Source organism: Ranitomeya imitator, chromosome 6 (genome assembly GCF_032444005.1).
Source record: "Ranitomeya imitator isolate aRanImi1 chromosome 6, aRanImi1.pri, whole genome shotgun sequence".
Classification (NCBI taxonomy): domain Eukaryota; kingdom Metazoa; phylum Chordata; class Amphibia; order Anura; family Dendrobatidae; genus Ranitomeya; species Ranitomeya imitator.
The window spans coordinates 316,306,924-316,533,307 of NC_091287.1; the positions used below are offsets into that span (position 1 = coordinate 316,306,924).

The 226,384-nt window shown below is 46.9% G+C and overlaps 5 non-coding genes and 52 pseudogenes across 5 annotated transcripts; all 57 read left to right on the forward strand.

Moving 5' to 3' along the window:
- Positions 1–15,902: 15,902 nt before the first annotated feature.
- Positions 15,903–16,113, forward strand: LOC138643659 (U2 spliceosomal RNA; annotated as a pseudogene).
- Positions 16,114–17,433: 1,320 nt separating this feature from the next.
- Positions 17,434–17,638, forward strand: LOC138643749 (U2 spliceosomal RNA; annotated as a pseudogene).
- Positions 17,639–18,884: 1,246 nt separating this feature from the next.
- LOC138643738 (U2 spliceosomal RNA) lies at positions 18,885–19,071 on the forward strand. Its single transcript, XR_011314259.1, has one exon. It is a non-coding gene; the product is annotated as a U2 spliceosomal RNA (small nuclear RNA).
- A 1,186-nt stretch (positions 19,072–20,257) lies between these two features.
- LOC138643736 (U2 spliceosomal RNA) lies at positions 20,258–20,444 on the forward strand. Its single transcript, XR_011314257.1, has one exon. It is a non-coding gene; the product is annotated as a U2 spliceosomal RNA (small nuclear RNA).
- A 1,192-nt stretch (positions 20,445–21,636) lies between these two features.
- On the forward strand, positions 21,637–21,814 carry LOC138643746 (U2 spliceosomal RNA; annotated as a pseudogene).
- An 18,242-nt stretch (positions 21,815–40,056) lies between these two features.
- LOC138643713 (U2 spliceosomal RNA) lies at positions 40,057–40,270 on the forward strand (annotated as a pseudogene).
- Positions 40,271–41,435: 1,165 nt separating this feature from the next.
- LOC138643678 (U2 spliceosomal RNA) lies at positions 41,436–41,649 on the forward strand (annotated as a pseudogene).
- Positions 41,650–47,339: 5,690 nt separating this feature from the next.
- Positions 47,340–47,550, forward strand: LOC138643693 (U2 spliceosomal RNA; annotated as a pseudogene).
- Positions 47,551–48,673: 1,123 nt separating this feature from the next.
- On the forward strand, positions 48,674–48,887 carry LOC138643679 (U2 spliceosomal RNA; annotated as a pseudogene).
- A 1,157-nt stretch (positions 48,888–50,044) lies between these two features.
- Positions 50,045–50,261, forward strand: LOC138643699 (U2 spliceosomal RNA; annotated as a pseudogene).
- A 1,158-nt stretch (positions 50,262–51,419) lies between these two features.
- Positions 51,420–51,627, forward strand: LOC138643725 (U2 spliceosomal RNA; annotated as a pseudogene).
- A 1,158-nt stretch (positions 51,628–52,785) lies between these two features.
- LOC138643691 (U2 spliceosomal RNA) lies at positions 52,786–53,002 on the forward strand (annotated as a pseudogene).
- Positions 53,003–54,160: 1,158 nt separating this feature from the next.
- LOC138643726 (U2 spliceosomal RNA) lies at positions 54,161–54,368 on the forward strand (annotated as a pseudogene).
- A 1,158-nt stretch (positions 54,369–55,526) lies between these two features.
- Positions 55,527–55,743, forward strand: LOC138643687 (U2 spliceosomal RNA; annotated as a pseudogene).
- A 1,158-nt stretch (positions 55,744–56,901) lies between these two features.
- Positions 56,902–57,112, forward strand: LOC138643695 (U2 spliceosomal RNA; annotated as a pseudogene).
- Positions 57,113–58,296: 1,184 nt separating this feature from the next.
- LOC138643721 (U2 spliceosomal RNA) lies at positions 58,297–58,504 on the forward strand (annotated as a pseudogene).
- A 1,158-nt stretch (positions 58,505–59,662) lies between these two features.
- LOC138643696 (U2 spliceosomal RNA) lies at positions 59,663–59,873 on the forward strand (annotated as a pseudogene).
- Positions 59,874–65,518: 5,645 nt separating this feature from the next.
- LOC138643688 (U2 spliceosomal RNA) lies at positions 65,519–65,738 on the forward strand (annotated as a pseudogene).
- Positions 65,739–66,896: 1,158 nt separating this feature from the next.
- Positions 66,897–67,107, forward strand: LOC138643702 (U2 spliceosomal RNA; annotated as a pseudogene).
- Positions 67,108–68,265: 1,158 nt separating this feature from the next.
- On the forward strand, positions 68,266–68,473 carry LOC138643708 (U2 spliceosomal RNA; annotated as a pseudogene).
- A 1,132-nt stretch (positions 68,474–69,605) lies between these two features.
- Positions 69,606–69,828, forward strand: LOC138643689 (U2 spliceosomal RNA; annotated as a pseudogene).
- A 1,156-nt stretch (positions 69,829–70,984) lies between these two features.
- Positions 70,985–71,195, forward strand: LOC138643668 (U2 spliceosomal RNA; annotated as a pseudogene).
- Positions 71,196–72,911: 1,716 nt separating this feature from the next.
- On the forward strand, positions 72,912–73,122 carry LOC138643698 (U2 spliceosomal RNA; annotated as a pseudogene).
- Positions 73,123–74,281: 1,159 nt separating this feature from the next.
- Positions 74,282–74,501, forward strand: LOC138643697 (U2 spliceosomal RNA; annotated as a pseudogene).
- Positions 74,502–75,619: 1,118 nt separating this feature from the next.
- LOC138643716 (U2 spliceosomal RNA) lies at positions 75,620–75,830 on the forward strand (annotated as a pseudogene).
- Positions 75,831–84,157: 8,327 nt separating this feature from the next.
- On the forward strand, positions 84,158–84,380 carry LOC138643694 (U2 spliceosomal RNA; annotated as a pseudogene).
- A 1,118-nt stretch (positions 84,381–85,498) lies between these two features.
- On the forward strand, positions 85,499–85,706 carry LOC138643663 (U2 spliceosomal RNA; annotated as a pseudogene).
- Positions 85,707–86,864: 1,158 nt separating this feature from the next.
- Positions 86,865–87,081, forward strand: LOC138643703 (U2 spliceosomal RNA; annotated as a pseudogene).
- A 1,118-nt stretch (positions 87,082–88,199) lies between these two features.
- LOC138643730 (U2 spliceosomal RNA) lies at positions 88,200–88,418 on the forward strand (annotated as a pseudogene).
- A 12,369-nt stretch (positions 88,419–100,787) lies between these two features.
- On the forward strand, positions 100,788–101,007 carry LOC138643707 (U2 spliceosomal RNA; annotated as a pseudogene).
- A 1,158-nt stretch (positions 101,008–102,165) lies between these two features.
- Positions 102,166–102,376, forward strand: LOC138643706 (U2 spliceosomal RNA; annotated as a pseudogene).
- A 1,159-nt stretch (positions 102,377–103,535) lies between these two features.
- Positions 103,536–103,752, forward strand: LOC138643686 (U2 spliceosomal RNA; annotated as a pseudogene).
- A 1,159-nt stretch (positions 103,753–104,911) lies between these two features.
- LOC138643667 (U2 spliceosomal RNA) lies at positions 104,912–105,122 on the forward strand (annotated as a pseudogene).
- Positions 105,123–107,894: 2,772 nt separating this feature from the next.
- LOC138643671 (U2 spliceosomal RNA) lies at positions 107,895–108,105 on the forward strand (annotated as a pseudogene).
- Positions 108,106–109,263: 1,158 nt separating this feature from the next.
- LOC138643672 (U2 spliceosomal RNA) lies at positions 109,264–109,474 on the forward strand (annotated as a pseudogene).
- Positions 109,475–110,567: 1,093 nt separating this feature from the next.
- Positions 110,568–110,778, forward strand: LOC138643673 (U2 spliceosomal RNA; annotated as a pseudogene).
- Positions 110,779–111,936: 1,158 nt separating this feature from the next.
- LOC138643674 (U2 spliceosomal RNA) lies at positions 111,937–112,147 on the forward strand (annotated as a pseudogene).
- Positions 112,148–113,306: 1,159 nt separating this feature from the next.
- LOC138643718 (U2 spliceosomal RNA) lies at positions 113,307–113,523 on the forward strand (annotated as a pseudogene).
- A 1,158-nt stretch (positions 113,524–114,681) lies between these two features.
- Positions 114,682–114,892, forward strand: LOC138643664 (U2 spliceosomal RNA; annotated as a pseudogene).
- Positions 114,893–116,081: 1,189 nt separating this feature from the next.
- Positions 116,082–116,268, forward strand: LOC138643728 (U2 spliceosomal RNA). The gene has a single exon (XR_011314251.1). It is a non-coding gene; the product is annotated as a U2 spliceosomal RNA (small nuclear RNA).
- Positions 116,269–117,426: 1,158 nt separating this feature from the next.
- Positions 117,427–117,637, forward strand: LOC138643681 (U2 spliceosomal RNA; annotated as a pseudogene).
- A 1,168-nt stretch (positions 117,638–118,805) lies between these two features.
- Positions 118,806–119,016, forward strand: LOC138643680 (U2 spliceosomal RNA; annotated as a pseudogene).
- Positions 119,017–121,793: 2,777 nt separating this feature from the next.
- LOC138643675 (U2 spliceosomal RNA) lies at positions 121,794–122,004 on the forward strand (annotated as a pseudogene).
- A 1,158-nt stretch (positions 122,005–123,162) lies between these two features.
- Positions 123,163–123,373, forward strand: LOC138643670 (U2 spliceosomal RNA; annotated as a pseudogene).
- Positions 123,374–124,537: 1,164 nt separating this feature from the next.
- LOC138643683 (U2 spliceosomal RNA) lies at positions 124,538–124,748 on the forward strand (annotated as a pseudogene).
- A 1,158-nt stretch (positions 124,749–125,906) lies between these two features.
- LOC138643717 (U2 spliceosomal RNA) lies at positions 125,907–126,111 on the forward strand (annotated as a pseudogene).
- Positions 126,112–127,238: 1,127 nt separating this feature from the next.
- LOC138643676 (U2 spliceosomal RNA) lies at positions 127,239–127,446 on the forward strand (annotated as a pseudogene).
- Positions 127,447–128,616: 1,170 nt separating this feature from the next.
- Positions 128,617–128,833, forward strand: LOC138643685 (U2 spliceosomal RNA; annotated as a pseudogene).
- A 1,169-nt stretch (positions 128,834–130,002) lies between these two features.
- On the forward strand, positions 130,003–130,210 carry LOC138643661 (U2 spliceosomal RNA; annotated as a pseudogene).
- Positions 130,211–131,379: 1,169 nt separating this feature from the next.
- Positions 131,380–131,587, forward strand: LOC138643662 (U2 spliceosomal RNA; annotated as a pseudogene).
- A 1,165-nt stretch (positions 131,588–132,752) lies between these two features.
- LOC138643722 (U2 spliceosomal RNA) lies at positions 132,753–132,960 on the forward strand (annotated as a pseudogene).
- A 9,333-nt stretch (positions 132,961–142,293) lies between these two features.
- On the forward strand, positions 142,294–142,504 carry LOC138643692 (U2 spliceosomal RNA; annotated as a pseudogene).
- An 8,370-nt stretch (positions 142,505–150,874) lies between these two features.
- On the forward strand, positions 150,875–151,085 carry LOC138643669 (U2 spliceosomal RNA; annotated as a pseudogene).
- A 1,206-nt stretch (positions 151,086–152,291) lies between these two features.
- On the forward strand, positions 152,292–152,499 carry LOC138643727 (U2 spliceosomal RNA; annotated as a pseudogene).
- A 15,499-nt stretch (positions 152,500–167,998) lies between these two features.
- LOC138643714 (U2 spliceosomal RNA) lies at positions 167,999–168,212 on the forward strand (annotated as a pseudogene).
- A 1,829-nt stretch (positions 168,213–170,041) lies between these two features.
- Positions 170,042–170,234, forward strand: LOC138643748 (U2 spliceosomal RNA). Its single transcript, XR_011314267.1, has one exon. It is a non-coding gene; the product is annotated as a U2 spliceosomal RNA (small nuclear RNA).
- Positions 170,235–171,464: 1,230 nt separating this feature from the next.
- LOC138643741 (U2 spliceosomal RNA) lies at positions 171,465–171,657 on the forward strand. The gene has a single exon (XR_011314262.1). It is a non-coding gene; the product is annotated as a U2 spliceosomal RNA (small nuclear RNA).
- The last annotated feature ends 54,727 nt before the right edge of the window (positions 171,658–226,384 follow it).

A 226,384-nucleotide genomic window follows, 5' to 3' on the forward strand; every position in this document is an offset into this window, starting at 1 on the left:
GTCGAGTCTATCCATTATCTCTCCCGGAGACGGAGGCAATGTCTCAGTACATTCAAGAGAATCTGGCAAGAGGGTTCATCAGGAAGTCAGTGTCACCTGCTGGGGCAGGGTTCTTTTTCGTGCAGAAGAAGAATGGGGAACTACGTCCATGCATAGATTACAGGAGTCTTAACGCTATCACCATGAAGAACAAGTATCCTTTGCCCTTGATATCTGAGCTTTTCGATAGGCTTCGGGGAGCAAGGGTGTTTACCAAACTAGATCTGCGGGGTGCTTACAACCTGATTCGCATCCGTGAGGGGGACGAATGGAAAACGGCGTTTAACACCAGAGATGGGCACTATGAGTATCTGGTGATGCCCTTCGGGCTCTGTAATGCCCCAGCCGTTTTCCAAGACTTTGTCAACAACATCTTCCGGGATATGCTTTCCACCTCGGTTGTAGTCTATCTGGATGATATTCTCATCTTTTCTCCAGATATTGACTCCCACCGGAGAGATGTTGGCAGAGTCTTCGACCTCCTACGGGCAAACTCTCTTTATGCAAAGTTGGAGAAGTGTATGTTTGAGCAGGAGTCTTTACCGTTCCTGGGCTATATCATCTCCGCCCAGGGATTGGCTATGGATCCTGCCAAACTACAGGCTGTGATGGACTGGCAAGAGCCCCATTCTCTTAAGGCGGTGCAGCGCTTTATGGGGTTCATTAATTATTACCGCCAGTTCATTCCCCACTTCTCAACTCTGGTAGCTCCCTTGGTAGCCCTCACGAAGAAGGGAGCAAATCCCAAAGTGTGGTCTGAAGAGGTCTCCAGGGCCTTTTCTTCTACTAAGTCTCATTTTGCTAGCGCTCCCATCCTACATCGTCCCGATGTCGATAAGCCGTTTATAATGGAGGTGGATGCCTCTTCCGTTGGTGCTGGAGCAGTCCTCTTCCAAAATGATGCTCAAGGTCGGAAGCATCCGTGCTTCTTCTTCTCCAAGACCTTCACACCAGCGGAGAGGAATTATTCCATCGGGGACAGGGAGTTGCTAGCGATGAAATTGGCTTTCTCAGAGTGGAGACATCTCTTGGAGGGGGCTCGTTTTCCCTTTCAAGTTTTCACAGACCACAAAAATTTGCCATATTTGCAAACAGCCCAGCGGCTAAATTCTCGCCAGGCCAGATGGTCCTTATTCTTCTCCCGATTCCACTTCACCCTCCATTATCTCGCTGTGGAGAAGAACATTCGAGCTGATGCCCTTTCTCGCTCTGTTGTGTCATCTGAGGAGGAGGAAGGAGAGCCTCGGCTTATTGTTCCTTCTGAGAGCTTGAGAACCGTGGCTCCGGTGTCGCTTGAGTCTGTGCCTCCGGGCAAGACTTTTGTGCCCATAAATTTGCGACCGGAGGTTCTCTCTTGGGCTCATTCCTCCAGGGTGGGTGGATACTTTGGGACAAAAAGGACATCTGAGCTGCTGGCGAGGACGTACTGGTGGCCGCATATGCTCCGAGATGTCAGAGATTACGTTCTGGCGTGTGTCTCATGCGCCAAAAATATGTCTCCTCGACAACGGCCGTCTGGGTTACTCTATCCCTTGCCGGTGGCAGACAGGCCCTGGGAGATGGTCGGGATGGACTTTGTAGTGGGTTTGCCCAAGTCTCGCGGCTGTACCGTCCTTTGGGTTATTACCGATCATTTCTCGAAAATGGTGCATTTGCTGCCGCTCCCACGGTTACCTTCTGCACGGGCCTTGGCAGCGTTGTTCATAAGACACATCTTCCGCCTACACGGCATGCCAGACAAAATTGTCAGTGACCGGGGTCCCCAGTTTGCGTCTCGGTTCTGAAGAGAGCTTTGTCGTCTTCTCAGCATTGAGTTAAATCTCTCTTCCGCATATCATCCCGAGACGAATGGGTTGGTAGAGAGGGCCAATCAGACTCTGGTCACATATCTACGACATTTTGTTTCTGCCAGGCAGGATGACTGGGCATCTTTATTACCATGGGCAGAGTTCGCCCTTAATAACGCTGTAGCCGACTCCACTGGTCAGACACCTTTCCTCCTTAATTACGGCCAGCATCCGCGGGTTCCTGTGCCTATGCCCGTGTCCTCTGCTGACTCCAGGGTGGCAGACTGGGCAGTGGAGGCACGGGACATTTGGGACCGCACTCAGGATGCCATTCGGGCCTCAAAGGAGAGAATGAGGTCCTCCGCCGATGCACATCGGCGCCCTGCCCCGACCTTTGCTCCTGGCGATTTAGTGTGGCTCTCCGCCCGTAACATCAGGCTGCGTGTAGAGTCCACTAAGTTTGCACCTCGCTACTTGGGTCCCTTCAAGGTCCTCGAACAGGTTAATCCTGTGGTCTACCGTCTGGCCCTAACTCCACGCCTTGGTATCACCGACACCTTTCATGTGTCCCTCCTTAAGCCCGTATACATGTCCCGGTTTTCTGAGTCATCTGCCGGGACATCGGGTTCGTCTACGGATGATTACGAGGTGAACACTATTTTGGGGTACAAGGTGGTACGTGGTAAAAAATTCTATTTGGTGGAATGGAAGGGTTATGGCCCTGAGGACAGGTCCTGGGAGCCTGCTGAGCAAATTCGGGCTCCGCAGCTCATTGCTGCCTTCGAACGTAGCGCGGCCCAAGGAGGGGGGGTAATGTTAGGGGTCGAGTTCCTGCCTCTGCACAGGGGGAATCTCGGGCCATCTCCGCTGCGGTCTCCCATTCTTCTCCTGCCGCAGTGGAGCTTGCTCAGCAGAGACGTCGATCCCAGCGTCTCGCTCAGTCTGACTCTGTGCTTAGAGTTACTGCTGCGTTTCCTGCTTCTCCCATTGAAGTCAGTGCTGGGCAGCGGCGAGCGGACGTTTCTGGGGCTAAGTCCTGCTTTTTACATTCTGAGCATGTCCAGAGTAAGATCTCTCAGTGGAGATCGAGGGTCACATGATCATATACTGCAGCTAAGGTCCTTGTAGCTGCTAGGACTAAATCCTGCTTTGCACTCTGAGCATGCCCAGGGCGAGATCTCTCAGTGGAGATCCAGGGTCACATGCTCAGGTGCTGCAGCACTCCATTGGTCCTTCTTTGGAAGGTCCTAAACATGCTGCAGCTATTTAAGCCTCGCATGGCCGCACGGCCATGCGCTAGTATTGTCTTTTGTAAATGTGTGTGTGTTGTGAGTGAAAGTCGTTCTTTAAAATCCCCTCCCTATTGTATGACTGCTCGCGGAAGGTGGGTGATTGCTACCTAGCGCCCGACTTAGCCATCAGCACGGTACACACATTACAGCGTCTTATTGCTGTGACCGCCAGTGCGGCGCCGTGCGCTTTCTCTGCGCTTTCCTAACCCAAGCCTGGGTGGTTAGTGGTGTCCGCCAGTGCGGCACCGCACGCACTCTCGTGCCTCTAAATATATTCTCTTGGTGCGGTACCGCAGCCCTGTGACTCAACAGGGTTCGCATCCTTCACACTGGGTGAAGTTAACCCAAGTGTGTATTCATATTGTACCGCCATCTCGTCCGTCTCTACTAGCAGCAGGGTTTTCACCTGCACGGTGGACCTCGGACGGCGAACGCACCTAATACCATTACACCTTATACTTGGTGCGTTCCGCCAGTCCTAACAGAGGTTTCACCCATCCCCCGGCAAATTTTTCCATGGCGGGTCATAGGGGCTTTCTGACATATGCAGGGCAGCCTCTATACTGCAGTAAGTGTTTCCAATTTGGGTACTTGCAGAACATGTGTGATAAGAACTTGGTTTGCCGTAACTGCAAAAGAGAAGGCCATGCGGTGGCTCAGTGTCCGATGCCACGTGAATGTGACCGGTGTGGTAATCCAGGGCACCTGTATAGGGATTGCCCATATGGTGCACCGAGGAGGCCAACTAGAGAGGAGGAGAGGTGGGAGGAGGAAGAAAAGAAGCATGAGAAGGAGCGGAGGCAGGAGGAGGAAAAAAGAGAGAGGAGGAGGTCAAGAAACGGGAGGAGCAGAGGAAGCGGGAGGAAAGCAAGGCTTCTGCGCAGCAAAGCGCTGAGGTAATTCCGCCCTCTATGATTGAGAGACGGCGGGATAGACGGCAGGAGGACAAGGAGGCTGAAAGGAGGAAGGAGGAGCTGGAGGACAAATTATTCTGGAGAGCCGTAAAGCAGGAAGAGCGTGCTATGGCTAATAAAAATTAAAAAAAAGAAGGAGGCCCCAGTTACCAAAGCTGAGGAGATGGGATTATTGATGGACTTTGATATTTCTGAGGTGGAGGAGATGGCTGAGTGTTTGATTCCTGAGTCTGACCCAAGAAACATTGGTGTTTTCTCCTCAGAAGAGGAGCCTGGAGGTCGAAAGTGTCCCAGGGAGGGTGGTGGGGAAATCCGTGACTTTGAGGTTCCTGAAGGAAGAGTGCCCCAGAGGAAGGTTGGGCAGAAGAAGGCGCGTGTGGAGGAGTGTATGGAGGTCAGTGGCTCTGAAAGCTGCTCTGTGCAGATGGTGGAGGAGGACAGTGGTGATACTGCTTAAGGTACCGTCACACATAACGATATCGTTAACGATATCGTTGCTTTTTGTGACGTAGCAACGATATCGTTAACAAAATCGTTATGCATGACAGCGACCAACGATCAGGCCCCTGGGAGATCGTTGGTTGCTGGGGAATGATCGGGACTTTATTTCGTCGCTGGATCACCCGCTGACATCGCTGAATCGCTGTGTGACGCCGATTCAGCGATGTCTTCACTGGTAACCAGGGTAAACATCGGTTTACTAAGCGCAGGGCCGCACTTAGTAACGCGATGTTTACCCTGGTTACGCGGTTACCCTGGTTACGCGACAGGAATGTAAGTATGTAGTGTTTTTTTTATATATTTATAATGGTAACCAGGGTAAACATCGGGTTACTAAGCGTGGCCCTGCGCTTAGTAACCCGATGTTTACCCTGGTTACGCGGGGACTTCGGCATCATTGGTCGCTGGAGAGCTGTCTGTGTGACAGCTCTCCAGCGACCACACAACGACTTACCAACGATCACGGCCAGGTCGTATCACTGGTCGTGATCGTTGGTAAATCGTTAAGTGTAACGGTACCTTTAGTTATGTGCCATTGTTTCAGTAGCTAGGTGGTTTTTGTATACATCATTTGCCTGTAAAAATGGTTTTTTTTTTTAATGTTTTTCATGTAAGTTGTGTAATGTCTTGTTTGTAGGTTGGTTTTTATTTGTTTGTATTTTTGTTTCTGTGTATGTTATGGTTTTTTCAAACTTATCACAAAATGTGAGGGTTTTTAAAAACAGGTTGCGGCGGACGGCCATTTTGTATTTTTTTGCAACCCAAAATGCAGGAATTTTTTGTTTGCAGGAGTGTGGGATTGTGGATGATGTGAAGGGGAGCGAATGGCCTCATGGTGCGTCTGTGTGGTCAGGGAGTGACTGTAATAAAAATGATGGTGTGGGTTTTTTGGTGAAGGGAAATGATGTGAGTTTGTGTAACTATATGGTGATTGAGGTTGGGAGGTGTGTGTTGGCAAATTTTGAGTTTAGAAATGTTCGCTTTTGCGTTATTAATGTATATGCGCCTGTGGAAAAACAGGAGCATAACGTTCTATTTGAAAAAATTAAGTTTTTTATTCCAGGAAGAGTACCTGTTGTGATAGTGGGTGATATGAACTGTGATGTGGAAAGTGTGAATGTGGATGCGTCAGGGAAAGTGTTAATGGATATGGTGAGTGATTTTGGTTTAAAGGATAGGCAGCGTGCATGCAAGCTAACTCCGTTGTTAAATAAGTTTTTTTCTGACAGTGGGAGGGTGGCGTCTAGATTGGATTATTGTTTTGTTTAACCCCTTCATGACCCAGCCTATTTTGACCTTAAAGACCTTGCCGTTTTTTGCAATTCTGACCAGTGTCCCTTTATGAGGTAATAACTCAGGAACACTTCAACGGATCCTAGCGGTTCTGAGATTGTTTTTTCGAGACATATTGGGCTTCATGTTAGTGGTAAATTTAGGTCAATAAATTCTGCGTTTATTTGTGATAAAAAGGGAAATTTGGCGAAAATTTTGAAAATTTCGCAATTTTCACATTTTGAATTTTTATTCTGTTAAACCAGAGAGTTATGTGACACAAAATAGTTAATAAATAACATTTCCCACATGTATACTTTACATCAGCACAATTTTGGAAACAAAATTTTTTTTTGCTAGGAAGTTATAAGGGTTAAAATTTGACCAGCGATTTCTCATTTTTACAACGAAATTTACAAAACCATTTTTTTTAGGGACCACCTCACATTTGAAGTCAGTTTGAGGGGTCTATATGGCTGAAAATACCCAAAAGTGACACCATTCTAAAAACTGCACCCCTCAAGGTACTCAAAACCACTGTTTGGGCGCACGGCAGGGCTTGGAAGGGAAGTAGCGCCATTTGAGTTTTTGAATGAAAAATTGGCTCCACTCTTTAGCGGACACCATGTCACGTTTGGAGAGCCCCCGTGTGCCTAAAAATTGGAGCTCCCCCACAAGTGACCCCATTTTGGAAACTAGACGCCCCAAGGAACTTATCTAGATGCATAGTGAGCACTTTGAACCCCCAGGTGCTTCACAAATTGATCCGTAAAAATGAAAAAAAGTACTTTTTTTTCACAAAAAAATTCTTTTAGCCTCAATTTTTTCATTTTAACATGGGCAACAGGATAAAATGGATCCTAAAATTTGTTGGGCAATTTCTCCTGAGAACACCAATACCTCACATGTGGGGGTAAACCACTGTTTGGGCACATGGTAAGGCTCGGAAGGGAAGGAGCGCCATTTGACTTTTTGAATGAAAAATTATCTCCATCGTTAGCGGACACCATGTCGCGTTTGGAGAGCCCCTGTGTGCCTAAACATTGGCGCTCCCCCACAAGTGACCCCATTTTGGAAACTAGACCCCCCAAGGAACTTATCTAGATGCCTAGTGAGCGCTTTAAACCCTCAGGTGCTTCACAAATTGATCTGTAAAAATGAAAAAGTACTTTTTTTTCACAAAAAATTTTTTGCCTCAATTTTTTCATTTTCACATGGGCAATAGGATAAATTGGATCATAAAATTTGTTGGGCAATTTCTCCCGAGTACGCCGATACCTCATATGTGGGGGTAAACCACTGTTTGGGCACACGGCAGGGCTCAGAAGGGAAGGCGCGCCATTTGACTTTTTGAATGGAAAATTAGCTCCAATTGTTAGCGGACACCATGTCGCGTTTGGAGAGCCCCTGTGTGCCTAAACATTGGAGCTCCCCCACAAGTGACCCCATTTTGGAAACTAGACCCCCCAAGGAACTTATCTAGATGCACATTGAGCACTTTAAACCCTCAGGTGCTTCACAGAAGTTTATAACGCAGAGCCATGAAAATAAAAAATAATTTTTCTTTCCTCAAAAATGATTTTTAGCCTGGAATTTCCTATTTTGCCAAGGGTAATAGGAGAAATTGGACCCCATATGTTGTTGTCCAGTTTGTCCTGAGTACGCTGATACCCCATATGTGGGGGTAAACCACTGTTTGGGCGCACGGCAGGGCTCGGAAGGGAAGGCACGCCATTTGGCTTTTTAAATGGAAAATTAGCTCCAATCATTAGCGGACACCATGTCACGTTTGGAGAGCCCCTGTGTGCCTAAACATTGGAGATCCCCCAGAAATGACCCCATTTTGGAAACTAGACCCCCAAAGGAACTAATCTAGATGTGTGGTGAGGACTTTGAACCCCCAAGTGCTTCACAGAAGTTTATAACGCAGAGCCATGAAAATTAAAAAAAAAAATTATTTTCTCAAAAATGATCTTTTAGCCTGCAATTTTTTATTTTCCCAAGGGTAACAGGAGAAATTTGACCCCAAAAGTTGTTGTACAGTTTGTCCTGAGTACGCTGATACCCCATATGTGGGGGTAAACCACTGTTTGGGCACATGCCGGGGCTCGGAAGTGAAGTAGTGACGTTTTGAAATGCAGACTTTGATGGAATGCTCTGTGGGCGTCACATTGCGTTTGCAGAGCCCCTGATGTGGCTAAACAGTAGAAACCCCCCACAAGTGACCCCATTTTGGAAACTAGACCCTGAAAGGAACTTATCTAGATGTGTGGTGAGCACTTTGAACCCCCAAGTGCTTCATAGAAGTTTATAATGCAGAGCCGTGAAAATAATAAATAAGTTTTCCTTCCTCAAAAATAATAATTTAGCCCAGAATTTTTTATTTTCCCAAGGGTTACAGGAGAAATTGGACCCCAAAAGTTGTTGTCCAGTTTCTCCTGAGTACGATGATACCCCATGTGTGGAGGTAAACCACTGTTTGGGCACACGTCGGGGCTCAGAAGGGAAGTAGTGACTTTAGAAATGCAGACTTTGATGGAATGCTATGCGGGCGTCACGTTGCGTTTGCAGAGCCCCTGATGTGGCTAAACATTAGAAACCCCCCACAAGTGACCCCATTTTGGAAACTAGACCCCGAAAGGAACTTATCTAGATGTGTGGTGAGCACTTTGAACCCCCAAGTGCTTCATAGAAGTTTATAATGCAGAGCCGTGAAAATAATAAATACGTTTTGTTTCCTCAAAAATAATTATTTAGCCCAGGATTTTTTATTTTCCCAAGGGTTACAGGAGAAATTGGACCCCAAAAGTTGTTGTACAGTTTCTCCTGAGTATGCTGGTACCCCATGTGTGGAGGTAAACCACTGTTTGGGCACACGTCGGGGCTCAGAAGGGAAGTAGTGACTTTTGAAATGCAGACTTTGATGGAATGGTCTGCGGGCGACACGTTGCGTTTGCAGAGCCCCTGGTGTGCCTAAACAGTAGAAACCCCCCACAAGTGACCCCATTTTAGAAACTAGACCCCCAAGGAACTTATCTAGATATGTGGTGAGCACTTTGAACCCCCAAGTGCTTCACAGACGTTTACAACGCAGAGCCGTGAAAATAAAAAATCATTTTTCTTTCCTCAAAAATGATGTTTTAGCAAGCATTTTTTTATTTTCACAAGGGTAACAGGAGAAATTGGACCCCAGTAATTGTTGCGCAGTTTATCCTGAGTATGCTGGTACCCCATATGTGGGGGTAAACCACTGTTTGGGCACACGTCGGGGCTCGGAATTGAGGGAGCACCATTTGACTTTTTGAATACGAGATTGGCTGGAATCAATGGTGGCGCCATGTTGCGTTTGGAGACCCCTGATGTGCCTAAACAGTGGAAACCCCTCAATTCTACCTCCAACACTAACCCCAACACACCCCTAACCCTAATCCCAACTGTAGCCATAACCCTAATCACAACCCTAACCCCAACACACCCCTAACCACAACCCTAACCCCAACACACCCATAACCCTAATCCCAACCCTAATTCCAACCCTAACGCTAAGGCTATGTGCCCACGTTGCGGATTCGTGTGAGATTTTTCAGCATCATTTTTTAAAAATCCGTGGATAAAAGGCACTGCGTTTTACCTGCGGATTTTCTGCGGATTTCCAGTGTTTTTTGTGCGGATTTCACCTGCGGATTCCTATTGAGGAACAGGTGTAAAACGCTGCGGAATCCGCACAAAGAATTGACATGCTGCGGAAAATACAACGCAGCGTTTCCGCACGGTATTTTCCGCACCATGGGCACAGCGGATTTGGTTTTCCATAGGTTTACTTGGTACTGTAAACCTGATGGAACACTGCAGCGAATCCTCAGCGGCCAATCCGCACCGTGTGCACATAGCCTAATTCTAAAGGTATGTGCACACGCTGCGGAAAACGCTGCAGATCCGCAGCAGTTTCCCATGAGTTTACAGTTCAATGTAAACCTATGGGAAACAAAAATCGCTGTACACATGCTGCAGAAAAACTGCACGGAAACGCAGGGGTTTACATTCCGCAGCATGTCACTTCTTTCTGCGGATTCCGCAGCGGTTTTACAACTGCTCAAATAGAAAATCGCAGTTGTAAAACGTCAGTGAAATGCGCAGAAAAACCGCGGTAAATCCGCCATAAATCCGCAGCGGTTTAGCACTGAGGATTTATCAAATCCGCTGCGGAAAAATCCGCAGAGGACCAGAATACGTGTGCACATACCGAAACCCTAACCCTACCCCTAACCCTAACCCTAGCCCTACCCCTAACCCTACCCCTAACCCTACCCCTAACCCTAGCCCTAACCCTAACCCTAACCCTACCCCTACCCCTAACCCTAGCCCTACCCCTAACCCTACCCCTAACCCTACCCCTAACCCTACCCCTAACCCTAACCCTAGCCCTAACCCTAACCCTAGCCCTACCCCTAACCCTAGCCCTAACCCTAACCCTATTCTAACATTAGTGGAAAAAAAATTCTTTTTTTTTTATTGTCCCTACCTATGGGGGTGACAAAGGGGGGGGGGTCATTTATTATTTTTTTTATTTTGATCACTGAGATATAATCTATCTCAGTGATCAAAATGCACTTTGGAACGAATCTGCCGGCCGGCAGATTCGGCGGGCGCACTGCGCATGCGCCCGCCATTTTGGAAGATGGCGGCGCCCGGGGAGAAGACGGACGGACCCCGGCAGGATCGGTAAGTATGATGGGGTGGGGGGAAGCACGGGGGGGTGGATCGGAGCGCGGGAGGGGTGGAACGGAGCACGGGGGGTGGAACAGAGCACGGGGGTGGTGGAATGGAGCACAGGGGGTGGAACGGAGCACAGGGGGGGGGGATCGGAGTGCAGGGGGGGTGATTGGAGCACGGGGTGAGTGATTGGAGCACGGGGGGAGCGGACAAGAGCACGGGGGGAGCGGAGAACATGACGGAGGGGAGCCGGAGCAGTGTACCGGACAGATCGGAGGGCTGGGGGGGCGATCGGTGGGGTGGGGGCACATTAGTGTTTCCAGCCATGGCCGATGATATTGCAGCATCGGCCATGGCTGGATTGTAATATTTCACCAGTTATAATAGGTGAAATATTACAAATCGCTCTGATTGGCAGTTTCACTTTCAACAGCCAATCAGAGCGATCGTAGCCACGAGGGGGTGAAGCCACCCCCCCTGGGCTAAACTACCACTCCCCCTGTCCCTGCAGATCAGGTGAAATGGGAGTTAACCCTTTCACCCGATCTGCAGGGACGCGATCTTTCCATGACGCCACATAGGCGTCATGGGTCGGATTGGCACCCACTTTCATGGGTTAAAAAAATCTGATTCCTGTTAGTTATGCACAGGAGAGTGTGGTTTTTTCGGATCATGTGTGTATGAAGTGTGAATTGGATTTGCATGTTAATGAGGTGGCTGGGAAAGGTGTGTGGAAGTTGAATGTGAGTTTGCTAAAGGAGAGGGTGTGAGAGAGGAGTATGAAAGACATTATGCAGAATGGTGTGGGTGCAGGAGTGATTTCAGAAATGTGTGTGAATGGTGGGATTGGGTTAAATGGAAAACTAAGAGTTTTTAAAAAAAACTCGGGTACAAGTGTGCGGCTGCAAAGAGAGAAGGGTTTGTTTTTTTAAATGCAAGACTGAGTGTGTTGTATAAGTTGAGGGCCGGAGGGATGGATGTGAGTGAAGATTTAGTGAAAGTGAAAAAAGAAGTGAATGATTTTTTGTTACAAAGAGGGAGGAGTATTGTGTACAGGGCCAAGATAGAGAATTTGGAGAAGAATGAGAAGTGTTCGCGTTTTTTCTTTAAAAAGGTTTTTGGGAAGAGACAGAGTATGAGTGTTTTGAATGGGATGGATGGATGGAAATGAAGTGAGTGGTGCGGACTTGTGTGAGGAAGTGGCAAAGAAATGGAGGGATGAAGGTTTGGAGAGTGAGGTGCTGAGTGTTTTGGAAAATAGTTTGAATAGGATAGAAAGGGAAAGTTTGATGAGTGATGTGACGGGTGAAGAAGTATGGAAGGTGGTGTGTAGTATGGCGTTGAATAAAACACCGGGGGAGGATGGTTTACCGGTGGAATTTTATCGTGTGATGTGGGATGTGTTGGGGAAGGATTTTTTGGATGTATGTAAGTATATGTGGGTGAATGCAGAGGTGGCAAATGGTATGCGTGCAGGGGTGGTTGTGTTATTGCCAAAAAAAGGTGATTTGAAAAATTTAAAAAATTGGAGGCCGATCACATTGCTAAATTGTGATTATAAGATTTATGCAAAACTTTTGGCTAACAGGAAGCGTGGCGTGGTTGGGAGTGTGGTGGGTGAGGAGCAATGTTGTGCGGTGCCTGGAAGACGAATACATGGAAGTTTGTGTATGTTGAGAGATTGTTTGTGGGACTGCATGAATCGTAAGAAGGGGGTGTATGTGTTGAGTTTGGATTTTTAGAAGGTGTATGAAAGATTGGCGCATGGTTTTTTGTTTAGTGTGTTGGTGAAGATGGGATTTCCTTCTGAGTTTGTTGAGAAAGTGAGAAGTTTGTATAGGAACATTTATAGTTGTGTGTTGTTGAATGGAAATTTGGGGAGGAGAGTAAATGTATTTTCCGGTGTTCGGTAGGGGTGCGCTTTGTCCCCTATCGTATTTATTTGCGCAATTGAGCCTTTGTTATGTCTGTTAAGAAAAGATAAGGTGATTCGGGGTGTGCAAGTAACAGGGGGTGGGAGAAGAGAGTGGAAAATGAGTGGCTATATGGATGATGTGTGTGTGCTGTGTGATTCAGAGTGTTCGGTTCGGCATGTGAAGTTGTTGGTTTCTATTTTTTGTGGAGCATCTACTTTTAAAGTGAATTGGGAGAAGAGTGAGTGTAAGAATTTTGGGGGGAGGAGTCTGAGCGATGATGCTGGAGTGAATGTGGTGAGTGGATCGATAAAGGTTTTGGGTGTGAAATTTTCAGAGAAATTGGATGGAGAGGAAAGCTGGGTGGATGTGAGGGAGCGAGTGGAGCGTAAGTTAAATTTTTGGAGTTTGAGGGATCTTACAATTTTTGGTAAAATTTTAGTTATTAAGAGTGTTGAGTTACCTATTTTTTTGTATGTTGCGATGGTTTTTCCACCAAGCTACATGTGTATTAGAAGATTAAATAGGGTTTTGTTTGTCTTTTTTTGGGGGTTCATGTATGGAGCGTGCAAGGAGAGAGATTGTTATGAAGAGTTTGGATAAGGGGGGACTGGGTTTCCCAAATTTGAATGTATTTTTTGGCGTGAATATTATGGTGTTTGTATTAGGCGTGATTAGGATGGATGGGAAGTATGCATGTATGTGCAGGTTTTTGTTTGGAAATTTCTTGTTTCATTTGAAATGGCGTGAAAGAGATCTTAGGAGCCCAGTGGCTTTTGAGGTTCCTGTGTGGTATGTGTGGGTGTACAAATTTTTAGTGAAGTATGAACTGTGTGATTTGGATGTGAGATTGTTAGAAAAGAAGAAAGCTGTATATAAGATGATTGAGTGTAGAGAGATGGAATGTGACATTATTGTTGGACGAGCTCACAGGCTGTCCTTGCCAGATCTTAAATTGGTAAGAGGGGATGATGTGCAGAAAGTATGGAAGAAGGTACGTGTGAATAGTATGACAAATAGGCAGAGTGAGATTGTATGGCAGTCATTGCATGGGCTGTTACCGGTGAGGGAGTTTCTGAAAAATCGGGGTTTAGTGAGGAGTGAGAAGTGTCCGAGGAGTGGATGTGGTGGGAGTGAGAGTGTGGTGCATTTGTTTTGGAATTGTCAGTATGCTAGAAGTGTGATTGCAGGTCTGGGTCCTTTGTGTAAGGAGCTGTGTGAGGTGAATCTGTTGTCTTTTGAGCTTTTTATGTTTGGATTGGGTATGTGTGGGGAAAAGGAGAGAGTATTGTGGTTGATGATGGCATGTACCATCCCTCGACCAAAACTGTGCCGCTAATTATAGACCTGTCTCTAATCTTCCCTTCATCTCTAAACTCCTCGAACGCCTGGTCCACTCCCGTCTTACCCGCTATCTCTCAGATAACTCTCTTCTCGACCCTCTTCAATCTGGCTTCCGCTCTTTACACTCTACTGAAACTGCCCTCATTAAAGTCTCTAATGACCTACTAACAGCTAAATCTAATGGTCACTACTCCATGCTAATTCTCTTGGATCTCTCTGCAGCATTCGACACTGTGGATCATCAGCTCCTCCTCACTATGCTCCGCTCCATCGGCCTCAAGGACACCGTTCTCTCCTGGTTCTCCTCCTATCTCTCTGACCGATCCTTCACTGTATGTTTTGCTGGTTCCTCCTCCTCTCACCTTCCCCTTACTGTTGGGGTTCCTCAAGGATCAGTCCTAGGCCCCCTACTCTTCTCGTTGTATACTGCCCCTATTGGACAAACAATCAGTAGATTTGGTTTCCAGTACCATCTCTATGCTGACGACACCCAATTATACACTTCTGCTCCCGATATCACACCGACCTTTTTAGAAAACACCAGTGATTGTCTTACCGCTGTCTCTAACATCATGTCCTCCCTCTATCTGAAACTAAACCTGTCAAAAACTGAACTCCTCGTGTTCTCTCCCTCTACTAACCTACCTTTGCCTGACATTGCCATCTCCGTGTGCGGTTCCACCATTACTCCAAAGCAACATGCCCGCTGCCTTGGGGTCATCCTTGATTCTGACCTTTCATTCACCCCCTACATCCGATCACTGGCTCGCTCTTCTTACCTGCATCTCAAAAACATTTCTAGAATTCGCCCTTTTCTTACTTTCGACTCTGCAAAAACTCTTACTGTTTCACTTATTCATTCTCGTCTGGACTATTGTAACTCTCTACTAATCGGTCTCCCTCTTGCAAAACTCTCCCCGCTCCAATCTGTCCTGAATGCTGCAGCCAGGATCATATTCCTCACCAACCGTTACACCGATGCCTCTACCCTGTGCCAGTCATTACACTGGCTACCCATCCACTCCAGAATCCAGTACAAAACTACTACCCTCATCCACAAAGCACTCCATGGCTCAGCACCACCCTACATCTCCTCCCTGGTATCAGTCTACCACTCTACCCGTGCCCTCCGCTCCGCTAATGACCTCAGGTTAGCATCCTCAATAATCAGAACCTCCCACTCCCGTCTCCAAGACTTTACACGTGCTGCGCCGATTCTTTGGAATGCACTACCTAGGTTAATACGATTAATCCCCAATCCCCACAGTTTTAAGCGTGCCCTAAAAACTCATTTGTTCAGACTGGCCTACCGCCTCAATGCATTAACCTAACGATCCCTGTGTGGCCTATTTATAATAAAAAAAAAAAAAAAAAAGGTTCCTCGCATCATGTTCTCATACACTTTATGCAGTATTAGCCCTCTGTGTCTGTACTGCTACATACTTAGGCAGGTAACTGGTTCATGCAGCTTTACATGAACACCTGAGCCTTACACTATAGCTGGTCCGAATAACTAAAGCAATTGTTACCATCCACCTCTCGTGTCTCCCCTTTTCCCCATAGTTTGTAAGCTTGCGAGCAGGGCCCTCACTCCTCCTGGTATCTGTTTTGAACTGTATTTCTGTTATGCTGTAATGTCTATTGTCTGTACAAGTCCCCTCTATAATTTGTAAAGCGCTGCGGAATATGTTGGCGCTATATAAATAAAAATTATTATTATTATGTATAAAAGAGGTATTGTGGGATGTGAGGAATATGTATGTGTTTAAAAGGAAGGATATTGAGGTTAAAAATTGTATAAAAATTATTTTGGGAAAATTGTATTTTTGCTTTGTGTGTGATCAGAGGAGGAGAGGGGAGGTGGATGCAGAGGGAATTTGGAAAACTAAAAAGTGGAAACATTTTGTTAATGTATCTCTTGAGGTGTTTTTGGTTGTTAATAAAAAATGTTGTGGTTTTCCAATGATGATGGGAATAGCGGTTACATTAAGTATGTGGCACGCTGTTTTGGGAGTTGAGTTCCTCATAGTTTTGGATACCTGACTGTGGAACTTCCCATCTGAGGGAAAAAAAAAAAAACTCCGTGTCAGGCCTCGGGGCGGCACAAGTACAAAACCATTTCTGGTTATGGCTTCTCGGCCTTTTAGCTATGATCGTCGTCGTCAACGCCGCCGCCCAAGATCAAGTGTAGTATCTGTTCTTATCAGTTTAATATCTGATAAGTCTCCTAATTGGACACCATATAGTAAATGGATTTGGGAAATGGAAAAAGAGCTTGCTCTGTCCACTCCAGGCATTGACCCGTTATTGCGGTATCTCCGGGAACAGTGCACTCCTTCTCTGATATGGCTTCCAAATACAGATTGAATGGAAATCAGCACACGTTGTGTTTTAACCCATTATGTGAATGCTTTTCAGGGTCAAAGTTGCACCTTTCAGATGCCAAATGCATTTTGCGAGATTTAACTTGACCAATTGCAACATTTTGAGCGCATTGCATTGTTTGCACCTATGCATGTAAAGCATTGTATTGCGTTCAATATGAAATCTATCAATCAATCTCTCTTTATTGGTTGCAACTGGTGTGTGAAGATGTGGACACGCATTTGGCCTTTGTTACAGTGTTGCAAATATATCGTCTGCAAAGTTAGGCCCCTTGCTATCAATACTTAGTGTTTTAATTTAAGTAACAAGAAGTAGTTCTGCCATACGTAACACGTTTGTGACAGCATGATTTCTTTTGTAAAACATTGTCTCCTTCTTGTGGACCACTGACTTTTAAATTTGGTGTATATGTATTTAAAAAAAAAAGGAAAAATTGTATCTGTGCTGATCTTGAATACGTTGCCTATCTCCACCTCTGTGAGTATTCTAATGATTTCTAGCAACCAGGTGCGCTGCCTGCATTAGAAAGAATATGCGCGCGGAACCCTCACGTGTCACAATGGGCCCTTGGCCATGTTCCGGAACCCTCACGTGTCACAATGGGCCCTTGGCCATGTTCCGGAACCCTCACGTGTCACAATGGGCCCTTGGCCATGTTCCAGGACCCTCACGTGTCACAATGGGCCCTTGGCCATGGTCCGGAACCCTCACGTGTCACAATGGACCCTTGGCCATGGTCCGGAACCCTCACATGTCACAACGGGCTGGAACCCTCACGTGTCACAATGGGCACTTGGCCTATAAAAAGCAGTGCGGTGGCAGTCATCTTCAGTCTGCTGCTGGAACAGCGGCGGGCAGCATGGTGATAGGTAGGCAGCATGGTCTATACCCGGCATCAGGAGAGCTAAGGGAAGACAGCTGCTCGCTTGTTTGTTTTTCTAATTTCCCTCTCGCCCTCCTCCTGGCACTCAGTAGTAGTGCACATTGGAATAAAGAGGGGGGAGGGTTACAATAGGTGGGGTTATGCAGATTAAAAACGAGGGGCTCACAGCTTGAACAAACAGCAGATCTGCCATTGTGAAGGCGTCCGGTTTGCTAAAATGTCCTCCTCAGGGCAATCTTTTGCTCCATCTCCCCAAAGGGTCTCAGTGTTAGGCCTTGGTGCGGCACAAGTGCAAAACCATTTCTGGCTATTGCTTCTCGGCCTTCGGGCTAGGATGACAGGTGAGTGTCAGGCCTCGGGGGCGGCATAAGTACAAAACCATTTCTGGTTATCGCTTCTCGGCCTTTTGGCTATGATCGTTGTCGTTGTCGTCGTCGTCGTCGCCACCGCCCAAGAACAAGTGTAGTATCTGATACGTCTCCTAATTGGAGACCATATAGTAAATGGATTTGGTAGAGGGAAAAAGAGCTTGCTCTGTCCACTCCAGGCATTGACCCGTTATTGCGGTATCTTCTCCGGGAACAGTGCACTCCTTCTCTGATACGGCTTCCAAATACAGATTGAATTGAAATCAGCACACGTTGTGTTTTAACCCATTATGTGAATTCTTTTCAGGGTCAAAGTTGCACATTTCAGATGCCAAATGCATTTTGCTAGATTGAACTGGACCAATTTCAACATTTTGAACGCATTGCATTGTTTGCACCTTTGCATGTCAAGCATTGTATTGTGTTCAATATGAAATCTATCAATCAATCAATCTCTCTGTCTTAACTGGTTGCAACCGGTGTGTGAAGATGTGGACACGTATTTGGCCTTTGTTACAGTGTTGCAAATGTATCGTCTGCAAATTTAGGCCCCTTTCTATCAGTACTTAGTGTTTTAATATAAGTAACCCAGAAGTAGTTCTGCCATATGCACCACGTTTGTGACAGCATGATTTCTTTTGTAAAACATTGTCTCCTTCTTGTGGACCACTGACTTTTAAATTTGGTGTATATGTATTTAAAAAAAAGGAAAAATTGTATCTGTGCTCATCTTGAATACGCTGCCTATATCCACCTCTATGAGTATTCTAATGCTTTCTAGCAACCAGGTGCACTGCCTGCATTAGATAGAATCTGCGCGCGGAACCCTCACGTTTCACAATGGGCCCTTGCCCATGGTCCGGAACCCTCACGTGTCACAATGGGCCCTTGGCCATGGTCCGGAACCCTCACGTGTCACAATGGGCCCTTGGCCATGGTCCGGAACCCTCACGTGTCACAACGGGCTGGAACCCTCACGTGTCACAATGGGCCCTTGGCCTATAATAAGCAGTGCAGTGGCAGTCATCTTCAGACTGCTGCTGGAACAGCGGCGGGCAGCATGGTGATAGGTAGGCAGCAGGGTCTATACCTGGCATCACGAGAGCTAAGGGAAGACAGCTGCTCGCTTGTTTGTTTTTTGAATTTCCCTCTCGCCCTCCTCCTGGCACTCAGTAGTGCACATTGGAACAAAGAGGGGGGAGGGTTACAATAGGTGGGGTTATGCAGATTAAAAACGAGGGGCTCACAGCTTAAACAAACAGCAGATCTGCCATTGTGAAGCCGTCCCATTTGCTAAAATGTCCTCCTCAGGGCAATCTTTTGCTCCATCTCCCCAAAGGGTATCAGTGTTAGGCCTTGGTGCGGCACAAGTGCAAAACCATTTCTGACTATTGCTTCTTGGCTTTCTGGCTAGGATGATGGATGAGTGTCAGGCCTCGGAGGGGCGGAACAAGTACAAAACCATTTCTGGTTATTGTTTCTCGGTCTTTTGGCTATGATTGTCGTCGTCGCCGCCCAAGATCAAGTGTAGTATCTGATACGTCTCCTAATTGGAGACCATATAGTAAATGGATTTGGGAGAGGGAAAAAGAGCTTGCTCTGTCCACTCCAGGCATTGACCCGTTATTGCGGTATCTTCTCCGGGAACAGTGCACTCCTTCTCTGATACGGCTTCCAAATACAGATTGAATTGAAATCAGCACACGTTGTGTTTTAACCCATTATGTGAATTCTTTTCAGGGTCAAAGTTGCACATTTCAGATGCCAAATGCATTTTGCTAGATTTAGCTGGACCAATTGCAACATTTTGCGCGCATTGCATTGTTCGCACCTATGCATGTCAAGCATTGTATTGTGTTCAATATGAAATCTATCAATCAATCAATCAATCAATCTCTGTCTTTACTGGTTGCAACCGGTGTGTGAAGATGTGGACACGTATTTGGCCTTTGTTACAGTGTTGCAAATGTATCGTCTGCAAAGTTAGGCCCCTTGCTATCAGTACTTAGTGTTTTAATTTAAGTAACACAGAAGTTGTTCTGCCATACATACCATGTTTGTGACAGCATGATTTCTTTTGTAAAACATTGTCTCCCTCTTGTGGACCACTGACTTTTAAATTTGGTGTATATGTATTTAAAAAAAAGGAAAAATTGTATCTGAGCTCATCTTGAATACGCTGCATATCTCCACCTCTATGAGTATTCTAATGCTTTCTAGCAACCAGGTGCGCTGCCTACATTAGATAGAATCTGCGCGCGGAACCCTCACATGTCGCAATGGGCCCTTGGCCATGTTCCGGAACCCTCACGTGTCACAATGGGCCCTTGGCCATGTTCCGGAACCCTCACGTGTCACAATGGGCCCTTACCCGATAAAAAGCAGTGCGGTGGCAGTCATCTTCAGTCTGCTGCTGGAACAGCGGCGGGCAGCATGGTGATAGGTAGGCAGCAGGGTCTGTACCTGGCATCAGGAGAGCTAAGGGAAGACAGCTGCTCGCTTGTTTGTTTTTTTAACTTCCCACTCGCCCTCCTACTGGCACTCAGTAGTGCACATTGGAACAAAGAGGGGGGAGGGTTACAATAGGTGGGGTTATGCAGATTAAAAACGAGGGGCTCACAGCTTGAACAAACAGCAGATCTGCCATTGTGAAGGCGTCCGGTTTGCTAAAATGTCCTCCTCAGGGCAATCTTTTGCTCCATCTCCCCAAAGGGTATCAGTGTTAGGCCTTGGTGCGGCACAAGTGCAAAACCATTTCTGACTATTGCTTCTCGGCTTTCTGGCTAGGATGATGGATGAGTGTCAGGCCTCGGAGGGGCGGAACAAGTACAAAACCAATTCTGGTTATTGTTTCTCGGTCTTTTGGCTATGATTGTCGTCGTCGCCGCCCAAGATCAAGTGTAGTATCTGATACGTCTCCTAATTGGAGACCATATAGTAAATGGATTTGGGAGAGGAAAAAAGAGCTTGCTCTGTCCACTCCAGGCATTGACCCGTTATTGCGGTATCTTCTCCGGGAACAGTGCACTCCTTCTCTGATACGGCTTCCAAATACAGATTGAATTGAAATCAGCACACGTTGTGTTTTAACCCATTATGTGAATTCTTTTCAGGGTCAAAGTTGCACATTTCAGATGCCAAATGCATTTTGCTAGATTTAGCTGGACCAATTGCAACATTTTGCGCGCATTGCATTGTTTGCACCTATGCATGTCAAGCATTGTATTGTGTTCAATATGAAATCTATCAATCAATCAATCAATCTCTGTCTTTACTGGTTGCAACCGGTGTGTGAAGATGTGGACACGTATTTGGCCTTTGTTACAGTGTTGCAAATGTATCGTCTGCAAAGTTAGGCCCCTTGCTATCAGTACTTAGTGTTTTAATTTAAGTAACACAGAAGTTGTTCTGCCATACATACCATGTTTGTGACAGCATGATTTCTTTTGTAAAACATTGTCTCCATTTTGTGGACCACTGACTTTTAAATTTGGTGTATATGTATTTAAAAAAAAGGAAAAATTGTATCTGAGCTCATCTTGAATACGCTGCCTATCTCCACCTCTATGAGTATTCTAATGCTTTCTAGCAACCAGGTGCGCTGCCTACATTAGATAGAATCTGCGCGCGGAACCCTCACATGTCGCAATGGGCCCTTGGCCATGTTCCGGAACCCTCACGTGTCACAATGGGCCCTTGGCCATGTTCCGGAACCCTCACGTGTCACAATGGGCCCTTGCCCGATAAAAAGCAGTGCGGTGGCAGTCATCTTCAGTCTGCTGCTGGAACAGCTTCGGGCAGCATGGTGATAGGTAGGCAGCAGGGTCTGTACCTGGCATCAGGAGAGCTAAGGGAAGACAGCTGCTCGCTTGTTTGTTTTTTTAATTTCCTACTCGCCCTCCTACTGGCACTCAGTAGTGCACATTGGAACAAAGAGGGGGGAGGGTTACAATAGGTGGGGTTATGCAGATTAAAAACGAGGGGCTCACAGCTTGAACAAACAGCAGCTCTGCCATTGTGAAGGCGTCCGGTTTGCTAAAATGTCCTCCTCAGGGCAATCTTTTGCTCCATCTCCCCAAAGGGTATCAGTGTTAGGCCTTGGTGCGGCACAAGTGCAAAACCATTTCTGGCTATTGCTTCTCGGTCTTCTGGCTAGGATGACGGATGAGTGTAAGGCCTCGGGGGGGGGGGGGGGGGTGGCACAAGTACAAAACCTTTTCTAGTTTTCGCTTCTCGGCCTTTTGGCTATGATCGTTGTCGTCGTCGCCCAAGATCAAGTGTAGTATCTGGTAATTGGAGACCATATAGTAAATGGATTTGGGAGTGGGAAAAAGAGCTTGCTCTGTCCACTCCAGGCATTGACCCGTTATTGTGGTATCTTCTCCGGGAACAGTGCACTCCTTCTCTGATACGGCTTCCAAATACAGATTGAATTGAAATCAGCACACGTTACCTCCTTCGCCAGAGCCAGATCCCCTATTCCTGGGGATATCTGTTCCATCTTCAGGTTAGGCGGGGAACCCAGATGGTGTCCTTATCTCACCCCAGGGAGTATCGTTCTCTCCCTTCTGAACCTCGAGGATCTGGTCCTACAATTTCCTGACTGGCCTTCTCCCGTTGTTCAGGATATGGGCCCTATGCCACAGCGCCGAAAGAGGGCGCGTTGCAACTGTGGAAGAGGCCGCACTAGATCTCGTGGTAGAGGACAGAACTGTAATGATGTACCTGAAGACGGCTGATATGCAAGCATCCAGTATTCTTGGTTCAGTCGGTTGTAGACCTTTAGGTCTTTGGTCTAGCTTTAGGCAGTAATGGCCGTGTTGATGATATATGCTTTGCTCTTTTCCCTTGGTCATTTTCCTTTCCCTCTCCACTATTCCTTTCTCTTCCTTCCCCCTTCTTATTTTTCTCCCTCCCTCTCCTCTCCTTTGATTACTCCTTCCCCACCTCCCCACCCCCTTTTTTTTTTTTTCTTCTCCCTTTCCCTCCCCCTCTGGTGGTTCGGTTGTACTGGGTAATTTTGTGTATTTTTTTTGTCTCAGGGAAGTTCGCCGGGGAGCATGGTGTGTTATACAGCAATATTGTTTATCGAACTCGTCGGTATACGATTTATTTTGTTATATATTGTTTTGACTTTCTTCAGTGGAAAGGACACGACCCGTTAAGGGGTTATACGGTTGGCCCAAATCGTGATATTCGTGAAACGACTATACCCCATATCTTAAGTAAGAGTTTTTAATTTTCAGCTCTCCCCCAGGGGTACAATTTACTGCTATATTCCCTTTTTTTTCCTATTTTTGCCTACTCTTTTTCTCCTCTTTTTCTTCTAATTTGCTGCGCCTTGTTTTCTGCTCTTATCTCTCAGGTGGCAGGATAGCTCCTGTTTGGGGCCTAACGGTTGGGTATTCGACGTTCTATTGAAAAATGGGTTCCTTAAAATTTGGTTCCTTAAATGTACGGGGATTCAATACTCTCCAAAAACGAAGTCATGTACTTTCAGATATGCACAAGCTAGGGGTTCAGATACTTTTTCTTCAAGAAACTAATTTTAGAGCTGACCGGATACCTGTTGTTGGGGGTAAACTTTATGATAGATGGTCCCATAGTTCCAACCCCGAATCGAGGACAAAAGGTGTCTCAATAGCGTTTTGTAAGAATTTAAATATCATATTGTTAGACAAGGTCATAGATGACGGGGGATGCTATATTTTTATGAAAGTTAAAGTTGCTGATCGGATCCTGGCCCTAGTTAACTGGTATCTCCCGAACTGGGAACAGCCTAAGGTCTGCAAGTCCCTACTGTTGAAACTGTCTTCATTTGCGGAGGGCCAGGTTGTGATAGGTGGTGATTTTAACTTTGTATTTGATCCCAAACTAGATACCTCCTCTGGTAGGGGGGCGGTCCCATCGAGAAAGGTGAGAGCCCTACAAAAATTCCTACTTAAACTACATCTGATAGATGTTTGGAGAATCCTCAATCCTAGAGGTAAGGATTATACTTTCTTCTCTTCTCCACACAACTTCTACAGCAGAATTGACCTTTTTCTGGTCAGCAGGGGGGTCTTATCTTGGAGGCCTTATGCCAAGATTGGTAATATGGTTCAGTCGGATCATTGCCCTATTTTTCTATCCTTGGAGATACCCGGGCTGGCTGTGAAAAAATTCTCATGGAAATTGAATGGCAACCTTTTACGAGACACCACCTGTTTTAGTGATTTGAAATCTGACATTGCAGCGTTTGCCCATACTCATGCGTCAGATCCCACACCTCAGGCAATTAAATGGGAAGCACTGAAGTGCGTCATGAGAGGCACCTTAATCAAACATGGGGCTAGAATCAAAAAACTTCAGACTGAGGAAATAGACGCTTTGCTGTCACAAATTCAGACCCTGGAAAGCAGGCATAAGAATTCGAGGTCCTCTGAGACTTTGGTCGAGCTCACTACAAAAAGGCTTGAACTTAAAGGCCTGCTGGATAGACGGTTTATGGGTGACAAGGAAAGAACTAAAAGGTTTTTCTACAAAAGAGCTAATGTTTGTGGTCGCCCTCTAGCACGACTGCTTCATCCCAGATCGGGTCCCACCCTTATCTCATCACTTAAAAATGATAAGGGCCAACTGGTCCATAGTAATGAGGAGATCCTGGAGGTCTTCCAAAAGTTCTATAAATCCCTGTACAACATTAAGGGCAGGTTCGCAGATTTGGATCCCACCACGTTGAAAAATAAAATTAAATCTTATATGAATAGGATCAAGGTCCCGTCCCTCTCTGAGGCGGATTTGGCGGTCCTGGAAAAGGACGTAACCCCTGAGGAGCTGGCAGAAGCTGTTAAATCCACGTCCACCTCTAAATGTCCTGGGCCGGATGGGTTCACTCCCTTATTCTATAAATCCCTTCTATCTGACTTGCTTCCCCAAATGGTCCTCACCTTTGATGCGATTTCTGAGGAGAATAGTTTTACCCCCCAGTCTCTAGAGGCTCATATTTCTGTTCTGCCAAAGACTAATAAAGATCCCCTGCTGGCCGGGAGTTATAGGCCAATCTCCCTGATCAACGTCGATGTAAAATTATTTGCTAAGGTATTGGCTGACAGATTGTCGGGACTTCTCCCATCTATTATCGACCTTGATCAGGTGGGCTTTGTCAAGGGCCGGTAGGCGCGGGACAGCATTATCAGGTCTCTTCTCCTTATTGAGAGGACCCAGATGCAAAAGTCCCCTCTTTGTCTTCTGTCGATTGATGCGGAAAAGGCCTTTGATAGAGTCCATTGGGACTTTCTACGGGAAACCCTGACCCACATTGGCTTACAATCCAATTTCCTGGGGAAAATTATGTCATTATATTCAAAACCCTCAGCTCGTGTTAGAGTCAATGGATCTTTGTCCAATCGTTTTTATATTCAGAACGGTACTAGACAAGGCTGCCCGTTGTCGCCCCTATTATATGTTTTAGTTATTGAGCATTTGGCTAAGGCTATCCGAGTTAATGACAGTATCTCAGGGATTCAGGTTGGAAACTTTAACCATAAAACGGCCCTCTTTGCCGACGACATCCTCCTCTTCGTCTCTGACCCAGTCGTCTCTTTTCCAGTGCTTATGAAGGAGTTCGAATCCTTCGGAGATTTAAGTAACTTCAAGATTAATTACTCCAAATCTGAGGTCCTAAACATTTCTCTATCTTCTTCCGTGGTGGCTTCCTTGAAGCGGACCTTCCCCTTCAGATGGCAACTGGATCAGATTTCATATCTCGGGGTGAACCTCACCTCGGATCCTCTTCAATTATTTTCTTTGAACCATCAGGTCATTTTGAACAAGGTGGGATCCCTTCTGGAGTCTTACGGCCCATTGAGGCTGTCATGGCTCGGTAGGATTCAGGTTGTTAAGATGGATATCCTGCCGAGATTTCTTTATATCTTTCAGGCGATTCCCATTTGGCCACATAAATCGTTTTTTATTAAAATGCAGTCCTTGATTTCCCGTTTTATCTGGAAGGGGAAAACACCGAAGGTGAGTTACAAGGTTTTATCTAGGCCACGTCAGTTTGGTGGGGTGGGTCTTCCCAACCTCCGAAGCTATTGCAGGGCGGCCATATTAGTTTGCCTAATGGACTGGAAATATAAAATTAAATTTAAAAAATGGGTAGAGTTGGAACAAGAATGGTCCGATTTGCCTCTTCATTATCTTCAGTGGATCCCAAAGCAATATGCTCTTCAACGGGGGAGATTTTCTTTCCTAACCTCAGAGGCTATGAGGGCATGGCACTGCAGTGGTGTGAAGGGGTCTGCTCCTTCCGGGGCCAGCCTTCTTACACCTATTTTTTGCAACCCGGCATTTCCTCCGGGCATTCACAGGAAAGCCTTCATGGGTTGGAAATACGAGGATGACATACGGGTTGGTGATATCTTACAGCGTGGCGAGATTCCCACCCTCTGTTCCCTCCAAACCCAATCTCCCTCCACTAAACTTCTTTGGTGGGAGTACTTGCAGGTCCGATCCTTCCTGGCCTCTTTGAATTTGCCAAGGGGTTCGCACTGTAGACTCTCTCCCTTGAAACTGTTGTTTGCCGGTGGAGACGCCCCGAGCAGGGGAATCTCTTCCCTCTACTCAATTCTTTCAACACCTGACTCTGACACAAGGCTCTATTTCCAGTCTGCTTGGGAGAAGGATTTGGGGCGGACTTTGTCGGATGAGGAATGGGAATGTTGCTTCCTGATGAACCATAAACTCCCGAGTTCCAGTGAGGCCTCGGAGAAGGGGTTTAAACTGCAATATAGGTGGTACCTCACTCCTGACAGGTTACACAAATTTTCTCCCTCAATTTCAAACTGCTGCTGGAGGTGTGGAAATGGCATTGGCTCCCTTTTGCATATCTGGTGGGACTGCCCCTTGATTAGAACATTCTGGGACCAAGTGTTCCGAAATTATGGTTTGATCACAGGCAAGCACATCACCGGTACTCCGGAGATAGCATTGCTCTCCATGATTCCCGGTTCGGTGGGATCCCAAAAAAAGGATATCCTTAAGTTTTGCCTAGCGGCTGCTAGGATGGTTATCCCCCGCCGATGGCGAGACCCGGTTCCCCCCGATGTTGTGGAGTGGTTTTCAGAATTTGAAACCATCTTTAGGTTGGAGGAAATTGATGCAGACATTTCACAGACAAGGGTCTCCTTTTTAGGTATCTGGACTCAATGGATTTTATTTAAAGATTCTGCTCGTTTCCCTGACCTGTTTACCTGATACGCCTGTCTATTTTACAGTTGATTACTAAGCTATTTTTCTTTACTTTTCGTATTCTCATTTTATATTTCTTTTCTTGAGCCCCACCTACTTGGGCTCCCCCCTCTATTTCCTCCTTTTTCTATCTCCCCCCTGGGTGAGCTGTTCTCCTTCCACCAGTTCGGTGTGATAGGTCTGTACCATGATTTACCAGTTACTTTTATAATTATAATAATACTATTCGCGTACATGTCTCGCTTTTGGGGACATGGGCAATCTGATTTTAGGTATGCTTTCTTTTATTTACGGTTTTGAAAGTCCTCGCCTGTTGCGGGGGCAAGGAGTGTTTGCTTATAAGTTAAAGTTACCGTAGTCATTCTGGTGGGTTTACTCCCTCTAATTTTTTTTTTCTTTTCTCTCTTTTATGTAAGATTTATGCAAGGTTTGTGAATGAGTGTTTTTTGTGTTACTCTTCTCGAATTGTATATTATAAGGAAAAGTACTTTGCTCATTGTCGTAGTTTTTAACTACTGTTTTTCTTGTAAAATTCTCTTCTCTTTAATAAAAATATATTTACACAGAAATCAGCACACGTTGTGTTTTAACCCATTATGTGAATTCTTTTCAGGGTCAACGTTGCACATTTCAGATGCCAAATGCATTTTGCTAGATTTAACTGGACCAATTGCAACATTTTGAGCGCATTGCATTGTTTGCACCTATGCATGTCAAGCATTGTATTGTGTTCAATATGAAATCTATCAATCAATCAATCAATCAATCAATCGATCTCTCTTTACTGGTTGCAACTGGTGTGTGAAGATGTGGACACGTATTTGGCCTTTGTTACAGTGTTGCAAATGCATCGTCTGCAAAGTTAGGCCCCTTGCTATCAGTACTTAGTGTTTTCATTTAAGTAACCCAGAAGTAGTTCTGCCATACTTACCACGTTTGTGACAGCATGATTTCTTTTGTAAAACATTGTCTCCCTCTTGTGGACCACTGACATTTAAATTTGGTGTATATGTATTTAAAAAAAGGAAAAATTGTATCTGTGCTAATCTTGAATACGCTGCCTATCTCCACCTCTGTGAGTATTCTAATGCTTTCTAGCAACCAGGTGCACTGCCTGCATTAGATAGAATCTGCGCGCGGAACCCTCACGTGTCACAATGGGCCCTTGGCCATGTTCCGGAACCCTCACGTGTCACAATGGGCCCTTGGCCTATAAAAAGCAGTGCGGTGGCAGTCATCTTCAGTCTGCTGCTGGAACAGCGGCGGGCAGCATGGTGATAGGTAGACAGCAGGGTCTATACCTGGCATCAGGAGAGCTAAGGGAAGACAGCTGCTTGCTTGTTTGTTTTTTGAATTTCCCTCTCGCCCTCCTCCTGGCACTCAGTATTGCACATTGGAACAAAGAGGGGGGAGGTGTTATGGACCTGGTGGTTAGGAGCACCCGGCACGACCTGATAGTTAAACTCACACAGGACAAGCTCTGGGATGTGGGAGCTCTGCTGACCGCAGGCCCTAATCCTATCACAAAAATTAGAAATAGCCGTGGAGCGTTCCTGACACTCCCTAGACGCCTCTTCACAGCCTAAGAGCTAGCTAGCCCTAGAGATAGAAAATAAAGCCTACCTTGCCTCAGAGAAATTCCCCAAAGGAAAAGGCAGCCCCCCACATATATTGACTGTGAGTAAAGATGAAAGTCACAAACGCAGAAATGAAATAGGTTTCAGCAAAGGGAGGCCAGACTTACTAAACAGACAGAGGATAGGAAAGGTATCTTTGCGGTCAGCACAAAAAACTACAAAAGACCACGCAGAGTGTACAAAAAGACCTCCGCACCGACTAACGGTGCGGAGATGCCACTCTGCATCCCAGAGCTTCCAGCTAGCAAGACAAAATCATGATAACCAGCTGGACAAGGAAACAATGAACAAATAATAACTATCTGGAACTTAGCTTCTGCTGGAGAAGACAGGTCACCAGAAAGATCCAAGAGCGAACTGAACCAATGCAGGAACATTGACAGCTGGCATGGAGTAACGATCTGAGTGGAGTTAAATAGAGCAGCCAACCAAAGGATAAACCACGTCACCTGTGTAAGGAACCTCAGAAGCAGCAGCTTCACTCACAGCCACCAGAGGGAGTCCATGGACAGAACTCGCCGAAGTACCATTCACGACCACAGGAGGGAGTTCGACAACAGAATTCACAACAGTACCCCCCCTTGAGGAGGGGTCACCGAACCCTCACCAGAGCCCCCAGGCCGATCAGGATGAGCCAAATGAAAGGCACGAACTAGATCGGCAGCATGAACATCAGAGGCAAAAACCCAGGAATTATCTTCCTGACCATAACCCTTCCACTTGACCAGGTACTGGAGTTTCCGTCTCGAAACACGAGAATCCAAAATCTTCTCCACCACATACTCCAACTCCCCCTCGACCAACACCGGAACAGGAGGATCAACGGAGGGAACCATAGGCGCCACGTATCTCCGCAACAACGACCTATGGAACACATTATGGATGGCAAAAGAAGCTGGAAGGTCCAAACGAAATGACACAGGATTAAGAACTTCAGAAATCTTATATGGCCCAATGAAACGAGGCTTAAACTTAGGAGAGGAAACCTTCATAGGAACATGACGAGATGACAACCAAACCAAATCCCCAACACGAAGTCGGGGACCAACACAGCGCCGGCGGTTAGCGAAACGTTGAGCCTTCTCCTGGGACAATGTCAAATTGTCCACCACATGAGTCCAAATCTGCTGCAACCTGTCCACCACCGTATCCACACCAGGACAGTCCGAAGGCTCAACCTGCCCTGAAGAGAAACGAGGATGGAAACCAGAATTACAGAAAAAAAGGAGAAACTAATGTAGCCGAGCTGGCCCGATTACTAAGGGCGAACTCAGCCAAAGGCAAGAAGGACACCCAATCATCCTGATCAGCAGAAACAAAGCATCTCAGATATGTTTCCAAAGTCTGATTAGTTCGTTCGGTTTGGCCATTAGTCTGAGGATGGAAAGCCGAAGAAAAAGACAAATCAATGCCCATCTTAGCACAAAAGGACCGCCAAAACCTCGAAACAAACTGGGAACCTCTGTCCGAGACGATGTTCTCTGGAATGCCATGCAAACGAACCACATGCTGGAAAAACAATGGCACTAAATCAGAGGAGGAAGGCAATTTAGACAAGGGTACCAAATGGACCATCTTAGAGAAGCGATCACAAACCACTCAAATGACCGACATCCTTTGAGAAACAGGGAGATCTGAAATAAAATCCATGGAAATATGCGTCCAGGGCCTCTTCGGGACCGGCAAGGGCAAAAGCAACCCACTGGCACGAGAACAGCAGGGCTTAGCCCGAGCACAAGTCCCACAGGACTGCACAAAAGAACGCACATCCCGTGACAAAGAAGGCCACCAAAAGGATCTAGCCACCAAATCTCTGGTACCAAAGATTCCAGGATGACCAGCCAACACCGAACAATGAACCTCAGAGATAACTCTACTAGTCCATCTATAAGGGACAAACAGTTTCTCCGTAGGACAACGGTCATGTCTATCAGCCTGAAACTTCTGCAGCACGTGCCGCAAATCAGGGGAGATGGCAGACAAAATTACCCCCTCTTTAAGAATACCCGCCGGCTCCGGAACACCTGGAGAGTCAGGCACAAAACTCCTTGACAGGGCATCAGCCTTCACATTCTTAGATCCCGGAAGGTATGAAACCACAAAATCAAAACGGGAGAAAAAGAGCGACCATCGAGCCTGTCTAGGATTCAACCGTTTGGCAGACTCGAGATAAGTCAAATTCTTGTGATCCGTCAAGACCACCACGCGATGTTTAGCTCCTTCAAGCCAATGTCGCCACTCCTCGAATGCCCACTTCATGGCCAACAACTCTCGATTGCCAACATCATAATTGCGCTCAGCAGGCGAGAATTTTCTAGAAAAGAAGGCACATGGTTTCATCACCGAGCCATCAGAACTTCTTTGCGACAAAACAGCCCCTGCTCCAATCTCAGAAGCATCAACCTCGACCTGAAACGGGAGCGAAACATCTGGCTGGCACAACACAGGGGCAGAAGAAAAACGATGCTTCAACTCCTGAAAAGCCTCTACAGCCGCAGAGGACCAATTGACCACATCAGCACCTTTCTTGGTCAAATCAGTCAATGGTTTAGCAATACTAGAAAAATTAGCGATGAAGCGACGGTAAAAATTAGCAAAGCCCAGGAACTTCTGCAGGCTCTTCACAGATGTCGGCTGAGTCCAATCATAAATGGCCTGAACTTTAACAGGGTCCATCTCGATAGTAGAAGGGGAAAAAATGAAACCCAAAAATGAAACCTTCTGAACTCCAAAGAGACACTTTGACCCCTTCACAAACAAGGAATTTGCACGAAAGACCTGGAACACCATTCTGACCTGCTTCACATGAGACTCCCAATCATCCGAAAAGACCAAAATGTCATCCAAATATACAATCATGAATCTATCCAGGTACTCTCGGAAGATGTCATGCATAAAGGACTGAAACACAGATGGAGCATTAGAAAGCCCGAATGGCATAACCAGGTACTCAAAATGGCCCTCGGGCGTATTAAATGCTGTTTTCCATTCATCGCCTTGTTTAGTACGCACAAGATTATACGCCCCTCGAAGATCTATCTTGGTGAACCAACTAGCCTCCTTAATCCGGGCAAACAAATCAGACAGCAGCGGCAAAGGATACTGAAATTTGACTGTGATCTTATTAAGAAGGCGGTAATCAATACAAGGTCTCAAAGAGCCATCCTTCTTGGCCACAAAAAAGAACTCTGCTCCCAATGGTGACGACGACGGGCGAATATGACCCTTCTCCAAGGATTCCTTTATATAACTCCGCATAGCGGCGTGCTCTGGCACAGAGAAATTAAACAGACGGCCCTTAGGAAACTTACTACCAGGAATCAAATTAATATCACAATCGCTATCCCTATGAGGAGGTAGGGCACCGGATTTGGGCTCTTCAAATACATCCCGGTAATCTGATAAAAACTCAGGGACTTCAGAAGGAGTGGAAGGCGAAATTGACAACAATGGAACATCACCATGTACCCCCTGACTACCCCAGCCGGACACAGACATAGATTTCCAATCCAACAATGGATTATGGACCTGTAGCCATGGCAACCCCAAAACGACCACATCATGCAGATTATGCAACACCAAAAAGCGAATATTCTCCTGATGTGCAGGAGCCATGCACATTGTCAATTGAGTCCAGTACTGAGGCTTATTCTTTGCCAAAGGCGTAGCATCAATTTCTCTCAATGGAATAGGGTACTGCAAGGGCTCCAAGAATAAACCACAGCGCCTGGCAAACTCCAAGTCCATCAAATTCAGGGCAGCGCCTGAATCCACAAATGCCATAACAGAATAGGACGACAGAGAGCAAATCAGAGTAACGGACAAAAGAAATTTAGACTGTACCGTACCAATGGTGGCAGACCTAGCGAACCGCTTAGTGCGCTTAGGACAATCGGAGATAGCATGAGTGGATTCACCACAGTAAAAACACTGCCCATTCCGATGTCTGTGTTCTTGCCGTTCAGCTCTGGTCAAAGTCCTATCACACTGCATAGGCTCAGGCCTATGCTCAGAGAATACCGCCAGATGGTGCACAGCTTTGCGCTCACGCAAGCGCCAATCGATCTCAATGGCCAAGGACATAGACTCATTCAGACCAGCAGGCGTGGGAAATCCCACCATGACATCCTTAAGGGCTTCAGAAAGACCCTTTCTGAAAATTGCCGCCAGGGCACACTCATTCCACTGAGTAAGCACAGACCACTTTCTAAACTTCTGACAGTACACCTCCGCTTCATCCTGATCCTGACACAAAGCCAGCAAGATTTTCTCTGCCTGATCTACTGAATTTGGTTCATCATAAAGCAATCCAAGAGCCAGAAAAAACGCATCATCATCACGCAATGCAGCATCTCCTGGCGCAAGGGAAAATGCCCAGTCTTGAGGGTCACCACGCAACAAAGAAATAATGATTTTTACTTCTTGAACGGGGTCACCAGAGGAGCGGGGTTTCAAAGCTAGAAACAGTTTACAATTATTTCTGAAATTCAGGAACCTAGATATATACCCAGAAAATAAATCAGGAATAGGAATTCTAGGCTCTAACATAGGATTCTGAACCACAAAATCTTGAATGTTGTGTACCCTTGCAGTGAGATGATCCACATAAGAGGACAGACCTTGAATGTCCATATCTACACCTGTGTCCTGAACCACCCAAAGGTTTAGGGGAAAAGAAAGACAAAACACAGTGCAAAGAAAAAAAAATGGTCTCAGAACTTCTCTTATCGCTCTATTGAGATGCATTAATACTTTTGGCCAGTTGTACTGTTATGGACCTGGTGGTTAGGAGCACCCGGCACGACCTGATAGTTAAACTCACACAGGACAAGCTCTGGGATGTGGGAGCTCTGCTGACCGCAGGCCCTAATCCTATCACAACAACTAGAAATAGCCGTGGAACGTTCCTGACACTCCCTAGACGCCTCTTCACAGCCTAAGAGCTAGCTAGCCCTAGAGATAGAAAATAAAGCCTACCTTGCCTCAGAGAAATTCCCCAAAGGAAAAGGCAGCCCCCCACATATATTGACTGTGAGTAAAGATGAAAGTCACAAACGCAGAAATGAAACAGGTTTCAGCAAAGGGAGGCCAGACTTACTAAACAGACAGAGGATAGGAAAGGTATCTTTGCGGTCAGCACAAAAAACTACAAAAGACCACGCAGAGTGTGCAAAAAGACCTCCGGACCAACTAACGGTGCGGAGATGCCACTCTGCATCCCAGAGCTTCCAGCTAGCAAGACAAAATCATGATAACCAGCTGGACAAGGAAACAATGAACAAATAATAACTATCAGGAACTTAGCTTCTGCTGGAAAAGACAGGTCACCAGAAAGATCCAAGAGCGCACTGAACCAATGCAGGAACATTGACAGCTGGCATGGAGTAACGATCTGAGTGGAGTTAAATAGAGCAGCCAACCAAAGGATAAACTACGTCACCTGTGTAAGGAACCTCAGAAGCAGCAGCTTCACTCACAGCCACTAGAGGGAGTCCATGGACAGGACTCGCCGAAGTACCATTCACGACCACAGGAGGGAGTTCGACAACAGAATTCACAACAGGAGGGTTACAATAGGTGGGGTTATGCAGATTAAAAACGAGGGGCTCACAGCTTGAACAAACAGCAGATCTGCCATTGTGAAAGCGTCCGGTTTGCTAAAATGTCCTCCTCAGGACAATCTTTTGCTCCATCCAAAGGGTATCAGTGTTAGGCATTGGTGCGCCACAAGTGCAAAACAATTTCTGGCTATTGCTTCTTGGCCTTCTGGCTGCGATCTTGTGTCGCGGTCAGGGGATGCGAGTGTTTCCTGGCAGCGTGCTGCTAATTTGCTACTGCGATATTCGTATCGGCAGAGAAGATTGAAGATGTTCATCAAGAATACGATTTGTGTGGTCGTGGAAGATGGTGCGAAAAACAACGTGGTGTACGTGGTTCATGACCTGCTGTAGGGAAAGGCTGGAGCTCATCGGACTGATATGTGAATGAATTTCACAACCAAGGTACATATGATGTTACCTTTGTGAGTGAGCCTTGCTGTTTAACTGTGTTTGAGTGGCCCCGAAGTCATGATGGTGACCCATGCCTGGAGCGAGTGCGGGTGGAGTCTCTGTTTGGGCTCATGGAATAAGTGGTGACGGTTACTGTATATAACCCTTATACAGAAGTAATTCTGCTGGAGCAGTTCCTGGCTCGCTACTGTGAATATGTGAAGGGTGGAGAGAAACAGAAAAATTGCTTAGGCATTTTCAACTGTAAGTATGTGTTTCGTGTGAAACTGAGGAAAGACCCAAGTTGTTTGGGAGGTTTCACCCACCCCCCGGCAATTTTTCAGTGGCGGGTCATAGGGGCTTTCTGACATATGCAGGGCAGCCTCTATACTGCAGGAAGTGTTTTCAATTTGGGCACTTGCAGAGCATGTGTGATAAGAGCTTGGTTTGCCGTAATTGCAAAAGAGAAGGCCATGCGGCAGCTCAGTGTCCAATGCCACATGAGTGTGACCGGTGTGGTAATACAGGGCACCTGTATAAGGACTGTCCATATGGTGGGCCGTGGAGGTCGACTAGAGAGGAGGAGAGGCGGGAGGAGGAAGAAAAGAAACGTGAGGAAGAGTGGAGGCAGGAGGAGGAAAAAATGAGAGAGGTGGTCAAGAAACGGGAGGAGGAGAGGAAGTGGGAGGAAAGCAAGGCTTCTGCGCAGCAAAGCGCTGAGGTAATTCCGCCCTCTATGATTGAGAGACGGCGGGATAGACGGCAGGAGGACAAGGAGGCTGAAAGGAGGAAGGAGGAGCTGGAGGACAAGTTATTTTGGAGAGCCGCAAAGCAGGAAGAGCGTGCTATGGCTAATAAAATTAAGAAAAAAAAGGAGGTCCCAGTTACCAAAGCAGAGGAGTTGGGTGTTTTAATGGATTTTGATACTTCTGGGGCGGAGGAGATGGCTGAATCTGTGATTCCTGAGTCTGACCCAAGAAACATTGGTGTTTTTTCCTCACAAGATGAGCCTGGAGGTCGAAAGTGTCCCAGGGAGGGTGGTGGGGAAAGTTGTGACTTTGAGGTTCCAGAAGGAGGAGCGCCCCAGAGGAAGGTTGGGCGGAAGAAGACACGTGTGGAGGAGCGTATGGAGGTCAGCGGCTCTGAAAGCTGTTCGGCGCAGATGGTGGAGGAGGACAGTGGCGACACTACTTAGTTATGTGCTATTATTTCAGTAGCTAGGTGTTTTTGTATATAGCATTTGCCTTTAAAATGTTTTTTTGCTTTTTTATGTTTTTCATGTAACTTGTTTAATGTCATTTTTCTAGGTTGTTTTTTAGTATTTTTGTTCCTGTGTATGTTATGGGTTTCGCAATCATATCACAAAAAGTGAGGGTTTTTAAAAACAGATTGCGGCGTGCGGCCATTTTGGATTTTTTTGCAACCCAAAATGCAGGAATTTTTTGTCTGCAGGAGTGTGTGATTGTGGATGATGTGAAGGGGAGTGAATGGCCTCATGGTGCGTCTGTGTGGTCAGGGAGTGCCTGTAATAAAAATGATGGTGTGGGTTTTTTGGTGAAGGGAAATGATGTGAGTTTGTGTGACTAAATGGTGATTGAGCTTGGGAGGTGTGTGTTGGCAAATTTTGAATTTAGAAATGTTCGTTTTTGTGTTATTAATGTATATGCTCCTGTGGAAAAACAGGAGCGTAAAGTTTTACTTGAAAAAATTAAGTTTTTTATTCCAGGAAGAGTACCTGTTGTGATAGTGGGTGATATGAACTGTGATGTGGGAAGTGTGAATGTGGATGTGTCAGGGAAAGTGTTAATGGATATGGTGAGTGATTTTGGTTTAAAGGATATGCAGCGTGCATGCAAGATAACTCCATTGTTAAATACGTTTTTTTCTGACAGTGGGAGGGTGGCGTCTAGATTGGACTATTGTTTTGTTTCAAAAAATCTGATTCCTGTTAGTTATGCACAGGAGAGTGTGGTTTTTTCGGATCATGTGTGTATGAAGTGTGAATTGGATTTGCATGTTAATGAAGTGGCTGGGAAAGGTGTGTGGAAGTTCAATGTGAGCTTGCTGGAAGGAGAGGGTGTGAGAGAGGAGTATGAAAGACATTATGCAGAATGGTGTGGGTGCAGGAGTGATTTCAGAAATGTGTGTGAATGGTGGGATTGGGTTAAATGGAAAACCAAGAGTTTTTTTTAAAAACTCGGGTACAAGTGTGCGGCTGCAAAGAGAGAAAGGTTTGTTTTTTTAAATGCAAGACTGAGTGTGTTGTATAAGTTGAGGGCCGGAGGGATGGATGTGAGTGAAGATTTAGTGAAAGTGAAAAAAGAAGTGAATGTTTTTTTGTTAGAAAGAGGGAGGAGTATTGTGTACAGGGCCAAGATAGAGAATTTGGAGAAGAATGAGAAGTGTTCGCGTTTTTTCTTTAAAAAAGTTTTTGGGAAGAGACAGAGTATGAGTGTTTTGAATGGGATGGATGGAAATGAAGTGAGTGGTGCGGACTTCTGTGAGGAAGTGGCAAAGTTTTATGATGATTTGTATGCTGTGAAATGGAGGGATGAAGGTTTGGAGAGTGAGGTGCTGAGTGTTTTGGAAAATAGTTTGAATAAGATAGAAAATGAAAGTTTGATGGGTGATGTGACGGGTGAAGAAGTATGGAAGGTGGTGTGTAGCATGGCGATGAATAAAACACCGGGGGAGGATGGTTTACTGGTGGAATTTTATCGTGTGATGTGGGATGTGATTGGGAAGGATTTTGTGGATGTATGTAAGTATATGTGGGCGAATGCAGAGGTGGCAAATGGTATGCGTGCAGGGGTGGTTGTGTTATTGCCAAAAAAAGGTGATTTGAAAAATCTTAAAAATTGGAGGCCGATCACATTGCTAAATTGTGATTATAAGATTTATGCGAAAATTTTGGCTAACAGGATGCGTGGCGTGGTTGGGAGTGTGGTGGGTGAGGAGCAATGTTGTGCGGTGCCTGGAAGACGAATACATGGAAGTTTGTGTATGTTGAGAGATTGTTTGTGGGACTGCATGAATCGTAAGAAGGGGGTGTATGTGTTGAGTTTGGATTTTGAGAAGGCGTATGATAGATTGGCGCATGGTTTTTTGTTTAGTGTGTTGGTGAAGATGGGTTTTCCTTCTGAGTTTGTTGAGAGAGTGAGAAGTTTGTATAAGAACATTTATAGTTGTGTGTTGTTGAATGGAAATGTGGGGAGGAGAGTAAATGTATTTTCGGGTGTTCGGCAGGGGTGCCCTTTGTCCCCTATCGTATTTATATGCGCAATTGAGTCTTTGTTGTGTCTGTTAAAGGGAACCTGTCACCCCGTTTTTTGAGATTGAGCTATAAATACTGTTAAATAGGGCCTGCGCTGTGTGTTCCTATAGTGTATGTAGTGTACCCCGATTCCCTATGTATGCTGAGAAATAACTTACCAAAGTCGCCGTTTTCGCCTGTCAATCAGGCTGGTCAGGTCGGGAGGGCGTGGTGACATCGCTGGTTCTTCCTCAGCTTTACGTTGGTGGCGTAGTGGCGTAGTGGTGAAGACACAGCGCGCGATCTGCGCTGTCATCCCTTTCGTCGGTGGGGGCGGCCATCTTCCTGGGGCCGCGCGTGCGCAGATGGAGTGCTCTGCTGCACGGGGCTTCAGGAAAATGGCCGCGGGATGCCGCGCGTGCGCATTAGAGATCGCGGCGGCCATTTTCCCAAAGCCGAGTTTGCATCTCGGCTTTGGGAAAATGGCCGCCGCGATCTCTAATGCGCACGCGCGGCATCCCGCGGCCATTTTCCTGAAGCCCCGTGCAGCAGAGCACTCGATCTGCGCACGCGCGGCCCCAGGAAGATGGCCGCCCCCACCGATGCAAGGGATTACAGCGCAGATCGCGCGCTGCTTGTTCACCACTACGCCACTACGCCACCAACGTAAAGCTGAGGAAGAACCACCGATGTCACCACGCCCTCCCGACCTGACCAGCCTGATTGACAGGCGAAAACGGCGACTTTGGTAAGTTATTTCTCAGCATACATAGGGAATCGGGGTACACTACATACACTATAGGAACACACAGCGCAGGCCCTATTTAACAGTATTTATAGCTCAATCTCAAAAAACGGGGGTGACAGGTTCCCTTTAAGAAAAGATAAGGTGATTCGGGGTGTGCAAGTACCGGGGGGTGGGGGGAGAGAGTGGAAGATGAGTGGCTATATGGATGATGTGTGTGTGCTGTGTGATTCAGAGTGTTCGGTACGGCGTGTGAAGTTGTTGGTTTCTATTTTTTGTGGAGCATCTGCTTTTAAAGTGAATTGGGAGAAGAGTGAGTGTAAGAATTTTGGGGGGAGGAGTCTGAGCGATGATGCTGGAGTGAATGTGGTGAGTGGACCGATAAAGGTTTTGGGTGTGAAATTTTCAGAGAAATTGGATGGAGAGGAAAGCTGGGTGGATGTGAGAGAGAGAGTAGAGCGCAAGTTAAATTTTTGGAATTTGAGGGATCTTACGTTTTTGGTAAAATTTTAGTTATTAAGAGTGTTGTGTTACCTATTTTTTTGTATGTTGCGATGGTTTTTCCACCAAGCTACATGTGTATTAGAAGATTAAATAGGGTTTTGTTTGTCTTTTTTTGGGGTTCATGTATGGAGCGTGCAAGGAGAGAAATTGTTATGAAGAGTTTGGATAAGGGGGACTGGGTTTCCCAAATTTGAATGTATTTTTTGGCGTGAATATTATGGTGTATGTACTAGGTGTGATTAGGATGGATGGGAAGTATGCATGTATGTGTAGATTTTTGTTTGGAAATTTCTTGTTTCGTTTGAAATGGCGTGAAAGAGATCTTAGGAGCCCAGTGGCTTTTGAGGTTCCTGTGTGGTATATGTGGGTTTACAAATTTTTAGTGAAGTATGAACTGTGTGATGTGGATGTGAGATTGTTAGAAAAGAAGAAAGCTGTATATAAGATGATTGAGTGTAGAGAGATGGAATGTGACATTATTGTTGGACGAGCTCACAGGCTGTCCTTGCCAGATCTTAAATTGGTAAGAGGGGATGATGTGCAGAAAGTATGGAAGAAGGTACGTATGAATGGTATGACAAACAGGCAGAGTGAGATTGTATGGCAGTCATTGCATGGGCTGTTACCGGTGAGGGAGTTTCTGAAAAATCGGGATTTAGTGAGGAGTGAGAAGTGTCCGAGGAGTGGATGTGGTGGGAGTGAGAGTGTGGTGCATTTGTTTTGGAATTGTCAGTATGCTAGAAGTGTGATTGCAGGTCTGGGTCGTTTGTGTAAGGAGCTGTGTGAGGTGAATCTGTTGTCTTTTGAGCTTTTTATGTTTGGATTGGGTATGTGTGGGGAAAAGGAGAGAGTATTGTGGTTGATGATGGCATGTATAAAAGAGGTATTGTGGGATGTGAGGAATATGTATGTGTTTAAAAGGAAGGATATTGAGGTTAAAAATTGTATAAGAATCATTTTGGGAAAATTGTATTTTTGCTTTGTGTGTGATCAGAGGAGGAGAGGGGAGGTGGATGCAGAGGGAATTTGGAAAACTAAAAAGTGGAAACATTTTGTTAATGTATCTTGAGGTTTTTTTTGGTTGTTAACAATACTTTTTGTTGTGTTTTCCAATGATGATGGGAATGGCGGTTACATTGAGTTTGTGGCACGCTGTTTTGGGAGTTGAGTTCCATATCGTTTTGGATATCTGACTGTGGAACTTCCCATCTGAGGGAAAGAGAAAAAAAAAAAAAATGAGTGTCAGGCCTCGGGGGGCGGCATAAGTACAAAACCATTTCTGGTTATGGCTTTTCGGCCTTTTGGCTATGATCGTCGTCGTCGTCGCCGCCGCCCAAGATCAAGTGTAGTATCTGTTCTTATAAGTTTAATATCTGATACATCTTCTAAATGGACACCCTATAGTAAATGGATTTGGGAGATGGAAAAAGAGCTTGCTCTGTCCACTCCACGCATTGACCCGTTATTGCGGTATCTTCTTCGGGAACAGTGCACTCCTTCTCTGATACGGCTTCCAAATACAGATTGAATGGAAATCCGCACACGTTGTGTTTTAACCCATTATGTGAATTCTTTTCAGGGTCAAAGTTGCACATTTCAGATGCCAAATGCATTTTGCTAGATTTAACTTGACCAATTGCAACATTTTGGGCGCATTGCATTGTTTGCGCCTATGCATGTCAAGCATTGTATTGCGTTTAATATGAAATCTATCAATCAATCTCTCTTTATTGGTTGCAACCAGTGTGTGAAGATGTGGACATGTATTTGGCCTTTGTTACAGTGTTGCAAATATATCATCTGCAAAGTTAGGCCCCTTGCTATCAGTACTTAGTGTTTTAATTTAAGTAACCCAGAAGTAGTTCTGCCATACATACCACGTTTGTTACAGCATGATTTCTTTTGTAAAACATTGTCTCCCTCTTGTGGACGACTGACTTTTAAATTTGGTGTATATGTATTTAAAAAAAAAAAAAAAGAAAAAATTGTATCTGTGCTGATCTTGAATACACTGCCTATCTCCACCTCTGTGAGTATTCTAATGCTTTCTAGCAACCAGGTGCGCTGCCTGCATTAGATAGAATCTGCGCACGGAACTCTCACGTGTCACAATGGGCCCTTGGCCATGGTCCGGAACCCTCACGTGTCACAATGGGCTGGAACCCTCACGTGTCACAATGGGCCCTTGGCCTATATAAAGCAGTGCTGTGGCAGTCATCTTCAGTCTGCTGCTGGAACAGCGGCGGGCAGCATGGTGATAGGTAGGCAGCAGGGTCTATACCTGGCATCAGGAGAGCTAAGGGAAGACAGCTGCTCGCTTGTTTGTTTTTTGAATTTCCCTCTCGCCCCCCCTGCTGGCACTCAGTAGTGCACATTGGAACAAAGAGGGGGGAGGGTTACAATAGGTGGGGTTATGCAGATTAAAAACGAGGGGCTCACAGCTTGAACAAACAGCAGATCTGCCATTGTGAAGGCGTCTGCTTTGCTAAAATGTCCTCCTCAGGGCAATCTTTTGCTCCATCTCCCCAAAGGGTATCAGTGTTAGGCCTTGGTGCGGCACAAGTGCAAAACAATTTCTGGCTATTGCTTCTCGGCCTTCTGGCTAGGATGACGGATGAGTGTCAGGCCTCGGGGGGTGGCATAAGTACAAAACCATTTCTGGTTATGGCTTTTCGGCCTTTTGGCTATGATCGTCGTCGTTGTCGCCGCCGCCCAAGATCAAGTGTAGTATCTGTTCTTATCAGTTTAATATCTGATACATCTTCTAATTGGACACCCTATAGTAAATGGATTTGGGAGATGGAAAAAGAGCTTGCTCTGTCTACTCCACGCATTGACCCGTTATTGCGGTATCTTCTCCGGGAACAGTGCACTCCTTCTCTGATACGGCTTCCAAATACAGATTGAATGGAAATCCGCACAAGTTGTGTTTTAACCCATTATGTGAATTCTTTTCAGGGTCAAAGTTGCACATTTCAGATGCCAAATGCATTTTGCTAGATTTAACTTGACCAATTGCAACATTTTGGGCGCATTGCATTGTTTGCGCCTATGCATGTCAAGCATTGTATTGCGTTCAATATGAAATCTATCAATCAATCTCTCTTTATTGGTTGCAACCAGTGTGTGAAGATGTGGACACGTATTTGGCCTTTGTTACAGTGTTGCAAATATATCATCTGCAAAGTTAGGCCCCTTGCTATCAGTACTTAGTGTTTTAATTTAAGTAACCCAGAAGTAGTTCTGCCATACATACCACGTTTGTTACAGCATGATTTCTTTTGTAAAACATTGTCTCCCTCTTGTGGACGACTGACTTTTAAATTTGTGTATATGTATTTTAAAAAAAGGAAAAATTGTATCTGTGCTGATCTTGAATACGCTGCCTATCTCCACCTCTGTGAGTATTCTAATGCTTTCTAGCAACCAGGTGCGCTGCCTGCACTAGATAGAATCTGCGCACGGAACTCTCACGTGTCACAATGGGCTGGAACCCTCACGTGTCACAATGGGCCTTTGGCCTATATAAAGTGTAATGTCCACACGGTGTAAGGAATTTAAGAGAGAGTAAGCTTTAACTGTAGTTTATTCTTCTCATTTCCTCCAGCACACAGCATAACAGCAGCATAACATTCCCTCCTCAGGTCAGAACTGAAACTGAAACTCCTCTCAACTCCCGCCCTCGCTTTCTTAAAGAGACAGATCTAATTCTTATACATTACATCATCCCCTTTTTTTTTTTTTTTTTTTTATATACTTATATTAACAACCTAAAACAAATATTGACAATGTAACAACACGAAAATGTCCAAGAAAAACCATATGTCTGTATTGTCTTATTCCCCTTTTTTTTTAAACTATATCTCTTCAATAAGTCTCAATGGAGCCCTTCTTTCCCGTGTAGGGTAATGTCTGCGTTCATTGGGGGTGTCCAGTGCTGACGGATCAGTCACCTCTTGTTGGTCCTCTCCACCGTCGGGTATCAAATCTTCCACTGGTGGGAGTTCATTACCATTGTTCTGCGGTATGATTTTAAAATGTGAGGAATTTCGAGTGATGGAGTGTCCGTCTCGCTCAGCCGTGACCATACTGCATTTTCTCTCAGTAACATTATATTTTGCAGGACTATATACAGCTGAGGTTTTGTTGGTTGATTTTTGACGCACAACAACCATATCACCTCTTTTGAGGGCACATGGCTGTGCCCGGCGCCTTCTGTCTGCATAATGTTTCATGGCTTGCTTGTTAAAGAAATCCGTTGATCGCACTGAAGAGTCATTTGGTAAGGGATGACTGGTCACATCAGGGATCCGTGTACGAAGAGTTCTGCTGAACATTAGATGAGATGGCGCAGCATTAGTGGTGGAATGTGGCGTGTTGCGGTAATTGCGCAGGAATTTGTATAGTGACTGTTTCAGTGGGGTGTGCTCCAGGCTAGCTGCCTTGATTCGTTTCCCCATGGTGCGCATGAAACGTTCTACGATTCCATTAGCTTGCGGCCAGCAAGGTGTGATTTTTCTGTGGCCGAACCCCAAGTATTCAGAAAACTGTGCAAACACATGTCCATTGAATGGAGGTCCATTATCTGTTTTGACCACTCTTGGAATGCCATATGCAGAGAATATGTCGTCCAGTTCTGGTATGACACTATTAGCAGACGTTGAAGAGATGAATGAAATGACAGGGTATCTAGAATATTCATCAATTGTTACTAGAATGTATTGGCCATTTGCTAATGGTCCATATATGTCGACTGCCACTTCCTCCCATACAGCAGTGGGTAACGGAGACATTTGTAATGGCTCTAGAGTTGATGATGGAGTAATTAATTGACAAGTGGAGCAATGTCCAATCTTCTCTTCCACCAATTTATCCATATTTGGGAACCACACTTTTTCTCTGAGTAACTTTTTTTGTGCCAACAATTCCTAGATGACCTTTGTGTGCTATCTGTATGACTAGGTTGCGCAAGGCCTTAGGTACAACCAGTTTGGTACCACGAAGGATGAGTTGATCTTCAGTTACTGATAATTCCTCACGTACATTTGAAAATAGTTTTAACTCTTTCAGATCAATCCCATCTTCAGGAAATTTTTTCTTTTGAATTTCATGCCACCTTCTATTTTGAATAATTTGTATTAAGGCACAGAGTGTCTTGTCACTTGTTGTCGTATTCACAAACTGATCAACAGAAAGTGCTTTTGGCACGGCGTGAGCTGCAACAAAGTGGATGTATTCTTCAATGGAGGAATGCACAGGTAAATCATCATTCGTGGGATGTCTTGAGAGATAATCAGCCGGATTGCTGTATTTTCGAGGTTTGTGAACAATTTTGTGATTATAGTCCTGTAGACGTAGACCCCATCGTTCAATCCGTGCTGGCATTTTAGCTCGGGGATTTCCAAAAATTGTAAGGAGAGCTTGATGATCTGTGACAATGGTGAAGGGAGCGCCATAGAGAAATAAGTGAAAGTGTTCACATCCCCAGACGACTGCCAAGCTTTCTTTTTCAGGTTGTGATTACTTTCTTTCAGTGCTTGTTAAGCTTTTACTTGCATAAGAAATGATGTGGGGACTTTGATTGTCATCCTTGTATTGTGCTAAAATTGCACCCAGTCCCACGGGACTAGCATCCACAATCAGTTCGGTTCGAAGAGCTGGATCAAAATAGGCCATGGTGGTTGTTGAGCAGAGTTCCTTTTTGATTGTTTCAAAAGAGGCCTGACAGTCTTGGGACCATTGAAAAACGCAATTTTGTTTCGTAAGTTCCCTTAATGGAGTGCTGATTGTCGAAAAATTTGGAATATATCTAGCACAGTAACTTGCCATTCCAAGAAAAGAGCGCACTTCACTGGCATCCTGTGGAATTTAAGCTGCTCTGATGGATTCCACTTTCTTGGGATCAGGTCGTACTCCTTCCGCCGAGAAAATGTGACCATAGAACTCCAATGAATTTTTATCAAATTCGAATTTTTCTTTGTTTAAAGTGAGTCCAGCAGAGAGCAGACATTCAAAGATAGCATATAGAGCACGATTATGTTCAGCTTGAGTTTTCCCAAAAACCAGTATGTCATCACTGTAATTAAAGGCATTTGGAATATGTTGAATGACACTCCTTATCGTATCTTGAAAAATTTCTGCTGCTGAGCAGACCCCAAACGTCAATCTTTTGTATCTTCTGAGACCCACATGGGTGGAAAATGTTGTTAAGTATCTGGATTCTGGACTCAATTCTAATTGATGATAGCCCTTATTGAGGTCGAGCTTTGAAAAAACAGTTGCTCCATTTAATAAATTAATAATGTCATCAATTGTGGGTGAGATGTGTCTTTCCCTTTGAATAGCAGTGTTGGGCAGGCGCATGTCAACACACAGTCTTACCTGCTCTGGAGTCTTTGGTTTTGGAACTACCACAAGTGGAGAGACCCACGGAGTGGGACCAGAAACAGTTTCAATGTGACATCATCATCCATGAGTAATTGGAGTTCCTTTTCTACCTTCTTTCTCAGGTGAAATGGAATACACTGTGAGCCTGGGCTACTGGACGGACACTGTCATCCACATGAAGATGCACTTGAGAGTCCTTTAATTTTCCTAATCCACTAAATAGGGAGGGAAAACTATTCACCATGGCTTGTACATCCAGGTCCGCAGGGTCGGTTATGGTATGAACAATCTGGATGAGTCCTAGCTTCAAGGCAGTGTGATAGCTGAGAAGACAGCCTCCTGATCCTTGTAATGTGTGAAAAGTGGTTTTCTGCCTATTTTCTTTATAGCTAAGTTCAGCATCAAATTGTCCCATTGTACCTAGAGGTGTTTTAGATCCATATGGGAAGATTTTAGTATGCACTTGCTGTAAGGCTGGCTTTGTTTTCAACTGTTCATAAGTATTGCTGTCTATGATATCCACTGAAGCTCCTGTATCTATGGTAAAGGTGATATCCGTGTTGCAGATGGTGAGTGTAATACATGGAGCCTGCACTGAGCCAGTGACAGAAGTTGTGAACACATAGTTCTCAGCCACAGACATTTCTTCTATATCCTGATTTACCATTTTTATATTTGCAGGCTTTGTCATTGGCAGAGGAGACTTGTTGGGCGCTGATTTGCAGACAACTGCAAAATGGTTCCCTTTTCCACATTTACTGCAAGTTTGTCCTATAGCTGGACATTTGTTCATGTGGTGAGGGAAATCTTGTCCACATCTATAACATTTCTTCTGTTGCGGGGCCTGCTTGCCTTGTGCACTGTTATGTTTGAGATTATGCACATGTAAATTATCCCCACTCTCCATTGCACTTGCCTGATGATCTGCTATCTCTATAGCACGGGCCATCTTGAGTAAATCATGCAGAGAGAGATCCTGCTGCAGAGCTTTACGCCTTATGGTATTAGACGAGCAGGTGACAATTACTTGAGTTAGGATTTCATCATCTACGTCAGTAAATGCACACCCATGTGCTAGTTCTTTTAGCCGGGTGACATAGGTGTCTATGGATTCTTCTGGAAGCTGCTTAGCAATCCTGAACTTGTATCTTTCATATCTGATGTTTTGTTTAGGGTTGAAGTAGTCAGTGAGAGCTTTGGAGCATTTGCTGTACGTGTCTGTCACCGCTGCTGGTAATGTGCTGTATATGTCATAGACTCCTGTGCCCGCACAATGCAGGAACACGGCTTTTTTTCTGTTCTCCTCTTTTATATCTATTGCTTCCAGGAAATTCTCAAATCGATTTAACCATTTTCTCCAGTTATGAGAGAGATTAGTGACATCAGTCATATCAAACTGTGGGAACATGTGCAAGTATTCAGCCATGATGGAGTCTCTCAGTGGCGCTGGCGTGTGAAGCAGTAAAGCAGGGGTCAGTACTCACAGTAGCAGGTGATTCTATCCCATCCTCGTCGCCAGTTGTAATGTCCACACGGTGTAAGGAATTTAAGAGAGAGTAAGCTTTAACTGTAGTTTATTCTTCTCATTTCCTCCAGCACACAGCATAACAGCAGCATAACATTCCCTCCTCAGGTCAGAGCTGAAACTGAAACTCCTCTCAACTCCCGCCCTCGCTTTCTTAAAGAGACAGATCTAATTCTTATACATTACATAAAGCAGTGCGGTGGCAGTCATCTTCAGTCTGCTGCTGGAACAGCGGCGGGCAGCATGGTGATAGGTAGGCAGCAGGGTCTATACCTGGCATCAGGAGAGCTAAGGGAAGACAGCTGCTCGCTTGTTTGTTTTTTGAATTTCCCTCTCGCCCCCCCTGCTGGCACTCAGTAGTGCACATTGGAACAAAGAGGGGGAAGGGTTACAATAGGTGGGGTTATGCAGATTAAAAACGAGGGGCTCACAGCTTGAACAAACAGCAGATCTGCCATTGTGAAGGCGTCTGCTTTGCTAAAATATCCTCCTCAGGGCAATCTTTTGCTCCATCTCCCCAAAGGGTATCAGTGTTAGGCCTTGGTGTGGCACAAGTGCAAAACAATTTCTGGCTATTGCTTCTTGGCCTTCTGGCTTGGATGACGGATGAGTGTCAGGCCTCGGGGGGCGGCATAAGTACAAAACCATTTCTGGTTATGGCTTTTCGGCCTTTTGGCTATGATTGTCGTCGTTGCCGCCGCCCAAGATCAAGTGTAGTATCTGTTCTTATCAGTTTAATATCTGATACATCTTCTAATTGGACACCCTATAGTAAATGGATTTGGGAGATGGAAAAAGAGCTTGCTCTGTCCACTCCACGCATTGACCCGTTATTGTGGTATCTTCTCCGGGAACAGTGCACTCCTTCTCTGATACGGCTTCCAAATACAGATTGAATGGAAATCCGCACACGTTGTGTTTTAACCCATTATGTGAATGCTTTTCAGGGTCAAAGTTGCACATTTCAGATGCCAAATGCATTTTGCTAGATTTAACTTGACCAATTGCAACATTTTGGGCGCATTGCATTGTTTGCGCCTATGCATGTCAAGCATTGTATTGCGTTCAATATGAAATCTATCAATCAATCTCTCTTTATTGGTTGCAACCAGTGTGTGAAGATGTGGACACGTATTTGGCCTTTGTTACAGTGTTGCAAATATATCATCTGCAAAGTTAGGCCCCTTGCTATCAGTACTTAGTGTTTTAATTTAAGTAACCCAGAAGTAGTTCTGCCATACATACCACGTTTGTTACAGCATGATTTCTTTTGTAAAACATTGTCTCCCTCTTGTGGACGACTGACTTTTAAATTTGGTGTATATGTATTTAAAAAAAAAAAAAAGGAAAAATTGTATCTGTGCTGATCTTGAATACGCTGCCTATCTCCACCTCTGTGAGTATTCTAATGCTTTCTAGCAACCAGGTGCGCTGCCTGCATTAGATAGAATCTGCGCACGGAACTCTCACGTGTCACAATGGGCTGGAACCCTCACGTGTCACAATGGGCCCTTGGCCTATATAAAGCAGTGCGGTGGCAGTCATCTTCAGTCTGCTGCTGGAACAGCGGCGGGCAGCATGGTGATAGGTAGGCAGCAGGGTCTATACCCGGCATCAGGAGAGCTAAGGGAAGACAGCTGCTCGCTTGTTTGTTTTTTGAATTTCCCTCTCGCCCCCCCGCTGGCACTCAGTAGTGCACATTGAAACAAAGAGGGGGGAGGGTTACAATAGGTGGGGTTATGCAGATTAAAAACGAGGGGCTCACAGCTTGAACAAACAGCAGATCTGCCATTGTGAAAGCGTCTGCTTTGCTAAAATGTCCTCCTCAGGGCAATCTTTTGCTCCATCTCCCCAAAGGGTATCAGTGTTAGGCCTTGGTGCGGCACAAGTGCAAAACAATTTCTGGCTATTGCTTCTCGGCCTTCTGGCTAGGATGACGGATGAGTGTCAGGCCTCGGGGGGTGGCATAAGTACAAAACCATTTCTGGTTATGGCTTTTCGGCCTTTTGGCTATGATCGTCGTCGTCGTCGCCGCCGCCCAAGATCAAGTGTAGTATCTGTTCTTATCAGTTTAATATCTGATACATCTTCTAATTGGACACCCTATAGTAAATGGATTTGGGAGATGGAAAAAGAGCTTGCTCTGTCCACTCCACGCATTGACCCGTTATTGCGGTATCTTCTCCGGGAACAGTGCACTCCTTCTCTGATACGGCTTCCAAATACAGATTGAATGGAAATCCGCACACGTTGTGTTTTAACCCATTATGTGAATTCTTTTCAGGGTCAAAGTTGCACATTTCAGATGCCAAATGCATTTTGCTAGATTTAACTTGACCAATTGCAACATTTTGGGCGCATTGCATTGTTTGCGCCTATGCATGTCAAGCATTGTATTGCGTTCAATATGAAATCTATCAATCAATCTCTCTTTATTGGTTGCAACCAGTGTGTGAAGATGTGGACACGTATTAGGCCTTTGTTACAGTGTTGCAAATATATCATCTGCAAAGTTAGGCCCCTTGCTATCAGTACTTAGTGTTTTAATTTAAGTAACCCAGAAGTAGTTCTGCCATACATACCACGTTTGTTACAGCATGATTTCTTTTGTAAAACATTGTCTCCCTCTTGTGGACGACTGACTTTTAAATTTGGTGTATATGTATTTAAAAAAAGGAAAAATTGTATCTGTGCTGATCTTGAATACGCTGCCTATCTCCACCTCTGTGAGTATTCTAATGCTTTCTAGCAACCAGGTGCGCTGCCTGCATTAGATAGAATCTGCGCACGGAACTCTCACGTGTCACAATGGGCCCTTGGCCATGGTCCGGAACCCTCACGTGTCACAATGGGCTGGAACCCTCACGTGTCACAATGGGCCCTTGGCCTATATAAAGCAGTGCGGTGGCAGTCATCTTCAGTCTGCTGCTGGAACAGTGGCGGGCAGCATGGTGATAGGTAGGCAGCAGGGTCTATACCTGGCATCAGGAGAGCTAAGGGAAGACAGCTGCTCGCTTGTTTGTTTTTTGAATTTCCCTCTCGCCCCCCCTGCTGGCACTCAGTAGTGCACATTGGAACAAAGAGGGGGGAGGGTTACAATAGGTGGGGTTATGCAGATTAAAAACGAGGGGCTCACAGCTTGAACAAACAGCAGATCTGCCATTGTGAAGGCGCCTGCTTTGCTAAAATGTCCTCCTCAGGGCAATCTTTTGCTCCATCTCCCCAAAGGGTATCAGTGTTAGGCCTTGGTGCGGCACAAGTGCAAAACAATTTCTGGCTATTGCTTCTCGGCCTTCTGGCTAGGATGACGGATGAGTGTCAGGCCTCGGGGGGCGGCATAAGTACAAAACCATTTCTGGTTATGGCTTTTCGGCCTTTTGGCTATGATCGTCGTCGTCGTCACCGCCGCCGCCCAAGATCAAGTGTAGTATCTGTTCTTATCAGTTTAATATCTGATACATCTTCTAATTGGACACCCTATAGCAAATGGATTTGGGAGATGGAAAAAGAGCTTGCTCTGTCCATTCCACGCATTGACCCGTTATTGCGGTATCTTCTCCGGGAACAGTGCACTCCTTCTCTGATACGGCTTCCAAATACAGATTGAATGGAAATCCGCACACGTTGTGTTTTAACCCATTATGTGAATTCTTTTCAGGGTCAAAGTTGCACATTTCAGATGCCAAATGCATTTTGCTAGATTTAACTTGACCAATTGCAACATTTTGGGCGCATTGCATTGTTTGCGCCTATGCATGTCAAGCATTGTATTGCGTTCAATATGAAATCTATCAATCAATCTCTCTTTATTGGTTGCAACCAGTGTGTGAAGATGTGGACACGTATTTGGCCTTTGTTACAGTGTTGCAAATATATCATCTGCAAAGTTAGGCCCCTTGCTATCAGTACTTAGTGTTTTAATTTAAGTAACCCAGAAGTAGTTCTGCCATACATACGACGTTTGTTACAGCATGATTTCTTTTGTAAAACATTGTCTCCCTCTTGTGGACGACTGACTTTTAAATTTGGTGTATATGTATTTTAAAAAAAGGAAAAATTGTATCTGTGCTGATCTTGAATACGCTGCCTATCTCCACCTCTGTGAGTATTCTAACACTTTCTAGCAACCAGGTGCGCTGCCTGCATTAGATAGAATCTGCACACGGAACTCTCACGTGTCACAATGGGCCCTTGGCCATGGTCCGGAACTCTCACGTGTCACAATGGGCTGGAACCCTCACGTGTCACAATGGGCCCTTGGCCTATATAAAGCAGTGCGGTGGCAGTCATCTTCAGTCTGCTGCTGGAACAGCGGTGGGCAGCATGGTGATAGGTAGGCAGCAGGGTCTATACCTGGCATCAGGAGAGCTAAGGGAAGACAGCTGCTCGCTTGTTTGTTTTTTGAATTTCCCTCTCGCCCCCCCTGCTGGCACTCAGTAGTGCACATTGGAACAAAGAGGGGGGAGGGTTACAATAGGTGGGGTTATGCAGATTAAAAATGAGGGGCTCACAGCTTGAACAAACAGCAGATCTGCCATTGTGAAAGCGTCTGCTTTGCTAAAATGTCCTCCTCAGGGCAATCTTTTGCTCCATCTCCCCAAAGGGTATCAGTGTTAGGCCTTGGTGCGGCACAAGTGCAAAACAATTTCTGGCTATTGCTTCTCGGCCTTCTGGCTAGGATGACGGATGAGTGTCAGGCCTCGGGGGGCGGCATAAGTACAAAACCATTTCTGGTTATGGCTTTTCGGCCTTTTGGCTATGATCGTCGTCGCCGCCGCCCAAGATCAAGTGTAGTATCTGTTCTTATCAGTTTAATATCTGATACATCTTCTAATTGGACACCCTATAGTAAATGGATTTGGGAGATGGAAAAAGAGCTTGCTCTGTCCACTCCACGCATTGACCTTTTATTGTGGTATCTTCTCCGGGAACAGTGCCCTCCTTCTCTGAAACGGTTTCCAAATACAGATTGAATGGAAATCCGCACACGTTGTGTTTTAACCCATTATGTGAATTCTTTTCAGGGTCAAAGTTGCACATTTCAGATGCCAAATGCATTTTGCTAGATTTAACTTGACCAATTGCAACATTTTGGGCGCATTGCATTGTTTGCGCCTATGCATGTCAAGCATTGTATTGCGTTCAATATGAAATCTATCAATCAATCTCTCTTTATTGGTTGCAACCAGTGTGTGAAGATGTGGAGACGTATTTGGCCTTTGTTACAGTGTTGCAAATATATCATCTGCAAAGTTAGGCCCCTTGCTATCAGTACTTAGTGTTTTAATTTAAGTAACCCAGAAGTAGTTCTGACATACGTACCACGTTTGTGACAGCATGATTTCTTTTGTAAAACATTGTCTCCCTCTTGTGGACGACTGACTTTTAAATTTGGTGTATATGTATTTTAAAAAAAGGAAAAATTGTATCTGTGCTGATCTTGAATACGCTGCCTATCTCCACCTCTGTGAGTATTCTAACACTTTCTAGCAACCAGGTGCGCTGCCTGCATTAGATAGAATCTGCACACGGAACTCTCACATGTCACAATGGGCCCTTGGCCATGGTCCGGAACTCTCACGTGTCACAATTGGCTGGAACCCTCACGTGTCACAATGGGCCCTTGGCCTATATAAAGCAGTGCGGTGGCAGTCATCTTCAGTCTGCTGCTGGAACAGCGGCGGGCAGCATGGTGATAGGTAGGCAGCAGGGTCTATAACTGGCATCAGGAGAGCTAAGGGAAGACAGCTGCTCGCTTGTTTGTTTTTTGAATTTCCCTCTCGCCCCCCCTGCTGGCACTCAGTAGTGCACATTGGAACAAAGAGGGGGGAGGGTTACAATAGGTGGGGTTATGCAGATTAAAAACGAGGGGCTCACAGCTTGAACAAACAGCAGATTTGCCATTGTGAAGGCGCCTGCTTTGCTAAAATGTCCTCCTCAGGGCAATCTTTTGCTCCATCTCCCCAAAGGGTATCAGTGTTAGGCCTTGGTGCGGCACAAGTGCAAAACAATTTCTGGCTATTGCTTCTCGGCCTTCTGGCTAGGATGACGGATGAGTGTCAGGCCTCGGGGGGCAGCATAAGTACAAAACCATTTCTGGTTATGGCTTTTCGGCCTTTTGGCTATGATCGTCGTCGTCGTCACCGCCGCCGCCCAAGATCAAGTGTAGTATCTGTTCTTATCAGTTTAATATCTGATACATCTTCTAATTGGACACCCTATAGCAAATGGATTTGGGAGATGGAAAAAGAGCTTGCTCTGTCCACTCCACGCATTGACCCGTTATTGCGGTATCTTCTCCGGGAACAGTGCACTCCTTCTCTGATACGGCTTCCAAATACAGATTGAATGGAAATCCGCACAAGTTGTGTTTTAACCCATTATGTGAATTCTTTTCAGGGTCAAAGTTGCACATTTCAGATGCCAAATGCATTTTGCTAGATTTAACTTGACCAATTGCAACATTTTGGGCGCATTGCATTGTTTGCGCCTATGCATGTCAAGCATTGTATTGCGTTCAATATGAAATCTATCAATCAATCTCTCTTTATTGGTTGCAACCAGTGTGTGAAGATGTGGACACGTATTTGGCCTTTGTTACAGTGTTGCAAATATATCATCTGCAAAGTTAGGCCCCTTGCTATCAGTACTTAGTGTTTTAATTTAAGTAACCCAGAAGTAGTTCTGCCATACATACCACGTTTGTTACAGCATGATTTCTTTTGTAAAACATTGTCTCCCTCTTGTGGACGACTGACTTTTAAATTTGGTGTATATGTATTTTAAAAAAAGGAAAAATTGTATCTGTGCAGATCTTGAATACGCTGCCTATCTCCACCTCTGTGAGTATTCTAATGCTTTCTAGCAACCAGGTGCGCTGCCTGCATTAGATAGAATCTGCGCACGGAACTCTCACGTGTCACAATGGGCCCTTGGCCATGGTCCGGAACCCTCACGTGTCACAATGGGCTGGAACCCTCACGTGTCACAATGGGCCCTTGGCCTATATAAAGCAGTGCGGTGGCAGTCATCTTCAGTCTGCTGCTGGAACAGCGGCGGGCAGCATGGTGATAGGTAGGCAGCAGGGTCTATACCTGGCATCAGGAGAGCTAAGGGAAGACAGCTGCTCGCTTGTTTGTTTTTTGAATTTCCCTCTCGCCCCCCCTGCTGGCACTCAGTAGTGCACATTGGAACAAAGAGGGGGGAGGGTTACAATAGGTGGGGTTATGCAGATTAAAAACCAGGGGCTCACAGCTTGAACAAACAGCAGATCTGCCATTGTGAAGGCGTCTGCTTTGCTAAAATGTCTTCCTCAGGGCAATCTTTTGTTCCATCTCCCCAAAGGGTATCAGTGTTAGGCCTTGGTGCGGCACAAGTGCAAAACAATTTCTGGCTATTGCTTCTCGGCCTTCTGGCTAGGATGACGGATGAGTGTCAGGCCTCGGGGGGCGGCATAAGTACAAAACCATTTCTGGTTATGGCTTTTCGGCCTTTTGGCTATGATCGTCGTCGCCGCCGCCCAAGATCAAGTGTAGTATCTGTTCTTATCAGTTTAATATCTGATACATCTTCTAATTGGACACCCTATAGTAAATGGATTTGGGAGATGGAAAAAGAGCTTGCTCTGTCCACTCCACGCATTGACCTTTTATTGTGGTATCTTCTCCGGGAACAGTGCCCTCCTTCTCTGAAACGGTTTCCAAATACAGATTGAATGGAAATCCGCACACGTTGTGTTTTAACCCATTATGTGAATTCTTTTCAGGGTCAAAGTTGTACATTTCAGATGCCAAATGCATTTTGCTAGATTTAACTTGACCAATTGCAACATTTTGGGCGCATTGCATTGTTTGCGCCTATGCATGTCAAGCATTGTATTGCGTTCAATATGAAATCTATCAATCAATCTCTCTTTATTGGTTGCAACCAGTGTGTGAAGATGTGGAGACGTATTTGGCCTTTGTTACAGTGTTGCAAATATATCATCTGCAAAGTTAGGCCCCTTGCTATCAGTACTTAGTGTTTTAATTTAAGTAACCCAGAAGTAGTTCTGACATACGTACCACGTTTGTGACAGCATGATTTCTTTTGTAAAACATTGTCTCCCTCTTGTGGACGACTGACTTTTAAATTTGGTGTATATGTATTTTAAAAAAAGGAAAAATTGTATCTGTGCTGATCTTGAATACGCTGCCTATCTCCACCTCTGTGAGTATTCTAACACTTTCTAGCAACCAGGTGCGCTGCCTGCATTAGATAGAATCTGCACACGGAACTCTCACATGTCACAATGGGCCCTTGGCCATGGTCCGGAACTCTCACGTGTCACAATTGGCTGGAACCCTCACGTGTCACAATGGGCCCTTGGCCTATATAAAGCAGTGCGGTGGCAGTCATCTTCAGTCTGCTGCTGGAACAGCGGCGGGCAGCATGGTGATAGGTAGGCAGCAGGGTCTATAACTGGCATCAGGAGAGCTAAGGGAAGACAGCTGCTCGCTTGTTTGTTTTTTGAATTTCCCTCTCGCCCCCCCTGCTGGCACTCAGTAGTGCACATTGGAACAAAGAGGGGGGAGGGTTACAATAGGTGGGGTTATGCAGATTAAAAACGAGGGGCTCACAGCTTGAACAAACAGCAGATTTGCCATTGTGAAGGCGCCTGCTTTGCTAAAATGTCCTCCTCAGGGCAATCTTTTGCTCCATCTCCCCAAAGGGTATCAGTGTTAGGCCTTGGTGCGGCACAAGTGCAAAACAATTTCTGGCTATTGCTTCTCGGCCTTCTGGCTAGGATGACGGATGAGTGTCAGGCCTCGGGGGGCGGCATAAGTACAAAACCATTTCTGGTTATTGCTTTTCGGCCTTTTGGCTATGATCGTCGTCGTCGTCACCGCCGCCGCCCAAGATCAAGTGTAGTATCTGTTCTTATCAGTTTAATATCTGATACATCTTCTAATTGGACACCCTATAGCAAATGGATTTGGGAGATGGAAAAAGAGCTTGCTCTGTCCACTCCACGCATTGACCCGTTATTGCGGTATCTTCTCCGGGAACAGTGCACTCCTTCTCTGATACGGCTTCCAAATACAGATTGAATGGAAATCCGCACAAGTTGTGTTTTAACCCATTATGTGAATTCTTTTCAGGGTCAAAGTTGCACATTTCAGATGCCAAATGCATTTTGCTAGATTTAACTTGACCAATTGCAACATTTTGGGCGCATTGCATTGTTTGCGCCTATGCATGTCAAGCATTGTATTGCGTTCAATATGAAATCTATCAATCAATCTCTCTTTATTGGTTGCAACCAGTGTGTGAAGATGTGGACACGTATTTGGCCTTTGTTACAGTGTTGCAAATATATCATCTGCAAAGTTAGGCCCCTTGCTATCAGTACTTAGTGTTTTAATTTAAGTAACCCAGAAGTAGTTCTGCCATACATACCACGTTTGTTACAGCATGATTTCTTTTGTAAAACATTGTCTCCCTCTTGTGGACGACTGACTTTTAAATTTGGTGTATATGTATTTTAAAAAAAGGAAAAATTGTATCTGTGCAGATCTTGAATACGCTGCCTATCTCCACCTCTGTGAGTATTCTAATGCTTTCTAGCAACCAGGTGCGCTGCCTGCATTAGATAGAATCTGCGCACGGAACTCTCACGTGTCACAATGGGCCCTTGGCCATGGTCCGGAACCCTCACGTGTCACAATGGGCTGGAACCCTCACGTGTCACAATGGGCCCTTGGCCTATATAAAGCAGTGCGGTGGCAGTCATCTTCAGTCTGCTGCTGGAACAGCGGCGGGCAGCATGGTGATAGGTAGGCAGCAGGGTCTATACCTGGCATCAGGAGAGCTAAGGGAAGACAGCTGCTCGCTTGTTTGTTTTTTGAATTTCCCTCTCGCCCCCCCTGCTGGCACTCAGTAGTGCACATTGGAACAAAGAGGGGGGAGGGTTACAATAGGTGGGGTTATGCAGATTAAAAACCAGGGGCTCACAGCTTGAACAAACAGCAGATCTGCCATTGTGAAGGCGTCTGCTTTGCTAAAATGTCTTCCTCAGGGCAATCTTTTGTTCCATCTCCCCAAAGGGTATCAGTGTTAGGCCTTGGTGCGGCACAAGTGCAAAACAATTTCTGGCTATTGCTTCTCGGCCTTCTGGCTAGGATGACGGATGAGTGTCAGGCCTCGGGGGGCGGCATAAGTACAAAACCATTTCTGGTTATGGCTTTTCGGCCTTTTGGATATGGTCGTCGTCGCCGCTGCCGCCCAAGATCAAGTGTAGTATCTGTTCTTATCAGTTTAATATCTGATACATCTTCTAATTGGACACCCTATAGTAAATGGATTTGGGAGATGGAAAAAGAGCTTGCTCTGTCCACTCCACGCATTGACCCGTTATTGCGGTATCTTCTCTGGGAACAGTGCACTCCTTCTCTGATACGGCTTCCAAATACAGATTGAATGGAAATCCGCACACGTTGTGTTTTAACCCATTATGTGAAATCTTTTCAGGGTCAAAGTTGCACATTTCAGATGCCAAATGCATTTTGCTAGATTTAACTTGACCAATTGCAACATTTTGGGCGCATTGCATTGTTTGCGCCTATGCATGTCAAGCATTGTATTGCGTTCAATATGAAATCTATCAATCAATCTCTCTTTATTGGTTGCAACCAGTGTGTGAAGATGTGGACACGTATTTGGCCTTTGTTACAGTGTTGCAAATATATCATCTGCAAAGTTAGGCCCCTTGCTATCAGTACTTAGTGTTTTAATTTAAGTAACCCAGAAGTAGTTCTGCCATACATACCACGTTTGTTACAGCATGATTTCTTTTGTAAAACATTGTCTCCCTCTTGTGGACGACTGACTTTTAAATTTGGTGTATATGTATTTTAAAAAAAGGAAAAATTGTATCTGTGCTGATCTTGAATACACTGCCTATCTCCACCTCTGTGAGTATTCTAATGCTTTCTAGCAACCAGGTGCGCTGCCTGCATTAGATAGAATCTGCGCACGGAACTCTCACGTGTCACAATGGGCTGGAACCCTCACGTGTCACAATGGGCCCTTGGCCATGGTCCGGAACCCTCACGTGTCACAATGAGCTGGAACCCTCACGTGTCACAATGGGCCCTTGGCCTATATAAAGCAGTGCAGTGGCAGTCATCTTCAGTCTGCTGCTGGAACAGCGGCGGGCAGCATGGTGATAGGTAGGCAGCAGGGTCTATACCTGGCATCAGGAGAGCTAAGGGAAGACAGCTGCTCGCTTGTTTGTTTTTTGAATTTCCCTCTCGCCCCCCCTGCTGGCACTCAGTAGTGCACATTGGAACAAAGAGGGGGGAGGGTTACAATAGGTGGGGTTATGCAGATCAAAAACGAGGGGCTCACAGCTTGAACAAACAGCAGATCTGCCATTGTGAAGGCGTCTGCTTTGCTAAAATGTCCTCCTCAGGGCAATCTTTTGCTCCATCTCCCCAAAGGGTATCAGTGTTAGGCCTTGGTGCGGCACAAGTGCAAAACAATTTCTGGCTATTGCTTCTCGGCCTTCTGGCTAGGATGACGGATGAGTGTCAGGCCTCGGGGGGTGGCATAAGTACAAAACCATTTCTGGTTATGGCTTTTCGGCCTTTTGGCTATGATCGTCGTCGCCGCCGCCCAAGATCAAGTGTAGTATCTGTTCTTATCAGTTTAATATCTGATACATCTTCTAAATGGACACCCTATAGTAAATGGATTTGGGAGATGGAAAAAGGGCTTGCTCTGTCCACTCAACGCATTGACCCGTTATTGCGGTATCTTCTCTGGGAACAGTGCACTCCTTCTCTGATACGGCTTCCAAATACAGATTGAATGGAAATCCGCACACGTTGTGTTTTAACCCATTATGTGAAATCTTTTCAGGGTCAAAGTTGCACATTTCAGATGCCAAATGCATTTTGCTAGATTTAACTTGACCAATCGCAACATTTTGGGCGCATTGCATTGTTTGCGCCTATGCATGTCAAGCATTGTATTGCGTTCAATATGAAATCTATCAATCAATCTCTCTTTATTGGTTGCAACCAGTGTGTGAAGATGTGGACACGTATTTGGCCTTTGTTACAGTGTTGCAAATATATCATCTGCAAAGTTAGGCCCCTTGCTATCAGTACTTAGTGTTTTAATTTAAGTAACCCAGAAGTAGTTCTGCCATACATACCACGTTTGTTACAGCATGATTTCTTTTGTAAAACATTGTCTCCCTCTTGTGGACGACTGACTTTTAAATTTGGTGTATATGTATTTTAAAAAAAGGAAAAATTGTATCTGTGCTGATCTTGAATACGCTGCCTATCTCCACCTGGGTGAGTATTCTAATGCTTTCTAGCAACCAGGTGCGCTGCCTGCATTAGATAGAATCTGCGCACGGAACTCTCACGTGTCACAATGGGCCCTTGGCCATGGTCCGGAACCCTCACGTGTCACAATGGGCTGGAACCCTCACGTGTCACAATGGGCCCTTGGCCTATATAAAGTAGTGCGGTGGCAGTCATCTTCAGTCTGCTGCTGGAACAGCGGCGGGCAGCATGGTGATAGGTAGGCAGCAGGGTCTATACCTGGCATCAGGAGAGCTAAGGGAAGACAGCTGCTCGCTTGTTTGTTTTTTGAATTTCCCTCTCGCCCCCCCTGCTGGCACTCAGTAGTGCACATTGGAATAAAGAGGGGGGAGGGTTACAATAGGTGGGGTTATGCAGATTAAAAACGAGGGGCTCACAGCTTGAACAAACAGCAGATCTGCCATTGTGAAGGCGTCTGCTTTGCTAAAATGTCCTCCTCAGGGCAATCTTTTGTTCCATCTCCCCAAAGGGTATCAGTGTTAGGCCTTGGTGCGGCACAAGTGCAAAACAATTTCTGGCTATTGCTTCTCGGCCTTCTGGCTAGGATGACGGATGAGTGTCAGGCCTCGGGGGGCGGCATAAGTACAAAACCATTTCTGGTTATGGCTTTTCGGCCTTTTGGATATGGTCGTCGTCGCCGCTGCCGCCCAAGATCAAGTGTAGTATCTGTTCTTATCAGTTTAATATCTGATACATCTTCTAATTGGACACCCTATAGTAAATGGATTTGGGAGATGGAAAAAGAGCTTGCTCTGTCCACTCCACGCATTGACCCGTTATTGCGGTATCTTCTCTGGGAACAGTGCACTCCTTCTCTGATACGGCTTCCAAATACAGATTGAATGGAAATCCGCACACGTTGTGTTTTAACCCATTATGTGAAATCTTTTCAGGGTCAAAGTTGCACATTTCAGATGCCAAATGCATTTTGCTAGATTTAACTTGACCAATTGCAACATTTTGGGCGCATTGCATTGTTTGCGCCTATGCATGTCAAGCATTGTATTGCGTTCAATATGAAATCTATCAATCAATCTCTCTTTATTGGTTGCAACCAGTGTGTGAAGATGTGGACACGTATTTGGCCTATGTTACAGTGTTGCAAATATATCATCTGCAAAGTTAGGCCCCTTGCTATCAGTACTTAGTGTTTTAATTTAAGTCACCCAGAAGTAGTTCTGCCATACATAGCACGTTTGTTACAGCATGATTTCTTTTGTAAAACATTGTCTCCCTCTTGTGGACGACTGACTTTTAAATTTGGTGTATATGTAGTTTAAAAAAAGGAAAAATTGTATCTGTGCTGATCTTGAATACGCTGCCTATCTCCACCTCTGTGAGTATTCTAATGCTTTCTAGCAACCAGGTGCGCTGCCTGCATTAGATAGAATCTGCGCACGGAACTCTCACGTGTCACAATGGGCTGGAACCCTCACGTGTCACAATGGGCCCTTGGCCTATATAAAGCAGTGCGGTGGCCAGGGCCGCCATCAGGGCATGACAGCCGTGACTGGCGTATGGGGCCCGGTGAGCAGAGGGGGCCCGCATCGGGCCCCGTCTCATCTGGTCACCGGGCCCCCCCTGCAGGCGCTGCGGCAGCGGCACACTATTGACGTGCGGGCCCGCGCCCGCACGTCAATAGTTAACAGCCGCCAGCCAGTCTGAGGCTGGCGGCTGAATAGGGCCGCAGTGCGCACTCGCCGCCGCCGGCGTCTGACGTCATTGTCAGCCGCCGGGCCCGGCGGCGAGTGCGTCTGTGTGGAGCCTGGAGAGGGAGCTTCACCCAGCGCTGGAGCTTGGCCAGGTAAGAAGTTGTGTTGTTTTTTTTTCTTTGAGAGCTGCTGCGATCCAGGGGGGCCCGGGGGGCAGGATGATGGACACACAGGGGCAGAAATGCTGGACACACAGGGGCAGAATGGTGGACACACAGGGGCAGAAATGCTGGACACAGTGGGGCAGAATGGTGGACACAGTGGGGCAGAATGGTGGACACACAGGGACAGAAATGCTGGACACAGTGGGGCAGAATGGTGGACACACAGGGGCAGAATGGTGGACACACAGGGGCAGAATGGTGGACACACAGGGGCAGAATGGTGGACACACAGGGGCAGAATGGTGGACACAGTGGGGCAGAATGCTGGACACACAGAGGCAGAAATGCTGGACACAGTGGGGCAGAAATGCTGGACACAGTGGGGCAGAATGGTGGACACACAGGGGCAGAATGATGGACACACAGGGGCAGAATGGTGGACACAGTGGGGCAGAATGCTGGACACACAGGGGCAGAAATGCCGGACATAGTGGGGCAGAATGGTGGACACAGTGGGGCAGAATGCTGGACACAGTGGGGCAGAAATGCTGGACACAGTGGGACAGAATGGTAGACACACAGGGGCAGAATGGTGGACACAGTGGGGCAGAATGCTGGACACAGTGACACAGGGGCAGAAATGCCGGACACAGTGGGGCAGAATGGTGGACACAGTGGGGCAGAATGCTGGACACAGTGGGGCAGAAATGTGGACACACAGGGGCAGAAATGCTGGACACAGTGGGGCAGAAATGCTGGACACAGTGGGGCAGAAATGCTGGACACAGTGGGGCAGAAATGCTGGACACAGTGGGGCAGAAATGCTGGACACAGTGGGGCAGGATGCTGGACACAATGGGGGCAGGATGCTGGACACAGTGGGGCAGAAATGCTGGACACAGTGGGGCAGAAATGCTGGACACAGGGGCAGAAATGCTGGGCACAGTGGGACAGAATTGTGGACACACACAGGGGCAGAAATGCTGGACACACAGTGGGGCAGAAATGCTGGACACAGTGGGGCAGAATGCTGGACACACAGGGGCAGAAATGCTGGACACAGTGGGGCAGAAATGCTGGACACAGTGGGGCAAAAAAGCTGGACACAGGGGCAGAAATGCTGGACACAGTGGGACAGAATGGTGGACACACACAGGGGCAGAAATGCTGGACACACAGTGGGGCAGAATGCTGGACACAGTGGGGCAGAATGCTGGACACACAGGGGCAGAAATGCTGGACACAGGGGCAGAAATGCTGGACACAGGGGCAGAAATGCTGGACACAGTGGGGCAGAATGCTGGACACACAGTGGGGCAGAATGCTGGAGACAGGGGCAGAAATGCTGGACACACAGTGGGGCAGAATGCTGGACACAGTGGGGCAGAATGCTGGACACACAGGGGCAGAAATGCTGGACACAGTGGGGCAGAAATGCTGGACACAGTGGGGCAAAAATGCTGGACACAGGGGCAGAAATGCTGGACACAGTGGGACAGAATGGTGGACACACACAGGGGCAGAAATGCTGGACACACAGTGGGGCAGAATGCTGGACACAGTGGGGCAGAATGCTGGACACACAGGGGCAGAAATGCTGGACACAGGGGCAGAAATGCTGGACACGGGCAGAAATGCTGGACACAGTGGGGCAGAATGCTGGACACACAGTGGGGCAGAATGCTGGACACACAGTGGGGCAGAATGCTGGACACACAGTGGGGCAGAATGCTGGACACACAGTGGGGCAGAATGCTGGACACACAGTGGGGCAGAATGCTGGACACACAGTGGGGCAGAATGCTGGAGACAGGGGCAGAAATGCTGGACACAGTGACAGGGGCAGAATGCTGGACATTGGGGCAGAATGCTGGACACACAGAGGCAGAAATGCTGGACACAGTGGGGCAGAATGCTGGACACAGTGGGGCAGAATGCTGGACACACAGGGGCAGAAATGCTGGACACAGGGGCAGAAATGCTGGACACAGGGGCAGAAATGCTGGACACAGTGGGGCAGAATGCTGGACACACAGTGGGGCAGAATGCTGGAGACAGGGGCAGAAATGCTGGACACACAGTGGGGCAGAATGCTGGACACAGTGGGGCAGAATGCTGGACACACAGGGGCAGAAATGCTGGACACAGTGGGGCAGAAATGCTGGACACAGTGGGGCAAAAATGCTGGACACAGGGGCAGAAATGCTGGACACAGTGGGACAGAATGGTGGACACACACAGGGGCAGAAATGCTGGACACACAGTGGGGCAGAATGCTGGACACAGTGGGGCAGAATGCTGGACACACAGGGGCAGAAATGCTGGACACAGGGGCAGAAATGCTGGACACGGGCAGAAATGCTGGACACAGTGGGGCAGAATGCTGGACACACAGTGGGGCAGAATGCTGGACACACAGTGGGGCAGAATGCTGGACACACAGTGGGGCAGAATGCTGGACACACAGTGGGGCAGAATGCTGGACACACAGTGGGGCAGAATGCTGGAGACAGGGGCAGAAATGCTGGACACAGTGACAGGGGCAGAATGCTGGACATTGGGGCAGAATGCTGGACACAGTGGGGCAGAAATGCTGGACACAGTGACAGGGGCAGAATGCTGGACACAGTGACAGGTGCAGAATGCTGGACACAGGGGCAGACTGTGAGACCCAGGGGCAGAATGCGAGACACGGGGCAGAATGGAGATACGGGGCATGATTGGAGACACGGGGCAGGATGAAAGACATGGGGGCATGACTGGAGACAGATGGGGCAGGATTGGAGACAGATGGGGCAGAATGGAGACACAGGGGGCATGATTGGAGACAAGTGTCAGGATTGCAGACATGGGGGCATGGTTGGAGACATAGGGGGCAGAATGGAGACATGGGGCATGATTGGAGACACTGGGGGCAGAATTGGAGACAGATCGTGCAGGATCATGGGGCAGGATGGATATGATGGAGACAGATGGGGCAGGATGGAGAGATCACATGGGGCGATCATATGGGGCAGGATAAGGAGATCATATGGGGCAGAATGGATACTCATGAGGGCAGGATGGGAGAATATCTGGCTGACGCCAGGAATGAGACACACGGGGCCAGGCTGGGTGATATTATTAATACCATAGGGGCTAATTTAGGGATATTATTACTGCAGTGATGTATTTATTTTATTTTTTGAGTATACTGTTTTAAATGGAGGGCGGTCCTGTTACTGTATAGAGTGATACTATGTCGCCTTCTTCATGTGGTGTAATGTAGAAGTTGTGAAAAATTAAGTAATGTGTTCTGCAAGCGGAGCTCGAGATAACTGTGTTATTTCCTGCAGAGAGAAGTCCTGGCTGGATGAAATGATGGCGGTCTGTGCTGGATGAAAGATGAAGGACTTCACCTAGAGACGTCACTGGTGAGTCAGTGTGTTACCTATACACTGACACTATACACTGTATACAGAGCTCCTGTGTATAATTTCACTAGTGATCACTATATTATCTGTACACAGACACTGCATACTAAGTACAGATCTCCTGTGTATAATGGCACTTATGGTGATAGTATGGTGCTTTTTTAAAAATTACTGATCAGAATTGTAGTATTCAGTCACTATGTGGTGGTAATATGTGGTCTGGACATGGTGTTGTGGTATTTGTTCCTTGTATGTGATATTATTCGATCACTGTGGTGGTAATATGTGGTCTGGTCATGGTGTTGTGGTATTTGTTCCTTGTATGTGATATTATTCGATCACTGTGGTGGTAATATGTCATCTGGTCATGGTGTTGTGGTATTTGTTGCTTCTATGTGATATTATTGGGCATTTTAAAAATTGAAAAATAAATAAAAATATACCTAAATTGTATTGCATATTTTAACAAATATTTAATAGGTTACAGCAGAGTAGGGCCCGGCCAAAAGTGTCTACCGTGTTATGGTGGCGGCTTAAAAAATCTTTTGGCCAAAACAAAAGCTGCCTGCTATATGTGTGATCTGGTGATGGGAACTGTTAATGTGTGATTGGTGAGAAGTGGAGTTTTTCCAAGAGAGAGCGGTGGGACTGTGGACAGTTCGAGGGGTGGAGCCTGGAGGCGGGGCTGGGGTGGAGCCTGGGCGGAGTCTCAAGGGGGCCCCGAAAATTTTGCCAGTATGGGGCCCCAAAATTTCTAGTGGCAGCCCTGGCGGTGGCAGTCATCTTCAGTCTGCTGCTGGAACAGCGGCGGGCAGCATGGTGATAGGTAGGCAGCAGGGTCTATACCTGGCATCAGGAGAGCTAAGGGAAGACAGCTGCTCGCTTGTTTGTTTTTTGAATTTCCCTCTCGCCCCCCCTGCTGGCACTCAGTAGTGCACATTGGAACAAAGAGGGGGGAGGGTTACAATAGGTGGGGTTATGCAGATTAAAAACGAGGGGCTCACAGCTTGAACAAACAGCAGATCTGCCATTGTGAAGGCATCTGCTTTGCTAAAATGTCTTCCTCAGGGCAATCTTTTGTTCCATCTCCCCAAAGGGTATCAGTGTTAGGCCTTGGTGCGGCACAAGTGCAAAACAATTTCTGGCTATTGCTTCTCGGCCTTTTGGCTAGGATGACGGATGAGTGTCAGGCCTCGGGGGGCGGCATAAGTACAAAACCATTTCTGGTTATGGCTTTTCGGCCTTTTGGATATGATCGTTGTCGTCGTCGTCGCCGCCGCCGCCCAAGATCAAGTGTAGTATCTGTTCTTATCAGTTTAATATCTGATACATCTTCTAATTGGACACCCTATAGTAAATGGATTTGGGAGATGGAAAAAGAGCTTGCTCTGTCCACTCCACGCATTGACCCGTTATTGCGGTATCTTCTCCGGGAACAGTGCACTCCTTCTCTGAAACGGCTTCCAAATACAGATTGAATGGAAATCCGCACACGTTGTGTTTTAACCCATTATGTGAAATCTTTTCAGGGTCAAAGTTGCACATTTCAGATGCCAAATGCATTTTGCTAGATTTAACTTGACCAATCGCAACATTTTGGGCGCATTGCATTGTTTGCGCCTATGCATGTCAAGCATTGTATTGCGTTCAATATGAAATCTATCAATCAATCTCTCTTTATTGGTTGCTACCAGTGTGTGAAGATGTGGACACGTATTTGGCCTTTGTTACAGTGTTGCAAATATATCATCTGCAAAGTTAGGCCCCTTGCTATCAGTACTTAGTGTTTTAATTTAAGTAACCCAGAAGTAGTTCTGCCATACATACCACGTTTGTTACAGCATGATTTCTTTTGTAAAACATTGTCTCCCTCTTGTGGACGACTGACTTTTAAATTTGGTGTATATGTATTTTAAAAAAAGGAAAAATTGTATCTGTGCTGATCTTGAATACGCTGCCTATCTCCACCTCTGTGAGTATTCTAATGATTTCTAGCAACCAGGTGCGCTGCCTGCATTAGATAGAATCTGCGCACGGAACTCTCATGTGTCACAATGGGCCCTTGGCCATGGTCCGGAACCCTCACGTGTCACAATGGGCTGGAACCCTCACGTGTCACAATGGGCCCTTGGCCTATATAAAGCAGTGCGGTGGCAGTCATCTTCAGTCTGCTGCTGGAACAGCGGCGGGCAGCATGGTGATAGGTAGGCAGCAGGGTCTATACCTGGCATCAGGAGAGCTAAGGGAAGACAGCTGCTCGCTTGTTTGTTTTTTGAATTTCCCTCTCGCCCCCCCTGCTGGCACTCAGTTGTGCACATTGGAACAAAGAGGGGGGAGGGTTACAATAGGTGGGGTTATGCAGATTAAAAACGAGGGGCTCACAGCTTGAACAAACAGCAGATCTGCCATTGTGAAGGCGTCCGCTTTGCTAAAATGTCCTCCTCAGGGTAATCTTTTGCTCCATCTCCCCAAAGGGTATCAGTGTTAGGCCTTGGTGCGGCACAAGTGCAAAACAATTTCTGGCTATTGCTTCTCGGCCTTCTGGCTAGGATGACGGATGAGTGTCAGGCCTCGGGGGGCGGCATAAGTACAAAACCATTTCTGGTTATGGCTTTTCGGCCTTTTGGATATGGTCGTCGTCGCCGCTGCCGCCCAAGATCAAGTGTAGTATCTGTTCTTATCAGTTTAATATCTGATACATCTTCTAATTGGACACCCTATAGTAAATGGATTTGGGAGATGGAAAAAGAGCTTGCTCTGTCCACTCCACGCATTGACCCGTTATTGCGGTGTCTTCTCTGGGAACAGTGCACTCCTTCTCTGATACGGCTTCCAAATACAGATTGAATGGAAATCCGCACACGTTGTGTTTTAACCCATTATGTGAAATCTTTTCAGGGTCAAAGTTGCACATTTCAGATGCCAAATGCATTTTGCTAGATTTAACTTGACCAATTGCAACATTTTGGGCGCATTGCATTGTTTGCGCCTATGCATGTCAAGCATTGTATTGCGTTCAATATGAAATCTATCAATCAATCTCTCTTTATTGGTTGCAACCAGTGTGTGAAGATGTGGACACATATTTGGCCTTTGTTACAGTGTTGCAAATATATCATCTGCAAAGTTAGGCCCCTTGCTATCAGTACTTAGTGTTTTAATTTAAGTAACCCAGAAGTAGTTCTGCCATACATACCACGTTTGTTACAGCATGATTTCTTTTGTAAAACATTGTCTCCCTCTTGTGGACGACTGACTTTTAAATTTGGTGTATATGTATTTTAAAAAAAGGAAAAATTGTATCTGTGCTGATCTTGAATACGCTGCCTATCTCCACCTCTGTGAGTATTCTAATGCTTTCTAGCAACCAGGTGCACTGCCTGCATTAGATAGAATCTGCGCGCGGAACTCTCACATGTCACAATGGGCCCTTGGCCATGGTCCGGAACCCTCACGTGTCACAATGGGCTGGAACCCTCACGTGTCACAATGGGCCCTTGGCCTATATAAAGCAGTGCAGTGGCAGTCATCTTCAGTCTGCTGCTGGAACAGCGGCGGGCAGCATGGTGATAGGTAGGCAGCAGGGTCTATACCTGGCATCAGGAGAGCTAAGGGAAGACAGCTGCTCGCTTGTTTGTTTTTTGAATTTCCCTCTCGCCCCCCCTGCTGGCACTCAGTAGTGCACATTGGAACAAAGAGGGGGGAGGGTTACAATAGGTGGGGTTATGCAGATTAAAAACGAGGGCCTCACAGCTTGAACAAACAGCAGATCTGCCATTGTGAAGGCGTCTGCTTTGCTAAAATGTCTTCCTCAGGGCAATCTTTTGCTCCATCTCCCCAAAGGGTATCAGTGTTAGGCCTTGGTGCGGCACAAGTGCAAAACAATTTCTGGCTATTGCTTCTCGGCCTTCTGGTTAGGATGACGGATGAGTGTCAGGCCTCGGGGGGTGGCATAAGTACAAAACCATTTCTGGTTATGGCTTTTCGGCCTTTTGGCTATGATCGTCGTCGCCGCCGCCCAAGATCAAGTGTAGTATCTGTTCTTATCAGTTTAATATCTGATACATCTTCTAATTGGACACCCTATAGTAAATGGATTTGGGAGATGGAAAAAGAGCTTGCTCTGTCCACTCAACGCATTGACCCGTTATTGCGGTATCTTCTCCGGGAACAGTGCACTCCTTCTCTGATACGGCTTCCAAATACAGATTGAATGGAAATCCGCACACGTTGTGTTTTAACCCATTGTGTGAAATCTTTTCAGGGTCAAAGTTGCACATTTCAGATGCCAAATGCATTTTGCTAGATTTAACTTGACCAATCGCAACATTTTGGGCGCATTGCATTGTTTGCGCCTATGCATGTCAAGCATTGTATTGCGTTCAATATGAAATCTATCAATCAATCTCTCTTTATTGGTTGCAACCAGTGTGTGAAGATGTGGACACGTATTTGGCCTTTGTTACAGTGTTGCAAATATATCATCTGCAAAGTTAGGCCCCTTGCTATCAGTACTTAGTGTTTTAATTTAAGTAACCCAGAAGTAGTTCTGCCATACATACCACGTTTGTTACAGCATGATTTCTTTTGTAAAACATTGTCTCCCTCTTGTGGACGACTGACTTTTAAATTTGGTGTATATGTATTTTAAAAAAAGGAAAAATTGTATCTGTGCTGATCTTGAATACGCTGCCTATCTCCACCTCTGTGAGTATTCTAATGCTTTCTAGCAACCAGGTGCGCTGCCTGCATTAGATAGAATCTGCGCACGGAACTCTCACGTGTCACAATGGGCCCTTGGCCATGGTCCGGAACCCTCACGTGTCACAATGGGCCCTTGGCCTATATAAAGCAGTGCGGTGGCAGTCATCTTCAGTCTGCTGCTGGAACAGCGGCGGGCAGCATGGTGATAGGTAGGCAGCAGGGTCTATACCTGGCATCAGGAGAGCTAAGGGAAGACAGCTGCTCGCTTGTTTGTTTTTTGAATTTCCCTCTCGCCCCCCCTGCTGGCACTCAGTAGTGCACATTGGAACAAAGAGGGGGGAGGGTTACAATAGGTGGGGTTATGCAGATTAAAAACAAGGGGCTCACAGCTTGAACAAACAGCAGATCTGCCATTGTGAAGGCGTCTGCTTTGCTAAAATGTCCTCCTCAGGGCAATCTTTTGTTCCATCTCCCCAAAGGGTATCAGTGTTAGGCCTTGGTGCGGCACAAGTGCAAAACAATTTCTGGCTATTGCTTCTCGGCCTTTTGGCTAGGATGACGGATGAGTGTCAGGCCTCGGGGGGCGGCATAAGTACAAAACCATTTCTGGTTATGGCTTTTCGGCCTTTTGGATATGATCGTTGTCGTCGTCGTCGTCGCCGCCGCCGCCCAAGATCAAGTGTAGTATCTGTTCTTATCAGTTTAATATCTGATACATCTTCTAATTGGACACCCTATAGTAAATGGATTTGGGAGATGGAAAAAGAGCTTGCTCTGTCCACTCCACGCATTGACCCGTTATTGCGGTATCTTCTCCGGGAACAGTGCACTCCTTCTCTGAAACGGCTTCCAAATACAGATTGAATGGAAATCCGCACACGTTGTGTTTTAACCCATTATGTGAAATCTTTTCAGGGTCAAAGTTGCACATTTCAGATGCCAAATGCATTTTGCTAGATTTAACTTGACCAATTGCAACATTTTGGGCGCATTGCATTGTTTGCACCTCTGCATGTCAAGCATTGTATTGCGTTCAATATGAAATCTATCAATCAATCTCTCTTTATTGGTTGCAACCAGTGTGTGAAGATGTGGACACGTATTTGGCCTTTGTTACAGTGTTGCAAATATATCATCTGCAAAGTTAGGCCCCTTGCTATCAGTACTTAGTGTTTTAATTTAAGTAACCCAGAAGTAGTTCTGCCATACATACCACGTTTGTTACAGCATGATTTCTTTTGTAAAACATTGTCTCCCTCTTGTGGACGACTGACTTTTAAATTTGGTGTATATGTATTTTAAAAAAAGGAAAAATTGTATCTGTGCTGATCTTGAATACGCTGCCTATCTCCACCTCTGTGAGTATTCTAATGCTTTCTAGCAACCAGGTGCGGCCTGCATTAGATAGAATCTGCGCACGGAACTCTCACGTGTCACAATGGGCCCTTGGCCATGGTCCGGACCCCTCACGTGTCACAATGGGCTGGAACCCTCACGTGTCACAATGGGCCCTTGGCCTATATAAAGCAGTGCGGTGGCAGTCATCTTCAGTCTGCTGCTGGAACAGCGGCGGGCAGCATGGTGATAGGTAGGCAGCAGGGTCTATACCTGGCATCAGGAGAGCTAAGGGAAGACAGCTGCTCGCTTGTTTGTTTTTTGAATTTCCCTCTCGCCCCCCCTGCTGGCACTCAGTAGTGCACATTGGAACAAAGAGGGGGGAGGGTTACAATAGGTGGGGTTATGCAGATTAAAAACGAGGGGCTCACAGCTTGAACAAACAGCAGATCTGCCATTGTGAAGGCGTCTGCTTTGCTAAAATGTCCTCCTCAGGGCAATCTTTTGTTCCATCTCCCCAAAGGGTATCAGTGTTAGGCCTTGGTGCGGCACAAGTGCAAAACAATTTCTGGCTATTGCTTCTCGGCCTTCTGGCTAGGATGACGGATGAGTGTCAGGCCTCGGGGGGCGGCATAAGTACAAAACCATTTCTGGTTATGGCTTTTCGGCCTTTTGGCTATGATCGTCGTCGTCGCCGCCGCCCAAGATCAAGTGTAGTATCTGTTCTTATCAGTTTAATATCTGATACATCTTCTAATTGGACACCCTATAGTAAATGGATTTGGGAGATGGAAAAAGAGCTTGCTCTGTCCACTCCACGCATTGACCCGTTATTGCGGTATCTTCTCCGGGAACAGTGCACTCCTTCTCTGATACGGCTTCCAAATACAGATTGAATGGAAATCCGCACACGTTGTGTTTTAACCCATTATGTGAAATCTTTTCAGGGTCAAAGTTGCACATTTCAGATGCCAAATGCATTTTGCTAGATTTAACTTGACCAATCGCAACATTTTGGGCGCATTGCATTGTTTGCGCCTATGCATGTCAAGCATTGTATTGCGTTCAATATGAAATCTATCAATCAATCTCTCTTTATTGGTTGCAACCAGTGTGTGAAGATGTGGACACGTATTTGGCCTTTGTTACAGTGTTGCAAATATATCATCTGCAAAGTTAGGCCCCTTGCTATCAGTACTTAGTGTTTTAATTTAAGTAACCCAGAAGTAGTTCTGCCATACATACCACGTTTGTTACAGCATGATTTCTTTTGTAAAACATTGTCTCCCTCTTGTGGACGACTGACTTTTAAATTTGGTGTATATGTATTTTAAAAAAAGGAAAAATTGTATCTGTGCTGATCTTGAATACGCTGCCTATCTCCACCTCTGTGAGTATTCTAATGTAACATAGTTAGTAAGTAACATAGTTAGTAAGGCCGAAAAAAGACATTTGTCCATCCAGTTCAGCCTATATTCCATTATAATAAATACTCAGATCTACGTCCTTCTACAGAACCTAATAATTGTATGATACAATATTGTTCTGCTCCAGGAAGACATCCAGGCCTCTCTTGAACCCCTCGACTGAGTTCGCCATCACCACCTCCTCAGGCAAGCAATTCCAGATTCTCACTGCCCTAACAGTAAAGAATCCTCTTCTATGTTGGTGGAAAAACCTTCTCTCCTCCAGACGCAAAGAATGCCCCCTTGTGCCCGTCACCTTCCTTGGTATAAACAGATCCTCAGCGAGATATTTGTATTGTCCCCTTATATACTTATACATGGTTATTAGATCGCCCCTCAGTCGTCTTTTTTCTAGACTAAATAATCCTAATTTCGCTAATCTATCTGGGTATTGTAGTTCTCCCATCCCCTTTATTAATTTTGTTGCCCTCCTTTGTACTCTCTCTAGTTCCATTATATCCTTCCTGAGCACCGGTGCCCAAAACTGGACACAGTTGCTTTCTAGCAACCAGGTGCACTGCCTGCATTAGATAGAATCTGCGCACGGAACTCTCACGTGTCACAATGGGCCCTTGGCCATGGTCCGGAACCCTCACGTGTCACAATGGGCTGGAACCCTCACGTGTCACAATGGGCCCTTGGCCTATATAAAGTAGTGCGGTGGCAGTCATCTTCAGTCTGCTGCTGGAACAGCGGCGGGCAGCATGGTGATAGGTAGGCAGCAGGGTCTATACCTGGCATCAGGAGAGCTAAGGGAAGACAGCTGCTCGCTTGTTTGTTTTTTGAATTTCCCTCTCGCCCCCCCTGCTGGCACTCAGTAGTGCACATTGGAACAAAGAGGGGGGAGGGTTACAATAGGTGGGGTTATGCAGATTAAAAACGAGGGGCTCACAGCTTGAACAAACAGCAGATCTGCCATTGTGAAGGCGTCTGCTTTGCTAAAATGTCTTCCTCAGGGCAATCTTTTGTTCCATCTCCCCAAAGGGTATCAGTGTTAGGCCTTGGTGCGGCACAAGTGCAAAACAATTTCTGGCTATTGCTTCTCGGCCTTCTGGCTAGGATGACGGATGAGTGTCAGGCCTCGGGGGGCGGCATAAGTACAAAACCATTTCTGGTTATGGCTTTTCAGCCTTTTGGCTATGATCGTCGTCGTCGCCGCCGCCCAAGATCAAGTGTAGTATCTGTTCTTATCAGTTTAATATCTGATACATCTTCTAATTGGACACCCTATAGTAAATGGATTTGGGAGATGGAAAAAGAGCTTGCTCTGTCCACTCCACGCATTGACCCGTTATTGCGGTATCTTCTCCGGGAACAGTGCACTCCTTCTCTGATACGGCTTCCAAATACAGATTGAATGGAAATCCGCACACGTTGTGTTTTAACCCATTATGTGAAATCTTTTCAGGGTCAAAGTTGCACATTTCAGATGCCAAATGCATTTTGCTAGATTTAACTTGACCAATCGCAACATTTTGGGCGCATTGCATTGTTTGCGCCTATGCATGTCAAGCATTGTATTGCGTTCAATATGAAATCTATCAATCAATCTCTCTTTATTGGTTGCAACCAGTGTGTGAAGATGTGGACACGTATTTGGCCTTTGTTACAGTGTTGCAAATATATCATCTGCAAAGTTAGGCCCCTTGCTATCAGTACTTAGTGTTTTAATTTAAGTAACCCAGAAGTAGTTCTGCCATACATACCACGTTTGTTACAGCATGATTTCTTTTGTAAAACATTGTCTCCCTCTTGTGGACGACTGATTTTTAAATTTGGTGTATATGTATTTTAAAAAAAGGAAAAATTGTATCTGTGCTGATCTTGAATACGCTGCCTATCTCCACCTCTGTGAGTATTCTAATGCTTTCTAGCAACCAGGTGCGCTGCCTGCATTAGCTAGAATCTGCGCACGGAACTCTCACGTGTCACAATGGGCCCTTGGCCATGGTCCGGAACCCTCACGTGTCACAATGGGCTGGAACCCTCACGTGTCACAATGGGCCCTTGGCCTATATAAAGCAGTGCGGTGGCAGTCATCTTCAGTCTGCTGCTGAAACAGCGGCGGGCAGCATTGTGATAGGTAGGCAGCAGGGTCTATACCTGGCATCAGGAGAGCTAAGGGAAGACAGCTGCTCGCTTGTTTGTTTTTTGAATTTCCCTCTCGCCCCCCCTGCTGGCACTCAGTAGTGCACATTGGAACAAAGAGGGGGGAGGGTTACAATAGGTGGGGTTATGCAGATTAAAAACGAGGGGCTCACAGCTTGAACAAACAGCAGATCTGCCATTGTGAAGGCGTCTGCTTTGCTAAAATGTCTTCCTCAGGGCAATCTTTTGTTCCATCTCCCCAAAGGGTATCAGTGTTAGGCCTTGGTGCGGCACAAGTGCAAAACAATTCCTGGCTACTGCTTCTCGGCCTTCTGGCTAGGATGACGGATGAGTGTCAGGCCTCGGGGGGGCGGCATAAGTACAAAACCATTTTTGGTTATGGCTTTTCGGCCTTTTGGATATGATCGTTGTCGTCGTCGTCGCCGCCGCCGCCCAATATCAAGTGTAGTATCTGTTCTTATCAGTTTAATATCTGATACATCTTCTAATTGGACACCCTATAGTAAATGGATTTGGGAGATGGAAAAAGAGCTTGCTCTGTCCACTCCACGCATTGACCCGTTATTGCGGTATCTTCTCCGGGAACAGTGCACTCCTTCTCTGATACGGCTTCCAAATACAGATTGAATGGAAATCCGCACACGTTGTGTTTTAACCCATTATGTGAAATCTTTTCAGGGTCAAAGTTGCACATTTCAGATGCCAAATGCATTTTGCTAGATTTAACTTGACCAATCGCAACATTTTGGGCGCATTGCATTGTTTGCGCCTATGCATGTCAAGCATTGTATTGCGTTCAATATGAAATCTATCAATCAATCTCTATTTATTGGTTGCAACCAGTGTGTGAAGATGTGGACACGTATTTGGCCTTTGTTACAGTGTTGCAAATATATCATCTGCAAAGTTAGGCCCCTTGCTATCAGTACTTAGTGTTTTAATTTAAGTAACCCAGAAGTAGTTCTGCCATACATACCACGTTTGTTACAGCATGATTTCTTTTGTAAAACATTGTCTCCCTCTTGTGGACGACTGACTTTTAAATTTGGTGTATATGTATTTTAAAAAAAGGAAAAATTGTATCTGTGCTGATCTTGAATACGCTGCCTATCTCCACCTCTGTGAGTATTCTAATGCTTTCTAGCAACCAGGTGCGCTGCCTGCATTAGATAGAATCTGCGCACGGAACTCTCACGTGTCACAATGGGCTGGAACCCTCACGTGTCACAATGGGCCCTTGGCCTATATAAAGCAGTGCAGTGGCAGTCATCTTCAGTCTGCTGCTGGAACAGCGGCGGGCAGCATGGTGATAGGTAGGCAGCAGGGTCTATACCTGGCATCAGGAGAGCTAAGGGAAGACAGCTGCTCGCTTGTTTGTTTTTTGAATTTCCCTCTCGCCCCCCCTGCTGGCACTCAGTAGTGCACATTGGAACAAAGAGGGGGGAGGGTTACAATAGGTGGGGTTATGCAGATTAAAAACGAGGGTCTCACAGCTTGAACAAACAGCAGATCTGCCATTGTGAAGGCGTCTGCTTTGCTAAAATGTCTTCCTCAGGGCAATCTTTTGTTCCATCTCCCCAAAGGGTATCAGTGTTAGGCCTTGGTGCGGCACAAGTGCAAAACAATTTCTGGCTATTGCTTCTCGGCCTTCTGGCTAGGATGACGGATGAGTGTCAGGCCTCGGGGGGCGGCATAAGTACAAAACCATTTCTGGTTATGGCTGTTCGGCCTTTTGGATATGGTCGTCGTCGCCGCTGCCGCCCAAGATCAAGTGTAGTATCTGTTCTTATCAGTTTAATATCTGATACATCTTCTAATTGGACACCCTATAGTAAATGGATTTGGGAGATGGAAATAGAGCTTGCTCTGTCCACTCCACGCATTGACCCGTTATTGCGGTATCTTCTCCGGGAACAGTGCACTTCTTCTCTGATACGGCTTCCAAATACAGATTGAATGGAAATCCGCACACGTTGTGTTTTAACCCATTATGTGAAATCTTTTCAGGGTCAAAGTTGCACATTTCAGATGCCAAATGCATTTTGCTAGATTTAACTTGACCAATCGCAACATTTTGGGCGCATTGCATTGTTTGCGCCTATGCATGTCAAGCATTGTATTGCGTTCAATATGAAATCTATCAATCAATCTCTCTTTATTGGTTGCAACCAGTGTGTGAAGATGTGGACACGTATTTGGCCTTTGTTACAGTGTTGCAAATATATCATCTGCAAAGTTAGGCCCCTTGCTATCAGTACTTAGTGTTTTAATTTAAGTAACCCAGAAGTAGTTCTGCCATACTGGTAGGCACGGCACTGTATAAGGAACGTGCCTCTGACTGCAGAGCCCCTAAGGGATAGCTAGAGGGGAAATCAGTGCAGTGCCCAATTCCCCCCTCCCACTACCTCCCCAGGTGAGGTCATGATTGGGACGCCCAGCGGACCAACCGGGGAGAAGAGGTGAGTCAGGCCACACCCTCAGGGGTTAAATTCTAGTGACGGGGCCAGGTTCTCCCTCTTTCTCCCCGGTTGACCCTTGGAAGCTGTTGTCGTCTCTGACCACCATGGCTGCCCCTACGACCAAGGCCCTACAGCAAGGAGCTGCACAGGAAGGTGAGCAATGGTCGCGATCCCCTAATCCTGGTTTGGGTGCTCACCTTCCTGTGCCCTCTCCTCACCCCCTAGCATCCCCTCAGGCCTCCCCATCGTCCCCCTGGGCTCCATCCCTGCACACCCCCCTCCTGGGGCCGCGTCCTCTCCTCACCCCCTGGCCTCTCCGTCCTCCCCCAGGGCTCCGTCCCTGCTTATTCCCCCTCCTGGGGCCTCATCCTCTCCTGTCTCCCCAGCGCTACTAACCCCCACTCACCAGCTCATTATATCTGCAGACTCCGGTCCTCCGGGGCTCCAGCTGCTAGCCCCTGGCGCTCCGGCTGACCGGGCCGCAGCGGCGTCCCAGGGTAGACGTTCGGGGCGGTCCTCCCGTCCTCCCGTGCGCCTACGTGTTGGAGGGGAGCCGGCGCTGCCAAGTCGCCGTGCTTCTGCCCCACGTGTGGCGCCGGGATGCGCGGCGGACATCTCGGCGCTTGCCTCTGGCGCCGCTGCCCGCCGGTGCCAGGAGCCGGCTCCATACGCCGATCGCGTCCGGGCCCCGGGCACTTCCTGTCCCCGCTCTGAAACCCGGGGCCCGGCGCGCTTATTGGATCATCCGCCGCCCTCCCATGCTGTGCAGGCCCTCCCTGACTCCCATAGTGCAGTGCGGGCCGGGCAGGACACGCCCACTTCCGGCCCCACTTCCTCCAGGCAATCTCACTGCAGTGCGGGAGCAAGCAGGGGACCGCCCGCCGCCTCGGTCCCCTCGGCGGCGCGCCAGCCGCTCAGGGGGACCAGGGGGCAGCCAGCCCAGGCATACCGCAGGTCCCCGGCAGCGTCAGGGAGTCCCCTCTCCCTGATGCCGGCTTGGGACCGCCAAGCCCCGCCCACTAACAGCGGCGGGGCCCCAACCCGCCAAATCGGTCGGGGGGGCGCCTGAAAAAAGTGCTCACAAGCCCCCCGAGCCAGGTCCCTCCACGGTGTGCTGCAGCGTCCCCTTCCTCACCAGAACCGCAGCACCATGGACCTCTGGTCAGCCCACCCCTTGCCTACCGCGTCCCCCCAGCAGGCACATCAGCGTTGCCTGTGCGGGGAGGCGGGCGGTCGGGGGCCAGAGCCACGAACACGGCCGCGGAGCGTGATGACTGGTCTATTCAGACCAGCCAGCACGCTCCGCAGCCAGGAATGTACGCACCAAACACGCACACAGTCGCACCAAACAATAACACAGCTGCAATAAATTATGCGCCGCCAACACCCCCATGCTCCCAAACGCTAATCGCAGACAGTTTCCTATCAGTCCCCGCCCTGTTGCGCTCACCCTGCGGTTCCAGCCTAATAGTCTCCGCACCTTCCCCGTCTCTACCCCCTGCACCGCCACTCACGCCCCATGGCCAAGATAACGTCCCTCTTACTCCCGAGGTAAATGCACCTAACACAACCCCTAGACAGGGCGATCGCAGACATAGATGCCGCAGATCGTCCTCACCCTCATCAGTAGATTCCCGCCACCGTTCCCGCTGTCCCTCTAGCTGTCACCATTCCCACTCAAGACGCCGACACCACTCACGCAGGAGCCACCACAGATCCCGCTCCTCCAGATGGCGTTCGCCATCCACAACCGGTTCAGACACATCGGGGAGTTACAACGGGCGGTACCGGTCGCACGCCGAAAGACGGCGGTCTCACCGGACACCCAGAGCGGGTACCCGGTGGGAACAGACACTGACATCCCCCGTTACCGACCAGGCAGAGATCGGGGACCCGATAGCCTCTCATCCTCGAGCACACGACAGATCTCATCCGTCACGTGCTCCTTCATTGGCTGACGCACGGGGAGACACGCCATACGTACCTCCCCGGTCCAACAGCCAGCACCGAGCTCCGTCCTGGGCTGACGCACAGGGAGACACGCCATACGTACCTCCCCGGTCCACCAGCCAGCACCGAACCATGGAGACAATTGACGCCGGAGCACCTCCCTCTCCAGGGGATGCTCGGCACCAGATTAGAATACATCCCCGTGCCACGGCGCTGGCCGCTGGCCTGCCATCTTCATCCTCCTGGGCGGGCGGCCAGCACCAGGACAGCGCCACGGCAGGAGCCAGAGTACCTCCGTCCGGAGACACTCGGCCGGCATCTGACAGCGGTGAGTTCTTTGATGTTGGTGAGCATTCTACAATGCAAAATGTGGGAGAAAGCGAGCTGGCAGCCGCTATTAAGACCCTAGTTCAGCAGTTGACACGCCCAGGCGTACCAACTGACACTATCACCACCCAAGCAGCTAGTCTGCACAAGGATGCATTTTTCTGTGGAGTAAGCCCGCTGGGAGCGCATGTTGACTTGGAGACAAAGCAAAAAATTTGGGATAATGGTTATGTGGATATATGGTCACTGATATCGGCCGACCAACAGTCCGTAGACAAGGAAAGGAGGATTGGCGAGCAGTTGCAAGATAGGAGCAAACCAAAAATAGCTCAAACAATGAATAACTGGCTCCAGGCATTCGCGGTTCTCGGATGTATAATGGGCCAAAAGCACCCAGAGCGCTGTTCCGAATTATTTATTTACCAAGATATAATATATAATTCATATAAGTGTCACAGCGGGGCGGCATGGAAACGGTACGACGAGGAGTTCCGCAGGCGGTTGGCCATGCAACCGGATTTGGGCTGGGGGGTAAAAGCGACGGACGTTTGGTTACGACTGATGTTGTCCCAAAAACAGCCCCCCTTTTCGGCAGCGACCACTTATCACTCAACAGCAGCAGGCCAGAATACAGTGGTCGCACGCGGACCTGGGGCCTGCTTACTGTTTAACGATGGATACTGCCGGTTCCAAGGGTCCTGTAAATATAGACATGAATGCTCCTCCTGCAGAGGTGGACACCCTGCATCCAGGTGTACCCGCCAGTCAAATAGAGCACCTGCGAGGTTTAACCCCAGTGAACGTAACCGCAATGGGCCCATGGCTAAGCCGTTATCCCAATAAAGAAGCGGCAGAACAACTATATTTTGGTTTTAAACACGGTTTTTATATCCCTTTCAAACCCAGCCCCTCGCCAACTATTGCAAATAATTTAAAATCGGCACGCGAATTCCCTGATATTTTACAGCAAAAAATCCAAAAAGAAGTTGAGCTGGGCAGGATGGCGGGACCTTTTAGTTCGTTGCCATTTAAAAATCTCAGAATCTCGCCTTTAGGTATTGTTCCCAAAAAGGAGCCAGGAAAATATCGGCTAATACATCACCTTTCCTACCCAAAAGGCGCATCGGTTAACGACGCGATACCCGCGGAAGAGTCGTCCGTAACCTACTCTTCTTTTGACAGGGCGGTCGAGCTTGTGCGCGCAGCTGGGCCCGGTGCCCTGCTGGCGAAATCCGACATAGAGTCAGCCTTCCGCCTTTTGCCCGTTCACCCGGAATGTTTTCATTTATTAGGCTGTGAGGTGGACAGGCTATTTTATTTCGATATGTGCCTACCAATGGGCTGCTCCATTTCCTGTCATTACTTCGAGCTTTTCAGCACCTTCCTAGACTGGGTATTACGATACGAAACCGCTAGCAACTCAACGATTCACTACCTCGACGATTTTTTGTTCGTCGGTCCCGGGGACTCCAGACTCTGCTCCTTTCTTCTCCAAAAGTTTAAGTTTTTAGCCGGAAAATTTGGGGTACCACTCTCACCGGATAAAACAGTCGGCCCTTGTAACGTTTTGCCTTTCCTCGGTATTGAAATAGACACCAATGCAATGGTGTTTCGATTACCAGCTGATAAACTGCAAAAAACTCTGCAAATGGTTAAAAATTGCTACGAAGCAAAAAAAGTCACCCTGCAGCAGATGCAGTCCCTGCTAGGATTGCTCAACTTTGCCTGTCGTGTAATGCCGGCGGGCAGAGCTTTTTCACGCCGACTGTCACTAGCAACCAAGGGCATAGCCCAGCTGAGCCACAGAATTAGGCTAAACCGCTCCCTGAAGGCAGACTTGCTGGTCTGGAGGACATTCCTGGAGTCCTACAATGGGCATACATGCGTTATGGCGCAGGAGACGCCAAGCAAAGATTTAGACTTGATGGTTGGTGGAAATATTACTGATGGTTTCGCGGCGATATACAAAAACCAGTGGTGCAAAGGCCAATGGCCTGAACTATGGACCACGGCCGCATGGGGCCGTGACCCAGCACTGGTGGAAATTCTGGCGATAGTAACATCAGTCGAGCTATGGGGTGCCCAATTGGAAAATACAAACATCAGATTTACAACAAAGCAGCTGAGAACAGCAAAAGCCCTAAACAGCATGTCCTCTTCTTCTCAGCCGGTACTCGCGCTGTTGCGCCGCCTAGCACTATTATGCCTGAAGCACAACATCTGGTGCCGGGCCAGATTTACGGCGACTGTCGATGATAAAATTGTTAACTCTTTGTTATCTTCCGATTGGCAGGCATTCAAACTCTTCCTCCCCAGGGCGCGAACGTCGGGCCTGCGGTGTCCTCCTTCTCTCTTGGACATGGTGGCCAATCATTGATGCCCTTGATCCGCGCTTCAGTGACACCGGTGACTTGGCAGGTTTACGGTAAGGCGTGGGAGGAGTGGTGCTCGCTAACGCAAGGAAGACCAGTCGATAGGTGCAACCGGACGAGATGCGACGTCCTAGTAGAACTTTTAGAAAAGCTCAGGCGTAGAGGTGCGTCAGGGACATTAGCGCAACGTCATCTGTCGGGAATAGCATTCTTCTTTCAGCTGCTGGGGTGGGTGGACGTAACCAAATATTTTTTCATCAAACAAGCCGTTAAAGGCTGGAGAAGGCTGCAACCTAGTCAGGAATGCCGACGCCCAGTTTCCTTAAGGCTGCTGGCCGACATAATTGCAATTTCTTCATCGGTGTGCAAATCACAATACGAGGCAACCCTGATATCCGCAGCGTTCGCAATCGCCTTCTTCGGGGCACTTCGCATCAGCGAATTAGTGCCCCAGTCAAAAACAACATCAATAGGCGGCTTAATCAATGAAGACCTCGTCATATGCAGCGAAGCTCTGCGCATTAGAGTACGGAGATCCAAGTGCGACCCCACCGGGAGGGGGACATGGGTATTGGTCAAGGCATCAGACGCCCCTATATGCCCCGTAAAAATAGTTAAAAACTATGCGCTAGTAAGACATCCGGGCAGATTCCTCCTTTCACACACCGACGGGTCCCCTCTTACTAAATATCAATTTCAAGTGATTTTTAGACAGTGCCTAGAGGCACTCGGCGTGGCTCCAAAGGAATATGGGACACATTCATTCCGAATAGGGGCGGCGACCGAAGCAGCTAGAGCGGGGGTATCGGAAGTCGAGGTGCAGAGAATGGGCCGCTGGAAATCCGCATGCTTTGCAAGATACATAAGACCAGACCTGCTCTAACACTTCTTGTCTCTTACAGGCAGTTTTAAGCCCACAGTTTGGGTAGTGGGGCATTCTTTTGTCTACTGGGCGTGCAAAAGGGCCAAACTCAGGACGGGGGGAACCAATTTTGGCTTCCCGAATTTGGAAGTCAACTGGAGAGGCGTCAGAGGGCTTCGGTGGCGTCAGATCTTCCCGGAGTTGGTCGACATCGCTTAGAAGGCCAAGGGGCCGGTGGTTCTGGTGCTACATGCCGGAGGCAATGATCTGGGCAAGCGGAAAGGGGCCGAGCTGTACACAGTAATGTCAACGGACATCGAGCGGTTTGTCTGTTTATTACCAGATATGGTGGTGGTGTGGTCAGAGATAATACCTCGAGCGGTCTGGCACGGAGCTAAAGACGTAAAAGCCATCGAAAACGCAAGAAAAAGGATTAACACAAAGATGTCGAAGTTTGTGAGAGAAAATTACGGCATTGTGGTTCGACACCAGGAGTTAGAAGGGAACAATTTAGCTTTACTAAGACCGGACGGCATCCACCTCACGGACATCGGGCTGGACATATTCTTGGAGGGTTTGCGGGATGGTGTTGAACAGGCTCTAATGATGTTGTGTGGGGGTCGGAGTCTTGTGTAGGTCATACACATGATCCTCCGTGGCAGTAGGTAGAGGGGGGCAAAGGTTCGTAACCTCTCATCGGCTTGCTGGCCCAGCGGTCGTCGGCTGGGGCCTTCAGCAATGAGTGCGTCGCGATGTGTAATTGCCCTTCTCTACTTTGCAAATAATAAAACTTTGACCGACCTGTTCAACCCATCCTGGATTGTTGGTATCTTTTATTACGGAGTGGTGGGACGGGGGAAGGCACTGGTTACGACACACGGGTCTCTGCAGTCTGGTAGGCACGGCACTGTATAAGGAACGTGCCTCTGACTGCAGAGCCCCTAAGGGATAGCTAGAGGGGAAATCAGTGCAGTGCCCAATTCCCCCCTCCCACTACCTCCCCAGGTGAGGTCATGATTGGGACGCCCAGCGGACCAACCGGGGAGAAGAGGTGAGTCAGGCCACACCCTCAGGGGTTAAATTCTAGTGACGGGGCCAGGTTCTCCCTCTTTCTCCCCGGTTGACCCTTGGAAGCTGTTGTCCCACCCTCCCTCCCTTATAAATTGGTAAATGTGCTGTGCAATTACTGTTAAAATGTTTTGAATTTTAAATTTAAAAAGAAAAAAAAAAAAAGATTTTGATGTTCTTTTATATACGTCACAGTGGCGGTAGGTAGAGGGGGGCAAAGGTTCGTAACCTCTCATCGGCTTGCTGGCCCAGCGGTCGTCGGCTGGGGCCTTCAGCAATGAGTGCGTCGCGATGTGTAATTGCCCTTCTCTACTTTGCAAATAATAAAACTGTGACCGACCTGTTCAACCCATCCTGGATTGTTGGTATCTTTTATTACGGAGTAGTGGGACGGGGGAAGGCACTGGTTACGACACACGGGTCTCTGCAGTCATACCACGTTTGTTACAGCATGATTTCTTTTGTAAAACATTGTCTCCCTCTTGTGGACGACTGACTTTTAAATTTGGTGTATATGTATTTTAAAAAAAGGAAAAATTGTATCTGTGCTGATCTTGAATACGCTGCCTATCTCCACCTCTGTGAGTATTCTAATGCTTTCTAGCAACCAGGTGCGCTGCCTGCATTAGATAGAATCTGCGCACGGAACTCTCACGTGTCACAATGGGCCCTTGGCCATGGTCCGGAACCCTCACGTGTCACAATGGGCTGGAACCCTCACGTGTCACAATGGGCCCTTGGCCTATATAAAGCAGTGCGGTGGCAGTCATCTTCAGTCTGCTGCTGGAACAGCGGCGGGCAGCATGGTGATAGGTAGGCAGCAGGGTCTATACCTGGCATCAGGAGAGCTAAGGGAAGACAGCTGCTCGCTTGTTTGTTTTTTGAATTTCCCTCTCGCCACCCCTGCTGGCACTCAGTAGTGCACATTGGAACAAAGAGGGGGGAGGGTTACAATAGGTGGGGTTATGCAGATTAAAAACGAGGGGCTCACAGCTTGAACAAACAGCAGATCTGCCATTGTGAAGGCGTCTGCTTTGCTAAAATGTCTTCCTCAGGGCAATCTTTTGTTCCATCTCCCCAAAGGGTATCAGTGTTAGGCCTTGGTGCGGCACAAGTGCAAAACAATTTCTGGCTATTGCTTCTCGGCCTTCTGGCTAGGATGACGGATGAGTGTCAGGCCTCGTGGGGCGGCATAAGTACAAAACCATTTCTGGTTATGGCTTTTCGGCCTTTTGGATATAATCATTGTCGTCGTCGTCGCCGCCGCCGCCGCCCAAGATCAAGTGTAGTATCTGTTCTTATCAGTTTAATATCTGATACATCTTCTAATTGGACACCCTATAGTAAATGGATTTGGGAGATGGAAAAAGAGCTTGCTCTGTCCACTCCACGCATTGACCCGTTATTGCGGTATCTTGTCCGGGAACAGTGCACTCCTTCTCTGATACGGCTTCCAAATACAGATTGAATGGAAATCCGCACACGTTGTGTTTTAACCCATTATGTGAATTCTTTTCAGGGTCAAAGTTGCACATTTCAGATGCCAAATGCATTTTGCTAGATTTAATTTGACCAATTGCAACATTTTGGGCGCATTGCATTGTTTGCGCCTATGCATGTCAAGCATTGTATTGCGTTCAATATGAAATCTATCAATCAATCTCTCTTTATTGGTTGCAACCAGTGTGTGAAGATGTGGACACGTATTTGGCCTTTGTTACAGTGTTGCAAATATATCATCTGCAAAGTTAGGCCCCTTGCTATCAGTACTTAGTGTTTTAATTTAAGTAACCCAGAAGTAGTTCTGCCATACATACCACGTTTGTTACAGCATGATTTCTTTTGTAAAACATTGTCTCCCCCTTGTGGACGACTGACTTTTAAATTTGGTGTATATGTATTTTAAAAAAAGGAAAAATTGTATCTGTGCTGATCTTGAATACGCTGCCTATCTCCACCTCTGTGAGTATTCTAATGCTTTCTAGCAACCAGGTGCGCTGCCTGCATTAGATAGAATCTGCGCACGGAACCCTCACGTGTCACAATGGGCTGGAACCCTCACGTGTCACAATGGGCCCTTGGCCTATATAAAGCAGTGCGGTGGCAGTCATCTTCAGTCTGCTGCTGGAACAGCGGCGGGCAGCATGGTGATAGGTAGGCAGCAGGGTCTATACCTGGCATCAGGAGAGCTAAGGGAAGACAGCTGCTCGCCTGTTTGTTTTTTGAATTTCCCTCTCGCCCCCCCTGCTGGCACTCAGTAGTGCACATTGGAACAAAGAGGGGGGAGGGTTACAATAGGTGGGGTTATGCAGATTAAAAACGAGGGGCTCACAGCTTGAACAAACAGCAGATCTGCCATTGTGAAGGCGTCTGCTTTGCTAAAATGTCCTCCTCAGGGCAATCTTTTGCTCCATCTCCCCAAAGGGTATCAGTGTTAGGCCTTGGTGCGGCACAAGTGCAAAACAATTTCTGGCTATTGCTTCTCGGCCTTCTGGCTAGGATGACGGATGAGTGTCAGGCCTCGGGGTGCGGCATCAGTACAAAACCATTTCTGGTTATGGCTTTTCGGCCTCTTGGCTATGATCGTCGTCGCCACCGCCCAAGATCAAGTGTAGTATCTGTTCTTATCAGTTTAATATCTGATACATCTTCTAATTGGACACCCTATAGTAAATGGATTTGGGAGATGGAAAAAGAGCTTGCTCTGTCCACTCCACGCATTGACCCGTTATTGCGGTATCTTCTTCGGGAACAGTGCACTCCTTCTCTGATACGGCTTCCAAATACAGATTGAATGGAAATCCGCACACGTTGTGTTTTAACCCATTATGTGAATTCTTTACAGGGTCAAAGTTGCACATTTCAGATGCCAAATGCATTTTGCTAGATTTAACTTGACCAATCGCAACATTTTGGGCGCATTGCATTGTTTGCGCCTATGCATGTCAAGCATTGTATTGCGTTCAATATGAAATCTATCAATCAATCTCTCTTTATTGGTTGCAACCAGTGTATGAAGATGTGGACACGTATTTGGCCTTTGTTACAGTGTTGCAAATATATCATCTGCAAAGTTAGGCCCCTTGCTATCAGTACTTAGTGTTTTAATTTAAGTAACCCAGAAGTAGTTCTGCCATACATACCACGTTTGTTACAGCATGATTTCTTTTGTAAAACATTGTCTCCCTCTTGTGGACGACTGACTTTTAAATTTGGTGTATATGTATTTTAAAAAAAGGAAAAATTGTATCTGTGCTGATCTTGAATACGCTGCCTATCTCCACCTCTGTGAGTATTCTAATGCTTTCTAGCAACCAGGTGCGCTGCCTGCATTAGATAGAATCTGCGCACGGAACTCTCACGTGTCACAATGGGCCCTTGGCCATGGTCCGGAACCCTCACGTGTCACAATGGGCTGGAACCCTCACGTGTCACAATGGGCCCTTGGCCTATATAAAGCAGTGCGGTGGCAGTCATCTTCAGTCTGCTGCTGAAACAGCGGCGGGCAGCATGGTGATAGGTAGGCAGCAGGGTCTATACCTGGCATCAGGAGAGCTAAGGGAAGACAGCTGCTCGCTTGTTTGTTTTTTGAATTTCCCTCTCGCCCCCCCTGCTGGCACTCAGTAGTGCACATTGGAACAAAGAGGGGGGAGGGTTACAATAGGTGGGGTTATGCAGATTAAAAACGAGGGGCTCACAGCTTGAACAAACAGCAGATCTGCCATTGTGAAGGCGTCTGCTTTGCTAAAATGTCCTCCTCAGGGCAATCTTTTGTTCCATCTCCCCAAAGGGTATCAGTGTTAGGCCTTGGTGCGGCACAAGTGCAAAACAATTTCTGGCTATTGCTTCTCGGCCTTCTGGCTAGGATGACGGATGAGTGTCAGGCCTCGGGGGGCGGCATAAGTACAAAACCATTTCTGGTTATGTCTTTTCGGCCTTTTGGATATGATCTTTGTCGTTGTCGTCGTCGCCGCCCAAGATCAAGTGTAGTATCTGTTCTTATCAGTTTAATATCTGATACATCTTCTAATTGGACACCCTATAGTAAATGGATTTGGGAGATGGAAAAAGAGCTTGCTCTGTCCACTCCACACATTGACCCGTTATTGCGGTATCTTCTCCGGGAACAGTGCACTCCTTCTCTGATACGGCTTCCAAATACAGATTGAATGGAAATCCGCACACGTTGTGTTTTAACCCATTATGTGAATTCTTTTCAGGGTCAAAGTTGCACATTTCAGATGCCAAATGCATTTTGCTAGATTTAACTTGACCAATTGCAACATTTTGGGCGCATTGCATTGTTTGCGCCTATGCATGTCAAGCATTGTATTGCGTTCAATATGAAATCTATCAATCAATCTCTCTTTATTGGTTGCAACCAGTGTGTGAAGATGTGGACACGTATTTGGCCTTTGTTACAGTGTTGCAAATATATCATCTGCAAAGTTAGGCCCCTTGCTATCAGTACTTAGTGTTTTAATTTAAGTAACCCAGAAGTAGTTCTGCCATACATACCACGTTTGTTACAGCATGATTTCTTTTGTAAAACATTGTCTCCCTCTTGTGGACGACTGACTTTTAAATTTGGTGTATATGTATTTTAAAAAAAGGAAAAATTGTATCTGTGCTGATCTTGAATACGCTGCCTATCTCCACCTCTGTGAGTATTCTAATGCTTTCTAGCAACCAGGTGCGCTGCCTGCATTAGATAGAATCTGCGCACGGAACCCTCACGTGTCACAATGGGCTGGAACCCTCACGTGTCACAATGGGCCCTTGGCCTATATAAAGCAGTGCGGTGGCAGTCATCTTCAGTCTGCTGCTGGAACAGCGGCGGGCAGCATAGTGATAGGTAGGCAGCAGGGTCTATACCTGGCATCAGGAGAGCTAAGGGAAGACAGCTGCTCGCTTGTTTGTTTTTTGAATTTCCTTCTCGCCCCCCCTGCTGGCACTCAGTAGTGCACATTGGAACAAAGATGGGGGAGGGTTACAATAGGTGGGGTTATGCAGATTAAAAACGAGGGGCTCACAGCTTGAACAAACAGCAGATCTGCCATTGTGAAGGCGTCTGCTTTGCTAAAATGTCTTCCTCAGGGCAATCTTTTGTTCCATCTCCCCAAAGGGTATCAGTGTTAGGCCTTGGTGCGGCACAAGTGCAAAACAATTTCTGGCTATTGCTTCTCGGCCTTCTGGCTAGGATGACGGATGAGTGTCAGGCCTCGGGGGGCGGCATAAGTACAAAACCATTTCTGGTTATGGCTTTTCGGCCTTTTGGCTATGATCGTTGTCGTCGTCGCCGCCGCCGCCCAAGATCAAGTGTAGTATCTGTTCTTATCAGTTTAATATCTGATACATCTTCTAATTGGACACCCTATAGTAAATGGATTTGGGAGATGGAAAAAGAGCTTGCTCTGTCTGTCATGTCTCACGACTTGAGAAATCATTAATATTTGCATTGCTTGTGTTCAATCCTTCTTTCTAGGCAGAAGTTTGCCTTTCCCTGTATTTTGGCCCAACTCTCTCACTGTAGTCTTGTGATGTATGTTTGTTCACGCCCTTATTCTCCATTTTGTCATCATTCCTCCATCTGTATGCATCCTACTACATGTCCTCTGTTGAATATTCCTTTTTACTTGCTACTTTCATCATAATACAAGAATTTCAGTTAAAGCAATTCTCTTTTCCTGGAGTCTTCTTACATGAGATCGTGGCTGAGTTAAGCTGTCTGATTAATCGGTATGAACGTGAGTACAGGTGAATACGGAAGCGCCTAAAAAGAAGGGTCTATCCAGGCACCACTACGTTCTACATATCCATGAGTCAGAATAGTAAAAAGGAATAGCCTGCCTTCAGAGACAGTAACTCAAGGTCTGTGCTGAACCTCAGTGGAAAAGGACATTTCCCAGATAGATAGTAACCCAGTTCCCAGCCAGACCCCAGCGTGCATAGAAGCTCACACTGCAGATTATCAGGAAGAAGTATAACCCTCATCCTCCACTCTTCCTGCCTGCAATCAAATCATGTCTGAAGCAAGGAATACAATGTCCCTACCAGACTTACAAACACAGGAAAGAGACCCAGATCCCCATCCACCAGCTAGCGAAAGGGGAAAACGTACAGTCAAACCTACATGGAAAGTCATGGAGAATTTAGAGACTGCAAAATGTGTCGTATATAGTGAGGTGTCTTCACTGTGGGAGAAAGTGCGGAATCACATAGACACTGTATCAAGGCCTGCTTCTCATGAGTTACCACTTGAGGGAGCCCTAGAACAATTATGCACAGCATACCAAATGTATATGGAGAAGACCGACCAATACATTATTCTCCTGAAAAAACTGAATCTGCCAGAGACTTTAAACGAATTGCAAAGTTTCCAGCAGCTTAATTCTGAAAGAGACTGCACCGTACGTGACATTAAAACCAAGTTAGAGGCTAAAATTGCACGGACACCAGCAGGGGTGGATTAAGGGTAGCCAGGGCCCCGGGCTGTTCAGACACTGTGGGCCCCCCCCGGTCATGTGACGGGGGTCATGTGACGGGGGTCATGTGACGGGGGTCATGTGACGGGGGTCATGTGACGGGGGTCATGATATACCCGAACCAGATTATTCCAGAAAAATGGCCGGGCCCTACTCTACTGTAACCTATTAAATATTTGTTAGAATCTGCAATACAATTTAGGTATATTTTGACCAATAATATCACATACAAGGAACAAATACCACCGCACCGTGACCAGACCACAAATTACAACCACAGTGATCGAATAATATCACATACAAGGATCAAATACCACCGCGCCATGACCAGACCACAAATTACAACCACAGTGATCGAATAATATCACATACAAGGATCAAATACCACCGCGCCATGACCAGACCACAAATTACAACCACAGTGATCGAATAATATCACATACAAGGATCAAATACCACCGCGCCATGACCAGACCACAAATTACAACCACAGTGATCGAATAATATTACATACAAGGATCAAATACCACCGCGCCATGACCAGACCACAAATTACAACCACAGTGATCGAATAATATCACATACAAGGGACAAATACCACAACACTATTTCCAGACCACATATTACCACCACATAGTGACTGAATACTACAATACTGATCAGTAAAAAACAACAACACAATACTATCACCATAAGTGCCAGTATTCACAGGAGATCTGTACTTAGTATGCAGTGTCTGTGTAGAGGTAATACAGAGATCACTGGTGGTATTATACACAGGAGCTCAATATAGTATACATTGTATAGTGTCAGTGTATAGGTAACACTGACTCACCAGTGACGTCTCTAGGTGAAGTCCTTCATCTTTCAGCCAGCACAGACCGCCATCATTTCTTCCAGCCAGGACTCGTTTCTGCAGGAAATAACACAGTTATCTCGAGCTCCGCTTGCAGAACACATTACTTAATTTTCACAACTTCTACATTACACCACATGAAGAAAAAAAGGTGATATAGTGTCACTCTGCACAGTAACAGGACCGCCCCCCATTTAAAACAGTATACTCAAAAAATAAAATAAATACATCACTGCAGTAATAATATCCCTAAATTAGCCCCTATGGTAATAATATTCCACATCCTGGCCCCGTGTGTCTCATTCCTGGCTCCAGCCATATGTTCTCGCATCCTGCCCTCATGAGTATCCATTCTACCCCATATGATCTCCACATCCTGCCCCATATGTCTCCATCGTATCCATCCTGCCACATGATCCAATCCTGCCCCATGTCTTTAATTCTGCCCCGTGTCTCCAATCATGCCCCGTGTCTACATTCTGCCCATGCCTCCAGTCCTGCCCCCATTGTGTCCAGCAATCTGCCCCAGTATGTCCAGCATATTGCCCCAGTGTCCAGCAATCTGCCCCAGTGTCTCCAGCATATTGCCCCCAGTGTGTCCAGCATTGCCCCCAGACAGTGTGTCCAGCAATCTGCCCCAGTGCGTCCAGCATTGCCCCCAGACAGTGTGTCCAGAATATTACCACCAGTGTGTCCAGAAATCTGCCCCAGTAAGTCCAGCATTTCCCCCAGTGTCTCCAGCATTGCCCCAGTGTCCTCCAGCTCCAGCAATCTGCCCCAATGTCCTCCAGCATTGCCCCAGTGTCCTCCAGCATTGCCCCAGTGTCCTCCAGCATTGCCCCAGTGTCCTCCAGCAATCTGCCCCAGTGTCATCCAGCAATCTGTCCCAGTGTCATCCAGCAATCTGCCCCAGTGTCATCCAGCATTGCCCCAGTGTCATCCAGCCATCTGCCCGTGTCCTCCAGCATTGCCCCAGTGTCTTCCAGCATTGCCCCAGTGTCCTCCAACAATCTGCCCCAGTGTCTTCCAGCCATCTGCCCCAGTGTCCTCCAGCCATCTGCCCCAGTGTCCTCCAGCCATCTGCCCCAGTGTCCTCCAGCATTGCCCCAGTGTCCTCCAGCATTGCCCCAGTGTCCTCCAGCATTGCCCCAGTGTCCTCCAGCATTGCCCCAGTGTCCTCCAGCATTGCCCCAGTGACTGTCCTCCAGCAATCTGCCCCAGTGTCTTCCAGCCATCTGCCCCAGTGTCCTCCAGCATTGCCCCAGTGTCCTCCAGCATTGCCCCAGTGTCCTCCAGCCATCTGCCCCAGTGTCCTCCAGCCATCTGCCCCAGTGTCCTCCAGCATTGCCCCAGTGTCCTCCAGCATTGCCCCAGTGTCCTCCAGCTATCTGCCCCAGTGTCCTCCAGCCATCTGCCCCAATGTCCTCCAGCCATCTGCCCCAGTGTCCTCCAGCATTGCCCCAGTGTCCTCCAGCATTGCCCCAGTGTCCTCCAGCCATCTGCCCCAGTGTCCTCCAGCCATCTGCCCCAGTGTCCTCCAGCCATCTGCCCCAGTGTCCTCCAGCCATCTGCCCCAGTGTCCTCCAGCATTGCCCCAGTGTCCTCCAGCATTGCCCCAGTGTCCTCCAGCATTGCCCCAGTGTCCTCCAGCCATCTGCCCCAGTGTCCTCCAGCATTGCCCCAGTGTCCTCCAGCATTGCCCCAGTGTCCTCCAGCATTGCCCCAGTGTCCTCCAGCCATCTGCCCCAGTGTCCTCCAGCATTGCCCCAGTGTCCTCCAGCATTGCCCCAGTGTCCTCCAGCCATCTGCCCCAGTGTCCTCCAGCATTGCCCCAGTGTCCTCCAGCATTGCCCCAGTGTCCTCCAGCCATCTGCCCCAGTGTCCTCCAGCATTGCCCCAGTGTCCTCCTGCCATCTGCCCCAGTGTCCTCCAGCCATCTGCCCCAGTGTCCTCCAGCCATCTGCCCCAGTGTCCTCCAGCCATCTGCCCCAGTGTCCTCCAGCCATCTGCCCCAGTGTCCTCCAGCATTGCCCCAGTGTCCTCCAGCATTGCCCCAGTGTCCTCCAGCATTGCCCCAGTGTCCTCCAGCCATCTGCCCCAGTGTCCTCCAGCATTGCCCCAGTGTCCTCCAGCATTGCCCCAGTGTCCTCCAGCCATCTGCCCCAGTGTCCTCCAGCATTGCCCCAGTGTCCTCCTGCCATCTGCCCCAGTGTCCTCCAGCCATCTGCCCCAGTGTCCTCCAGCCATCTGCCCCAGTGTCCTCCAGCATTGCCCTCAGTGTGTCCAGTCCACCGTTGTAAAAAAAAAAAAAAAAAAGTCTCCTCACCTGTCCTCGCTCCAGCGCCGCGGTGAGCTCCCTCCAACAGAGCACACTCGCCGGCGACTGACAATGACGTCAGACGCCGGCGACGTGTGCGCCTGCGGCCGACATCAGCCGCCAGCCTCCAATTGGCTGGCGGCTGGTGTTAACTATTGACGTGCGGGCGCGTGCCCGCACGTCAATAGGAAACCGCCGCAGGCAGCGCCGGAAGGGGCCCGGTGAGCAGATGAGAAGGGGCCCGATGCGGCCCCCTCTCTCTGCCCACCGGCTACGGCAGGGGGCCGGGGGCGGGCACATAAATGCCGGCGGCGGCCGCCGGCAGCGGCATTCGAATAACAGATGATCAGAGGGTCAACAGTGCGGTAGCCCAGGGCCCCCCCAGACCACTGGGCCCTGGGCTACCGCCCATATTGACCCTCTGATAATCCGCCCCTGGACACCAGATGCATCAACTCGCTCATCCAAATTGTCCAAGCACTCAAAACGCTCATCTAGGTCTAGTTCATCAAAATATTCCACTCTTAGCGAGCAGCTTATAAGAGCACGTGCTAAGGCTGAAACGTCTAAGATACAAGCTGCCTTTGCGCAAAGGAGAGCAGAAATGGATGCAGCCACAGCACAAAGGAGAGCAGAAATGGATGCAGCCACAGCACAAAAGAGAGCAGAAATGGATGCAGCCGCAGCACAAAGGAGAGCAGAAATGGATGCGGATGCAGCACGCAAGGAAGCTCTGGAGAAGGAATGCGAGCACGCGACAGCCATGGCAGAGTTAAGGATCCTGGAGCGAGCTATCAGTGGGAGTCAAAGAGACAGCATCAGTTTGTGTGAAGTGGAGGCAGAAGACCCTATTGAACGCACAAGAGACTACGTGCTAAGCCAAAATGGCGAACCGCAGATCATTACTAACATTCCTGATGGCGTTCATGCTTCTCCAGGGGACCAGGATGCCGATCCACTTACAGAACCCTGCATTCAAGGTCAGTACAATGCTCCCAAACTTGAACTTCCTTCGTATTCCAGTATGCGCCAAGACCCCGCATCTCACCAAACTCCACAGGCTATTATCTACACGCAACCCAATATGCCGGCAGGTCATTATACTCTCGACAACCGCGCAGTGCCAGCTCCGCATGTAGCAGAGACTATACCCACCAAACCGGTTGCTGGACTAAATGCATATGCCACTCCATACTTACCCACGTCTCAAGGCCAGGACGTCTCCACCCCTATGTACAACACTGCTCAGCCTACATTTGTGCATCCTAATTCAGAAAGAACAGACATGTCCGACTTCGCAAGGTACATGATTCGCCGCGAACTTACTAAAACCGGTCTCACAAGGTTTGACGACCAACCTGAAAATTACAGAGGTTGGAAAAATGCCTTTAGAACCGTAACTAGTGACCTCGGCATCACTGCTACCGAAGAGCTGGACCTGCTAATCAGATGGCTAGGACCACAATCCACAGAGCGTGTCAAGAGACTCAGGTCTGTACATATCAGTAATCCAATGGCTGGTCTCATGGCTGCATGGGAAAGACTAGAGAAAAACTTTGGCAGTCCAGAAGCCATAGAGGATGCACTGTTCAAGCGATTACAGAGTTTTCCAAAGATATCAAGCAAAGACAGTTCAAAGTTCCTAGAGCTCAGTGACTTGCTGTTAGAGCTCCAGCTGGCCAAGGCAGACACCCACCTACCTGGCCTCAGCTACCTGGACACTGCTCGTGGAGTAAATCCCATTATCTCCAAGCTACCGTACAATGTACAAGAAAAGTGGACTACACTAGGGTCAAAATACAAGAAAGACCATCAAGTGTCATTTCCTCCATTCTCCTACTTCTGTGAGTTTATAAAAGACGTGGCAGAGCGTAAGAACGACCCAAGCTTTTCCTACGAAGAATCCAGTGGCCCAGCTTCACCTCCTTCTAAGTACGTCAGCACACGCTCGAATGACAGAAACCGCAGGGGTCCAGTGTCAGTGAAGAAGACGGATATTCTTCCCTCACCAACATCAGCCCCAGGCAAGAGCAACAAGGGTGAAAAGATAGAGAACCCAAATCGTGAATGTCCCATCCACAAGAAGCCACATCCCTTAAAAAAGTGCATCGGCTTCAGGAAGAAACCGCTCCAAGAACGCAAGGAGCTTCTAAAGAAGTTCGGGGTATGCTACAGATGTTGTGCTTCTACTGAACACCTTGCTAAAGACTGTAAAACTACAATTAAGTGCATGGAGTGTGACAGTGAGGACCACGTACAAGCATTCCACCCATTCCGTCCTGACTCTACACTTACTCCTTCCCTCACCATGAGCCATGGCGGGGAGGACGCAGCTCAAACTGCAAGCCATACCACAATATCTTCTTCATGCACAGAAGTCTGCGGAGAAGACCTCTGGGACAAGTCCTGTGCGAAGATTTGCCTGGTGAACGTGTATCCCAACGGTCACCCAGAGAAAGCCGTGAAGGTGTATGTCCTTCTGGATGATCAGAGCAACCGATCACTTGCAAGGTCAGAACTCTTTGATATGTTTAACTTAAAGGGAAATGCTTACCCTTACACCTTAGGTACCTGCAGTGGTGTTACAGAGGTTTCTGGGAGAAGGGCCAGTGGTCTTACAGCGACATCTCTCGAGAACACCGTCGAGATACCGTTACCTACACTGGTCGAGTGCAACCAGATTCAATCCAATCGAGAAGAGATCCCAACGCCAGAGGCTGCTCTTCATCATCAACATCTCAAGAGGATAGCAAACAAGATACCAGCCCTCAACAACAAAGCAAATATTCTGATTCTGCTTGGCAGAGACATTCTCCGGCTGCACAAGGTACGTCAGCAAATTAACGGACCACACGATGCACCATTTGCCCAACGCTTAGATCTAGGCTGGGTAATAGTAGGCAATGTTTGCCTACATAAAATGAAGAGACCTAACAACATCTCCTCTTACAAAACACACATCTTGTCAAATGGTCGCAGCACTAGTGTTGAGCGATACCGTCCGATACTTGAAAGTATCGGTATCGGATAGTATCGGCCGATACCCGAAAAATATCGGATATCGCCGATACCGATATCCGATACCAATACAAGTCAATGGGACATCAAGTATCGGAAGGTATTCTCATGGTTCCCAGGGTCTGAAGGAGAGGAAACTCTCCTTCAGGCCCTGGGATCCATAGGGAGGTGTAAAATAAAGAATAAAAATAAAAAATATTGATATATTTACCTCTCCGGGGGCCCCTGAACTCAGCGCGGGTAACCGGCAGGCTTCTTTGTTCAAAATCAGCACTTTTAGGACCTGAGAAACACGTCCCGGCTTCTGATTGGTCGCGGGCCGCCCATGTGACCGCCATGCGACCAATCACAAGCCGCGACGTCACCGCAAGCTATTAGCGCGCTCATTTTTAAAAATGAGCGCGTTAATGGCTTTCAAAGACGTAGCGGGTTGTGATTGGTCGCGGCCGCGACCAATCACAAGCCGGACGTCACCGCAAGCTATTGACGCGCTCATTTTTAAAAATGAGCGCGTTAATGGCTTTGAAAGACATAGCGGCTTGTGATTGGTCGCGTGGCCGCGACCAATCACAAGCCGCGACGTCACCGCAAGCTATTAGCGCGCTCATTTTTAAAAATGAGCGCGTTAATGGCTTTCAAAGACGTAGCGGGTTGTGATTGGTCGTGGCCGCGACCAATCACAAGCCGCGACGTCACCGCAAGCTATTGACGCGCTCATTTTTAAAAATGAGCGCGTTAATGGCTTTGAAAGACATAGCGGCTTGTGATTGGTCGCGTGGCCGCGACCAATCACAAGCCGCGACGTCACCGCAAGCTATTAGCGCGCTCATTTTTGAAAAATGAGCGCGTTAATGACTTTCAAAGACGTAGCGGCTTGTGATTGGTCGCGGCCACGCGACCAATCACAAGCCGCTATGTCTTTCAAAGCCATTAACGCGCTCATTTTTAAAAATGAGCGCGTCAATAGCTTGCGGTGACGTCGCGGCTTGTGATTGGTCGCGGCCGCGACCAATCACAACCCGCTACGTCTTTGAAAGCCATTAACGCGCTCATTTTTAAAAATGAGCGCGTTAATAGCTTGCGGTGACGTCGCGGCTTGTGATTGGTCGCGGACGCGACCAATCACAACCCGCTACGTCTTTGAAAGCCATTAACGCGCTCATTTTGAAAAATGAGCGCGTTAATAGCTTGCGGTGACGTCGCGGCTTGTGATTGGTCGCGTGGCCGCGACCAATCACAAGCCGCTACGTCTTTGAAAGTCATTAACGCGCTCATTTTTCAAAAATGAGCGCGCTAATAGCTTGCGGTGACGTCGCGGCTTGTGATTGGTCGCGTGGCGGTCACATGGGCGGCCCGCGACCAATCAGAAGCCGGGACGTGTTTCTCAGGTCCTAAAAGCGCTGATTTTGAACAACGAAGCCTGCCGGTTACCCGCGGACTCACCAGGGGCCGCCGGAGAGGTAAATATATCAATATTTTTTATTTTAATTCTTTATTTTACACATCTCTATGTATCCGATACCGATACCCGATACCACAAAAGTATCGGATCTCGGTATCGGAATTCCGATACCGCAAGTATCGGCCGATACCCGATACTTGCGGTATCGGAATGCTCAACACTACGCAGCACCCATTTCCAACCATGCCCACATCACTACTGGGTGAAAGAGAAAGTGAGCAACACCAAGTGGCAACAGGAATCCTTCAACAACATGAACACGCACCAGCCCAGGGATGAAAACCTCGGGTCATCAGTGTTCGACTCTACAAGTAGTGACAACAAGTTGGCACCCACAAGGGAAGATAAAGAATTCATAAAGGTTATGGATAAAGAATTTGCTCAAGATGACTCCAACAGTTGGGTAGCTCCTTTTTACCCTTTCGTTTCCCAAGAGTGAGGTTGCCGAACAACCTGCAACAAGCTACTGCAAGGTTCTCATCCTTAAAGCGTACCCTAAAGAGGAAACCAGAGATGGAGAAGCATTTCATTGACTTTATGCAGAACATCTTTGACAGAGATCATGCCGAACCTGCGCCACCACTGAGGGAGGGAGAAGAATGTTGGTATCTTCCATCCTTTGGTGTCTATCACCCTCGCAAGCCTAATCAGATCAGAGTGGTGTTTGACTCCAGTGCTCAGTTTGAAGGCCTCTCTCTCAATAACCTGCTCCTAACTGGGCCCAACCTGAACAACAGCCTCCTTGGAGTATTGATCCGCTTCAGACAAGAACCTGTCACCATAATGGCCGACATTCAGCAGATGTTTCATTGCTTCATCATGAAAGAAGACAACAGAAACTATCTTAGGTTCCTATGGCACAAAGACAACAATGTCAACAATCAGGTCATAGACTATCGGATGAAGGTCCATGTCTTCGGCAATAGTCCCTCACCTGCTGTGGCGATCTATGGTCTGAGACGGACAGCCCAGGAAGGTGAGAGAGAGTACGGATCCGATGCTCGGCAATTTGTAGAGAAGAACTTCTACGTGGACGATGGGCTCAAGTCCTTGCCCACAAGTCAAGATGCAATCGACCTACTCTCCAGGACACAGGAAATGCTATCCACATCAAACCTCAGACTCCACAAGATTATCTCTAACAGTCAAGAGGTAATGAACGTGTTTCCATCTGAAGACCATGCCACAAACCTAAAAGACCTTGACTTGGGTTCTGATGTTCCTGCAACACAGCGCAGCCTTGGTCTACTGTGGGATATCAAACGGGACACCTTCACCTTCCAAGTGTCAGCCATAATAAATGCTAGACCTTTGGTTCCAGTATCATCTGACCCCGATGCTCCAATGATCCTTACTCCAGCTACACTTCTTACACAGAAGACTGGAGCTGCTACAGTTCCGCCTGGGAATTTCGATAACAAGGACATTTACAAACGTCAGTGGAGGCAAGTACAACATCTGGCTAACGTGTTTTGGCATCGCTGGAAGACTGAATATTTGCACTTGCTTCAAAACCGTCACAAATGGCAGACGCCCAGTCCCAATCTCCAAGAAGGAGACCTCGTTCTCTTAAAGGACAAAGAGGCTCATCGCAATGACTGGCCAATGGGACTTATCGCCAAGGTCCTACCCAGTGAGGACGGAAAGACTCGTAAGGTAGAAGTTAAGGTGACAAAAGGGGGCTCTACCCGAACCTTCTTCCGCCCGGTCACTGAACTCGTGCTGCTTCTACGAAAGGAGGACATCACATGAACTGAACATGCTCCTGGACGTTGCTCACGGCGGGAGCATTCCTCCTCGTCTCCCAGTTTATTGAATATTGACATTTTCCTTTGGATTGAACTGTTAACATTCCCATTGGATTCTGGGTTGGTGGAAGAGTTGGCATGTTTGCAGCTTCCCCAATCTGAAGATGGGTTTAATATATTTGGACTTATCTTTCAGTGTGATCTACGGATCGACAACAACGAGTTGGACTTTAAAATCTTTGTTTATTATTGCATGCATGTTTTCTTTCCTCTTGTTTTTTCAGCTTCGAACGACTTCGAAGAATTACGGACATCGTGAAGTCCAAGGACTTCAGACGGGGAGTGTCATGTCTCACGACTTGAGAAATCATTAATATTTGCATTGCTTGTGTTCAATCCTTCTTTGCCTTTCCCTGTATTTTGGCCCAACTCTCTCACTGTAGTTTTGTGATGTATGTTTGTTCACGCCCTTATTCTCCATTTTGTCATCATTCCTCCATCTGTATGCATCCTACTACATGTCCTCTGTTGAATATTCCTTTTTACCTGCTACTTTCATCATAATACAAGAATTTCAGTTAAAGCAATTCTCTTTTCCTGGAGTCTTCTTACATGAGATCGTGGCTGAGTTAAGCTGTCTGATTAATCGGTATGAACGTGAGTACAGGTGAATACGGAAGCGCCTAAAAAGAAGGGTCTATCCAGGCACCACTACGTTCTACATATCCATGAGTCAGAATACTGTCCACTCCACGCATTGACCCGTTATTGCGGTATCTTCTCCGGGAACAGTGCACTCCTTCTCTAATACGGCTTCCAAATACAGATTGAATGGAAATCCGCACACGTTGTGTTTTAACCCATTATGTGAATTCTTTTCAGGGTCAAAGTTGCACATTTCAGATGCCAAATGCATTTTGCTAGATTTAACTTGACCAATTGCAACATTTTGGGCGCATTGCATTGTTTGCGCCTATGCATGTCAAGCATTGTATTGCGTTCAATATGAAATCTATCAATCAATCTCTCTTTATTGGTTGCAACCAGTGTGTGAAGATGTGGACACGTATTTGGCCTTTGTTACAGTATTGCAAATATATCATCTGCAAAGTTAGGCCCCTTGCTATCAGTACTTAGTGTTTTAATTTAAGTAACCCAGAAGTAGTTCTGCCATACATACCACGTTTGTTGCAGCATGATTTCTTTTGTAAAACATTGTCTCCCTCTTGTGGACGACTGACTTTTAAATTTGGTGTATATGTATTTTAAAAAAAGGAAAAATTGTATCTGTGCTGATCTTGAATACGCTGCCTATCTCCACCTCTGTGAGTATTCTAATGCTTTCTAGCAACCAGGTGCGCTGCCTGCATTAGATAGAATCTGCGCACGGAACTCTCACGTGTCACAATGGGCCCTTGGCCATGGTCCGGAACCCTCACGTGTCACAATGGGCTGGAACCCTCACGTGTCACAATGGGCCCTTGGCCTATATAAAGCAATGCGGTGGCAGTCATCTTCAGTCTGCTGCTGGAACAGCGGCGGGCAGCATGGTGATAGGTAGGCAGCAGGGTCTATACCTGGCATCAGGAGAGCTAAGGGAAGACAGCTGCTCGCTTGTTTGTTTTTTGAATTTCCCTCTCGCCCCCCCTGCTGGCACTCAGTAGTGCACATTGGAACAAAGAGGGGGGAGGGTTACAATAGGTGGGGTTATGCAGATTAAAAACGAGGGGCTCACAGCTTGAACAAACAGCAGATCTGCCATTGTGAAGGCGTCTGCTTTACTAAAATTTCCTCCTCAGGGCAATCTTTTGCTCCATCTCCCCAAAGGGTATCAGTGTTAGGCCTTGGTGCGGCACAAGTGCAAAACAATTTCTGGCTATTGCTTCTCGGCCTTCTGGCTAGGATGACGGATGAGTGTCAGGCCTCGGGGGGCGGCATAAGTACAAAACCATTTCTGGTTATGGCTTTTCGGCCTTTTGGCTATGATCGTTGTAGTCGCCGCCGCCGCCGCCGCCCAAGATCAAGTGTAGTATCTGTACTTATCAGTTTAATATCTGATACATCTTCTAAATGGACACCCTATAGTAAATGGATTTGGGAGATGGAAAAAGAGCTTGCTCTGTCCACTCCACGCATTGACCCGTTATTGCGGTATCTTCTCCGGGAACAGTGCACTCCTTCTTTGATACGGCTTCCAAATACAGATTGAATGGAAATCCGCACACGTTGTGTTTTAACCCATTATGTGAATTCTTTTCAGGGTCAAAGTTGCACATTTCAGATGCCAAATGCATTTTGCTAGATTTAACTTGACCAATTGCAACATTTTGGGCGCACTGCATTGTTTGCGCCTATGCATGTCAAGCATTGTATTGCGTTCAATATGAAATCTATCAATCAATCTCTCTTTATTGGTTGCAACCAGTGTGTGAAGATGTGGACACGTATTTGGCCTTTGTTACAGTGTTGCAAATATATCATCTGCAAAGTTAGGCCCCTTGCTATCAGTACTTAGTGTTTTAATTTAAGTAACCCAGAAGTAGTTCTGCCATACATACCACGTTTGTTACAGCATGATTTCTTTTGTAAAACATTGTCTCCCTCTTGTGGACGACTGACTTTTAAATTTGGTGTATATGTATTTTAAAAAAAGGAAAAATTGTATCTGTGCTGATCTTGAATACGCTGCCTATCTCCACCTCTGTGAGTATTCTAATGCTTTCTAGCAACCAGGTGCGCTGCCTGCATTAGATAGAATCTGCGCACGGAACTCTCACGTGTCACAATGGGCCCTTGGCCATGGTCCGGAACCCTCACGTGTCACAATGGGCTGGAACCCTCACGTGTCACAATGGGCCCTTGGCCTATATAAAGCAGTGCGGTGGCAGTCATCTTCAGTCTGCTGCTGGAACAGCGGCGCGCAGCATGGTGATAGGTAGGCAGCAGGGTCTATACCTGGCATCAGGAGAGCTAAGGGAAGACAGCTGCTCGCTTGTTTGTTTTTTGAATTTCCCTCTCGCCCCCCCTGCTGGCACTCAGTAGTGCACATTGGAACAAAGAGGGGGGAGGGTTACAATAGGTGGGGTTATGCAGATTAAAAACGAGGGGCTCACAGCTTGAACAAACAGCAGATCTGCCATTGTGAAGGCGTCTGCTTTGCTAAAATGTCCTCCTCAGGGCAATCTTTTGCTCCATCTCCCCAAAGGGTATCAGTGTTAGGCCTTGGTGCGGCACAAGTGCAAAACAATTTCTGGCTATTGCTTCTCGGCCTTCTGGCTAGGATGACGGATGAGTGTCAGGCCTCGGGGGGCGGCATAAGTACAAAACCATTTCTGGTTATGGCTTTTCGGCCTTTTGGCTATGATCGTCGTCGTCGTCGTCGTCCAAGATCAAGTGTAGTATCTGTTCTTATCAGTTTAATATCTAATACATCTTCTAATTGGACACCCTATAGTAAATGGATTTGGGAGATGGAAAAAGAGCTTGCTCTGTCCACTCCACGCATTGACCCGTTATTGCGGTATCTTCTCCGGGAACAGTGCACTCCTTCTCTGATACGGCTTCCAAATACAGATTGAATGGAAATCCGCACACGTTGTGTTTTAACCCATTATGTGAATTCTTTTCAGGGTCAAAGTTGCACATTTCAGATGCCAAATGCATTTTGCTAGATTTAACTTGACCAATTGCAACATTTTGGGCGCACTGCATTGTTTGCGCCTATGCATGTCAAGCATTGTATTGCGTTCAATATGAAATCTATCAATCAATCTCTCTTTATTGGTTGCAACCAGTGTGTGAAGATGTGGACACGTATTTGGCCTTTGTTACAGTGTTGCAAATATATCATCTGCAAAGTTAGGCCCCTTGCTATCAGTACTTAGTGTTTTAATTTAAGTAACCCAGAAGTAGTTCTGCCATACATACCACGTTTGTTACAGCATGATTTCTTTTGTAAAACATTGTCTCCCTCTTGTGGACGACTGACTTTTAAATTTGGTGTATATGTATTTTAAAAAAAGGAAAAATTGTATCTGTGCTGATCTTGAATACGCTGCCTATCTCCACCTCTGTGAGTATTCTAATGCTTTCTAGCAACCAGGTGCGCTGCCTGCATTAGATAGAATCTGCGCACGGAACTCTCACGTGTCACAATGGGCCCTTGGCCATGGTCCGGAACCCTCACGTGTCACAATGGGCTGGAACCCTCACGTGTCACAATGGGCCCTTGGCCTATATAAAGCAGTGCGGTGGCAGGCATCTTCAGTCTGCTGCTGGAACAGCGGCGGGCAGCATGGTGATAGGTAGGCAGCAGGGTCTATACCTGGCATCAGGAGAGCTAAGGGAAGACAGCTGCTCGCTTGTTTGTTTTTTAAATTTCCCTCTCGCCCCCCCCTGCTGGCACTCAGTAGTGCACATTGGAACAAAGAGGGGGGAGGGTTACAATAGGTGGGGTTATGCAGATTAAAAACAAGGGGCTCACAGCTTGAACAAACAGCAGATCTGCCATTGTGAAGGCGTCTGCTTTGCTAAAATGTCCTCCTCAGGGCAATCTTTTGCCCCATCTCCCCAAAGGGTATCAGTGTTAGGCCTTGGTGCGGCACAAGTGCAAAACAATTTCTGGCTATTGTTTCTCGGCCTTCAGGCTAGGATGACGGATGAGTGTCAGGCCTCGGGGGGCGGCATAAGTACAAAACCATTTCTGGTTATGGCTTTTCGGCCTTTTGGCTATGATCGTTGTCGTCGTCGCCGCCGCCGCCCAAGATCAAGTGTAGTATCTGTTCTTATCAGTTTAATATCTGATACATCTTCTAATTGGACACCCTATAGTAAATGGATTTGGGAGATGGAAAAAGAGCTTGCTCTGTCCACTCCACGCATTGACCCGTTATTGCGGTATCTTCTCCGGGAACAGTGCACTCCTTCTCTGATACGGCTTCCAAATACAGATTGAATGGAAATCCGCACACGTTGTGTTTTAACCCATTATGTGAATCCTTTTCAGGGTCAAAGTTGCACATTTCAGATGCCAAATGCATTTTGCTAGATTTAACTTGACCAATTGCAACATTTTGGGCGCATTGCATTGTTTGCGCCTATGCATGTCAAGCATTGTATTGCGTTCAATATGAAATCTATCAATCAATCTCTCTTTATTGGTTGCAACCAGTGTGTGAAGACGTGGACACGTATTTGGCCTTTGTTACAGTGTTGCAAATATATCATCTGCAAAGTTAGGCCCCTTGCTATCAGTACTTAGTGTTTTAATTTAAGGAACCCAGAAGTAGTTCTGCCATACATACCACGTTTGTTACAGCATGATTTCTTTTGTAAAACATTGTCTCCCTCTTGTGGACGACTGACTTTTAAATTTGGTGTATATGTATTTTAAAAAAAGGAAAAATTGTATCTGTGCTGATCTTGAATACGCTGCCTATCTCCACCTCTGTGAGTATTCTAATGCTTTCTAGCAACCAGGTGCGCTGCCTGCATTAGATAGAATCTGCGCACGGAACTCTCACGTGTCACAATGGGCTCTTGGCCATGGTCCGGAACCCTCAAGTTTCACAATGGGCTGGAACCCTCACGTGTCACAATGGGCCCTTGGCCTATATAAAGCAGTGCGGTGGCAGTCATCTTCAGTCTGCTGCTGGAACAGCGGCGGGCAGCATGGTTATAGGTAGGCAGCAGGGTCTATACCTGGCATCAGGAGAGCTAAGGGAAGACAGCTGCTCGCTTGTTTGTTTTTTGAATTTCCCTCTCGCCCCCCCCTGCTGGCACTCAGTAGTGCACATTGGAACAAAGAGGGGGGAGGGTTACAATAGGTGGGGTTATGCAGAGTAAAAATGAGGGGCTCACAGCTTGATCAAACAGCAGATCTGCCATTGTGAAGGCGTCTGCTTTGCTAAAATGTCCTCCTCAGGGCAATCTTTTGCTCCATCTCCCCAAAGGGTATCAGTGTTAGGCCTTGGTGCAGCACAAGTGCAAAACAATTTCTGGCTATTGCTTCTCGGCCTTCTGGCTAGGATAACGGATGAGTGTCAGGCCTCGGGGAGCGGCATAAGTACAAAACCATTTCTGGTTATGGCTTTTCGGCCTTTTGGCTATGATCATCGTCGCCGCCGCCGCCCAAGATCAAGTGTAGTATCTGTTCTTATCAGTTTAATATCTGATACATCTTCTAATTGGACACCCTATAGTAAATGGATTTGGGAGATGGAAAAAGAGCTTGCTCTGTCCACTCCACGCATTGACCCGTTATTGCGGTATCTTCTCCGGGAACAGTGCACTCCTTCTCTGATACGGCTTCCAAATACAGATTGAATGGAAATCCGCACACGTTGTGTTTTAACCCATTATGTGAAATCTTTTCAGGGTCAAAGTTGCACATTTCAGATGCCAAATGCATTTTGCTAGATTTAACTTGACCAATCGCAACATTTTGGGCGCATTGCATTGTTTGCGCCTATGCATGTCAAGCATTGTATTGCGTTCAATATGAAATCTATCAATCAATCTCTCTTTATTGGTTGCAACCAGTGTGTGAAGATGTGGACACGTATTTGGCCTTTGTTACAGTGTTGCAAATATATCATCTGCAAAGTTAGGCCCCTTGCTATCAGTACTTAGTGTTTTAATTTAAGTAACCCAGAAGTAGTTCTGCCATACATACCACGTTTGTTACAGCATGATTTCTTTTGTAAAACATTGTCTCCCTCTTGTGGACGACTGACTTTTAAATTTGGTGTATACAGGTCCTTCTCAAAAAATTAGCATATAGTGTTAAATTTCATTATTTACCATAATGTAATGATTACAATTAAACTTTCATATATTATAGATTCATTATCCACCAACTGAAATTTGTCAGGTCTTTTATTGTTTTAATACTGATGATTTTGGCATACAACTCCTGATAACCCAAAAACCTGTCTCAATAAATTAGCATATCAAGAAAAGGTTCTCTATACGACCTATTACCCTAATCTTCTGAATCAACTAATTAACTCTAAACACATGCAAAAGATACCTGAGGCTTTTATAAACTCCCTGCCTGGTTCATTACTCAAAACCCCCATCATGGGTAAGACTAGCGACCTGACAGATGTCAAGAAGGCCATCATTGACACCCTCAAGCAAGAGGGTAAGACCCAGAAAGAAATTTCTCAACAAATAGGCTGTTCCCAGAGTGCTGTATCAAGGCACCTCAATGGTAAGTCTGTTGGAAGGAAACAATGTGGCAGAAAACGCTGTACAACGAGAAGAGGAGACCGGACCCTGAGGAAGATTGTGGAGAAGGACCGATTCCAGACCTTGGGGAACCTGAGGAAGCAGTGGACTGAGTCTGGTGTGGAAACATCCAGAGCCACCGTGCACAGGCGTGTGCAGGAAATGGGCTACAGGTGCCGCATTCCCCAGGAAAAGCCACTTTTGAACCATAAACAGCGGCAGAGGCGCCTGACCTGGGCTACAGAGAAGCAGCACTGGACTGTTGCTAAGTGGTCCCAAGTACTTTTTTCTGATGAAAGCAAATTTTGCATGTCATTCGGAAATCAAGGTGCCAGAGTCTGGAGGAAGACTGGGGAGAAGGAAATGCCAAAATGCCTGAAGTCCAGTGTCAAGTACCCACAGTCAGTGATGGTGTGGGGTGCCATGTCAGCTGCTGTGTTGGTCCACTGTGTTTCATCAAGGGCAGGGTCAATGCAGCTAGCTATCAGGAGATTTTGGAGCACTTCATGCTTCCATCGGCTGAAATGCTTTATGGAGATGAAGATTTCATTTTTCAGCACGACCTGGCACCTGCTCACAGTGCCAAAACCACTGGTAAATGGTTTAGTGACCATGGTATTACTGTGCTCAATTGGCCTGCCAACTCTCCTGACCTGAACCCCATAGAGAATGTGTGGGATATTGTGAAGAGAAAGTTGAGAGACGCAAGACCCAACACTCTGGATGAGCTTAAGGCCGCTATTGAAGCATCCTGGGCCTCCATAACATCTCAGCAGTGTCACAGGCTGATTGCCTCCATGCCACGCCGCATTGAAGCAGTCATTTCTGCCAAAGGATTCCCGACCAAGTATTGAGTGCATAACTGAACATTATTATTTGTTGGTTTTTTTGTTTGTTATTAAAAAACACTTTTATTTGATTGGATGGGTGAAATATGCTAATTTATTGAGACAGGTTTTTTGGGTTATCAGGAGTTGTATGCCAAAATCATCAGTATTAAAACAATAAAAGACCTGACAAATTTCAGTTGGTGGATAATGAATCTATAATATATGAAAGTTTAATTGTAATCATTACATTATGGTAAATAATGAAATTTAACACTATATGCTAATTTTTTGAGAAGGACCTGTATGTATTTTAAAAAAAGGAAAAATTGTATCTGTGCTGATCTTGAATACGCTGCCTATCTCCACCTCTGTGAGTATTCTAATGCTTTCTAGCAACCAGGTGCACTGCCTGCATTAGATAGAATCTGCGCACGGAACTCTCACGTGTCACAATGGGCCCTTGGCCATGGTCCGGAACCCTCACGTGTCACAATGGGCTGGAACCCTCACGTGTCACAATGGGCCCTTGGCCTATATAAAGCAGTGCGGTGGCAGTCATCTTCAGTCTGCTGCTGGAACAGCGGCGGGCAGCATGGTGATAGGAATGCAGCAGTGTCTATACCTGGCATCAGGAGAGCTAAGGGAAGACAGCTGCTCGCTTGTTTGTTTCATTAACTTCCCTCTTGCCCCCCCCCTGCTGGCACTCAGTAGTGCACATTGGAACAAAGAGGGGGGAGGGTTACAATAGGTGGGGTTATGCAGATTAAAAACGAGGGGCTCACAGCTTGAACAAACAGAAGATCTGCCATTGTGAAGGCGTCTGCTTTGCTAAAATGTCCTCCTCAGGGCAATCTTTTGCTCCATCTCCCCAAAGGGTATCAGTGGTAGGCCTTGGTGCGGCACAAGTGCAAAACAATTTCTGGCTATTGCTTCTCGGCCTTCTGGCTAGGATGACGGATGAGTGTCAGGACTCGGGGGGCGGCATAAGTACAAAACCATTTCTGGTTATGGCTTTTCGGCCTTTTGGCTATGATCGTTGTCGTCGCCGCCGCCCAAGATCAAGTGTAGTATCTGTTCTTATCAGTTTAATATCTGATACATCTTCTAATTGGACACCCTATAGTAAATGGATTTGGGAGATGGAAAAAGAGCTTGCTCTGTCCACTCCACGCATTGACCCGTTATTGCGGTATCTTCTCCGGGAACAGTGCACTCCTTCTCTGATACGGCTTCCAAATACAGATTGAATGGAAATCCGCACACGTTGTGTTTTAACTAATTATGTGAATTCTTTTCAGGGTCAAAGTTGCACATTTCAGATGCCAAATGCATTTTGCTAGATTTAACTTGACCAATTGCAACATTTTGGGCGCATTGCATTGTTTGCGCCTATGCATGTCAAGCATTGTATTGCGTTCAATATGAAATCTATCAATCAATCTCTCTTTATTGGTTGCAACCAATGTGTGAAGATGTGGACACGTATTTGGCCTTTGTTACAGTGTTGCAAATATATCATCTGCAAAGTTAGGCCCCTTGCTATCATTACTTAGTGTTTTAATTTAAGTAACCCAGAAGTAGTTCTGCCATACATACCACGTTTGTTACAGCATGATTTCTTTTGTAAAACATTGTCTCCCTCTTGTGGACGACTGACTTTTAAATTTGGTGTATATGTATTTTAAAAAAAGGAAAAATTGTATCTGTGCTGATCTTGAATACGCTGCCTATCTCCACCTCTGTGAGTATTCTAATGCTTTCTAGCAACCAGGTGCGCTGCCTGCATTAGATAGAATCTGCGCACGGAACTCTCACGTGTCACAATGGGCCCTTGGCCATGGTCCGGAACCCTCACGTGTCACAATGGGCTGGAACCCTCACGTGTCACAATGGGCCCTTGGCCTATATAAAGCAGTGCGGTGGCAGTCATCTTCAGTCTGCTGCTGGAACAGCGGCGGGCAGCATGGTGATAGGTAGGCAGCAGGGTCTATACCTGGCATCAGGAGAGCTAAGGGAAGACAGCTGCTCGCTTGTTTGTTTTTTGAATTTCCCTCTCGCCCCCCCTGCTGGCACTCAGTAGTGCACATTGGAACAAAGAGGGGGGAGGGTTACAATAGGTGGGGTTATGCAGATTAAAAACGAGGGGCTCACAGCTTGAACAAACAGCAGATCTGCCATTGTGAAGGCGTCTGCTTTGCTAAAATGTCCTCCTCAGGGCAATCTTTTGCTCCATCTCCCCAAAGGGTATCAGTGTTAGGCCTTGGTGCGGCACAAGTGCAAAACAATTTCTGGCTATTGCTTCTCGGCCTTCTGGCTAGGATGACGGATGAGTGTCAGGCCTCGGGGGGCGGCATAAGTACAAAACCATTTCTGGTTATGGCTTTTCGGCCTTTTGGCTATGATCGTTGTCGTCGCCGCCGCCCAAGATCAAGTGTAGTATCTGTTCTTATCAGTTTAATATCTGATACATCTTCTAATTGGACACCCTATAGTAAATGGATTTGGGAGATGGAAAAAGAGCTTGCTCTGTCCACTCCACGCATTGACCCGTTATTGCGGTATCTTCTCCGGGAACAGTGCACTCCTTCTCTGATACGGCTTCCAAATACAGATTGAATGGAAATCCGCACACGTTGTGTTTTAACCCTTTATGTGAATTCTTTTCAGGGTCAAAGTTGCACATTTCAGATGCCAAATGCATTTTGCTAGATTTAACTTGACCAATTGCAACATTTTGGGCGCACTGCATTGTTTGCACCTATGCATGTCAAGCATTGTATTGCGTTCAATATGAAATCTATCAATCAATCTCTCTTTATTGGTTGCAACCAGTGTGTGAAGATGTGGACACGTATTTGGCCTTTGTTACAGTGTTGCAAATATATCATCTGCAAAGTTAGGCCCCTTGCTATCAGTACTTAGTGTTTTAATTTAAGTAACCCAGAAGTAGTTCTGCCATACATACCACGTTTGTTACAGCATGATTTCTTTTGTAAAACATTGTCTCCCTCTTGTGGACGACTGACTTTTAAATTTGGTGTATATGTATTTTAAAAAAAGGAAAAATTGTATCTGTGCTGATCTTGAATACGCTGCCTATCTCCACCTCTGTGAGTATTCTAATGCTTTCTAGCAACCAGGTGCGCTGCCTGCATTAGATAGAATCTGCGCATGGAACTCTCACGTGTCACAATGGGCCCTTGGCCTATATAAAGCAGTGCGGTGGCAGTCATCTTCAGTCTGCTGCTGGAACAGCGGCGGGCAGCATGGTGATAGGTAGGCAGCAGGGTCTATACCTGGCATCAGGAGAGCTAAGGGAAGACAGCTGCTCGCTTGTTTGTTTTTTTAATTTCCCTCTCGCCCCCCCCTGCTGGCACTCAGTAGTGCACATGGGAACAAAGAGGGGGGAGGGTTACAATAGGTGGGGTTATGCAGATTAAAAACGAGGGGCTCACAGCTTGAACAAACAGAAGATCTGCCATTGTGAAGGCGTCTGCTTTGCTAAAATGTCCTCCTCAGGGCAATCTTTTGCTCCATCTCCCCAAAGGGTATCAGTGTTAGGCATTGGTGCGGCACAAGTGCAAAACAATTTCTGGCTATTGCTTCTCGGCCTTCTGGCTAGGATGACGGATGAGTGTCAGGCCTCGGGGGGCGGCATAAGTAGAAAACCATTTCTGGTTATGGCTTTTCGGCCTTTTGGCTATGATCGTTGTCGTCGCCGCCGCCCAAGATCAAGTGTAGTATCTGTTCTTATCAGTTTAATATCTGATACATCTTCTAATTGGACACCCTATAGTAAATGGATTTGGGAGATGGAAAAAGAGCTTGCTCTGTCCACTCCACGCATTGACCCGTTATTGCGGTATCTTCTCCGGGAACAGTGCACTCCTTCTCTGATACGGCTTCCAAATACAGATTGAATGGAAATCCGCACACGTTGTGTTTTAACCCATTATGTGAATTCTTTTCAGGGTCAAAGTTGCACATTTCAGATGCCAAATGCATTTTGCTAGATTTAACTTGACCAATTGCAACATTTTGGGCGCACTGCATTGTTTGCGCCTATGCATGTCAAGCATTGTATTGCGTTCAATAAGAAATCTATCAATCAATCTCTCTTTATTGGTTGCAACCAGTGTGTGAAGATGTGGACACGTATTTGGCCTTTGTTACAGTGTTGCAAATATATCATCTGCAAAGTTAGGCCCCTTGCTATCAGTACTTAGTGTTTTAATTTAAGTAACCCAGAAGTAGTTCTGCCATACATACCACGTTTGTTACAGCATGATTTCTTTTGTAAAACATTGTCTCCCTCTTGTGGACGACTGACTTTTAAATTTGGTGTATATGTATTTTAAAAAAAGGAAAAATTGTATCTGTGCTGATCTTGAATACGCTGCCTATCTCCACCTCTGTGAGTATTCTAATGCTTTCTAGCAACCAGGTGCGCTGCCTGTATTAGATAGAATCTGCGCACGGAACTCTCACGTGTCACAATGGGCCCTTGGCCATGGTCCGGAACCCTCACGTGTCACAATGGGCTGGAACCCTCACGTGTCACAATGGGCCCTTGGCCTATATAATGCAGTGCGGTGGCAGTCATCTTCAGTCTGCTGCTGGAACAGCGGCGGGCAGCATGGTGATAGGTAGGCAGCAGGGTCTATACCTGGCATCAGGAGAGCTAAGGGAAGACAGCTGCTCGCTTGTTTGTTTTTTGAATTTCCCTCTCGCCCCCCCTGCTGGCACTCAGTAGTGCACATTGGAACAAAGAGGGGGGAGGGTTACAATAGGTGGGGTTATGCAGATTAAAAACGAGGGGCTCACAGCTTGAACAAACAGCAGATCTGCCATTGTGAAGGCGTCTGCTTTGCTAAAATGTCCTCCTCAGGGCAATCTTTTGCTCCATCTCCCCAAAGGGTATCAGTGTTAGGCCTTGGTGCGGCACAAGTGCAAAACAATTTCTGGCTATTGCTTCTCGGCCTTCTGGCTAGGATGACGGATGAGTGTCAGGCCTCGGGGGGCGGCATAAGTACAAAACCATTTCTGGTTATGGCTTTTCGGCCTTTTGGCTATGATCGTTGTCGTCGCCGCCGCCCAAGATCAAGTGTAGTATCTGTTCTTATCAGTTTAATATCTGATACATCTTCTAATTGGACACCCTATAGTAAATGGATTTGGGAGATGGAAAAAGAGCTTGCTCTGTCCACTCCACGCATTGACCCGTTATTGCGGTATCTTCTCCGGGAACAGTGCACTCCTTCTCTGATACGGCTTCCAAATACAGATTGAATGGAAATCCGCACACGTTGTGTTTTAACCCATTATGTGAATTCTTTTCAGGGTCAAAGTTGCACATTTCAGATGCCAAATGCATTTTGCTAGATTTAACTTGACCAATTGCAACATTTTGGGCGCACTGTATTGTTTGCGCCTATGCATGTCAAGCATTGTATTGCGTTCAATATGAAATCTATCAATCAATCTCTCTTTATTGGTTGCAACCAGTGTGTGAAGATGTGGACACGTATTTGGCCTTTGTTACAGTGTTGCAAATATATCATCTGCAAAGTTAGGCCCCTTGCTATCAGTACTTAGTGTTTTAATTTAAGTAACCCAGAAGTAGTTCTGCCATACATACCACGTTTGTTACAGCATGATTTCTTTTGTAAAACATTGTCTCCCTCTTGTGGACGACTGACTTTTAAATTTGGTGTATATGTATTTTAAAAAAAGGAAAAATTGTATCTGTGCTGATCTTGAATACGCTGCCTATCTCCACCTCTGTGAGTATTCTAATGCTTTCTAGCAACCAGGTGCGCTGCCTGTATTAGATAGAATCTGCGCACGGAACTCTCACGTGTCACAATGGGCCCTTGGCCATGGTCCGGAACCCTCACGTGTCACAATGGGCTGGAACCCTCACGTGTCACAATGGGCCCTTGGCCTATATAATGCAGTGCGGTGGCAGTCATCTTCAGTCTGCTGCTGGAACAGCGGCGGGCAGCATGGTGATAGGTAGGCAGCAGGGTCTATACCTGGCATCAGGAGAGCTAAGGGAAGACAGCTGCTCGCTTGTTTGTTTTTTGAATTTCCCTCTCGCCCCCCCTGCTGGCACTCAGTAGTGCACATTGGAACAAAGAGGGGGGAGGGTTACAATAGGTGGGGTTATGCAGATTAAAAACGAGGGGCTCACAGCTTGAACAAACAGCAGATCTGCCATTGTGAAGGCGTCTGCTTTGCTAAAATGTCCTCCTCAGGGCAATCTTTTGCTCCATCTCCCCAAAGGGTATCAGTGTTAGGCCTTGGTGCGGCACAAGTGCAAAACAATTTCTGGCTATTGCTTCTCGGCCTTCTAGCTAGGATGATGGATGAGTGTCAGGCCTCGGGGGGGCGGTATAAGTACAAAACCATTTCTGGTTATGGTTTTTCGGCCTTTTGGCTATGATCGTTGTCGTCGCCGCCGCCGCCGCCTGAGATCAAGCGTAGTATCTGTTCTTATCAGTTTAATATCTGATACATCTTCTAATTGGACACCCTATAGTAAATGGATTTGGGAGATGGAAAAAGAGCTTGCTCTGTCCACTCCACGCATTGACCCGTTATTGCGGTATCTTCTCCGGGAACAGTGTACTCCTTCTCTGATACGGCTTCCAAATACAGATTGAATGGAAATCCGCACACGTTGTGATTTAACCCATTATGTGAATACTTTCCAGGGTCAAAGTTGCACATTTCAGATGCCAAATGCATTTTGCTAGATTTAACTTGACCAATTGCAACATTTTGGGCGCATTGAATTGTTTGCGCCTATGTATGTCAAGCATTGTATTGCGTTCAATATGAAATCTATCAATCAATCTCTCTTTATTGGTTGCAACCAGTGTGTGAAGATGTGGACACGTATTTGGCCTTTGTTACAGTGTTGCAAATATATCATCTGCAAAGTTAGGCCCCTTGCTATCAGTACTTAGTGTTTTAATTTAAGTAACCCAGAAGTAGTTCTGCCATACATACCACGTTTGTTACAGCATGATTTCTTTTGTAAAACATTGTCTCCCTCTTGTGGACGACTGACTTTTAAATTTGGTGTATATGTATTTTAAAAAAAGGAAAAATTGTATCTGTGCTGATCTTGAATACGCAGCCTATCTCCACCTCTGTGAGTATTCTAATGCTTTCTAGCAACCAGGTGCGCTGCCTGCATTAGATAGAATCTGCGCACGGAACTCTCACATGTCACAATGGGCCCTTGGCCATGGTCCCGAACCCTCACGTGTCACAATGGGCTGGAACCCTCACGTGTCACAATGGGCCCTTGGCCTATATAAAGCAGTGCGGTGGCAGTCATCTTCAGTCTGCTGCTGGAACAGCGGCGGGCAGCATGGTGATAGGTAGGCAGCAGGGTCTATACCTGGCATCAGGAGAGCTAAGGGAAGACAGCTGCTCGCTTGTTTGTTTTTTGAATTTCCCTCTTGCCCCCCCTGCTGGCACTCAGTAGTGCACATTGGAACAAAGAGGGGGAAGGGTTACAATAGGTGGGGTTATGCAGATTAAAAACGAGGGGCTCACAGCTTGAACAAACAGAAGATCTGCCATTAAGAAGGCGTCCGCTTTGCTAAAATGTCCTCCTCAGGGCAATCTTTTGCTCCATCTCCCCAAAGGGTATCAGTGTTAGGCATTGGTGCGGCACAAGTGCAAAACAATTTCTGGCTATTGCTTCTCGGCCTTCTGGCTAGGATGACGGATGAGTGTCAGGCCTCGGGGGGCGGCATAAGTACAAAACCATTTCTGGTTATGGCTTTTCGGCCTTTTGGCTATGATCATCGTCGTCGCCGCCGCCCAAGATCAAGTGTAGTATCTGTTCTTATCAGTTTAATATCTGATACATCTTCTAATTGGACACCCTATAGTAAATGGATTTGGGAGATGGAAAAAGAGCTTGCTCTGTCTACTCCACGCATTGACCCGTTATTGCGGTATCTTCTCCGGGAACAGTGCACTCCTTCTCTGATACGGCTTCCAAATACAGATTGAATGGAAATCCGCACACGTTGTGTTTTAACCCATTATGTGAATTCTTTTCAGGGTCAAAGTTGCACATTTCAGATGCCAAATGCATTTTGCTAGATTTAACTTGACCAATTGCAACATTTTGGGCGCATTGCATTGTTTGCGCCTATGCATGTCAAGCATTGTATTGCGTTCAATATGAAATCTATCAATCAATCTCTCTTTATTGGTTGCAACCAGTGTGTGAAGATGTGGACACGTATTTGGCCTTTGTTACAGTGTTGCAAATATATCATCTGCAAAGTTAGGCCCCTTGCTATCAATAGTAAAAAATAGTGTTTTAATTTAAGTAACCCAGAAGTAGTTCTGCCATACATACCACGTTTGTTACAGCATGATTTCTTTTGTAAAACATTGTCTCCCTCATGTGGACGACTGACTTTTAAATTTGGTGTATATGTATTTTAAAAAAAGGAAAAATTGTATCTGTGCTGATCTTGAATACGCTGCCTATCTCCACCTCTGTGAGTATTCTAATGCTTTCTAGCAACCAGGTGCGCTGCCTGCATTACATAGAATCTGCGCACGGAACTCTCACGTGTCACAATGGGCCCTTGGCCATGGTCCGGAACCCTCACGTGTCACAATGGGCTGGAACCCTCACGTGTCACAATGGGCCCTTGGCCTATATAAAGCAGTGCGGTGGCAGTCATCTTCAGTCTGCTGCTGGAACAGCGGCGGGCAGCATGGTGATAGGTAGGCAGCAGGGTCTATACCTGGCATCAGGAGAGCTAAGGGAAGACAGCTGCTCGCTTGTTTGTTTTTTGAATTTCCCTCTCGCCCCCCCTGCTGGAACTCAGTAGTGCACATTGGAACAAAGAGGGGGGAGGGTTACAATAGATGGGGTTATGCAGATTAAAAACGAGGGGCTCACAGCTTGAACAAACAGCAGATCTGCCATTATGAAGGCGTCTGCTTTGCTAAAATGTCCTCCTCAGGGCAATCTTTTGCTCCATCTCCCCAAAGGGTATCAGTGTTAGGCCTTGGTGCGGCACAAGTGCAAAACAATTTCTGGCTATTGCTTCTCGGCCTTCTGACTAGGATGACAGATGAGTGTCAGGCCTCGGGGGGCGGCATAAGTAGAAAACCATTTCTGGTTATGGCTTTTCGGCCTTTTGGCTATGATCGTCGTCGTCGCCGCCGCCCACGATCAAGTGTAGTATCTGTTCTTATCAGTTTAAATATCTGATACATCTTCTAATTGGACACCCTATAGTAAATGGATTTGGGAGATGGAAAAAGAGCTTGCTCTGTCCACTCCACGCATTGACCCGTTATTGCGGTATCTTCTCCGAGAACAGTGCACTCCTTCTCTGATACGGCTTCCAAATACAGATTGAATGGAAATCCGCACACGTTGTGTTTTAACCCATTATGTGAATTCTTTTCAGGGTCAAAGTTGCACATTTCAGATGCCAAATGCATTTTGCTAGATTTAACTTGACCAATTGCAACATTTTGGGCGCATTGCATTGTTTGCGCCTATGCATGTCAAGCATTGTATTGCGTTCAATATGAAATCTATCAATCAATCTCTCTTTATTGGTTGCAACCAGTGTGTGAAGATGTGGACACGTATTTGGCCTTTGTTACAGTGTTGCAAATATATCATCTGCAAAGTTAGGCCCCTTGCTATCAGTACTTAGTGTTTTAATTTAAGTAACCCAGAAGTAGTTCTGCCATACATACCACGTTTGTTACAGCATGATTTCTTTTGTAAAACATTGTCTCCCTCTTGTGGACGACTGACTTTTAAATTTGGTGTATATGTATTTTAAAAAAAGGAAAAATTGTATCTGTGCAGATCTTGAATACGCTGCCTATCTCCACCTCTGTGAGTATTCTAATGCTTTCTAGCAACCAGGTGCGCTGCCTGCATTAGATAGAATCTGCGCACGGAACTCTCACGTGTCACAATGGGCCCTTGGCCATGGTCCGGAACCCTCACGTGTCACAATGGGCTGGAACCCTCACGTGTCACAATGGGCCCTTGGCCTATATAAAGCAATGCGGTGGCAGTCATCTTCAGTCTGCTGCTGGAACAGCGGCGGGCAGCATGGTGATAGGTAGGCAGCAGGGTCTATACCTGGCATCAGGAGAGCTAAGGGAAGACAGCTGCTCGCTTGTTTGTTTTTTGAATTTCCCTCTCGCCCCCCCTGCTGGAACTCAGTAGTGCACATTGGAACAAAGAGGGGGAAGGGTTACAATAGATGGGGTTATGCAGATTAAAAACGAGGGGCTCACAGCTTGAACAAACAGCAGATCTGCCATTGTGAAGGCGTCTGCTTTGCTAAAATGTCCTCCTCAGGGCAATCTTTTGCTCCATCTCCCCAAAGGGTATCAGTGTAAGGCCTTGGTGCGGCACAAGTGCAAAACAATTTCTGGCTATTGCTTCTCGGCCTTCTGGCTAGGATGACAGATGAGTGTCAGGCCTCGGGGGGCGGCATAAGTAGAAAACCATTTCTGGTTATGGCTTTTCGGCCTTTTGGCTATGATCGTCGTCGTCGCCGCCGCCCAAGATCAAGTGTAGTATCTGTTCTTATCAGTTTAATATCTGATACATCTTCTAACTGGACACCCTATAGTAAATGGATTTGGGAGATGGAAAAAGAGCTTGCTCTGTCCACTCCACGCATTGACCCGTTATTGCGGTATCTTCTCCGGGAACAGTGCACTCCTTCTCTGATACGGCTTCCAAATACAGATTGAATGGAAATCCGCACACGTTGTGTTTTAACCCATTATGTGAATTCTTTTCAGGGTCAAAGTTGCACATTTCAGATGCCAAATGCATTTTGCTAGATTTAACTTGACCAATTGCAACATTTTGGGCGCATTGCATTGTTTGCACCTATGCATGTCAAGCATTGTATTGCGTTCAATATGAAATCTATCAATCAATCTCTCTTTATTGGTTGCAACCAGTGTGTGAAGATGTGGACACGTATTTGGCCTTTGTTACAGTGTTGCAAATATATCATCTGCAAAGTTAGGCCCCTTGCTATCAGTACTTAGTGTTTTAATTTAAGTAACCCAGAAGTAGTTCTGCCATACATACCACGTTTGTTACAGCATGATTTCTTTTGTAAAACATTGTCTCCCTCTTGTGGACGACTGACGTTTAAATTTGGTGTATATGTATTTAAAAAAAAAAAAAAAAAAGGAAAAATTGTATCTGTGCTGATCTTGAATACGCTGCCTAGCTCCACCTCTGTGAGTATTCTAATGCTTTCTAGCAACCAGGTGCGCTGCCTGCATTAGATAGAATCTGCGCACGTAACTCTCACATGTCACAATGGGCCCTTGGCCATGGTTCGGAACCCTCACGTGTCACAATGGGCTGGAACCCTCACGTGTCACAATGGGCCCTTGGCCTATATAAAGCAGTGCGGTGGCAGTCATCTTCAGTCTGCTGCTGGAACAGCGGCGGGCAGCATGGTGATAGGTAGGCAGCAGGGTCTATACCTGGCATCAGGAGAGCTAAGGGAAGACAGCTGCTCGCTTGTTTGTTTTTTGAATTTCCCTCTCGCCCCCCCTGCTGGAACTCAGTAGTGCACATTGGAACAAAGAGGGGGGAGGGTTACAATAGGTGGGGTTATGCAGATTAAAAACGAAGGGCTCACAGCTTGAACAAACAGCAGATCTGCCATTGTGAAGGCGTCTGCTTTGCTAAAATGTCCTCCTCAGGGCAATCTTTTGCTCCATCTCCCCAAAGGGTATCAGTGTTAGGCCTTGGTGCGGCACAAGTGCAAAACAATTTCTGGCTATTGCTTCTCGGCTTTCTGGCTAGGATGACGGATGAGTGTCAGGCCTCGGGGGGCGGCATAAGTACAAAACCATTTCTGGTTATGGCTTCTCGTCCTTTTGGCTATGATCGTCGCCGCCGCCGCCGCCCAAGATCAAGTGTAGTATCTGTTCTTATCAGTTTAATATCTGATACATCTTCTAATTGGACACCCTATAGTAAATGGATTTGGGAGATGGAAAAAGAGCTTGCTCTGTCCACTCCACGCATTGACCCGTTATTGCGGTATCTTCTCCGGGAACAGTGCACTCCTTCTCTGATACGGCTTCCAAATACAGATTGAATGGAAATCCGCACACGTTGTGTTTTAACCCATTATGTGAATTCTTTTCAGGGTCAAAGTTGCACATTTCAGATGCCAAATGCATTTTGCTAGATTTAACTTGACCAATTGCAACATTTTGGGCGCATTGCATTGTTTGCGCCTATGCATGTCAAGCATTGTATTGCGTTCAATATGAAATCTATCAATCAATCTCTCTTTATTGGTTGCAACCAGTGTGTGAAGATGTGGACACGTATTTGGCCTTTGTTACAGTGTTGCAAATATATCATCTGCAAAGTTAGGCCCCTTGCTATCAGTACTTAGTGTTTTAATTTAAGTCACCCAGAAGTAGTTCTGCCATACATACCACGTTTGTTACAGCATGATTTCTTTTGTAAAACATTGTCTCCCTCTTGTGGACGACTGACTTTTAAATTTGGTGTATACAGGTCCTTCTCAAAAAATTAGCATATAGTGTTAAATTTCATTATTTACCATAATGTAATGATTACAATTAAACTTTCATATATTATAGATTCATTATCCACCAACTGAAATTTGTCAGGTCTTTTATTGTTTTAATACTGATGATTTTGGCATACAACTCCTGATAACCCAAAAAACCTGTCTCAATAAATTAGCATATCAAGAAAAGGTTCTCTATACGACCTATTACCCTAATCTTCTGAATCAACTAATTAACTCTAAACACATGCAAAAGATACCTGAGGCTTTTATAAACTCCCTGCCTGGTTCATTACTCAAAACCCCCATCATGGGTAAGACTAGCGACCTGACAGATGTCAAGAAGGCCATCATTGACACCCTCAAGCAAGAGGGTAAGACCCAGAAAGAAATTTCTCAACAAATAGGCTGTTCCCAGAGTGCTGTATCAAGGCACCTCAATGGTAAGTCTGTTGGAAGGAAACAATGTGGCAGAAAACGCTGTACAACGAGAAGAGGAGACCGGACCCTGAGGAAGATTGTGGAGAAGGACCGATTCCAGACCTTGGGGAACCTGAGGAAGCAGTGGACTGAGTCTGGTGTGGAAACATCCAGAGCCACCTTGCACAGGCGTGTGCAGGAAATGGGCTACAGGTGCCGCATTCCCCAGGTAAAGCCACTTTTGAACCATAAACAGCGGCAGAGGCGCCTGACCTGGGCTACAGAGAAGCAGCACTGGACTGTTGCTAAGTGGTCCCAAGTACTTTTTTCTGATGAAAGCAAATTTTGCATGTCATTCGGAAATCAAGGTGCCAGAGTCTGGAGGAAGACTGGGGAGAAGGAAATGCCAAAATGCCTGAAGTCCAGTGTCAAGTACCCACAGTCAGTGATGGTGTGGGGTGCCATGTCAGCTGCTGTGTTGGTCCACTGTGTTTCATCAAGGGCAGGGTCAATGCAGCTAGCTATCAGGAGATTTTGGAGCACTTCATGCTTCCATCGGCTGAAATGCTTTATGGAGATGAAGATTTCATTTTTCAGCACGACCTGGCACCTGCTCACAGTGCCAAAACCACTGGTAAATGGTTTAGTGACCATGGTATTACTGTGCTCAATTGGCCTGCCAACTCTCCTGACCTGAACCCCATAGAGAATGTGTGGGATATTGTGAAGAGAAAGTTGAGAGACGCAAGACCCAACACTCTGGATGAGCTTAAGGCCGCTATTGAAGCATCCTGGGCCTCCATAACATCTCAGCAGTGTCACAGGCTGATTGCCTCCATGCCACGCCGCATTGAAGCAGTCATTTCTGCCAAAGGATTCCCGACCAAGTATTGAGTGCATAACTGAACATTATTATTTGTTGGTTTTTTTGTTTGTTATTAAAAAACACTTTTATTTGATTGGATGGGTGAAATATGCTAATTTATTGAGACAGGTTTTTTGGGTTATCAGGAGTTGTATGCCAAAATCATCAGTATTAAAACAATAAAAGACCTGACAAATTTCAGTTGGTGGATAATGAATCTATAATATATGAAAGTTTAATTGTAATCATTACATTATGGTAAATAATGAAATTTAACACTATATGCTAATTTTTTGAGAAGGACCTGTATGTATTTTAAAAAAAGGAAAAATTGTATCTGTGCTGATCTTGAATACGCTGCCTATCTCCACCTCTGTGAGTATTCTAATGCTTTCTAGCAACCAGGTGCGCTGCCTGCATTAGATAGAATCTGCGCACGGAACTCTCACATGTCACAATGGGCCCTTGGCCATGGTCCGGAACCCTCACGTGTCACAATGGGCTGGAACCCTCACGTGTCACAATGGGCCCTTGGCCTATATAAAGCAGTGCGGTGGCAGTCATCTTCAGTCTGCTGCTGGAACAGCGGCGGGCAGCATGGTGATAGGAAGGCAGCAGGGTCTATACCTGGCATCAAGAGAGCTAAGGGAAGACAGCTGCTCGCTTGTTTGTTTCATTAATTTCCCTCTTGCCCCCCCCCCCCCTGCTGGCACTCAGTAGTGCACATTGGAACAAAGAGGGGGGAGGGTTACAATAGGTGGGGTTATGCAGATTAAAAACGAGGGGCTCACAGCTTGAACAAACAGAAGATCTGCCATTGTGAAGGCGTCTGCTTTGCTAAAATGTCCTCCTCAGGGCAATCTTTTGCTCCATCTCCCCAAAGGGTATCAGTGGTAGGCCTTGGTGCGGCACAAGTGCAAAACAATTTCTGGCTATTGCTTCTCGGCCTTCTGGCTAGGATGACGGATGAGTGTCAGGCCTCGGGGGGCGGCATAAGTACAAAACCATTTCTGGTTATGGCTTTTCGGCCTTTTGGCTATGATCGTTGTCGTCGCCGCCGCCCAAGATCAAGTGTAGTATCTGTTCTTATCAGTTTAATATCTGATACATCTTCTAATTGGACACCCTATAGTAAATGGATTTGGGAGATGGAAAAAGAGCTTGCTCTGTCCACTCCACGCATTGACCCGTTATTGCGGTATCTTCTCCGGGAACAGTGCACTCCTTCTCTGATACGGCTTCCAAATACAGATTGAATGGAAATCCGCACACGTTGTGTTTTAACTAATTATGTGAATTCTTTTCAGGGTCAAAGTTGCACATTTCAGATGCCAAATGCATTTTGCTAGATTTAACTTGACCAATTGCAACATTTTGGGCGCATTGCATTGTTTGCGCCTATGCATGTCAAGCATTGTATTGCGTTCAATATGAAATCTATCAATCAATCTCTCTTTATTGGTTGCAACCAGTGTGTGAAGATGTGGACACGTATTTGGCCTTTGTTACAGTGTTGCAAATATATCATCTGCAAAGTTAGGCCCCTTGCTATCAGTACTTAGTGTTTTAATTTAAGTAACCCAGAAGTAGTTCTGCCATACATACCACGTTTGTTACAGCATGATTTCTTTTGTAAAACATTGTCTCCCTCTTGTGGACGACTGACTTTTAAATTTGGTGTATATGTATTTTAAAAAAAGGAAAAATTGTATCTGTGCTGATCTTGAATACGCTGCCTATCTCTACCTCTGTGAGTATTCTAATGCTTTCTAGCAACCAGGTGCGCTGCCTGCATTAGATAGAATCTGCGCACGGAACTCTCACGTGTCACAATGGGCCCTTGGCCATGGTCCGGAACCCTCACGTGTCACAATGGGCTGGAACCCTCACGTGTCACAATGGGCCCTTGGCCTATATAAAGCAGTGCGGTGGCAGTCATCTTCAGTCTGCTGCTGGAACAGCGGCGGGCAGCATGGTGATAGGTAGGCAGCAGGGTCTATACCTGGCATCAGGAGAGCTAAGGGAAGACAGCTGCTCGCTTGTTTGTTTTTTGAATTTCCCTCTCGCCCCCCCTGCTGGCACTCAGTAGTGCACATTGGAACAAAGAGGGGGAAGGGTTACAATAGGTGGGGTTATGCAGATTAAAAACGAGGGGCTCACAGCTTGAACAAACAGAAGATCTGCCATTGTGAAGGCGTCTGCTTTGCTAAAATGTCTTCCTCAGGGCAATCTTTTGCTCCATCTCCCCAAAGGGTATCAGTGTTAGGCATTGGTGCGGCACAAGTGCAAAACAATTTCTGGCTATTGCTTCTCGGCCTTCTGGCTAGGATGACGGATGAGTGTCAGGCCTCGGGGGGCGGCATAAGTACAAAACCATTTCTGGTTATGGCTTTTCGGCCTTTTGGCTATGATCATCGTCGTCGCCGCCGCCCAAGATCAAGTGTAGTATCTGTTCTTATCAGTTTAATATCTGATACATCTTCTAATTGGACACCCTATAGTAAATGGATTTGGGAGATGGAAAAAGAGCTTGCTCTGTCCACTCCACGCATTGACCCGTTATTGCGGTATCTTCTCCGGGAACAGTGCACTCCTTCTCTGATACGGCTTCCAAATACAGATTGAATGGAAATCCGCACACGTTGTGTTTTAACCCATTATGTGAATTCTTTTCAGGGTCAAAGTTGCACATTTCAGATGCCAAATGCATTTTGCTAGATTTAACTTGACCAATTGCAACATTTTGGGCGCATTGCATTGTTTGCGCCTATGCATGTCAAGCATTGTATTGCGTTCAATATGAAATCTATCAATCAATCTCTCTTTATTGGTTGCAACCAGTGTGTGAAGATGTGGACACGTATTTGGCCTTTGTTACAGTGTTGCAAATATATCATCTGCAAAGTTAGGCCCCTTGCTATCAATAGTAAAAAATAGTGTTTTAATTTAAGTAACCCAGAAGTAGTTCTGCCATACATACCACGTTTGTTACAGCATGATTTCTTTTGTAAAACATTGTCTCCCTCTTGTGGACGACTGACTTTTAAATTTGGTGTATATGTATTTTAAAAAAAGGAAAAATTGTATCTGTGCTGATCTTGAATACGCTGCCTATCTCCACCTCTGTGAGTATTCTAATGCTTTCTAGCAACCAGGTGCGCTGCCTGCATTAGATAGAATCTGCGCACGGAACTCTCACGTGTCACAATGGGCCCTTGGCCATGGTCCGGAACCCTCACGTGTCACAATGGGCTGGAACCCTCACGTGTCACAATGGGCCCTTGGCCTATATAAAGCAGTGCGGTGGCAGTCATCTTCAGTCTGCTGCTGGAACAGCGGCGGGCAGCATGGTGATAGGTAGGCAGCAGGGTCTATACCTGGCATCAGGAGAGCTAAGGGAAGACAGCTGCTCGCTTGTTTGTTTTTTGAATTTCCCTCTCGCCCCCCCTGCTGGAACTCAGTAGTGCACATTGGAACAAAGAGGGGGAAGGGTTACAATAGATGGGGTTATGCAGATTAAAAACGAGGGGCTCACAGCTTGAACAAACAGCAGATCTGCCATTGTGAAGGCGTCTGCTTTGCTAAAATGTCCTCCTCAGGGCAATCTTTTGCTCCATCTCCCCAAAGGGTATCAGTGTAAGGCCTTGGTGCGGCACAAGTGCAAAACAATTTCTGGCTATTGCTTCTCGGCCTTCTGGCTAGGATGACAGATGAGTGTCAGGCCTCGGGGGGCGGCATAAGTAGAAAACCATTTCTGGTTATGGCTTTTCGGCCTTTTGGCTATGATCGTCGTCGTCGCCGCCGCCCAAGATCAAGTGTAGTATCTGTTCTTATCAGTTTAATATCTGATACATCTTCTAACTGGACACCCTATAGTAAATGGATTTGGGAGATGGAAAAAGAGCTTGCTCTGTCCACTCCACGCATTGACCCGTTATTGCGGTATCTTCTCCGGGAACAGTGCACTCCTTCTCTGATACGGCTTCCAAATACAGATTGAATGGAAATCCGCACACGTTGTGTTTTAACCCATTATGTGAATTCTTTTCAGGGTCAAAGTTGCACATTTCAGATGCCAAATGCATTTTGCTAGATTTAACTTGACCAATTGCAACATTTTGGGCGCATTGCATTGTTTGCGCCTATGCATGTCAAGCATTGTATTGCGTTCAATATGAAATCTATCAATCAATCTCTCTTTATTGGTTGCAACCAGTGTGTGAAGATGTGGACACGTATTTGGCCTTTGTTACAGTGTTGCAAATATATCATCTGCAAAGTTAGGCCCCTTGCTATCAGTACTTAGTGTTTTAATTTAAGTAACCCAGAAGTAGTTCTGCCATACATACCACGTTTGTTACAGCATGATTTCTTTTGTAAAACATTGTCTCCCTCTTGTGGACGACTGACTTTTACATTTGGTGTATATGTATTTTAAAAAAAGGAAAAATTGTATCTGTGCTGATCTTGAATACGCTGCCTATCTCCACCTCTGTGAGTATTCTAATGCTTTCTAGCAACCAGGTGCACTGCCTGCATTAGATAGAATCTGCGCACGGAACTCTCACGTGTCACAATGGGCCCTTGGCCATGGTCCGGAACCCTCACGTGTCACAATGGGCTGGAACCCTCACGTGTCACAATGGGCCCTTGGCCTATATAAAGCAGTGCGGTGGCAGTCATCTTCAGTCTGCTGCTGGGACAGCGGCGGGCAGCATGGTGATAGGTAGGCAGCAGGGTCTATACCTGGCATCAGGAGAGCTAAGGGAAGACAGCTGCTCGCTTGTTTGTTTTTTTAATTTCCCTCTCGCCCCCCCTGCTGGAACTCAGTAATGCACATTGGAACAAAGAGGGGGGAGGGTTACAATAGGTGGGGTTATGCAGATTAAAAACGAGGGGCTCACAGCTTGAACAAACAGCAGATCTGCCATTGTGAAGGCGTCTGCTTTGCTAAAATGTCCTCCTCAGGGCAATCTTTTGCTCCATCTCCCCAAAGGGTATCAGTGTTAGGCCTTGGTGCGGCACAAATGCAAAACAATTTCTGGCTATTGCTTCTCGGCCTTCTGGCTAGAATGACAGATGAGTGTCAGGCCTCGGGGGGCGGCATAAGTAGAAAACCATTTCTGGTTATGGCTTTTCGGCCTTTTGGCTATGATCGTCGCCGCCGCCCTAGAACAAGTATAGTATCTGTTCTTATCAGTTTAATATCTGATAAATCTTCTAATTGGACACCCTATAGTAAATGGATTTGGGAGATGGAAAAAGAGCTTGCTCTGTCCACTCCACGCATTGACCCGTTATTGCGGTATCTTCTCCGGGAACAGTGCACTCCTTCTCTGATACGGCTTCCAAATACAGATTGAATGGAAATCCGCACACGTTGTGTTTTAACCCATTATGTGAATTCTTTTCAGGGTCAAAGTTGCACATTTCAGATGCCAAATGCATTTTGCTAGATTTAACTTGACCAATTGCAAAATTTTGGGCGCATTGCATTGTTTGCACCTATGCATGTCAAGCATTGTATTGCGTTCAATATGAAATCTATCAATCAATCTCTCTTTATTGGTTGCAACCAGTGTGTGAAGATGTGGACACGTATTTGGCCTTTGTTACAGTGTTGCAAATATATCATCTGCAAAGTTAGGCCCCTTGCTATCAGTACTTAGTGTTTTAATTTAAGTAACCCAGAAGTAGTTCTGCCGTACATACCACGTTTGTTACAGCATGATTTCTTTTGTAAAACATTGTCTCCCTCTTGTGGACGACTGACTTTTAAATTTGGTGTATATGTATTTAAAAAAAAAAAAAAAAAGGAAAAATTGTATCTGTGCTGATCTTGAATACGCTGCCTATCTCCACCTCTGTGAGTGTTCTAATGCTTTCTAGCAACCAGGTGCGCTGCCTGCATTAGATAGAATCTGCGCACGGAACTCTCACGTGTCACAATGGGCTGGAACCCTCACGTGTCACAATGGGCCCTTGGCCTATATAAAGCAGTGCGGTGGCAGTCATCTTCAGTCTGCTGCTGGAACAGTGGCGGGCAGCATGGTCATAGGTAGGCAGCAGGGTCTATACCTGGCATCAGGAGAGCTAAGGGAAGACAGCTGCTCGCTTGTTTGTTTTTTGAATTTCCCTCTCGCCCCCCCTGCTGGAACTCAGTAGTGCACATTGGAACAAAGAGGGGGGAGGGTTACAATAGGTGGGGTTATGCAGATTAAAAACGAGGGGCTCACAGCTTGAACAAACAACAGATCTGCCATTGTGAAGGCGTCTGCTTTGCTAAAATGTCCTCCTCGGGGCAATCTTTTGCTCCATCTCCCCAAAGGGTATCAGTGTTAGGCCTTGGTGCGGCACAAGTGCAAAACAATTTCTGGCTATTGCTTCTCGGCCTTCTGGCTAGGATGACGGATGAGTGTCAGGCCTCGGGGGGCGGCATAAGTACAAAACCATTTCTGGTTATGGCTTTTCGGCCTCTTGGCTATGATCGTCGTCGCCGCCGCCCAAGATCAAGTGTAGTATCTGTTCTTATCAGTTTAATATCTGATACATCTTCTAATTGGACACCATATAGTAAATGGATTTGGGAGATGGAAAAAGAGCTTGCTCTGTCCACTCCACGCATTGACCCGTTATTGCGGTATCTTCTCCGGGAACAGTGCACTCCTTCTCTGATATGGCTTCCAAATACAGATTGAATGGAAATCCGCACACGTTGTGTTTTAACCCATTATGTGAATTCTTTTCAGGGTCAAAGTTGCACATTTCAGATGCCAAATGCATTTTGCTAGATTTAACTTGACCAATTGCAACATTTTGGGCGCATTGCATTGTTTGCACCTATGCATGTCAAGCATTGTATTGCGTTCAATATGAAATCTATCAATCAATCTCTCTTTATTGGTTGCAACCAGTGTGTGAAGATGTGGACACGTATTTGGCCTTTGTTACAGTGTTGCAAATATATCATCTGCAAAGTTAGGCCCCTTGCTATCAGTACTTAGTGTTTTAATTTAAGTAACCCAGAAGTAGTTCTGCCATACATACCACGTTTGTTACAGCATGATTTCTTTTGTAAAACATTGTCTCCCTCTTGTGGACGACTGACTTTTAAATTTGGTGTATATGTATTTTTTTTTAAAAAAAAAAAAAAGGAAAAATTGTATCTGTGCTGATCTTGAATACGCTGCCTATCTCCACCTCTGTGAGTATTCTAATGCTTTCTAGCAACCAGGTGCGCTGCCTGCATTAGATAGAATCTGCGCACGGAACTCTCACGTGTCACAATGGGCCCTTGGCCATGGTCCGGAACCCTCACGTGTCACAATGGGCTGGAACCCTCACGTGTCACAACGGGCCCTTGGCCTATATAAAGCAGTGCGGTGGCAGTCATCTTCAGTCTGCTGCTGGAACAGTGGCGGGCAGCATGGTGATAGGTAGGCAGCAGGGTCTATACCTGGCATCAGGAGAGCTAAGGGAAGACAGCTGCTCGCTTGTTTGTTTTTTGAATTTCCCTCTCGCCCCCCCTGCTGGAACTCTGTAGTGCACATTGGAACAAAGAGGGGGGAGGGTTACAATAGGTGGGGTTATGCAGATTAAAAACGAGGGGCTCACAGCTTGAACAAACAGCAGATCTGCCATTGTGAAGGCGTCCGCTTTGCTAAAATGTCTTCCTCAGGGCAATCTTTTGCTCCATCTCCCCAAAGGGTATCAGTGTTGGGCCTTGGTGCGGCACAAGTGCAAAACAATTTCTGGCTATTGCTTCTCGGCCTTCTGGCTAGGATGACGGATGAGTGTCAGACCTCGGGGGGCGGCATAAGTAGAAAACCATTTCTGGTTATGGCTTTTCGGCCTTTTGGCTATGATCGTCGTCGTCGTCGTCGCCGCCGCCCAAGATCAAGTGTAGTATCTGTTCTTATCAGTTTAATATCTGATACATCTTCTAATTGGACACCCTATAGTAAATGGATTTGGGAGATGGAAAAAGAGCTTGCTCTGTCCACTCCACGCATTGACCCGTTATTGCGGTATCTTCTCCGGGAACAGTGCACTCCTTCTCTGATACGACTTCCAAATACAGATTGAATGGAAATCCGCATATGTTGTGTTTTAACCCATTATGTGAATTCTTTTCAGGGTCAAAGTTGCACATTTCAGATGCCAAATGCATTTTGCTAGATTTAACTTGACCAATTGCAACATTTTGGGCGCATTGCATTGTTTGCACCTATGCATGTCAAGCATTGTATTGCGTTCAATATGAAATCTATCAATCAATCTCTCTTTATTGGTTGCAACCAATGTGTGAAGATGTGGACACGTATTTGGCCTTTGTTACAGTGTTGCAAATATATCATCTGCAAAGTTAGGCCCCTTGCTATCAGTACTTAGTGTTTTAATTTAAGTAACCCAGAAGTAGTTCTGCCATACATACCACGTTTGTTACAGCATGATTTCTTTTGTAAAACATTGTCTCCCTCTTGTGGACGACTGACTTTTAAATTTGGTGTATATGTATTTTTAAAAAAAAAAAAAAAAAGGAAAAATTGTATCTGTGCTGATCTTGAATACGCTGCCTATCTCCACCTCTGTGAATATTCTAATGCTTTCTAGCAACCAGGTGCGCTGCCTGCACTAGATAGAATCTGCGCATGGAATTCTCACGTGTCACAATGGGTCCTTGGCCATGGTCCGGAATCCTCACGTGTCACAATGGGCTGGAACCCTCACTTGTCACAATGGGCCCTTGGCCTATATAAAGCAGTGCGGTGGCAGTCATCTTCAGTCTGCTGCTGGAACAGCGGCGGGCAGCATGGTGATAGGTAGGCAGCAGGGTCTATACCTGGCATCAGGAGAGCTAAGGGAAGACAGCTGCTCGCTTGTTTGTTTTTTGAATTTCCCTCTCGCCCCCTCTGCTGGAACTCAGTAGTGCACATTGGAACAAAGAGGGGGGAGGGTTACAATAGGTGGGGTTATGCAGATTAAAAACGAGTGGCTCACAGCTTGAACAAACAGCAGATCTGCCATTGTGAAGGCGTCTGCTTTGCTAAAATGTCCTCCTCAGGGCAATCTTTTGCTCCATCTCCCCAAAGGGTATCAGTGTTAGGCCTTGGTGCGGCACAAGTGCAAAACAATTTCTGGCTATTGCTTCTCGGCCTTCTGGCTAGGATGACGGATGAGTGTCAGGCCTCGGGGGGCGGCATAAGTACAAAACCATTTCTGGTTATTGCTTTTCGGCCTTTTGGCTATGATCGTCGTCGTCGCCGCCCAAGATCAAGTGTAGTATCTGTTCTTATCAGTTTAATATCTGATACATCTTCTAATTGGACACCCTATAGTAAATGGATTTGGGAGATGGAAAAAGAGCTTGCTCTGTCCACTCCACGCATTGACCCGTTATTGCGGTATCTTCTCCGGGAACAGTGCACTCCTTCTCTGATACGGCTTCCAAATACAGATTGAATGGAAATCCGCATATGTTGTGTTTTAACCCATTATGTGAATTCTTTTCAGGGTCAAAGTTGCACATTTCAGATGCCAAATGCATTTTGCTAGATTTAACTTGACCAATTGCAACATTTTGGGCGCATTGCATTGTTTGCACCTATGCATGTCAAGCATTGTATTGCGTTCAATATGAAATCTATCAATCAATCTCTCTTTATTGGTTGCAACCAATGTGTGAAGATGTGGACACGTATTTGGCCTTTGTTACAGTGTTGCAAATATATCATCTGCAAAGTTAGGCCCCTTGCTATCAGTACTTAGTGTTTTAATTTAAGTAACCCAGAAGTAGTTCTGCCATACATACCACGTTTGTTACAGCATGATTTCTTTTGTAAAACATTGTCTCCCTCTTGTGGACGACTGACTTTTAAATTTGGTGTATATGTATTTTTTAAAAAAAAAAAAAAAAGGAAAAATTGTATCTGTGCTGATCTTGAATACACTGCCTATCTCCACCTCTGTGAATATTCTAATGCCTTCTAGCAACCAGGTGCGCTGCCTGCACTAGATAGAATCTGCGCATGGAATTCTCACGTGTCACAATGGGTCCTTGGCCATGGTCCGGAATCCTCACGTGTCACAATGGGCTGGAACCCTCACTTGTCACAATGGGCCCTTGGCCTATATAAAGCAGTGCGGTGGCAGTCATCTTCAGTCTGCTGCTGGAACAGCGGCGGGCAGCATGGTGATAGGTAGGCAGCAGGGTCTATACCTGGCATCAGGAGAGCTAAGGGAAGACAGCTGCTCGCTTGTTTGTTTTTTGAATTTCCCTCTCGCCCCCTCTGCTGGAACTCAGTAGTGCACATTGGAACAAAGAGGGGGGAGGGTTACAATAGGTGGGGTTATGCAGATTAAAAACGAGTGGCTCACAGCTTGAACAAACAGCAGATCTGCCATTGTGAAGGCGTCTGCTTTGCTAAAATGTCCTCCTCAGGGCAATCTTTTGCTCCATCTCCCCAAAGGGTATCAGTGTTAGGCCTTGGTGCGGCACAAGTGCAAAACAATTTCTGGCTATTGCTTCTCGGCCTTCTGGCTAGGATGACGGATGAGTGTCAGGCCTCGGGGAGCGGCATAAGTACAAAACCATTTCTGGTTATTGCTTTTCGGCCTTTTGGCTATGATCGTCGTCGTCGCCGCCCAAGATCAAGTGTAGTATCTGTTCTTATCAGTTTAATATCTGATACATCTTCTAATTGGACACCCTATAGTAAATGGATTTGGGAGATGGAAAAAGAGCTTGCTCTGTCCACTCCACGCACTGACCCGTTATTGCCGTATCTTCTCCGGGAACAGTGCACTCCTTCTCTGATACGGCTTCCAAATACAGATTGAATGGAAATCCGCACACGTTGTGTTTTAACCCATTATGTGAATTCTTTTCAGGGTCAAAGTTGCACATTTCAGATGCCAAATGCATTTTGCTAGATTTAACTTGACCAATTGCAAAATATTGGGCGCATTGCATTGTTTGCACCTATGCATGTCAAGCATTGTATTGCGTTCAATATGAAATTTATCAATCAATCTCTCTTTATTGGTTGCAACCAGTGTGTGAAGATGTGGACACGTATTTGGCCTTTGTTACAGTGTTGCAAATATATCATCTGCAAAGTTAGGCCCCTTGCTATCAGTACTTAGTGTTTTAATTTAAGTAACCCAGAAGTAGTTCTGCCATACATACCACGTTTGTTACAGCATGATTTCTTTTGTAAAACATTGTCTCCCTCTTGTTGACGACTGACTTTTAAATTTGGTGTATATGTATTTAAAAAAAAAAAAAAAGGAAAAATTGTATCTGTGCTGATCTTGAATACTCTGCCTATCTCCACCTCTGTTAGTATTCTAATGCTTTCTAGCAACCAGGTGCGCTGCCTGCACTAGATAGAATCTGCGCACGGAATTCTCACGTGTCACAATGGGCCCTTGGCCATGGTCCGGAACCCTCACGTGTAACAATGGGCTGGAACCCTCACGTGTCACAATGGGCCCTTGGCCTATATAAAGCAGTGCGGTGGCAGTCATCTTCAGTCTGCTGCTGGAACAGCGGCGGGCAGCATGGTGATAGGTAGGCAGCAGGGTCTATACCTGGCATCAGGAGAGCTAAGGGAAGACAGCTGCTCGCTTGTTTGTTTTTTGAATTTCCCTCTCGCCCCCCCTGCTGGCACTCAGTAGTGCACATTGGAACAAAGAGGGGGGAGGGTTACAATAGGTGGGGTTATGCAGATTAAAATCGAGGGGCTCACAGCTTGAACAAACAGCAGATCTGCCATTGTGAAGGCGTCTGCTTTGCTAAAATGTCCTCCTCGGGGCAATCTTTTGCTCCATCTCCCCAAAGGGTATCAGTGTTAGGCCTTGGTGCGGCACAAGTGCAAAACAATTTCTGGCTATTGCTTTTCGGCCTTCTGGCTAGGATGACGGATGAGTGTCAGGCCTCGGGGGGCGGCATAAGTACCAAACCATTTCTGGTTATGGCTTTTCGGCCTTTTGGCTATGATCATCGTCGCCGCCGCCCAAGATCAAGTGTAATATCTGTTCTTATCAGTTTAATATGTGATACATCTTCTAATTGGACACCCTATAGTAAATGGATTTGGGAGATGGAAAAAGAGCTTGCTCTGTCCACTCCACGCATTGACCCGTTATTGCGGTATCTTCTCCGGGAACAGTGCACTCCTTCTCTGATACGGCTTCCATATACAGATTGAATGGAAATCCGCGCACGTTGTGTTTTAACCCATTATGTGAATTCTTTTCAGGGTCAAAGTTGCACATTTCAGATGCCAAATGCATTTTGCTAGATTTAACTTGACCAATTGCAAAATTTTGGGCGCATTGCATTGTTTGCACCTATGCATGTCAAGCATTGTATTGCGTTCAATATGAAATCTATCAATCAATCTCTCTTTATTGGTTGCAACCAATGTGTGAAGATGTGGACACTTATTTGGCCTTTGTTACAGTGTTGCGAATATATCATCTGCAAAGTTAGGCCCCTTGCTATCAGTACTTAGTGTTTTAATTTAAGTAACCCAGAAGTAGTTCTGCCATACATACCACGTTTGTTACAGCATGATTTCTTTTGTAAAAAATTGTCTCTCTATTGTGGACGACTGACTTTTAAATTTGGTGTATATGTATTTAAAAAAAAAAAAAAAAAAGGAAAAATTGTATCTGTGCTGATCTTGAATACGCTGCCTATCTCCACCTCTGTGAGTATTCTAATGCTTTCTAGCAACCAGGTGCGCTGCCTGCATTAGATAGAATCTGCGCGCGGAACTCTCACGTGTCACAATGGGCCCTTGGCCATGGTCCGGAACCCTCACGTGTCACAATGGGCTGGAACCCTCACGTGTCACAATGGGCCCTTGGCCTATATAAAGCAGTGCGGTGGCAGTCATCTTCAGTCTGCTGCTGGAACAGCGGCGGGCAGCATGGTGATAGGTAGGCAGCAGGGTCTATACCTGGCATCAGGAGAGCTAAGGGAAGACAGCTGCTCGCTTGTTTGTTTTTTGAATTTCCCTCTCGCCCCCCCTGCTGGAACTCAGTAGTGCACATTGGAACAAAGAGGGGGGAGGGTTACAATAGGTGGGGTTATTGTTATGTTAACCAATTCAGTACCACAATGGACATAGAGGTCAGAGCACATACAGTGATCTGACAAATCCCCAAAATAATAGAACGAGCTCTGAGACGTGGGAACTCTGCAGACCGCAATCCCTAATCCTCTCCAACAACACTAGAGGCAGCCGTGGATTGCGCCTAACGCTCCCTATGCAACTCGGCACAGCCTGAGAAACTAGCTAGCCTGAAGATAGAAAATAAGCCTACCTTGCCTCAGAGAAATACCCCAAAGGAAAAGGCAGCCCCCCACATATAATGACTGTGAGTTAAGATGAAAAGACAAACGTAGAGATGAAATAGATTTAGCAAAGTGAGGCCCGACTTTCTGAACAGAGCGAGGATAGGAAAGGTAACTTTGCGGTCTACACAAAACCCTACAAAACCACACAAAGGGGGCAAAAAGACCCTCCGTACCGAACTAACGGCACGGAGGTACACCCTTTGTGTCCCAGAGCTTCCAGCAAACAAATAGGCAAGCTGGACAGAAAAAATAGCAAACAAAATAGCAAGAAGAACTCAGCTATGCAGAGCAGCAGGCAGGGCCGGCGTCAGCACCCGGCACAGCGGGCAAATGCCGGGGCCCTGGGGAGAGGGGGGGGGCCCACTCATGCTGTCATAGATACAGCAGGGAGAGCAGAGCAGGAGATAACATGCTCTCTCCCCCCACAAAGTCACGCTGGCTGCGTTCTCTTAACCCCTATGTGCCAGCTCTGACACAAGCATCTTCTCACTCAGTCAGTGCAGCCAGGCAGGCACACATAGGGGTTAAGAGAAGGCAGCCAGTGTGACATTGTGGGCGGAGAGAGCACGTTCTCTGCTCTCCCCCCTGGGTGGCTGCAGACAATCAGGCAGATTCCGAGGAGCTCCGTCCTACTAGTGCCTGAGTGAGTGCAAAGGTATCCAGCAGTGGTTGCAATTGTGGCTCAGTCTGCTGCTGTCTTTCTCTGCTGCCTAAAAATGTGGGTGATGTCTGGAGGAGCAGCTGGTGGGGTGCAACCTGCAGCCACCCAGCTCTCCCAGAATATATGCATGCTGCACCAAACCTGCACCAGTGGGGTAGGAAGAAGCTTAACCCCTTCCCATCTGTATGAAGGTTATTGCTAAACCTTAAAGATAACAATCCGACCCGCATAAATGGGGTTAACCAGATGCCAGGAGGAAGGGGAGCTGCTGCCATGGATAAAACTGAGCTGTGGGCTGTACGTTGGGGCCCCGTGGCCCCAGGCTGGTGACTGGAGGGACTCTGCCCAGTGCTGGCATGTGGGTGTTTTCTGCGTCTCAGCTTCTCTCCTCCACATCACACTGTGCAGTCACAGCAACATTGGTTGTCTCTGTCCAGGTCCCAGCAGCTGCCACTGCTCCCACCAAGGACATGGCATCACTTAACCCTTCCCCTGCGGCCACCGGCAACAAATCCACATTATTCCTTGATTAAATCAGGTTCCAACCCAATAGAGGAGCAGACATTTCCTGCTGCCATTAGGGTCCGGGAGGGGGTGACATTGGCTGCCCTGCTACTCTGTAGTGGGGGGTGACAAGTGTAACATGAGGTAATGATGACAGAGAAATGCACAGGATAATAGTGAGAGCGACAGAGGGCAGTGTATGGTATGGAGCAGTCAGGGGGTGGGCTGCAGGATCCCCCCATACTGTACATGACTGCCCGGGACAGGGAGGCGTTTAATGAGCTTCTAATGACAGGGCACTAATTGGGTCATTCGCTTTTGTGGAAAGGATTCAGCATCAGGTCCCTCATTAATGCCCGAGCCACCTGTTACTTTGTAGCACAGATCTGTTGGGGCCGCAAAACCAAACAACGTTGTTTATGTAGAAAAGTCTTTGTTTCATAGAAAAACTCAAAACAGAAAAGCACCTCTCCTGTATATATACACTGCACAGCACCTTTCCTCCTGTATATATACACTGCAGAATCTACAATAGCTGTCACTCATGTAAGAAGTGAAATCTGGCATTGTACTATACATTTCTCTGCCGTTTCTGTGCATCATAAATCGGGGTATGTGTTAAAGGGGGGCCCACTGAGACCCTTTCGCCCGGGGCCCTCGAAAACCTGGAGCCAGCCCTGGCAGAAGGCCACAGGAACGATCCAGGAAAAAACAAGTCTAATACTGGAACATTGACAGGAGGCCAGGATCAAAGCACTAGGTGGAGTTAAGTAGAGCAGCACCTAACGACCTCACCAAATCACCTGAGGGAGGAAACTCAGAAGCCGCAGTACCACTTTCCTCCACCAACGGAAGCTCACAGAGAGAATCAACCGAAGTACCACTTGTGACCACAGGAGGGAGCTCTGCCACAGAATTCACAACAGTACCCCCCCTTGAGGAGGGGTCACCGAACTCTCACCAGAGCCCCCAGGCCGACCAAGATGAGCCACATGAAAGGCACGAACAAGATCGGGAGCATGGACATCAGAGGCAAAGACCCAGGAATTATCCTCCTGAGCATAACCCTTCCACTTAACCAGATACTGGAGTTTCCGTCTCGAAACACGAGAATCCAAAATCTTCTCCACAATATACTCCAACTCCCCCTCCACCAAAACCGGGGCAGGAGGGTCAACAGATGGAACCACAGGTGCCACGTATCTCCGCAACAATGACCTATGGAATACGTTATGTATGGAAAAAGAATCTGGAAGGGTCAGACGAAAAGACACAGGATTAAGAACCTCAGAAATCCTATACGGACCAATGAAACGAGGTTTAAACTTAGGAGAGGAAACCTTCATAGGAATATGACGAGAAGATAACCAAACCAGATCCCCAACACGAAGTCGGGGACCCACACAGCGTCTGCGATTAGCGAAACGTTGAGCCTTCTCCTGGGACAAGGTCAAATTGTCCACTACCTGAGTCCAAATCTGCTGCAACCTGTCCACCACAGTATCCACACCAGGACAGTCCGAAGACTCAACCTGTCCTGAAAAGAAACGAGGATGGAACCCAGAGTTGCAGAAAAATGGCGAAACCAAGGTAGCCGAGCTGGCCCGATTATTAAGGGCGAACTCAGCCAAAGGCAAAAATGACACCCAATCATCCTGATCAGCAGAAACAAAGCATCTCAGATATGTTTCCAAGGTCTGATTGGTTCGTTCGGTCTGGCCATTAGTCTGAGGATGGAAAGCCGAGGAAAAAGACAAGTCAATGCCCATCCTACCACAAAAGGCTCGCCAAAACCTCGAAACAAACTGGGAACCTCTGTCAGAAACGATATTCTCTGGAATGCCATGTAAACGAACCACATGCTGGAAGAACAATGGCACCAAATCAGAGGAAGAAGGCAATTTAGACAAGGGTACCAAATGGACCATCTTAGAAAAGCGATCACAGACCACCCAAATGACTGACATCTTTTGAGAAACGGGAAGATCTGAAATAAAATCCATGGAAATATGCGTCCAGGGCCTCTTCGGGACCGGCAAGGGCAAAAGCAACCCACTGGCACGAGAACAGCAGGGCTTAGCCCGAGCACAAATCCCACAGGACTGCACAAAAGTACGCACATCCCGCGACAGAGATGGCCACCAAAAGGATCTAGCCACTAACTCTCTGGTGCCAAAGATTCCAGGATGACCAGCCAACACCGAACAATGAACCTCAGAGATAACTTTATTCGTCCACCTATCAGGGACAAACAGTTTCTCCGCTGGACAACGATCAGGTTTATTAGCCTGAAATTTTTGCAGCACCCGCCGCAAATCAGGGGAGATGGCAGACACAATTACTCCTTCCTTGAGGATACCCGCCGGCTCAGACAAACCCGGAGAGTCGGGCACAAAACTCCTAGACAGAGCATCCGCCTTCACATTCTTAGAGCCCGGAAGGTACGAAATCTGTTATGAAAGGCAATTCAGTTCCACAATGGACATAGCGGTCAGAGCACATACAGTGATCTGACAATAACCCAAAATCATAGAACGAGCTCTGAGACGTGGGAACTCTGCAGACCGCAATCCCTAATCCTCTCCAAACAACACTAGAGGCAGCCGTGGATTGCGCCTAACTCTGCCTATGCAACTCGGCACAGCCTGAGAAACTAACTAGCCTGAAGATAGAAAATAAGCCTACCTTGCCTCAGAGAAATACCCCAAAGGAAAAGGCAGCCCCCCACATATAATGACTGTGAGTTAAGATGAAAAGACAAACGTAGAGATGAAATAGATTCAGCAAAGTGAGGCCCGACTTTCTTAACAGAGCGAGGATAGGAAAGGTAACTTTGCGGTTACACAAAACCCTAAAGAAAACCACGCAAAGGGGGCAAAAAGACCCTCTGTACCGAACTAACGGCACGGAGGTACACCCTTTGCGTCCCAGAGCTTCCAGCAAAACAATTAGACAAGCTGGACAGAAAAAATAGCAAACAAATAGCAAAGAAGAACTTAACTATGCAGAGCAGCAGGCCACAGGAATGATCCAGGGAAAAACAAGTCCAACACAGGAACATTGACAGGAAGCCAGGATCAAAGCATTAGGTGGAGTTAAGTAGAGAAGCACCTAACGACCTCACCACATCACCTGAGGGAGGAAACTCAGAAGCCGCAGTACCACTTTCCTCCACCAACGGAAGCTCACAGAGAGAATCAGCCGAAGTACCACTTGTGACCACAGGAGGGAGCTCTGCCACAGAATTCACAACAGAAATCACAAAGTCAAAACGGGCAAAAAACAGCAACCAACGAGCCTGTCTAGGATTCAAACGCTTGGCAGACTCGAGATAAGTGAAGTTCTTATGATCAGTCAATACCACCACGCGATGCTTAGCTCCTTCAAGCCAATGACGCCACTCCTCGAATGCCCACTTCATGGCCAGCAACTCTCGGTTGCCCACATCATAATTTCGCTCGGCAGGCGAAAACTTCCTGGAAAAGAAGGCGCATGGTTTCATCAATGAGCAATCAGAACCTCTCTGCGACAAAACAGCCCCTGCTCCAATCTCAGAAGCATCAACCTCGACCTGGAACGGAAGCGAAACATCAGGTTAACACAACACAGGGGCAGAAGAAAAACGAAGCTTCAACTCTTGAAAAGCCTCCACAGCAGCAGAAGACCAATTGACCACATCAGCACCCTTCTTGGTCAAATCGGTCAATGGTTTGGCAATACTAGAAAAATTGCAGATGAAGCGACGATAAAAATTAGCAAAGCCCAGGAACTTTTGCAGACTTTTCAGAGATGTAGGCTGAGTCCAATCATGGATGGCTTGGACCTTAACAGGATACATCTCGATAGTACAAGGGGAAAAGATGAACCCCAAAAATGAAACCTTCTGCACACCAAAGAGACACTTTGATCCCTTCACAAACAAAGAATTAGCACGCAGGACCTGAAAAACCGTTCTGACCTGCTTCACATGAGACTCCCAATCATCTGAGAAGATCAAAATGTCATCCAAGTACACAATCAGGAATTTATCCAGGTACTCTCGGAAGATGTCATGCATAAAGGACTGAAACACTGATGGAGCATTGGCAAGTCCGAATGGCATTACTAGATACTCAAAATGACCCTCGGGCGTATTAAATGCAGTTTTCCATTCATCGCCTCGCTTAATTCGCACAAGATTATACGCACCACGAAGATCTATCTTGGTGAACCAACTAGCCCCCTTAATCCGAGCAAACAAATCAGATAACAACGGCAAGGGGTACTGAAATTTAACCGTGATCTTATTCAGAAGGCGGTAATCTATACAAGGTCTCAGCGAACCATCCTTCTTGGCTACAAAAAAGAACCCTGCTCCCAATGGCGATGATGACGGGCGAATATGCCCCTTCTCCAGGGACTCCTTCACATAACTGCGCATAGCGGCGTGCTCAGGCACAGATAAATTAAACAGTCGGCCTTTTGGGAATTTACTACCAGGAATCAAATTGATAGCACAATCACAATCCCTATGCGGAGGTAGGGTATTGGACTTGGGCTCATCAAATACATCCCGGTAATCAGACAAGAACTCTGGAACCTCAGAAGGGGTGAATGACGAAATTGACAGAAATGGAACATCACCATGTACCCCCTGACAACCCCAGCTGGACACCGACATGGATTTCCAATCTAATACAGGATTATGGACTTGTAGCCATGGCAACCCCAACACGACCACATCATGCAGATTATGCAACACCAGAAAGCGAATAACCTCCTGATGTGCAGGAGCCATGCACATGGTCAGCTGGGTCCAGTACTGAGGCTTATTCTTGGCCAAAGGCGTAGCATCAATTCCTCTCAATGGAATAGTACACTGCAAGGGCTCCAAGAAAAACCCACAACGCTTAGCATACTCCAAGTCCATCAAATTCAGGGCAGCGCCTGAATCCACAAATGCCATGGCAGAATACGATGACAAAGAGCAGATCAAGGTAACAGACAGAAGAAATTTTGACTGTACCGTACCAATGGTGGCAGACCAAGCAAACCGCTTAGTGCGTTTAGGACAATCAGAGATAGCATGAGTGGAATCACCACAGTAGAAACACAGCCCATTCAGACGTCTGTGTTCTTGCCGTTCAACTCTGGTCAAAGTCCTATCGCACTGCATAGGCTCAGGTTTAAGCTCAGGTAATACCGCCAAATGGTGCACAGATTTACGCTCACGCAAGCATCGACCGATCTGAATGGCCAAAGACATAGACTCATTCAGACCAGCAGGCATAGGAAATCCCACCATGACATCCTTAAGGGCTTCAGAGAGACCCTTTCTGAAAATCGCTGCGAGCGCACCTTCATTCCATTGCGTGAGTACGGACCACTTCCTAAATTTCTGACAATATACCTCTATCTCATCCTGACCCAGACAAAGAGCCAGCAAATTTTTCTCTGCCTGATCCACTGAATTAGGCTCTTCGTACAGCAATCCAAGCGCCAGGAAAAACGCATCGATATTACTTAATGCAGGATCTCCTGACGCAAGAGAAAACGCCCATTCCTGAGGGTCGCCACGCAAAAAAGAAATAATGATCCTAACTTGTTGAACTGGGTCACCAGAGGAGCGAGGTTTCAAAGCCAGAAATAGTTTACAATTATTTTTGAAACTCAGAAATTTAGTTCTATCTCCAAAAAACAAATCTGGAATAGGAATTCTTGGTTCTAACATCGAATTCTGATCCACAAGATCTAGAATATTTTGTACTCTTGCCGTGAGCTGATCCACACATGAACACAGACCTTTAATGTCCATTGCTACACCTGTGTCCTGAACCACCCAAATGTCTAGGGGAAAAAAAAGGCAAAACACAGTGCAGAGAAAAAAAAATGGTCTCAGAACTTCTTTTTTCCCTCTATTGAGAATCATTAGTACTTGGCCTCCTGTACTGTTATGTTAACCAATTCAGTACCACAATGGACATAGAGGTCAGAGCACATACAGTGATCTGACAAAACCCCAAAATAATAGAACGAGCTCTGAGACGTGGGAACTCTGCAGACCGCAATCCCTAATCCTCTCCAACAACACTAGAGGCAGCCGTGGATTGTGCCTAACGCTCCCTATGCAACTCGGCACAGCCTGAGAAACTAGCTAGCCTGAAGATAGAAAATAAGCCTACCTTGCCTCAGAGAAATACCCCAAAGGAAAAGGTAGCCCCCCACATATAATGACTGTGAGTTAAGATGAAAAGACAAACGTAGAGAAGAAATAGATTTAGCAAAGTGAGGCCCGACTTTCTGAACAGAGCGAGGATAGGAAAGGTAACTTTGCGGTTACACAAAACCCTACAAAACCACACAAAGGGGGCAAAAAGACCCTCCGTACTGAACTAACGTCACGGAGGTACACCCTTTGCGTCCCAGAGCTTCCAGCAAACAAATAGACAAGCTGGACAGAAAAAATAGCAAACAAAATAGCAAGAAGAACTTAGCTATGCAGAGCAGCAGGCCACAGGAACGATCCAGGAAAAAACAAGTCCAATACTGGAACATTGACAGGAGGCCAGGATCAAAGCACTAGGTGGAGTTAAGTAGAGCAGCACCTAACGACCTCACCAAATCACCTGAGGGAGGAAACTCAGAAGCCGCAGTACCACTTTCCTCCACCAACGGAAGCTCACAGAGAGAATCAACCGAAGTACCACTTGTGACCACAGGAGGGAGCTCTGCCACAGAATTCACAACAGGTTATGCAGATTAAAAACGAGGGGCTCACAGCTTGAACAAACAGCAGATCTGCCATTGTGAAGGCGTGTGCTTTGCTAAAATGTCCTTCTCAGGGCAATCTTTTGCTCCATCTCCCCAAAGGGTATCAGTGTTAGGCCTTGGTGCGGCACAAGTGCAAAACAATTTCTGGCTATTGCTTCTCGGCCTTCTGGCTAGGATGACGGATGAGTGTCAGGCCTCGGGGGGCGGCATAAGTACAAAACCATTTCTGGTTATGGCTTTTCGGCCTTTTGGCTATGATCGTCGTCGCCGCCGCCACCCAAGATCAAGTGTAGTATCTGTTCTTATCAGTTTAATATCTGATACATCTTCTAATTGGACACCCTATAGTAAATGGATTTGGGAGATGGAAAAAGAGCTTGCTCTGTCCACTCCACGCATTGACCCGTTATTGCGGTATCTTCTCCGGGAACAGTGCACTCCTTCTCTGATACGGCTTCCAAATACAGATTGAATGGAAATCCGCACACGTTGTGTTTTAACCCATTATGTGAATTCTTTTCAGGGTCAAAGTTGCACATTTCAGATGCCAAATGCATTTTGCTAGATTTAACTTGACCAATTGCAACATTTTGGGCGCATTGCATTGTTTGCACCTATGCATGTCAAGCATTGTATTGCGTTCAATATGAAATCTATCAATCAATCTCTCTTTATTGGTTGCAACCAGTGTGTGAAGATGTGGACACTAGTGTTGAGCGATACTGTCCGATACTTGAAAGTATCGGTATCGGATAGTATCGGCCGATACCCGAAAAATATCGGATATCGCCGATACCGATATCCGATACCAATACAAGTCAATGGGACATCAAGTATCGGAAGGTATTCTCATGGTTCCCAGGGTCTGAAGGAGAGGAAACTCTCCTTCAGGCCCTGGGATCCATAGGGATGTGTAAAATAAAGAATTAAAATAAAAAATATTGATATATTTACCTCTCCGGCGGCCCCTGAACTCAGCGCGGGTAACCGGCAGGCTTCTTTGTTCAAAATCAGCGCTTTTAGGACCTGAGAATCACGTCCCGGCTTCTGATTGGTCGCGGGCCGCCCATGTGACCGCCACGCGACCAATCACAAGCCGCGACGTCACCGCAAGCTATTAGCGCGCTCATTTTTGAAAAATGAGCGCGTTAATGACTTTCAAAGACGTAGCGGCTTGTGATTGGTCGCGGCCACGCGACCAATCACAAGCCGCGACGTCACCGCAAGCTATTAACGCGCTCATTTTTAAAAATGAGCGCGTTAATGACTTTCAAAGACGTAGCGGCTTGTGATTGGTCGCGTGGCCGCGACCAATCACAAGCCGCGACGTCACCGCAAGCTATTAACGCGTGACGTCGCGGCTTGTGATTGGTCGCGGCCACGCGACCAATCACAAGCCGCTACGTCTTTGAAAGTCATTAACGCGCTCATTTTTAAAAATGAGCGCGTTAATAGCTTGCGGTGACGTCGCGGCTTGTGATTGGTCGCGGCCACGCGACCAATCACAAGCCGCTACGTCTTTGAAAGTCATTAACACGCTCATTTTTAAAAATGAGCGCGTTAATAGCTTGCGGTGACGTCGCGGCTTGTGATTGGTCGCGTGGCCGCGACCAATCACAAGCCGCTATGTCTTTGAAAGTCATTAACGCGCTCATTTTTCAAAAATGAGCGCGCTAATAGCTTGCGGTGACGTCGCGGCTTGTGATTGGTCGCGTGGCGGTCACATGGGCGGCCCGCGACCAATCAGAAGCCGGGACGTGATTCTCAGGTCCTAAAAGCGCTGATTTTGAACAACGAAGCCTGCCGGTTACCCGCGCTGAGTCCAGGGGCCGCCGGAGAGGTAAATATATCAATATTTTTTATTTTAATTCTTTATTTTACACATCTCTATGTATCCGATACCGATACCCGATACCACAAAAGTATCGGATCTCGGTATCGGAATTCCGATACCGCAAGTATCGGCCGATACCCGATACTTGCGGTATCGGAATGCTCAACACTAGTGGACACGTATTTGGCCTTTGTTACAGTGTTGCAAATATATCATCTGCAAAGTTAGGCCCCTTGCTATCAGTACTTAGTGTTTTAATTTAAGTAACCCAGAAGTAGTTCTGCCATACATACCGCGTTTGTTACAGCATGATTTCTTTTGTAAAACATTGTCTCCCTCTTGAGGACGACTGACTTTTAAATTTGGTGTATATGTATTTAAAAAAAAAAAAAAAAAGGAAAAATTGTATCTGTGCTGATCTTGAATACGCTGCCTATCTCCACCTCTGTGAGTATTCTAATGCTTTCTAGCAACCAGGTGCGCTGCCTGCATTAGATAGAATCTGCGCACGGAACTCTCACGTGTCACAATGGGCTGAAACCCTCACGTGTCACAATGGGCCCTTGACCTATATAAAGCAGTGCGGTGGCAGTCATCTTCAGTCTGCTGCTGGAACAGCGGCGGGCAGCATGGTGATAAGTAGGCAGCAGGGTCTATACCTGGCATCAGGAGAGCTAAGGGAAGACAGCTGCTCGCTTGTTTGTTTTTTGAATTTCCCTCTCGCCCCCCCTTCTGGAACTCAGTAGTGCACATTGGAACAAAGAGGGGGGAGGGTTACAATAGGTGGGGTTATGCAGATTAAAAACGAGGGGCTCACAGCTTGAACAAACAGCAGATCTGCCATTGTGAAGGCGTCTGCTTTGCTAAAATGTCCTCCTCAGGGCAATCTTTTGCTCCATCTCCCCAAAGGGTATCAGTGTTAGGCCTTGGTGCGGCACAAGTGCAAAACAATTTCTGGCTATTGCTTCTCGGCCTTCTGGCTAGGATGACGGATGAGTGTCAGGCCTCGGGGGCGGCATAAGTACAAAACCATTTCTGGTTATGGCTTCTCGGCCTTCTGGCTGCGATCTTGTGTCGCGGTCAGGGGGTGCGAGTGTTTCCTGGCAGCGTGCTGCTAATTTTCTTCTGCAGTATTCGTATCGGCAGTGAAGTCAGAAGATGTTCATCAAGAATACTATTCGTGTGGTCGTGGAAGCTGGTGCCAAAAACAATGTGGTGTTTGTGGTTCGTGACCTGCTGTAGGGAAAGGCTGGAGCTCATCGGACTGATATTTTCAGTGTGAATGAATTTCACAACCAAGGTATATACGATGTGACCTTTGTGAGTGAGCCTTGTTGTTTAACCGTCTTTGAGTGGCTCAGAAGCCACGATGGTGATCCATGCCTGGAGGGAGTGCGAGTGGAGCCTCTGTTTGGGCTCATGGAAAAAATTGTGACTGTTACTGTGTATAATCCTTATACTGAAGTAAGTCTGCTGGAGCAGTTCCTGGCTCGGTACTGCGAATATGTGAAGGGTGGAGAGAAACAAAGAAATTGTTTGGGCATCTTTAATTGCAAATATGTGTTTCGTGTGAAACTTATGGTACCATCACACTAGACGATATCGCTAGCGATCCGTGACGTTGCAGCGTCCTCGCTAGCGATATCGTCCAGTGTGACAGGCAGCAGCGATCAGGCCCCTGCTGTGCTGTCGCTGGTCGGGGAAGAAAGTCCAGAACTTTATTTCGTCGCTGGACTCCCCGCAGACATCGCTGAATCGGTGTGTGTGACACCGATTCAGCGATGTCTTCACTGGTAACCAGGGTAAACATCGGGTAACTAAGCGCAGGGCCGCGCTTAGTAACCCGATGTTTACCCTGGTTACCATCGTAAAAAAACAAACAGTACATACTTACATTCAGCTGTCTGTCCCTTGCCGTCTATTTCCTGCACTGACTGCTGGCCGCAAAGTGAAAGTGAAAGCACAGCGGTGAGTCACACAGCGGTGACTCACCGCTGTGGCTGTGCTCTGCTTTCACTTTGCGGCCAGCAGTCAGTGCAGCAAACAGACGGCAAGGGACAGACAGCTGAATGTAAGTATGTACTGTTTGTTTTTTACGATGGTAACCAGGGTAAACATCGGGTTACTAAGCGCGGCCCTGCGCTTAGTAACCCGATGTTTACCCTGGTTACCGGGGACCTCGGGATCGTTGGTCGCTGGAGAGCGGTCTGTGTGACAGCTCTCCAGCGACCAAACAGCGACGCTGCAGCGATCCGGATCGTTGTCGGTATCGCTGCAGCGTCGCTAAGTGTGACGGTACCTTAAGGAAAGACCCAAGTTGTTTGGGAGGTTTCGCCCATCCCCCGGCGAACTTTTCAGTAGCAGGTCAAAGGGGCTTTCTGACATATGCAGGGCAGCCTCTATACTGCAGGAAGTGTTTCCAATTTGGGCACTAACAGAACACCTGTGAGAAGAGCATGGTTTGCCGCAATTGTAAGCAAGAGGGCCATATGGCGGCTCAGTGTCCAATGCCACGTGAGTGTGACCGGTGTGGTAATACAGGGCACCTGTATAAGGACTGTCCATATGGTGGGCCAAGGAGGCCAACTAGAGAGGAGGAGAGGCGGGAGGAGGAAGAAAAGAAACGTGAGGAGCGGAGGCAGGAGGAGGAGAAAAAGAGAGAGGAGGGGGAGGTAAAGTAACGGGAGGAGGAGAGGAAGCGGGAGGAAAGCAAGGCTTCTGCGCAGCAAAGCGCTGAGGTAATTCCGCCCTCTATGATTGAGAGACGGCGGGATAGACGGCAGGAGGACAAGGAGGCTGAAAGGAGGAAGGAGGAGCTGGAGGACAAGTTATTTTGGAGAGCCGCAAAGCAGGAAGAGCGTGCTATGACTAATAAAAATAAGAAAAAAAAGGAGGTCCCAGTTACCAAAGCAGAGGAGTTGGGTGTTTTGATGGATTTTGATACTTCTGGGGCGGAGGAGATGGCTGAATCTGTGATTCCTGAGTCTGACCCAAGAAATATTGGTGTTTTTTCCTCACAAGAGGAGCCTGGAGGTCGAAAGTGTCCCAGGGAGGGTGGTGGGGAAAGTTGTGACTTTGAGGTTCCAGAAGGAGGAGCGCCCCAGAGGAAGGTTGGGCGGAAGAAGACACGTGTGGAGGAGTGTATGGAGGTCAGCGGCTCTGAAAGCTGTTCGGCGCAGATGGTGGAGGAGGACAGTGGCGACACTGCTTAGTTATGTGCTATTATTTCAGTAGCTAGGTGTTTTTGTATATAGCATTTGCCTTTAAAAAATGTTTTTTTGTTTTTTTATGTTTTTCATGTAAGTGGTTTAATGTCCTTTTTGTAGGTTGTTTTTTTTAGTATTTTTTTCTGTGTATGTTATGGGTTTTGTAATTATATCACAAAATGTGAGGGTCTTTAAAAACAGGTTGCGGCGGGCGGCCATTTTGGATTTTTTTGCAACGCAAAAAGCAGGATTTTTTTGTTTGCAGGAGTGTGGGATTGTGGATGATGTGAAGGGGAGTGAATGGCCTCATGGTGCGTCTGTGTGGTCAGGGAGTGCCTGTAATAAAAATGATGGTGTGGTTTTTTTGGTGAAGGGAAATGATGTGAGTTTGTGTGACTATATGGTGATTGAGGTTGGGAGGTGTGTGTTGGCTAATTTTGAGTTTAGAAATGTTCGTTTTTGTGTTATTAATGTATATGCGCCTGTGGAAAAACAGGAGCGTAAAGTTTTATTTGAAAAAATTAAGTTTTTTATTCCAGGGAGAGTGCCTGTTGTGATAGTGGGTGATATGAACTGTGATGTGGGAAGTGTGAATGTGGATGTGTCAGGGAAAGTGTTAATGGATATGGTGAGTGATTTTGGTTTAAAGGATATGCAGCGTGCATGCAAGATAACTCCATTGTTAAATACGTTTTTTTCTGACAGTGGGAGGGTGACGTCTAGATTGGATTATTGTTTTGTTTCAAAAAATCTGATTCCTGTTAGTTATGCACAGGAGAGTGTGGTTTTTTCGGATCATGTGTGTATGAAGTGTGAATTGGATTTGCATGTTAATGAAGTGGCTGGGAAAGGTGTGTGGAAGTTGAATGTGAGTTTGCTGGAAGGAGAGGGTGTGAGAGAGGAGTATGAAAGACATTATGCAGAATGGTGTGGGTGCAGGAGTGATTTCAGAAATGTGTGTGAATGGTGGGATTGGGTTAAATGGAAAACCAAGAGTTTTTTTTAAAAAACTCGGGTACAAGTGTGCGGCTGCAAAGAGAGAAAGGTTTGTTTTTTTAAATGCAAGATTGAGTGTGTTGTATAAGTTGAGGGCCGGAGGGATGAATGTGAGTGAAGATTTAGTGAAAGTGAAAAAAGAAGTGAATGATTTTTTGTTAGAAAGAGGGAGGAGTATTGTGTACAGGGCCAAAATAGAGAATTTGGAGAAGAATGAGAAGTGTTCGCGTTTTTTCTTTAAAAAAGTTTTTGGGAAGAGACAGAGTATGAGTGTTTTGAATGGGATGGATGGAAATGAAGTGAGTGGTGCGGACTTCTGTGAAGAAGTGGCAAAGTTTTATGATGATTTGTATGCTGTGAAATGGAGGGATGAAGGTTTGGAGAGTGAGGTGCTGAGTGTTTTGGAAAATAGTTTGAATAAGATAGAAAGGGAAAGTGTGATGGGTGATGTGACGGGTGAAGAAGTATGGAAGGTGGTGTGTAGTATGGCGATGAATAAAACACCGGAGGAGGATGGTTTACCGGTGGAATTTTATCGTGTGATGTGGGATGTGATTGGGAAGGATTTTTTGGATGTATGTAAGTATATGTGGGCGAATGCAGAGGTGGCAAATGGTATGCGTGCAGGGGTGGTTGTGTTATTGCCAAAAAAAGGTGATTTGAAAAATCTAAAAAATTGGAGGCCGATCACATTGCTAAATTGTGATTATAAGATTTATGCGAAAATTTTGGCTAACAGGATGCGTGGCGTGGTTGGGAGTGTGGTGGGTGAGGAGCAATGTTGTGCGGTGCCTGGAAGATGAATACATGGAAGTTTGTGTATGTTGAGAGATTGTTTGTGGGACTGCATGAATCGTAAGAAGGGGGTGTATGTGTTGAGTTTGGATTTTGAGAAGGCGTATGATAGATTGGCGCATGGTTTTTTGTTTAGTGTGTTGGTGAAGATGGGTTTTCCTTCTAAGTTTGTTGAGAGAGTGAGAAGTTTGTATAAGAACATTTATAGTTGTGTGTTGTTGAATGGAAATGTGGGGAGGAGAGTAAATGTATTTTCGGGTGTTCGGCAGGGGTGCCCTTTGTCCCCTATCGTATTTATTTGCGCAATTGAGCCTTTGTTATGTCTGTTAAGAAAAGATAAGGTGATTCGGGGTGTGCAAGTAACAGGGGGTGGGGGGAGAGAGTGGAAAATGAGTGGCTATATGGATGATGTGTGTGTGCTGTGTGATTCAGAGTGTTCGGTACGGCGTGTGAAGTTGTTGGTTTCTATTTTTTGTGGAGCATCTACTTTTAAAGTGAATTGGGAGAAGAGTGAGTGTAAGAATTTTGGGGGGAGTAGTCTGAGCGATGATGCTGGAGTGAATGTGGTGAGTGGACCGATAAAGGTTTTGGGTGTGAAATTTTCAGAGAAATTGGATGGAGAGGAAAGCTGGGTGGATGTGAGGGAGAGAGTAGAGCGCAAGTTAAATTTTCGGAGTTTGAGGGATCTTACATTTTTTGGTAAAATTTTAGTTATTAAGAGCGTTGTGTTACCTATTTTTTTGTATGTTGCGATGGTTTTTCCACCAAGCTACATGTGTATTAGAAGATTAAATAGGGTTTTGTTTGTCTTTTTTTGGGGTTCATGTATGGAGCGTGCAAGGAGAGAGATTGTTATGAAGAGTTTGGATAAGGGGGGACTGGGTTTCCCAAATTTGAATGTATTTTTCGGCGTGAATATTATGATGTTTGTATTAGGCGTGATTAGGATGGATGGGAAGTATGCATGTATGTGCAGGTTTTTGTTTGGAAATTTCTTGTTTCGTTTGAAATGGCGTGAAAGAGATCTTAGGAGTCCAGTGGCTTTTGAGGTTCCTGTGTGGTATATGTGGGTGTACAAATTTTTAGTGAAGTATGAACTGTGTGATGTGGATGTGAGATTGTTAGAAAAGAAGAAAGCTGTATATAAGATGATTGAGTGTAGAGAGATGGAATGTGACATTATTGTTGGACGAGCTCACAGGCTGTCCTTGCCAGATCTTAAATTGGTAAGAGGGGATGATGTGCAGAAAGTATGGAAGGTACGTATGAATGGTATGACAAACAGGCAGAGTGAGATTGTATGGCAGTCATTGCATGGGCTGTTACCGGAGAGGGAGTTTCTGAAAAATCGGGGTTTAGTGAGGAGTGAGAAGTGTCCGAGGAGTGGATGTGGTGGGAGTGAGAGTGTGGTGCATTTGTTTTGGAATTGTCAGTATGCTAGAAGTGTGATTGCAGGTCTGGGTCGTTTGTGTAAGGAGCTGTGTGAGGTGAATCTGTTGTCTTTTGAGCTTTTTATGTTTGGATTGGGTATGTGTGGGAAAAAGGAGAGAGTATTGTGGTTGATGATGGCATGTATAAAAGAGGTATTGTGGGATGTGAGGAATATGTATGTGTTTAAAAGGAAGGATATTGAAGTTAAAAATTGTATAAGAATCATTTTGGGAAAATTGTATTTTTGCTTTGTGTGTGATCAGAGGAGGAGAGGGGAGGTGGATGCAGAGGGAATTTGGAAAACTAAAAAGTGGAAACATTTTGTTAATGTATCTTGAGGTGGTTTTTTGGTTGTTAATTAAATTTTTTTTGTGTGTTTTCCAATGATGATGGGAATGGCGGTTACATTGAGTATGTGGCATGCTGTTTTGGGAGTTCAGTTCCATATAGTTTTGGTTTCCTGACTGTGGAACTTCCCATCTGAGGGAAAAAAAAAAAAAAATGAGTGTCAGGCCTCGGGGGGCGGCATAAGTACAAAACCATTTCTGGTTATGGCTTTTCGGCCTTTTGGCTATGATCGTCGTCGTCGCCGCCGCCCAAGATCAAGTGTAGTATCTGTTCTTATCAGTTTAATATCTGATACATCTTCTAATTGGACACCCTATAGTAAATGGATTTGGGAGATGGAAAAAGAGCTTGCTCTGTCCACTCCACGCATTGACCCGTTATTGCGGTATCTTCTCCGGGAACAGTGCACTCCTTCTCTGATACGGCTTCCAAATACAGATTGAATGGAAATCCGCACACGTTGTGTTTTAACCCATTATGTGAATTCTTTTCAGGGTCAAAGTTGCACATTTCAGATGCCAAATGCATTTTGCTAGATTTAACTTGACCAATTGCAACATTTTGGGCGCATTGCATTGTTTGCACCTATGCATGTCAAGCATTGTATTGCGTTCAATATGAAATCTATCAATCAATCTCTCTTTATTGGTTGCAACCAGTGTGTGAAGATGTGGACACGTATTAGGCCTTTGTTACAGTGTTGCAAATATATCATCTGCAAAGTTAGGCCCCTTGCTATCAGTACTTAGTGTTTTAATTTAAGTAACCCAGAAGTAGTTCTGCCATACATACCACGTTTGTTACAGCATGATTTCTTTTGTAAAACATTGTCTCCCTCTTGTGGACGACTGACTTTTAAATTTGGTGTATATGTATTTAAAAAAAAAAAAAAAAAAAAGGAAAAATTGTATCTGTGCTGATCTTGAATACGCTGCCTATCTCCACCTCTGTGAGTATTCTAATGCTTTCTAGCAACCAGGTGCGCTGCCTGCATTAGATAGAATCTGCGCACGGAACTCTCACGTGTCACAATGGGCCCTTGGCCATGGTCCGGAACTCTCACGTGTCACAAAGGGCCCTTGGCCATGGTCCGGAACCCTCACGTGTCACAATGGGCTGGAACCCTCACGTGTCACAATGGGCCCTTGGCCTATATAAAGCAGTAAGGTGGCAGTCATCTTCAGTCTGCTGCTGGAACAGCGGCGGGCAGCATGGTCATAGGTAGGCAGCAGGGTCTATACCTGGCATCAGGAGAGCTAAGGGAAGACAGCTGCTCGCTTGTTTGTTTTTTGAATTTCCCTCTCGCCCCCCCTGCTGGAACTCAGTAGTGCACATTGGAACAAAGAGGGGGGAGGGTTACAATAGGTGGGGTTATGCAGATTAAAAACGAGGGGCTCACAGCTTGAACAAACAGATCTGCCATTGTGAAGGCGTCTGCTTTGCTAAAATGTCCTCCTCAGGGCAATCTTTTGCTCCATCTCCCCAAAGGGTATCAGTGTTAGGCCTTGGTGCGGCACAAGTGCAAAACAATTTCTGGCTATTGCTTCTCGGCCTTCTGGCAAGGTGACGGATGAGTGTCAGGCCTCGGAGGGCGGCATAAGTACAAAACCATTTCTGGTTATGGCTTCTCGTCCTTTTGGCTATGATCGTCGTCGTCGTCGCCGCCCAAGATCAAGTGTAGTATCTGTTATCAGTTTAATATCTGATACATCTTCTAATTGGACACCCTATAGTAAATGGATTTGGGAGATGGAAAAAGAGCTTGCTCTGTCCACTCCACGCATTGACCCGTTATTGCGGTATCTTCTCCGGGAACAGTGCACTCCTTCTCTGATACGGCTTCCAAATACAGATTGAATGGAAATCCGCACACGTTGTGTTTTAACCCATTATGTGAATTCTTTTCAGGGTCAAAGTTGCTCATTTCAGATGCCAAATGCATTTTGCTAGATTTAACTTGACCAATTGCAACATTTTGGGCGCATTGCATTGTTTGCACCTATGCATGCCAAGCATTGTATTGCGTTCAATATGAAATCTATCAATCAATCTCTCTTTATTGGTTGCAACCAGTGTGTGAAGATGTGGACACGTATTTGGCCTTTGTTACAGTGTTGCAAATATATCATCTGCAAAGTTAGGCCCCTTGCTATCAGTACTTAGTGTTTTAATTTAAGTAACCCAGAAGTAGTTCTGCCATACATACCACGTTTGTTACAGCATGATTTCTTTTGTAAAACATTGTCTCCCTCTTGTGGACCACTGACTTTTAAATTTGGTGTATATGTATTTAAAAAAAAAAATTGTATCTGTGCTGATCTTGAATATGCTGCCTATCTCCACCTCTGTGAGTATTCTAATTCTTTCTAGCAACCAGGTGCGCTGCCTGCATTAGATAGAATCTGCGCGCGGAACCCTCACGTGTCACAATGGGCCCTTGGCCATGGCCCGGAACCCTCACGTGTCACAATGGGCCCTTGGCCATGGTCCGGAACCCTCACGTGTCACAATGGTCCGGAACCCTCACGTGTCACAATGGGCCCTTGGCCTATATAAAGCAGTGCGGTGGCATTCATCTTCAGTCTGTTGCTGGAACAGCGGCGGGCAGCATGGTGATAGGTAGGCAGCAGGGTCTATACCCGGCATCAGGAGAGCTAAGGGAAGACAGCTGCTCGCTTGTTTGTTTTTTGAATTTTCCTCTGTCCCCCTGTTCTGATACGGTGGTCTAGGAGCAACATGGAACGAGCTCTGAAGGAAGTGGTAACTGTACTGACCGCAGTCCCTAAGCTCAACACAACACTAGAAGTAGCCGTGGAATGCTCCTAACTCTCCCTAGGCATCTCGTCACAGCCTAAGAGCTAACTACCCCTAAAGATAGAAGCAGGAAAGCTATCTTGCCTCAGAGAAAATCCCCAAAGGATAGATTAGCCCCTCACAAATAATGACTGTGAGTGGAGAGGGAAAAGACATACACAGAATGAAACCAGGATGAGCACAGGAGGCCAGTCTAACTAAATAGATAGGACAGGATGGAATACTGTGCGGTCAGTATAAAACACTACAAAAATCCACGCAGAGTTTACAAAAAATCTCCACACCTGACTAAAGGTGTGGAGGGCAAATCTGCCTCCCAGAGCTTCCAGCAAGACAGAATTAATTCACACTGATAAGCTGGACAAACATAGAAAGCACAGAATGGATAAGTCCACAATCTATGGACAGAAAAGGGCAAGCAAAAACTTAGCTTAGCTGAACTGGTCAGGATAACAGGGAACTCCAAAGAGATGTGAATCCAACCAGGAACCATTTACAAGTGGCACTGGCTGAAAATAGAGCCAGACTTAAATAGCCGAGCAGAAGAGACGATAAGTGAAGGCAGCTGATGACAGCTAACTCCAAGGAGCAGCCATACCACTAGAAACCACAAGAGGGAGCCCAAGAGCAGAACTCACAAAAGTGCCACTTACAACCACCGGAGGGAGCCCAAGAGCGGAATTCACAACAGTACCCCCCCCTTGAGGAGGGGTCACCGAACCCTCACCAGAGCCCCCAGGCCGATCAGGAGGTGCCAAGTCAAAAGCACGAACCAAATCGGTGGCATGGACATCGGAGGCAACAACCCAAGAATTATCCTCCTGGCCATAACCCTTCCACTTGACAAGATACTGAAGCCTCCGCCTCGAAAAACGAGAATCCAAAATCTTCTCAACCTCATATTCCAACTCTCCCTTAACCAACACCGGGGCAGGAGGGTCAACCGAGGGAACAACGGGCACCACATATCTCCGCAACAAAGATCTATGGAAAACATTATGAATGGCAAAAGAGGCAGGAAGAGCCAAACGAAAAGACACCGGATTAATAATTTCAGAAATTTTATAAGGACCAATAAACCGAGGCTTAAACTTAGGAGAAGAAACCTTCATAGGAACATGACGAGAAGACAACCAAACCAAATCCCCCACACGAAGCCGGGGACCAACACACCGACGGTGGTTGGCAAAACATTGAGCCCTTTCCTGAGACAACATCAAATTGTCCACCACATGAGTCTAAATCTGCTGCAGCCTGTCCACCACAGAATCAACACCAGGACAATCAGAAGGCTCAACCTGCCCAGAAGAAAAACGAGGATGAAAACCAAAATTACAAAAGAAAGGTGAAACCAAAGTAGCCGAACTAGCCCGATTATTAAGGGCAAACTCAGCCAACGGCAAGAAAGACACCCAATCATCCTGATCAGCAGACACAAAGCATCTCAAATAGGTCTCCAAGGTCTGATTAGTTCGCTCAGTTTGGCCATTAGTCTGAGGATGAAACGCCGAAGAAAAAGACAAATCAATGCCCATCCTAGCACAAAAGGCCCGCCAAAATCTAGAGACAAACTGAGAACCTCTGTCAGACACAATATTCTCCGGAATGCCATGCAAACGAACCACATGCTGAAAAAATAATGGAACCAGATCTGAGGAGGAAGGCAACTTAGGCAAAGGTACCAGATGGACCATTTTAGAGAACCGGTCACAAACAACCCAGATAACAGACATCTTCTGGGAAACAGGAAGATCCAAAATAAAATCCATGGAAATATGCGTCCAGGGCCTCTCAGGGACCGGCAAAGGCAAAAGCAACCCACTAGCGTGGGAACAGCAAGGCTTGGCCCGGGCGCAAGTCCCACAGGACTGCACAAAAGCACGCACATCGAGCGACAAGGAAGGCCACCAAAAGGACCTAGCAACCAAATCTCTGGTACCAAAAATCCCAGGATGCCCAGCCAACACTGAACAATGAACCTCAGAAATTACCTTACTTGTCCATCTATCAGGAACAAACAGCTTCCCCACTGGACAGCGGTCAGGCCTATCAGCCTGAAATTCCTGAAGCACCCACCGCAAATCAGGGGAGATAGCAGAAAGAATCACCCCCTCCTTAAGAATGCCAACCGGCTCAAGGACTCAGGGCTGCCACTAGAAATTTCGGGGCCCCATACTGGCAAAATTTTCGGGGCCCCCTTGAAACTCCGCCCAGGCTCCACCCCAGCCCCGCCTCCAGGCTCCACCCCTCGAACTGTCCACAGTCCCACCGCTCTCTCTTGGAAAATCTCCACTTCTCACCTATCACACATTGACAGTTCCCATCATCAGATCACACATATAGCCGGCAGCTTTTGTTTTGGCCAAAAGATTTTTTAAGCTGCCACCATAACACGGTAGACACTTTTGGTCGGGCCCTACTCTGCTGTAACCTATTAAATATTTGTTAAAATATGCAATGCAGTTTAGGTATATTTTTATTTATTTTTCAATTTTTAAAATGACCAATAATATCACATACAAGGAACAAATACCACAGCACTATGACCAGACCACATATTACCACCACAGTGATCGAATAATATAAAATACAAGGAACAAATACCGCTACACCATGACCAGACCGCATATTACCACCAATGACTGAATACTACAATACTGATCAGTAATAAAAAAAAAACCCCACAATACTATCACCATCAGTGCCATTATACACAGGAGATCTGTACTTAGTATGCAGTGTCTGTGTAGAGGTAATACAGTGATCACCGGTGACATTGTACACAGGAGCTCTGTATATAATGTATAGGTAATACAGTGATCACTGGTGACATTGTACACAGGACCTCTGTATATAGTATACAGTGTATAGTGTCAGTGTATAGGTAACGCTGACTCACCAGTGACGTCTCTAGGTGAAGTCCTTCATCTTTCATCCAGCACAGACCGCCATCACTTCATCCAGCCAGGACTCGTCTCTGCAGGAAATAACACAGTTATCTCGAGTTCTGCTTGTAGAACACATTACTTAATTTTCCCAGCCTTTACATTACACCACATGAAGAACGCAACACAGTATCACTCTACACAGTAACAGGACCGCCCCCCCATTTAAAACAGTATACTCAAAAAATAAAATAAATGCATCACTGCAATAATAATATCCCTTAATTAGCTCCTATGGTAATATTCGCCATCCTAGCCCCCGTGTGTCTCATTCCTGGCGTCAGCCATATGTTCTCCCATCCTGCCCCATATGATCTCCCCATCCTGCCCCATCTGTCTCCATCGTATCCATCCTGCCCCATCTGTCTCCAATCCTGCCCCATCTGTCTCCATTCTGCCCCATCTGTTTCCAATCCTGCTCCATCTGTGTCCAGCACTCTGCCCCATCTGTGTCCAGCACTCTGCCCCATCTGTGTCCAACACTCTGCCCCATCTGTTTCCAATCCTGCCCCATCTGTTTCCAATCCTGCCCCATCTGTGTCCAGCACTCTGCCCCATCTGTGTCCAATCCTGCCCCATCTGTGTCCAGCACTCTGCCCCATCTGTTTCCAATCCTGCCCCATCTGTGTCTAGCACTCTGCCCCATCTGTGTCCAGCACTCTGCCCCATCTGTGTCCAGCACTCTGCCCCATCTGTTTCCAATCCTGCCCCATCTGTGTCCAGCACTCTGCCCCATCGGTGTCCAATCCTGTCCCATCTGTGTCTAGCACTCTGCCCCATCTGTTTCCAATCCTGCCCCATCTCTGTCCAGCACTCTGCCCCATCTCTGTCCAGCACTCTGCCCCATCTCTGTCCAGCACTCTGCCCCATCTCTGTCCAGCACTCTGCCCCATCTCTGTCCAGCACTCTGCCCCATCTCTGTCCAGCACTCTGCCCCATTTGTTTCCAATCCTGACCCATCTGTTTCCAATCCTGCCCCATCTGTGTCCAGCACTCTGCCCCATCTCTGTCCAGCACTCTGCCCCATCTCTGTCCAGCACTCTGCCCCATCTCTGTCCAGCACTCTGCCCCATCTCTGTCCAGCACTCTGCCCCATCTCTGTCCAGCACTCTGCCCCATCTCTGTCCAGCACTCTGCCCCATCTCTGCCCCATCTCTGTCCAGCACTCTGCCCCATCTCTGTCCAGCACTCTGCCCCATCTGTTTCCAATCCTGACCCATCTGTTTCCAATCCTGCCCCATCTGTGTCCAGCACTCTGCCCCATCTGTGTCCAGCACTCTGCCCCATCGGTGTCCAATCCTGTCCCATCTGTGTCTAGCACTCTGCCCCATCTGTTTCCAATCCTGCCCCATCTCTGTCCAGCACTCTGCCCCATCTCTGTCCAGCACTCTGCCCCATCTCTGTCCAGCACTCTGCCCCATTTGTTTCCAATCCTGACCCATCTGTTTCCAATCCTGCCCCATCTGTGTCCAGCACTCTGCCCCATCTGTGTCCAGCACTCTGCCCCATCTCTGTCCAGCACTCTGCCCCATCTCTGTCCAGCACTCTGCCCCATTTGTTTCCAATCCTGACCCATCTGTTTCCAATCCTGCCCCATCTGTGTCCAGCACTCTGCCCCATCTCTGTCCAGCACTCTGCCCCATCTCTGTCCAGCACTCTGCCCCATCTCTGTCCAGCACTCTGCCCCATCTCTGTCCAGCACTCTGCCCCATTTGTTTCCAATCCTGACCCATCTGTTTCCAATCCTGCCCCATCTGTGTCCAGCACTCTGCCCCATCTGTGTCCAGCACTCTGCCCCATCTCTGTCCAGCACTCTGCCCCATCTCTGTCCAGCACTCTGCCCCATCTCTGTCCAGCACTCTGCCCCATCTCTGTCCAGCACTCTGCCCCATCTCTGTCCAGCACTCTGCCCCATCTGTTTCCAATCCTGACCCATCTGTTTCCAATCCTGCCCCATCTGTGTCCAGCACTCTGCCCCATCTGTGTCCAGCACTCTGCCCCATCGGTGTCCAATCCTGTCCCATCTGTGTCTAGCACTCTGCCCCATCTGTTTCCAATCCTGTCCCATCTGTGTCCAGCACTCTGCCCCATCTCTGTCCCGCACTCTGCCCCATCTCTGTCCAGCACTCTGCCCCATCTCTGTCCAGCACTCTGCCCCATCTCTGTCCAGCACTCTGCCCCATTTGTTTCCAATCCTGACCCATCTGTTTCCAATCCTGCCCCATCTGTGTCCAGCACTCTGCCCCATCTGTGTCCAGCACTCTGCCCCATCTCTGTCCAGCACTCTGCCCCATCTCTGTCCAGCACTCTGCCCCATCTCTGTCCAGCACTCTGCCCCATCTCTGTCCAGCACTCTGCCCCATCTGTTTCCAATCCTGACCCATCTGTTTCCAATCCTGCCCCATCTGTGTCCAGCACTCTGCCCCATCTGTGTCCAGCACTCTGCCCCATCGGTGTCCAATCCTGTCCCATCGGTGTCTAGCACTCTGCCCCATCTGTTTCCAATCCTGCCCCATCTGTGTCCAGCACTCTGCCCCATCTGTTTCCAATCCTGCCCCATCTGTGTCCAGCACTCTGCCCCATCTGTGTCCAGCACTCTGCCCCATCTGTGTCCAGCACTCTGCCCCATCTGTGTCCAGCACTCTGCCCCATCTCTGTCCAGCACTCTGCCCCATCTCTGTCCAGCACTCTCCCCCATCTCTGTCCAGCACTCTGCCCCATCTCTGTCCAGCACTCTGCCCCATCTCTGTCCAGCACTCTGCCCCATCTCTGTCCAGCACTCTGCCCCATCTCTGTCCAGCACTCTGCCCCATCTCTGTCCAGCACTCTGCCCCATCTGTTTCCAATCCTGACCCATCTGTTTCCAATCCTGCCCCATCTGTGTCCAGCACTCTGCCCCATCTGTGTCCAGCACTCTGCCCCATCGGTGTCCAATCCTGTCCCATCTGTGTCTAGCACTCTGCCCCATCTGTTTCCAATCCTGCCCCATCTGTGTCCAGCACTCTGCCCCATCTGTGTCCAGCACTCTGCCCCATCTCTGTCCAGCACTCTGCCCCATCTCTGTCCAGCACTCTGCCCCATCTCTGTCCAGCACTCTGCCCCATCTCTGTCCAGCACTCTGCCCCATTTGTTTCCAATCCTGACCCATCTGTTTCCAATCCTGCCCCATCTGTGTCCAGCACTCTGCCCCATCTGTGTCCAGCACTCTGCCCCATCTCTGTCCAGCACTCTGCCCCATCTCTGTCCAGCACTCTGCCCCATCTCTGTCCAGCACTCTTCCCCATCTCTGTCCAGCACTCTGCCCCATCTGTTTCCAATCCTGACCCATCTGTTTCCAATCCTGCCCCATCTGTGTCCAGCACTCTGCCCCATCTGTGTCCAGCACTCTGCCCCATCGGTGTCCAATCCTGTCCCATCGGTGTCCAGCACTCTGCCCCATCTGTTTCCAATCCTGCCCCATCTGTGTCCAGCACTCTGCCCCATCTGTTTCCAATCCTGCCCCATCTGTGTCCAGCATTCTGCCCCATCTGTGTCCAGCACTCTGCCCCATCTGTGTCCAGCACTCTGCCCCATCTGTGTCCAGCACTCTGCCCCATCGGTGTCCAATCCTGTCCCATCGGTGTCCAGCACTCTGCCCCATCTGTTTCCAATCCTGCCCCATCTGTGTCCAGCACTCTGCCCCATCTGTTTCCAATCCTGCCCCATCTGTGTCCAGCATTCTGCCCCATCTGTGTCCAGCACTCTGCCCCATCTGTGTCCAGCACTCTGCCCCATCTGTGTCCAGCACTCTGCCCCATCTGTGTCCAGCACTCTGCCCCATCTCTGTCCAGCACTCTGCCCCATCTCTGTCCAGCACTCTGCCCCATCTCTGTCCAGCACTCTGCCCCATCTCTGTCCAGCACTCTGCCCCATCTCTGTCCAGCACTCTGCCCCATCTCTGTCCAGCACTCTGCCCCATCTCTGTCCAGCACTCTGCCCCATCTCTGTCCAGCACTCTGCCCCATCTGTTTCCAATCCTGACCCATCTGTTTCCAATCCTGCCCCATCTGTGTCCAGCACTCTGCCCCATCTGTGTCCAGCACTCTGCCCCATCGGTGTCCAATCCTGTCCCATCTGTGTCTAGCACTCTGCCCCATCTGTTTCCAATCCTGCCCCATCTGTGTCCAGCACTCTGCCCCATCTGTGTCCAGCACTCTGCCCCATCTGTGTCCAGCACTCTGCCCCATCTGTGTCCAGCACTCTGCCCCATCTGTGTCCAGCACTCTGCCCCATCTGTGTCCAGCACTCTGCCCCATCTGTGTCCAGCACTCTGCCCCATCTGTGTCCAGCACTCTGCCCCATCTGTGTCCAGCACTCTGCCCCATCTGTGTCCAGCACTCTGCCCCATCTGTGTCCAGCACTCTGCCCCATTTGTTTCCAATCCTGACCCATCTGTTTCCAATCCTGCCCCATCTGTGTCCAACACTCTGCCCCATCTCTGTCCAGCACTCTGCCCCATCTCTGTCCAGCACTCTGCCCCATCTCTGTCCAGCACTCTGCCCCATCTCTGTCCAGCACTCTGCCCCATCTCTGTCCAGCACTCTGCCCCATCTCTGTCCAGCACTCTGCCCCATCTCTGTCCAGCACTCTGCCCCATTTGTTTCCAATCCTGACCCATCTGTTTCCAATCCTGCCCCATCTGTGTCCAGCACTCTGCCCCATCTGTGTCCAGCACTCTGCCCCATCGGTGTCCAATCCTGTCCCATCTGTGTCTAGCACTCTGCCCCATCTGTTTCCAATCCTGCCCCATCTGTGTCCAGCCCTCTGCCCCATCTGTGTCCAGCCCTCTGCCCCATCTGTGTCCAGCACTCTGCCCCATCTGTGTCCAGCACTCTGCCCCATCTGTGTCCAGCACTCTGCCCCATCTGTGTCCAGCACTCTGCCCCATCTGTGTCCAGCACTCTGCCCCATCTGTGTCCAGCACTCTGCCCCATCTGTGTCCAGCACTCTGCCCCATCTGTGTCCAGCACTCTGCCCCATCTGTGTCCAGCACTCTGCCCCATCTGTGTCCAGCACTCTGCCCCATCTGTGTCCAGCACTCTGCCCCATCTGTGTCCAGCACTCTGCCCCATCTGTGTCCAGCACTCTGCCCCATCTGTGTCCAGCACTCTGCCCCATTTGTTTCCAATCCTGACCCATCTGTTTCCAATCCTGCCCCATCTGTGTCCAACACTCTGCCCCATCTCTGTCCAGCACTCTGCCCCATCTCTGTCCAGCACTCTGCCCCATCTCTGTCCAGCACTCTGCCCCATCTGTTTCCAATCCTGCCCCATCTGTTTCCAATCCTGCCCCATCTGTGTCCAGCACTCTGCCCCATCTGTGTCCAGCACTCTGCCCCATCGGTGTCCAATCCTGTCCCATCTGTGTCTAGCACTCTGCCCCATCTGTTTCCAATCCTGCCCCATCTGTGTCCAGCACTCTGCCCCATTTGTGTCCAGCACTCTGCCCCATCTGTGTCCAGCACTCTGCCCCATCTGTGTCCAGCACTCTGCCCCATCTGTGTCCAGCACTCTGCCCCATCTGTGTCCAGCACTCTGCCCCATCTGTGTCCAGCACTCTGCCCCATCTGTGTCCAGCACTCTGCCCCATCTGTGTCCAGCACTCTGCCCCATCTGTGTCCAGCACTCTGCCCCATTTGTTTCCAATCCTGACCCATCTGTTTCCAATCCTGCCCCATCTGTGTCCAGCACTCTGCCCCATCTCTGTCCAGCACTCTGCCCCATCTCTGTCCAGCACTCTGCCCCATCTCTGTCCAGCACTCTGCCCCATCTGTTTCCAATCCTGCCCCATCTGTTTCCAATCCTGCCCCATCTGTGTCCAGCACTCTGCCCCATCTGTGTCCAGCACTCTGCCCCATCTGTTTCCAATCCTGCCCCATCTCTGTCCAGCACTCTGCCCCATCTCTGTCCAGCACTCTGCCCCATCTGTTTCCAATCCTGCCCCATCTCTGTCCAGCACTCTGCCCCATCTCTGTCCAGCACTCTGCCCCATCTCTGTCCAGCACTCTGCCCCATCTCTGTCCAGCACTCTGCCCCATCTCTGTCCAGCACTCTGCCCCATCTCTGTCCAGCACTCTGCCCCATCTCTGTCCAGCACTCTGCCCCATCTCTGTCCAGCGTTCTTCCCTGGGCCCCCGGATCTCTGCTCTCAAGGAAAAAAAAAAAAAAAAGTTCTTACCTGGCCGTGCTCCTGCGGCGGGCGAAGTTCTCTGTCTCCACGCAGCTGCAGCGTGCATGCACTCGTCGGCGACTGACAATGACGTCAGACGCCGGCGACATGCACGCACGCTGCGGCTGACGTCAGCTGCCAGCCTCAGATTGGCTGGCGGCTGTTAACTATTGACGTGTGGGCCCGCACCCGCACGTCAATAGCTTTGAACAGCTGCAGCATCGGCGCTAAGGGCCCGGTTAGCCTGCGGCTGCCGGTAGGGGCCCGGTGAGATGAGACGGGGCCTGATGCGGGCCCACTCTGCCCACCGGGCCCGATACGCCAGTCACGGCCGTCATGCCCTGATGGCGGCCCTGTAAAATGCTCACATATATACATACAGTATACCAGTATATGACGTCTTCTCACGCATTATAGGTGAGGTGTGTTATTAAAGATAATTCATAAAAATACACACATGCATTGTGTGCTGGTATTAGGGTACAGAGTGCAGCACTCCTCTGTAGACATGGCATCTCTACACTGATAGAACTATAATATATATACATACACACACACTGTACATTACGTACAATATATACTACAGATACAAGGATCATATATATATATATATATATATATATATATATATATATATACACATACATTATATATATACACACACACACACTGTACGCTATACATTAACTACACTATATACTGCAGATACGCTATTACATATACAAGGATCATCTCCAGTATATCCATACACTTATTTACAAACAAGAAAATACATATACTGCACACTACACTATATATTACATACACTATATACACCATAGTATCATACGCACACTGTTATATATACTTACCTATCCTGCAGGGCCTTCACCACCTGCACCATTATCCCAGGCCAGCAGACAGCCAGGGCAGCAGTCAGCAGGAGACTATAATAAGAGCGGCTGCTGTCTCTTCCAGTGCAGACTCTTGGTCACCCCCTCCCCCGGTCCCGACTGCAAGTGATGAGTACAGGGAGACTTCCTACACAGCAGTTTCCTAGCACTGGTGTTATGGAGGGACAGAAGTGTAGCCTAGTGCCGGCAGCTTGATCCCACAGGAATAGTGGGGCCCCGGGGGTCCCTCCTGAAGCCCAGTGCAGCCCTAGTTCTGGAGCCACTAGGAGGCAGCACCACAGGATTACTGACCTTTACTGGCTTCAATCTCTTCCTGCAGAGCTCCGGTCACTGCTGCTGTTCTGTTCTGGACTAGGTGAGGGTGAGAGATGATGGAGGCGGAGCCTCTGCTGGAGGCGGCACCGAGCTCTGCACAGAGCAAAAGCCCAGGTCCTTGTGCAGCGTCTGCTGCAGTGAGTGCGGCCACATCAGACAGGAGCGATGATCACCTCATAATGCCTCCAGCCCAGCAGGAAAAGAGGTGGGGCCCAAAGTGTATGAGACATGCTGACTGCGAGTCTGGTCAGTCCGGGCCCTCCCTCCTTGCCTCTCCTCACCGGGCCCCTTACACATGTAATGGCTGTAATGCCCTGATGGCGGCCCTGCAAGGACTCCAGGAGAATCCGGCGAAAAACTCCTAGAGAGGGCATCAGCCTTAACATTCTTAGATCCCGGAAGATACAAGACCACAAAATCAAAACGGGAGAAAAACAGGGACCATCGAGCCTGTCTAGGATTCAGCCGCTTGGCCGACTCGAGGTAAATCAGATTCTTATGATCGGTCAGGACCACAACACGGTGTTTAGCTCCCTCAAGCCAATGTCGCCACTCCTCAAACGCCCACTTCATAGCCAACAACTCCCGATTGCCGACATCATAATTGCGTTCCGCAGGTGAAAACTTTCTGGAAAAAAAAGCACACGGTTTCATCAAAGAACCATCAGACTCCCTCTGAGACAAAACAGCCCCTGCCCCAATCTCAGAAGCGTCGACCTCAACCTGAAAAGGAAGAGAAACATCCGGTTGACGCAACACAGGGGCAGAAGTAAATCGGCGTTTAAGCTCCTGAAAGGCCTCAACAGCCTCAGAGGACCAATTCGTCACATCAGCGCCTTTCTTCGTCAAATCAGTAAGGGGCTTAACCACACTGGAAAAGTTGGCAATGAAACGGCGATAGAAATTAGCAAAACCCAAAAATTTTTGAAGACCCTTCACAGATGTGGGTTGGATCCAGTCATGAATAGCTTGGACCTTAACAGGATCCATTTCTATAGACGAGGGAGAAAAAATAAAACCCAAAAAAGAGACCTTCTGAACTCCGAATAGGCACTTAGACCCCTTCACAAATAAAGCATTATCACGAAGGATCTGGAACACCATCCTGACCTGCTTCACATGAGACTCCCAATCATCGGAAAAAATCAAAATATCATCCAAATATACGACCATGAATTTATCAAGATAATTGCGGAAAATATCATGCATGAAAGACTGGAACACAGATGGAGCATTAAAGAGCCCAAATGGCATGACAAGGTATTCAAAATGGCCTTCGGGCGTATTAAATGCAGTTTTCCATTCGTCACCCTGTTTAATACGAACAAGATTATATGCCCCTCGGAGGTCAATCTTAGTAAACCAACTAGCCCCCTTAATCTGAGCAAACAAATCAGTAAGCAAAGGCAAGGGGTATTGGAATTTGACCGTGATCTTATTAAGAAGACAATAATCAATACAGGGTCTCAAGGAGCCATCCTTCTTAGCAACAAAAAAGAAACCCGCTCCCAATGATGACGAAGAGGGCCGAATATGCCCTTTCTCCAAAGATTCCTTAACATAGCTCTGCATGGCGGCATGCTCTGGCACAGACAAATTGAAAAGTCGGCCCTTAGGGAACTTACAACCAGGAATCAAGTTAAAAGCACAATCACAGTCCCTGTGCGGAGGAACTGGACTTGGGCTCATCAAATACATCCTGGAAATCTGACAAAAACTCAGGGACCTCAGAAGAGGGGGAAGAGGAAATTGACATCAAAGGAATGTCACTATGTACCCCTTGACAACCCCAACTAGTCACCGACATAGTTTTCCAATCCAGCACCGGATTATGTTCCTGTAACCATGGAAATCCCAGTACAACAACATCATGCAGGTTATGCAACACCAGAAAACGGCAATCTTCCTGATGTGCAGGAGCCATGTACATAGTCATCTGTGTCCAGTACTGAGGTTTATCCTTGGCCAAGGGTGTAGCATCAATGCCCCACAAAGGAATAGGGCTCTGCAAAGGCTGCAAGGAAAAACCACAGCGCCTGGCGAATTCTAAGTCCATTAAGTTCAGGGCAGCGCCTGAATCCACAAATGCCATGACAGAAAAGGACGACAATGAGCAAATCAGGGTCACAGATAAGAGAAATTTAGGCTGTATAGTACTAATGGTAACAGACCTAGCGACTCTCTTAGTACGCTTAGGGCAATCAGAGATAACATGAGCCGAATCACCACAGTAAAAACACAGCCTATTCTGAAGTCTGAATTTCTGCCGTTCTATTCTAGTCAAAATCCTATCACATTGCATAGGTTCAGGACTTTGCTCAGAGGACACTGCCATATGGTGCACAGCTTTGCGCTCGCGCAGACGCCGATCAATCTGAATGGCTAGAGACATAGATTCGCTCAAACCGGCAGGCGTAGGAAAGCCCACCATAACATCTTTAAGGGTTTCAGAAAGACCTTTTCTGAAAATAGCAGCCAGAGCCTCTTCATTCCATTTAGTGAGCACAGACCATTTTCTAAATTTCTGGCAGTATAACTCTGCCGCTTCCTGACCTTGACACAAGGCCAACAGGGTTTTTTCCGCATGATCCACAGAATTAGGTTCGTCACACAATAATCCGAGCGCTTGAAAAAATGCATCTACATTCAATAATGCCGGATCCCCTGTTTCAAGAGAAAAAGCCCAGTCTTGAGGGTCACCACGCAGCAAGGATATGATGATTTTTACTTGCTGAATGGGATCACCAGAAGAACGGGGTTTCAAAGCAAAAAACAATTTGCAAATATTTTTAAAGTTCAAAAACTTGGATCTGTCCCCAAAAAACAAATCAGGAGTAGGAATTCTGGGCTCTAAAGCCGGAGTCTGGACAACATAGTCCTGGATACTCTGTACTCTTGCAGCAAGTTGATCCACACGAGAAAACAAACCCTGAACATCCATGCCAAAGCATATATCCTGAACCACCCAGATATCAAGAGGAAAAGAAAAAAAAAAGACAAACTAGAGCACAGAAAAAAAAATGGTTTAGAACTTTCTTTTCCTTCTTTTGAGATGCATTTAATTCATTTTTGGCCACTTGTACTGTTATGATACGGTGGTCTAGGAGCAACATGGAACGAGCTCTGAAGGACGTGGTAACTGTACTGACCGCAGTCCCTAAGTTCAACACAACACTAGAAGTAGCCGTGGAATGCTCCTAACTCTCCCTAGGCATCTCGTCACAGCCTAAGAGCTAACTACCCCTAAAGATAGAAGCAGGAAAGCTATCTTGTCTCAGAGAAAATCCCCAAAGGATAGATTAGCCCCCCACAAATAATGACTGTGAGTGGAGAGGGAAAAGACATACACAAAATGAAACCAGGATGAGCACAGGAGGCCAGTCTAACTAAATAGATAGAACAGGATGGAATACTGTGCGGTCAGTATAAAACACTACAAAAATCCACGCAGAGTTTACAAAAAATCTCCACACCTGACTAAAGGTGTGGAGGGCAAATCTGCCTCCCAGAGCTTCCAGCAAGACAGAATTAATTCACACTGATAAGCTGGACAAACATAGAAAGCACAGAATGGATAAGTCCACAATCTATGGACAGAAAAGGGCAAGCAAAAACTTAGCTTAGCTGAACTGGTCAGGATAACAGGGAACTCCAAAGAGATGTGAATCCAACCAGGAACCATTTACAAGTGGCACTGGCTGAAGATAGAGCCAGACTTAAATAGCCAAGCAGAAGAGACGATAAGTGAAGGCAGCTGATGACAGCTAACTCCAAGGAGCAGCCATACCACTAGAAACCACAAGAGGGAGCCCAAGAGCAGAACTCACAACACCCCCCTGCTGGCACTCAGTAGTGCACATTGGAACAAAGAGGGGGGAGGGTTACAATAGGTGGGGTTATGCAGATTAAAAACAAGGGGCTCACAGCTTGAACAAACAGCAGATCTGCCATTGTGAAGGCGTCCGCATTGCTAAAATGTCCTCCTCAGGGCGATCTTTTGCTCCATCTCCCCAAAGGGTATCAGTGTTGGGCCTTGGTGCGGCACAAGTGCAAAACAATTTCTGGCTATTGCTTCTCGGCCTTCTGGCTAGGATGACGGATGAGTGTCAGGCCTTCGGTGGGGGGCGGCACAATTATATAACTATTTCTGGTTATGGCTTCTCGGCCTTTTGGCTATGATCGTCGTCGTCGCCGCCGCCGCCCAAGATCAAGTGTAGTATCTGTTCTTATCAGTTTAATATCTGATCCATCTCCTAATTGGACACCCTTTAGTAAATGGATTTGGGAGATGGAAAACGAGCTTGCTCTGTCCACTCCACACATTGACCCGTTATTGCGGTATTTTTTCCGGGAACAGTGCACTCCTTCTCTGATACGGCTTCCAAATACAGATTGAATGGAAATCCGCACACGTTGTGTTTTAACCCATTATGTGAATTCTTTTCAGGGTCAAAGTTGCACATTTCAGATGCCAAATGCATTTTGCTAGATTTAACTTGAAGACACAAAAGAGAATAGTAAAACCAAAAACACTCAGTTTGAAAAAATGTTGCAGTAATCCGCAAGTGCTAGTAAAAGATGTAAAAAACAGGGTATTTGGTTGATACGTTTTTTGCAAAAAATGTATACTAAGCTGCTCTACCAATCTTCACGGTATACCCTTATCAGAGCAGTCCTAACTAATGTATGCAATCCCTATCTGATGTATTTAAAAACCTGATCATCTGTATATAACCTGTGTGAACAGGGTTCAGAGAGGAAAAATCCATGTGTGCATACAGGGTAGAACAGCTTTTGTGCAGATAGCCCAAGAGGAGTGGTGGAACTCCCCAGTCTTGTAGACACAAGAGAACAATTATGGAAACAGGAACACATGGGCTACTTGCACAGTGAACAAGTCTGTATGATCATGTTCACACACCACCAAGAAACCTGAAGACACAAAAGAGAATAGTAAAACCAAAAACACTCAGTTTGAAAAAATGTTGCAGTAATCCGCAAGTGCTAGTAAAAGATGTAAAAAACAGGGTATTTGGTTGATACGTTTTTTGCAAAAAATGTATACTAAGCTGCTCTACCAATCTTCACGGTATACCCTTATCAGAGCAGTCCTAACTAATGTATGCAATCCCTATCTGATGTATTTAAAAACCTGATCATCTGTATATAACCTGTGTGAACAGGGTTCAGAGATTTAACTTGACCAATTGCAACATTTTGGGCGCATTGCATTGTTTGCACCTATGCATGTCAAGCATTGTATTGTGTTCAATATGAAATCTATCAATCAATCAATCAATCAATCTCTCTTTACTGGTTGCAACCGGTGTGTGAAGATGTGGACACATATTTGGCCTTTGTTACAGTGTTGCAAATGTATCGTCTGCAAAGTTAGGCCCCTTGCTATCGGTACTAAGTGTTTTAATTTAAGTAACCCAGAAGTAGTTCTGCCATACGTACCACCTTTGTTACAGCATGATTTCTTTTGTAAAACATTGTCTCCCTCTTGTGGACCACTGACTTTTAAATTTGGTGTATATGTATTTAAAAAAAGGAAAAATTGTACCTCTGCTGATCTTGAATACGCTGCCTATCTCCACCTCTGTGAGTATTCTAATGCTTTCTAGCAACCAGGTGCGCTGCCTGCATTAGATAGAATCTGCGCGCGGAACCCTCACGTGTCACAATGGGCCCTTGGCCATGTTCCGGAACCCTCACATGTCACAATGGGCCCTTGGCCATGGTCCGGAACCCTCACGTGTCACAACGTGCTGGAACCCTCACGTGTCACAATGGGCCTCTGGCCTATAATAAGCAGTGCAGTGGCAGTCATCTTCAGTCTGCTGCTGGAACAGCGGCGGGCAGCATGGTGATAGGTAGGCAGCAGGGTCTATACCTGGCATCAGGAGAGCTAAGGGAAGACAGCTGCTCGCTTGTTTGTTTTTTGAATTTCCCTCTCGCCCTCCTCCTGGCACTCAGTAGTGCACATTGGAACAAAGAGGGGGGAGGGTTACAATAGGTGGGGTTATGCAGATTAAAAGCGAGGGGCTCACAGCTTGAACAAACAGCAGATCTGCCATTGTGAAGGTGTCCGGTTTGTTAAAATGTCCTCCTCAGGGCAATCTTTTGCTCCATCTCCCCAAAGGGTATCAGTGTTAGGCCTTGGTGCGGCACAAGTGCAAAACCATTTCTGGTTATCGCTTCTCGACCTTTTGGCTATGATCGTCGTCGTCGTCGCCGCCGCCAAAGATCAAGTGTAGTATCTGATACGTCTCCTAATTGGAGACCATAGAGTAAATGGATTTGGGAGAGGGAAAAAGAGCTTGCTCTGTCCACTCCACGCATTGACCCGTTATTGCGGTATCTTCTCTGGGAACAGTGCACTCCTTCTCTGATACGGCTTCCAAATACAAATTGAATTGAAATCAGCACACGTTGTGTTTTAACCCATTATGTGAATTCTTTTCAGGGTCAAAGTTGCACATTTCAGATGCCAAATGCATTTTGCTAGATTTAACTGGACCAATTGCAACATTTTGCGCGCATTGCATTGTTTGCACCTATGAATGTCAAGCATTGTATTGTGTTCAATATGAAATCTATCAATCAATCAATATCTCTTTACTGGTTGCAACCGGTGTGTGAAGATGTGGACACGTATTTGGCCTTTGTTACAGTGTTGCAAATATATTGTCTGCAAAGTTAGGCCCCTTGCTATCAGTACTTAGTGTTTTAATTTAAGTAACCCAGAAGTAGTTCTGACATACGTACCACGTTTGTGACAGCATGATTTCTTTTGTAAAACATTGTCTCCCTCTTGTGGACGACTGACTTTTAAATTTGGTGTATATGTATTTAAAAAAAGGAAAAATTGTATCTGTGCTGATCTTGAATACGCTGCCTATCTCCACCTCTGTGAATATTCTAATGCTTTCTAGCAACCAGGTGCGCTGCCTGCATTAGATAGAATCTGTGCCCGGAACCCTCATGTGTCACAATGGGCCCTTGGCCATGTTCCGGAACCCTCACGTGTCACAATGGGCCCTTGGCCATGGTCCGCAACCCTCACGTGTTACAACGGACTGGAACCCTCACGTGTCACAATGGGCTGGAACGCTCACGTGTCACAATGGGCCCTTGGCCTATAAAAAGCAGTGTGGTGGCAGTCATCTTCAGTCTGCTGCTGGAACAGCGGAGGGCAGCATGGTGATAGGTAGGCAGCAGGGTCTATACCTGGCATCAGGAGAGCTAAGGGAAGACAGCTGTTCGCTTGTTTGTTTTTTGAATTTCCCTCTCGCCCTCCTCCTGGCACTCAGTAGTAGTGCACATTGGAACAAAGAGGGGGGAGGGTTACAATAGGTGGGGTTATGCAGATTAAAAGCGAGGGGCTCACAGCTTGAACAAACAGCAGATCTGCCATTGTGAATGCGTCCGTTTTGCTAAAATGTCCTCCTGAGGGCAATCTTTTGCTCCATCTCCCCAAAGGGTATCAGTGTTAGGCCTTGGTGCGGCACAAGTGCAAAACCATTTCTGGCTATTGCTTGTTGGCCTTCTGGCTAGGATGACGGATGAGTGTCAGGCCTCGGGGGGGCGGAACAAGTACAAAACCATTTCTGGTTATCACTTCTCGGCCTTTTGGCTATGATCGTCATTGTCGTTGTCGCCGCCCAAGATCAAGTGTAGTATCTGATACGTCTCCTAATTGGAGACCATACAGTAAATGGATTTGGGAGAGGGAAAAAGAGCTTGCTCTGTCCACTCCAGGCATTGACTCGTTATTGCGGTATCTTCTCCGGGAACAGTGCACTCCTTCTCTGATACGGCTTCCAAATACAGATTGATTTGAAATCAGCACACATTGTGTTTTAACCCATTATGTGAATTCTTTTCAGGGTCAAAGTTGCACATATCAGATGCCAAATGCATTTTGCTAGATTTAACTTGACCAATTGCAACATTGCATCCTGTGTATAAATTTCATTATTCTGAAAACTTCATAAATAAACTACATACATTTTCTAGAATACCCGATGTGTTAGAATCGGGCCACCATCTAGTATTTATAGTCGTCTTTTTGTTCGCGTGTTATTCCACTTTTTGTTCGGTGGTATGATAATAAAGCATTGTTTTTGCCTTGTTTATTTATTTTTTTATGGTGTTAACTAAAGAAGTCATCTAGTGGGACAGTTTTATAGGTTGGGTCCTTACGGATGCAGCGATACCAAATATGTGCACTTTTATTGTTTGTTTTTTTCATTCAAATAATTATTTAGAGATGCAATATCGTTTGATTTTTTTATCATTATTTTTGTTTTTTTATGTTTTTCCAATTATTTTAATTTTTTTAAACTTTTTTCTAACTTTTTTACTTTGTCCCAATATGGAACTATCATTTTTTGCAGGCTGATCGCTTCTACAGCATGGAGATGAAGCAGCATCTCCATGCTGCAGAAACTGTCAGCTCTGCACTGACTGACAAACTTGCTCATCATGCACTGGGCATGATAAGCAAGTTTGCTAGTTTGGTGACCCACAGATGGGAGGAGGAGCTCTGTCTCTAGCTCCTACCATCTACATAGAATCTCATCAGCACCAAATGCCATCTAATATCTCAGTAATGGGACAGTCTTTCTTCACTGAATACAGATGTTACCTCAGAATTTTGATAATGACTGATCAAGTTTGGCAGAGAAAGAAGCACATTTATCTGATGAGATATATTAATAATAATAATCATCTTTATTTTTATATAGCGCTAACATATTCTGCAGCGTATCACAGTTTGCACACATTTTCATTGATGTCCCCAATGGAGTTCACATATTGTGAACACATATAAAATAGGGATCCATTAGGATCCAAAAGAGCCGGCTCTTCTTGGTGAGCGGAGACGAGAGCCGGATCACCAAAAAGAGCCGGACTACCCATCACTACGGTATGAGGAAAATAAAGTGCACCAGGTAGGTTGACTATACATGAGAAATGTATAGTCACCTAGGATGGAGGGTCGCATTAATAAGAGCAAATAGAAAAATATTCTCAGTCTTTAATCTAGTCCTCTGTTTACTGCACCAATAGAAAAAAACTTACTGTTCTGTTTGGCAGTAAAGAAGCAGGGACTTTGCAGTAGCAGTGATAGTTGATAAGACTTTGTCTGCAGTGGAAACAAGAAGGGGCTATGTACTCAGCTGTCTTGGGTGAAAGAAAATGTATTCTCTACCGAGATCTCATGAAGCAGCAAAATAAGCAGCAGGAACAGAGGAGACACTTATAGTCAAAAGTTATGAAAATTACCTCCAAATAGCTCTAAACATCTACTGTGAACAGTCTTCAAGAACTTTGCTATGAAATGATTCATATAAAAGCCACTTTAGGCTAAATTATATACTTCATACTGACAGAATATGAATATAACTGAATACTGTATAAATGGCATGTAACTTTGATTTTTAAATTGTCTTGGTCACAAAAATGTGAGAAAGTAGCATAGATGCTCTGCATACCGTAATATACGTAATCAACAAAATGACAACCACAGCAGATGGCTTTAAATTTGACTTCCACATTTTGTCAAAATGAAAAGTGTGTAGTAACATTTTGTCTTCATCAAAAGGGAACTTTTTGCATTTAACATGCAGTCTGATCTGATAGTACCATGGTATACTGTAAACGAAGCAGAGCGGATAGATATATGTATGATATATGAAAGGATGCATAACGTACTGTCGCCTGCGTGTACCAGTGGAAGGTATTGTACTTGTGCACAAAACAGGTGCAGAACAACCACATCCTCTCCCTGCATCAGCTACACCATTACCACCATCAGCAGCTACACCAGCACCACCATGGCCACATCCACCTCCCTTATTTGATGCTCTCCTCATGCCTGGAAGTTTATTTTGTATACAATACTCGCAAAGAGATAGCGGAAGAGTAGATTTATTTATTTGCAACAGTACTAAAAAACACAGAGGACCTAAAAACTTACCATATATACTCGTGTATAAGTCGACCCGAGTATGAGCCGAGGCACCCAATTTTGCCATGAAAAACTGGGAACTTATTGACTCGAGTGCAAGCTGGGTATGTATTGTCCCCTCATTCCCATCCTTGTATGCATGGTTCCTCATCCCTATCCTTGTATGCATGGCCCTCTCATCCCCATCTTTGTATGCATGGCCATCTCATCCTTATTTTTGTATGCATGGCCATCTCATCCCTATCCTGGTATGCATGGTTTCTCATCCCTATCCTCGTATGCATGGTTCCTCATCCCTATACCTATCCTTGTATGTATGGCCCACATGAGAAAAGCATTAACAAAAAAAATCCTATTTACTTTCCCTGCACGCACTTGCTGCATCTTATTCCGGTGCCAGAAGCTGCAGCAGCCGGACGATCACGTGTCCCCGCTCATTAAGGAAATGAATATTCACTTCACTCCACACCTATGGGAGTGGAGAGAGGTGAATATTCATAACTTTTAAGTAGTGAGCACCCGTGATCGCCCAGCAGCTGCTGGAAGCCGACGGCTGCAGCTGACACTGTGAACGCTATAAGAGAGATGGATATTCACTGCCAGTGCAGTAAATATTCATTTCTCTTTATCAATGGGCACAGGACTGCAGCCAGCTTCTGCCTCCTGTGACCAGCGGTTCTACCGCTCCCCCTGCCCTGCCGTCTTCTGGGACAAAGCCGAGGGGGGCGTTTTCAGCACAAAAAAGTGCTGATAAACTCGGCTTATACTCAAATATATACGGTAAGTCTTTGGCCTAAAAATGTCAAGTAGATGGCTGATGTCAATTATTTATTTCCCAAACTAATAAAATCCACACACTAGCCCTGAAAAATTAGTTTGGGGGCCTAGAAATGGCAATGACACGGCTAAAGCGATATATTGATTTGTCAAAGTAGTACAAAACATACACCAGGCCTGAAAAAGTATTTATGGGACATAGAAACGGCAACAACGCAGCTGATGCAATATATTGATTTGCAGAAATACAGAAAACACACAGGCCTAAAAAGTTATTTTTGGGGCCTAGAAATGGCAATGAGAAAGCTGATGCAATAAACTGATTTGCAAAACTGCTAAAAGACAGACACCAGGACTGAGGAAGTATTTTTGTGACCTAGATATGGCAACACAAAGGCTGATGTGATATATTGATTTGTAAAAGTATTAGAAAGAACACAACAGGCCTTAAGCATTATTTTGGGACCTACTAATAGCAATGAGACAACTGATGCCAATTATTTATTTTTCAGACTAAAATAAAAAACACAGCATCAAGGACAGTACTCCCACAGGTGGGACTCTCAGCTTTCATTAATTTTTGCAGAAATATTTTTTTTTTCGGTGTACTGACTGGCAGGGCCGGCTCCAGGTTTTTGTAGGCCCTGGGCAAAAGAGACTTAGTGGGCTCCTTTAACACATACCACAATTCATGATGCACAGATATGGCAGAGAAATATAGGTGTAATACAATGCCAAAGATTTCACTTACGTCTTACATTACATGAGAGATAGCAATAGCACAGAATCTGCCAGTATAATCCTCTATACAGTATTATGGGCACATAGCGTCGCCTCAGCGTCGGCATCTTCCGGCTCACTGCATTGTGACTGTGACATTATCGCGCCCTCTGACTTGAAACATCAGAGTCAGAAGACGCCGCAGCGCAGGTGTCTCGACACGGCTGTCTGGTGACCCGAGACCAGGGGCTCTGACACCAGGGGGCATCCTAGCTTGCCCTACTCCCCGGGATGCTTCCGAAGGTGAAGATGCCAGGGCCTCTGCCCTTGCCTTATCTCCTGAGTTAGCCTTCTGTCTGTTCTCTTCCCCCACCCAGGGAAGAGGAAGCGCTACTGTGCACCGTAGTACATCAAGCTGACAAACAAGGCAACATAAACAAGGGTTAACAGAAAACTCCAGGCATACAAAATATTCACTCACATACAGTCATGGCCAAAAGTATTAACACCCCTGCAGTTCCGTCAGATAATACTCAGTTTCTTCCTGAAAATGATTGCAATCACAAATTCTTTGGTATTATCTTCATTTAATTTGTCTTAAGTGAAAAAACACAAAAAGAATTGTCCTAAAGCCAAATTGGATATAATTCCACACCAAACATAAAAAAGGGGGTGGACAAAAGTATTCACACTGTTCGAAAAATCATGTGATGCTTCCCTAATTTGTGTAATTAACAGCACCTGTAACTTACCTGTGGCACCTAACAGGTGTTGGCAATAACTAAATCACACTTGCAGCCAGTTGACATGGATTAAAGTTGACTCAACCTCTGTCCAGTGTACCACATTGGGCATGGAGAAAAGAAAGAAGACCAAAGAACTGTCTGAGGACTTGAGAAACCAAATTGTGAGGAAGCATGAGCAATCTCAAGGATAGAAGTCCATCTCCAAAGACCTGAATGTTCCTGTGTCTACCATGCGCAGTGTCATCAAGAAGTTTAAAGCCCATGGCACTGTGGCTAACCTCCCTAGATGTGGACGGAAAAGAAAAATTGACAAGAGATTTCAACTCAAGATTGTGCGGATGTTGGATAAAGAACCTTGACTAACATCCAAACAAGTTCAAGCTGCCCTGCAGTCCGAGGTTACAACAGTGTCAACCCGTACTATCCGTCGGCGTCTGAATGAAAAGGGACTGTATGGTAGGAAACCCAGGAAGACCCCTCTTCTTACCCCGAGACATAAAAAAGCCAGGCTGGAGTTTGCCAAAACTTACCTGGAAAAGCCCAAAACGTTTTGGAAGAATGTTCTCTGATCAGATGAGACAAAAGTAGAGCTTTTTGGGCAAAGGCATCAACATAGAGTTTACAGGAGAAAAAAAGAGGCATTCAAAGAAAAGAACACAGTCCCTACAGTCAAACATGGCGGAGGTTCCCTGATGTTTTGGGGTTGCTTTGCTGCCTCTGGCACTGGACTGCTTGACCGTGTGCATGGCATTATGAAGTCTGAAGACTACCAACAAATTTTGCAGCATAATGTAGGGCCCAGTGTGAGAAAGCTGGGTCTCCCTCAGAGGTCATGGGTCTTCCAGCAGGACAATGACCCAAAACACACTTCAAAAAGCACTAGAAAATGGTTTGAGAGAAAGCACTGGAGACTTCTAAGGTGGCCAGCAATGAGTTCAGACCTGAATCCCATAGAACACCTGTGGAGAGATCTAAAAATGGCAGTTTGGAGAAGGCACCCTTCAAATATCAGGGAACTGGAGCAGTTTGCCAAAGAAGAATGGTCTAAAATTCCAGCAGAGCATTGTAAGAAACTCATTGATGGTTACCGGAAGTGGTTGGTCGCAGTTATTTTGGCTAAAGGTTGTGCAACCAAGTATTAGGCTGAGGGTGCCAATACTTTTGTCTGGCCCATTTTTGGAGTTTTGTGTGAAAAGATCAATGTTTTGCTTTTTGCTTCATTCTCTTTTGTGTTTTTTTCATTTAAGACAACTTAAATGAAGATAATAATACCAAAGAATTTGTGATTGCAATCATTTTCAGGAAGAAACTGAGTATTATCTGACAGAATTGCAGGGGTGTTAATACTTTTGTCCATGACTGTATAATAGAGAAATGCATCGGTGTGTGAAGGCAGGGGAATTAACCAAAATAGAGGATAGGGAATTACCATGCATACAAACCAAGCAACAGTCACTAATAACTCCTCCAATGCTCCTCATAAGCACTCCTCACCCTCTGTTAGCCATGCAGCAGTAAAGCTAGCTCTGACAAGGATTTGTATTAGAGCCCAGATTATAAAGGGAAAAGTAGTGGCTACCCAAGCTCAGCTGTGAGCACAGGAATTTCCAATATGGCAGATTATCCCCTATTCTGTCATCAGGAATAAACACATTTATAATGAAGAAGGAAAGATATATATCTTGGTACCGTGTTAGCCAGTGGATAGAAAATATTTAGAATTGAGAGTCCTCAGTGGTTGATACCTTTTAATGGCTAACTGGAAAGATGGTAACAAATTGCAAGCTTTCGAGACTACTCCAGTCCCTTCATCAGGCATAGCCTAATACAAATTCTGAAGATTCATATATTTATGCACAATACAGCCGAGAAATAATGTCGAGATGACAGGTGACGTGAAGCAGAACTACCATTATTTGAAAGTGATAAACAGTTGTGTCCATAAATATTGGAACAGTTCATAGATAAGGAGTGTGAATGTTTTATTGTCCTCTGATTGGGGTCTGATTCTGTTATGATGCCCACACACGGTCTGAGGAGCAAATTCCTTAATTGATGTAAAAAGACATAAATCCATGCGACACATTCATTCCTGCACTGAGTGTGTCAAAGGTAGTAATCAGTTCATATTCCCATACTCTTCTGTCGCTCTGAGATTTGAAATTACCCTTTAACCCCTTCATGACCCAGCCTATTTTGACCTTAAAGACCTTGCCGTTTTTTGCAATTCTGACCAGTGTCCCTTCATGAGGTAATAACTCAGGAACGCTTCAATGGATCCTAGCGGTTCTGAGATTGTTTTTTCGTGACATATTGGGCTTCATGTTAGTGGTAAATTTAGGTCAATAAATTCTGTGTTTATTTGTGATAAAAACGGAAATTTGGCGAAAATTTTGAAAATTTCGCAATTTTCACATTTTGAATTTTTATTCTGTTAAACCAGAGAGTTATGTGACACAAAATAGTTAATAAATAACATTTCCCACACGTCTACTTTACATCAGCACAATTTTGGAAACAAAATTTTTTGTTGCTAGGAAGTTATAAGGGTTAAAATTTGACCAGCGATTTCTCATTTTTACAACGAAATTTACAAAACCATTTTTTTTAGGGACCACCTCACATTTGAAGTCAGTTTGAGGGGTCTATATGGCTGAAAATACCCAAAAGTGACACCATTCTAAAAACTGCACCCCTCAAGGTGCACAAAACCACATTCAAGAAGTTTATTAACCCTTCAGGTGCTTCACAGCAGCAGAAGCAACATGGAAGGAAAAAATGAACATTTAACTTTTTAGTCACAAAAATGATTTTTCAGCAACAATTTTTTTATTTTCCCAATGGTAAAAGGAGAAACTGAACCACGTACGTTGTTGTCCAATTTGTCCTGAGTACGCTGATACCTCATATGTGGGGGTAAACCACTGTTTGGGCGCACGGCAGGGCTTGGAAGGGAAGGAGCGCCATTTGACTTTTTGAATGAAAAATTGGCTGCACTCTTTAGCGGACACCATGTCACATTTGGAGAGCCCCCGTGTGCCTAAAAATTGGAGCTCCCCCACAAGTGACCCCATTTTGGAAACTAGACGCCCCAAGGAACTTATCTAGATGCATAGTGAGCCCTTTAAACCCCCAGGTGCTTCACAAATTGATCCGTAAAAATGAAAAAGTACTTTTTTTTCACAAAAAAATTCTTTTAGCCTCAATTTTTTCATTTTCACATGGACAACAGGATAAAATGGATCCTAAAATTTGTTTGGCAATTTCTCCTGAGTACACCGATACTTCACATGTGGGGGTAAACCACTGTTTGGGCACATGGTAAGGCTCGGAAGGGAAGGAGCGCCATTTGACTTTTTGAATGAAAAATTATCTCCATCGATAGCGGACACCATGTCGCGTTTGGAGAGACCCTGTGTGCTTAAACATTGGAGCTCCCCCACAAGTGACCCCATTTTGGAAACTGGACCCCCCAAGGAACTTATCTAGATGCCTAGTGAGCACTTTAAACCCTCAGGTGCTTCACAAATTGATCCGTAAAAATGAAAAAGTACTTTTTTTTCACAAAAAATTTATTTTCGCCTCAATTTTTTCATTTTCACATGGGCAATAGGATAAAATGGATCCTAAAATTTGTTGAGCAATTTCTCCCGAGTACGCCGATACCTCATATGTGGGGGTAAACCACTGTTTGGGCACACGGCAGGGCTCGGAAGGGAAGGCGCGCCTTTTAACTTTTTGAATGGAAAATTAGCTCTAATTGTTAGCGGATACCATGTCGCATTTGGAGAGCCCCTGTGTGCCTATGCAATGGAGCTCCCCCACAAGTGACCCCATTTTGGAAACTAGACCCCCCAAGGAACTTATCTAGATGCATACTGAGCACTTTAAACCCCCAGGTGCTTCACAGAAGTTTATAATGCAGAGCCATGAAAATAAAAAATAATTTTTCTTTTCTCAAAAATGATTTTTTAGCCTGGAATTTCCTATTTTGCCAATGGTAATAGGAGAAATTGGACCACAAATGTTGTTGTCCAGTTTGTCCTGAGTATGCAGATACCCCATATGTGGGGGTAAACCACTGTTTGGGCGCACGGCAGGGCTCAGAAGGGAAGGCACGCCATTTGGCTTTTTAAATGGAAAATTATCTCCAATCATTAGCGGACACCATGTCGCGTTTGGAGAGCCCCTGTGTGCCTAAACATTGGAGATCCCCCACAAATTACCCCATTTTGGAAACTAGACCCCCAAAGGAACTAATCTAGATGTGTAGTGAGCACTTTGAACCCTCAAGTGCTTCACAGAAGTTTATAACGCAGAGCCATGAAAATAAAAAAAAAAAATTATTTTCTCAAAAATGAATTTTAGCCCGCAATTTTTTATTTTCCCAAGGGTAACAGGAGAAATTTGACCCCAAAAGTTGTTGTCCAGTTTCTCCTGAGTACGCTGATACCCCATATGTGGGGGTAAACCACTGTTTAGGCACATGCTGGGGCTCGGAAGTGAAGTAGTGACGTTTTGAAATGCAGACTTTGATGGAATGCTCTGCGGGCGTCACGTTGCGTTTGCAGAGCCCCTGATGTGGCTAAACAGTAGAAACCCCCCACAAGTGACCCCATTTTGGAAACTAGACCCCGAAAGGAACTTATCTAGATGTGAGGTGAGCACTTTGAACCCCCAAGTGCTTCACAGAAGTTCATAACACAGAGCAGTGAAAATAATAACTACGTTTTCTTTCCTCAAAAATAATTTTTTAGCCCAGAATTTTTTATTTTCCCAAGGGTTACAGGAGAAATTGGACCACAAAAGTTGTTGTCCAGTTTCTCCTGAGTACGCTGATACCCCATGTGTGGGGGTAAACCACTGTTTGGGCACACGTGGGGGCTCAGAAGGGAAGTAGTGACTTTTGAAATGCAGACTTTGATGGAATGGTCTGCGGGCGTCACATTGCGTTTGCAGAGCCCCTGGTGTGCCTAAACAGTAGAAACCCCCCACAAGTGACCCCATTTTGGAAACTAGACCCCCAAAGGAACTTATCTAGATGTGTGGTGAGCACTTTCAACCCCCAAGTGCTTTACAGAAGTTTATGACGCAGAGCCGTGAAAATAATAAATACGTTTTCTTTCCTCAAAAATAATTTTTTAGCCCAGAATTTTTTATTTTCCCAAGGGTTACAGGAGAAATTGGACCACAAAAGTTGTTGTCCAGTTTCTCCTGAGTACGCTGATGCCCCATGTGTGGGGGTAAACCACTGTTTGGGCACACGTGGGGGCTCAGAAGGGAAGTAGTGACTTTTGAAATGCAGACTTTGATGGAATGCTCTGCGGGCGTCACGTTGCGTTTGCAGAGCCCCTGGTGTGCCTAAACAGTAGAAACCCCCCACAAGTGACCCCATTTTGGAAACTAGACCCCCCAAGGAACTTATCTAGATATGTGGTGAGCACTTTGAACCCCCAAGTGCTTCACAGACGTTTACAACGCAGAGCCGTGAAAATAAAAAATCATTTTTCTTTCCTCAAAAATGATGTTTTAGCAAGCAATTTTTTATTTTCTCAAGGGTAACAGGAGAAATTGGACCCCAGTAATTGTTGCGCAGTTTGTCCTGAGTATGCTGGTACCCCATATGTGGGGGTAAACCACTGTTTGGGCACACGTCGGGGTTCGGAAGTGAGGGAGCACCATTTGAATTTTTGAATACAAGATTGGCTGGAATCAATGGTGGCGCCATGTTGCGTTTGGAGACCCCCTGAAGTGCCTAAACAGTGGAAACCCCTCAATTCTACCTCCAACACACCCCTAACCCTTATCCCAACTGTAGCCGTAACCCTAATCACAACCCTAACCCCAACACACCCCTAACCACAACCCTAACCCCAACACACCCCTAACCCTAACCACAACCCTAATTCCAACCCAACTCTAAGGCTATGTGCCAACGTTGCGGATTCGTATGAGATTTTTCAGCATCATTTTTGAAAAATCCGCGGGTAAAAGGCACTGCGTTTTACCTGTGGATTTACCGTGGATTTCCAGTGTTTTTTGTGCGGATTTCACCTGTGGATTCCTATTGAGGAACAGGTGTAAAACGCTGCGGAATCCGCACAAAGAATTGGCATGCTGCGGAAAATACAACGCAGCGTTCCCGCGCGGTATTTTCTGCACCATGGGCACAGCGGATTTGGTTTTCCATATGTTTACATGGTACTGTAAACCCGATGGAACACTGCTGCGGATCCGCAGCGGCCAATCCGCACCGTGTGCACATAGCCTAATTCTAAAGGTATGTGCACACACTGCGGAAAACGCTGCGGATCCGCAGCAGTTTCCCATGAGTTTACAGTTCAATGTGAACCTATGGGAACCAAAAATCGCTGTACACATGCTGCGGAAAAACTGCACGGAAACGCAGCGGTTTACATTCCGCAGCATGTCACTTCTTTCTGCGGATTCCGCAGCGGTTTTAGAACTGCTCCAATAGAAAATCGCAGTTGTAAAACCGCAGTGAAATGCGCAGAAAAAACGCGGTAAATCCACGATAAATCGGCAGCGGTTTAGCACTGTGGATTTTTCAAATCCGCTGCGGAAAAATCCGCTTTGGACCAGAATACGTGTGCACATACCGAAACCCTAACCCTAGCCCTAACCCTACCCCTAACCCTACCCCTAACCCTAGCCCTAACCCTACCCCTACCCCTAACCCTACCCCTAACCCTAACCCTACCCCTAACCCTAACCCTACCCCTAACCCTACCCCTAACCCTAACCCTAGTTCTTACCCCAACCTTAGTGAAAAAAAAAAAAATTCTTTATTTTTTTTATTGTCTCTATCTATGGGGGTGACAAAGGGGGGGGTCATTTACTATTTTTTTTATTTTGATCACTGAGATAGGATATATCTCAGTGATCAAAATTCACTCTGGAACGAATCTGCCGGCCGGCAGATTCGGCGGGCGCACTGCACATGCGCCCGCCATTTTGGAAGATGGCGGCGCCCAGGAAAGAAGACGGACGGACCTCAGGCGGCCAGGTAAGTATAAGGGGGGGGGATCAGGGCACGGGGGGGGGCGTCGGAGCACGGGGGGGTGGATCGGATCATGGGGGGGGTGGATCGGAACACGGGAGGGAGGATTGGAGCACGGGGAAGGATTGGAGCACGGGGTGAGGGATCGCTGTGCGGGGGGGGTGGATCGGAGCACGGGGGGGGGTCGCTGTGTGCGGGGGGGGGATCGGAGTGCGGGGGGGTTTGATTGCAGCACAGGGGGTGTGATTGGTGCACGGGGAAGCGGACAGGACAGGGGAGCGGAGCACAGGACGGAGGGGAGCGGACCACAGATCGGGGGGCTGGGGGGGCGATCGGAGGGGTGGGGTGGGTGCACATAAGTGTTTCCAGCCATGGCCGATGATATTGCAGCATCGGCCATGGCTGGATTGTAATATTTCACCAGTTTTTTAGGTGAAATATTACAAATCGCTCTGATTGGCAGTTTCACTTTCAACAGCCAATCAGAGCGATCGTAGCCACGAGGGGGTGAAGCCACCCCCCCTGGGCTAAACTACCACTCCCCTTGTCCCTGCAGATCGGGTGAAATGGGAGTTAACCCTTTCACCCGGCCTGCAGGGACGCGATCTTTCCATGACGCATATGCTGCGTCATGGGTCGGAATGGCACCGACTTTCATGACGCAGCGTATGCGTCAAAGGTCGGGAAGGGGTTAATACATATAATATCATGTCCATTATGCTGTGATCAGGGAGACAAAAGTGTATTGCCACAGGTAGATCTATTCTTCTTTCTCTTATTGTATGGTGATGAGAGTTCATCCTTATTCTCAGTTTTTGCCCTCTCTCCTGTACATACAGACCCCCAGTTGGACATTTAGTGCAAATAATTAGGTACAGCACATTAGATGTGATGCAGCTGAAAGTACCTGGGATCTTGTAGTCCTGATGTGAATTGGGGATATTTATCTTGTCAGACTGAAGGAAAAGGGATCCTAACAACCAAGAAGTGGTCAGACTGGACCAGGGCCGCCATCAGGGCATGACGGCCGTGACTGGCGTATGGGGCCCGGTGGGCAGAGGGGGCCTGCATCGGGCCTATATACAGAGGTCCTGTGTACAATGTCACCAGTGATCACTGGATTACCTATATATTATATACAGAGCTCATGTGTATAATGTCACCGGTGATCACTGTATTACCTCTACACAGACACTGCATACTAATTACAGATCTCCTGTGTATAATGGCACTGATGGTGATAGTATTGTGGGTTTTTTTTTATTGCTGATCAGTATTGTAGTATTCAGTCATTGGTGGTAATATGTGGTCTGGTCATGATGTAGCGATATTTGTTCCTTGTATTTTATATTATTCGATCACTGTGGTGGTAATATGTCATCTGGTCATAGTGTTGTGGTATTTGTTCCTTGTATGTAGTATTATAGGTCATTTTAAAAATTGAAAAATAAATAAAAATATATCTAAATTGTATTGCATATTTTAACAAATATTTAATAGGTTACAGCAGAGTAGGGCCCGGCCAAAAGTGTCTACCGTGTTATGGTGGCGGCTTAAAAAATCTTTTGGCCAAAACAAAAGCTGGCTATATGTGTGATCTGGTGATGGGAACTGTCAATGTGTGATAGGTGAGAAGTGGAGATTTTCCAAGAGAGAGAGGTGGAACTGTGGACAGTTCGAAAGGTGGAGCCTGGAGGCGGGGCTGGGGTGGAGCCTGGGCGGAGTCTCAAGTATGGGGCCCCAAAATTTCTAGTGGCAGCCCTGGACTGGACTCCTCCACCTGGATGCAACCCCAATTTAGATAAATATATATAGACTCCTATGAAGGAAGCAAACAGACAACTTATGGACTCATGCTACTACAAAAAATTGGAGTCGGATCCTACACAGGATTATTACAAGGAACTAAACAAGTTGGTATCTTGTCTGCCTGACGAATGCACAAGAGCCGATGACCTGATACCAGAGAGTTCAAGAATAGGGACATTCTACGTGCTTCCCCAAATACACAAATCTGGAAATCCAGGAAGACCAATTATTTCATGTGTGGGCACACTTCCTGAGCAGGTATCTGGGTGGTTAGAGGGTATTCTTAAATTCCTGGTAAAGGATACACCCAGCTACCTTCAGGACACAACTGACCTACTGATTAACTAGCAGCAATAGGTCCTCTTCCAGAAGGAACCATCCTGGCCACCATGGATGTGGAATCTTTGTACTTTAATATCCCACACCGGGATGGATTAAATGCCTGCAAATTCTTCCTGGAAAACACAGGGACTGATGCTGATTCTGTGGTGAAACTTATAAAATTCCTCCTCACCCGCAATTACTTTGAATTTGACAACAAGATATATCTATAGGAGACTGGCACAGCAATGGGAAGTAAAATGGCCCCACAGTATGCAAATCTTTTCATGGCCAAGCTTGAAAGCGACTTTTTGTCCTCATGTCCCATCAAGCCTCTGGCCTACTACCACTACATTGATGATATTTTAATCATCTGGATGGAGTCTGAGCCACAGCTAAAGACGTTCCATGAACAGTTTAATCAATTTCATCCCACCATCAACTTAACACTCAACTACTCCAGCACTGAAATTAACTTTTTGAACACCATCATTAAGCTGCAGAACAATTAAATAGAAACATCCCTGTATCAGAAGCCAATTGACTGCCCAACATACATTAAATGGGACAGTTTCCATCCAAAACACACAAAAAACTCTATTGTCTACAGCCAAGCCATCAGATACAATCATATATTCCAACCCCATGGATAGGGATGAATACCTTGCTTGGTCACCTCAGAAAGACCTTTTTAAATCAGGGCTACCATCCAAGAACAATTCAAAACCAAATTACAAGAGCAACTAGAATATCAAGGAATCACCTGTTACATTACAAAGCTAAAGAAGAAAATAACCGGGTGCCTCTAGTAGTCACCTACAATCCAAATCTGGAGGTGCTAAGGGGAGCTGCACGAAAATTACAACCTTTAAGACAAAAAGATGCTCGCTTACAATCCATTTTTCCAGACCCCCCACTACTGTGTTTTAGGCAGCCCCCAAATCTAAGAAGTACCATTGTCAGAAGCTCCCTGTCCTCTCAAACAGCTGCAGGAACCTTTTCCTGCAACCAGAAAAAAATGTAAAACCTGTCCATTTATAATGACCACAAACAAGATAAAGATCCCCATTTCACATCAGGACTACAAGATCCCAGGTACTTTCAGATGCATCACATCTATTGTGGTGTACCTAATTATTTGTACTAAATGTCCAACTGGGGGTCTGTATGTAGGGGAGATAGGGCAAAAACTGAGAACAAGGATGAACTCTCATCGCCACACAATAAGAGAGAGAGGAATAAATCTACCTGTGGCAGTGCATTTTTATCTCCCTGATCACAGCATAACGGACATGAGATTACTTGTATTAAAGGGTCATTTTAAATCTCAGAGAGACAGAAGAATATGGGAATATAAACTGATGACGACCTTTGACACACTCAGTGCAGGAATGAATGTGTCGCATGGATTTATGTCTTCTTACATCAATTAAGGAATTTGCTCCTCAGACCGTGTAGGGGCATCATAACAGAACCAGACCCCAATCAGAGGATAATAAAACATTCACACTCCTTATCTATGAACTGCTCCAATATTTATGGACACAACTGTTTATCACTTTCACATAATGGTAGTTCTGCTTCACGTCTTATGTCTTATCCATGGCATTATTTCTGGACTGTATTGTGCATAAATAAGTGAATCTTCAGAATTTGTATTAGTCTATGCCTGATGAAGGGACCGGAGTAGTCTCGAATGCTTGCAATTTGTTACCATCTTTTCAGTTAGCCATTAAAAGGTATCAACCACTGAGGACTCTCAATTCTAAATATTTTTCTAATGAAGAAGTGTTTTTTCTCAGCGCTGGAGTAGGAGCAATCAGACACTGCTGTCTTCTGGCTCCACACTGTCGCGGTAACCCCATGACAGCAGGAATGGGGAGAGGTAAGTAATGCAAGTATCGGGGCCCTGACCAAGTGGCAGGGGCACTTGTGGGTGCTGTCACCTGGCTCCCATAGTGCGCCGATGTCTTCGACAGTGAATGGGCCCCCGCACCTGCTTAGGGCCCCAGCACTTGCCTGGGTGTGCTGCGTGGTGACGATGGCCCTGCTGACTGAGGTTTTGGGGCTTTTATAACTCAAATGTTCTTTACATCTCAGCTTCCTCATTTAAACAAAACAACATAAAACAAAAACCAAACAAAAAAACACAAAAAACGCAGCTTTTTTGAGGACATCAAACTGTGCAGGGATAGGCACAAAGGGCAAATATTTTTTCAAATATAAATTCCTTCGTTTCCATTAGTACAATTTTCTGTACTATTACATTTAGTATACATAATGACTGCTTGGGCATCATTTGGGGTGAATTACTGATGTAAGACCCAACGAAGGATTGGGCTTCAGAACAGGTATGTGGTCTAAAGACATATATTTTTCTGAAGCAAAATTTCATAAGCCTCTGGTAACGACACCACTTAGGTCCAAGTGATCTTCACCGGAGTGTGTGCTTGTGTGTTAGAAAGAGGAGAACAGAGAAACAGACAGGGAAGGAAAACGTCTAAAGAAAGCTGAAATGATGACCGTGGAATATCTCTAGCAGGCAAATTGGGAGAGGGAACTTCGGTCCAGCAACTTTTTGAGAGTCCCTATGGGCCTCCGAGAATGAAGAGTGTCAGCCAAGTCATGAGAGCTCTAGGTCTGAGAAGGGACAATACAGCAAGGCTGAGGGCACATACAGTAAAGAAGTTAGTCACAGGCACTTCATTTTTGTGGTTTCTGAAAAGTGAGCTGAAGACAGCCAGCATAGAACAAGTGTAGCTAACATGTCATAGCTGCCTAAGAAGCTTGGAAATCCCCCAGCTTCAACTCTGTCTTTGAAAATGTTCCTGTCACCCAAAGAAAGATGTCTCATCTCCTGCTATGCTTTGTTGATGACTAAAATGGACAGTTAAGTTGAACTTGGTTTTATACATTGTTATGGTCTCCCATTTGTGGGTTTGTGGGGAATCATGGCCATGCTCAGTGCAGGGACCAGAGGGCTCAGGCGGTATCAATAGTCACAACAGCAACACACACCTGAAGCAGGACCCTGTTTTCTGCAACGCTCTGGGGTGTTAGACTTGGGAAACTCGCCTATGGCAACCACCATTGGCACCATTACATCAGTGCCATTCCAGAGATGTGTGCCTGATCTCTTGGATTCGCATAACGTTATTTCATGTAAACCCTGCAGATAATCAGTGGCTGCTTCAGTCACACTTCCTTCAGATTAAATTGACTTTTTATAAATGGTAGTCGCATCTTGTTTACTGTGGTTTTTGTCTCCTTTTGGTTTCACATGCTTTAAATAAAATTGCTTTATTTTGGACACTTTGTAATTTAGTTTTGGTAAAACTTTATTGATAAAGTCATGTGCGGATTACACACATTTTCTGTGTTACCGCTGCAGAAGCTTGCTAAAAATACGTACACATTTTGTACCTGTGGTTTTTAAGAGACCTTCTTCCTCAGCACAGCTTTTTCACATAACCAGCATGGTCTAACAGGCTGTGTCAAAGTATTACGGGCAGGTATCATGAACTGCAGTACACAAATATTACAGTGTAAGAGTCCAGCAAAGTATAAAATATTCAAGGCCTACAGTGGGACTGAGAAAAAAATGAATAAAACTTGCGAAAAAGTAAAAAATCATGGAAAGCTACATGTGCTTCTCACAAAATTAGAATATCATCAAAAAGTTGATTTATTTCAGTTCTTCAATACAAAAACTGAAACTCACATATTACATACAGTCATTACAAACAGAGTGATCTATTTCAAGTGTTTATTTCTGTTAATGTTGATGATTATGGCTTACTGCCAATGAAAACTCAAAAGTCATTATCTCAGTAAATTAGAATAATTAACAAAGAACACCTGCAAAGACATCCTAAGCGTTTAAATAGGTCCCTTAGTCTGTTTCAGTATGCTCCACAATCATGGGGAAGACTGCTGACTTGACAGTTGTCCTGTTGTGACAAACAGGGACGTAGCATATTCTGATTAACTACTCGAGTGGGAGCATTTTCTTCCCCTTCAGGTTGGATTTCATAGATGGGCCCTTCCGAACTGATTCTCTGCTTCACCTGATACGGGTTTTTTTTTCTCACCGGTATTCCAGTTTGTCCCTAGGATGCTTATGGATCGCCCCCAGACACAGGGCCACGCGTTTTCGGTACCGGGCCTCTCTGGTTCGGTTTCCGAGGCTGTCACGGTGGCTAGACCCGATCCGCGGCCCTGCTAATGGGCGACCAATAAAGGTGGTGCAGTCTGTCAGGGGTTCGTGACGCCACCTGTGGATCGGTCATGGTGACCGATGCTGCTGTGGGGTCCGCTGGGGTAATGGAATGGCAGCTGGTTGGTATACCTTCCCACAGGTGAAGTATGTCCCCAGGGCTTCCCAGTAAGGTGGATGGTGATGGTGTAAGGTGCAGTCAATAACGAGGACACAAGGTTGCAGTCTCTTTACCTCTTTACTGTAGACTTCGGGATCCGCAATCCAGAGCACGTTTAACAGGGCTATCGGAGACCGGCCGGTCTGATGGGCACTTCCAGAGTTTCCCTCGCAGATGGAAATCGTTGCCCACCACTAGCGCCTGTGTGTTGTAGTCCTACCCTGCTGAGCATTCGGAATAGTCCTCACAACTGCTGTTGTCGTTTCGTTCGTTCTTTACAGCTCTCTCTCTCTTTAGTTCCAGATGTTGCTAGTTTCTCGTCCCCCAGTATGTTTTGGCTAGGACGCACCCATATGACGGGAAGGCTTGGAGGTCTTCCGGGACCCTAGAGACGCCCCTCTCCCAATGTTGCCCCCCTATGTCTTCTTAGGAAATTTAAGGTAGACAGCCAACCTATAATTAACTGTCCTGCGGAGTTTGAAGTAATGCCTAGAGTCAGTTACTTCCGTGGTGTTCCGGCCACCGGCTACGCGCCTCAGTAGGATGTTGCCTCGGTCTCACGGCACGACTCCTACTGGTACTTTTTGCTAGATCTCGTTTACACTGTTCCATAATATCCTTCCTTTCTTGTCTCTTTCTTAGGATACCGCCGCAGGAGGTGCAGGCGCGGCTCCGTTACGTTCTGCTCTGTTCGCTAGGCACCTGCCAGGTTCCCACGCCTGACAGGGACCTTCCTGTGTCTTCTCCCTGCAATACCCCCTGCCACGGGATGTTGCCTGAATCCAACCCAGTCAGCTTCTGACTAACTTTCTATCCAACCCCTAGTTTTACCAGTGTGAGGAGGGGCCCAATAAATAAAGCCTTTTGCTCCCCCTAGTGGCCGGAGTGTGAAGTGTAATGTGTGCTGGTGATACCTGGTCAGGAGAATTCCTTCAGTGCCATCAGACGTACCATCACTCCCCTTAGTGGCAGAGTGTCATACTGCAATGACCAGATCTCTGGGGCGCTGCACTTGTCTCGCACCAACACACGGTTCGCGGCTTGCAGAGCGGTCCCTCGCAGAGGAGCTGTCTCTGGATGCTCAAGTTCTCGAAACTTGGTCTGCACCAGGTGATGTAGTGTCTGCAGATGATGACGATGTTCTCAGACCCAGGTGAACACCCCCGTCTGTGGGTAGTCCTCCTCTGGATCCAACTCCAGCTTGGTAATCTCTCTTCCTGGCCGACCGAACAGCAGGGTATATGGAGTGTAACTGGTGGTGCGATGTACTCGGTTGTTATACACCCACACTAACTCAGCTACGAATTCAGGCCACTGGACTTTTCGGTCTTCCTCTAGTGTCCTTAACATCTGGATAAGAGTCTGATTGAACCATTCACAGGCTCCATTGCCCTGAGGGTGATAAGGTGCTGTAACAGAGTGTCCCTCCCCCGGCCTGTGTTCCTGGACTGTAATGTAATCAGGCCTAGGTCCACGTCCCTGTACTGCATCTAGTGGGGGATTCTGTTTTTGTTGTTCTCAGCATGGGACTCCTTCAATACACAAACCTGTAGACAAACTGCAGTGTTTCTGTAACATTCTTATCTTTGAAGCTATGATTAAGGGGGTGGGTGTAAAGGTACCTTCACACTGAACGATATCGCTAGCGATCTGTGACGTTGCAGCATCCTGGCTAGCGATATCGTTCAGTTTGACACGCAGCAGCGATCAGGATCCTGCTGTGATGTTGTTGGTCGCTGCAGAAAGTCCAGAACTTTATTTCGTCGCTGGACTCCCTGCAGACATCGCTGAATCGGCGTGTGTGACGCCAATTCAGTTATGTCTTCACTGGTAACCAGGGTAAACATCGGGTTACTAAGCGCAGGGCCGCGCTTAGTAACCCGATGTTTACCCTGGTTACCAGCGTAAAAGTAAAAAAAAACAAACACTACATACTTACCTTCGCTGTCTGTCCCCGGCGCTCTGCTTCTCTGCACTGGCTGTGAGCGCCGGCCAGCCGGAAAGCACAGCGGTGACGTCACCGCTGTGCTTTCCGGCCGCTGTGCTCAGTCAGTGCAGGAAAGCACAGCGCCGGGGACAGACAGCGGAAGGTAAGTATGTAGTGTTTGTTTTTTTTACTTTTACGATGGTAACTAGGGTAAACATCGGGTTACTAAGCGCGGCCCTGCGCTTAGTAACCCGATATTTACCCTGGTTACCGGCATCGTTGGTCGCTGGAGAGCTGTCTGTGTGACAGCTCTCCAGCGACCAAACAGCGACGCTGCAGCAATCGACATCGTTGTCGGTATCGCTGCAGCGTCGCTTAGTGTGAAGGTACCTTTAGCATCTCTGCTCAACAAGGGGGCTGATCCCAAGAGTGGTAGGACAATAAGCCACATGTTCAGTTAGTTGGTGCTGTGTGCTTTGAAGGACAAGGACCTGCAGCTGCAGCTGAATCCTAATCTCATGTATGGAGATTGGAGATCATTTTGACACATGGAATTGTGATGTCTCACCATCCTACTGGATTTAAGGACTGAATCTAAAGACTGTTGTTGTGTGGTGACTTGCGAAGCGCTGGAATTTTATGCTGAGGTGAGATCCCGGTGACCGTGCGTATTGTTAGAGCTGCCACGTGGGACTGTGTTGTCCCTAATCTGCTGGATTTATTGAACTCATCCAAGGGCTATTTCTATATTTCCCTGGCATCGGATTACTGGCTGCTGCCCCCAGATCTGCTCTCTATGTGTTGAATCCTTGTGGGCGCATTGTGGACTCATTAAGGACGCTGCAGAATTACCTCAATTTGTGTTACCCTAGTTCTCTGTTCCTATAAATCTCATTGGATTGTTTATCGACCTGGTGTCTCTTCCTGCTCTTTCTCATACCCCGTCACAGGTGTTATCCGAGATTTTTTTATCTGGTACAGGCGATGCAGTTCTTCCATCACTCGCACTAGAAAACAGGCACCCTGATCTGAATGGATTCTCTTCGGGCAGCCATACACTTGGATGAAATTCTTGCAGATGGCATGTGCTGCTGATTTGTCGGTTTGGTCACGTGTCGGAGTCACAACGGCGAACTTAGTGAAGCGGACCGTCATTACTAGACAATGATCATATCCCTGGTGGGCCAGACCTATCATCAGATAATCTATCATCAATATTTCTCGAGGAGCAGAAGTCACGATTGTCAGTGTGGGACCTCTCTACTCCGGAGGTTTAGCTAGTTCGCCGCTTCTACATTGCTGATTGGCCTCTTCCACCACAGCTTTCAGGTGAGGATGGTGAACTAGCTTTTGTAGCCACTGAAAGTGAGCTCCTCTCTCATGTGCTCCTGTGGCCACCTTAGGCAGCAGCGCCTCGGGGATTACCACCTGCCAGGTGACATTTCTTTCTGTACTATAGCCCATTCTTCAGTTGGAGCCTTTCCCACTGTCAAATGATCTGGAGAGTCCATGGGGACAGGATGTCTCTCTCTCTTTGACTGCGAAGTTGTTTCAGAGTTACCCACTATCTCATTTGAGCGAGTTCCCCATCTTCTTGTTGTAACCAGACCCACTCATCATGGGACTGTCCCAGTATGCATTCCCGAGTAACTGCCTGTACCTGTTCCTGCATAGCTGCCAATGACCTGGCAGAATCCCGGAACTCAGGGACCTCTTCTACCTCCAGCTCTTCGACGCGGTTGGGCCCAGGCTTTTCATGTGTCATTCTGGATAAGGCGTCTGTGTGAGTATTCTCAGCTCCCGTCTTGTAGGTGATTTCATATCGAAACTTCACCATCTGAGCCACCCAGCGCTGCTCCAGGGCACCTAGTTTCATGTTTTCCAGGTGGGCCAAAGGGTTATTATTGATGTGTACCATGACTTTAGAGCCAAACAAGTATTCTGCAAACTTCTCAGTCATGGCCCACACTAATGCCAACAGCTCCAGTTTGAACGAACTGTAGTTGTCTGCATTCTGTTCAGAGTCGTGTAGGGGGTTCTTCTCTATGGGACATTCTCACTTCGCGATGAGGTTCAGGCCAAGTTATACCCCTGGGCGTGCTTGATGCGGCTGGTTTCTTCTTTGAATCAGACAATTTTTTTCGTATTCCCTGGATTTCCTTCCACAACTCTTCCACCCATCTCAGTTCAGTGGCCATTGTCACAGATACCTCTGCACTCCGGACCTTCCCCACTGGGACTGTCACCCCCTGCTTCTGCTCGTATGTGCACACTTTGCTACCCACATCAGGAAATGTCATGCGTGGATTTACCCGCAAGCCCTTACGCGAGACCTGTTTCAGCAATACGTCTCGCAAGCCTTTCACCAACTGGTCTCGCAGTACTATGTCAGTAGATCCTATGCCCATGATGCCTTTTCTCGTAATTGCAGTATGGATCTCCTGTAGTGCGTTCATGTACTGCGTGACCATCTCCCCCTCCCTTTGCACACGGCAAAATAAACGTATGCGTAACTCACCTGTGGGATCTCCGTGTGTTTCTTCCAGTATCTGTAATACCTTATTAAAGGTGTTCTGTTCTCGAGGGGGCGTAGCATAACCGAATCCCTTGCCTCTCCATCTAAAGCCATCATGGCAACCTCTGCCTCTAATGCAGGAGTCATGGGGTGCATCCTCATCATTCGACGGATTGGCTCAGTCCAACACCATAACATGGTGTTGTTCCCAGAAAACTTCCGGAGGTTACTCAACATTAACCCCAGAGATATGCTGGACCTTGGGCCCCCCCCCACTGCTTGGTCTGCCACCTCCGTGCTGTTGGACTGCATCCTGCCAAGTGTGAGCAGGTAGCGGGATGTAGTAACGGAAAGGAGGCAGAGCAAGGGTTTACATTCATTTTTACTTGAACAGGGGAAGACTCTACGCAGGAAGGAGAAAGGAGAGGCAGGGGTATGGTAGATGATATGAGCACAATAGGTGTGCTAAGGGAGGTAATGAGCAATAAGTATAGCAACTGGGCAAATGGCAGTTCTTCGGTCACAGTCTATGAAAGTGGCAGCAGGGATACTATAGCACGGGCCTGGGCTGTCACGGTGCTCAGAAGACGAAGTACCAAACTTCCCCTGCTGTGCGCTGTGTGCTCCCGCCAAGTCTGACTCCTTTTTCGCACGCTATGCCCTTTTTAGCCTAGCTATGCCCCCTGCTGTCGAGTGCAAAAGTCGGTCTGGATTTCTAAGTTTCCCCCAGACAACAAAGTTGACAGCCCCGACAGTTCCGGACATGGCGAAAGAGAGGTACCCCCAATCCGGTCCTTCTTCTTACATACAGTAGGTCCACTATGTTTTATCAAGACCAAAGTCAGCGCAGCCGTCTACCAGGAAATTTTAGAGCACTTAATGCTTCCCTCTGCCAACAAGCTTTTTGGAGATGGAAATTTCATTCTCCAGCAGGATTTGGCACCTGTCCACGCTGCCAAAAGTACCAATACCTGAGTTAAAAACAACAGTATCACTGTGCTTAATTGGCCAGCAAACTCGCCTGACCTTAACCCCATAAAGAATCTATGGAATATAGTCAAGAGAAAGATGACACCAGACCCAGCAATGCAGACGAGCTGAAGGCTGCCATCAAAGCAACCTGGGCTTCCATAACACCTCAACAGTGCCACAGGTTGAATGCCTCCATGCCATGCCGCAGTGGTGCAGTAACTGACGCAAAAGGAGCCCTGACCAATTATTGCCTTTACTAAACATACATGTCAGTAGGCCAACATTTCAGATTTTAAAATCATTTTTTAAGCTGGTGTTATAAAGTATTCTAATTTACTGAGATAATGGCTTTTGGGTAATCATTGGCTGTAAGCCATAATCATCAACATTAACAGAAATAAACACTTGAAATAGATCACTCTGTTTGAAATGACACTATATAATATGGGAGTTTCACTTTTTGTATTAAAGAACTGAAATAAATTAAATTTTTTATGATATTCTAATTTTGTAGAAGCACCTGTATTCTTCACTAAAACCACAAATTTTATGTAAAAATAAAAAAAAATCTATACAGAATTGATATCGCTGCTTCTAGGACAACTCAAGCTATAAACAATATCACACATATATAAACATAGAAAACACCATAAACAAGACAAACAAAAAAAACGCTAAAACGTACCTTCTTCATGATACTGAGACACAAAAATGGAATAAAAAGCAATGAAAAAGTCATGTGTAAAAAGCACTCGTACAGCTCTGAGTAAAAAATGTTCATCTCCCAGAATATGGCTATGTAAAAACAAGTTAAATATTGTTTTTTAGTGTACAAAAGTAGCAAAGCACAAAAACCTATATACATCTGGTATTGCTATAAATGTATTGACCGAAAGAATAAAGCTGTCATATTACTTTTACCGCATTGTAAATGGACCAAAAAATAAATACCGTATATACTCGAATATAAGCCGACCCGAGTATAAGCCGACCCCCCTAATTTTGCCACAAAAAACTGGGAAAACTTATTGACTCGAGTATAAGCCTAGGGTGGAAAATGGAGCAGCTACCGGTTAATGTAAAAAATAAAAATAGATACCAATAAACGTAAAATTAATCGAGACATCAGTAGGTTAAGTGTTTTTGAATATACATATTGAATCAGGAGCCCCATATAATGCTCCATACAGTTCATTATTGCCCCATAGATGCTCCATATAAAGCTGTGCCCCATATACAATGCTCTGCACCGTTCATTATTGCCCCATAGCTGTGCCATATAGTGCTCTGCACCGTTCATTATTGCCCCATAGCTCTGCCATATAGTGCTCTGCATCGTTCATTATTGCCCCATAGCTGTGCCATATAGTGCTCTGCACCGTTCATTTTTGTCCCATAGCTCTGCCATATAGTGCTCTGCACCGTTCATTATTGCCCCATAGCTCTGCCATATAGTGCTCTGCACCGTTCATTATTGTCCCATAGCTGTGCCATATAGTGCTCTGCACCGTTCATTATTGCCCCATAGCTGTGCCATATAGTGCTCTGCACCATTCATTATTGCCCCATAGCTCTGCCATATAGTGCTCTGCACCATTCATTATTGCCCCATAGCTCTGCCATATAGTGCTCTGCATCGTTCATTATTGCCCCATAGCTGTGCCATATAGTGCTCTGCACCATTCATTATTGCCCCATAGCTCTGCCATATAGTGCTCTGCATCGTTCATTATTGCCCCATAGCTGTGCCATATAGTGCTCTGCACCGTTCATTATTGCCCCATAGCTGTGCCATATAGTGCTCTGCATCGTTCATTATTGCCCCATAGCTGTGCCATATAGTGCTCTGCATCGTTCATTATTGCCCCATAGCTCTGCCATATAGTGCTCTGCACCGTTCATTATTGCCCCATAGCTGTGCCATATAGTGCTCTGCACCGTTCATTTTTGTCCCATAGCTCTGCCATATAGTGCTCTGCACCGTTCATTATTGCCCCATAGCTCTGCCATATAGTGCTCTGCACCGTTCATTTTTGTCCCATAGCTCTGCCATATAGTGCTCTGCACCGTTCATTATTGCCCCATAGCTGTGCCATATAGTGCTCTGCACCGTTCATTATTGTCCTATAGCTGTGCCATATAGTGCTCTGCACTGTTCATTATTGCCCCATAGCTGTGCCATATAGTGCGCTGCACCGTTCATAATTGCCCCATAGCTCTGCCATATAGTGCTCTGCACCGTTCATTATTGTCCCATAGCTCTGCCATATAGTGCTCTGCACCGTTCATTATTGTCCCATAGCTGTGCCATATAGTGCTCTGCACCGTTCATTTTTGTCCCATAGCTCTGCCATATAGTGCTCTGCACCGTTCATTATTGCCCCATTGATGTACCATAGAAAGCTGTGCCATTGCTGCTGCTGCTGCAATTAAAAAAAAAAAAAGCCATACTCACCTTTCTTGCTTGCAGCTCCCAGCGTCTGGTCCCGGTGTCTCTCCACACTGACTGATCAGGCAGAGGGCGCTGCGCACACTATATGCGTCATCGCGCCCTCTGACCTGCACAGTCAGAGTGGAGAGACGCCGGGAAGATGGAGCGGCGCCCGGCGTGTGGAACGGGGATAGGTGAATATGTAATACTTACCTGCTCCCGGCAGCCTCTTCCTCTATCAGCGGTCACCCTTACCGCTGATTAGAGAAATGAATATGCGGCTCCACCCCTATGGGAGTGGAGTCCATATTCATTTTTCTAAAGAGCAGTCCCACGTGACCGCTGTACAGGGGAAGAGCTGCGGCACCCGAAGACCGGCAGAGGGAGCGCCAGGATCGCCGGGACCAGGTGAGTATGCCTCAGCGCCCTCTCCCCCTCACCCGCCGACCCTGCCACCCACCGTGACTTTAGTATAAGCCGAGAGGGGCACTTTCAGCCTATTTTGGGCTGAAAATCTCGGCTTATACTCGAGTATATACGGTAAATCACTTTCTGTTTTTATCATTCTGCAGACAAAAGATTTTAATCCAAAGCTATCAAAAAATATTTATCTTAAAATACTACCATTAAAACATCAACTCCTCCTGCAAAAAATAAGCCCTTATAAAGCTCTGATTGAGATAAAATAAACGTTTTAGCTCTCCGAATAAGGGGACAAAAAATTATAATAAAAAAAAAAAAAATGTTTAGTGTGTAAAAGTTGCTAAATATAAAAAGTAAATCTATAAAAAACAAGAAAATAAAAACAATTCTTGAGCTGCTGATGATTTATTGATTATGCATTTAAAAAATCACTCTAAGGCTGGAGTCACACTCGGCGTAAGACAATACGGTCTGTATCTTACGGCCGTAATACGCTGAAAAGTCTCCAAAATAGTGGTCCGTAGCTCCTCCGTAGGCAGGGTGTTTCAGCGTTTTTTGCGCATGGCATCCTCTGTATGTAATCCGTATGGCATCCGTACTGCGTGTTTTTCTCGCAGGCTTGCAAAACCGACATACGGCTATGCAAGGGATCCATGTGTAAAAAAAAACAAAAACAAACATATATACTGTCTATATATATATATATATATATCAGTAGACACATATATGTATATATATATTATTACTTCATACAGCGCTAGATAGCAAAAGCCGGCAATTGAATTACCGGCTTTAAAGCTATCTCCTTCCTAAAACCCGACATGATATGAGACCTGGTTTACATACAGTAAACCATCTCATATCCCCCTTTTTTTTTGCATATTCCACACTACTGTTAGTAGTGTAACAAAAAGATAAACGCACACAATGGGAGAGATACCTCATAATCACTCAACGTAACTACCAGTGTAATAAGTTAGAGGCACTCTCACCTACGTTATAGGACAGTAAGGACCCACCAAGAACTACATACAACCACAGAAATAAAGGTGGAAAAAATGTCCACAATTACAAATGGTTATTGGCCCCCCCCTGGCTAAAAACACCTGCCCCCAGCTACCCCAGAAAAGGCACATCTGGAAGATGCGCCTATTCTGGCACTTGGCCACACATTTTGACACCTATCCATTATTAATCCAATACTAGTAAAGGGTTAAAAAAAACACAAAAACAAAAAATGAGGACAACCAGCAGAGGGCGCCCTCATATGAACTCAAGCCTGGGAGCTTTCTAGGAAAGTTCCCACGATCTAGGGACAACCAGCAGAGGGCGCCTCACCGCAAATGAAAGTAAATATAGGTCATTGACCTACTTTATCTTCATTCCCCGGGGTTTTGCAGCCAGGAACAACGCTGCATTAGCAGAGTTCGTGGCTGCAAAATATTTTAACCCCTTCAGGTGGATTTACATCGTTGGACGTTACAGATCTGCGGAAGGTATGGATATTGTTGGTTTATTGTTTTTTTTTTGTTACAGATCGAGGGTCTTCAGTGATTGGATTGAGCGTAGAATAAAATATTACAACAACCTTTGTTTTTATTTCATTAAATTATTTTTTAGTAATGTGTTTGTGTTTTTTTTAACTCTTTACTAGTATTGGATTAATAATGGATAGGTGTCATAATTGACGCCTCTCCATTATTAATTTGGCTTAATGTCACCTTACAATAGCAAGGTGGCATTAAACCTTCATTACCCCATATCCCACCGCTACACGGGAATGGGAAGAGAGTGGCCAAGTGCCAGAATAGGCGCATCTTCCAGATGTGCCTTTTCTGGGGTGGCTGGGGGCAGGTGTTTTTAGCCAGGGGGGGCCAATAACCATGGACCCTCTCCAGGCTATTAATATCTGCCCTCAGTCACTGGCTTTACTACTCTGGCGGAGAAAATTGCGCGGGAGCCCACGCCAATTTTTTCCGCCATTTAACCCTTTAATTTAATAGCTAGATCGGCCAAATTTTGCCTCCCTGACGAAGGAATTTGTCCGAAACGCGCGTAGGGGTGCGCTACCACAGGACCAAGTTACCCAAGGTATTGACCGACGATAATATAATTTTGGGTCCCCTCCGTGCACTTTGTACATTTAGTATTCCTTTATTTCAGGATCTTTGTAGCATGTAAACACTTCTTTTAGCATATTTATTTTTGGCACAAGTGTTTTTTAGCCAGGCCTATGCTTATTATATGCACAGCACTTAGCATTTTTTTGGGTCTAGGCCCAGTTGAGCATGTAAGCATTTTTATCTTTGGCACTAAGCATTTGGTTGCTGATTACAGGTCCTTCTCAAAAAATTAGCATATAGTGTTAAATTTCATTATTTACCATAATGTAATGATTACAATTAAACTTTCATATATTATAGATTCATTATCCACCAACTGAAATTTGTCAGGTCTTTTATTGTTTTAATACTGATGATTTTGGCATACAACTCCTGATAACCCAAAAAACCTGTCTCAATAAATTAGCATATTTCACCCATCCAATCAAATAAAAGTGTTTTTTAATAACAAACAAAAAAACCATCAAATAATAATGTTCAGTTATGCACTCAATACTTGGTCGGGAATCCTTTGGCAGAAATGACTGCTTCAATGCGGCGTGGCATGGAGGCAATCAGCCTGTGACACTGCTGAGATGTTATGGAGGCCCAGGATGCTTCAATAGCGGCCTTAAGCTCATCCAGAGTGTTGGGTCTTGCGTCTCTCAACTTTCTCTTCACAATATCCCACAGATTCTCTATGGGGTTCAGGTCAGGAGAGTTGGCAGGCCAATTGAGCACAGTAATACCATGGTCACTAAACCATTTACCAGTGGTTTTGGCACTGTGAGCAGGTGCCAGGTCGTGCTGAAAAATGAAATCTTCATCTCCATAAAGAATTTCAGCCGATGGTAGCATGAAGTGCTCCAAAATCTCCTGATAGCTAGCTGCATTGACCCTGCCCTTGATGAAACACAGTGGACCAACACCAGCAGCTGACATGGCACCCCACACCATCACTGACTGTGGGTACTTGACACTGGACTTCAGGCATTTTGGCATTTCCTTCTCCCCAGTCTTCCTCCAGACTCTGGCACCTTGATTTCCGAATGACATGCAAAATTTGCTTTCATCAGAAAAAAGTACTTGGGACCACTTAGCAACAGTCCAGTGCTGCTTCTCTGTAGCCCAGGTCAGGCGCCTCTGCCGCCGTTTATGGTTCAAAAGTGGCTTTACCTGGGGAATGCGGCACCTGTAGCCCATTTCCTGCATACGCCTGTGCACGGTGGCTCTGGATGTTTCCACTTCTCCACAATCTTCCTCAGGGTCCGGTCTCCTCTTCTCGTTGTACAGCGTTTTCTGCCACATTGTTTCCTTCCAACAGACTTACCATTGAGGTGCCTTGATACAGCACTCTGGGAACAGCCTATTTGTTGAGAAATTTCTTTCTGGGTCTTAAGGCCCCTTCACATTAAGCGACGCTGCAGCGATACCGACAACGATCCGGATCGCTGCAGCGTCGCTGTTTGGTCGCTGGAGAGCTGTCACACAGACCGCTCTCCAGCGACCAACAATGCCGGTAACCAGGGTAAACATCGGGTAACTAAGCGCAGGGCCGCGCTTAGTAACCCGATGTTTACCCTGGTTACCATGCTAAAAGTAAAAAAAAACAAACACTAGATACTTACCTACCGCTGTCTGTCCTCCAGCGCTGCGCTCTGCTTGTCTGCTCTCCTCCTGTACTGGCTGGGAGCCGGAAAGCAGAGCGGTGACGTCACCGCTCTGCTTTCCGGCTCACAGCCAGTACAGGAGGAGTGCAGAGCACAGCGCTGGAGGACAGACAGCGTTAGGTAAGTATGTAGTGTTTGTTTTTTTTACTTTTAGCATGGTAACCAGGGTAAACATCGGGTTACTAAGCGCGGCCCTGCGCTTAGTTACCCGATGTTTACCCTGGTTACCAGTGAAGACATCGCTGGATCGGTGTCACACACGCCGATCCAGCGATGTCTCCAGGGAGTCCAGCGACGAAATAAAGTTCTGGACTTTATTCAGCGACCAACGATCTCCCAGCAGGGGCCTGATCGTTGGTCGCTGTCACACATAACGATTTCATTAACGATATCGTTGCTACGTCACAAATAGCAACGATATCGTTAACAATATCGTTATGTGTGAAGGTACCTTTACCCTCTTGCTTGAGGGTGTCAATGATGGCCTTCTTGACATCTGTCAGGTCGCTAGTCTTACCCATGATGGGGGTTTTGAGTAATGAACCAGGCAGGGAGTTTATAAAAGCCTCAGGTATCTTTTGCATGTGTTTAGAGTTAATTAGTTGATTCAGAAGATTAGGGTAATAGGTCGTTTAGAGAACCTTTTCTTGATATGCTAATTTATTGAGACAGGTTTTTTTGGGTTATCAGGAGTTGTATGCCAAAATCATCAGTATTAAAACAATAAAAGACCTGACAAATTTCAGTTGGTGGATAATGAATCTATAATATATGAAAGTTTAATTGTAATCATTACATTATGGTAAATAATGAAATTTAACACTATATGCTAATTTTTTGAGAAGGACCTGTATAAGCACAGCACTTAGCACCTTTTTTTGAGCGTAGGACCATTTGAGCATATAAGCACCTGCAGGAGCATATGTAATTTATTTTTTTGGCACATTGCACTTTCTAGTTGGACTTTTTTGTGATTTATATATATATAGTACTTTCTGTATACCGGCAGTCCATATTTTTGCACGTCATTTTGTGTGAATTGTGCATGTAAGCAATTTATATTATATTTTTTGCACTTAGCATTTGGTTGTTGGTTATAAGCACAGCATTTAGCACTTTTTTTGTGTGTTGGACCATTTTGAGCATATAAGCACCTGCAGAAGCATATGTAATTTATATTTTTTTGACATATTGCACTTTTTAGCTGGACATCTATGTGATTTAGATGTATAGCACTTTTTATATATAGACAGTCCATTTTTTGCACGTCATATTGTGTGATATTGTGATTAATATATATCTCCGCATGCATATAACACATCACCAATTTTTTTTACATATATTTTTTATTTCTGGTAGGGATCTAATAATATAATTTCGGGTATTGCTGCTATTGTACCATTTTTTATGTCCTGTGGTGCATACTAGTATTTATTTTATATGATACATATTTTAATGAATGTATTGTTGCTACTTGAATTACGTAATAGAAGCAGATTTTAATTATATATCCCTGGTGTGGTGCAATCTCTGGTGCGTCTATGATCATGGTGTTTGGGTTATTTTACTCCAATAGCAAGGTGGCATTAACCCTTCATTACCCCATATCCCACCGCTACACGGGAATGGGAAGAGAGTGGCCAAGTGCCAGAATAGGCGCATCTTCCAGATGTGTCTTTTCTGGGGTGGCTGGGGGCAGGTGTTTTTAGCCAGGGGGGGGGGCAATAACCGTGGACCCTCTCCAGGCTATTAATATCTGCCCTCAGTCACTGGCTTTACTACTCTGGCGGAGAAAATTGCGCGGGAGCCCACGCCAATTTTTTCCGCCATTTAACCCTTTAATTTAATAGCTAGATCGGCCAAATTTTGCGTATACACACTGCTAACATTAGTAGTGTGGAATATGCAAAAAAAATGGGGATATGAGATGGTTTACTGTATGTAAACCATGTCTCATATCATGTCGGGTTTAGGAAGGAGATAGCAAAAGCCGGCAATTGAATTACCGGCTTTAAAGCTATCTAGCGCTGTATGAAATAATAATATATATACATATATGTGTCTCACTGACATATATATATATATACCTATTCTATGTGTACACATTTATTCTACCTATTCTACTGTAAGCTGTCAGTGTGATTTTACTGTACACCACACTGAATTGCCGGCTTTTCTCTCTAACACCGCTGTGTATTTCTCGCAAGTCACACTGCTGGTCTGTGTGTAATCCGTATTTTTCTGGCTTCCATAGACTTTCATTGGCGTTTTTTTGCGCAATACGGTGACAAACTCAGCATGCTGCGATTTTCTACGGCCGTAGAAAGCCGTATAATACTGATCAGTAAAATACGGCAGATAGGAGCAGGGGCATAGAGAATAATTAGGACGTTTGTTAGGCGTGTTTTACGGACGTATTTTCTGCGCTCATACGTCCGTAAAACTCACTAGTGTGACGCCGGCCTAAGAGTATGTGCACACAATGTCTTTTTCAGGTCGGCACACTCCATAACCCACCGGAGAAAGCGCTCAGCAAATATACAGGTCCTTCTCAAAAAATTAGCATATAGTGTTAAATTTCATTATTTACCATAATGTAATGATTACAATTAAACTTTCATATATTATAGATTCATTATCCACCAACTGAAATTTGTCAGGAGTTTTATTGTTTTAATACTGATGATTTTGGCATACAACTCCTGATAACCCAAAAAACCTGTCTCAATAAATTAGCATATCAAGAAAAGGTTCTCTAAACGACCTATTACCCTAATCTTCTGAATCAACTAATTAACTCTAAACACATGCAAAAGATACCTGAGGCTTTTATAAACTCCCTGCCTGGTTCATTACTCAAAATCCCCATCATGGGTAAGACTAGCGACCTGACAGATGTCAAGAAGGCCATCATTGACACCCTCAAGCAAGAGGGTAAGACCCAGAAAGAAATTTCTCAACAAATAGGCTGTTCCCAGAGTGCTGTATCAAGGCACCTCAATGGTAAGTCTGTTGGAAGGAAACAATGTGGCAGAAAACGCTGTACAACGAGAAGAGGAGACCGGACCCTGAGGAAGATTGTGGAGAAGGACCGATTCCAGACCTTGGGGAACCTGAGGAAGCAGTGGACTGAGTCTGGTGTGGAAACATCCAGAGCCACCGTGCACAGGCGTGTGCAGGAAATGGGCTACAGGTGCCGCATTCCCCAGGTAAAGCCACTTTTGAGCTACAGAGAAGCAGCACTGGACTGTTGCTAAGTGGTCCCAAGTACTTTTTTCTGATGAAAGCAAATTTTGCATGTCATTCGGAAATCAAGGTGCCAGAGTCTGGAGGAAGACTGGGGAGAAGGAAATGCCAAAATGCCTGAAGTCCAGTGTCAAGTACCCACAGTCAGTGATGGTGTGGGGTGCCATGTCAGCTGCTGGTGTTGGTCCACTGTGTTTCATCAAGGGCAGGGTCAATGCAGCTAGCTATCAGGAGATTTTGGAGCACTTCATGCTTCCATCGGCTGAAATGCTTTATGGAGATGAAGATTTCATTTTTCAGCACGACCTGGCACCTGCTCACAGTGCCAAAACCACTGGTAAATGGTTTAGTGACCATGGTATTACTGTGCTCAATTGGCCTGCCAACTGTCCTGACCTGAACCCCATAGAGAATCTGTGGGATATTGTGAAGAGAAAGTTGAGAGACACAAGACCCAACACTCTGGATGAGCTTAAGGCCGCTATTGAAGCATCCTGGGCCTCCATAACATCTCAGCAGTGTCACAGGCTGATTGCCTCCATGCCACGCCGCATTGAAGCAGTCATTTCTGCCAAAGGATTCCCGACCAAGTATTGAGTGCATAACTGAACATTATTATTTGTTGGTTTTTTTGTTTGTTATTAAAAAACACTTTTATTTGATTGGATGGGTGAAATATGCTAATTTATTGAGACAGGTTTTTTGGCTTATCAGGAGTTGTATGCCAAAATCATCAGTATTGAAACAATAAAAGACCTGACAAATTTCAGTTGGTGGATAATGAATCTATAATATATGAAAGTTTAATTGTAATCATTACATTATGGTAAATAATGAAATTTAACACTATATGCTAATTTTTTGAGAAGGACCTGTAGTGTAAAACGACTCGGTCTATATGTTCAGTTGTTTCACTTACATTGGGGTTTTCATACAAATCCCCCAAAAATGTGATTCAGATGAAACCTCTGACAGAAACAAAAGGCTGACCAGAGTTTTGAGCAAGCTAAAAAGACACACTGCCGAAACAGATGCCAGAGTCCACAATGACTTCATAATAATCAGTGGTTCCATTTTCGGTTTCGTCTGGGTCCCATTTTATGGAGATTTACATGGAAACTACGATGTAAGTGCTCAGCATATAAACTCAGATAAATGACAGCTTAGCCTTATACTAAAAGTGATCAAGTAATCTTATGTACCCGAAAATGTTACCTATAAAAACTTCAATTTAGCCAGCAAAAATACAAATGCCCAAATAGGTCCATCATCCATCAATGGAGAGATAATGGTTTTAACATTATTGGTAGCATAAAGGCGCACCGTAAAGAAAAATTCAGTGAAATACGTAGCCGGGGTAGAACCAAGAGTAACATAGAAAGAATATAATCAGCAGATGAATATCAAATGGGAAACAGATTGGGTCATACACAGCGCAATCGTACAGAAGCAGGCAATATACACAGGTATAAAATGGTCAGCTACTCAGCCAGGAAGGGACATATCACTGACAACGAGCAAAGCACCAGTGCGGTTACTTATAGCCCTCCCTAAGCCAAAGAGAAGCCACATAGGATTAAGATCATGACACCAATGGTATAAAATTCTGTGACACTCCCGTGGTGTCAATATGATCACTGCACTTCACTTATGGGGGTTTCTGCTGTTCTGGCAACTCAGGTGCTCTCCCTGTGGGTTATATCACCCCCAAAGGACAAAAGTAAAATCTGCACTACAGCATGGCGCACCTTCCCTTCTGAGCTTTGTACTGTGCCTGAAGAATATTTCCCGAATACATGTAGGGTATTGGCACACTCAGACAAAAATGGACCTCAGTTTGTTGTAAAAAATGTCCTATTAGCCCTTAGAAAAATTAAAAAAACTTGGGGCTAAAACAACATTTTAATGGTAAAAATGTATTTAATCTTTCTTCAACGCTCAGTGGTATAAAATTCTGTGAGGCACATGTGGTGTTAATATGATCACTACATCCCTAAATGAATTCATTGGGGAATGTAGTTTGTAAAATGAGTTAACATATAGGGGGTTTCTGTTGTTCTTGCACCTCAGGGGTTTTGCCAATGTGACATGGCACCCTCAAACCATTCCAGCAAAATCTAAACTCCAATATGGCGCTTCTATTCTTCAGAGGTTTGCATTGTGCCTCAAAAAAAGTATTCCCCCACGTATGGGGGATTGACATACTCAGGAGAAATTGCACAACAAATTGTATGGTGCAAATTCTCCTGGCACTCTTATGAAAATGCAAAATTTGGGGCTAGAGAACATATTTGTGGGGAATATGTGATTTTTTTTATTTTCACAGTTCGTTATAAATTGTGGAGCAGTTGGGGATTCAATGTGCTCACCATAAATCTAGATGAGTTCCCTGAGGGGTCTAGTTTCCAAAATGGTGTCACTTGTGGGGGATTTTTACTGTTTAGGCACATCAGGGGCTCTCCAAATGCAACATGGCATTTGATAATAAAGCTGCTGTCACACTAGCAGTATTTGGTCAGTATTTTACATCAGTATTTGTAAGCCAAAACCAGGAGTGGGTGATAAATACAGAAGTTGTGCATATGTTTTTATTATACTCTTCCTTAATTATTCCACTCCTGGTTTTGGCTTACAAATACTTAGGTAAAATTCTGACCAAATACTGATAGTATGACGGCAGCCTAATTTTTCCAGGAAATTTTGCATTGAAAAAGTCAAGTGGCGCTCCTTCCCTTCCGAGTTCTGCCATGCGCCCTCACAGTGGTTTTCCCCAACATATGGGGTATAGGCATGCTCAGGAGAAATTGCACAATAAATTATGCAGTACATTTTTTCCTATTACCCTTGTGAAAAAAAAAAATGGATCTAAATTAAATTTTTTCTGAAAAAAAAAGATAAATATTTTTTTTTCCACATTCCAAAAATTGCTGTGAAGCACCTTGAATGTGTTTTTCAGCATCTTGTAGGGGTGCAGTTTTTAGAATGGCATCGTGTTTGGGTATTTTCTATCATATAGACCCCTCAAAGCAATTTAAAATGTGAGGTGGTCCCTAAAAAAAATAATTTGTAAAGTTTGTTGTAAAAATGAGAAATCGTAGGTCAACTTTTTACCTTTCTAACTTCCTAATAAAAAAAATGTTTAAAAAATTGTGCTGATGTAAAGTAGACATGTGGGAAATGTTATTTATTAAATATTTTGTGTAACATATCTCTCTAATTTAAAGAATTCAAAGTTTGAAAATTTTACAATTTTCAAAATTTTTGCCAAATTTACATTTTTTTCCACAAAGAAACGCAATTTATATAGAATAAATGTTACCACTAACTTGAAGTACAATGTGTCACGAAAAAATAGGCTCAGAATCAGTGGGATCCATTGAAACATTTCAGAGTTATTACTTAATAAAGTGACACTGATCAGAATTGTAAAAATTGGCCTGGTCATTAACGTGCAAACCACCTTGGGGGGTGGGGGGTAAAGGGGTTAAACCGCAGTATATAGGGGTTATTATAGGGGATACTGGCTGTGCGTGGAGTAGGAACTGCTGTTATAGGGGATACCGGCTGTGCGGGTAGTAGGAGCTGCTGTAATTGTAGATACCGTCTGTACGGGGAGCAGGAGCTGCTGTTATGGAGGATACCGGCTGTGTTTAGGGTATACTGGCTATGAGGGGAGTAGGAGCTGTTGGTATAAGGGATATCGGCTGTGTTTAGGGGATATTAGCTATGCGGGGAGTAGGAGCTGTTGGTATAGGAGATACCGGCTGTTATAGGATATACTGGCTGTGCGGGGAGTAGGAGCTGTTGTTATAGGGGATACTGGCTGTGTGTGGAGTAGGACCTGCTGTTACAAGGGATACCGGTTGTGTGTGGAGTAGGAGATGCTGTTATAAGGGATACCGGTTGTGCGGGAAATAGGAGCTGCTGTTATAGGGGATACCGGCTGTGCGGGGAGTAGGAGCTGCTGTTATAGGGGATACAGGCTGTGTTTAGGGGATACCGACTGTACGGGGAGGAATTGCTGTTAAAGAGGATACCGGCTGTGTTTAGGAGATACTGGCTATGCGGGGAGTAGGAGCTGTTAGTATGGGCATACTGGCTGTGTGGGGAGCTGGAGCTGCTGTTATGGGGGATACCGGCTGTGTTTAGGGGATACCGGCTGTGCAGGGAGTTGGAGCTGCTGTTATAGGGGACACTGGCTAAATGGGGACTAGGAGCTACTGAGGGCTGTGCGCGGGGGATACCCCTGTTATAGGGGATACCAGCTGTGCAGGGAGTAGGAGCTGCTGTTATAGGGGATATCGGCTGTGCGGGGAGTAGGAGCTGCTGTTATAGGGGATACCGGCTGTGCGGGGAGTAGGAGCTGCTGTTATAGGGGAAACTGTCTGTGTGTGGAGTAGGAGCTGCTGTTATAGGGGATACTGGCTGTGCGGGGAGTAGGAGCTGCTGTTATAGGGGATACCGGCTGTGCGGGGAGTAGGAGATGCTGTTATAGGGGATACCGGCTGTGTGTGGAGTAGGAGCTGCTGTTATAGGGGATACTGGCTGTGCGGGGAGTAGGAGCTGCTGTTATAGAGGATACTGGCTGTGTTTGGAGGAGATGCTGTTATAGGGGATACCGATTGTGTGTGGAGTAGGAGCTGCTGTTATAGGGGATACCGGCTGTGTGTGGAGTAGGAGATGCTGTTATAGGGGATACTGGCTGTGCGGGGAGTAGGAGCTGCTGTTATAGGGGATACCGGCTGTGCAGGGAGTAGGAGATGCTGTTATAGGGGATACTGGCTGTGTGTGGAGTAGGAGATGCTGTTATAGGGGATACTGGCTGTGCGGGGAGTAGGAGCTGCTGTTATAGGGGATACTGGCTGTGTGTGGAGTAGGAGATGCTGTTATAGGGGATACTGGCTGTGCGGGGAGTAGGAGATGCTGTAATAGGGAATACCGACTGTGTGTGGAGTAGGAGCTGCTGTTATAGGGGATACCGGCTGTGTGTGGAGTAGGAGATGCTGTTATAGGGGATACTGGCTGTGCGGGGAGTAGGAGCTGCTGTTATAGGGGATACCGGCTGTGCGGGGAGTAGGAGATGCTGTTATAGGGGATACTGGCTGTGTGTGGAGTAGGAGATGCTGTTATAGGGGATACTGGCTGTGCGGGGAGTAGGAGCTGCTGTTATAGGGGATACTGGCTGTGTGTGGAGTAGGAGATGCTGTTATAGGGGATACCGGCTGTGCGGGGAGTAGGAGATGCTGTTATAGGGGATACCGGCTGTGCGGGGAGTAGGAGCTGCTGTTATTGTAGATACCGTCTGTACAGGGAGCAGGAGCTGCTGTTATGGGGGATACCGGCTGTGTTTAGGGTATACTGGCTATGAGGGGAGTAGGAGCTGTTGGTATAAGGGATATCGGCTGTGTTTAGGGGATATTAACTATGCGGGGAGTAGGAGCTGTTGGTATAGGAGATATCGGCTGTTATAGGGTATACTGGCTGTGCGGGGAGTAGGAGCTGTTGTTATAGGGGATACTAGATGTGTGTGGAGTAGGACCTGCTGTTACAAGGGATACCGGTTGTGTGTGGAGTAGGAGATGCTGTTATAAGGGATACCGATTGTGCGGGAAATAGGAGCTGCTGTTATAGGGGATACCGGCTGTGCGGGGAGTAGGAGCTGCTGTTATAGGTGATACAGGCTGTGTTTAGGGGATCCCGACTGTACGGGGAGGAATTGCTGTTAAAGAGGATACCGGCTGTGTTTAGGAGATACTGGCTATGCGGGGAGTAGGAGCTGTTAGTATGGGCATACTGGCTGTGCGGGGACCTGGAGCTGCTGTTATGGGGGATACCGGCTGTGTTTAGGGGATACCGGCTGTGCAGGGAGTTGGAGCTGCTGTTATAGGGGACACTGGGTATATGGGGACTAGGAGCTACTGAGGGTTGTGCACAGGGGATACCCCTGTTATAGGGGATACCGGCTGTGCAGAGAGTAGGAGCTGCTGTTATAAGGGATATCGGCTGTGTGGGGAGTAGGAGTAGGAGCTGCTGTTATAGGGGATACCGGCTGTGCGGGGAGTAGGAGCTGCTGTTATAGGGGATACTGGCTGTGTGTGGAGTAGGAGCTGCTGTTATAGGGGATACTGGCTGTGTGTGGAGTAGGAGATGCTGTTATAGGGGATACTGGCTGTGCGGGGAGTAGGAGCTGCTGTTATAGGGGATACCAGCTGTGCGGGGAGTAGGAGATGCTGTTATAGGGGATACCGGCTGTGTGTGGAGTAGGAGATGCTGTTCTAGGGGATACTGGCTGTGCGGGGAGTAGGAGATGCTGTTATAGGGGATACTGGCTGTGTGTGGAGTAGGAGATGCTGTTATAGGGGATACTGGTTGTGCGGGGAGTAGGAGATGCTGTTATAGGGGATACCGGCTGTGCGGGGAGTAGGAGATGCTGTTATAGGGGATACCGGCTGTGTGTGGAGTAGGAGCTGCTGTTATAGGGGATACTGGCTGTGTGTGGAGTAGGAGATGCTGTTATAGGGGATACTGGCTGTGCGGGGAGTAGGAGATGCTGTTATAGAGGATACCGGCTGTGCGGGGAGTAGGAGATGCTGTTATAGGGGATACCGGCTGTGTGTGGAGTAGGAGATGCTGTTATAGGGGATACTGGCTGTGCGGGGAGTAGGAGCTGCTGTTATAGGGGATACTGTCTGTGCGGGGAGTAGGAGATGCTGTTATAGGGGATACCGGCTGTGTATGGAGTAGGAGCTGCTGTTATAGGGGATACCGGCTGTGTGTGGAGTAGGGGCTGCTGTTATAGGGGATACTGGCTGTGCGGGGAGTAGGAGCTGCTGTTATACGGGATACCAGCTGTGCGGGGAGTAGGAGCTGCTGTTATAGGGGATACTGGCTGTGTGGGGAGTAGGAGCTGCTGTTATAGGGGACACTGGCTGTGTGGGGAGTAGGAGCTGCTGTTATAGGGGCTACTGGCTGTGTGTGGAGTAGGAGCTGCTGTTATAGGGGATACTGGCTGTGTGTGGAGTAGGAGCTGCTGTTATAGGGGCTACTGGCTGTGTGGGGAGTAGGAGCTGCTGTTATAGGGGATACCAGCTGTGCGGGGAGTAGGAGCTGCTGTTATTGGGGATACTGGTGCAGCGCCCTAGAGACCTGGTCGTTGCAGTTTAGCGCTCTGCCACTAAGGGGAGCAGCGGTACGTCTGATGGCACTAAAGAGTTATCCTGACCAGGTATCACCAGAACACATTACACTTCACACTCCGGCCACTAGGGGGAGCAAAAGGCTTTATTTATTGGGCCACTCCTCACACTGGTAAAACTAGGGGCTGGGGAGGAAGTTAATCAGAAGCTGACTGGGTTGGAACCAGGCAACATCCCGTGGCAGGGGGTGTTGCAGGGAGAAGACACAGGGGGGTCCCTGTCAGGCGTGGGAACCTGGCAGGTGCCTAGCGACAGAACAGAACGTTACGGAACTGCGCCTGCACACCTTGCGGCGGTATCCTAAGAGAGAGACAAGAGGGGAAGAATATTGTGGAACAGTGTAAACGAGATCAGCACAAAAGAGAGCCAGTAAGAGTCGTGCCGAGAGAGGAAGGCAACATCTTACTGAGGCGCGTAGTCGGTGGCCGGATCACCGTAGGAGTAACTGACTTCAGGCCTTACTTCAAATTCCGCTGGACAGTTGATTATAGGTTGGCTGTCTACCTTCTACACCTACGAAGACATAGGGGGCAACATTAGGAGAGGGGCGTCTCTAGGGTCCCGGAAGACCTCCAAGCCTTCCCGTCAAACGGGTGGCGTCCCAGCCATAACATATCTGGGGGACGTTAGAAACTAGCAACATCTGGAACCAAAGAACGAGAGAGAGAGAGAGAGAGAGAGAGCTGTAGAGAACAAACGAACGAGAACAGCAGTTGTGAGGACTATTCCGAATGCTCAGCAGGGTAGGACTACAACACACAGGCGCTATTGGTAGGCAACGATTTCCATCTGCGAGGGAAACTCTGGATGTGCCCATCGGACAGGCCGGTCTCAGAGAGCCCTGTTGAACGTACTCTGGATTGAGGATCCTGAATCCTTCAGTAAAGAGGTAAAGAGACTGCAACCTTGTGTCCTCGTTATTGCCGGCACCTCACACCATCACCATTCACCTTACTGGGAAGCCCTGGGGACATACTTCACCTGTGGGAGGTTATACCATCCAGCTGCCGTTCCATCACCCCAGCGGACCCCAAAGCAGCGTCGGTCACCCTGACCGAACACCACAGGTGGCGTTACGAACCATTGACAGACTGTACAAATCCCTTTACTGGACGTCCCTTAGCAGGGTCACGGACCGAGTCTAGCCACCGTGACAGCCTCAGAACCGAACCAGAGAGGCCCGGTACCGAGAACTTGTGGCCCTGTGTCTGGGGGCGCTCCAACTGGCTGTGTGGAGTAGGAGCTGCTGTTATAGGGGATACCGGCTGTATGTGGAGTAGGAGCTGCTGTTATAGGGGATACCGGCTGTGTGTGGAGTAGGAGCTGCTGTTATAGGGGATACCGGCTGTGTGGGGAGGAGTAGGAGTTGCTGTTATAGGGGATACCGGCTGTGTGGGGAGGAGTAGGAGTTGCTGTTATAGGGGATACCGGCTGTGTGGGGAGGAGTAGGAGCTGCTGTTTTACAGGATACCGGCTGTGTGGGGAGGAGTAGGAGTTGCGGTTATAGGGGATACCGGCTGTGTGGGGAGGAGTAGGAGTTGCTGTTATAGGGGATACCGGCTGTGTGGGGAGGAATAGGAGCTGCTGTTATAGGGGATACCAGCTGTGTGGGGAGGAGTAGGAGTTGCTGTTATAGGGGATACCGGCTGTGTGGGGAGGAGTAGGAGCTGCTGTTATAGGGGATACCGGCTGTGTGGGGAGGAGTAGGAGTTGCTGTTATAGGGGATACCGGCTGTGTGGGGAGGAGTAGGAGTTGCTGTTATAGGGGATACCGGGTGTGTGGGGAGGAGTAGGAGCTGCTGTTATAGGGGATACCGGCTGTGTGGGGAGGAGTAGGAGTTGCTGTTATAGGGGATACCGGCTGTGTGTGGAGTAGCAGCTGCTGTTATAGGGGATACTGGCTGTGTGTGGAGTAGGAGTTGCTGTTATAGGGGATACTGGCTGTATGTGGAGTAGGAGTTGCTGTTATAGGGGATACCGGCTGTGTGTGGAGTAGGAGCTGCTGTTATAGGGGATACTGGCTGTGTGTGGAGTAGGAGTTGCTGTTATAGGGGATACCGGCTGTGCGGGGAGTAGGAGCTGCTGTTATAGGGGATACTGGCTGTGCGGGGAGTAGGAGCTGCTGTTATAGGGGATACCGGCTGTGTGGGGAGGAGTAAGAGTTGCTGTTATAGGGGATACCGGCTGTGTGGGGAGGAGTAGGAGCTGCTGTTATACAGGATACCGGCTGTGTGGGGAGGAGTAGGAGTTGCTGTTATAGGGGATACCGGCTGTGTGGGGAGGAGTAGGAGTTGCTGTTATAGGGGATACCGGCTGTGTGGGGAGGAGTAGGAGCTGCTGTTATAGGGGATACCGGCTGTATGTGGAGTAGGAGCTGCTGTTATAGGGGATACCGGCTGTGTGTGGAGTAGGAGCTGCTGTTATAGGGGATACTGGCTGTGCGGGGAGTAGGAGCTGCTTTTATAGGGGATACCGGCTGTGTGGGGAGGAGTAGGAGTTGCTGTTATAGGGGATACCGGCTGTGTGGGGAGGAGTAGGAGCTGCTGTTATACAGGATACCGGCTGTGTGGGGAGGAGTAGGAGTTGCTGTTATAGGGGATACCGGCTGTGTGGGGAGGAGTAGGAGTTGCTGTTATAGGGGATACCGGCTGTGTGGGGAGAAGTAGGAGCTGCTGTTATAGGGGATACCGGCTGTGTGGGGAGGAGTAGGAGTTGCTGTTATAGGGGATACCGGCTGTGTGGGGAGGAGTAGGAGCTGCTGTTATAGGGGATACCGGCTGTGTGGGGAGGAGTAGGAGTTGCTGTTATAGGGGATACCGGCTGTGTAAGGAGGAGTAGGAGTAGGAGTTGCTGTTATAGGGAATACCGGCTGTGTGGGGAGGAGTAGGAGCTGCTGTTATAGGGGATACCGGCTGTGTGGGGAGGAGTAGGAGTTGCTGTTATAGGGGATACCGGCTGTGTGTGGAGTAGGAGCTGCTGTTATAGGGGATACTGGCTGTGTGTGGAGTAGGAGCTGCTGTTATAGGGGATACCGGCTGTGTGGGGAGTAGGAGCTGCTGTTTTAGGGGATACCGGCTGTGTGGGGAGGAGTAGGAGTTGCTGTTATAGGGGATACCGGCTGTTTGGGGAGGAGTAGGAGCTGCTGTTATACAGGATACCGGCTGTGTGGGGAGGAGTAGAAGTTGCTCTTATAGGGGATACCGGCTGTGTGGGGAGGAGTAGGAGTTGCTGTTATAGGGGATACCGGCTGTGTGGGGAGGAGTAGGAGCTGCTGTTATAGGGGATACCGGCTGTGTGGGGAGGAGTAGGAGTTGCTGTTATAGGGGATACCGGCTGTGTGGGGAGGAGTAGGAGCTGCTGTTATAGGGGATACCGGATGTGTGGGGAGGAGTAGGAGTTGCTGTTATAAGGGATACCGGCTGTGTGGGGAGGAGTAGGAGCTGCTGTTATAGGGGATACCGGCTGTGTGGGGAGGAGTAGGAGTTGCTGTTATAGGGGATACCGGCTGTGTGGGGAGGAGTAGGAGTAGGAGTTGCTGTTATAGGGGATACCGGCTGTGTGTGGAGTAGGAGCTGCTGTTATAGGGGATACCGGCTGTGTGGGGAGTAGGAGCTGCTGTTTTAGGGGATACCGGCTGTGTGGGGAGGAGTAGGAGCTGCTGTTATAGGGGATACCGGCTGTTTGGGGAGATGTAGGAGCTGCTGTTATACAGGATACCGGCTGTGTGGGGAGGAGTAGGAGCTGCTGTTATAGGGGATACCGGCTGTGTGGGGAGGAGTAGGAGTTGCTGTTATAGGGGATACCGGCTGTGTGTGGAGTAGGAGCTGCTGTTATAGGGGATACTGGCTGTGTGTGGAGTAGGAGCTGCTGTTATAGGGGATACCGGCTGTGTGGGGAGTAGGAGCTGCTGTTTTAGGGGATACCGGCTGTGTGGGGAGGAGTAGGAGTTGCTGTTATAGGGGATACCGGCTGTTTGGGGAGGAGTAGGAGCTGCTGTTATACAGGATACCGGCTGTGTGGGGAGGAGTAGAAGTTGCTGTTATAGGGGATACCGGTTGTGTGGGGAGGAGTAGGAGTTGCTGTTATAGGGGATACCGGCTGTGTGGGGAGGAGTAGGAGCTGCTGTTATAGGGGATACCGGCTGTGTGGGGAGGAGTAGGAGTTGCTGTTATAGGGGATACCGGCTGTGTGGGGAGGAGTAGGAGCTGCTGTTATAGGGGATACCGGATGTGTGGGGAGGAGTAGGAGTTGCTGTTATAAGGGATACCGGCTGTGTGGGGAGGAGTAGGAGCTGCTGTTATAGGGGATACCGGCTGTGTGGGGAGGAGTAGGAGTTGCTGTTATAGGGGATACCGGCTGTGTGGGGAGGAGTAGGAGTAGGAGTTGCTGTTATAGGGGATACCGGCTGTGTGGGGAGGAGTAGGAGCTGCTGTTATAGGGGATACCGGCTGTGTGGGGAGGAGTAGGAGTTGCTGTTATAGGGGATACCGGCTGTGTGTGGAGTAGGAGCTGCTGTTATAGGGGATACTGGCTGTGTGTGGAGTAGGAGTTGCTGTTATAGGGGATACCGGCTGTATGGGGAGTAGGAGCTGCTGTTATAGGGGATACCGGCTGTGTGGGGAGGAGTAAGAGTTGCTGTTATAGGGGATACCGGCTGTGTGGGGAGGAGTAGGAGCTGCTGTTATACAGGATACCGGCTGTGTGGGGAGGAGTAGGAGTTGCTGTTATAGGGGATACCGGCTGTGTGGGGAGGAGTAGGAGTTGCTGTTATAGGGGATACCGGCTGTGTGGGGAGGAGTAGGAGCTGCTGTTATAGGGGATACCGGCTGTGTGGGGAGGAGTAGGAGTTGCTGTTATAGGGGATACCGGCTGTGTGGGGAGGAGTAGGAGCTGCTGTTATACAGGATACCGGCTGTGTGGGGAGGAGTAGGAGCTGCTGTTATAGGGGATACTGGCTGTGTGTGGAGTAGGAGTTGCTGTTATAGGGGATACTGGCTGTGTGTGGAGTAGGAGTTGCTGTTATAGGGGATACTGGCTGTATGTGAAGTAGGAGTTGCTGTTATAGGGGATACTGGCTGTGTGTGAAGTAGGAGTTGCTGTTATAGGGGATACCGGCTGTGCGGGGAGTAGGAGCTGCTGTTATAGGGGATACCGGCTGTGTGGGGAGGAGTAGGAGTTGCTGTTATAGAGGATACCGGCTGTGTGGGGAGGAGTAGGAGTAGGAGTTGCTGTTATAGGGGATACCGGCTGTGTGGGGAGGAGTAGGAGCTGCTGTTATAGGGGATACCGGCTGTGTGGGGAGGAGTAGGAGTTGCTGTTATAGGGGATACCGGCTGTGTGTGGAGTAGGAGCTGCTGTTATAGGGGATACTGGCTGTGTGTGGAGTTGGAGTTGCTGTTATAGGGGATACCGGCTGTGTGGGGAGTAGGAGCTGCTGTTATAGGGGATACCGGCTGTGTGGGGAGGAGTAGGAGTTGCTGTTATAGGGGATACCGGCTGTGTGGGGAGGAGTAGGAGCTGCTGTTATACAGGATACCGGCTGTGTGGGGAGGAGTAGGAGTTGCTGTTATAGGGGATACCGGCTGTGTGGGGAGGAGTAGGAGTTGCTGTTATAGGGGATACCGGCTGTGTGGGGAGGAGTAGGAGCTGCTGTTATAGGGGATACCGGCTGTGTGGGGAGGAGTAGGAGTTGCTGTTATAGGGGATACCGGCTGTGTGGGGAGGAGTAGGAGCTGCTGTTATAGGGGATACCGGCTGTGTGGGGAGGAGTAGGAGTTGCTGTTATAGGGGATACCGGCTGTGTGTGGAGTAGGAGCTGCTGTTATAGGGGATACTGGCTGTGTGTGGAGTAGGAGTTGCTGTTATAGGGGATACTGGCTGTGTGTGGAGTAGGAGTTGCTGTTATAGGGGATACCGGCTGTGTGTGGAGTAGGAGCTGCTGTTATAGGGGATACTGGCTGTGTGTGGAGTAGGAGTTGCTGTTATAGGGGATACTGGCTGTGTGTGGAGTAGGAGTTGCTGTTATAGGGGATACTGGCTGTATGTGAAGTAGGAGTTGCTGTTATAGGGGATACTGGCTGTGTGTGAAGTAGGAGTTGCTGTTATAGGGGATACCGGCTGTGCGGGGAGTAGGAGCTGCTGTTATAGGGGATACCGGCTGTGTGGGGAGGAGTAGGAGTTGCTGTTATAGGGGATACCGGCTGTGTGGGGAGGAGTAGGAGTAGAAGTTGCTGTTATAGGGGATACCGGCTGTGTGGGGAGGAGTAGGAGCTGCTGTTATAGGGGATACCGGCTGTGTGGGGAGTAGTAGGAGTTGCTGTTATAGGGGATACCGGCTGTGTGTGGAGTAGGAGCTGCTGTTATAGGGGATACTGGCTGTGTGTGGAGTAGGAGTTGCTGTTATAGGGGATACCGGCTGTGTGGGGAGTAGGAGCTGCTGTTATAGGGGATACCGGCTGTGTGGGGAGGAGTAGGAGTTGCTGTTATAGGGGATACCGGCTGTGTGGGGAGGAGTAGGAGCTGCTGTTATACAGGATACCGGCTGTGTGGGGAGGAGTAGGAGTTGCTGTTATAGGGGATACCGGCTGTGTGGGGAGGAGTAGGAGTTGCTGTTATAGGGGATACCGGCTGTGTGGGGAGGAGTAGGAGCTGCTGTTATAGGTGATACCGGCTGTGTGGGGAGGAGTAGGAGCTGCTGTTATACAGGATACCGGCTGTGTGGGGAGGAGTAGGAGCTGCTGTTATAGGGGATACTGGCTGTGTGTGGAGTAGGAGTTGCTGTTATAGGGTATACTGGCTGTGTGTGGAGTAGGAGTTGCTGTTATAGGGGATACCGGCTGTTTGGGGAGGAGTAGGAGCTGCTGTTATACAGGATACCGGCTGTGTGGGGAGGAGTAGGAGTTGCTGTTATAGGGGATACCGGCTGTGTGGGGAGGAGTAGGAGTTGCTGTTATAGGGGATACCGGCTGTGTGGGGAGGAGTAGGAGCTGCTGTTATAGGTGATACCGGCTGTGTGGGGAGGAGTAGGAGCTGCTGTTATACAGGATACCGGCTGTGTGGGGAGGAGTAGGAGCTGCTGTTATAGGGGATACTGGCTGTGTGTGGAGTAGGAGTTGCTGTTATAGGGTATACTGGCTGTGTGTGGAGTAGGAGTTGCTGTTATAGGGGATACTGGCTGTATGTGAAGTAGGAGTTGCTGTTATAGGGGATACTGGCTGTGTGTGAAGTAGGAGTTGCTGTTATAGGGGATACCGGCTGTGCGGGGAGTAGGAGCTGCTGTTATAGGGGATACCAGCTGTGTGGGGAGGAGTAGGAGTTGCTGTTATAGGGGATACCGGCTGTGTGGGGAGGAGTAGGAGTAGGAGTTGCTGTTATAGGGGATACCGGCTGTGTGGGGAGGAGTAGGAGCTGCTGTTATAGGGGATACCGGCTGTGTGGGGAGGAGTAGGAGTTGCTGTTTTACAGGATACCGGCTGTGTGGGGAGGAGTAGGAGTTGCGGTTATAGGGGATACCGGCTGTGTGGGGAGGAGTAGGAGTTGCTGTTATAGGGGATACCGGCTGTGTGGGGAGGAATAGGAGCTGCTGTTATAGGGGATACCGGCTGTGTGGGGAGGAGTAGGAGTTGCTGTTATAGGGGATACCGGCTGTGTGGGGAGGAGTAGGAGCTGCTGTTATAGGGGATACCGGCTGTGTGGGGAGGAGTAGGAGTTGCTGTTATAGGGGATACCGGCTGTGTGGGGAGGAGTAGGAGTTGCTGTTATAGGGGATACCGGGTGTGTGGGGAGGAGTAGGAGCTGCTGTTATAGGGGATACCGGCTGTGTGGGGAGGAGTAGGAGTTGCTGTTATAGGGGATACCGGCTGTGTGTGGAGTAGCAGCTGCTGTTATAGGGGATACTGGCTGTGTGTGGAGTAGGAGTTGCTGTTATAGGGGATACTGGCTGTATGTGGAGTAGGAGTTGCTGTTATAGGGGATACCGGCTGTGTGTGGAGTAGGAGCTGCTGTTATAGGGGATACTGGCTGTGTGTGGAGTAGGAGTTGCTGTTATAGGGGATACCGGCTGTGCGGGGAGTAGGAGCTGCTGTTATAGGGGATACTGGCTGTGCGGGGAGTAGGAGCTGCTGTTATAGGGGATACCGGCTGTGTGGGGAGGAGTAAGAGTTGCTGTTATAGGGGATACCGGCTGTGTGGGGAGGAGTAGGAGCTGCTGTTATACAGGATACCGGCTGTGTGGGGAGGAGTAGGAGTTGCTGTTATAGGGGATACCGGCTGTGTGGGGAGGAGTAGGAGTTGCTGTTATAGGGGATACCGGCTGTGTGGGGAGGAGTAGGAGCTGCTGTTATAGGGGATACCGGATGTATGTGGAGTAGGAGCTGCTGTTATAGGGGATACCGGCTGTGTGTGGAGTAGGAGCTGCTGTTATAGGGGATACTGGCTGTGCGGGGAGTAGGAGCTGCTTTTATAGGGGATACCGGCTGTGTGGGGAGGAGTAGGAGTTGCTGTTATAGGGGATACCGGCTGTGTGGGGAGGAGTAGGAGCTGCTGTTATACAGGATACCGGCTGTGTGGGGAGGAGTAGGAGTTGCTGTTATAGGGGATACCGGCTGTGTGGGGAGGAGTAGGACTTGCTGTTATAGGGGATACCGGCTGTGTGGGGAGGAGTAGGAGCTGCTGTTATAGGGGATACCGGTTGTGTGGGGAGGAGTAGGAGTTGCTGTTATAGGGGATACCGGCTGTGTGGGGAGGAGTAGGAGCTGCTGTTATAGGGGATACCGGCTGTGTGGGGAGGAGTAGGAGTTGCTGTTATGGGGGATACCGGCTGTGTAAGGAGGAGTAGGAGTAGGAGTTGCTGTTATAGGGAATACCGGCTGTGTGGGGAGGAGTAGGAGCTGCTGTTATAGGGGATACCGGCTGTGTGGGGAGGAGTAGGAGTTGCTGTTATAGGGGATACCGGCTGTGTGTGGAGTAGGAGCTGCTGTTATAGGGGATACTGGCTGTGTGTGGAGTAGGAGCTGCTGTTATAGGGGATACCGGCTGTGTGGGGAGTAGGAGCTGCTGTTATAGGGGATACCGGCTGTGTGTGGAGGAGTAGGAGTTGCTGTTATAGGGGATACCGGCTGTTTGGGGAGGAGTAGGAGCTGCTGTTATACAGGATACCGGCTGTGTGGGGAGGAGTAGAAGTTGCTGTTATAGGGGATACCGGCTGTGTGGGGAGGAGTAGGAGTTGCTGTTATAGGGGATACCGGCTGTGTGGGGAGGAGTAGGAGCTGCTGTTATAGGGGATACCGGCTGTGTGGGGAGGAGTAGGAGTTGCTGTTATAGGGGATACCGGCTGTGTGGGGAGGAGTAGGAGCTGCTGTTATAGGGGATACCGGATGTGTGGGGAGGAGTAGGAGTTGCTGTTATAAGGGATACCGGCTGTGTGGGGAGGAGTAGGAGCTGCTGTTATAGGGGATACCGGCTGTGTGGGGAGGAGTAGGAGTTGCTGTTATAGGGGATACCGGCTGTGTGGGGAGGAGTAGGAGTAGGAGTTGCTGTTATAGGGGATACCGGCTGTGTGGGGAGGAGTAGGAGCTGCTGTTATAGGGGATACCGGCTGTGTGGGGAGGAGTAGGAGTTGCTGTTATAGGGGATACCGGCTGTGTGTGGAGTAGGAGCTGCTGTTATAGGGGATACTGGCTGTGTGTGGAGTAGGAGTTGCTGTTATAGGGGATACCGGCTGTGTGGGGAGTAGGAGCTGCTGTTATAGGGGATACCGGCTGTGTGGGGAGGAGTAGGAGTTGCTGTTATAGGGGATACCGGCTGTGTGGGGAGGAGTAGGAGCTGCTGTTATACAGGATACCGGCTGTGTGGGGAGGAGTAGGAGTTGCTGTTATAGGGGATACCGGCTGTGTGGGGAGGAGTAGGAGTTGCTGTTATAGGGGATACCGGCTGTGTGGGGAGGAGTAGGAGCTGCTGTTATAGGGGATACCGGCTGTGTGGGGAGGAGTAGGAGTTGCTGTTATAGGGGATACCGGCTGTGTGGGGAGGAGTAGGAGCTGCTGTTATACAGGATACCGGCTGTGTGGGGAGGAGTAGGAGCTGCTGTTATAGGGGATACTGGCTGTGTGTGGAGTAGGAGTTGCTGTTATAGGGGATACTGGCTGTGTGTGGAGTAGGAGTTGCTGTTATAGGGGATACTGGCTGTATGTGAAGTAGGAGTTGCTGTTATAGGGGATACTGGCTGTGTGTGAAGTAGGAGTTGCTGTTATAGGGGATACCGGCTGTGCGGGGAGTAGGAGCTGCTGTTATAGGGGATACCGGCTGTGTGGGGAGGAGTAGGAGTTGCTGTTATAGGGGATACCGGCTGTGTGGGGAGGAGTAGGAGTAGGAGTTGCTGTTATAGGGGATACCGGCTGTGTGGGGAGGAGTAGGAGCTGCTGTTATAGGGGATACCGGCTGTGTGGGGAGGAGTAGGAGTTGCTGTTATAGGGGATACCGGCTGTGTGTGGAGTAGGAGCTGCTGTTATAGGGGATACTGGCTGTGTGTGGAGTAGGAGTTGCTGTTATAGGGGATACCGGCTGTGTGGGGAGTAGGAGCTGCTGTTATAGGGGATACCGGCTGTGTGGGGAGGAGTAGGAGTTGCTGTTATAGGGGATACCGGCTGTGTGGGGAGGAGTAGGAGCTGCTGTTATACAGGATACCGGCTGTGTGGGGAGGAGTAGGAGTTGCTGTTATAGGGGATACCGGCTGTGTGGGGAGGAGTAGGAGTTGCTGTTATAGGGGATACCGGCTGTGTGGGGAGGAGTAGGAGCTGCTGTTATAGGGGATACCGGCTGTGTGGGGAGGAGTAGGAGTTGCTGTTATAGGGGATACCGGCTGTGTGGGGAGGAGTAGGAGCTGCTGTTATAGGGGATACCGGCTGTGTGGGGAGGAGTAGGAGTTGCTGTTATAGGGGATACCGGCTGTGTGTGGAGTAGGAGCTGCTGTTATAGGGGATACTGGCTGTGTGTGGAGTAGGAGTTGCTGTTATAGGGGATACTGGCTGTATGTGGAGTAGGAGTTGCTGTTATAGGGGATACCGGCTGTGTGTGGAGTAGGAGCTGCTGTTATAGGGGATACTGGCTGTGTCTGGAGTAGGAGTTGCTGTTATAGGGGATACTGGCTGTGTGTGGAGTAGGAGTTGCTGTTATAGGGGATACTGGCTGTATGTGAAGTAGGAGTTGCTGTTATAGGGGATACTGGCTGTGTGTGAAGTAGGAGCTGCTGTTATAGGGGATACCGGCTGTGTGGGGAGGAGTAGGAGTTGCTGTTATAGGGGATACCGGCTGTGTGGGGAGGAGTAGGAGCTGCTGTTATAGGGGATACCGGCTGTGTGGGGAGGAGTAGGAGTTGCTGTTATAGGGGATACCGGCTGTGTGTGGAGTAGGAGCTGCTGTTATAAGGGATACTGGCTGTGTGTGGAGTAGGAGTTGCTGTTATAGGGGATACTGGCTGTGTGTGGAGTAGGAGTTGCTGTTATAGGGGATACTGGCTGTATGTGAGGTAGGAGTTGCTGTTATAGGGGATACTGGCTGTGTGTGAAGTAGGAGTTGCTGTTATAGGGGATACCGGCTGTGTGGGGAGGAGTAGGAGTTGCTGTTATAGGGGATACTGGCTGTGTGTGAAGTAGGAGTTGCTGTTATAGGGGATAAAGGCTGTGTGTGGAGTAGGAGCTGCTGTTATAGGGGATACTGGCTGTGTGTGGAGTAGGAGTTGCTGTTATAGGGGATACTGGCTGTGTGGGGAGTAGGAGTTGCTGTTATAGGGGATACTGGCTGTATGTGAAGTAGGAGTTGCTGTTATAGGGGATACTGGCTGTGTGTGAAGTAGGAGTTGCTGTTATAGGGGATACCGGCTGTGCGGGGAGTAGGAGCTGCTGTTATAGGGGACACCGGCTGTGCGGGGAGTAGGAGCTGCTGTTATAGGGGATACCGGCTGTGCGGGGAGTAGGAGCTGCTGTTATAGGGGATACCGGCTGTGCGGGGAGTAGGAGATGCTGTTATAGGGGATACCGGCTGTGCGGGGAGTAGGAGCTGCTGTTATAGGGGATACTGGCTGTGTGTGAAGTAGGAGATGCTGTTATAGGGGATACCGGCTGTGCGGGGAGTAGGAGCTGCTGTTATAGGGGATACCGGCTGTGTGTGGAGTAGGAGATGCTGTTATAGGGGATACCGGCTGTGCGGAGAGTAGGAGCTGCTGTTATAGGGGACACCGGCTGTGCGGGGAGTAGGAGCTGCTGTTATAGGGGATACCGGCTGTGCGGGGAGTAGGAGCTGCTGTTATAGGGGATACCGGCTGTGCGGGGAGTAGGAGATGCTGTTATAGGGGATACTGGCTGTGCGGGGAGTAGGAGCTGCTGTTATAGGGGATACCGGCTGTGCGGGGAGTAGGAGATGCTGTTATAGGGGACACCGGCTGTGCGGGGAGTAGGAGTTGCTGTTATAGGGGACACCGGCTGTGCGGGGAGTAGGAGCTGCTGTTATAGGGGATACTGGTTGTATGTGGAGTAGGAGCTGCTGTTATAGGGGATACTGGCTGTATGTGGAGTAGGAGCTGCTGTTATAGGGGACACCGGCTGTATGTGGAGTAGGAGTTGCTGTTATAGGGGATACCGGCTGTGCGGGGAGTAGGAGATGCTGTTATAGGGGATACCGGCTGTTTGTGGAGTAGGAGATGCTATTATAGGGGATACCGGCTGTGTGTGGAGTAGGAGATGCTGTTATAGGGGATACTGGCTGTGTGTGGAGTAGGAGTTGCTGTTATAGGGGATACCGGCTGTGTGTGGAGTAGGAGATGCTGTTATAGGGGATACCGGCTGTGTGTGGAGTAGGAGTTGCTGTTATAGGGGACACCGGCTGTGTGTGGAGTAGGAGATGCTGTTATAGGGGATACCGGCTGTGCGGGGAGTAGGAGTTGCTGTTATAGGGGATACCGGCTGTGTGTGGAGTAGGAGCTGCTGTTATAGGGGATACCGGCTGTGTGTGGAGTAGGAGTTGCTGTTATAGGGGACACCGGCTGTGTGTGGAGTAGGAGATGCTGTTATAGGGGATACCGGCTGTGCGGGGAGTAGGAGATGCTGTTATAGGGGATACTGGCTGTGTGTGGAGTAGGAGTTGCTGTTATAGGGGATACTGGCTGTGTGTGGAGTAGGAGTTGCTGTTATAGGGGATACCGGCTGTGTGTGGAGTAGGAGTTGCTGTTATAGGGGATACTGGCTGTGTGTGGAGTAGGAGTTGCTGTTATAGGGGATACTGGCTGTGTGTGGAGTAGGAGTTGCTGTTATAGGGGATACTGGCTGTGTGTGGAGTAGGAGTTGCTGTTATAGGGGACACCGGCTGTGTGTGGAGTAGGAGATGCTGTTATAGGGGACACCGGCTGTGTGTGGAGTAGGAGATGCTGTTATAGGGGATACTGGCTGTGTGTGGAGTAGGAGTTGCTGTCATAGGGGACACCGGCTGTGTGTGGAGTAGGAGTTGCTGTTATAGGGGATACCGGCTGTGCGGGGAGTAGGAGATGCTGTTATAGGGGATACTGGCTGTGTGTGGAGTAGGAGATGCTGTTATAGGGGACACCGGCTGTGTGTGGAGTAGGAGATGCTGTTATAGGGGATACTGGCTGTGTGTGGAGTAGGAGTTGCTGTTATAGGGGATACTGGCTGTGTGTGGAGTAGGAGATGCTGTTATAGGGGACACCGGCTGTATGTGGAGTAGGAAATGCTGTTATAGGGGATACTGGCTGTGTGTGGAGTAGGAGATGCTGTTATAGGGGATACTGGCTGTGTGTGGAGTAGGAGTTGCTGTTATAGGGGATACTGGCTGTGTGTGGAGTAGGAGTTGCTGTTATAGGGGATACTGGCTGTGTGTGGAGTAGGAGATGCTGTTATAGGGGATACTGGCTGTGTGTGGAGTAGTAGATGCTGTTATAGGGGATACTGGCTGTGTGTGGAGTAGGAGATGCTGTTATAGGGGACACCGGCTGTGTGTGGAGTAGGAGATGCTGTTATAGGGGATACTGGCTGTGTGTGGAGTAGGAGTTGCTGTTATAGGGGATACTGGCTGTGTGTGGAGTAGGAGATGCTGTTATAGGGGACACCGGCTGTGTGTGGAGTAGGAGTTGCTGTTATAGGGGACACCGGCTGTGTGTGGAGTAGGAGATGCTGTTATAGGGGATACTGGCTGTGTGTGGAGTAGGAGATGCTGTTATAGGGGATACTGGCTGTGTGTGGAGTAGGAGATGCTGTTATAGGGGATACTGGCTGTGTGTGGAGTAGGAGTTGCTGTTATAGGG